At 49.8% G+C, this 282,670-nt stretch overlaps 1 protein-coding gene and 2 long non-coding RNA genes across 7 annotated transcripts in view; 2 read left to right on the top strand and 1 right to left on the bottom strand.

Annotated features, from left to right (window-relative positions):
* LOC128792345 (uncharacterized) overlaps nucleotides 1-4,541 on the top strand; it is a 16,892-nt gene extending 12,351 nt beyond the window's left edge. The window contains exons 2-3 of the long non-coding RNA XR_008432374.1: nucleotides 3,957-4,094; nucleotides 4,450-4,541. This is a non-coding gene — a long non-coding RNA (uncharacterized LOC128792345). The remainder of the gene's footprint in view (nucleotides 1-3,956; nucleotides 4,095-4,449) is intronic.
* Nucleotides 4,542-151,006: 146,465 nt separating this feature from the next.
* LOC128792114 (uncharacterized) lies at nucleotides 151,007-152,351 on the bottom strand. 2 transcript variants are annotated; one of them, XR_008432318.1, is made up of 3 exons: nucleotides 152,283-152,351; nucleotides 151,507-151,651; nucleotides 151,007-151,289 (listed from the first exon to the last, which is right to left on the bottom strand). It is a non-coding gene; the product is annotated as an uncharacterized LOC128792114 (long non-coding RNA). The 2 variants fall into 2 exon arrangements; XR_008432317.1 differs by lacking the exon at nucleotides 152,283-152,351 and adding an exon at nucleotides 151,753-152,224.
* Nucleotides 152,352-152,378: 27 nt separating this feature from the next.
* On the top strand, nucleotides 152,379-282,177 carry PBX1 (PBX homeobox 1). 4 transcript variants are annotated; one of them, XR_008432315.1, is made up of 10 exons: nucleotides 152,379-153,346; nucleotides 155,878-155,951; nucleotides 253,582-253,826; nucleotides 256,891-257,081; nucleotides 258,418-258,553; nucleotides 261,582-261,741; nucleotides 269,035-269,147; nucleotides 270,670-270,759; nucleotides 277,632-279,588; nucleotides 279,710-282,177. XR_008432315.1 is itself a non-coding variant. In XM_053950253.1 (9 exons), the coding sequence occupies exons 1-9, from the start codon at nucleotides 153,156-153,158 to the stop codon at nucleotides 277,722-277,724; spliced, it is 1,293 nt and encodes a 430-aa protein (XP_053806228.1). In that variant the 5' UTR covers nucleotides 152,379-153,155; the 3' UTR covers nucleotides 277,725-282,177. The 4 variants fall into 4 exon arrangements, 2 of the variants coding, with proteins under 2 accessions (XP_053806228.1, XP_053806229.1); XR_008432316.1 differs by lacking the exon at nucleotides 279,710-282,177 and having other exon boundaries at nucleotides 277,632-278,508; nucleotides 279,523-279,542; XM_053950253.1 differs by having other exon boundaries at nucleotides 277,632-282,177.
* The last annotated feature ends 493 nt before the right edge of the window (nucleotides 282,178-282,670 follow it).

The raw sequence follows: 282,670 nt of genomic DNA, 5'->3' as shown, positions 1-282,670 counted from the left end.
TGCTCCTACATGAGCAATGTTCCAGGCAATCCTGGGAGATGGATGAGCAGTGAGAGTGCAGGTGAGGCAGGCAGAGGCACTGGAGGAAATGATGCTTTCTTTTCTCTGTCCCAACACAAATAATTTCCACATAAATAGCACCTATCTGTTATTTAACACTTAAATCATCAAAGTGTCCATCAGCAAGGAGCTCTTTTGTGCTGGATGCTCCACAAACATGAAAGTGTGCACAGGGGGAGGCATGGAGATGGTTTATGGCTCCTGTTTTAGGATGAGGAGATGGTGCAGGTGACCTTTTCAGAGCCCTTAAACCCCATTATCTATTCATCACCGATTGCAACAAAGAAGAGTTGCACAAAGTTTATCCCACACTTCATCAGCTCTGTGGTCTGCTCGCCTAAAGTGAACTTGGAGAAGCTAAACTTTCCTCCTGCTCTCTGTGTAAAAACCCCTCAACTACACTTGTGTACGTGTTGGTGTGGTGTAAGCCCATAGTAATGTTGTATTTGCATGATCCATCAGGAAAAAAATAAGAGTGTACCTTTAGCCTGATCCTTTTTGGCTTCTTGGACGTGAGGCAAGATGGATAACAGGGAAAACAGTCCTCATTTTAAGCTCTGCATGTTTTGGCTGTGCTGCAGCATTTCCTATAAATATTGCCTTTTTATTGTTGTTGCTTCCCAAAGCCATGGTGTTTGCCTACTGCCAATGGTTGCCAGGGTTTTAATTTAGTGGTTCCCAGCTCCACCTGCATGGCTGTGCCAGGGAATACTGCTGAACTCCACAATTCCATGTGTAATGTGTGACTCCTTACTGAGCAGAACAGATTCATTAGCCTGAGGTAAAAAAAAATAGCATCCCCCTCCCTCTGGATATTTGTTTTCCGTGGGGCTGGGCAGTGACACCTCAGTGGGGACGTGGGCTGGGCAGGGGGTGATGGTGACGTGGGACTCACAGGTCACATCTGTGCCCTGAAGGAATGTGTCTCCCCAGTGATGGATGGGATGCCCTGGAAGCCCAGCTCTTTGCTCCCAGCTTGGCATCTTTTCAGGGGTGCAGGATTTTCTAGGATGAAGTGGAGGGGATGCTGAGGCATCTCCCAGTCTGAGCTGTCTCTGTTCACCTGTGTGAGGTGGTTATACTGGATTCTCTTTCATGGAATTTTACAGGTACACAGAGCTTTTCCTGCTGTTCACAGCCCCTGTTTCATCCCTGAGAATGCTCATTCTCCAGGAGCTCTGCCAAGTAGCAGAGAAGTTTCTCCCTTTGCAGTATTTCTTTAGGAGGAAGCTTTTTTTTTTTTTTTTTTAACACAGAACTATTGGTGTCACAGTGGTAGTTTGGGATTTTTGGAAGGGGGGCTCAGCTTGGCTTGCTGCACCAGCTGCTGGGTTTGGAGGTCCTGACAAGCCTCATTCAGCACTCCTGGCACCCATCTGACAAACTCCATGTCCAGCAAATACCAAACATACAACTCTACAAAAAAACCCCAATTAATTTTCTTTTATTAATACATAAACATTAGTATAAAGATTTTAATAAAATATATTACATAAACCTTTCCAACCATTCCCTACCTATACATAAAAACATACAATTAAAAAAAATATAGCCAAACTAAAAAATAATCATAATTAAATTATCTATTTAATTAGCTAAGCTTCACACCAATATAAAAAAAAAAAAAACTTGTAAAAATAAACATATATATCAATGTAATTATCATAATATTTATACCTTATCTACTTCAATATAGCCAACAAAGGTTGAACAAAGCAATCAAATTCATAATTCAAACAGGAGGGGAAAACATGAAAACCCTAATCACTAAAAATTTAAAACTTTCTATACTAACAAACACTAATGGTGGGTGCACTGACCACGTGCACCCACTTGGTCAATTCACCAGTGTGGGAACCCAGGGCAGGGGGAATATCCCCCTGTGTGCCCTGGGGTGCTCTGACCCCCAGGAAAACACTGACTTTGACCCTCCTTCATGGAGAAGGCCTCCAAAGCTTCAAAGTAAGCTAGAGACCACAAAAGTGTGAAATAGACTGTAGGGATTGTAGAGAGTAGGTTAGTATGTCACATGGGTGAGAAATTTAGGTTTGAGGATTTTTAGCATGTTCTAGATGGGTACAAGATGGAGGATACAGGCTGTTGTCTCGAGTTCCTTTTTTCTCTCTTCTTCTTCCTTCTTCCTCTTGGGTTTGGGTGGTATCTTGTAATTGGGTAGAAAAATCCGCATTGCGGGTCTTTAGGGGTCAGTTATTGGGTTAGAAAGGGAAATAATCTAGGTGTCATTTCTTAATTGGGTAGCTTAGCTTTTGATTAGACTTAAAAAGGCCTTGCAACACGAGGTTTTGAGCCATATTTGTGCTGTTTTCCAGCATGCAAGGTCTGGGTGCAGACAGTGTGCTGAAGGCATGATAACAATAAAACAAGAACCTGAAGACTGAAAAAGTCCTGTGCATCTGCTTTTCCTGACACAGAACTGCTTCAGGAGGGTTTCCCCCTGTCAGAGGAGCCCTCAGGGAGTTGCCCGATGTGGGGCCCGTAAACTGACACACCAGTGCTTCAAAAGGTTTCGTTTGTGTCCCCACTGAGTGGGAGCCAGGACTGGCTTTCAAACCTGTGACCATCATGTCCAGGCCACGTGGGCATTGTGGCTTCTCTGTTGCACCCCCTGCCCAAGCTGCCTCATTTTGGCTGAGGCGGAGGCAGAGTTAGGATCTCAGGGCAGTGCTTGGGGTGTAACTGGTCTCCCCACGCTTGGGATGCAGAGGGTTTCCAGGATGTGCTGTGTGGTGACTCTGAGCTGCAGGGGCCAGGAGGCCAATTCAGTGTGCACAGTGGGATTCTTCTCAGCTCTCAAACTGGGATTTGTTCTGGGGTTTCAGGGGCAGGAGGTGACAATTCCATCCAGGCCTGGTGCTGCAATTGAGATTTTCCATCTCTCCTTCACTTAATTTTGCTTTGGCCACGTAGGTGCTGAGCCTTGTGCGCGATTGGAGTGGTGAGGAGAGCAGTGGCTCGGATGGGTGGGATTAACCCTGCTCCTGCATTTTCCACACCTTTTGTCCCAGGTCCCCAGCCCCAGGTCACCTGCACGGGGGTCCCTACACAGCCTCCCACCCCTCTGGCACCCCAGAGCCAACTCCACTGACTGTCACTGCATGGACAAAGGCACCCTGCAAGGACTCCGAGCTCTGGCTGGGCTTAGCAGCTTTCTGTGCAGAGCCCTGAATCCCACGGGGAGTTTCCAGCCTTTCCATCATCTGTTGCAATCCCGTGGTTATTATGGATAGCAATATCAGTACCTGGAAGCTCTTTGGTGGCAGTTGCTGTTTCAGAGGCTATTAAGCTTGCAGCTGAACACCTCTTTGTCTAAGCTAGCGCCTAATCTTTCACATGACAATATCTTTACAGCTAGACCCATCTGGAGCCTGAGTCAAAATCAGATTCGCTTTCACTTGAAACTGCAGATTTGGAGAATTACACTCTGTCAGCAGGGGAGGGCGGAGAGATTTTTGCTAAGAAGATGAAGGAGATATTTCCTTATCTGTGAAAGGCTACTAAATGGTGTGCTGCTTTTGGCTGGGATGGAGTTAATTTTCTTCCCAGTGGCTGGTGCGGGGCTGTGTTTCGGATGTGTTGTTGATGCTGGGATGTTTTTGTTGTTGCTGAGCACAGCTCACACAGATCCAAGGCCTTTGCTGCTCCTTGCACTGCCCCACCAGGGAGGAGTGCACAAGGAACTGGGAGGGGACACAGCTGACCCCAAGGGATGCTCCATACTGTATATTTGATGATATGAAGCTGTGGGAAGAAGAAGGAGGGAGGCATTCAAAGTGAAGTTGTTTGTCTTCCTGATACCTTAGGTTTTAAGTTTTTCTGTTCTGCTTTGGTGTGCAGCTTTTAGCTTTATATTAAATGTTACTGGGATCTTTTCACAGGGAGGTGAAAACAAAACAATCCTGTTCCAGCTGGAGACTCAAGGACAATCTCTTCAAACTTCAGGCCCAAAGCATAAACAACGTGAGAAGAGGAGGGTGGGCAAGCGAGCAAGGAGGATGAAACTTCATAATTTGAAGGTATTAACTGGACAGTTAACTCCTAGATGCAAATGGACTAAAACTTATAAAAATGTGAGATCTTGTGACCAAGCCCTCTTTTGCTTCCAAATTGGAGCCACCCAGGCAGAGCCAGGACTGTGGCTCCAGTACCACCAGGGTGTGGCCTTTGAAGGCTCTCTCTCTCTATATATAATATAAATAAATAAATAAAATATAAACATATGTAATATACCCTATATAATAAAGATATATATTTATATAGAAATATAGACATATTTAAATAAATATTTATATATAAAGATATAAATAAAGTGAAGGCACTTTAATAAATATCCACTTCATTCCTCTTAACTTCATCTAGCCTCTCTTCCAGCTCCTTAAGGCATCAGTTTTGGTGACCACATGTGATGAAGCCCTGCTTTCCTGGGGTTGGCTGAACACCTGCCTGCCCACGGGGAGTGGAGGATGGACTCCTTGTTTTGCATGTGTGGTTTTGCTTTCCTTATTAAATTGTCTTTATCTCAATGCACAAGTTTTCTCACTTTTATCCTTTCAGTTCTCTCGCTCGCCCCACGGCGAGGGGAGTGAGTGAGAGTCTGTGTGGGGCTGAATTAAACCACGACAAATGGCAGCATTAAATCTTTGTCAGGAGGTCTTAGCAGGGATAATGTCTTTCTACGTCAAAAATCAACCCAAACAAAGCAGAGATAATGGACATTTAGGTGAAAGCAAATGATCTATGATTTCTGAGCATGCAGGAATCTGGGTAATGAACTACTTGTTCAGATGTCTTCTTTTGAGTTCATTAGCTTTGTTCCACCCTCCACTTGGTGTTTTAATATATATTCTAAAACACTCCTTGTGTTACATTCCTATCCCCGTCTTTCAAAAACTGGAACAGCTTAGTTCATAGAATGGTTTGGGCTGGGAGGGAACTTAAATATCACCTTGTTCCACACCCCTGCCATGGGCAGGGCCACCTTCCACTATCTCAGGCTGCTCCCAACCCCATCCAGCCTGGCCTTGGACACTTCCAGGGGCAGCCACAGCTTCTCTGGGCACCCTGTGCCAGGGCCTGCCCACCCTCACAGGGAAGAAACGCTTGAATTCTCTCTTGCTAGAGATCCAAGTTTGGCTATGATGTGGAAGATGAAATAGAGGTTCACGTATTTTCCATGCTGCTCACTGCAGAGCTGGGAAATTACTAAGCTGACACCTTCTGTTTGTCTCCGTGTTTGCAGTGCTGTGATGCCCCTGCCAAACAGGGAGAGTTATGGATGGGAACTGCTGGGGTTTTAATCTTTGCTGCTGCGAGATGGAGGCAGCTTTCAAAGGGCTCCAATCCTGTATTTCTGAGAGTTTTGCTGTTTAAGGAGGGTTGTGCTGGAGAAATACATCCCCCTAGCTGTCCTTAGACCTCCTTTTCTTCAAATACCCTTCCCTTCCCTCTCTTTCTCTCTTTCTCTTTCTCTCTTTCTCTCTTTCTCTCTTTCTCTCTCTCTTTCTCTCTTTCTCTCTCTCTCTTTCTTTCTTTCTCTTCTTTCTTTCTCTTCTTTCTTTCTTTCTTTCTTTCTTTCTTTCTTTCTTTCTTTCTTTCTTTCTTTCTTTCTTTCTTTCTTTCTTTCTTTCTTTCTTTCTTTCTTTCTTTCTTTCTTTCTTTCTTTCTTTCTTTCTTTCTTTCTTTCTTTCTTTCTTTCTTTCTTTCTTTCTTTCTTTCTTTCTTTCTTTCTTTCTTTCTTTCTTTCTTTCTTTCTTTCTTTCTTTCTTTCTTTCTTTCTTTCTTTCTTTCTTTCTTTCTTTCTTTCTTTCTTTCTTTCTTTCTTTCTTTCTTCTTTCTTTCTTTCTTTCTTTCTTTCTTTCTTTCTTTCTTTCTTTCTTTCTTTCTTTCTTTCTTTCTTTCTTTCTTTCTTTCTTTCTTTCTTTCTTTTCTCTTTTTCTTTCTTTTCTCTTTTTCTTTCTCTTTTTCTCCTTCCCTCTCTTGCTCCTTCGCTCTCATTTTTTTCTCTCTTTCTCTTGCCTTCCTGCCTCCCTCCCTCCCCTGGAATCCACAGCAATGTCCCAGAAGCAAAGGTCTGTGTGTCCTCCAGGCACTGTGCAAGTGCAGAGATGGAAGATTGCAAACAGCTCTTCAGTGTGAATAATTCCTCCTCCCCTTTGGGGGTTCTTTTTGTAGCTTACATTCAGATATACTTTTTATTTTCTTTTTAAGTAGTCTTCCCAAATACCGAGTTTTATACTCCCACCATTCATCACTCATGAATCCTGTTTTTTACCACTGTATTTTTGTGGTTTATTGAAATGTATATTAATGTGAAGAATTTCTAAATGGTGTAGCAATTTTTTTTTTTCTTCTGTGCCTCTATTTGTATTGGAAGACAACTTGTACAACATTATGTGAAAATACCCCCATATTTTCTAGTTATGCTTTGTCTGTCTGGCTCTGTGGTGACCCTCTGACCAATAATATCCTCAGTCACTTAGATATCCTCATTATAACCATTAGGTTAAGTGCTGAGCAGAAAATGTATATACTGTAACTTAAGTTTCTAATCACTGTGGCAGAGTTTGGATTGGTGCTATCTTTTTTTAATGGCCAGCAATTCAGTTTCTGGGATGAGGTAGTTAATTGGTTCTTTATTGTCTATAGCCTCAGCAAAGCTTTTTTTTCCTTTAGTGTTTGTGAAAACCTCTTACCCTCTATTTTTTGGTGGTTTTGTTTTTATTTTTTTTTTTTTTTTGAGAGGAAATAGCAGAAAAGACTATAAAGTGCATGTGATTTTGCAGGGATTTAGAATTAAAAATCGCTTTTCCAGTGCAATGAAAAATCCCAATGAAGCAAGAATGTGTAAATGAATCTGAAACTGCAGCTGAGCTCTAAGTTGAGGAGAAGGGCCATTGGGGGGGCTATGTGGGGGAGTGAAATGTAAGGAAAGTTCAGCTGGAAACTTCTCATTTGTTGCTGATTTCCAGGATTTTGCAGCCACAGAGGTTAATTATAATATAATATAATATAATATAATATAATATAATATAATATAATAATTATCCTTTAGCACAGCTATGATGATTCTCATGTGTTCACCTGCCACCAGCAACTGAAGCTGGGTGGAAAAAAAATCTCCTGAAATAATTTAAGACAACGAAATAATGAGAAGTTAGGAATATTGCATTAGGCACCTGAAATTTTAGCTGTTTGAAGGTGCTATTTCATGGATCTGGCCTGAGGTGTCAGGCCAGTAAGAGATGTTGGTGTGCATGCAGTAACTGCAAAATCAGCTGGTTTTTTATTAAGAATATGAGCTAGAGAGTCACAAGGTGTATCAGAGGTGGGAATGGTGTGCTGGCTGTCCAAGAACTGAGCAAAATTTGGTGTTCTGCAGGCAGGCAGGGAACTCCTGGTTGAGAGAGTGACCCCCCACCAATGCCTGAATGCTGACCTGGGAGCTGCATGTTGCAAACAACCCCTCTGGGCTTTTTTTTTTTTTTTTTTTTTTTTTTAGGAGGCAGAGGAGGGTTTCAAGTGCTGAAGTGCCCTTTTGACTGGGAAGGTGACACTGGGGACACTGGTTTGTTATGGGCTACCGAGGGCAGGAAATGCCAGTGCTGCACTTTCACCTTTTCCAGTGGAGGTTGTTTTCCTTCTTAATCAACTTGAGGCCGTCCTGGTCTGCTCTGAGCTGTGGGCTCCAGCCCTGAGAAACTCATTCCTTGTGGGTCACTAATTCTGGGGAGGAGGGAGGCCTGACATCTCTCTGCTGGGAGGTGTGGTGGAAAGGTCATGTGCAAAACAGGGAGAAATATATTTGTTTCCTCTGGCAGGTACTCACTCCTGTGCTCATTTGGCACGGGTGTTTACAGGTGATGAATCCAAGCCTGGAAAATCTGCTTCTATATTAAGTTTTTTGGAAAGAGATGCAACCAGTTTGGGGTTTCTGCAAACACAGGTGCCATGGTGAAAAATATATTGAGTTCTGAAGAAAAATTAATCCAAGCCCTGAAAGGACTTACTTTTCTAACAATATTAGTACTGGTGCTGCAGATATGGCAAGTCCTCGTAGCTCAATGAGTTTGTCTCAGAACTTGTTCATGAAGTTGTTCCAGAAGAATTTCTTTTACAATGAGGGTGATAAAACCCTGACACAGGCTGTCCAGAGAGGTGGTGGATGCCCCACCCCTGGAGGAGTTCAAGGCTGTCCCTGTTCATTGCAGGGAGGTTGGACTGGGTGGCCTTTTGCAGGTCCCTTCCAACCCAAACTATTCCATGCTAATAAAGTGAAGAGTGAATTTGTGTAAGAGAGGAAAAATCGCTGCATGGTGCTGTTTTACACAGAAACAGTGTGGGATGAAGCACATTATGAAGCATCAGTGTGCTGGGGCAGGCTGTGGGGAGGACAGGGAGGAGCAAAAACCTCGGAGGGACCAAAGGCATTCCCTGCCTGGCCATAGCAACCTCTCTGGGCATCTGCAAGCCTGGGGTGGATAAGCTGGTCTGCAGCCATCCTCAGCCCCACAGGGAGCCATGAACACTTATGTTAGCTGTGCTTACAGCACGTTATTCCTTAGCTCTGCACTTACACAGCACCACTAAGCACCTGCTAATGCTCTGGAGGATTTTAAACCATGCACAGCTTGATTAAATACAAACGGAGCCAGATAAGCAGGGGAAATGTGGCTGTAGTCACACAAAACCCCCGTGCCTGGTGTGGGTTTTTTTGTATCCAAACAAGCTCCTGGTGATGACACCACACTTTCTGCCAGTGACTGAAAACAGGGTAGGACAAATGCCCACTCGAGACACTAAAATTTTCCTTGCTGCTTTACAGAGGTTAAATAAAAGCAAGGGATGTGTTTTCTGAGCAAGTCCCTCTGATTTACAGCCATGTGGGCAAGAGCAGAGCCACTTACTTTAGGAGACCAGTTTGGAGAAGGAGCACAACAGCAGTGAAACAGCTTTGAACTCTGCAAGGTGCTGATGAAATGCCTCCCTTGCACTCTGTCCCACTGGGATCTGCTCCTGGAACTACTGTGGAAGTTGTTTGAAAACCCTTATGCCTTTGTGGTTTAGGACCAGGTGTGTGCCCAAGGCTCACGGGGAAAGGGGTTGTTTTATTCACACAGATGCTGGGTCCAGCCTGCTCCTGGGCTCTGCTGGGATGGCAGGTACTGGTGACACTGGCCTGGGAATGTTCCCCCTGGGAAGAGGCCATGGGAATTGCACATGGAGGCCGAGGCAAGAGGGGAGCAGCGTTCTGAGTAAATTGTCAGCAGCCCTTCTGTGTGTCCTCCCCTCGCCTCCTCTTTCTCCTTACCGACATATCAGCGATGTTTATTAAGAGATGACAAGTCTATCAGGCCTCATAAGCAGCCTTTCACAAGGAGGAGATCTTATATCCAGAGAGCATCATCAATCTTGTCTCTGCTCTGCTCTTCTGAGCAGCTGATAGCGAGCAAGGCTCCATCCTCTTCCCCCTCCTCCCCACCCCTTCCCCTCTCCTCCCCTTCCCCAGCCCTCTGCAGCGCAGCGGGAGCCAGCCAAGAGAGACTGGATTTGCATAAAGTGTTTGTGGAGAAGGGAGGGAAGGAGAAGGAGAAATGCAATCCCCACTGCGTAGACTGGAGGGGGTCCAGGGATGCAGGATGAAGTGCACCCCAATCTGCTGCCCAGGCAGCTAGAGACTGCCTCATTTTGGGGGGGGGGGGGGGTTGACACTGAGCAGGGTCAGGGAGTGGGTAGAGATGAGAAAATCCCCCTCCCTAGCTGCTGTGCTGGTGGGGGCAAGGTGAGGAGTGATGCTGCAGTCCAGCTGTGCCCCTGTGATGCTCCTGCCCGGGGCAGAGCCATGCAGACCTGTTGTGCCCAGAAAAATGCAATTGCCTCATCCCTGGAAGTGTTTAGGGCCATGCTGGAGGGACTGCTGAGCAGCCTGGTCTAGTGGAAGGTGTCCTGTCCATCGAGATAATTAGATTATCTCTGAGGTCCCTTCCAAGCCAGGCCATGCTGTGACTCTGTGACTCTTTGATCTCTCCAGCTCAGTGGTCTCTGCTGGGAGCTGTGGCTGTTCCCTGGGGGCAGAGGCTGCTGGAAGAGCGATCCTGTGCAGGCTGAGCAGGTAGAGCAGATGTACTGTCCTTTAGCATGTGAGAGGTAGGGTCAAATCCAGAGAATAATGTGCAAGGGCTCAGGAATCCCCTCTCAGAGCAGGAATCATCACTTCTGTTTCTGCTTTATAAAATTCATCTATCTTGTAAATAACTTTTTTTTTTTTTTTTTTTTTTTTTTTTTCATGATCTGCACACTTGACACTCATGGTGAGCTGTTGGTTGGAAAACCACTGTTACCTTTCCTCCCTGACCAAATTAAGTTTCTTGTTATTCCCTCTGCCCCCATTTCCCAATTCCTTCTTTTTTTCTTTTTCCAATTCTTAAAATTCCTTTCCTCTGCTTTTATCTGAAGACCCTGACTGTTTAGGACTAAATTTTGTGTATAGATCCAGCCCTGAACAGTAAGAATGTGCTAAGAAAAGATGCCCATTGCCTCTTAGAAATCCTCCTCTCGTGGCTCTGCTCATGCTGGCAATGCCTTGCTCTCAGGGGAGAGGAGATGGATTTACTTTTGGGAGCTTATTAGGGAGCAGAGTGGTGAGCTTTTTCCACCAAGTTTTTTGTTCCCTGGTGTTTCCAAGAGTTTTATGGCAGACAGAGGTAGCTGAGTGACCTGTGGAGGAGTGGGTTTTAACTTGTGGCAGCTCAGAGCTGAGCCTGGATGTGCTCAGCTCCCTGTCTCCCATTGCTGGAGACAACTATAAAATCACCTTTATCAAATATATATAATCCTCCACCAAGGATTTAGGCTATCAGGCTTGCAAGTGTGGGACGAATGTTGACACATCCTCGTTAAAAATGTTGCTAAGCCTTGCATATCTGATGTGCTTTCTTTTTTAAACTAAAAACTGTAGACAGATAAATATAACCAGGATGCACCTCACCAAGTTTTGCAGAGACAGACAGTTTCCTGTCTGAAGATGCATCAGAAAGAGCTGGCAATTTCCAGGAGTTCCCATTAAAACTTTATGATGAGAAATTGAACACAAACCTCACAGAATATTTAAAGCATTAAAACTAACCCTGTGTGAAATTTCCCACCGATCCCTTTAGGAGGAGGCAGGAGTTTATGCTCCGTTTTAAGGCTCCTCAAGCACAGCCTCGACCAGGATGGCACAGGAGCAGCCTGTGCTAACAAATCCTCGTGGGACATGTGGTGGAGAGAAATATGAGGCTTTCTTGGAGGCTTTTGGAGTCTGATCCCATTCCCTTGGGCTGGGTGAGAAATCTGTTACCCTGCACGGCACCGTACCTGGAGCTTAGGCCCCAAGCTGCCCAAAGAATTTGGCTTGGATTGAAAACAAAAGCTGAGGTAAAGAATTGGGAAGAGGAGAGGTGGCAGAAAATGGCTCTCAGCTGAGTAAAGGCCTGTCAGGAAGGAAATGACTTGCTGCATTTATTGTTTAGGTGTGAAGGGGTGGTGGGAGCTGCACCAAGATCCATTTGATTCAGGCTGGTGTTTGTGATGGCTCCAGCCCTGCCTGGTTTAGTGGAAGGTGGAGGAAACTGAAGAGCAGGCAGCTGCAGGGGGGATTTATTCCCATTCTTCTTTGTCTTTCAAAGGTCATTGGAAGCCCAAGGGTTTATATCCCTTCCAAAATTCTGTAGCATTATGATTAGGTGTCATTAAACTTGCTGCCTATAATGTGCCAACATTACCCTTTTGATTCATACACATTTTCCTCCTGTCCTTCTCCTTGGGAGTGGGGAGGGAGCAGCCTGACACATCTCTCTTCTGCCCTGGACTCCCAGGATCCAAGGCAGTGCCAGCACTCTGAGCCCAGGTTTGCTTGCTGTGCTAGGGAGACAACAGCTGATGCTGTGGGTTTTGGTTTTGTCAGGTCTCTATTTTCCCAAATGAAGCTGCTGGTTAATAATGGACCTTTTAGAGGCAAAGACAGTAATTCCTGGCTTCATGGGATGCACTAGAGCTGTCACAGCTGTGCAGCATCACTTCACCGAGAGAGGTGTGCTGTGTCCCCCACTGGTCACTCTGTTGTGGCTCAGCCTGGGCCACCAGCCAGGAAGGCAGGTAGCACGGAGGAAATCAGGCATTGCAGGTTCTCCATCACTGCTGTACCTTTGTTTTGGTGTTCAAGGGGCTTCACATGCTTCATGTCCCCTCTCCTGGAGCAGATGGGCACAGGGTTTTTCTCACAGCCATGCAGCACTTGGTCATCGGTGTGTTTTCCCCCCTCCTTTGCTATTCTGGACATTTGCTTCCCTGGGCCAGGCCTTTGCTAGGAAGAGGCTGAGGAGGCTGGAAGAGGTCACCTTTTGCAGTCTGGGTCTGTAGTTCATGTCCAGCCAGCAGTTTCTCCATCAGACAGGCTCGGTGGCTCAGCCTTCTTTAGACAGCAATCCCTCATGGGGGTTCCCCAAGCTCCCTGTGCACCCGTGGGCTGGGAAGATGGGCACCAGCAGCTCGGGAGAATGGAGCTGGAATTACTCTCTAGTCCCCTGAGACTGTCAGGCCAGCAAGGGTCACTGCCAGGAGAGGCCATCAGAGAAGCACATGGAGGAGACCCCATAAGTTGTCTGTGCTGTTGCAAATTGCTTTCCTTGCCAGGAAGGCCGTCCTGGGCCATGGGATGGGGATCTGTGCTCCACAGGGAGACCCTGCTCTGTGTAGGCAGTGTTTGAGGAGCAGGGAGAAGCTGCCAGGAGACCCTGGATTTTCTGGCCTGGCAGCTCTCTTGGAGCAAGATGTCTTTTCCACTGCTGCAGAAATTGGTACTGTGGAATCCCAGTTTTTGTTTTGCTGCCATCAATGAGAAAGGGAAGGAGTGAGACTTTGCTCCATCACTTTGATGCTGTTTGGGTTTTGCTTTTTTTTTCATGTTCTCTGTATTCTTCTGTATTCTATACATTTGTAGCTCTGTAGACTGTTTTATTAGTGACCCATTTTCCCAGTACTTTTCCAAAGCCTTTCCTTAAGCAGAAAGGCAAAACAAATTCCAGAGCTCCAAGCCCTGGGGGTGCAAGGCCCCTGTGCTATCTTGGTTCTTGCTGGGCACCAAGGTTGAGAACAACTCTTTGAGATACATTTTCATGGATTAGTGCTGAAGGGGGGGTTCCAGAGAAGGGGCTTGGCCTGGGATGGGGTGGGGGGGGGTGGAATTGCATCCCCACTTGTCCTCCTAATTGGTGCTTTTTATTAATTCTGCTAATTTCATAAAAGCAATAAAACTGTATTCACCCCTGGAGGGGTGGGCTTTTGTGGACATCTTTCCATAACTGCCTTCAAATAAAGATCCCTTTTTATATTACCTCCTCACTAAAATTATCCTGAGTTTCATTTCCAGCTTGGGACAAAGACAACAGCTTCTGTTTGCTCTAAAGCACACGTTGACTCAGGAAAAAGCCCCTTCCCAAATTAGAAATGATGAACCACAGTGATGAACCAGCCAGCTTCATGTCTGGCTTCAAACACCAGCATGGCAGTGGTTGTGCTATGGCTGATGGGACCCCGTGGCCACTGTGGGAGCATTCCTCTTTCCTCCCAAGCGCCATGACTCCCGTCTGACCGTGGAGAGGAGCAGCTGCAGCCTCCAGGAGAGCCCCTAATGAGGCCAGGATCTCCAGCATGGGGCCTGCTTTCTGTCAGCTCTTGGAGGAGGCCCTGGGTAATTACCTCTCCTGTCTGCTCCTTGCTGCTTTTGAGGCTCAAACGCTCGCTGACGGCGAAGAGAGTGCTCGGATGCATAATTTAAAATTCTGATGGCATGTTGGCAGGTCAACATGCTGCAACACGGGAAGGGATTTTACATCCTAAGGATTCCGGTGTCATTCCTGGCTGTGCTGCTCGCCTGGTGCTTTTTTACCTCTTGAAGGTGGGTTTCTCTGTTGTGTGTGGGGTTGTAGCTGTGCTGATCTCCTCTCACCAGGTCTCTTGAGTCTGTGGTTGCCACCTCAGTTTGGTCTCACCTTTGGGATATTCTGAATTGTGCTGGATGAGCTGGAAATGGCAGCAGGAAAGAAGGTTGAGAGGGAAGAAACCCAGGTTAGAGATCACTATAAATTGCTGTAACCCTTCCTTTACCTGATGTTAGCACCTTTACGGTAGGAAAAAAAACTTTTCACAAGGTTCAATCTGATGTTTTATCAGCTGTTTGTGAGTGTGCAACCTCAGCTTAGAGTTTGAATCTGTGCTTTAATTGGCCTCTGTCTACAGAGCTGGGTAATGCACCCTTTGTTGTGCAAAGCTGCATCACCTGTGAAGGGCATTTTCTGTCAGCAGAGGGAAGGGTCTTGGGGGGAGCGCTCTTACCTGCCTTTGGCAGCACTGGGGAAGGACACTTGGCCATGTGAACTGAATCTTGCTCTCCCCAAGGCGACTCAGCTGCCTGGATGTTTTGTACAGCCTCACTGGAAAACAAACCCAACCAAACAGCAGGGTCTGGCCTCGCTGTGGACTGGGAGAAAAGTTCCTTTTTCTGTCCTGCTGGGCCAAGGACCAGGTGTGTGGTCCTGTCTGTCCTTCTAGCAGTTCCTGGCTGTCCCAGTGTGACTTGAGCTTGGAAAAGGAATGGCACAGACCTTCTGCAGAGAAGTAAGAGCCCTGGTGTGGACAGATGCAGAAGTGGCTGAAACAGAACAATATTTTCAGCTGGGGAGAGGAGTGGGGGGTGGTTTCTGCTGCCCACGAGCCAAGTGCAAGTGGGAGACAAAGGGGCGAAGCGATGGGGTAAGGAGAGTGCCAACATTTCTGTGCCTGAGTGCAGATGTTCAGCTTCTGTCTCAGTGTTTTACCTGTGCCTGCTGCCTTCCCTGTGCCCATCAGCCTGTTGGTGAGTGGGGGACATCTGAGGTGAGCACAGGAACACCAGGCATGCCAGCACTGGAGCCAGGGTGGCAAGGGAGGCAGGTAAAAGTGTCCCCAAGAGTACAGTCCCAGCTCTGTCCTGGATTTGGGGCCACGGTTGGGAAGGGGAGCAGGGTAGTGTCTCTGTTTGGAGAGATGCTGGCACTTGATACGGAGCGCATGGCGGCTGGGATGGGAGGGTGGCGTTGGGATTCATTAGGGGATTTGAAAATTTATTTTCCATTCTTGCCGCTCTCCAGGACCGTTATCCGTTCGTCCAGGAGGTGGCTCTGGAGCACGCTGCGGAGCCGGGCACAGCGCGCAGTAGCCACGGCGACAGGGAGGGAGAATCTCGGAGCGTCAGGGGCTGGCGATGGAAGGCAGATGGCCTTCCTTGGAGCTTCCAGACGGGATGCGTGTGCGTCCTCTGACACGCACACGCAGAGGCAGCCTCGGCGCATTCCCAAACGCCCCTGACACCGTGTGCTCTGGTGCCATGTTTAGGAAGTGGGGAACACACTCCTGGTGCTGGTAACATAAGCTTGGCTCAGGCTGTCCTTCGCGAGCGGGAATGGCTCCGAACGCGGCACCACACCAGATGCAGGCTGCTCTCCAGAGCTCCAGACCTGTGAAGGGTTGTTGTGCCAGGCAGCCATGCCAAGAGGAGCTGCCTTTGTGCTTGCCAAGGTCCCCAGGGATGTAGGGCATGAGGGGCAAAGCAGGGAAAGCCTTGACAGAAGTACAGAGAAGCATCGCTGCTGTCTAGCAAGATATCGGCATCCCAGGCTTTGGAGAATGTGCCAAAACTTGCGCCTGGCACACACAGGGCTGCCAAGGCTGAATGACTTGCTTTCTGTCATCCTTGGGCAGTGCTGTGCCCCTGACAAATGGAAAACTCAGTGCTCCTGTGTGAGTAGAACAAGAACATGGTAGATCATGACTCTCAAGATCAAGAGTCCAGGGCTTTCTTCATGGCTGAAGCTTTGGGATGCCCCGGAGGCAGGGAATTCCTGCTCTTCTCTTAGTGCTGTGATATGGTTCCTAGCGATCTCTGTGCTGAGGATACAGGGAGTTAGCCCTGGAAATCTAAGTAATTCTGCACTTTGATCCCCTTTAGGAGCTCAGAGAGGAGCTGGAGGGACCTTTTACAACAAAACTTGGAATTCACATTTTGAAGAGCAGCAGGGATGGTGAAAGTCAGGTGGGACAGGGCTCCTCAAAGGACAAAGAGAAAAAAACAGGCCTAGAGCTCACCTGGGCTGGAGCAGAGATGTGTACAGTTTGTTTCATGGAAGCACCAAGGTGCTTCCAGCTTTGTCTCTTTATCTCCAGTGGCCCAGCAGTGCTGTTGGCAGTGCTGCCCAGACACTGTGTTCCCTTTCCATCTGCTCTGAGGTTAACAGAGAGCCTTGCGCTCACTTTGTTTGGAGTTTGGAGTTCAGTTCAAAATGCTTTGCCTGTTGACCTGCAGAAGTGTGTGGCAGGACCAGGGGCTGCAGCTGAATCTCAGCCTCCTCTGCTGATGGCCCCACTGCAGGCAGTCCTGGGAGCCAGGACCAGCAAGAGGGCCCTGCTGTGAGGTACTGGTTGTTTGCTCTTCATATCCTATTTGCTGGTGAAAGCTGAAGGAAGAGTAAGGGCTTTCATTCAGCTCTGGAGCCTCTGCTGGTTATTTCCTTGTGCTTTGCCAGTGCTGTGTGAAGTGGAGAAAGGGGATTATTCAGCACCACTGGTCCTAGTCTTCAGTCTGGGAGCAGAATTTGAGGACAGAGCTCAACCCCAGGTCCTTGTTTGCTAAACAAGCTGGATCTAGAATTACAGGTGATTTGTTTCTCACTGAGAGCTGTAGGGTGAGACCTTCCTCTGTGGTCTGAGGTAAGCTGCAGGTACTGAAGTGAGAAATCCAAACCTGTTGCCATATTTCAGGGTGTGCAGCGAAGCCTGTCTGCTCTCTGCCTCTCTATGGTTTCCTGGGGAGCTGGAGAGGAAGAGAAGAGATTCCCCAGGCTCCGTGTGAGGTGCAACTGTAATTCAGTCTGGCTTGCTGGACCCGGAGTCCGCTGTGGGCTGTTGAAGGAATACATGCTCTGCTAGGGTTAAATGCTTACATGAAATCAATAGGAGTTTTATTGCCACCACGTGATGTCAGCTGGAACTCTGCCACCCGTAATAGAAGCTGTGTTGGGTCTCCCCCCCTCCAACTACAGGACAGATATATTGGTCTAGACAACTGAAAAATAGTGGTATATTGGGAGGCTGCGTTTTCATTATGTAAATGGAGCTCTACAGGAGGATTAATTGATTATTCAGTTACTATGGATCTGTCTTGGATGCCCTGGCAAGATGAGAGAACCTGATGGAAGCTCTCCAGTGGTGCTGTGTGGCAGGACAAAGGAGTCCTTGAGCACCCCCTGCTCCCCTCCAGGCAGTGCCCAGCACGGGAGTGGTGCACAGCGCTTTCCCTGCAACCAGGAATTGCTTCCCAGAATGGTGTAGGTGCCTTCATGCTCATGACTGGTGACCATATCCTGCTGCAGGCAACAAAATTGTGCAAGAAACAGTCAGAACTGACCTATTTTGTGCTGTCTGGAGGGACTCACCTGTTGACCAAGTTTTGCTGGTGGCAGCTGGAGACCATGCAGAGGGCTCCAGAGTAAATGTGCCACTGCAAGTGCTGGGAGCTGGTGAGATAAATCCATTTTTGGAGGCTTGCTCCTAGCTTTAATATATATCGTTTTAGCCTCAGCCCAGCAAGTGAATGATACAGAAAGAGAGGGGAAAGCTCAGCTGGGGGAAGGACCATGGTTTTGTGATAGGCACGAATATCTATTTCATGGGCAGCTTGAGCACTCTTTAGGGTAGATCTTAGTGGACAATGTGAAGCTCCAGGTAAATGTAGTGCTATTTAGGCATTAAAGGCAGCATCCACTGAATATTTTTGTATTTTGAATATTTTGGAGGGTGGATCAGCTGCTCAAAGGAATGGCTACTGTGTGATTGGTGCTGTTGTTCTGCTCTAATTTCTAAGTTGTATCTGGGGCATTGTAAGAGCTGTCCTGTAAACATGCTGAGGTCTTCACTGCTGCCTGCATCACTGGGGTGTTCAGGTGTGGGGGCAGCTGTGGAGCAGCTCTGCTCCCTCCCTGTGGCCCTGGATCATTGGGTTTTTTTGTGGGTAAGCAAGCAGGGCTATCATATCTTCATAGCTAGATATGTCCCTTCTGGTCAGACAAACACATTATAGTACAGGGAGTATTTTCTGACTCAGAAATACCTGTACTGCCCTCCCCAGCAGTGGGAAATAGACCTGCACACTCTGTTGGGTTCAGATTGCTGCAGGAAGAAAGGACAGCTGTGGTGAGATGGATGCACTCACTTTCTGCTGTCCTGCTGTGTGGGATATAATTGCTTTATCCTTCTCTGTTCTTCCAAAACCATTTCGATATTGCTGCCCAGATCAAATTTTGTGAAGAACATTTTAAAGCAAATCTTAGCCTTTGGCCTGAAATACATCACCTGTGGAAAGTTTTACAAACAATCCCGATATTTGGAGTCTGGGTGGGGAAAAGCTGTGATATTGGACAAGTGGAAATTTAGATCCTTGTGAGTAAGTGCAGATACTGGAATGGAGGATGATGTACCCCCAGATTTGGGTGGGCAACAAGTCTTTGGGAATTGGAAAGGGTCTAGTGTTGAAAGGAAAACCTGCTTATGCTGATGAAATAAAGAAACTTGCTTCTATTTCCATGACTGTGAAATGGGGAAAAATTAAAATCCAGCTATGTCAGTAAGTGTAACAAACTCTTCCAGGAGTTTGCAGAGTGTCTCACAATCCTGCTGAGAACAGGGCAAGAAACTTTCTGGAGCCCCAGGAAAGGGCCAAAAGAGATGAGATTCTCCTTTTTCTATGAGAAGAGAACAAACTGTGGCCAAGTATCCCCTTTTTAGGGTGACAGAATTGCACGAGACTGCTGCAGTGGTAGCTGTGAGATGGCTTTTTGCACGCACATCCTGATGCTGCGGAGCCAGCAGAGGAGACTAATTGTTAGACTGGCAGCTCTTCAGGTCGAGGCTTCCACTGAAATTGGAATTTATGTAATTTATTTCATTACAACTTGCTGCTCCTTTGTTCAGCACTGGCTGTGGAGAGGCAGCTCAGCTCCTGCTTTGTGCTGCTGGCCCATCTCGTGCAGCACGAGGCGTCTTTGCTCTTTCCCTGAAGTCACCAAACTCTGACGATTTAAGTGCAGAAACTTTGCAGCAGACACGAGGCTTGTTTGCAAGGCACACATGCATTTCCACATCCTGTCTCGTGGATTCCCGAACAAAGATGTTTACAGGAAAAAAAAAAGCAAAAAAAAAAAAAAAAAAAAAAAAAAAAGCACTAATGCTATACTAGGAGGGGGAAAGCATAATGTATTCTTCAAATGTTTGTACGTCAGCAAAACGCCTGCAAACCATTCAATAGATTAATTCTGTAGCTGGCCTAAAAGGAATAGATTTCTAGCCATAACTGAGATTGGGAAAAATTGATTTCCATGTTCTTGTTGACTGAATAAGATGAAAACAACTGCCTTGGCACTCATTACTAGGCCAAGAATTCAGATCTCTGCTGCCGAACCGCAGAGCTGGGCTGAATGCTAGAACTAGCCCACCTCAAGAAGTGATGAAAAAGGGGCTTTTCAGAAACCAAATCTTTAATATTTCCCTATGTGGAAATGGGATTTGCAGCAAATTGTGGCTGCTAAAGTGCCTGGTGGCTTTGTGTGGATGTGTGGCTGGATGCTTTGGTCTCTCAGCCAGAACTATGAAGGCACTCCTGGTAATCAAAAATGTGAGAATGGCTTGGTTTAGGCTGTCCATCTTGCTTTAGAGAAAAATTTTGTTTCAAGAAGCAGTTCTAAAGATAGGTTCCATGGAAGATACTTCTAAATTTACTGTTAAGAAACTCTCAGTAAGGGTGAGCTTATGCCATGGCTGAGTGGGAAGTGCTCATTGTTTTCCCCACCTCTGACAAAAGACAGTAGAAAAGATGGGAGAAAATACTGGCTAGGACAGGAGGTGACATCTGCAGGTGGGACATCCATGACACACTCTCCAGACCCATCTGTGTTCCTGTGTGTGGCGAGTCCCCAGCTGGTCTCTCCCAAGTTTTTCCAGGCTGGATGAGCTGCATCCACCCAAACATCTCTTCAAAGGCTTGGGACTCAGGGAGAAGATCTAGACTTTATTGTTACATCATTTCAGGAGCCTTTTTTTCTCCCCAGGGACTGGTTCCCATTGGAGAACCCTTGTGCAAGAGGCAGAGAAGGCAAGGGACACAAACTCAGTTTGAGGTCCCACCAGTCCCAACATCTCCCAGATCCTCAGCCTCTTGTGTTGTGGATTAGGCCAATGCAAAAGGCAAATCCCTGTCCTGAAATTCCCTGGGAATCACAGCAGCTTTTGACTGACTGCAAACAGATCAGTTGATAACCCTCAGTCTTATTGACACAACTCCAAAAACACGCTGCAAAGTGTAAATAATAAATGTGTAGTATCCGCACTGGAGCAAGTAAACACTGCCTGATGTTGTCTGATATTTCACTGGCAAGGTGTCCTCGGTGATGCTCCAGCAGAATAATTTTCCAAGTGAGTGGCTTGCATGACAGGTGGATGTGCTGAGCTCACGGAGCTGGATCTGGGAGCTCCGTGCTGGAGGTGGCAGCAGGAACACCGCCACGGGTGCCTCCTGCTGCCTCCCAGCAGCTCGGCACGGAGCCGCGAGGAAGGGCCTGGCGAGCTGGCCCTGGCCTTGCTGACAGGGGAGTGTTGCTAAAAGCTTTCTTCCTGCTGGTGGTGTGGATGTGTCAGCTTCCCAGGCTGGATGACACATGGATTAATAATTCATGCTGGAGGTATTGACTGGTGGGAGCTGTTAGGAGCCTCGCCCTGGGTGAAGGAGCTGCCTTCCTGCTCAGGTGCCGGGGTTCTCTAGATCACAGTTTTACAAGCCATGAGTTCTGCAGTATTTCACTAACAAGCTGTAAAATGGTTCTGTGTCTAGCTCTACAAGGTCTTTTAAGGAAAAACTGTCCAATTAAGAAGTGACACTTAAATTATTTTTACTTTTAACCCAATAACCAACCACCTGTGCCCACAATGTGGACTTTTTTATCCAATTATACAAAACCACCCAAACATATGGAGAAGAAAGTGAAGAAGAAGGAGCAGCCTCTGCCCTAAAACCTCCATCTTGCTTTATATTTATATTCTAGAACCTTAAACTCTAGGTTTTCCACCCTGTGATATTGCACACTTCTATTTAAACTCCACACCCATAATCCCAGTGCTGTCATTCCATTTTGGAAGCCTTCTCCAGAGCTTCAGGGCAAGTCTGGTGTTCTTTTAACACAGAAAGTCTAAATTTCTCAGCATCCAGGGTTCCGACAAAGAGTCTCCCATGGCAAGCTGGCTGCCAGATCCTCTCCAGGGTGGCAGCTCTGGCAGCCAAGACTGCTTCTTGCTACCCAGAGCATGCTCCTATTCTGCCTTTTGGAGTGTTGCAAGATGTCTGGAGAAGCCAGACTGTTGAAGACCAGCTTGCCATAACTGGCAGGTGGACTCTTGTGCCTGCTGGTGGCTGAAATGCTGAGTCTGAAATAGTTTTTGTGATAGGGTGGTCCTCAGGATGGACTCTGCAGTTGCTCCTGTTGTGTGCAGGCATAGCCTGCAGTATTCCCAAGGGGACTGCAAGGCAGGAAAGTGTACATTGGCTGACTTGACCCTGAGGGAGCAGCATCCCCCTAGAAATGGATGTGATTTCCAAGAACTGGGAAACCGTGGTTTGCATAAATGTGAATTTTAAAGGACCAAGTGTCTGTGTGTGCTGCTGTGATGCTGGATGGAGGGTGCCACCCTCATGCTGTGTGTTGTACCTGTTTGGCAAAGATTTTCCTTCCTGGCCATGTGGAGACACCGGAAAGTCTCCGAGGTGACCTCAGGGCTGTACAATAACAGCCTGCAAAGTCTGTAGTCATGAGTGGCAGACAGAGGAGACTAGGGATGTGTGTGTCCAGGAATCCTGGGAAGCTGCTCTCAGCTCCAGCAGTCACAGAGCTCCCCAAGATCTGCCTTTCCTCTCATGATGCCTTGTGAAGGCTGACCTAGAACAGAGACTAGATGGATGTAAAGAATAAAGTAGGGATTTATTAAAAGGCCTCAATGGATCCACCTTGGGCAGCACAAGAGCCCAGCCAGGGCTACACCCAAGATGGACCAAAATGGTCACAAAATGCACGGCCGATCATGGGGTCTCTCACTTTGATCAGTTCTGCTCCATTTGCACATTGGAGTTCATTGTCCAATTCCAGCTTTAGCCCATGAGGTCCCATCTTTCTTGTTTTCCTCTCCAGTCCATGTTGTTTGTGCTCTTGGGCCTGAGATTTGGATAATTTGTCCTTGGTCCCCAGCTGGAGAAGGAATTGTTTTGTCTCCCTGCTCTGTGCAGAGAGCTCACCATCCCCTAAGATGAAGCTCAGACCCACACACTAAAGCAGCACAGAATGTGAAAAATATAAAAGCTCAAACCTGAGGCGTCACTCAGTGCCCAGTGTAACATTGCTCTGACTTTCCCAAGTAAGATGTAAAACTGAGTTGATGGGTTTTTTGAGAGCAAAGCTCTGTTAACAAGAGCAGGGAAGTTAACCTTGGATCCCTGCCCAAATTGAAGTGGATATAATCTCTAAATGGCTCATACCAAAATGAAATCCACTTATTGAGGGAACGTGTCCCTCTCTCTCCTGTAGTGCTGCTGTGCTGAGCACAGAGGGGACAGAAATTGCAGGTGAGTGAATTTTGTGCTGAACATGTTAGGAAGCAAACGAGGCCTGTCTTCTAAGAGATCCAATAAAATCAACCTAGAATCAAGGAAACAAAACCAACCTAGAATAGATCAAATCCTGGCTCCAGTCTCTATTTTGATGGACCCTGGATTCATCCTGAGTAGTGCTATCTTTCCTGGGAAGACCTTACTCATGGCACTTTCTGTGGGCCAGGGTTGTGCTGCCATCCAGCTCTGTGTGATGGACAATGCTCCAGGCTGGAACAAGACTCCAGAGTGGGCTCAAAGATGATGTTCACCCTGGCCAGGGGCTGTGGTTAAAAGAAGCCGTGGGGAGGACTCACCCTGAGTGAAAGCTGTACACCAGGAGCCTGGGGAGCAAACATGTGTAGTAAGATGGAATAAGCTGTGCAATAGCTGTGTAAGCACTGGCTGCTGGGCTCAGAGGACTAAGAGTTCTTCATGCTGCAAAACGTGCTGTAGCAATGCAGGATCTCGATGTGCCTTGGTCACCCAGCAGCACTGGACCAGGTTCTGGGAAGCTTCCAGCCTCAGCTTCACCAGACACGTGCTCTGCCTAATTCAAATGCTGCTTTGGAGACACTGAAAGGTTTCTCTCCCCCCTCTCTTAAAAAGAGCATATGTTCTCACTACTAACAAGCAGGTTTGCAAGGAGTCTATTTTTAAGATGATTACAGGGTATCAGTAGCTGTTCCAGTGTCAACTGTCGGTTTTGTTTCCTCGTCGGCAGTAAACTGTTGGCAGGTTTGTGCACCAGAGGTTTACTCCTTCCCAGCTGTAATTGCACAGCACGGAAATTATCACTTGCTCTGTGCATGCCTCTGCTGGTTCATCCCTCTGAGCCTGCTGTTCGCCAGCAGCTCCTCCAAGCACTTCCCACCCGCTGAAGAGCCGTGTCGTGGCATCTCCTGCTGGCAAAAGACAAGGCCTGCCTAGATCTGAGCTGCACAGATGAGACTGAACGTGGCATTGTGCTACAAGTGTACTCGGTATCGGTGCTTCCTGCTTTGTTGCACAGGGAAAGAGCCCAGGATCAGGTTCCTTTCCCACTAAGACAAACGCAGAGATGATTTTTTTTGCAGGCAGTTTCCCTCGTCTGCTGTATAAAATTATACCTGCAGCTCTAGCTGAGATCTTCAGGGTGGGGAACACCCCGTGGTGATTTGGTGATTTGGATGATTTGGTGGCTGGGTGTCTGGAGAGCTGGTGCTCTTCAGCTGATGAATAGCTCATCCTTTCTGCATCTCAGATCCCTGTTTGCCTGGCAGGCAGAGCAGCACGGCCAGACTGCACCAGGCCTTTCTCCACATGGCCACGGAGAATCTGAAGTCCTCTGATGGAATAAAGGATACAGCCAAAGCTGTGTTGGCTAGAGGGCACTGGAGTGTTAACTCACACCATCCCTTCCATCCTGCTCCCACACTGCTCAGCCAGAGGTGACTTATGGAGGAGGAAGCAAATAGGATCCTTTATTGAGAATTAAGGAAATAGCATTGTAAACACATGCATCCTTTTATTATTTTTTTTTCCAAGAGTCTAAGTAGCCCCATGATTTGTGACTGCAGCTCTGCACACAGAGGTGACGAGGGAGTGCAGTGGGAAGTGTCAGCTAGTGGGAGGAGGGCTCAGAAGTTCCATTCCTTACCCCACAGGGCACATCCTGTAGGAAACAGCCACTTGAAGTACACTTATTCCTTTTCCCTTGACAGGCATGAGATGATGACGATGCCTGGGTGTGAAGTCTGCTCCAAGGCCTTCAGTGCAAGTCCTTGGCACACCTCTTCAGACTCAGCCTTCCCCTCTATCCTGAAAGTTTCCAAACTGATGGGAGAGAAACCATTGTTGTGTTTCCCGGACTGACACCTCCTGCTGAGCATCCTTCCCTGCAGGAATGGCAGTCCTCTCGCGTTACTCTGGGGACACGCCGCCGTGCTGCTGATGGGACCAGACAGGATCCGTCACTGTGCTGATGTGTCTCCTCCACAAAAAATCCTAAATGACACCAGCGTCTGAGAGACGAGGAACAAAGGGAAAACAAATAAAATTATCTGCTCGGTTTGGTCCCCTCTGGTCATCTGTCATCCCAGTCTGGTGTGGGGACTGTGGAGAGGGCTGGGGTTTGAGGGTTCTGCTGGGGGTATGACATGGGATTGCTTTGTTCATGTGAGACCAACCAGCCTGGTAGGCCAGAACGCTGCTTCTGCTGGACTCTGTGGGGTCTCTGTCTCTGTTTCAGCTTGTTGCTGGTGTCCAGACTCCTCTGGCTGCTGCCATAACCAGACCCTTGCAGTGGGGCAGAGCTCGGTGCCGCTGGTGCTGCTTCACAAGCGTCGGAAGGACCGCGCCAAGGTCGTGTGAGTCTCTCTCCCTGCCGCGAGGTAAGATCATCTCTACCTCTGTCATTGCTGCTCTAATCTGTTTGTAAAGACCCTTGGGGATACAGGTTGCTCAACCTCTTCCAGGACTTCTAACAAGAATAATTGTAACAAGCCTATAGAGTGTGTTGGGTTTTTTTGTTTACTCTTCTTCCTTGCCTCAGTTTTTGTCTTTGTTCTGTGGTGGTTATGGCTGAGGAAACATTTTCCTTCACCTTTCTAGGAGGCTGTTTGAAAGCTGCTCTCAGATCAGTGAGGACCAACTGGGATGGCTGTGCTCCTCTGCAATGCATGTGACAGATGTGTCAGCTCTGGGCTTACTCTCTCCAAATGGTCCATTTCTGTCTCAAAACACAGTGGCTAAAAGCAGAGCACCAGACTTATGATGAAAATCAGCCTTTAAGGTAAGAAGCTGAAATACTCTTGCTTGAACAAGATGTATGGGGAGCCTCTCTCATGTGAGGATGCTGACATTAAGCCTTCAAGGCATCAGGGCCTTAGCTCTTCAGAACTGCCTGTCTTGTTGGGCAGGGAGATTTCTCCCAGAAGTGTTTTCTTGTTTTAAATTGTCTGGTGGAGTTTTTCCCTCTCTTTACACAGTTGTTACTTCCAGCCTCGGCAGTTGAAGGTACTTTAAAATTGGGTGGATCAGTGCTTGTGAAATAGTCTGGGCTGTTCATTTTCATGGGATTTAAGAGTGACTTACTGTTTGTGTCCTGAAAATTGTTTGTTTTGCCTGGAGGCCATTTTGCACAGGAACTTAAATTGTTGGCTTGACTCTCCTTTTGTGTAAGTTGTCCAAGAGTGTGTTCTATAACAACCTCTTCTTGTCTGTGACAGCAGCATTTTGAGACCTGCCCTAATCAGAGTTTTGGGTGGCACCACTCCAAAGTGTGCTGGAACTGCCTGATCTGGAGGGAAGAGGGCAGAGGTGGGAAAGGACAGGTGCCTCCAGTTGAGGGTAAGGAGAATACCAAACCCAGGGCAGCCAGACCAGAAACATGCAGATTATGTAAGCACAGCTGGGCTAAAACTTGGCAAAATAGTCTTTCTGGTCTTGTAGACTATCCTCAAGCGAATGATTTTCTGTGGACCCCACTGAGCTGTGAAGAATTGCCTGAGCAGAAGAAAACACAACTTTAATTAAACTGAGAAAAGAAAACAAAACATCCATTTCTTTAAAAATGCCCCAGCCTGAGTAGCTGCAGACCTGGAAAATAGCCTTAAAAATAAGCAACCAGTAGCTCTAATTACCCTGGAAGGCCACCACCTTCTCTTGCACAGGCAGGGGAAGCAGCCTGGGAACTAAAGGTAAAGGTGTGGTGACAGCAGAGCTTGTGAGGAAACCACTGGGTCTTATCCCTGGGCAGCCCCAGTTGAGAAAGAAATACATCTGCAGGCTGCAAGTCCCCTGCCTGCTGCTGGGACTGCTCGCTGGTGATGACATCTCAAATATGTTTTAATAACCAGAGGCTGTTAATAAGCGCTTGCTACTTCACCAGCTTAGATGCATCTCTTTAAATTTAAACAGGATTAGATAAGGTAGGGAGATTATTAAATACCCAAATGAACATTAAGCAGATATATTGGAGGTTTAACAACTCTGCAGCAGATTGTTAAATTGCTCTAAATATTTCCCTACTAGTCTGGGGGTATTTAATTAAAACAACCCCTCTAGTTCTGTGTAACGTGCCTAGCAGGCCTACAAGCCCTGCACAGGGCAGGACCTTAATTGGCAGCGTTACCATAAAGCTGAGCCGTGCTCGAGGACAATTAAAAAACAACAGCCTCCCCCCCTCCCCACCCCACCCCTCAAACCACCCCAAGCCCCTCTAATTAGTGTGAGAAATGACGACAAAACAACTCCGAGTGTCTCCGGTGACAGGTGCACAAATAACAAGGCTGATGAAAGATTTTGCAATTAAGATTGCGCTATGAAGATTAATGGGATATTTTCATAAACTGATGTAAGATTGCCTATAACCCAGTTGCCTCCACGTAACTCCATCTCCTCACCAGCGCTTCTGTACCTCTTATTTCTCAGATTTCCTTCACCCCCTCTTTCCAGCTTGCTGGGGGTTTTCTTCCCCAGCACTTTTTTTCCCAGGTGTCCCATATTTCCTGGCATTTTCCTTCTCTTGCTTTGGCCGTTCTTGTCTAAACCTTTGGTTTCTGCTTCATTTAAACTTCCTGGCCGGGGTGGAAGTGGGGCTGTCGCCTGTCCCCGTGGTCTGTCCATGTGGTGTTGCTCCATCACGGGCTGTGGTCACTTCCAGTGGCTCACTGGAAGGTATTTTCCAGGTTTGTTAATGATCCAGCTGCAAAGCACACATCTGGCTCTAGAGCCACGTGTGTCCATGGCTTTCCAAGGCCCATGGGTCACATTGCCTGTGCTGCTTCCCAGCAATGTCTCCCTTGAGTGTGCCAGCGATTCTATTAACCCAAATTAAATTGGTACAGCCACTTCTTGATAGGAAGCATTAAACTGGCAGGGAAGGAAACTGGGAGCTGGACCAGACACCCCTTCCCATGCATCTTTCGAAGAGGGGGGTTTGTGCCTCTCACCCAAACCTGCTCTTTTCCCAAAGACATTTGCCTGTTGCTGCCATTGTTGTTGACTCTGTTACTCCTAATTGCCTCCTGTTATTCTTGATATCTCCAAGGCAGACCAGTACACAGGGAATTTACATCTTTTAATCTAGTGAAAGCAATGATTGGACACGCAGCCTCCAGTCCTGCTTTTCTTCCTCTCAACTGCTGCCATACACCGGGTTTGATGTCCGGCTCTTCAGTCTGTCTGTCCTTACTGGCTGCCTCTCCTCCCTGCCCTTGAGTTTCCTTCCTGACCTTGTCCTCAGCCCTCCCCCAGTGGCTTTTAGCTGTGATTTTTCTGTGAAACCTCAGAGGTATTTGTTAGGACAGGAGTTCAGAGGCTCTGGGCTGGGTGTAAGGGGCATTAGTTATGCCTGGCTGGAGGGAGCTCTTCCTTGCTGCTTGCTTTTTCCTATTGTTCTTTCCCATTGCTTTTTCCCACGTAAATGGTGTGTTAGAAGAGACACCTGCCCAAACCTGCAGCCCTGCTTCCCCCAGGGCCCTCTCACCAGCCAGGCTGCCCAGGACTTTCAGAGCTAGGGGTGAATAATCCCATGCACAGGGATTTTGAAGTAGTTATAGCTGGGGCCCCCAAACCAGTACAACCACTTCCACCCTGTCCTGCTTGTTAACTCTGCTGGGGAAGGGTGTAAATAAGACCTCAGGGAAATGCTGTTTGCCTCTTGATTCTGAGGCTCTCCCCATGCCTCTATGCCTAGCAAAGGGGCTGTAAATTATTGTTTCCCACCGTTTGTGAACAGTCTTTAATTGAGAGTTAGCACAGGACCAGTGGCTTGTCTCAGACACTTCTCTGTACAGAGGGATGCTATGCACTCCAAATTCTGACACCCTTTCTATAAGGTCCATGAAAAAAACTGGTACAACAAAAAGGAAGGAGGATTCCAGTCTCCTAAGAAAGAGGCATTAATTGGTGGTGACAGAAATGTAGTTTTTCCTGAGAATGGTATGTGCCTGACAGTATTCCACTCACCAAAGCAAACAAGCAGAAATTAGGGCTTTCTGTCTCTTGTCCATGAGCCTTTTTGACTTGATATCTCCTTGTCTCTCCTCCTTTTAATTGCTCAGCTATTGTCCTATTAGTGTCAACGCTTGGCGGGCGCAGGGGTTAGAGCTGAGATGCTCTGGCTGGTGCTCTGTGAAGTGTCAGCCTGGATAAATAAAGTGGTTCTTTCTGTTCTCTCAAATCCCCTTTCCCACTCCCTCCTTACCTTTCAGATGCTGGAAAAAGCCAGGGAATGTTAGTGCAGGCTGTAGGTGTAGCCTTCCCTCCCAGGCCCTTGGCTTGCTGGTACTTGCAGCCCTGCTTTGTGGCTTTGCTGTGTCAACTCCAGAGATGAGATTATGCTGGAAACCAGCAAAAGGTTTCTGCAGTGAGATGATACTTCTTGGTTTGGGATTCTCAGGATCTTGCAGACATTGAAAAATACCTGGAAAACTCTTCTGGTAGAGGTGCTGCTGTGACCCTGCCTCGCTGGACGGGCAGATCTGCAGCCTGACCTCTTGGTCTCGTGCTTTCACCTCGTGTGTGTGTGGTGGTCCAGAGTGGCTGGCAGTGAGCTGGCTGGCTGACTGTGTGCTTTTCATTCCCTCTTGCTGTCCTGGTGACTGCACTGATGCTCAGTTCCAGCAAATTACCTTTTGGGGAAATTCACCTTACTAGCTTCTTGTCCTGGCTGCTAACATCTCCCAGGAGGCTGATGCTTCCCAGTGATCCAGAACTGCCTTTTGGTGGAGGTGGGGGATGTAGAGCAAGGATTGGGAGGCACAGAGGGCAGCTGTGCTTTCCAGTTTGAGCAGTTTCCCCTGCTGCTGCGGTCTGCTGGGATGTGCTGCAGAGGAGATTGTCCTTGGAAAACTCTTCTTGCCAAAAGCAGCACAAAAATGCTTTCTTGCTTCCTGGAAGAAGCACAGAGAGTGCCAAACCCAGCCTGCCAAGGAGCAAGGCCCATTGCCCTGGTGGCCTGTGGTTCTGCTGTGACCTCTGTGGCTGCCTCCCTCCTCTTTGCCCTAGGGAGCTCCCAGCAGTGCCTGGTTCACCCTCCCTGCTCTGCTGGGAGCTGGGGACAATCCAAATGGATGTGCCCTGACCCAAATGGCCCCTGCAATTAGCGCCGAGCAGGTCTGGAGCTCAGAGCAGTGAGATGATGAACCCCTTTGCTCATTCCACAGCCTGGATGAGCCAGAGATGCCAAGGAATAAGCAGGATGCAGCTCTGCCTTGAGAGATGCTTTGAAACAAGCAAACATGGGGGCGGGAAGGGAATTTGTGTTGCAGGGTGGATTTAATGCCTGGTATTTTATAACCTGAGTGCCTTTTACCAACACGGTTTTACTATCCCCTCCCATCTTAATAGCTATTTTATAAATATTATTATGAAGAAGTCTTGGTGGTAATGCTAAAGGGAAGCTGGGCTTTGTTTTATCTGAATAGCTTTTGCTTCTAGCTTGGGATAAGGGCTGTAACACTGCAGAATGAAGCTGGGCTGGAACAAAAGGAAATCTATTCATTAACTTAAATCGTAGTAATTTTAGCATGACCCAAGAGGAGCCTGGTGAATCTAACCCTCTATTTTCCCACATCCTTCCTAGCAAGTGCCTTTCTTTCTCGCTGAGGTTTGAGAGCTGACTCACTTCCAGACTGGAGTGAAATCTGGGGTGGATATTTTTTTTTCTCTAAGATTAGAGTCAATGCTGTTACAACAATTACAGTGGAAAGAGAAATTATTGCCATTGTTGATTTTAATGCGTGAAAGTTGAACTTAAGTTGTCCACTTACCAGCTTCATAGTTGCTGGATTTAGTTTTCTTTTTGTTGTTATGTGCCATAACAGATTTCTGTAAATGCTGCTGCTCACCTAGGGGGTAGGAATCAGAGCTGAGACCTTGACTGCTTGATCCCTTATCGTGTTAGTGACTCTCTAGGGCTGCACCTCTGCCTTTTTTTAGGACTTTATAATTTGTGGTGGGGGTGAGAGGTCAAACCAAGACCTAAGGGAAGAGAGGTGTAAGTGTCTGTTTGGGGCAGACTGAAAGGGTCCCAAGGTGGGTGAGGAGTCCTGGTCCCTGGCCTCCTGCAGTGTGATCAGGGTTGCAAAGAGACCTGGACCTTTCCATGGGCCAAAGCCAGAACTCAGCTTCCTTTGGCAAGTTTTTATTGCTGAATGCTGGTTTTATTTTTTTAATTTTTCATTTCAGATTCAGCTACAGTTGTGAAAATGAGTGGACAGAGGATTAATCCAGAGCAAAAAGGAAGGAGTTTCTGGGGGGCAGAGAGCTAGTGGGTTGGGGATGCAGGAAGTCACAGGTATCTCTGCTTTCTCTCAGTTCCCCAATCTGTAAAACAGGGGCAAGGAGGTCGATAACTTACATAAGAGCTACTAGCACACAGCATTTTGTAAAGGCTCCCAAAAAGCCTTCTGGATGGCAAAGCACAATGGGAGCACAGACAGCCTCATCACTCAGACAGCAAACTCCTACATGTGAGAACGCGAGCCGGGCGTTTGACGTAGCTGCTACCCAAATGCCAGCAGGTGACGAGCAGATGGGGCTGCCGGGCGCTTGTCTGAGGTCTGCCTGAGCAGAAGGTGGAGGGGGAGTGGAGATCTGAGTGCTGGGGCTTTTTTTTTTTTTTTTTTTTTTTTTTCTTTTTCCCCTTGTGTGTGTTGTCGAAAGCTGCCACGTGGTTCTCACCAGAGATGTAAAAATAGAAGCCGTTGGCTTGCGCGGGGCTGCGGTGCGGCGCTGCTTTATCTGGGAGCTGGGATGTCATGCTCTCCTGGTTATTTATAGGTGGCAGGCAAGCCTTGGGAGAAGGATGAGAGGAGCAAAATGAGGAAAATGTTGCACATGGCGGTTTTGGGCCATGCTAGTGCCCACTGGGAGCCCTGGGTGTTTTCCTAATGGGTGCCTCCACCAATCCTGCAAGGACCGTCCCATCTTCAGAGGGGCTCTTCTCTCTGATCCGTGTGTGTGATCTGCCTTGGGGACAGTGTGCATTTAAACACATTTTAGATGGTTGGCTTTAAAGCATTTACAGCATGGTGTGGCTAAAGCTGATAGGGCAAGAAACGTTTATAGTGTATTGTAGTTAGGAAGTAGTTGTCGAATAATAAAATAAGTTTTTCTTCCTTATACATCTCCAAAACCAATTTTTACAATTATAAAAATAACAACTCAAATTATAATTAAAACCAAAACAAAATTACTAACTATACTTACTGATGTTTCAACAACTATTATACACACAAGGGAAGAAAAGATGGATGGATGGATGGATGGATGGATGGATGGATGGATGGATGGATGGTTGGATTGAAGGAGCTGATGAAAAGCAGTGCCAAGGACAGAGGCAGCGAGCAGCCAGCTTGATGTGTGGTGTTTTGGGAGAGGGGATCTCTGGTTCTGGTGGGGGAACCAGCAGAGCAGTGCTGTACCAGCTGCAGTCTGTAGTCCTTTCTCTGACAGCCTTTTGCTGTATCCTGAGTGGTCCCAGTCATCTTGCACTGTGCAGTTTCCCATATTTCTACTGTTCCTGAAATCCCTACTATGTGCCCTAATGCAGCCCTCAGCTTGGAAGGGAATTGGAAAAATTAATTGGGTATTAAAAGCCTTGGTGGGTTGACCAAGACACCCACCAAAGCCTCTCTCTCACTCCCCTCTGCAAATGGATGGGGGAGAGGAAAAATAACAAAGGGTTCATGAGTTAAGGTCTGGGAAAGGGCACTCACCAAATATCATCATGGGCAAAACAGACTCGAATTAGAGACATTCATTGGATTTGTTGCTAACAAAATCAGAGCAGGATAATGAGAAGTAAAAACAGAGACTAAAATCACCTTTCCCCCATCTTATATGCTGAGCATGATGTCACGTGGCCTGGAACAGCCCTTTGGTCACTTGGGTCACTTGTCCTGCCTGTGCCTCCTCCCAGCCTCCCATGCACCCCCAGCCCCCTCACCATATAAGTGGTGGCCATATAAAAAGCAGAAAATGCCTCAGGTCTGTGTGAGCCCTGCCCAGCCACAACAGAAACATCCAAAAATCCTGTTTTGGATTCAGCAGAGATCCAAAACACAGCCCTGCACCAGCCCCTGTGAAAAAAAAACTCTACCCCAGCTGAAAACAGCACAGATGCACAGCCCTGAAATCTGGTTCCCACCACAGATCCCTCTTGTTGCTTCACCCTGCTCAGCTCTGATGCAGGAGAGACCAAGGCAAGAGGGTGAGTCTGAGAATCCAAACCCCCTCCTGCCTGCAAACGTGGAGAAACACCCTGTGCTTTCCTGGGAAGACATCCCTGCCCATCTAGGGCTGGGAACAAAAACCAGGATCCTTTTGGGCTTCCTGAAGGGTTTGTCCCTCTCCTTCCCTTTCCCTGTGACAATTTGTGAGCCTTTAAGGACGAGATGCTCACAGGTCCCCAGCGCTGGCGTTGATGTGATGGGGACAGGGGCCACCACACCTGGTGGTGCCTGGGAATAGGAGGCAAACAATTACAGCTGAAGAGGTCGTACAGCATTGTAATCCCGAAAAGAAACATTATGATTCATCATTCCTGAGGTAATGTCATCTGTTTAATAAAGCTGTAACTCACTCTGGGCTCATTTTTAATGGGGCTATTTAGGTAATGGCGTTGGGTTTTCTCTTTCCCAACCTCCCCCCACTCCCATACTAAGTAGGATTTGGACCGAGCACTTGGAAAGAGCTATTGTAGCCAAAGACTTTTTTTTTTTTTTTTTTTTTATATTTACAATATCTTTCAGGCCATAGCTGAATGGGGTATTATTTATGTCAAATCACTACTTACCCTGAAATATGGGGGGAAGGAAAGCCAACAGCTGGATATGGTAATGAGTAAATAAACCATGTGTCTCTTTAATGATAGGGACATGAATTTGTGCCGCATGGGGAAACGGCCGGCAATAAGATGCCTTTGACTGGGGCTGACCACAGAGCAAGGGCACCCCAAAATTTATGTGGCTGGAGGGCTCCCTTGGCAGCTTGCTGGGAAGAGAGATGGTCTGATGGTCTGGGGTTGGCTTTGCTGCCTGTTCCCTGCGGGGGTGTTGTCCACATGCAGGCACAGCAGCATTTGCTGCCTCCAGCCTGGTGGCACAGCGTGATTCTTCCCACAAAAAGCTGAATTTGGTTTCTGTGGATGTCTTGGAAACCCGGAGTTCTTAAAAATCCAGAAAGGTCATTTTAGGAAGAAGTGGTGGGAGGGGGAGTGGCTGTGATACCAGTCCAGAGGGAGAGGCTGTAACCATTCTTGTGGTCTGGGTTTTCTTCAGGGTGATTTTCTCTGTGTGTGTGTGGAGAGAAGCAGGTCTGGGGATGGACATTTTGAATGCCTTTTGTTTGAACACCCACAAGTGACATCAGTTGTCTGTGTCCTCACTAGAGCAGAGTGGCAGGAGTCTTTCTATCTCTGGGGATGTGCTACAAGGGCACAGCCAGAGAGTGGGTGACTGATGCAAACTGTTAAAGGAAAAAGGAGATGCCGAGGGGAATTGCCTGGGGACAGCTTTGAAGTAGGTGTGACAACACCAAACTTCTTTATGCATTCAGCTTCCTGCTCCAGGGGCAAAGAGTTGTTTTCGTTTTGTGGCAAACTGGGGTTTGTGTGAAGTTTTGGTGTGGGGTAAAGCTTCTACCACTAATTATTCCAAAGCTGAGTTCCACACTCCTGGACATGTGCAAACCTGGTGGGAGCACTCAAGGCTGAGCATCCCTTTGTGCTGTGTGGAGTGGAGACACGGGGCACAAACTCCCTGCTCACAGAGCTGCTGTTCACGGGGTGAGCACTGAGCTGCAGCCAAGTGGGCCCATTTCTCTTGAAGTCAGTTGTGTGCCTGACTCTCTGTGCCTGTAAGAAAAAATCAGAGCTGCCAAATTGGATAGATCATTTCTGGTATAGCAAACTCCTCTTGACAGTGGCCAAGAGCAGATGCTTTGGGAGTGTATGAGAGCTGGGCAGACCCTTCCCATTTTATCTACCTGGCTTTGATGTAGGGACTGTCCCAAATTAAGGAGTCTCTTAATGTCAAAAAGGACTTGACTTTCTGTGTGAGAATTATGTAACCTTTCAAAATTAATGTGTTCATTGTGCATACAGCTTATTGAAAAAGCAAGTCATCCCTGTCCTCTGCCATAGTCCTCCTGAAAGGAGGAACCAGAACTGTAACTGGTTAGAGCTCCTTCTAAGGTGCTTTAAATTGGTGTGAATGTGTCATTAAAAATATTGCACCTTGACACCCATAGATTGCTTACTTGGCAGCCACACATAAAGGCCAGCAGGGTTTTATTTGAGGACTTGTTGCTTTATCCATATCTTTTTGCCTAATTCAAAAAGTGAGGTCACTGGTTCTAAGAAGCCAGAAATTAAAATAAAAATAACCTCAAGGCCTGTACAACTTTTGTGGCTGGCTGCACTTTCCAGACTTTCTAGATGGAAACTCCCTGTTTATCTATCTCTCCCGTTATCATATCAGGAGCAAGAAAGGAAACAAATACGGAAACTTGGGAAAAAAACACCAAACCACAACAAAGAAACCCCAAAACCATAAGCGCCTTAAAATATCCCCCACTCAAAGCAGTTTCTACTTTTGTCCCATCCGGTGGTAATTTATGGCAGTGGAATTAGACAGATGCAGGAGCCAGCCCTCTGCTCTTTGGAGGAGCCAGGAAAGGCTGGGAAGGTGAGTCCTGTCTGGAGGAGAAGGGTGCTTTGTGTGCTGTGGGGTCACCACGCTTCCTGCAGGTTCCTCCAGTGTTTCTTTACAGGCTGGGTGTCCCGTGTGACTGTTGCTGAGCTGCATCCTGTTTGGACCACGGGATTGGTGCTCCATGGACCTGAAAGGAAGGTCAGTGGATGTCACATGAAGGTGCTTGGACTCTTGCCCAGCCTGAGGAGGTGAGCTGATATCTGGTGATGAAATGGTTAGTGAGGTATCATATGCTACAGCTCTGGGAGAGGTCATGGATTAATATTCCTTTCTTCTGCTTCCTTCTTCGTGCTGGTCCTTCACCAGAATGGGAGTGATGGTTTTCATCTGCCTTTTGAGGAGTTTTAGATCTGACATGTTCAACAGCCGAGACTTTGTTAGGGGGATTATTATCAATTTCCCTGTGGACCTTCAAAATGTTCTTTGCTCTTGGTCTAACTCGGTGTAGCTTGGCCTGGACACCTGTGCTCATGTCAAACACCACCTAATTCCACCCATGGGTTTGGTTTGGGCTCTTTGGAGCAGAGGGCTGCTCTTCATTACTCCAGCCCTGCGTAAGCAGCTGCTGAGGCTGAACATCTTTGGTGCAGTACGAGGAAATTGTTTCTGCCTGCCTTTCATGTCTGTACTATCACTTGAGGAGCCCGTGCTGTGAACTGCCAGGGCTGTGCTCACATGGCTTAGAGTGGGAACCCAAACCAGCATGTGTCTCCTAAAACAAATACCAAAAATCTCATCTCATGAATGCTGTCAAGAATGTGAAATTTGTGGGTAAATCATAATGTGGTTCATGGGGTCAGCAGAGAAGGATAAACTTGCCACTTACAGATGTTCCAGGCAATAAAAAGGGACCGTAAAGAAAAGCCCCTTGTTGCCAGGCAAAGCCACAGGCACAGAACTGAGCCGTGCCTGAGGCCTCCTGCTTTCCTGGGAAGCAGGGAAGGGGTTAAGTGTGGAGCTGAGCACTCAGCTTGCTCTGTATTATGTCCAGGTGGCATGACGTGTGAACAGACGAAAGATAAAAATCACAGCGGATAAAATCACAGAGGAAATGGCTCTGTCTGAGCCCAGATCACGACGCCTTGCGCTGACCCCACAACCTGAGCTCCATCAGTCAAGTTGTCCTTCCCTTGACTTCTCACCCCATGCTCTGCTGCTGCTGCTACTCCATAAAAGAGGAGGGTGGTGGGAGGAGGGGAGAGGCGTCTCAGCTCGATGACTAAGAGGGTCCGAGGACACAGGTCAAGTTCTTTCTGCTGGAGTCTGGAAGGGAAAGCTGAGTACTCTACCAGACCCTGCTATAAAATGATCCTCCCCATAAAAGGACTGAAAAGTAACTGGGAGGCGAGTGTGGTCCTGTCCTGCCTTGGCTGGGGATGGGGATGGGGATGGTGGAGCGGAGCCAGGCTGTCCCAGAGCCACGGAGCAGTAGCAGTGTCAGGGCCTGGGGCTTTGCTTGGGAAGGCGTCAGGTCTGTGACTTGTCTGTCAGTGGGTCCCTTCCCACCCAGCTCTGCTGACAGGAGGCCAGGAAGAGACCAAGCCACCCTGGGTTAGGATGTTGCCACTGTGCCCTTGGTCCTTGGTCACCTTTGAGAAAGAAAGTCTTTGAGGGCTTGGATCAACTCTGTGGGCATCTCTGGGGGGAATGAATCTCCTCAGTCTCCTTCATCGGAGACAGGTGGCATCAGTGACAGAAATAGTGTGCCACTGTCCCAGAGCCAGGCAGCCACAGCTGTGGGGACAGGCACTGTCCAAGCTTCGCTCTCAAAGGAGCCATGTTCGCCACAACGGCCGGAGGATTCTGGAATTTGCTCCCTTTGTCTGATCCAAAAGTGTCTAGTTTTGGGGAAGGCATTCTGGGCATGATGCATAAGACATCTGTTTTACAGGGTGTTTAGGATGGGGCTCAACTCAGGCTTCCCAAAACTGGGAAAAGCTGGGAAGTGGTTCTCAGTAGTAGCTGGCCGAGTTCCCCTGCCCTAATTATCTTTTGCAGCCCTGGGATTTGAGTGTGTTACTAATGACACTGTGCTGGGGCAATAAGAAGTGGGAGGGAGTTTTTAGGTGATTAGACTGTAAATTTCTCCATTAAAAAAAAAAAAAAAAAAGGTGGTTTGCCTGTGGTATAAAGATGCAGGAAACCACCACAGCTCTGGTGGCTTCATGCCTGTATGGCAACTTGTATTTTCAATTCACCTTTACCTAGTTCCCTGTATATTTTAGCTTAGTTTAACCCAGCAGAGTTTAATTGGAATTTTTGCACCAGAATGTCCAAGCTGGTTTAGAGCTGGCACTCCCTGAGCTGCAGGTGGGCTTTGTTGGTAGAGATGCCTGCAGAGGTACTGGAGACTGTTGCTGTCCCTGAGTTGCTGGGAACAGAGCTATGGCAGGAACATGCTGGGGCATCAGGTGCTGGGAGGCCTTCAGGTGAAAGGGGAGTGTGGTTGAGCTTGGCTTAAGGGTCTGCTGAGTCTGCTGCCCTGTCTGTGTGAAAATGATGCCAAAGGACACAGTGCTCTGAAGTCAACAATATGTCATGATGACCTATCCCAGGGCTGGGTGCACCAGTGGTGATGCCAGGGGAAGGCGAAGGTTTAAAAATCCCCCTCCTTTTTGGAGCACTGCTCCCCCGAGGCTGTGATTGTGATAATTGCCTGCTCAGAGGGACAGGGTGGGCACCTCCAGACAGAGACATGACCTGGAACAAGGAGGATGATGATGTACCCATTAAATAGTGATTTAGAGCTTAATGAGCATCACGCCTCTGCTTCCCCTTGCTGTGAGGAAGGTCAGGGTATGATGACCAGGCCCCGTCTATGAGCAAAGGTGTGTCTTGGCTTGACAGCATCTCTCGTGCCTTTGACAACATGTGTGGTTCAGAAAGTGCAAGCAGTTGTTGAGAAGACTGAGACTTCCCTGTCCTAGCCAGGAAGGGGTATCCCAGGAGCACAGGCTTCAGCAAGGACATGGAGAATATCCACACAAACATACACAGCTTTGTCTGTGAGCAAAGACACCTCTGTGTGTGGCACAAGGGGCAGCTGCCTTTTGGGTGCACAGCAGGCTCTACGGGCTGTGAGCAGACAGGGCAACAGTCCATCTGTGTGTGTCTGCTCCTGGAGAGGCTGGAGAGCATCACCACTCCTCCTCCCCAGGGAAGGCAGCTCCGTGGCACGACCTCCCACCTGGGGAAACGAGATCAGCAAATGACTCCTAAGTAGCATGTCCATCACTGTCAAATTGACCACGGATGTCAAGCGTGAACTGGCTGTCCCTGCGGCGTGGCCGGAGCCAGCCCCTTAGCTGGCTGAGCCGAGCTGTGCTGACTCCCCGTGATAGCATTTTAATGTGAGGGATGACAGAGGCCTCCAAGTTAATGTCTGCAGAGAGGTGACAGTTTTGAATGTCAGCCAAAGTGGAAGGCCTGCCTGGAATTTCGCAGAGAGGGAAGAGGATGGGCGTGAAATTAGCCCAGGCAACCGTGTCTGCCAGCAGCCTTGCGACGCTGATACCTGGTGCTCCCAAAAGCTGGCAGTCTGAGCGGAACCTTCCCCTCGGACCTCAAAAGGCCACCTATGTGTGGCTCTTCCCAGCAGTGTCTCCAAGGGCTGGAGAAGGGATTTGAGCCTGGAGCTCCCTGTTGCACTCTTGCAAGGACCACGGGGATGTGGAAACGGAGACAGAAATGCCACGCTGGCGATAGGAGGTGGAGATGAGATGGGAGCCAAGCTGGTGTCTGCCCACCATTATTAAAAATAACCAGTGCATGTATTTAGATGAGGCCTGGCTCTCAGGAGCTTGGCTGGCTGCCTGAACAGCCCCATGGAGTCCTACAAGGAAGGCACTCCTGGTGATTAAAATCTGATGGCAAAGAGCAGCCGAGTAATTCCTAAACAGCTCATTCACGAGAGGGAGCAAAAACCTCCTGATGCTTCTTGTGCAGATGAGGAAATGGCCAGTACAAATCAGCCCATGTCAAATTGAGCAGGTATTCCTATCCCCTTCCCTAGCCTAGGACCAGGGAGCTCACTTTGCTGTGCCTCAGTTTCCCTCCTCTCCATAGGAATAAAGTCTGGGTTTCTTTATGGAGAAATGTTGGAGAAAATAAATGGCTTCAGGGTTGCAAAGGGCCTGAAGACTGCAGGTGGGAGGCATTCCTGAAAGGAGACGAAAGCAATGACAAGATACTGAGCACAGCCAAGAGCTAGGCTGGATTTATTAAAGAAAAAATGAGGGAGACGTCTGTGGTCAGCTTGATAAATTGTCTCCCCCTCAAAGCTGTGTTTCTGTGTTATTGTTCGCCTGTGATGGGATCTTGACAAACTCTTCCCTGGGCTCGGGGGCTAATTGCTGAGTTCACAGAGTTGCAGATGGTCTTCCATGCTGTCATCTGAGCTGGCACTAGGCTGAACTGGCTGTAGACTGGCCATTGGGAAACCATTAATGGGTCTGCTTGGTATTGCAATACAGGGCACAGTATTTCCTTTTAAGTCCAATAGAGCCCAAACTCTTCCACTTGCTGGTAACCTTTAAAACAGGGAGAAGAGTCAGTTTCTGTTTGTGTTCCTTGTGAAATCCTGTCTGTAGTATGCAAAAGGATTTTCGGAAACCCGGTGTTGGATGGCCAGAAGATCAGGAAGAAGATGCTCTGCTTCTCCTTACTGCAAAAGCCCAGAGAGGAGGATAAAGTTTGGTTGTCTATGTTCCAGCAAAGCCACAACTTGGGAACTCTGGTGGCCTGCTGTCACCCTGAAGGGATATGCTCTGACTTGAATGCTTGGGAAGTCACAGCTTTGACACAAGGGAGCTTTGTGAGAGAAATTGCCTGATTCCCAAAGCAGGATTTTGACTGAGAGATGTTTCAATAAAAATCTGTCTTTCTATTTGTGTGTAGATAAAGCAGTGTAAGTAAGGCTGTCAGATAAATAAACACAGGTGGTGGCTCATGAGGAGCAGGACTGTAGTGGGCAAATCTCTTCAGAAAATATCCCCTGGGTGCTGGAAGGTCCTAGGGATTCCAGGAGCTGCTAAATCAATCCTGTGTTGCTGGGATGGCACCTCAGACTAGGCTGAGATGGTGTTAAGAGAAGTGGTGAATTGTGGCTGCTCTTCTTGCCAGGGTTTCACCTCTAGCTGACTACAACCATGTGGAAAAGGAGATGGAGGATTTGTCCACCCCTTGCTTGAAGATAAGAGTCTTGCTTTGTTGTTGCACTGAGGGCAGAAGTGTGGCTGCAGGCCAGTTACACAAAAAACCCCACCAGAACTCCTCACAGATATGTCCAACGTCCATTCTATGTAAAAAAACAAACAAAAAAAAAAAACCCCACAAAATTTCCCACCAAAAAGCCAACACACCCACAAAACACTTCCAAATGGAAAAAAAAAAAAAAAAAAAAGAACTGTGGAGCCTCTAGTTCTCAGCACCCCAGAAGTTCGTGTTGGGGGGTTTTAGCTGGATACTGAAATTAAATGGCTTTGGTGCTGAGAAAAGCCTTTTAAAATAAGGAGGAGGTCTAAAATGAATCCTAAATTCCTTACTCTAAGTTTAACACTGTCTTTATAAGCCTGAGCAATTGACTAGAGAAATGTTTAACTGTTTTTCTTGGCAGCACTTTGACCTTTAGGTATCTCCTGGCCTTGACCTCAGCTCTTTCCCAGCCAGACAGCCATGGAGGAATGCAGAACTTTGCAGGCTCTTAATCCCAATATATCAAATGCCAGTCTTGAGGAGCACTGCTGGAATCTGCTGGAGCATTGACCCGTGTTGTCCTTGTCTGCACTGCTCCGTGGCTCCTCTGAGAGCCTTGAAGGACACTTCTCTGCCCAGGAGGATGTGGACCTTTCTCCTGCTGGTTGTGCTCAGTGGTGGTGTGGGAGGGATGTCACAGGGAGTTTCTGACTCCACCAGTCTCTCATCATCTTGAGGTTTGTCATGGTGGATAACTTCCCTGCCATCCCTGCTGTCACACAGAGCACTCGCTTTCCTCCCCACTGGTTCATTTTGCAGCCAATCCAGAACCCATTGTCTCCCAAAGTGTGGGTGGAGGCACTGTGGGAGAAGACCTGTGTGGATTAAACTCCAACTTGCTGCCATCCCTGCCTCCTCTGCTTAGAGCTGTGGCTGAGCAGGTTCCCCCTCCTCAGACTCAGGCTAGAGCTAACTCAGGGGAGAGATGTGTGCGGTCGTTTATCCTCCTCATCGACAGATGGGATCCGACAGCTTCTTCCCTTATGCAGTCACAGACTCCACAGCTTGCATCTTTTCCCCTTTTCTGCCAGGAATAACTTTAAGGGGGGGCTTTAAAAAATGGTTCATTAATGTTCTGGAAATGTTGTTTTGTGTGTGAATTGCAAGAACTATTTACAGTAACTTCTCAAATGAACTTTGTGAAAGGGGAATAATTTTGCTGTGTGCAAATTTCGCAGCCTTTTACTGCTCTGATTTTTTTTTTTTTTTTCTTTTCCTGACAGCATCTACATTTTAAAGTTATGGCCCCAGGCTTAAGAAACTCAGTGTCTTTTTGGACCAGGTGAATTATGAATCAGCCTTGAACTCCCTTCATAGTGCTGAGTATTAATGTGTCCATATTGCAGAGGGTTAGTGACTTAGCCAGTGGGTTGAGCAGAGAGCAAAGAGGGGACTTGAGGTCTCCAAGTGTTTAAGGGAGGGCACTATATTCATTCCCTGCTAGACAGATGGGAGACAGTGAGGCCCATGGACCTTGGAAAAATTAATGGGGCTCTCTGAAAAAAAACATCCTGCTTAGAAATGAAATGTTAGCTGCACTTCCGTGTGCTCTGTGTGGCTGCCTTTATTTTTATTGGTCCCTCAGTTGTTAAAGTTGTCACCTCCTGATGTCATCCCAACTTTCTGTGTTGGGAGAAGGCTTGGTGGAAGAGTACTTCCGTGAAGCATGGGGATATTGGCCAGTTGTGCTGCCTGTATCTTGTTTTAATGGGAGTCATTAACCAATTATCAGCTTAACTGAAGATACTTGCTGTAAATTTAATTAAAACTGATTATGTGAGGTGAGATTTTTCTTGGATGGGAGCTTTGGTGTGCTGTAAGGTGGGAGACAGCTTGCCCAGGCAGAGGGTCAGTGGGCAGGCAGCTGGCCTGGATGTGTGACTAGGAACAGTTTGGTCAATATTTTGGTCTGGTCAGTTTTGTCGATCTTTCCTGCCTTACATGAATTACCTGCAGATCCTGGGTTTCTGGAGAAAGATGTTTTGGATAATGCTGCAGCCTCTCTTTCCCCCAGTATCCTGAGGCTTTTTCCTACCTCTCAAACCCATCCTGATGGCTTTGGGTTTTGACTTACATTATTTATTGTTCCCTTTACATCAGCCCCTCTGCTGAAGCCAAGCTTTGTCTCGTTGAGCTTGGCTTCTTGGCAAGTCTGAATCTTGCAAAGACGTCCAGGTTCAGAAGAAAAACAACTGTTTAAGGATTTAGAATTTAATTAAAAGCCAAAAGGAAATACAGCATTTAATTCTGGGTAATAGATTTTTTTTTTTTGATAGAATAGCACTGATATTTTTGTTGATATTTAGTAATAAGTGCTGTCACTGAAATGCTTCTTTTCAAATATAATTTTAATTGAATTTGAAGCAAAAGGCTTTTCAAAATGAGGAAAATTGACCTGCTGGGCTCAGAAATATTGCAGATAGACATCTTGATTTTGCAGAATTAAAATATTTCAGTGTGAAGAGCTTTCAATGTGAAGGAGTCCGGAGTGATTTGAGGAGTATTTCAATGTTCCTGAATCTGCATTTTTCCCTGCTTATAGACACAGTATGTGTGTGTGGTAATGGAACATTTTTTACCTACTTCCACAGTAAATGAGTAGCTAGCACAGTTCTTTGGTGAAAAAACGTAGAATTTAAATAGACAAGCTGGCAGGTTACTTAATCTCTGGATAATTTTGCCTGCCAGCAGAAGAGTATTTTTCACTTGCCCAGCTCAGTCTTTGGCCAAGCCAAGAACTGAAGCTGGGTTTTCCGAGTCCTTGTCCCACGTCCCAAAACAAGATCCCTGTCTTCTCTCTTTGTCTGCAGTTTGTGATAGATCGCCCAAGTCTCCTGATATAATTTCTCTTCTGCTCCCTGACTGTATGATTTGAAACTTTTATAAACAGGCCATAGCAAATGCATGTGACATACAAAAATATGGGTATTCATCAAAGCAGCACAGCTGCTCCTGAAACAATGGTGCTAAGGAAGCCCATTCATACTAATTACAGCAGCACAAAGAATTGTGTTGCTAAATTTGCTGGCAGGTCCAAAAAATGCTTTGGCTTGACCTGAAACAGTCTCTTTTGGGGGAGAAGCTTTTGGCAAGTTGAAATGTTTTAGTTTCACTCTAGGAGCAGCATTTTGTTCTGAAGCAAAGCGTTGGCTTTAAGTGGAGACGAAGAGTTAGAAGATGGAATTTTGGTTTTAAGTCCAAGTGAAATTTTTTGTTTGTTTGTTTTAAAGGAAAGAAAGTCTTTCTCTTACGCTTGAATTTGATATAAAGGGATAAGTGGAATGGTGGTTTGGGCAGCTTGTCCTCCCCAATCGGAACTCTTCAGCTGCTGCAGGATGGCCTCACCCTTCTGCAAGCACCAGGAGAAACGCCTCACCTGAGGGTCTGAGGCCCAGGTGACCTGTCCTTTCTCTGCTTTGGCCCCAAAAATGTGCTGAGCTGATGACTGTGGTGAAGCCCAGTAGCCCTTGTGTGCTGGAGGGGACAGAACAGGGGCAATTCCTCTCCTAAATCTCTTTGTTCTGAGCCCAGAAGGAGCAGAGTGTAATTACACTCAACATACCGATATTTCTGTGTACTCCTCTGATGGCATTCCAGCAGCACAATAATATTTTCCTTTCTGAAAATAGCAGGCTGATTTAGTGAGATCCTTGAATGTTTAGAAAGTCTGAAAATGCATAATTAAGGTATCCAGCCAACTCCCCCTTTTGCCTTGTAATTACTGTGTGTTGATAATCACCCCGAATGACTTCCACCACCCGCTCAAGCTTAACTTTGCCCCACAGATCTGTCAAAACAGAGACGTGTATCAACATCTCAATTTGCTATTACGACAGAGGGAACAAACTTCCTTTCCTCTTCAGATGAATCGATTTTCAACGTGATTTCACAATCGTGCAGTGGGTAGAATGCACAGGCACAGCCTCTGCATGCCTTTCTCTTCAGAATCCTACCTGCATGAACCTCCCGGTTTATCACGGGGCTTGGGTACCTAGAACAGCCCCAAAGAGCTGCATGGAAGGGGGGGGAGTAAAAGGCTAGCAACCTCATGCCAGACATCTGAACTGAGGTGAAAAAGCAAAAGGTTTCCAGCCCACATCAGCTTTGCTGGCTCCAGCAGGAGCTGCTTTGTTTTTGTGACAGGATGCACGCTGGAGCCTGCATGAGTCAATGGCAAAACTGTGCTTCATGTTGTTTCAGTCCCTGCTTTTATTAAGCAGCCATTTGGATGACATATGGAAATTAATGTTATATTTAGGCATGTTGTCCACGAAGACAGTTACAAAACTATTTTTAACCCTAATACTTTTACTAATCCTCCTAAAACTCACCAAGGGGCACTAACTCTTTTCCAGCAGCAGAGGAAAACTCAGCCGAGTCTTTAGGGGCTTATTTCTGGATGGGAAAATGTTTGCTAGAACAACGAGTTCACTTCACTCTGATTCTTCTCTATCTCAAGTTGTGCTGCCCTCCTTGCCAGCATCCCACTGATTCCTTTGGCTTGCCATACCCACAACCTTGCTGTAGCAAGTCCCAGGACTTGGCAGATGCCTCGGGCTGCTCATGGCTCTGGCAAGCACCAGCAGCTGTGTTGCAGATCTGTTCCAACACACATCTGTCTGTGGCTGTTCCTGTGCTGGCCATGTCAAAATCTAGGGTGATGCTGCTTCTGCATGCTCAGTGTGTTGCTCCAGGTGCTTGCTCCCAGTTCCTGGGCTTGCCTAACCGTAACCCTAACCCTAACCCAAACCCTAACCCTAACCCTAACCCTAACCCTAACCCTAACCCTAACCCTAACCCTAACCCTAACCCAAACCCTAACCCTAACCCTAACCCTAACCCTAACCCTGCGCCAGCCCACCAGCAGCACTCCTTTTTCCTTTAAAGAAAGACTTTTTTGCAAGCCTTTGTGCAAGGGAGAAGCCATAAAGATGGAGTTAAGAGCTGACATTGTGGATGAGCCATCCAAGTTGCCAATGGAGATGCGAAAGCACCACTGAAAGCTCCGAGATTGATCTCTTTGTGGAGAGGCCAGAGGCAGTGTGCCAAGATCTCCCAGGATGGCTCCTGTCTGGGGTACTGCAGCAGATTCCTGCTCATGAAACCCTTGTTGTAATCCACTGGAGTGTTCTGCGGGATGTCTGCAGAAGGATCCGTTCCCTGCTCCAGGCACGGCCTTCCCCAAGGGCCAGCGTGTCACTGTAATGTGACTCCTCAGCTTGATCCAGCTGGTGGGTGGGTAGGGAAGGAGCTCTCTGCTCCCTCTGTGGCTCCGTTCAGCAAGTCTCCCTGCCGGGATGCCAGCCCTGCTCAGCCTCAGATAATCCAGACTCTATTTTTGGCATTTTGTATATTCTTTTCTTTTTTTTTTTTTTTTTCCCTTTTTCCTTGGCGTCTCCTGCTGCCCCACATCACCTCCAGGCCTTGGGAGATGTGTGTGCCTCCTCCCGTGGCTGTGCTGGGCAGCGAGCAGGGATGATTGCCTTGCACTCCTGCACTGCAGTGCAGTGATGATGGCAATTTATCAGCCTGTTCCCTGGTGGACTGGACTTGACCTGGCCACGAGAGTCTCAGTGCTTCCAAACAGCTCCACTCACGTGGTGCCCACTCCAGCTTTCCTGGAAGGCAGGCGGATCTGGCGGGAACTGCCTGACACGCCGCCATGGATGCATAATAACCTTCAGTTAGGGGGGAAAAAAAAGGATAATAAGGGAAAAAAAACCCAGAAAAAACAACCTTCTGCCCACGATCCCGTGGTAACCCTAGAAATATGGGCATTAACGTCCAGAGAGCTTTCTCCTCTGGATGAGGGGGGAGTTAATGGGTTTGGATTATTTGTGGTTATCTGGATTTCAGATTGACACCATAAATATTCAAACTCTGAACCTGGCTGGATGCAGCCGCTGTTGACTTTTGTATGACCTAGCTGGAAACTTTAAATCAGCTGTCGACTTGACTTTCAAGGGAGTGAAATGCTCCAAATCCACTAGATAGCATCTCCTTGGTGTTTTATTACCTCCTGAGAACCTCACTTTGGTAGGGACCCAACTCCAGCCTCCTATCAGAGAGCAGGGCTTTGTTAAGCTTGCAAAGTTGTTAAACCTGCCATGTGGGAATAAGGGTGTCCTACCTTGTGGCAACACACAGGGCTTATTATACTGAAGGTACATGATTAATATACAAGTGAAATGAGTCCAGATGCAAGCCTAGCATTGTGTTATTAATGGGCTAACACAGATCTCTATCAATGGTGCTCTCTGTCTGCTGGATCACATTGGATGCTTTCAGTGGGCTTTTTTTTTGCGGGGGGAGTATTTTTTTAAAGCATTCCTTTGTCTTTTGAAATGGAGGTACAGGGCTTTTCTGAAGGCATTGAAGGCACTCTGCATTGGTTTTGCTGCCAATGTAGAGTGTGCTGTCATTTTGGTCAACAGTCCAGGGCTGGTTTGTAAAGTGAGTCAGGAGTGACACATGGTGAGCAGCTGTGAGGGTGGGCCAGCAGTGATGCCTTGGGGTGGCTACCTAAAACAGAGGCTAGACAAGATTAAGAGAGAAAAAGCAGGTATTTATTGAAGTTTTTCAAATAGGCACACTTTGGGCAGTCAGAAGCCTCCCAGAGGGGCTACACCCAGGATGGACAATGGTTGTGAGGTTTTCAGACAATTATAAATTTGGTCCATTTACATATCAGGGGTTAATCCTCCAATTACAGCTTCAGGTAATGAAGTCATATTCCCCCAGTTTGCTCCCCTCCCATTTCACTTTTTGTTCATACTTTTGGGGCCTGAGGCTGTAGGGTGTCCTTGAGCTTCAGGCCCAGAGGGATTGTTGTGTGTGACCAAAAAGTGAAGACAGTAGCTAACACTCTGTATGGAGTTCAGAGTTATACACTAAGGGAATACAGGATCTGAAAAATACAAAAGCTACATCCTGAGGCATCAGCAGTGCCACCTTGAAGGGTGCCCTGCTGCCCAGTGACAGAGCAGAGCAGCCCTCCAACACTAGATTCATCACAGCAAGCGGTGTGTTCAGCACTGCCAGCTTAATGAATGTCACAGTGGCCACCATGGTGGTAAAGGTTATGGCCTTTGCTGGAGAAAGACTCAAACAGCATTCTGGTAATTGTTTGGTGGCAGTGGGGAGGGCAGTGACATAGCTGACGTGTCCCTCCTCTGGAGAGCTGGTCAGTGCCTCCAGGGGTGATGCTCTGAACAGTCAGAGGTGGATAAGTTGGGGCTGGATATTTTGCTGGAGTTGAGAGGGGACATGCAGTGTGGCCAGAGTCAAGCCTCCAAACCTTTGTAGCCCCATGGGAGATTCCAGAGAACTTTTTGCCTCTTCTTCCCTCAGTTCCCAGTTGAGGGCTAACCTTCCCAAAGCCATGGCTGGATTTGATTGCCCAACCCTAAGGCTGGTGTGGGTTCATAGCAGTGTGGGACACTCAAACACCAATAGTCATGTGGCGTGAAGTGGTTTTGGGTCCACACAAAGTATGGTTTTGAAAATGCAGGGGCTGGCAAGTCCAGGCTGACAGCTTTTAGACTAATTGGTTTGATGGTCTGGACCTCTAATGTAATGTTTTATTACATCCAACAGATTTCTGTTCCAAATTCCCTGAGAGATCCCTAAAATAGCTGTTCAATGAAAAGCTTTTCCCTGCAGCTAAGTGAGAGGTGCTGGCATTTGAGAGATTTTGGAAAACCAGCCCCACAACCTTATGGATTATCTCCCATCTCCCTTGCTCCTCTGACTCTGAATCACAGGCAAATAGCTGGGGGTTGTAGTGGCCAGCGCTCCAGGTCTTCATTCCATCCCCACCTCTGCTGGGAAGGTGCTTCTTCCTGCAGTTCGTGCTCCTGGTGCTTTGAGATCCCTCTCTGCAGAAGTCCCCAGAGACACGTGGTGTCCTGGAGATCACACACACAGGGATGTGGAGGTCCCAGCATGGCCACAGCTGTCCTCTCATGTCTCCAGCCCACATGGTGTCTTACCCTCCAGCGTGCAGGATTCTTGTAGGGACACCCTACAAGTGGTATCCCTACAAGTGGGTTCTTGTAGGGACACCTTCCTCCAAGCTCTCTCCTGGTTATGAAGATGTCTGGGCTCTCTGATACAGCCTCACCTGCCTTATGCTTTTAATACCATCTATGAGTTGCTCTCTGCCGACTAAGATTAATTGAATATGTAAAACAATAGGTGCAAGGAATTAATACAGGGCTTTGTAATACAAGATGACTTTTATTCTAGTTTGAATACTTCACACAGCAGCTATAAGTGCATTAGTTTTATTGATCTATATTCACAGAATTATTTAAATGTACCCTCTGGTGCTGAGTGTCAGGGATTTTCCAATGCTTGCCACTATGCATTTTTCATTAGAGGCTAGCGAAGGTAGATCCAAACTTTCACTGCCCAGGCAAGATTAATTTCATCTTGACAGCCCCAGCCAAACACAAGCAGAGCGTTTTGAGAGCTGACCACTAGCCATGGTCTCACACCACGTCCCCTGGAGCGGTTTCCTGGGCTGCTCCTTTGGGCTCTCCTGCATCGCCAGCCTCTCAGTGCTGCCAGGGTACGCTGGCTACCAAACACCCTGCCTCCAGCAAGGCTTTTCTTCTGCATTTTGTTTTCAAGAATGAAAATGGATGGGTTCCTATATATAGCTGAAACCCTTGTATTAAAACCCTGTCTGTACCATGCATACTAAGCCTGGCCTGATCTTTCAAGGTCAGATGTTTGGCAGGTGCCAACGCTCTGTAGCTGGTAGAACATTTCTTCCGTCCAAATGTGACTGGATTGCCTTGTATTTAATTAGATATCCCCCCCCCCCCGCTTTTGTCTAAAAATGCTCAGTTCATTCTCTTCCCTTCCCTAGTGAGGAATTTAAAGGGGAAAAAAAAAGAGGAAAAATAACAACTTAATTTCTGGTGAAAAGCATTCTCAAAACACCAAAAGTTTTTCTTTTAATGATGTTTGATGGTTGTCTCTAGCCAAAGGAAACCTGTTTGGTTTATAGAAAACTTAGGATGAAAAGAACTAAGCTTCCCAGAGAAAAACAAAATGTGGTGAGGTTTAGTGGTTAGAAGTGAGGCAGGTGGGAAGGCAGCTTTGCCACCCAGGTTTGTCGTGAGGTTGGGTGAGGAATGGGAGCTCCTGTAACCCCCCTTTCTTGCACTGGGCTGCTTCTTAAGGTCATGGGGAGTCTCTGGTGTCTGGTAAGAGGCTCACGCTGCAGCCCATTCTCGAGGGAGGACACTAAGAAGGTGTCTGTCCTTTAGCTGACAGCCTAGTGAGCCTAAAACTCCCTGAGTTTTCTGTGTCTCTGCTAAATTGGGTTAAAATTAGCTGACAGGTTCCAAAGCGATTGAAACACAGAAGCCTACGGTGTAATTGCATAAGCCACTTTCCTTGGGAACCAAGCTAAAAAGCACCAGCATGTTTTACAGCACTTATTATAACAATCATTTTGTGTCTGCTTCAGTGTTCACGGCACTGTCTCGATGTGAACTCAAGGAGTGCTGGAGGGGTACACAGCCCGTGAGCCTCCTTGGGAGGATGTGTGTGGATGCATGCAGCAAGAAAGCCTTTGGGATTTGGGGTCCCAACCCTACAGAGGTGCTGTTACCAACCCTGCTAGCGAGGCTGTGCCTGTTACCATCTAAAGCTTCCTCTGAAGCCGGCCTTGCTCCCCCTGTTTTGTTCTTGGGGCTGGAAGAAGGAGCTCTCAAGGGATGCTGCTGCCTCTGTGCTGTTTTGCCTTAGGGCTGCTGCTTTCCCATGGGAAGGTTAAAACTCCGACTCTCATCCTTTCAGGATCAGGGAGTGGGATCTCCTCTGGACCTTGCAGCAAGGAAGTGCTGCCTGCTTCCTTGTCCCGTCCCAGCTGACAGTGGCTGCAAAGCTGTCCCTGGAGAAGGCTGTGCCTCAGGGGTGGAGCAGGGGCATGGTTGCTTGCAGCCTTGCTGTGCAGGGGGCCCTCAGGTGTGTCTGCTCCTCCCAGGTGTGCCCTGTGCTCCAGAGCAAGGGCAGAGCCTCGCAGGGCTGTACAGTGTGGAGGGAGATTGCCTCTGGTGGCCCCTCTCACCACTCTGCGGGGACTTGGAGGAAGATTGTCACCCTGATTTTTTAAGATTTTCTAAAGCCTTCTGAGTTTACATTCTTGTAGAAAACTTTCTCACGCAACTTTCTGTAAACAACCTATTGTTTTGCATTCTTTCATAGAGGAGGAGAAATTTGATGTACTGGTAGTTTGTCCAGTGTCGTTGGAGAGGTGGCACGTTCACCCTCCAATCCACTGGCACCTTTTGAGAACTATAAATAATTGGAGTCAGAGGAAATAAATTAGTCTGTTCATCGTGACCATAGCTGTGGTGCGTCGTTTTTCCTTGTGTCCTCTGGTGACAGAAGATCTTTGCTTTCATATTTTAATATATTTATTTATTAATGAATGGAGGGGGTAGGATGGAAAACTTGGGGTCGGATGAGCCCTGGCATCACCATCTCCCCATGGCTCAGCATCCTCCCCGCAGCGGGGCCGGGAGGTGGAACCGGGCTGGGCACCCCCTCGCTCTCGCTGGTCCAGAGCCCTGCCGGGGCCAGCTGCCCCCCGGCCCGGGGTGCCAGCCCCCAGAGCCTGCCAGGCGCCTGTGGTGGCGGGTTCGTGAACTTGGCTATGTTTTATAGCCACTAGAGGGGGGTCAGAGACTGCTGCCTTGGGCTGCCGGCTGCGGGGAAGCCCTTCTGGGGGGCTCGGGCTGAGCCCCACCCGGGCGCGCAGCCCTTCCCCGGCCCTCAGCGCGTTCCCAGCGTCTTTCCCAGCCTTTGCCTGGGGAAGGGCAGCGCTGCCAGCCAGGAGGGGCTGGCTGCCTCTGCTCCGCTTTGTCCCCATGGGGATGTGGCCGTGCGAGCGGCGGGCAGCGCTGGGTTAGCAGGGAGCCAAGCTGGGGAGTCCCTGCAGCCCCCTCGAGGGTTTGTCAGCTCAGCTGCAGCAGCGCTCTGTAACCCCTGAGCCGGCTGGTGTCCCCCAAAGTCTTCTCTTTGAGCCTGAAACTACCTGAGGCAGCTCTGGGCAAGACCCCCGCAGCTCTTCTGGCCCTTGGCTGGATGTCCCTCCATGGAGCTGTGCTCCTCCGTGTCCTAGCAGGGAGCACGTCCCCGTAGCTCTGCAAAGCGACACCCCAGTGTCATCCCGGGTGCCCGGCCCAGGGTATGTGGTTTCAGGCATTGCTGAAGGGCAGGCACTGAGATTTCCCCAGGAACATCAGGCCATTGGGATCACTGGAGCAATTTCAGCTGGCCAGGAGCAAGTCTGTTTATTGTCTCTGAAACCAGGCATTCGAGGTGCTCAATTTCCTTTGCTAGCTAAGCCCAGAGCAGTGTTTTGTGCCAAGATGAGAAGAGACGTTCAGAACACTTTTATAGCTCATTGTTTTCCCTCGTGGGCCCCTATATGTGATTTTTCTAAAGGGGGAGGAAGTGCTGGATTTTCCATTTCAAGGTGCTGCTCTCCAAATTCTGAGTGATATGAGCCATAACACTTGCAAACTTCTCACGGACACCTTGGCAAGACTCAGCCAACTTCTGAAGAGAGAGGAAAGGATGAAAAGAGCTTGATTGCTCTTTGTAGAGCCCGGCACAGCATCGAGAGGGACTTTTTTCCCTGGGAGCAATACACCTCTGCTGCTGTCGCATGGTGGATGTTCCTCATGGCTCTGGAGCAGGATGAAAAAGCAGGTAACTCCTCGATGGCATCAAAATGATGTTCTAAGGTCCCCCACACTTGTTGCTGAGAGCACCCAGTCCCTAACACCTCACAGGAACAGCCTGTTCTCCGTGTCCCTGGGAAGTGATGAGGCCTGGTTGCATTAATGGATGGGAGGGATTTGGCCTCTCTACCCCTTGGCCTCCCCACAGCTCCGGGATCGTTTTAAGAGCAAGGCTGTGGATTATAAATTATACAGCATTTATAATCAGGAAAACATCTGCTGGGTGCTCTTTGCAGTGGACAGGGCCAGCCAAAGGCTCCAGGACACAACGCGTAGGGGTTGCACCAATCGCCACCTGTCTGCTCCTATAATCGAGTTGATTTTTTACGATCTTGACACCAGCTTTCAAGATGCATGATCTATGTGTTTATTTAGCTGTCTTTCCTGGCGTCCCTTAGTTTTGAACTCCTGTAAATCCTCCCACAGTTGGATTTCTGCACTTTTCAGAGATTACATTTCCTGACAGTACATTTCTCCTTCCCCCTCACTCCGTTGACAGCTCAGGCGAGGCTCCAGGGACCGAAGTGTTCAAACCTGGCTCTAGAAAGCTGAGCTCTGACACAGAGTGGGTCTAACTTTCTAGGGCCGAGGAACTGGTACTGGTATAAGCAGGAGAGGTGACCCAAATGTGCTGCTTTGAGGTTGAAGTCCCCCTCCAGGTTCAAAATTGATCCAGGGGCTGTGTCAGCCTCCAGGACGTGTCCATGTGTGGCCTCTGAAAGGCCCTGCTCAAGTCAGGTCTCCAGGCAAGAAAGGTAAGTGGACTTGATGTGGCCAGAACAGCAACTTTTTATTGAAAAGCCCAAATTCTAGCTGAGGGGCACAAACTTTTGCAGCTCTGTTTGTTTGGGTCCCGTGGCCCTTGCTCACTGATGTTCTCATTTCAACAGGAGTTAACCCACTCAAGAGCTTTCAAGGGATCCCAGTTCCAATGATTTCCAGAAGGATCTCATTACAAATGCCCTTGTTTTTCACAAAACCGTGTCACTTTTGTCCTCTTCTTTTAGAGAAGTACAAGTAGTGATGAACTCCACCAGCTCCCAGATGTTTACAGATGGATGAATACTTGCACACTACTGGGAAACAACATGCAGCAGCCTTTGCTTTTTGTGTTTTTTTCTTCCGGCAAAGCAGGTGTTGTTGAGCAAAGCTATAGCCAAGAAACCTCTGAAATCTGTGGCATGCTTCCTACAACCCTTAGCCTCTGACTGCAGCACCTGGAAATATTTTCCACGGAAAAGCTGTGTGAGTTTTAAGGGTTAACATGAGCTGATCTGGCTTTCCAGGTGTGGTTTGTAACCAGCCTCCCTTTCCCAGCCTGTCCCAGCACCTTTTGTTCACTCCTTGTCCTCTTTTGCCTCCTCTGGCCTTTTTCTTATCCCTTTCACAGAGCTCTTCTGTCTGGTTCTCAGCCCCTGTGCTGCCTGCCACAGCCCCTTCCTTTCTCTGCCCCTTTTGAGAAGAAGAAGGGGAGACTTTCAGGATCCAGAGCCATCCTGGCTCTGCCCCATGTCCTGCCTATGTCACTTCATCCCTGACTCTCTCCCTAAACTTCTTAGCCACCAGTGACATGTGAATTAATTTATTTACAGCTTTAATACCTCTAGAAGGAGTTTTCTGCTTGACTGCATGCTGAGGGTTTCCCCATCTCTCAAAGAGGATTCCTGGCTCTGGCAGGTACTGTGCTGATATTTTTCTGAAGCCAATGTGAACTTATCCCAGGTGCAAATTTATGTTTAAAACCCTTGCACTTGAGCTTGGATCAAGTGGCATTCCCACCCACTGTTGACCTTGCTTCTGAGCTCCTCTGCTGCCTGCTGCAGCACTCAGAGGTGTCCAGATAAAAGGGATTTGAATGATCTGTGTATCTCAGGACAAAATTTTCCAGCTCTGTTACCAGGCCCCAGCTGTACCTGCTGTTTCACTCATCCCTCAGATGTGCTGCCTCCCGCTCTGTGGTGCCATTTTAATCACCCAGCAGAAACAAAGCTCCTGGTAAAAGTCCAGTTTCCCATGGCTTTGGGCTAAAATCTTCAAGTTTTCACCCACTAAAGATCTGGCTGGACAGCTGAAGCTGTGGGTAGGTGACAACACACCTGTATGCGTGTGACATGTCAGTCTTGCTGCATCCTCACGCTGTACCTGGCAGCAGCATGCTTTGATGCATTTGTGGGGCCATGACTGAGAAACCCACAGAGGCAAAAGCATGTCCTAACCAATGTCTCTGTGCTGGCTTCTTTGGCTTCTTTTTCTCATCCTTCCCAACATGATCCTCACTGCCAGGTCCTCCCAGCCGTCCTTGTCCAGTAGAGATGAGAATTGATGACTTACCGTGGCATAATTTACCCCTCTGCATAATGAGATGTTGAAGGCTCTCTTTCACATTAGGCTGGAGAGTTGCCTTTATGGGCATCCTGAAGACTTGGGCTTGAATGGAAACCCATCTCCCACTAGCAGAAGATTGGATACACCTCATCATCACTTGTGCATATTTTTGCCTGCCACGCAACCGCAGGAAAATAGGTGAGGAAAGATTGATCTGTAGGTATTAATTTTATGGGGTTGTGTGGAATCCACCTCCCATCAATTTACCAGCAGGTTAGGAGAGCCAATGTCCTTATCATTCCCCTCATTCTGGCAGGGAATAACCTGCCAAATGAGGTGTCCCTTTAGAAGGGTGTTATCATGTAGAACAGCAAAGCGGATTTGCACCTCTAATGGCTCTGTGGTAATTTATATGGCATTAATGCCTTGCTGAAGCCTGGGTCTTGTTATGTTGCTCCTTGGGAGAGAGATCTTCCAGTGCTAAACTGCTCCAGGTGGGACAGGGAGTGGAAACGTGCTGGGAGCAAACAGGTTTCATGGTGAGGCGATGCAGGTTGAGAGCAGAGCCTGCCACACCTGACTGCCTATATCACAAACAATTGAAGCCATGTTTGCCCCTACAGGGCTGCTTGGACTGCACCAAGGCTGTTGTGATCTGCCCACGTTGCATGTGTGTGCTCCTGCAGAAAGTGGCTTAGCTGGAGCTCGATCCCTCAGTGAATTCCTGTTGTCCCCACCCCATTTTCCAAGTGGTTTGGTGACCGCCACATTCAGTTCAGGGCTGATGAGCCTTGCCCAGCCCAGCCCTCACCACCAGCCTGTGCCTTCCCATCACATTTAGGCTGGAAAGGACCTTCCTTGGAAACTCTCCCTGCCACCAAGAGCTGGTGACATGGCTTGCTAATGGTGTCACAGTCAGACTTTGCCCTCTAGATCTCATCTTTGGAGCCAGCACCCTTATTAGAAATACAACCCTTCTCTTCCCCCATATTTTTTTAAAGTATCACTGAAAACTAAGGCACAGAGAAATGGAGCCCTTTGCCCAAGGTCATTAACCAGCTGCAGAGTCTGGAGCAAGAGCGCCCTGATTTCCTGGTTTTGTGTCACAAGTGTGAGCAGCTCTGATGACAGCGCGGGCTTTACTGTAAGGAAGGGGGGTTGAAAAAAGCCATATTTCAACATGCTTCTTGCTCTGTCCCTGAGTGCATCCCCTAGGGTGAGAGTGAAGTCAAGAGGCTGCTGTGAAAGGGTTATAGCCGACCTCTGATCACAACCGATTAATGACAGCCCCAGGGAGCGAAAGCCCTTGAGCTGCCAGGAAGGAGGTGAGCGTGGAAAAGTGGAGAAGTTTTAAATGCAGCAGTCAGAGTCCAAAGTAGAACAACAGCCAAGGAAACAGCTGTGCCTGGACACAGTGCAGGAATGATGGGGATTCATCCATGCACAGCAGGTAGGATCCAACCCTTCAATCCGCTCTGACCAGACTTGTAGCTCTGAATTTGCTGGTGATAATTTGGGGCTTTTAGATTTGTTTGGTCAAACTAAGCAAAAAAATTTTACTGTGAGGGCGGGTTAGTATTTAGCTGCAAGCAGACAGCAGCATCATTGTGTGAGGGTGAGGAACACTTGTCAAACCAGGGAAACTGAGGCAGAACACCAAGATGGGGTGGGCAGAGCCAGGACCAGGAGGAACACCCACTTCTCCCTGCACCACCAGGCATCCAGCTTTGTGCTGGGCTCAGCAGAAACCTTGCCTTAATGTAATTAAAGGATGAGCAGAGGCATCTGCAAGAGGCTGTTTACAAGTGCAGAGGAGGGCATGCCGGGAAGATGCTCCATTCCCAGCTCCAACTGCTGCACAGGAGCACGACCCTGCACCAGAATGTGCATGGCTCGGATGCTCTCCAGTTTCCCATGAAGGGCTGAGTGCAAATTGGCTGCTAATTCAGGCAGGGGCTGGCTGGACTCAGCACTAACTGCGGGATGGGTGAGGAAACCCGTGCTTCTGCTCCAACAGGTCCAACCCTGCTTGTTAGACCTGGTCAATAGTTTCCTGTCAAAACCAATTCTCCGTCAAGGAGGTGTTGTTTTTTTGGTTGGATTTTTTTTTTTCCAGCCAAATTTCTTGCTTTTGGTGCTTGGGGCTTTTTTTTTTTTTTTTCTCCTTGCTTAAAAAACAACGTTGAAAACAGGGTTGTCAGCTCTCAGAGTCTGAATCTGAAGGCTCAAGCCAGCAAGGTCTCCAAGTGTATTTTTGATTTTATGTCAAAAGAAAAAAAACATAAATAGAGGAATGGAAGAAGGTTTTTAAGAACTGATTGTCACGGTGGAAAAATGTGTGTTAAAGAATGTCAGGAAACTTTCTGGGGGCCTTTTTTCTGTAAGACTCTTTGATGGCTTCTTGTTGTGAGTCTGAGGGTGGTTCAGATGGAGCAGAGTTTGTGATTCTTGAGGCGGTCCTGTGGAGGAGTTGCACTTTGATGATCCTTGTGGGTCCCTTCCAACTCAGGATATTCTATGATTCTGCGAGCTTAGGGACAGGGATGGTGGCAGCCCAGTTCTGGTGACATCTGAAGGTCCCTGTTAGTGTGTCCCACTCCCCGTGCAGGTTATGAGGCCTGCTGTGTCTTCTCTGCTGGTTCAGCTCAATGGGCAAAGCTTGCACTCAACATTAAACGCCACAGCTCCTCAATATAACAAAAAATGGTCTGGCTGGAGAAATGTTGCTTTCTTTGGGAAGCTTTGGGTAGAGTCTGTGCTCTGTCCCACGGGATTTGGAGCAGACAGCCTGGCTGGCAGAGGTGATAGGGAGGTGCTGTCCCACCCTGAGGGAGCTCAGTGATGATTTTTGTCCTTCCCTAGCCCCCTGGGTGCCCACATGGTGCTGTGTGAACATCTGCGGTGTCTCTGGCAGCACCATGGTTTCAAGGGTTGATGCTCTGGCTCACTGATCTCGGAGCTACACGTGGACGTAGCTATGACTTGCACAAAGGAGGACCACACTGGGACCCAGAGGCTGGAGGGTGCCTTGCTCTGTTAGGATGCACAGAGGTGAGGGATACCTGAGGGGGTGAGCTGGCCCCAGGCTAGCCAAAGCTTTTGGGTGTTGCCAGAGCTAATGCTGGGCGCGCGTGCGCCTCTGGCGTGTGTTTATGCATGCAAAGAAGTGCCTGCTGGGGAAGGAGTGGAAGGCTTGTGATTTATCATTGCTCTGTAATGGGTGCCTTGCTTCTAGTGAAAGAGGTCAACATCCCTGAGAGATACCAAACCCCCTCCTTATTAACGTCCTGTTACAGCTAATGGCTTGGGGTAGGGCAAGCAGGTCTTACAAGGAAGGCATTAAAGAACAGTGCGACTTGGAAGGGAAGCCAAAGAATTTACAGCAATATTTACACAGAGGCTCTCCCCAGAGATAAGGAGGTACACAGTCAGCTCGGGAGATAAGCACAGCTGTGGGACCAGGCAGAGCAGGCACCGTTGTTTGTGCATCCTGAAGTTCAACAGGATCAGAAGCCAGAGCTGTGTGGTGCGGGAGAGGGGGATGCGAGCAGGACCACACACACCAGCTGGGACCTGGCCTCTGGAGGCACAGGTGTTGTGTTTGCTCAGTGGCTTGCAGTGAGGAATGGGGCAGCAGTGCTCCCTCAGACTCCTAGACCCAAGTCCCAAACCTGGGCTTGAAGGTATGGATAAAACAAGTTAATGAGTGCAGTGTCCTGTCCTGGTGAAGATGTGGGGATCTGGCCCAGGTTAATGTCCCTGGCAGCCACCATCTCTCCTGTCCACCACATGCTTTGGGAGCTGCAGGTTGACATCTGTTTCTCCAGTGGGTCCTGCTGGTGCATCCCAGCTCCATCTCCAAGGCTTCACCTTGATTCCACCTGGGGAGCCCTAGGGACGTTTTTTAACAGCCCAAAGAGAAAAGGCAAACTTCTACATTGAATTTGAGGTGAGGTACAATTCCTAGACAAGCATGTGTCCCGGGACACAGGCTGTACAAGCTCACTCAACCTGGGGAGCAACTGAGAAACTTCATCTCTTTCCTGTCCAGGTGATGTTGCAGTCGGGTCTCCCCTCTGTAGTTCTTTAGCTCCACTTTTCCACCTTTCCTGTTGGCTCTGAGAGATGTGCAGTGCATCTGTGTTCAGTTGTCCCTCTGCTGTGCTGGCTGAAGATCCCTCAGACCATACTCAGTCTTCTCCAGCCACTTGTTGAAAAAACATGCCAAAATCTCACATCCTCATCCAGCAAAAATGCCTAACCCAAACCTTTCTGAAGACAAAGGAGTTTCACTTGTTTTTTTTTCTTCATTGACAGCACCAGGCTTTGGATCTAGTCATGTGGAGAAACCAAGTAAGCCCTGTGCATAAGCCCTTACAGGAGAGCCCAACCTGCTCCATGCCCCCTTCCTGCATCAACCAGACACCTCTCCTCTCTCTCCTGGTTCCTTTATGTGCGCAAATCACCCATGGCCACCACGTCATCCTGTGCTAGACTACATCTCCACCGTCCTCCCCGGCCCCTAATAGCACTCGGCCACTGATCTCCGAGCACTCCATCCATCATTTGACTAGCACATTATTTATTTACCATGGGGGAGAGAAAGGAGTTGAGTTGTCTGGAGAACGTATTAAATTTTCATTTGTTCTCATTGATTCCTGAAAGGAAATTGCTGAGTTACGCCATCAGATTGGACAATATGGAGAGCATCTACTAGAGGGGGGTATTGGGTGTGAAATAGGGGCAGAGTTGAGGTTGATTTGAATATTAGATGGAAGTTACGGTGACCATTTAGCTGAGCAACCTGATGAAATATATCGTCTGCTTCCCTCAGTCTCTGCTGGAGCTGCTTGCCCAGACTCTTCCCAGTTTCTCCTGCCATATGGGACACACGTGGTGCTGTTTCCTCCTGGCTGCTGGGTGAGGAGCTCTCACTCACAGGTTTCCCCACCGACTCCGAAGCACCGTGCGTGTGCGTGGGAGTGGCTTCTGGCGAGGGCTCCTTCCCCGTCTGCAGGAGCTGCTCGGCCTCTTCCAGCTCATCCCAGTCGGTTTGGAGACAGTTGCCTCACATATTTCTTCTCCAGGCATGTCTGGGCTCTCTCCCCCTGAATTTCCGCTGTGGTAGTTAGCACGTTATTTATGGCAATTTTTTCCTATTTTTTTTTAGTATGTACTAATATCGTAGGTTGCACAAGAATACTGGCTTTTCCATAGGGCTCCTTGTCATCCAAAAGCTGCTCATTTTTTCTTTCCCAGCCAGAACTGGCATCCCAGCCAACAGTGATGACTATGGTTCAGGTTTTCTGTGCTTCAAATGATTATTGTTCACATTTTCTGTGCTTTGAAGCCCACCAAGGACTGACTTGGAGTCTCAGCTGAGCATTGGCTCACATTACTTCATCTAAGTCCCATTTTTTAACCAATTTAAACAAAAAGTGTCATCTGAACCTCATCAAGACACCAGGGTTGCCTTAACTTTTGGAGGAAGTCTTTAGTGAAAATGTTGAGTTCTCATCTTAAAAGAAAGGAGAAGAAATTCTCCTTGGTGAAAAGTTCCATTGCTAGGATTTTTTTCAGGAGAGACACTGTTTTCTGGGTTAAAATGGCCACCTGTGTCTCATGCTGCCTGAGGACTGTGGGCTGGGGAAGTCCCCACATCTCTGAAGAGGTCACCTCCATCTCTGGCCCCTCTGATCCCACTTGCTGCCTCAGGCCACAGTAAACCCTTAATTCAGGGATCCATAATGTAGAAGTGGAATGTTTTTACTGGGGTTTTATTTTTGCAGTCTGGAGGATAATCAGGGGTCCTCAGGTTTCTGTGGGAGTTGAAAGAAAGGACAGAGCAAACTGGCACTGTTCCCAGTCCAAAATGTTTTCACTAATTGCATGCAACCTTCCTTACAGGAGAGAGAGGCTGCAAATACCACTGGCAGTTTAATTACCACTGTTGGTTCACGTTGATTTTATTTATGCTGCTCCCAGTGCTGCGTGTGAGTGGTGTGTGTGTGTGCAAGGTGGGATGCACAGGGAATCATGGATGGCTTGAGGCTTGAGGGAGGGAGCTAAGGAGCATGTGTGTGCTTATTTGGGGGTGTGGAACCTTTCCAAAGAGCCCTGAGGTATCAGGTGGCCGCACCCCAACACCCATGGCTGGTGTGGGTTGGGAAGGGATGGTGTGAAGTTAGACATGGGTGTAGGGGTGAAACCCCTGAACTTCCAGGCCTGTTTCCCAGAACTGCTTGGCTTAGCCAGCAGCCTGACTCAACTCTGAGCCCCGTGGTGGATCAGCTTCCCTTGCTATCCTTCCCCTCCTCGAACGCAATGCGCTTCCTCCCCATCCCGGAGGGGGGGAGAGAGCGGCACGGGAGGAATCCGACACGAGCAGGCTGATGGCTGCCGTCCCAGTGCAGGCTCAGCAAATGGGGCTTGTGATGGATGAATGTGCAGGGCAAGAAGTAATAAAATGGGCCCCAGTCATGTAATCTTCCATTAAAATGAAATGCATACCAGAAATGAGGCATTTCTGCAGCTTGTACCATCTCCCACGGAAGATCATGAATAAAAGAGGCAAGTGTACTGTTGACAGATGCCGGCATGCATAAAGGACAGTTCCTATAAAGGCAAAGCCCCGGCTAACAGATGGACTAAAGATGTGAGATGCAGGAAGATTTACCAGTCTAAATAATTCAAGGGAATGTCGTATGGGGAGGCAGTGCTGGAGAGGGGAGCCGGCAGAAGGTACAGATGGAAAGGCAGGCCAGGCCTTTCCCACAAACCCATTAAGAACGTCGCTTGTCTGAGTGACAGTATGTCGCACAAGGCACCAGCAGAGATGGGTGGATTTGCCTCCAGCACTCCTTCTGCAAGGTCAGGAGAAGAGGTAATCTCAAAGGTTGCATCTATTTGAAGTTTGCCTCCTGCAAGGCCGCCTTCTCCAGCCCTCCTCCTCTCCGACCTCTTCTACTTCATCCCTTCCTCACCTGCTGCTGGGCAGAATGGGAGCACAGAAATGTTTCTGTGGCTACAAGCAGAGGCAAAGGCATTCAGTGCTCCCATTGCTCTTCTCTGCCTTGCTCAGGACATTCTTTGGACTTGGAAGGGGCCTGGGGGCTAGTGCTGGGTGCCCTGTGCCCATTATGGGCATTTGGTGGCTTTACAGGTCTGGGTGGAGAGACGTGGCTGTTGCGCGACGTTTCTGTGCCCTGGCGACGGCAGCTGGAAAAATGTTGTGAATCTCCCTGGCCACTAATCAGAAGTCTGAGAAGGGCTGGCTGAAGCATTGCAGTGTGTTGGGAGGGCTTTGGCAACACGGGATGCAGGGATAAGCTGATGTAGGAAATGGCACAGCGGATGAGGCATCGTGGTGGCTGAGAGCAGGGCAGGGGATGCCCAGGGCCTCTCTCCCACTGTTCCCTAGGAGCCTGGGGTTGGCTTTGGTGAATGTGAGACATTTTGGGAGAAGAGGGAGGATAAAGGGCAAGATGCAGAGGGCTAGATAGAAGTCAGTGGCAGCTGCTTGGCAGAGATTGTGCGCGCTCTCCGCTCGGAGAGGACGCCTTCCCCGGGCTCGTCAGCCGTCTGCAGCACGGCGATTAATCATTGGTGTCAGAATCCCTAATCCTATTCAATGGAAAACAAACAGCACGGCATCCAGCCCTGTGCTGAGCCCAAGCAATTAGCATGTTTACATGGGCTGGGGAAGCTCAACAAAGAGTGGCCAACGGGGGCCACGGGAAATGAACCCTTGTCAGCCCCTGATGTTCCGAGCGCCTGCGATCCCCAGGCTCTGACTCAGGCCCAGGCTTGGAACATGGCTCGAAGCAGTTGGATGCAGCTACTTGCCACCAAAAAAAGATTTTTCTCGATTAGGGCTCAGGTGTCTCTGAGTGTGGGCAGATGCTGAGGTGGGGGGATGTGTCTGGTATGGATGGTCAGCTGGGGAAGCAGGGATCGGGAGGAGATTAGGGGTTTGCTCCTACTTAGGCTTTGAATCAGTAGCAAAAGTAGCAGCCAAAGCCTTTGCAATTCCAGCAAACTCAGCCTTGATGCCAAGCCCTTGTTCTCATTCCTCCTGCTCCTCTTAAGCCCTCCCTGCTGCAGCTGCATCTCTCTTGCTGGAATTATTTTGATGTCTTTGGGTGCTCTGGGGTTAGGATTTGGCTCTGCAGGGCAAGGGACGTGCGGGACAAACATACCTGGTGTGCTGGCCCTGTCCCTTGGGGGCTCAGGTCTCTCACACAGGCTTGAAAGAGAATTTTGAGAGGTGGGTTGCAAGAAAAGATGCAGGACTAACCAGACATATCTGTCCCTTGTGTGTGTCTCCAGGGCCTTGCAGCAGCCACCTCAGATGAAAACCTTTCCCAAAACCAAGAGAAACAAAAAGCTTCCTCAAAGTGGATGGAGATGCTGCACAGATTGCCCTGCCTGAGCATCTCTGCCCTACTCTGGATTATTTAACTGGGTTCTGCAAACACAATTTCAAACAGCAAACAGCTAAGCAAGGGGAGCAAGACATAACCTTTGTTTCTGCAGGACCTACCAGCTGACAATGTGGGTACGTGGGCAATGGGAAAAGCAGTTTATGTTTTAAGCTTCATGTGACCTCTGGAGCTTCGGGGCTATGGAAGGTGAGAGTGAGACAATCCTCACAAGCACTTGATCCCTCTTGAAATGAAGGGGCTTTCCTGGGTACACAGCTTTCCCCCTTCCCTCCCAGAAGTGTATCTGATTTTTGGGGGTGGAAAAAAAGAGGATTGATTCAAATAAAAATGTATTTGTATGAGAAAAATTATTTCCTTCCATGAGTAAACACATAGTTTGAGGCAAATTTATGGCTTTGGCCTGGTCATTAATATCTGGTTGTCAAAAAGTATTGGTTTGAACAAAAATATGTTGTAATAAAAATGCATTGTTTTGAAGAAATTTATTGTCCCCATGAAAACCTATTCAATTCAGAAAGATATGTTGATTTCAATGAAAATCTATTTGTTTTAAGAGACAGAGAGAGGGAAGTTGCACTCAACTGAGAACCAGGGGCTTCTCTCAGTACAGATCTCCCTGCAGTCCCTTGGCTATTAGGATGGTAAAAGCTGGAAAATCAACAACTGGGCAGCAAAGGAAACCTGTAGGTCTTTCCTCTGCTCAGTGACCATCCTCCCAGCTGAAGAAGAGTGCCCCAGTTCCCCTAGGGTAATGAATGGGAGTTGGTTGTCTCCATTCCGTATGGATTGGATGGCTTCTTCCACAAACAGCTCTCCTCATCCTGCAAATCTAATGTTTAGGTGACTTTTAAAGGTCCTTTCCAACACAAAGGGATCTATGATTTACCCGTGAGGATCCCAGGGAGTGGCTGCTTATGAGAACCCACCTACATCTGGAAAGGTGCACATCTTGCAGGTGACCTGGAGACCTTCATCTTCTGCTTCCTGTCTCGAGCCACCCATGAGCAGCACGAATGTGTGTCGGTGAGTACCTGAAGGGGAGATGGCTGTGCCCACACTGCTACCCAGAGCAGCTCCCCTTTGGCTTGGTGGCACGAGGAAAGGGCCCCTTTTGGCTCAGGGCAGCTTTGTGGTGTGTCTTTGTGGCTCTCCCAGCCCTGGTCCGAGATGGGACCGAGGTTTGCTATCCTGCCTAAGCCTCTTTCCCTGCCAGCAGGGACTGGATGAAATTCACCCTGAGCTCCAAATCCCTAATGCTGCCTTAGCTGGGATTATGAGAGAAGCCACCATGGTATCACCTGAAATCCACCTCCCGGTGCCTCCCGTTTAAAACAATCAGCAGATGTTTGCAGTGGGCTTTTTCTTTCATTATGCTCCAACTCTGCTATTTAATCAGCTTCTTCCTTCCTCTGTTTGTACAAGGTATCGCTCGCCCATATTAAAGCGGGGGAAGGGAAGGTGCGAGATGAAAAAAATAAAAAAAAATTAAAAAAATAAATTTGCCTACCCAAGAAATGTCACTGCCGCAGTGTTATCCCCTCCCTGCCAACACACACACGGGTTCTGGTGTCAATGGAAAGGTTGCCTCTGATTAATATTAATAAAGAATTAGAGCTGTGTTTGTCATGATCACTTCGTTTGGTATTGCTCTGTGTGGCAGGTGAAAGCAGAGGAAGGAAGGGAAGAGGTCTGCTCGGCATTCATTAATCATTTCATCAGGAAGGAGTTCAAAGCAGAGGCCGGCCTTAACAAGGGCTGCAGGCAGGGATGGGGCCATGTTTATTCAGATGTTCCTCCTTATGTCCCTGACCTCCCACCTGGTCAGCTGGTGTGGGCCTCCAAAGCTGAGATGCCTTTCTAGGATCCAGGCCATCCTACCCCTAAACGGGGCTGGCCTGCTCTTGTCTAGATCGAGGTGATGTCACATGGAAGTCTGGCATAGGTCCACTATGGGTATCTGCTCATCAGTGGAAAAATGACTCCTCAAGAGGTCCTTGTTTCCCCTTTGAGTCAAGAGGATTAATAAAAAATGGCGAGACTGTTCTTTGAGAAGCTGCCTGGTGGTAAACTTCCTTCTGCATGCTGGGTCTCCTCAGAAGAAAACTCCTCAGGCCAGGTGGGCAGTGGCCAGGACCTGAGAGACACTTGTGAGACACGGTGGCCTCTGAGAACTCTTGGAGTAAGCCCTAAGAAGCCATGTTCCATCTCCAAGGCAAGGCAGTAGGGATACACTTGAATTTAAAGGGCTTGAATTCAGAGGGCTCCTTGTCCTTCCCAAAAATGGTTCCTCCCACCATAAGATAGGTGCCTAACCCCACAGCCCTTGCTCTGTTGACCAGAAGAACCTACAGTTAACCTTATACTTAAACAACTATTCAATGGTTCAAGTCCAGAGGCCTAAATCTCATCTTTATAGAGCTGCTCCTGTAGCAGCCAGCCCTGCCCTTGGCACGTGGTGGTGTTGGGCACACAAAGATGAATGTCACAGGAGTTCAGGTTCTGTAATTTATGCAGGTTGGAATTAAGAGCGAATATTTGAATTAAGAGGAATAATAAAATATTAAGAGCGAGTGGCTCTGACTGAGGCTGGTACCTTGCACTGGGTTCATGGCACACAAGTCAGTCTTGGCTGATGTTTGCATGCAGTGCTTAGCGTGGGCAATTTATGCAGACTTTTAGTGGTATTTTGTTTCTTAAAAGTGTGGAGATTCCTGTAAATCTTGGCTTGGACACATCTGTGTGTGGCCAAATCTGGTCTCTGCTTTCTTTATAATCCGTATTTTCTGGCTGCAAGACCAGAAGGCAATGCACACGTACATATGGCAAAAGTTCTTTGTATTAAGAATTTACAGCTCAACCTTCTTGTTCCTTTTTCCATCTTTTTCCTCCTTTCCTCCTTTTTTCTTTCCTTTCTTTTTTTTTTTTTTTTTTTTTTGGGATGCTATTTATTATTCAAATGTGGGGAGAGTCGAGCCAAGTGGTGCATTGCTCTCATTAATTATTCTCTGGGATTAAGGAATCCGTTAAAACCATATCTCCCTTAATCCTGTTTTATGAATTTTATATTCTTGGCAAAAAAAAGAAGCAAAACAACAACCACGTCCCCCCCCACCCCAGCCCTCTCTACAAAGGGATCATGCAGCTTTCTGCTGGGACCCTGAGAACAGCAGGTCTCTGGTGTTCCATGGATGCTCGTTTTTTAATTTGATAAAATAAATTAGCACAGGATTAGAGCCTTCCTGACAGCACAGCTCAACTGCAGTTACCACCTTAAGGGAGGCATTAAGCATAGTTTTTAGCGTGGAGGTGAAGTGGGAGTGAAGTTCCTCGGAGGGAGGGAGCTTTCCTCTCTCTAGGAGCACGACTGGTGGCCTCTCCTCCCCTCCCAGACACAGCCAAAGGGGCCACCTTTCTCCAGGGACACGTTTTGGAGTGGGTGAGGTGGACACTGCTTGGTCAGACACACAAACACGAGCCCATCAGCTCCTTTCATACAGCAGCCATGGCTGATAACACCCTCTTCCTTTTGGGATATTTTGGAGATGTAAATGAAATATTTTTCCCTAAAACAGCAGAGACTTGACTCCTGAGAGTGATGGCTTGGTCTCAGAGGGAGAATGGGAAAATGGGACTGGGGCTTTTGCAGGTTTCATCTCCTTTTTGTGACAGAGAGGCTCCCAGCTGGTGCTGTTATCAGATTCTGCTGGCATGAGATGTGTGGAGGCCAGGCTGGGAGGGAGCAACCTGAGGCTGCACTGCAGATGTAGTGGCCTCCAGACTGCTTGTTTTTGTGGCTGCCAGAGAGGAGAGAAAGTGGTTCCTTGGACAGAGAGGAACCTAGATTGGGCTTCCAATCGATCCCAAAGAGTTTGCAAGGCAAGAGGATCTGGGCTCTGAGTGCTGGGCTCAGCTTCTTGAGGCTCATTTTGAGCCCCACGAGGGAGAGGCATTTGGTCCCTCAGCTGGATGGGATCTCTTGGCTGGCTTTTGGGAAACCCATGCCATGGAGACATTTAAACTGGAATTGGTGGGACAGTTCTCAGAGCTCTGCAGTGCAGCATTTGGGACTGGTGACAAGGGTTATATAAAAAAAGAGGCTGTGGTGGCTGCGTGGTTGATGATTTCTTGTCCTGTGCTCGTCTTGAAGCTGAAGGACAGCTGTCCCCACCACTGAGCTGGGTGCTGGGGATGCATTGCTGTTTGCCTTTAATCTTTCTGTAGGTCAGGCTTTTGTAAGGCCTTCAAAACAGAATCATGCCTGAAATATTGCTGAGTGTTTTCTCCCTGGAAAAGGTGTCTGGCTTGCCAACAATGGCAGTGGCTTAGCAATGAGTCTGCAGAGATGCCAGCTGGGTCGGGCTGTGGTGGAAGGAGGTGTGGGATTCACCCTCAGCTTCTCTGGGAAGGGCTGTGAGGATTACCAGGTATCAGCAGAGAAGTGCCCTAATGCTGTGTTGGCCTCAGGGTCACTGCTGAAGGCTGCTCCCTCTTTTGAGGGTGTCTTTGGCCCTTTGCCTGACCTCACCTGAACACCTTTGCTGCAGAATAGAGGGTCACACTGGAAGCCTGGTGATGGTTTTGAGGCAGTTGTGGAAATTCCCACAGTTCAGGCACCTAAACAGTGCAGAGATTTTTGCAAAAGATCTTCCACTCAGTAGTCATTCATACAAGAAGGCTGCACAGACCCTTCAATAATACAAACACCAGAAAACACCCTCAGGGCCTGATTTGTCAAACATCCCAAATCAAGGCTTCTCTATTTCCTCTGCCTTTTCTCTACCAACCAGGGATTTATTTTCTTCTGTAAGGTGTGTGTTATGATTTCTTGCTTGTGAAAAGTCACAAACAGAGAAAGCAGGGAAGTTTACTTTGATAGAAAACACAGAGTTCCTTTGGAGGGAAACTATAAAGTGAATGGCTTTGTTTGTTTTATTCAGTCTAGGAACAACTTCCTTAATTGCTGTGTAGGAAGAGCCAGTTCTTTCTTGTCCTTCTGTTAGCAGAGCTGGCATGGAGCAGGACCACCATTCCCAGGTGCTGGGTATTCCCTGTACAAAAGGCTTAGGCAGGATTTCATTGCTTGGTAACTCTGTGGCCCATGGAAACTCACTTGGACCCAACGAGGTGCCAGGCTGGTGCCAAGCAAGTTGTGTCTTATCTCAGCCTGAGACCCCCCAGAGTGGACAGATGGTGGGGTGGGCTGCCTGGAGTTGGTTGGAGGTGAGTTGTGCTCTGGTCCTGGGGATATGCAGAGGTATCCTCAAATGATGTCAACAGAAAGCTGCATTAGACTCTATCCTGCTCCTGAAATACTGTGTTAGCTGAGGTGTAGCTCACAAAACCAAGCTTTTCCAGTGGTGTTTGGGCAGAAAAAGTCATCTGTGCTGATTCCTGGGTGAGCTGGGTTGGATTGGAGGGGCCTTCCCTGTTGTTGGAGAAGTGCTGTGGCATGGCTGGAGCAGCCTCCTTCTCCACAGGGACATGAGCCAAAGCAGGGTGTGGGCTGGGAGCACTCCTGGAATTGGCCTTAGTGGCCACTGGCTTTAAAATAGCTGAGAAAAAGCCAAAAGTATACCAATAAAAATTTCAAACAGCTGCCTTCAGGTGCCCTGGTGGTGTTTTGATCTTGTTCCCAAACTTTTGGGTGAGGGAAGAGCTAATTTAAGTTAATTTGCATCGTGGAGCATCGCTGATGTGCCAGGGAAGGGGACCTTGCAGAGCCACTCAGAAGGCAAGCCAAGAAAACAAAGGCGTGTATTCCCAGATTTGAGGTAGGAATTATATACACTTAGAGTCATGAACTCTGGGTAATAATTGAAAGGTCAGATTGATGAGAGCAGCCTCTGAGATACGATTTCTATGACAGCTTGATGGATGCTCCACTATCAAGGTGTGCTTTTAATCATAATCTCATTACTCCACTTCTTATGGTTCGACTCACCTAAACTCATGGGAGGAATCAGGGGCCACCTCTAAAATGTGAATTGTCTTTTATTTGGAGGTAGAGGAGTTGAGTGGTTGGGAGAAGAAAAAGGAAAGAAATGGGCCAGAAGAGAGAAAAAGACCTTCTGGGCCTAGGGTGAGTCAAGAGTGTGTGTACCTTTCTGCTGGCTGGAACTGGTGCAGGTGCCCTGGAGCAGAGGAAAGAGACTTGAACCTCTCCCAGAATCAGCATCAGCCATGAGTCTCACAGCACTGCTGCCCCAGGAGTCTGGGCATGGGGCCTGTGGAGAGATGGCCACTACAGCTCTCCCAGGCATGAGCAGAGCTTTTTTGGGGGGAGAGAGACAGTGCTGGCTGTTCACGCACTCTGATCTAGATATCCAAAACCCATGAAGATTTCCTGATGGCCAGATGTAAAATGTGCCAATGGACAGCACCAGCTTCCACAGTCCCTGCGCCTTGGAGAAGGGAAGAGCCTTTTTTTTTGAGGCTGTGGTGCACAGGAGCTGAGAAGATGAAGCTGAGCTTTATCCCAGCTAGACCCCAAAGAGCCACTGAGGTGACACCACCTCTTCTTTTGCAGTAAATACCAAAAAGCCCAGAAGATCCACCACATCCACTGGCCCATCCACTCTGGCTGTGCAGAAATGGCACTGTGGACCATGTAATGACAGTGGAAATGGCCCTTTTCCCACGTAGGTGTTTCCACCTGCACTGCTGCATCCAGCCCTGGTCCCCAGCACAAGAAGGACATTGCGTCTGCTGGTGAGAGGCATTGGAAATGAGCCCAGGGAAAGCCACTGAGATGATTAGAAGTGTGGAGCACCTTTCCTACGAGGAAAGGTTGAGATAGTTTGGATTGTTCAGCCTGGAAAACAGAAGGATTTGGGGATGACCTAATTTTGGCCTCCCAGTACTGAAGGAAGACTACAGGAAAGATGGAGAGCCACTTTTTACGAGGGTGTTTAGAGAAAGGACAAGGACAAAATGAAAGAGAATAGGTTCAGGAAAAAATTCTCCCCAGTGGCACAGGCCCTGGCACAGGTTGCCCAGAGAAGCAGTGGATGCCCCATCCCTTGCAGTGTTCAAAGCCAGGTTGGATGGGGCCCTGAGTCTAGCAAAAAGTGTCCCTGCCCATGGCAAAGGGGTTGGAACGAGATGATTTTTAAGGCCCCTTCCAATCCAAACCATTCCATGATTCTATGTCATCAGCACCACCATTACCCTGGGAGACCTGGCTAGTGGGGGGCTCCCAAAAAGCATCCTTACAGGCTCCTCTCTGACAGCTCGCTGCCAAGGCTGGAGGAATTCATTCTCACCTCCCTGGAACCTCCTGGAAGAGTTAGTATGGAAATTTCAACCTATTTTTAAGGGTTATTTTCACTCAAGTGAAATCTATCAAAGAAGGAGGGTTATTTTTACAGCACGCAGCAACTGCCGGTTGCCATGGCAGCGGGCGGGCGAAATGCAATAAAGCATCCCTGTGTTATCGTAAACACAAAGGAAACCACGGGCACCAGCAAGAAAGGAGACTGTTGTGGGGGAAACTCCATGGATCCCTCACCAAGACCCTCGCTGGGCTCAGGGAGTGACAGCCAGGGGGATTTTATGGGGCCATGCAGGGCCTGGTGGGCCAAGAGGCTCTCAGAGGGCCTACCATGAGTGTTAGCAACGCTGATATGTCAGCCTGGGATGAACTTTTTCCTCTGTTCCTTTGGAAACACTTGGAAGAAGTGTTAGAAAATGCATCATCCGAAGAGGGGGAACACACATGACTCTGTGTTTGTTTTTGATCTGACTTCCAGGACAAGGAGCAGGCCCATGCAGGGCCTGAGAGAACAAGAGGACACAGTCTCAAGCTACGTCAGGGAAGGTACAGGTTGGCTATTAGGAAGAAATTTTTCACCAAAAGAATAATAAAGTACTGGAATTGTCTTCCCAGGAAGGTGGTAGAATCACCATCTCTGAATGTTAAAAAAAGACTGGACATGGCACTTGGAGCTATAGTCTAGTTGAGGTGTCAGGGCGTAGGTTGGACTTGATGATCTCAGAGGTCTCTTCCAACCTCATTATTCTGTGATTCTGTGATTCTGTGGTGGGCCAAGAGGCTCTCAGAGGGCCTGCCATGAGTGTTAATAACATTGATATGTCAGCCTGGGATGAACTTTTTCCTCTGTTCCTTTGGAAACACTTGGAAGAAGTGTTAGAAAATGCATCATCCAAAGAGGGGGAACACATGTGACTCTGTGTTTGTTTTTGATCTGACTTCCAGGACAAGGAGCAGTCATCTGTGGAGGTCTCCTCTTTTAAATGTTTTCAAACTGTGAAGGGATTTTGCATATGGTAAAAGGGTTCAACCTCTCCATCTCTTCCAAGTGTGCTCTGTCTCTGCATTAACTCAGCTGCCCTGTTTCATCTCAGCAGCTGAGCACATGTGAGTAACTGGAGCGCCCAGGAGAGCCTTGGGGTGTGTGGCTGTGACCCCGTGTGGGATATCACTCATGAATGGTGGCCATCTGTGTCAGGTACACCACAGAAACTTCACGAGCCCTTTGAGGTGCTTTATCCCTGAAGCCTGTGCTGCTCTTGGGCTCTGTGGAAGCCACAGGGCTGTCCCTCATTACTCTTCCCTCCTAAGATGCAGAGTGTCCTGAGGTGACAGACACATCTTGGCTCCACAGGGGTTGGCTGGGCTGGGGGGAGCCTGACACGACCCTCAGTGGGTGTTTTTATTTCAGTAATGTGGAGGAAGACCAAAAAGGCACAGGACTTGGCTTCTTCACCACACAGAAGCCTCTTCGAGAGCCTGAGGCAGTTTTTGTGTGGGAGATCCAGGTACTCAGAGCGCTTTTGTTCAGCAGCATGTTCGATCAGGTACCAAAGCCCAGACCATCTAAAATGCCTTGCCATTTGGCTCACCCCAGAGATGTCACTGAGGTTTTGGGTTTGTCACTTAGCTCTGACACTGGAAAAAGCCAGTGGTTTTAAATTTTGTGATGTGGGGCAAAAACCCTGCAGTCATGAGTTTGGCAAGGGCTGCTGAAGACCAGGGTATTCTTCATCCTTGCCCTATGAAAACTGAGTTATCCCTAACTGAAAACACCATCTCCCCATCCAGCCTAAGATCAATCCCACCCCAAGATTTATAAATTAAATCCTTGAGGACATGCACATAAGTTGGTCATCCCAATGCCACCGAATGCCAGGGGACAGATGGGTGTGAAAAAGGTGAGTCCCTCGCACCAACCAGAAGTCCCACTCCTGCCTTCTGCCAAGATCCTGCTGCGGGCTTTGCAGGGCAGTGGCTTTGAAGCTCTGGGGCTTGCTTCTGCAGGGAAAAGGAACAAAGGCAGGGCTTGCTGTGCAGAGGCGTGAGTATAAATAGATCCCTGGGAGGGTGAGAGATTGAGAAGAGGGGAGAGATTGAGATGATTTCTCTTTCCAAAGGAACAGTCTTGACACCACTTTCTTTTATGGTGCTACCTTGTAGTATCAAGTGATTGCTCCTTGTGCCCTTATCTAGGCAAGGATTGTGTAAAAACTCAGCTAATTGCCAGGCAGTTTGCTCCATTTTTTTTTTTAAGGTTAATTTTCTTTGTATTGAATAATAAGAAAAGAATATGATAAACTCAGCTGGAGGTGTATGTCACCTAAAAGGGTTCCTAACTACTGGGGCTTGAATTGAATTATTAGAGAGTCAATAATCAGGCAATGTGGCTCTCTGGGAGTCCCTCTGAGGAACAGCTCGAGCTCTCCATTGGCCTGGTGGTATTTAGGCTAACTCTCGCTTGGGGAGCACTTTCACCAAAGCAAAGGCAAGGAGGGTTCCCCAGGGGCTGGGATCCCACCCTCCTGCTGTCTACACACCCGGATACACTGGCAGAGCTCTAGGATGATCTCTCTGAGATTAAATTTAATTCACAACTCTCTCACCTACGGTTCCGTTCATAAGTGTTTCGTTACTCGGGGGTGAGTACGTGGCAGATCCATTCTTTGATAGCACATATAGCATGTTACACTTTACAAAGCATTAGCAATAAATGCTTAATGGAAGAGGCTGTATCAAGCTGTTAGAGAGAAAGCCTATTATAGAACGTGGGCTCCTGCTAAAACAACACGTGCGTCTGTTTAACACCTGATGTTAACTCGGGGAGCGTGTTAGAAAGCTCTGCTTTTTGGCACAGAGAAAATGAAAGGCACTTTATGTATTAAAGTGTCACCAAAATTTCCTCCCTTTGTTTAAAGCAATCTTGAGAAAGTGTTATCTGAAAGGTAGCTGGCTGAGATGGGAATTCTGGAGGAATCGAGACGTGCAGCAAGGAGACCTCGAGCTCTTTTAGCATTTTTAGCACAAAACCAAGCTGGTTTTGGTAGAGTCTGGATGCCTCTGGCCCAGCCTGAGCTGTGTACCCCCACAGCCTAATCCACCAGGGAAGTTCAGCTCTTCATCTACAACAGCATGGAGCGACAGGACAAATGGCATTGGCTTTAAACTGAATCAGGTCAGGTTTAGATTGAACATTGCGAAGAATTTCTTCCCTGTGAGGGTGGGGAGGCCCTGGCACAGGGTGCCCAGAGAAGCTGTGGCTGCCCCTGGATCCCTGGCAGTGTTCAGGGCCAGGCTGGACGAGGCTTGGAGCAACCTGGGATAGTGGAAGTTGTCCCTGACCATGGCAAGGAGGCTGAAATAAGGTGATTTTTCATTTTCCTTCCTACCCAAACCATTCCATGATTCTATTTGCAAGGTCTAGCCTCGAGTCCAACACCACTGAGGCTGAGTCCCAGCAGTGCTCTGTGGCACGTAAACCTGCTCACCACGTCTGTGTCCACGGAGTGCATGGCACAGCCTGCACAATCCGTGATGATTTTGGGACCAGCATAACTGGACTGGGCTTCTCAGACTTCCAAAACAGACCTGCTGTTCCCCACTCTTCACACCTGACCCCTCTGTCTTATTCCAGTGCTTCAGCAGTTAAATGGAAAACGGTGTCTGAGAAGATTAGAATTAAGTTATTAAAGCATCTGGACACTTTTAAGAGGATTGCTGAGCATCGTAGTACTCAAGATTGACTTGAGAATTTGGGGGTGGATTTGCAGCTGGAAGAAATTCCTCATGTACTGTATACCTGCCCCTTGTGTATATGTTAGCATATTTGGCACAGATGTCTCTTTGTTTCCGTACAGGAAACTAATTGCCTTTCTTGTTTCAGTCTGAAGTTTTCTTGTGTCATTCTGTAAATAATGAGAGGCATTTCTCAAAGTTTGCCAGCGCCTTTGTCTCTCCTGACAGCGCCTCAGCTGCTTGCCCTGTGCTGGAGGAGCATCCCCCTTGCTGGAAACCTGGTGTCATCTCAGCAGGGTCCACGCTGGCCAAGAGGTTTGTCAGCTGGGAGATGTCCTGCAGGGAAGCAAAAGTGTGGAGAAGGAGGTTTTGTGTGAGTGACAAGCTTTGCCTTTGAGCTCACCCTAACTTCCAGCTTTTGGTGTGAATTCCTGGAGATCAAAGTTCCTCATTTATCCCCAGCACAGTGGGGGCAGCAGCACCAGCCAACACCTCCTGTCACCCACGGGGATGTGGCCCCCAGCAGTGCAGCTCTTGCCTGGAAGGGGGGTTTCCCAAGCCCCTCCCAGTGCTTCTGACCCTCTGTTTCCTTTCATGTGCCTTTTAGAAGCCGATTTTTTGGGTAGGCAGCCTCTCCTTGTCTCTAAGCTGTATCTCTCGAGGCTTAAAGAAGAAGAGCAGAAGTTCAGGGTTTGTGACAGAATTGGAAACAACGTGATACCATGATGGAAATCCAGCTCTTTCCTCCTGGTACCAAATGATGGTTTGCTACAAACCCATGGAAGAAGATGTACTCTCAGAGCTTTCCCAGGAAGGAAGAGATGGAACAGATACCGAATGAAAGAGGGATGAGGGAGCCTCAAGCCAGCCTAAAAATTTATCTGCTGCTCCAATTTGATGTGAAAGAATTCAGGTCAGTAATGAGAGAGCAGATGTGAATGCTTGGTGCAGGAGGCTTTGCTGCTGTGAAGGAAGCAGTGTTTACGGGTGTTTGAGCAGCAGAAGGGGAGGTCTGTCCAGTGAGAAAGGGAGGGTCAGTCCCAGTCCTGGGTCTGTGACTGCCCAGATCCACCCAAAATGGGAGGAAAGAGCACTTCCCTGATCTCGTGGCTTATACAGACAGCCCTGTGAGCAGAGGGAATGCAGCTGGGGCACAGAGCTGCTCTGCATCCCAGCTGGCATTGGGCAGGATTTGGCCAGGACCCTCTGTTGCTGCTGACCTCGAGGCTGCTGCCCATCTTTCACCCATCCCTGTGCACCAGCTGCTGAGCTGGCAGAGCAGCTCTAATGACCCCATCCCAGCCGCTGGCAACTCGACGCTGTTGCTGGTTTCCTATCTAAGTGTAACCACCACAGCTCTGCTTTCTGTGGTGGAATTTGGGCTATGGAGGAAACGAGGGGCTGCAGTCAGCAAAGGAGCACCAAGGAGGGCTTGTGATGGGAGAGAGGTTTGGCTTTAGCTGGCTGAAAACTGCCAGGGAGGAAGACTTGTGGCCAGAGGATGCTGTTGGACATGTCTGAGCCAGGCTTTGGGCTCTGTCAGTGCTCCACGGCTGGCTGCAGAGATGGGGTGGCTGGGAGAGGATACCAAGCCCTGCCTCAGTTTCCCCTCTGAGAATGCAGGAGAAGGGAGCCTTTGGGGCAGCTGAAAGGAAGAGAGAAGGGATGTTGGGCTCTCTTGCCAGCACCTGGGGGCATGTTCTGGCCGGCCGCCCTTCCCATCGGGGCGGCTATTTACCAGAAAGGAAGCCGGCAGGGAGGGAAGAGCATCCTGAGTCGGCTCAAGCCATCAGATTTCTGTCAAGGATTTGGCCTGGACTTTTATTACCTGTCCCAGTTGTCACTTTTGTGTGAGAGCAAGCAGGGACATGGTGAGTACCTGGTTACTTCGAGGCTGTCACATCTGCTGCAGGGGGGACAGTACAGCCTGTGACAAGCTGGTGTCATTAGCACTGGGCTCTGAGGCTGCTGCCAGTCGGGATTTACTGTCCACCTCCCTGGGACCAGCCAAGCCATCCGCTCCCCGCATGGCAGCCCCTCATCCGGAGCATGGCTGGGGCAGGAATCCTGACGCTGCTCAGCATCCCTGCGCAAGGAGCTGCTGTCTCCTGTCCCCCCTCGCGCGGGGAGGGGGAAATGCTCCGGCGCCGCTAATTGCGGGCGGCTCCCGCTTTGGGCACCGCTTGCCTCAGGCTGCCAATCACCCCCTGCTCCCCTGCATCACGTCAGCGGTGTCACGGTGTGTGTCACAGCTCTGTCACGGTGTGTGCCACAGCTCTGACACCGGCCTGACGCCCGCACCGTGCCGGGGCAGTGACAAGTGGTAATTGGGACCCCCTTCACCAGCATCACCTGCCAAGGCCACGGGGGAGGCAGGGAGTGACTTTGCAGCCATCCGAGGAGGCGCTTGCACACCGAGACTTTTCGGGTGCCGTTGGACCCGCCAGGTGTTGACTAATGCTGGCAGTGGGGATGCTCTGCAACCACAGACACGCAGCTGGGGTGAGGGGGTGAACTCACAGCGCTGCCAACTTGCACCACCCACAGGAGCCCTGGGATGTCCCTGGGCATGCCTTCAAGGAGCACTGAGCTGCAGGTATTGCTCCTTATGCCCCCAGTCTCATTTAGAGATGTTTAAATGCACTTGTGGCTGTGAATGCTGCTGCTGGATGTGCCCCAGAGGCAGGGCTGGGCAGGATGCTCCTGCTCTGCTTGTGCTAGGGGATCCCCTCAATCCCAGCAGGAACAAGCTGCTGTCTCTGATTCTTCCAGGGTCTGGTCTGGCCTTGCTTTAGTTTGGGATGGGGATTTACATCCCATCCAAGTGTGTCTGGAGTGAGGAGTTGCTGCAGAGGTCTTATTAGATTGGGTGGTTACAGCAGGAGGGATGCTGCAACTCTGGGTGTGCCAGCCCTGTGTCACTGCTGGAGTCCACCCTCCTCATCGTTCTCCCTGTGAATTTCTCCCACTCGGTATTTTCAAAGGCCCTTCCCATATTTCCCCCAGCCCCTCTCTTGGCCTGGTCTCGGTGCTGTGTGTGGCAGTGCATTTCAGCACTGATTACAGCAGTGAGGAAAGCCCCTTTCAGCGGCAGGGCTGGCCAGCAAGCTGGGGAATATTGTCTTCTCCATCACCAGCGGGCTGATCCGCTGCCAGCAGCACCCCTTCTCATTTTCCCACCTCCTGGGGGGCTGATGCTTGTGAGGGCTGCTGCTGCTTACTTCAGCTCAGCTGCTTGTGTGGATCAGGAGCAGTGCATCCCCCCAGCAGCACATCTGCAATGACTGGGAGGCTTTTTGCCTGTGGCTGCACATCCCCACTGCATTTTCAGCAATAACAGCTGCTTCATCTTGGGTGTTTTACCCAACCTCTTGAAATCAGGGACTTAAGGCAGCTATTTTTGGCTTTGAACCTGGCCATCAAGAGAAAACATAATTTGTCCGTGGTCTTTGCTGCTCTGACACCACTGCCTGTGGCAGGTGCTTCGGGCTGATGCTTGGCCAGTCTCAGGGAGAGGGATGGATGTCAGTGCTTTAGGATCTTTGTGAGATTTCAGGTGATTTCTCCTCAGCTGTCATGCCTCCCACAATGGTTTCCCAACCAGTGGGACCTTCCTTCCTTCAAGGCCACCTGACATCTGCACTGTGGCTCTTGCCCATGCTCCCCTTCCACAAGGCAACCTCTGAGACAAATCACAAAAAATGGCCCATTTAAAAGCACACACATCGCCTGTCTTGGGATCCCAGGGGGGCACCAAAACCTTGCTGATGCATCTGGTCTGCTGAAAAACTTGGCTTGTGCCATCATGGCTCTGCTCTTGCTCCCTGAGCGAGTGGAAGTGCTGCTGGGCTGCCTCTCCTTAGGCCTGGGGCTGCCAGGACTCAGCTCCCTGCCTCACACGTGCCTCTGCTAGCACAGCATTGCCCTGCTGCCTTCTGCCAGGTAGATTTTAACCTCTAGAAGTACAAGACCTGTCTTATCTGTGCTCTCAGGCTGCCCCAGGAGTCTCTCTACTGTGTGCCTCGAGTTGGACTCTGGCATTGCGTGTGGATGGCCACATGGGGAAGAAAAATGGCTTTAAATGGACAGAGGATAGTTTAGATTGGATGTTAGGAAGAAATTCTTCCCTGTGAGGGAGGTGAGGCCCTGGCAGAGGTTGCCCAGAGGTGGCTGCCCCATCCCTGGAAGGGTTCAAGGCCAGACTGGATGGAGCAATCTGGTCTGATGGAAAACGCCTGTGCCCAAGGCAGAGGGTGGGAACTGGATGAGGTTTAAGATCTCTTCCAAACCAAACCAAACCATGATTCTAGGAAAAATATCCTAGAATTTTTTTCCCTGTCACAGAGGCCTGTGATACCAAAAGCATCCTGCAAGACCCTCAAGTCCAGCATGCCCCTTACCTGGCTGTTCTCATCCATGGGGTAAGCAAAGCCTGCAGGCAGCTGCCTGCCCACAACTCACTGTTTTCCGCGCTCAGGACCACTGGAATGACTGCCATAAGCTTAAGGCGACACCAGGAGGTATTTATCCAGCCTCTCTTAAATTCACTCAACAACCTGCAGCAACAACAACAACAAATTGCTTTGAATTTAAGAAATTAATTAAAGTGGTAAGTAAGTAGATCATCTGAGGCATTAAGCTGTACATTTTTTGATAAGTATTTATTGCTGCTTTTCCAAAGGTCCTGCTGATGTCAAGGGAGGCAACCTCTTCTTCACAGTCTGGAAGGGGCAGGGATGTCATACTGAGGGAGCCCTCCAAAACTGTTTCCTTGAAGGTGTCCTTTCTACCTCATTCTCACTACTTCATATTTTCCAAACATTCTTTGACCACATTAATGATTACAGTGAAGCAGGATTCTTATTGGCAGTACAAATCACCCTTTCGAGATGGTACCAGCACTTACAGTCTTATTCCTGTCATTAACAGAAATGTTACTATGACTTTGCCATGCTTTCCCTTCCTGAAGAAAGCAATCCAAATCCAAATATTCTGGCTTAAAAATATCCTGTCCTCATTATCCTCTCTAACCCCCAAAGAGGTCATACCAGCCCTTCTGGGTAACAGAAGAGCATCTTTCTCTGGATGTACTTATGCTGTGGTTTAGGTTATTGAGCACAATTCTCTGGCCTGAGAATGACTGTACATCCTAATTGTACATCCTAATTGTACATCTGCTGAGTTCAGCTGCCTCTGGGCTCAGCACTGGGCTCAGGTCTTCTGCAGTTTGGTCCTGCTTTGCTGTTTGGGGATAGAGCCAGCAGCTGTGGAAAGGTGACATTACCAGATGTTGGCCAGGTGTCTCCTGGTGTGACTTGCCCAAAGGACCTGGATCCAGGGCATCGATCCCAATATCCCATTTTAGATGAGGTGCCTCTCTTCTTTTTCTCGCTTCAGGGCACCACTGATCCCATCCATCTAGCAGGCTGGAATTTTGGCTACCCTGAAAGTAGCTGCCAGAACAGTGAAACAGGGAGCTGACAGGGTGTTTGTCACAGCTGGGACTGTCCTCACCAGGCTGAAGGTAGCTGGATGATAGGATACACAGGAGAGGACACATTGTTCCCAGTCTTGGCTGTTATGGCTTTACAAATGACTATTCCAAGCTTAGTTCCAAAATGGTGTCGTGGCTTTCTCTGCTGTCATCAATTGCCATCAACACTGCATTTAGCTGACATAATTACTTATTGTTACAATCAGTGCCCATTAGGTTAAAGCTAAATTACAGTCTCAGTCCTTGGGAACTGCCTATTACATCCATATGAATACGCAAAGTTCATCACTCATGATTAACGTTGCTACAGTGAATACAAAAGGAATTAGTGAGGACCTGTCACTTATTGTAAAGTGCTGCCAGATTATGGTATCAGAAATGATGTGTCAACTGTTAAAACTTAATAATCCATGCTGGAGTGCTGTATCTGATTATAACAGTGATCAAAGGAGAGGCCTGATTGACACTCGGAAACATTATGGGACCGATAACCTGCGAGGGTCAGGAGTCGTGGACTGAATGCCAGGGACACAGCTCAGTGTGCTCACCCCCAGCTCTGGGCACTCTGAGGGGCTGGGGACACTCCTGGGGGCACCTGCCCGGGTGCTGGCACGGTCAGGAAAAGATCAGTGGGTTTGTGGTCCTTGTGCAGCACTCTGAGCTGCAGCTCCTGCCTGGCACCTCTCTTTCTGGCAGGAGAGAGCCTTGGGTTCCAGCGTGGGATTCAGTCTCCCTCTGCCCTGGTTGATGGTGTAAACCACCCTGCTGCAGTCAGGACTGGCATTTCCAGACCCTTCTCTTGCACTGCTGAGACCTGGGTGAAGTGTGGGAGTACATTTCCCCCAGTGTGAGCTAGGAGGACCCAGGAGCTCTCCTCATTTGGGTGGGTTTTGCTGGATCCCTTCCTGTGGGGTAAAGGCACCAATAAGTATGGCTATGTGCATGTGTGCAGGGATTTAAAAAAAGTTCTAAGATTTTATTTCAACATTGCTTAAGGGGACTGCCTGATTTTTCTAATTTGAAGAGACTTTTTGTTTAGAAATTGATTGTTTTGCATTTTTCTTTCAAACTCTCAAGACTGAAGAAAATGTTTTACTTCACTCCCCTGAGGGGTTATGTTTTTTGTTTTCAATTTTTTTTTCCTTTTCCTATTTTTTTTTTTTTTTTGTTTTGTTTCTAAAAACCATCCTACAAGCAAACATAAAGATCTGTCGTTGAACTCTGCTAACAAAGTACAAAGTCCTCTTGGGAAGAACAGCTGAACCACACAGGCTGAAGCACATGGGCTTGACAGAAGTGGGGGCTATAAATCTGGCCCCTGCTAATCCCCCAAGACAGTCTCTGGCTGAGGCAAGGGATGGTGTGGCCCTTCCACATCCCTGGCATTGTGCTCCTCATCCAGCAGAATGCCTGGAGCCAGGATGTGGGGAGGTCCTCATCCACAGTGGAGGCTTGTGTCAGGCATTGATGGACGGTGAGCCACGCTCGGCTCTTCCCCACAGCCCCATGGTTTTGTCTGTGGGTGTTGGTTGCACATCACAGAATCACAGAATCACAGAATCACACAACAGCTTGGGCTGGAAGGAACCTCAAAGGCCTTCTCATTCCAGCCCCACTGCAATGAGCAGGGACATCTTCAATTTATAAGGAATCTCTGAACTCTGTCTAACCCAGCCTTGAATTTTCCAGGGATGGAGCATCCACCACCTCTCTGTGCAATCTTTATTAACTGCAGTTTACTACTGGTAACAACTTGATTTGGAGCTCAAAGCTCTCTACTCCATATCAGAACATTGATCCTACCCCTTACTCAGCTTAGGTTTGCTGGCAGTGTCCTGCATCTCCACCAAGGGCATTTAAAGCTCTCACAGGTTTCTGCTCAAAGGCTTCTGAACCAGTTTGTGACTCGTGGCAAGAGTTGTGCTTTCTGCTGCAGCTGGAAGGATCCCAATGCTCCAGCAGATGCCAGAGGCATGATTTGTCCTTTGGATAGTTATTGCTCCTACACAGCCCTTGCTTTCTGAGCAGCCTGCAGTCCGAGCCATGTCTCCTCTGCCTGTAGCAATTCCAAAGCCAGGGAAGGAAAGCTGTTCTCTAGAGATCAACAGCTATGGAGAGAACAGGGGAAGAGCCATTTGCCAGTGGTCTCAATGCCCTTGCTTAAGATCTCCATGCCAGGGTAGTGGGGAAGGTAAGCCAGGCTGCTGGGAAGCTGTGCCGGTGCTCCCCACAGCTGTCCACACCATGGGCTGTGAAACCAGTCAGAGCTGGGCTGCTCCACCTGGGATTCTCTACCTCGACTCGTGTGTCCACTGTAAAGCCACGTGGATTCACAAACAGGCCATGCTGGAAGGTTGTGGGACGTGTGTTGCTGCTGCTTCCAGGTGTCTGACATGCTGTGGATGCTCCAGGCTGTGTGCCCAGGCTGCTGCATGCCCACCACCAGCAGCTTTTCCTGAGGGCTCATCTCCAGTTTCCTGGAGCTCTTTTGGACTATGAATTCTTGTGCATCTCAAAGAAGAACCACTGCTATATTCAAAGGCACGTTTGTATCGTGTCTCCCCTCCAAGCTTGCTGTGTTTCTCAGACCTCCAGGCACCCTCACCTCTCCTTTCCAGGTTTGATCCAGTTGTGCTCCATCTTCTTTGAGGAGCAGTGGTATTTTTTGCACCAGTCGGAATCTCCTTTGCCCGTGGTCCAGTGTGACCTTTGGTTGCTTATCTCTTCTCAGCTAGGGCTCTTGCTGTGGAGCTGTTGGACAGTTAAGGAGGAAACTTCATCCCACCCCTCTTGAACAGCATCTTAGCTTTTGTTGATCATGCCTTCTCCTTTTCCCTGTTTTTCCCTGTGCTAGACACACCTATATATGTATATATGGCATCACACAGGGATTGTTCTCTCCCATATATTAGAAGACCTGATAACAATACCAAGGATCTAAAAAAGAGAAGGGTTCAGGCAAGCTTTCTTTAGTTCTCCCACACTAAGACCTTTCTTTTGCACTGATTCTTAGGTTTTTATTTTTCTTCTTTGGTTGCCTAACTGTGATGGCAAGAGCTGGATTTCTTTCTTTTCTGCTGCAGCAACAAAGCAACCTAACTAAAAACACTTGTTTGGGTTAAGCTGAAAACTTGAAACATCTTTGGTGTGAACCTGCAAACAAGACTTCCCGAGTCCCCGCTCTGTTCTGGTTCAACTGATATATTTGATCTCTGGAAAAAATAATGAAACATTTACTTATCCTCGGCAAACAAAGCTCCCTTTGGAGGACCTGAAATGCGATCTTGTCATTTCCATTTCAAATAACTTTAAAAGTCTGTATAATTTTAACCATAAAATGGGAAGTGTAACTGGCCAGTCACTGTGAATGGAAATGCTCCCTTTCAAAAGCATTCAAATAAAATCTTTCATCTATTTTCTTTAAGCTTTCCTGCCTGTTGGCCGGTTTGAAGTTGGCAATTCATCGACATGAAGTTGTGCAAAGTTGGCTGCTGCTGAATTTACATTTTTTTTTTTTTTTTTCCCCAGAGGAGAGAGATTGAGAGTGACAAATATTGGTGTGCTGCACCACCATGAGCTCTGTCCCCCTCCATGCACACCTGTAGATTCACAGGTCTGCCCTTCCTCATCTCTTCCTTCCCTGCCCAAGTCCTTGTGCGGCGATTCCTCTCGTCCCCGCTCTGGACACGGGATCACAGCTCCGGCTCCTCTTCCCAGTGCATCATCAACATGTTGTTTCCAGGGTCATAAATTTGCACTGTGATGAGACACAACCAGATGTTCGGGTACGTGAAGCGACTGGCGAAGCAGCCTGCCTGGCGCAGCCCCCGCCTCCGGAGTCAGCCGCCTGCTAATGAGAAGCAGGGCTCTCGCCTCGAGCTGGGCCAGGACAGACGGAGAGCGGCCCCAGGAGCCACCACCGAGCTGCCATCTCGACCCCCTTCCTGCTCTCGGTGCCCTGGGAGCATCTCCAGGGTTGGATTCAGGTGCTCTGGTGGCTATTGGTTTCTGGCGGCCATCTGGAAAGAGAGTTTGGGCCGGTGCAGGGGGGAATGCACAAGGCCATGGTCCTCCTTGCTAGCGAAGAAGCCGGATGCAATGCTGTGGGATGCTTTGTCATGTAAAAATACTTCTGAGATGCACGTTTTGGATCATTTGTGTGGCTGAACAGGCTGTTTTGTAATGGAGAGACTCATGGGGAAGCGAGGTCTTAGCTCGGGATGCTGAGCTGGTTCCCTCTGCCAGGAGCTGCTGCTGGCTGGGGATGCCTCTTTCCAGGTGGCTCCAGCCCACATGTCCCCAAGTCCCCTGGATGGGTAGGGAGCTGGGGCAGGGGAAGGTGGCACTGGAAAGCAGGGGAAGAGCTGTTTGCAGGCCATGTGTCCCACGTGGGCTGTGAGTGTCCTCAGGATGGCTGCAGCTCTCCAACGTCTCCTCCACAGACGCCCCTCACACCCCCCCAACACACACACACACCGCCCTTGCAAGCCCAGTCCTTGTGTCCCCGGGTGCACATTCACTGCTGATGTGTTGAGGCACACACTGAGCAGCAGGGAATAATCCACACCTGATTGCAGCCCCAGCATGGAGATTTGGCCTTACAGCTGCTTCTTACAGCTATGAGAGGCACTGGCCATAAACTGAACCACGAGAAATTCCACCCTAACGCGAGGAAAAACTTCTTTACATTGAGGGTGACAGAGCACTGGAACAGCTGCCCAGGTAGGTTGTGGAGTCTCCTTCTCTGGAGACATCCCAAACGCACCTGGATGTGTTCCTGTGTCACCTGCTCTGGGTGACTGTGCCTGGGCAGTGGAGTTGGGTTGGATGATCCCCAGAGGTCCCTTCCAACCCAAAGAGTTCTGTGATTCTCTTTCCCTTTGCTCTTCCAATGGGAACTGGGGATATTTCCTCACGTGCATGCTCCCACAGGGCTGGCACAGGGCTGGGCAGGTCTGCTCTGTCCCTCAGCATCCAGGTAAGCATAGAGGGGAGAGAAGCAGAAGTGTGTTGGTATCACATCCAAGGGCTGCATGTTGGCCAGGGCATCTTCAGGAGATGCTCCTCAGCTGGAGGTTCAGCAACAGCCTCTAAACTGGAGAAGATGGAGCTTGGTAAGGCCTTGGAGGGGAGAAAACACCGTGGTACCCGTGGCCACCAGCACCCCTTGCACCCCAGCTTCAACAGAGGGGAAGCCAAACCATCCCCAGCTGTCTTTGCCATCAGCACATGGATTTTCCTACGGCCAGGCTGGAGGGATTGGGATCAGGCAGCCTTGGGCATGTTCCCAGCAGCCCTCTTCAGGGACCTAAGAGGGAGAGCGAGCGCTTTTGGCTCTGCTCAGCCCCTCGAGAGGAGCAGCCCACAGCCCCAGGTGACTGTGAAGGGTTCCACCACCCTCCCCGAGAGCCGCTGCCCTTCCCGTGGGCAGGCCAGGGGAAGCAGGGCTGTCTGCCAGCAGCTCCTGGGGCTGCCCCAGCGTGTCCAGGGGAAGAGGGGATGCCCCATGACAGGCGTGTGGAGACCTCTGCATCCCACAGTGCCGCAGAGCACCCACCCCATTGTGCTGCAGCACTGGAGGGAGTTTGGGTTAAAAGGGGTTAACAGCTCTCTGCTGTAACACATGATTGGTCTTTATGAGGTTGAAACTCTTGTCTGTTTGAGGCCTACAGATGATGCTAAAGAGCACAATAATGACAGCAATTCAAAGCAATCTAATTATGCAAACGGGAGGCTAAACAATTTCATCATCCTTAAATTAGATTGTCCTAATGAGATAAAGACACCAATTAATCCTGAATTAATTTCAATAGCCTATTTCAGGCAAACACTTTAATATGCAAATGTAAATGAGAAACAAAGCCTACTGTAGAATGCCAGAGTTCAAAACCTCTCTCTGCACAGCTGCAGCGGGTGTAAATAGTGTCTAATGAGTTTGCATGGAAAGACACAACCAGTTGAAAATTTTAGACTTCATAAAGCACAGCCGGTGCCTCAGGTAGGTCGCAGTGCTGAGGCGGGCAGGAGGAGAGGGAGGAAGAGGGAGGAAGAGGGAGGGCTCACTCGGGAAGGCCATCAGCCACTCTCCACAGGCACACCGAGATGGGTCCAGCCGCTGCCACCACGGCATGAAGACTTTTAACAAGACACTGCTCCAAAAATCAAACATTTCATGCCGAGTACCTGGCCAGTCGCCTTCCTAGGACACAGAGATGATTTTAATTAGCTGTTGCGTAATTGTTTTAAATTAGCCAGTTTGCTATGCACTCACACACACACAAAATCCACTCCTGTTTCTTTTTTTTTTTTTTTTTTTTTCTCCTAAGCACTTGGCATTGAAAAGGGCAGGGCCTGGGGTTTAGGTTACAGGCAAATCAAACATCATCCTGAGTTTCTTTTGCCTTGCTTCCCTGCTGTAACAAAGTTCCAGGAGACATCCAGGAAGTGAGTCCCAATCCCAGGGCCTGACTGAGGTCTGTTTTCCAATTTACAGTTTGGTTTAAGGTGGCTATGGGAAATGATGGCATCGAGGGTGAGGCTCCGCTCTGAGTTATTCCTCTCCAGCAAGTCCCAGGAGTGTGCCCTGGAGGAAGCCGTTAAAAACAAACAAAGGAGGAACAAAACCAAACTGCCCCAGAATGAGCACCTCTTGGGTAATTTATCCCTCTGCCCCTCCTTCTGCAAAATTCATCCTGGGCTGCTCTTATGGGATAATATCAGAATCACAGAGTGGTTTGGTTTGGAAGGGACCTCAAAGATCACCTCATTCCAACCTCTCTCCCAGTGGGCAGGGACACCTTTCACTTGCCCAGGCTGCTCCAAGCCCTGTCCAACCTGGCCTTGGACACTTCCAGGGATCCAGAGGCAGGCACACCTTCTCTGGGCACCCAGGGCCTGCCCACCCTCACAGGGACGAATTTCTCCCTGATACCTAATCTAAACCCACCCTCTCCCAGGTCAAAGCCATTCCCCCTTGTCCTGTCACTCCAGGCCCTTGTAACAAGTCCCTCTCCAGCTCTCCTGTAGCCCCTTTAGGTGCTGGAAGGGGCCCTAAGTTCTTCCTGGAGCCTTCTCTTCTCCAGGCTGAACAACCCCAACTCTCAGCCTGTCTCCATAGCAGAGGTGCTCCAGCCCTGTAGTGTAACCCTGAGAGGGCTTGTGTCCTTCCAGAAATATTTGTGTGTGACAACCCTGGATGTTCTTCCCCCTTCAAATGCCTGTTCTTTCTTTGAATTTCCCCGAGGTTTATCCTCAGCCTCACCTGGTGGCAGCTCATGCTGCATGTGAGGGAGCAGCCTGGGAGGAGACAAAGCCCAGGGACTGTCCTGCATAAAGTTGAGGCTTCTCTGTCCCTCCCACATTGCCTTGTAGCCTTCCCACCAAGTCCTGAAGAGCTGCCAGCTGGGCTGGAAAGCAGATGCTTTTCTTCTGGACTTCTTCTCGATGGGACAAAGCTGAACACCACTGCTTTACCTTTACCAAGCAGACACCTCGTGTCTTCCCCACGTGCTGGAGGAAATTCCCTCTTTGTTCTGGCATCACGTGATTTTCCAGGTAATTCCTGAAGTAGTGAGAACCTTGAGTCTCGTTCACATCATTCCTTGCAAGGGCTTTCTGGTACTAAATAATATTATTGTCTCTCCTGCTTCCCTTAGGAGGGCAGTGTGTGTTGGAGACAAGAATTCCAGTGTTTCTACAGGGAAATCTTGGGTAACCATCATTTGTGCAACAGGGTGTTTAATCCTTGCTGAGTGGACCACGAACATCCCTTTCCATTTCTCCAGCCTTAATGGGCATGGTGGTTTCCTGACAGATGAATTGAGACAGTGAAAGGGCTGATGGCCCAGAGCTCACAGCGTGCCAGCAGATCTGGAGATCTTCTATCACACATGTTTGTCCTTGGAAAAAAGACAATTGACTCAGTAAATTGCTTAATCTCTGGCACGCTGGGTACCAGTGCTGCCTTTTCTGCTGGAGCTGGGAGATTTTTTCCCAAAGCACTCAGCACTGCCTGGGCTCTGTTGTCGGAGCCATCAGCAGGATAATGTGAGCTTCAGCTCATCTGGGGATGCTGTGCCATGGATGGTGACCTGGGCAAGGGCTCGGAGATGCTGATGCTCCCAGCCAGAAGAGCAGATCCCACAGGGTGCAGGCATTCCTGGGAGCAGGAGCACAGCTTTAGTGGCTCTCAGAGTCAAGGCACTGGGTTATCTGGGTCTTTGGTCTGACACGGGAGAGCAGGGGGATCCCCAGAGCTGGGGTGGTACCTGTCAGGAGAGAGGGCGGCAGGCTGGGGGAGCCCAGGCTGGGGAAGCTGTTAGCAGGCACGAGCTGCCTCCAAAAGAGGATGACAGATCACAGCCTGGGGCTGTGGTTTCCCGCTAATTAATACCAGATCTGCACATTACCCCGTCACCCCATGGGAGGAATTGGGACTGAAGCGGGGTGAGCACATGATCGCATTTTTGCCAAATTACCCGGCTCCTACAATATGGTGTGCACCTGGCTCCCTGCCAGCGGCGGGAGCACTAAACAATACCTGATTCAGCAGAAAGTCTTCTGGCCCCTTTGGAGATCTTGTGAAGCAGCAGAAAGAGTTTATATCTGTTCAGTGCTTTGCATTGTTTTCAGCCTTGGACTGGGTGCCATAAAATTGGATTTACGGCCACGAGGAAGCGTGGCCAAAGGAGCAGAGCCTCTCATGCCAGTGCAGTTTAAAAGCAGAGGTGGGGATGGGTCCAAAAGCAAGTCCTGCTGGGTTTCCATCTAGATGTGAGCTTTGTTGCCTGGATCCATCTGTCGTTGAAGCCTGGTGATCCCCGGAGGAGCTGGGCATGCTGCTGAGATCCTGAAACCAGGACGCTCAGTCATGTTTTAGTTAAAGGGCTTTAAGAGTCAGCCAGGGGACTTGTAAAAATGTTACCACAGGGTCTCCTGTTTATTCTGCCACTCTCTGTACTCAGCTCACACATTAGAAGATGGTATTTTTTTAGCTGCCAGTGCTGCTGGCTGATGAATCCAGCTGTTTTCTTTCCCCCTCTGAAATCATGACATTTATAATCAGCATTTAGTGGGAAGCCTCCCAAGTGTCATGCTCAGCCCTGGTACTCAGAGCGGTGGAGTGGGCCTGTGGGGATGTCAGTGGGTGCATGTCCTCCACCTCCTGCAGCCTGGGCTGCTGCTCAAGCTGCTGTGCTGAGGTGAGCTCCCACCCAAATTAAAAAAAAGCCTGTAGCCAGCTGGGATGACAAGAGGCTGTCATTTGGTTTGCCAGGGGCACGGGTGTGAAAATCATCCTCAGATTTCCAGCTGCCTGAGCAAGCTGGATTCTCCTTGTTTTCTTCACGCACCCCTCGGTTCAGAGACCAGCTTGGGTGCCCAGCACTGCCTGTGGCTCTCTTCGTGCCTGCCTGGAATCTCCCAAAGGGAAGGCAGAGAGAGCTGGAATGTTCTCTGTCCTGACATGGATTTTGGGATGAGACTGCTGGGACTAAAACTCTGAAGCAGAGTAACAGGAGTCTCCTGATCTTCCTGTCTTCCAGAAGAAAAAAAACCATCTTTTTCCAAACCAGCTCACCCCAATCCCTCCCAAAAAGCCCCTTGCACACAGCAACTCTTCCTTGCATCAACCCAAGGGAAAATCTTTGCATTCCTTCCATGTGAATACTCACAGTTTTATACCTGTAAAAGTGAGGCTGGGCTGGGGAGAAGCAAAAGGGTGGGCTCAAAGGAAATAAAGCCACAGCAGCAGTGTGGTTACTGATGAGCCATCTGAGGTGCAGTGGAGAATCTGCATAAAATATTCCTCATGGAGCTCGGGCAGCCGGTTCCAGCCCAGATAACAGTCTGACAGTCGCCGAGGAAGGATGCCTTTAACCTTCACAAAAACTGAGAGGACGGCAGAGAAATGAGCCAGGCAGTGGTGTCATGAAAATCACAGCCTCAGCGCTTTGGATGAGTTTTGCTCTGCAGTGGAGTTTTGGGAGGCGGAGGGGAAATAAGTGAAATGCTGGGAGGAAGATGAGTGGTGGGCTGGGGGCGTGCTCCTGTCAGAGCTGGAGCAGTCCCTTGCAGAAGGAGATCTGTGAAGAATTTTGTTCCTGGTGAGAAGGAGATGCTGTTGCTGCTGGATATTCTGTGCCACACAAAGCTCAAGGGTTTAGTGAGGACCACCCAGCAGATCTCCAGTGAGACCATAACGTGGTGGTGCAGCCCCCATGGGATGACACCCACCAGCTCTTCCAGGTCTTCAGGTCCTGCTCTCACTCACGTGAGATTTAAACCTTTTGGGACAACCATTTTTATAATGAAAAGGGTCTCTGGAGACACATAAAAGGTCTGTGTGCATTGGGCTGCATATTTATGGTTCAACTTATGCCTGGTATCAACCTGCCCAGGCTGGTCTGCAGGCACCTCTTTGCAGCTCAGGGTGGCTGTGGTGCCCTCCTCCTTTCTTCTGAACAGCCCTGCAGTTTCCTTCACCATGTTTTCTAACCTCCTCCAACCAGTTAATTAGTGGAAGGCAAACCTTTAAATCCAGTTTGGCTTTCTAAGAGCTCTTCCTCCTTCTGTGGTTGTGAAGAGTGAAAAAAAAAAGGGAAAGCAGAGTATTTCTACAGTGAAATGACCCATGTTTGGACAACTGGGGCTAAGGACTTGGGGATCTTTCCTAGGTGGGGCCTTACAGAATGGGGAACTCATGTCAATATTTGGGAAACACTGTTTTGTCATGCGTTTCAATGCAAACAACAATCCTCGTAGCAAAAGATTTTACCAGGCTCGTAACACGGAGATAATTTGACACCCAGTGTGAGACACCCAAATGCTGCTCAAAAGCCAAAGCCCTCTTCTGTCCTCACAGCTTTCTTGGTTTGCCAAACCACATATTTGGTCTATGCCTCAAAACAAAACTGGCCAGGGCTGGCAGGCTGGGCAGCTCCTGCTCCACAGCCCTTGTGCTGAACAATCCAGGGTGTACAGCCAGCTTCCAGCCGGGTTTTTCCTGCAGATCCCTGGCAAAGTGGCATCAGGCTGTCCCTGGGCAAGCTGCTTCCCACCAGCACCGGTGGAAGGCAGCGCTTCAGAGACATGAGACGCCCGGGAAAAAAAAATTAAAAAAAAAAAAAAAATAAAAAAAGGAGGAGGATCAGCTCTTCATCTGGGATGGAAATAAAGCTGATGAAAGGATGGATGTTTTCTCTTTTGCCTTGAGGTTAGAAAACAGCAGGAAACCCTTGCTTGAAGAAAAGGCACATGGCCACCAGTATGACTTGTGCAGGCTCTGCTGCCTTGAAGTCGGTCTGGAAACAGGGTTTTGCGGTGGATAAAATTTCACAGACTTTCCATGGTTTCTGATTGCAGTTTTTCTTGTGCCTGGCTTGCAGCTAAAGTGTAATTTTTGCCACATTTGCACAGGCCTGGAAGGTGGTGTTCATTCAATCAGGATCTTGGAGGCAAATACTGGTTTATCTCTACAGCTTTACATGTGGCATTCCAAAATACCCTCATGGGAAAGAGTTTGTAGGAGCAGCCAGAGCTCCTGGTTTTGTCTAGGCACTCAACTCCACAAAGTCCTTTGGAAGTAAGTGATCCTTTAACCAGTGACCCCATAGCCTGCAGGATTAACTTTGCCTTTCTAGCTTATTACTAAGCATCTTTTGTGAGTAACCAAGATGTATTGAGTTGGGACTCCCCGAGTGCGAGCAGCCAGAGATAGCTTTGACTTGTCCTTTTTTTAATTTACCTTGTGGGGCTGTGGGAAATGAGAAATCCTTCTGGCTGTCAATATTGCCAGCAGTGCTACCACTGCCATGACAGGGAAAGGGGGGTCAGTGGGGACTGCAGGAACCAGGCACCCCTGGATCCGCATCTCAGCCTTGCACCCAGCCACAGCTGACACGGCCAGTGTGACAAGACTTGGGTTGATGAGCTCTTGAAACTCCCAGAAAATGTCTTTTTCTTCAGCTCTTGCCTCTTTCCAACTTTCCCAGACAGATTATTCCTGTTATTTATCCTTCCTCAGCCCTTCTCCCTGCCTGAAGGCTCCTCCTTCTGCAGAGGGGCTCTTTTTTGTGTCTTTGCAGGGTAAACCTCCACATTCACAAAATACTGATGGTACTGGGGAGCAGGGTGACCTGAGGGGGATCTGCTCTGCCTGGTCATGTAGGATCTGCTGACTTGCTCTGCTTCCCTGCCTCTCCCACCATCTCTCTTTCCCTTGCAATAGCAGCCAGGACTCTCATTGGGAATGGTGCTTTGGAATGGCCTGGACCTGAAAGTGTCTTCTCCCATGCTTCCCGGACATGGAGAAGGCAACTTGGGCTGCCAGGTGGCCAGAGAGAGGAGGGAACCACCTGTATCTCAATTAAGTGATACTGAAGTGATATAAAGCAACCCATCTGGTGTAGCTGGAAGGAGGAAGGTGATAAGAAGGTGATATAAGGAGCTCTTGGTGTTTCCCTGTTTTTTTCTGCCTCCCTTCTTTGTGGCAGTGAGCACCCTGAGGTGCTCTGTGTCCTGGGAGCTTCTCTGTGCAGCACTGGAGACCTGGGGGAGCAGAGCCATTGGCCCCACGGGGATCATTTTCCTGCTTGTGCATCACAGACCTCGAGTGGGGTGTTGTGGGGATGGGATGGGGGGGTTGTTGTGGGGTGCTGCTTGGTTGGAGAGGGGGAATGCTGCCTGGGTTCTGGGAATGCTGCCTGGGTTCCTATTGCTCTGGTGCATGATGCTTGACTAGTGTTTTCCAAGCATGTGATATTTTCCTTGCCTGTTGGAAACTGTTGGCTTCCCTGCTCAGACATGGAAGAGCATTTGGTGTAATTCCTGTTTCTCTGGCTGGGAGCAGTGTGTGAGCCCACTTTGCCGTCACTGAGCTGGGCTGGGCAAGAGGGGCTGCTTTAGCTGGGGCTTTGAGACCCCCAGAGTTGAGGGGCAGCTGAGGTTTGGAATGGAGAAGGACAGAGCCAACCTGGTTTGCCAGGTCAGCTCTGGGATATCATCGCTGCTGCTTCCCACAGGCTGGCTGCAATGTGAGAGGCTGATTTCCCGTTTCTTTCTCATCCTGGTTCTGCTCACCCAGCTGCCAGCAGACACCTGAGAGAACCTTGTTGCCACAGGTGGCTTTGGTCACCTCCTCTGGTGGTTCCTGGAGGAAAAGGCAACACGTATTTTGGTTGTTTAATCATTTTGTGCGACCACCACAGAGGGGTCGCTGCTGTCTCATGTCCCTCCTGTGGCGGGAGGCTCTGTCCTGGTGCCATTTGTCTTCCATACATTCCATTTATCTCCTGTGAGAAGCTTCAGACCCAAACCATCTTAAGTGATCTCCAAAAGACAGTGATAAGTACCTTCCCCCATCATTACGGCTCCATTTTATCACGGTGGTGATAGCAATAATGGCGGTTGTAACCCCCATCAAGTCCACTTAACATGGTTCATTTTCAAAAGTCACTCAATGCCTCCTGACAGTCCGGCTGGGCGGTATGAAAAGATCATTTAACCCTGATGATCCGAGGGAGCCGGCGAGTGGAAAAAGGAGCCCCGGCAGCCAGAGAGGAGCTGGCATGGGGCGGGCAAGGGAAGACCATTGATTTTGTGACAAGGGGCAAAACCACTGTCAGCGCGGAGCGGCGCAGTGCAGGGGGAACGTTTCAATTAGCGCTGCCGGCAGAAATCCCAGGGAAGGCAGAAAAGCCTGGGCTGCCTCACCTATTATTTTAATTTATTTTTTTTTTTTTAATGGCGGAAAATGAACCCAAAATTAGAATCCCTATTAACAATTAGCGTAATTAAAGGCGACACGTTGTAATTTCAGCAGAAAGGCGCTTTCTGATGATATGGCGGCCTGAGATAATTGCAGCCAGCGCTCGGCTGAGGCGTGCGGGAAATGGACGGCGCGCTGGCCCACCTGCCACTCACCCAGCCCTGCTATTATCCTGCCTGATGCTGCCTCACCATCAAAAGGGAAGCCATCCCCTGGTGACCTCGGAGTCACCGGGAAATTGCCCCTGAAGCATGCTGGTCCAGAGGATGGGGAGGGGAACGGGCGCTCTGCTTGGCAGCGAGGTGCCCCACCAGTGGTTGCTGCTGTTGGGGCTGTGCTGATGGTCGGGTTTGCAGTGGTGGAGGAGACCCCATGGCAGGGATGAGCCTCCCTTCTGCCTCACCCACACGGCTCTGAGTCGCCGCCACGCTCGGCGCAAGCTTCTCCACCCAGCCTTCTCTCCAATGCCAAATCTCAACCCCAGCATCCCTCCCTGCGTGTGCTGTTCCTCCCCAGACTGAGAGGGGGTAAAGCCAAGCCCTAGGTTATGAGCTGTCCCCCTTTCCTCGCCTGCCCACAGGCCCCCACTGCCCACCAGGGACAACTTGGGGACGTGGCAGCTGTCACCTGCGACAGGGGAAGCGCCTACCAATGCTTTGAAAGCAAAGTCGCTCAGATTTGGCAAAGGACTCGCTCACGCTCTCGCTTTCAGGTTAGCTTATCTGAATAATTACATGAGCGAAGCTATCCCAGAGTGTCTTGGAATATGCAGAAATACATTCCATCTGTGTATGCCACAGCATCAAAGTCAAAGAGCTCTCCGAAAGGAGGTCAGTCTCACTAACATCTTAATTTGGGGTGGAGAATGGGGGGAAGAAACACTAAAAATCAGAATTATATGCTGCCAAAATGACCTGTTTGGGTTTAGGCCCAAAAGCTTGAATTTATTTTGGATTCGTGATCATTTTGGATTATAGTTTACACAAGACAATGAGAAGCTTGAAAGTGTTCAGCTGGAAGCAGAGCTGTCAATTGCGTGGCAAAGAAGTGCTTTGATCACCGGGAGAGGAATCGTTTGGAGTTTTTCCTCTACTGCAGATCTAGAACTTGCCGGGGAGATTTCATCCCTGTTTGGAGGAAAGTCAGGAGAGTGGATTTTTTGCAGCCCCTGAGTCTCTAGTTGCATTCCCTGGGCTGCAGGAGGATAAATACAGGAGCTCACAGGAGAATCACTGCTGCATCCCCGGGTGGGGAGTGGGGCTGGAGCAGTTTGCTCCTGATGGAAGGCAGTTACTGGCAATTTACAGCACGTTCAAGGAAGTCCCTCGGAAGAGGGTTTAAGAGTTGTTGAGTCAACACGAAACAATATATCAGTTAATGAAGTTTAATAGCACTGAATAAGAACTGCACTGCGGCTCTGGGATCCTCTTGCAAATGCAGTTAAGGCCTGGAAAAGCCAGGCTGGGAAAGCAGTCCCTTGCTCCTGTCCATATGTTGTTCCCTCCGTGCTTTGCAACTCAGATGCTTTTAATGGCAAGCAAGTCCCACAGAGGTGATAACAGGAGCTGGCTGGCATCTCTCCTGCTCCTGCAGCATCAGCAGGATGATGAGTCTGGGCATTTCAGCCAGGCCTTCTCCAAATTAGCTCCAAACCCCAGCTTTTCCAACTGTAAGGCCCAGGGCGGAGCTCTGCTCTGCTCTCTTTAATCCCTCTGGAAGTCTTTGAGTTTTGCAGGAAAGGGATTTGTTTGGGGGAAATTGAGGTTTCCCCCAAGCACACACACTTGGGAATGAAGGTTTTGGCATCACAGACAAAGATTTGCTGGTGGTAATTTTTTTTTCCTTTTTTTTTTTTTTTCTTTCTTTTTTTTTTTTTTTTTTTTGGTGAAAATCTAAAGATGTCTTGGGACATCTGCAAACCTAGGGAGGGGAGGAAAATGAGAGAGATGACAAAGGAACTAGAAAAGCATTTCCAGGATGGCAGGTCCTTTCTCCATGTCCCCATACCCTTGCCCTGTGGTGTCACACAAGCTGCTGACTGCCACGATACCAAAGGAATGGGGTGGGTGGCACCACCTGGGGTAGGAGGGCAGGGATGAGCCCTAAGCACAGCCTCAGAGTTTTCTAATCTAAATATTTATTTTGATTGGAAAAAAAAAAAAAAAGATAAACAGCAAAGGGGTTTTGGGGTGTGTTGGACTGTGGAACTGGGCAGGAAGGGAGCGTGCCTGTGTTTCTGGGAATTGCTGGGTAGGTAGTGTCTCTCCTGGAAACACCAGCCATCCTTGTAGCACCTCTGGCTGCAGAGAGGAAGAGTTTATCACATCCCCTCTCCCACTGCTCAACGTGACTGGCTGTCCTGATGGCAGAGCCCCACCACCCCTGCTCACCTCCCACCCTTCTGGGATGCTGCTCCAGGAGCACTGAACTCCTGTCTTTAGACAATCCTGACCCAGTTTTCTCTGGAGCAGTGGGAGGCAGTGCATTTAAGGAGTGCTGTGTCCCTGCCAAACTCCTCTGCCAGCCTGAGCAGTGCCCAGGCTCCAGAAAGCCCTGCAGGAATTTCTCTGTCTTGAGGAGGGCATTGCCTCTCCCAGCCTGGCCTCGGCTATGGCAGGGCTGGGCTGTTCCTGCAAGAAATGCAACCAAAAATATCCGTGTCAGGCAGGTCTGGTGCGGGTGGGAAAGCCACAAGGAACATTATGGGTTGCTCTGGTTTTGGAAGCACCTGGGACTCGCATGCATGCAGGTGTTTTTCCCAAAGTCCTGAAGTTCTTTTTTCCCCTTCTCATTGCTCCTGCAATCTCCCTCAGAAGGAAAACTGGGCCTGGTTCATCACATCTGTTCAAGAGCTGGGGAGGGTGACAAAGCCAGTCCCCTGAGCAGTGTCCCTGCTTGGGAAATGCTGACTAAGCAGGTGCTTGTGGGGCAGGGGGGCTCAGGGGAGCTGCCCAGAGCCTTGGGCGGGGCAGGAAAGGGGGGCTGACTCTGCTGCTGCCCTTGGGCTGCGGATGAGAGCAGCACCTGCTCCAGCACCTCCTTACACCAGGGCTCCCAAACTCACCTGGCCATCCCCTCATCGCCAGGACAAGAAGCCACCTCCAAACTCACCTGGCCATGACCTTGATCCCCCTTCTGCCTTGTGCAATACCTTCAGTTTCCCCATGAACACCTGCAATGGGTGTCCATGCTGCAAACTAGCACCAGTCTGGAAGGCAGGGTGGAAACCCAGGAGGGCTGAAAGGCTCTGGATATGTTTTGCTGGTGCTGCGTGGGCTGTGAGAGTGTGGCAGAGCCAGGGGAGGCTGTGGCACGTCCAGCACCGCAGCAATTTCAGGCAAATCCAAGGATCAGAAGGGGAAAACACCCTCAGGCGCTCTCAAAGTTCAAATATTTAGAATAAATGATGCCTGACCCTTTCTCCCTCTCTTCCCTTCCCTCTCTCGCCTTCCCCAGTGCCAGCTCCCAGTAACCCGGGTCCAATAATTCGGTTGTAATAAAATGTGACTGCTGGGGCTATTTTTACGGAGCTGGCACTCATTTGCATGCTGGCTCTGTGTGGGGCCCCAGGCAATCTTTTTTTTTCCCTCTCTCTTCCCCCTCCCCTTCCCCCCCACTTCCCTCACCCCGCTGGCATCCCTCTGATCAGAAGTGACAACAGAAACACAGCCGTATTTCCCGGAGATTTACAGAGTTAGAAGATGAAAGCTCAGAGGAACAGTTACAATAGGAAGGGGGACTCGAAGGAAAGCAGCGGGGGAAGTTCCTAAACTGATCATTTTCAAATGTCAACTCTGCTCTCGGGGGCTCTGGCGGCTCCGGGAGCCAGCCCATGGCTTCGGGAAATGCCAGGAGGAAGCTGAGGATGGAGGAGGCTGCTGTGGGTGGGGGAGGCCAGGTCCTGCTGGGGGCTGGAGAGCCATTGCTGCCTCTCGGTGGCTCCATGGGGTTCTATCCTTGACCCTGTGCTGGTGTTGCCACCCCATCTTTTGGGGAGCCACTGGGGGCTTCTGGGGCTGCTGCTCCTCTTCCTTTGGACCTGTCAAGCAGCCCAGGAGCAGCTCCTTGCTCAGGAGCTCTGGCCTCCCTCACCCTGCTCAGCTCTGGGGCACTGGAGGAAGGAGGGTCGTGGGGACCAGGTTGAGACATGACAGGAGCAGAAGATACAGGAAGGACAAGGGCTGAAGTTTTGGAGAAATTCACAGTTTGTTGCAATATCCTCCCTCCCAGCCTGACAACCCTCTTGGGCTGGGAACCAAACACTGCCCAGGTAGAATTGGGAAATAAGTGCTGCTCTCCTGATGCATCCCAAGGCATCTTGGAGCAGAGTTTCAAATTCACATTTAAAGGTGCCAAGAGGCTCTCTGAGGTGACGCTGTCACCAGGCTGCAGGAGACTAGAGGTGGGGAGGCCTTTTGGGGGTCCTTGTTGAAGACTGTGGCCTGGAACCAGCAGTGATGGTCAAACCCTGCTGGTGAATGGGGCCCTGGGCACACAGTGCTGGGCATCCTGGAGGAATTGGGATTGCAGTGCCACCCCACCAGCTGCACATGGGCACCCAGCACCCTCACACCGGCTGTTTTAGCAAGCAGCTCCACTGGAGATGGGGACAAGTGGGACCTTCTCAGCTGGGGGCTGCAGTCCAGGTGCTTGGTCCCCCCTTCCTCTGGCCTGTCCTCACTCCCCCCCCCACCCCCATCTCTCTCTCTCTCTCTGTTTCTCTCCTCAGCGCCACTGTCAAGCAACTTGATCACCTGCCAACCCGTATTGATTTTTGCTTCCCAATCTCCAAGCTGGATGGAAGGAAAAGATTAAAAACAGTTTGTCAGTTTGAAGTTGAATAAGAATTCAGCACAGGGGATATTGCAGCAGTTTTTGGGTGGGGGTGCCAAGGGGTCAAGGCCAGGGATGGTACTGGGAAGGGTGTAACCCTTTGGCACCCTCTGCTTCCGAGGGGACCTGATCCAGCATTCCTAAAGCCTGGATGTGACCTCCTGCCTGCTGCTGGGGGGCTGCCTGCATCCCTTGCCCTCTGGGTGTTTTTCTGGGGGTGCCAGCAGCCCCCACAGCAGCATGTGGGATGATGCCTCTCCTTCCTGGTCTTCCTGCTGCTCCGCCGGCGGTGCCCAGCCCCGGCACTGCCGTCCCCACGCGTCCCCTCCACCGCTGCCATTAGTATTCATGTGCTGGGTCCCCTGCTGTCCTTGTCAAGACTGAGTGGGCAGAGGAAGGAAATTTGCCCTTCAAAAAATGAGAATCATTTGAGGCAGGGAAGCTCTTCCTTCGTGCGTGTGGTTTCTTTGCCAGCCCTGGGGATGACGGATGGCTCGCAGACATCCCTGTGTGGGGAAAAAAGGGCTTTTTGGTGGGGATTGGGATTGGTTGGGGGTGCCCTGGCATGGCTGGGCTCTGGGAAAGGGACAGTGTGTGCTTCCCCAGGGTGTGGTACTCCAGCAGGTGATGGAAAATGCTCTGAGGCAAGAGAACCTCTTGGCTGCTCGGTTTCCACAGGCTCAGGGCTGCATTTCTTGCCAGAAATCTCCTGAAAATTCCCCATGGTGTAGGACAAGGATGGAAGTGCAGTCCTTGCTGATGTCCAGACAGCCACAAGCTTGTGCTGCTGCCATGGCTAAGGACTGCTTGGCCCATCATTGCTTTTCCTCCCTGCATCTTTAAGGGAAGGTGAGAGCTGGAGGCTCAGGAGCCTCATTGCTGCTCCTCTTTCTGGTCAGTGTCCAGTAAGGAGCTGCTGAGATATATTTGCCTACTTAAAAAGTAGGGTGGATTTACTTCCATTTATACCTGCAGGTGTATTTTCCTCACCTAAATAATAGATGGTTATGTCCTCAGCCAGGCTGAGCTGGCAGAGTTCCTCCAGGGTCAGCAGAGCTGTGCTGGCTGACATCCAGAGGAGAGGGCCTGGTCCTTCCAAGGAAGATGTGCAGCAGCTGTGTAGGGAGAGGATGGAAAGGAGGGTGGCCCTGTTCACAGAGGTCTGGGTTGTAGCTCCTGCCTCTGTCCTGGGAGATGTGGTTCAAGCTATCTCAGCCAAAGCTCTGGACTGCACCTCATGATGGAGGACCTTGATTTGGTAGTCCATGGGCACAAACTGGCACGTCCTGGAGGCTCTTCTGCCTGTTCTGGGTGGTGTGGGATCTGGGGCAGCTGCTGGCTGTTACCAGTGGGTCTTTTTATACACTGTTGTGCTCTCTGGCTAAACCAAGGTGGTCTTCGGGGAGCTTGGGACAGTGGTCCTGAGGACCAGTTCTCCCTTGGTCCCATCTCTTCCCTGGAACCCCTGGATCTGTCACCCACCTCCTCAAATCTGAGCCCCAGGGATGCTGTGGCATCTCCTGGGCAGGGGGAGAGCAAAGGAGAAGCCCTGCATTTGCCAATATCCCAGGTGAGCACGTCAGCTGATGTGCAGTGACAGGCTGAGGGATCCCTGGGCCGGGGGAGCTGCAGGGCATCCTTAGCACTCAGTGCTGGCACCTGGGAAGGGACAGCTGGACCTGCTGCTGGCCTTGGCTACCCTCTGCCTGCAAACCAGGGTGCTGATGGGCAAGAATGGCCAGGGGACAGCAGCTGGGCTCAGGCTGTGCTGGGGAAGGCAGGCAGTGAGGCGATGGCTGCGTGGCCCCAGTGCTGGGGTAGGATCAGAGAGGCTGGCTCATCCTCCCTGTGCTGCTGGCAATCCGCAGGTAAAGCTGGACCCCAAAAAGCCAGGAGTGGCCTTGGTGGATGGAGCCCATGCTTCCCCTTCTCCTCAGGGTGAGGGCAAGGTGCTCTGGGGGGGCGGCAGGCAGGAGATGCCAGAACGAGTGAAGCACGAGAGGCTCACAGGGAAAGGTCACGGAGAGTTTTAAGTAGAAATGTCACTGCTGTTCTGTCACAAGGATCACAGAGCCAGGGTGCATGAGGCCGGGTGGCTGAGGGCAGCCTCACCCAGCTGTGCTTCCCTGGCCCTGGGGAAGGGGCTGGGGCAGATCCCCTCCACCCATCACCTCCCTGACTTTAAGCTCCCTTTTCCCTCCCCTCCTTGTCTCTTTGCCCAGTGCTCATCTGCTCATGGCTTTCCACTCTGGTGCCGTTGAACGTGAGATTGTGTGGAAAGGCAAAGGGGAAATCCTGCATTTGCTAATCCCAGCCAGGCTGTGCCTCGACTTTTTCCCCCTAAGAAACATGGCGAAGTGAGCCATTGCCCTTCCCTGTGAGTGTGGCTGCAGGTTCCAGCTTTTGCCCGTCCCTCTGCCTGTTCTGGAGTCCTCTGTGTGAGGAGAAGATGCCACAATCCCAACCACCCAACGGCAAGGAGAGGATGGGGCTGTGGAGCTGCCACATGGCCAGCACCAGCTCTGGAGCCTGCTTCTGATTTTTTTTTTTCTTTTTTTTTTTTTTTTCCCCAGCCTTAATTACTGAATTTCCATATCATCAATTCCCTGCGAGTCAGCACTTGACAGGGAAGGCTGTGGCTACTGTCCTTGCTGCTGCCATCAGAGAGCACCCTCTCCGTCCAGGGGACAGCTCTCAAAACGTTATTTTTATCTCTGTCTCATAAAGCCTGTTCTGTATAAATATATTTTAATTAATTAATAAATGGGATGTAATGAATTCTGGCAGGGTGACATTTGAGCATAAAGCAAGGCTTAAACAGATCCTGACATGTGTTAGCTGGGAAAACACAACACACCCGTGTGTGCACCACACACACACACACATAATAGATATATATATATATTTTTTTTTCCACTCATTGGGATGGTTATGCAATGTAGAGGTTTGTGAGGGTCACTTTTAAGTGAGAGGTGAGAGTCACAAGTGCTCTCTGCCAAAGAACCACATAGGCTGTCCCCTGGGTTGCCTCTCTCCTGAGCTGGAGAGGAGGCAGGAATAGATTGCTCCCTCTCCCAGAGACTGGTGAGATGTCTCCAAAGAATGGAGGAAAAGCTGGAAAAACCCTGTCTCATGCAGCCTGTGCCATTGGCTCTGGAGGGCCCTGTGGCTCTGCTGCACGTTGGAGGAGGGGGGGGCCTGAATTTATGGCAATATCTTGGACGGGATCCTTGTGTTCCTGCTTGCTTGTGGTCACACTCCAACCCAAGCCAGAAATAAAACCAAGTGGTGCCACATTGGCCTGGGGAGGTGATGATGATGCTGATGCTGTGGTGCACTGAAGAGTTTGGGTTTTTTTTTTTTTTGTTTTCCTAAAAAAATGTTTTGGAAAAGAAGACAATGTAAGATAGGACAAGGAGTAATGGATTCAAATAGAAAGTGGGAAAATTCATGTTGGATATATGGCAGAAATTCTTGGCTGTGAGGGCAGTGAGGGAACAGATTGCCCAGAGAAGCTGTGGCTGCCCCATCCCTGGAAATGTTCAAAACTAGGCTGGATGAGACTCTAAGCAGCCTAGTGCAGTCTGAGCAGAGACTCTGAGCAGTCTAGTGCAAGGTGTCCTGGCCCATGGCAGGGAGGTTGGAACAAGATAATTTTTCAGGTCCCCTCCAACTCAAACCATTCCATGGTTCTATGAATACAGGGAAAAGCACAGAGCTATGCTGGGGCTCCCTTCCAGCTCTGGCACTGATGGGAACTTCTTACAGATCTAAGGGGTGGGGGGCACTCCAAGGGTGGCCCTGTTTTGGACCAGGGATTGGAAACCTGAAAGAAAAAGGAAGATCCCATGACTGGTTTGGTGTTTTGGCTCTAACTTGGTTCCAGTGGCACCCACTGGGGCGAACATCCATCATGAGAAGTCCTGGGCTTGCAGGATGGCTACAGGATGTGTGACATGGTGGAGTAATGAAAACTTCACCCCTTTCCTTCCAGTACCTCTGTGCATCTGGGGGCTGCATTCCTGCACAGAGCCAGGAGCAGATTCGCTCTTCCAGAGCTGGGCCGCAGGTCTGGATCCGAAAGTGAAGAATCTTCTCAAAGCCAGTCATTGCTGTCTGAGTACAGCCCACCTGGTGGAAGAGGAGGGTCTAATGGTGAACATTTTCCAGTTTCTAGATCTTTATGACCGAAATCTTCTCTCTTTCTAAATTTGGGTCTGTGAATTTATGGCCCTGCTTTGCTGTAGCTCAGGTCAGAAAATTATGTTAGTCCCGACCACGTGTGCTCTAAAGCAAAAGGTTACACCTGCGTATATCAGAGTGTGTGAGAAGGTAAATGCAGTGCAGAGGAGTCCTCCAGCAGCACAGAAGGGTTGCCCAAAGACCCACAATCCTCATAAAGCTCACAATCCCTTGGGAGCCGTCCCTCTCCCTGCAGCTGCCCTTGGTTACAGCCAGCGACTGTCCCCACCGCTTTTTCCTTCCTCTGCCCAACCCACCAGGACACCCAGTGGGCTTTTCTCAACTCTGCCTGAGGCTTTGCAGCAACTTCCCTCCATCCTGGGTTATCCCAGCACCATATCTGCATCATGATCTGCTTTTGGGGAATTTTGGGGGATGAAAGGGCACGTCCAGGACACTTCCACCCACTGTAGTTGCATATGTACTTGTACTCGATCAAATAGGATCAAAATTGCTGCTTGATCTTCAGATTTAGTTACGGGTTTTGGCTGCTGGAAAGATCACAGGGAAGCAGATTTGAGGCTGGTTTCCATGTGGGAGGGGGTGGGTGGGTACGCTGGGGGATTTTAGTGTTTTTCCTCCATGGAATGGGTCAATATTCCTCCCCTCTCCCTCGAGTAGCTAATAATATAGTGGTTGGCTCTTCTTCGCCCAGCAGGGTTATTGTCATCCTTGCTAAAGTTTGACATTTTACACTTTAGCTAAGCACAGCCTTAGGCAAGAAGCTGCTAAGAGACAGATTTCCTTATTAAAAGAAGATGTCACCAAAAGAGCAAGTCAACAAATATGCCACTGCCCAGAAACAGCCCTGTGACTGGGAGAGCCGAGGAGGGCGGCGAGCGGAGCCAGGGTGGGTGAGGGGCTCTGGAGGGACAGCCTGAGCCATCTGGGGACACGAGGGGCCTTCACCCACTGCTTGAGACTCCCCATGATGTGGCACCTATTTGCAATGAGGCTCTGGGGACCTCATGCACAGTGAACCACTCCCACTGTGGTCTTTAGCTTCAGGGTGTTCATCCGGGTGTCTTTCCGAGTCTGAAAACATTTACAGGGATTTTTTTCTCAATATTGCAGTCACAAAAATGCCAGGCACACATAGAAAGCTGCAGGCAGCTCCTTTTTGTATTTTTTTTTTTTATGTATAATCTGAGCATGCCTGGTCATGTGCCCCTTTCCCTACACTGCTGACAATGGGGTTTTTTTCTCCCCTTTATGGAATTTAAGGATAATACACTTAATAGCAGTTAGTGATGTCAGTGCTCTTTGCTATAGCAAATCTCTGGTGTGAGATAATCTTAGTTAATGATAAGAATAAAACAGATAGAGGTCAGTATTTTAGTGTGGCTATAAATCCCACATTTACTGTGATCGAGTCGGAAGGAGACGATCCCATTAACCTTCCCATTGTATTGATAGGATCTGTGTCCCACCCTGGTCACTCAGGCTGGAGGAGCTTCGTGCTTCAGACCTGCTGCCATCCTCCTCCTCCTCCTCCTCCTCCTGCAAGGCTCAGGATGGAGTCCAGGGGGGTGGGTGCCCCATCTGCAGCCTTATTTAGGGTGACACCGTGTGATGGGAGAGCAGCCTCTGCCACAGCAGGAGAGGGCACAGAGGTGCTGGCAGCTTTTACCCTCTGCAGGTCCCACCTTGGAAAGAACAATGGGCAGCCAAGCCAGGCCCGGGGATGAGAGGAGCCCCTCTGTTGTCAAAACTTTGGGATCAATACCAGTTGACAGCCCCCGTGGATTTTGGTGGGTCTGGACAGCTGCGAGCCCACCCTGGCTCCAATAACTGGGAGGTCCAGGCAGTGTGAAGGGGAAAAATAAGACCAAAAAAGTCAATGAAGCATCATGGTTAAGAATCAAATTGCATAAAAGTCAAGAAATAAAATATTTAAAGCCTCCTACAGGACCATTAAATGGATGAAGGCTGCACTTATGTACACGGGCACAGTTTTCCCTTGATGGGGGCCTGGTGGGCAGTGCCTGGGGTGAACCCCACTGCTCCAAGCACCGCTGGCAACCTCGGGGTCCACGCAGAGGGGCTTGGGGAAGGGTGGAAAAGACCTGTGTGAGGATCGAGGAGTGGCCACAAGGGTCCCTCACAGGTTCCCTGCGGCACCATCCCCTTGCAAACCCCATGCTGCCTCTCCAGCCCTCTCTGCTCCCAGCTAACAGCGAGGATTTGTCCTGCAGCATTACTCAGACACCCAGGGTTTTGCTGCACTCCAGACCACACCTTCTCCCCACTGTCCTTGGTTAGTTACCTTGGTTGTAGGGTAGCTCTAATTTGATCAGCGTTGGAAATCAGTGCGGGGCTGGAACCTTTTTCCCTGTCTTTCAACTGAATGGATAGAGAGGGCAGAAATAAAGGCTCCCTCGGGTTCTGGTTCATATGTCACCATGAACTGCATTAATGAATCACTGGTCCCAGAGCACATTTGCGGCTTGTTACCAGCAGATAATCCTGCACTGTGACCCAATTGCTACTTGGCTGCCCAAGAGGAGATCTTTCTCCAAGGCCCTGAGGAGCAAAGATGGGCTGGGCTGGAAGTCGCCTTCAGCTTTGGAGCCGGAGCTGATGCATTCATTAGGGAGGTTTTTCCTGGCTAGTGCTTGGATTTGTGGTTTTTTTTTGGTTTTTTTTTTGGTTTTTTTTTTGTTTTTGTTTTTTTTTTTTTTTTTGTTTGTTTTGTTTTTTTTTGTTTTGCTTTGGTTTTTCAATTTATTTTATTTTTAATGGCGAAAGCTTGGAAAAATAGCCCCAGAAAACTTGTTGCCATATCATCCCTGCCACAGGAGGATGTTCAGCCTTGCTGGATGTCTCACGCCTTTGATCAGCTACTGAGAGGCTCCCCAGTGCTCCCAGTTGTTTCAGGCCTCCGTGGCATGGGGAGGTGGGGCTGGACACCGAGCACAGGAGGGACATAGAGGTGGTGAGGATGCTGAGGCGAGGAAAGCACAGGACATTTGAACTCCAGAGGAGCAGAGGGGACACCAGTGATGGCAGCACAGCTCACCCAAGCTGTCCCCAGACTGTTTTGCTTGGGAGGGAGCTGCCATGCTTGGTGGCACGTGCCCAAAAAGATGTGCTCTGGTCCCTGAGAGCTGGCAGATAATCCGAGGCAAGTCTGAGTGCTGCTCCTCCTCCCTGCCCTCCAAAAACCATCCACACACATTCTCCACAGAAAAGAGACAGTGTTTTCAGCTCAGGCAGTTCTAATCCTGTAATTAGATGTTTTTTATCTGGCTCCTTATTTTGCTGGGAAGGATGATGTTATCTCCAGCCCTTACAGGGAGATCTGGGTGCATTTCCCAGGCCTCAGGCTTCTTCTCTGACCTTGAGCAAGGTCACTTCAGCTCCTCTCGCCCCAGTGCCCAGCCTGAGAAAAGAAAAGGAGCCATGGATGCTTTATTTCACCCACTCCTTATCCTGCCTGGCTGACCCATGGGCTCCCCAGGGCTGTCCATAAACTGATGCACCTGGCTCATGGTGGCCATGGATCAGGGCAAGCTCCTCCAACCCCGTGGCCTCCCTTCAGCCACACTCATCAGCAGGAGCTGGGTGAGAAAGTCCTTCTCAGCCTCCAGAGAGGTGACTTGTCCAAGGAAACTCTCAGTCCACTAAAACCAGAGGACCTGTGAGGAGATCAAGGTATACAAGTGAAGATCCACTCACTGGCAGATAAGTTAATGTTTTCTTTTATGAGAAACATCTTCATGAGTGTTTTCTCCATGCATAGTGGAAGTGACAGTGCAGGTCAGGAAAGTCACCAGGAGTCAGCAAATACAAGCAGCCCTCATTTACTGGAAAGTTTATCTCTGCATTAAATTTTCACCCAAGAGTGTTTCATTAGGCCCACCAGGCTGGTATAAATGGGGTGCTGGAGCAGTGTTTCTCACAACCCCAGAGCTAATTTCTCACTCTGTTTTTTTGTTCCCGTTGTTTGCACGCTGGTGCTGCCAAGTGCAGTGAGAGCGAAGCCTGTATTCAAGTCAGATTTTTTTTTTTTTTATTTCCTGCATTTGAGCAGGCCAGAATTTATACTGCTCAGGTCTCCTTAAATTAGTCCAAGAGGATTTCATTTTACAGGCCTGCTTGACTGGGATCCTTTTGGCACGATGGGCTCAGCTTTGTATACAACTGAGATTCATATTTTATGTGTGTATAAAAATCCCAGCCATGAATCTAGCAGCTTAAAACTTCACCTTCATTCTTTACAGCTCAATTCAGAACACTCTGCACATTTCCAGCCACTTGGTCTTGCAGTTGGCTGAGCTGCAGGAAAGTGGCAGGAGATGCGGAGAAGGCTCCAAAGGGATGCTTTGCTCTCCTTGGTCACCAAATGTGGCCTGAGAGCCCCCAAAGCCTCCAGCTACAGCAGGTCCGCAGTTCATGACGATGCCTTCCCTCTTTTGGGAATCCAATTCCAAATCTGAAGTGAGACCTGGGGGATATTCTGGGGACTTAGGGCTATAGCAGCAATTTAAGACTCTGGGGGGCTGCGTTTCATCTGTGTCTTTGCTGCACTGGGGAATGTGTGGAGATCATCTGGAGCTGTTGTTCTCTGCTGGTGTTTGTAGCAAATGTCTTGTGGTTGCCTGTGACCCACCAGAGGTGGGTGTAGGTGGTGCAGCAATGCAGGTGTTGGTCTGCAGAGTCCAAGCACCAAATTCCAGCCAGGGTCAACAGGCCAGGCTGAATGCCCTGTGTGAGAACAGCGAGGTTCTCTGCTGCCCGGGGCCATGGATGGCTGGGAAAATGAAGGTGCAGAGGATATGGATGGTGGGAAGTGCCAGGCTGAAATATTTGTGTACTTCTGTGTGGACCCAGCCTAAATGCTGCTGGGCTGGTCCCAGCAGAGCTGGCTCTTCTGGGCTGAAGGCAGCCAGACTGTGCCCAGCCAACACCCCCCTGCAAGGCTGAGCTCTGGGGAAGCTGTACCAGAGCAAAAAGCAGCTGGGCTGTTGCCAGCTGCACCTGGTACTGCATGGGTGGCCGTGGTGCCCATTTTCCTGTTCTCCTCATCCTTGGATCCTGTCTTGGTTTGAACAGACAGGTGTCTGCTAAGGAAGGCAGGAACCTCTCTTGAAATGGAAAATGTAAACTCCTTCCCTCCGAATTTTTGTAATTTTGAAATTAAGGAGCTCTCAGGCAAAGATATGGGAGTAGGAATAACAGTTCTTTACTAGGAAAAAATAAAAGGAAAAAATAAAAATAAAAATGCAGTAAAACAAAACAACACTGCCAGAGTCAGCATATGACCTGACACCTTGTGGGTCAGGGTGGTGGCAGCAGTGCCATTCCATGGTGGCTCAGCCCTCCTGCAGTGCCAGCTGTGCTTCTGCTGGAGCAGGATCCTGGACAAGGCTGGAGTTTTCCTCTGAATCTCCAGGGCTGCTGGAGATGGGCCTGGGCTCCCTCTGGGAATGCAGTGGAGAAGAAAGCTGCTCCTCTGGGAATGCAGACGGCAAAAGCTGCTGTGGTGTTCCCAAAATATCTCAGATTGTATCCAGGTAGGAATGCTTGGCTCCTCCCCTGGGCGGAGCATCTCCCCATGGGATGATGGAATTTTCTCAGCCATGCAGGGACACCCACTGGTCATGAACAGAAGATAATAATAATTAATGGCCCATGGACAGAAGAGATCTCCTGGAAGGAGGATTGGCTGTGGGAGAGATAAAGAAAACTGCCCAATGAACAGAAGATAACTGCCCCACCTCTGACAGATGACAAATAGAATACACATCTCCATCCACTTCTTGCATTTGCAACCTAAGACAGCTCCACACACAGGGTGCCTCTACCTTCCCCCTTGATGAGCCCAGTGGTGCAGCTGGACCAGGCTGGTAGTGGTGGCTCACCTCTGGATGATTTTGCAGGGCTAACTGGATTGGGGAACAGCAATGAGCTTGGTATGGGGATAGCAAAATTCCTTCTGTGTGCAGACAGCAAGGATCTGCAGGGTCTGTGATGGGACACAGTGATGCTCCAAGTCTGCCTCTGTATGGGATAATAGGGTGGTATGGGAGTGATGGGACACAGTGATGCTCCAAGTCTGCCTCTGTATGGGATAATAGGGTGGTATGGGAGTGATGGGACACAGTGATGCTCCAAGTCTGCCTCTGTATGGGATAATAGGGTGGTATGGGATGCTGCTCCACATCTCTTGCTGCTGAGATGGGAAGAGATGAGTCCTCATCAGTCATTCTCTTCGAGGTTTTCCTCTTGGCTGTGACTTCCAGCAGGGTTCATCGGAATTAAATTTTAAAGAAGATAGGATTTAAGAATATGGATGTCCAAATGTTGGGTTTTACTTCAGGCTTTTTGGCAGTACCTGGTCTGCATTCGGTTGGCAAGCTCCTCCGTGACGCTGCGCTGCCTTCCGGAGTCAGCGTGGTTTGGCTTGGGAGGTGTGAATCCCTTCAGGCTCTCGTCAGCCTCGGCAGATTCTTCCTGGTCCTGAGAGACTGCAAAGAAACCTGGAACAAGAGCGGAAAAGGGATAGGCAGCAGGTCCCTGGCTTTGCCTTGCTTGGTGTAGGATGGCTCTAGCAGGAGTGTCGCTGCCATGAGCTCTGGGACCAAGCAGCCCATGGCCTGGGAGCATTTTCCCACCATGCTGCCTCTTTGGCTGTGAATCCAAAGCACAACCACTCCCTCCCCAACCCATGTTTGGTTTTCCAGTGGTTGGGTTTTATCGAGCAGTTCTTTATTGGATTTATCATGCCAGTTGTTAAAGCTTCCAGCTGCTTAAATTTACTTTCTTGTTTTCTCATTTTCTCATCTGTCTTTTCTGTGTTCTTTACAACAAAATCCACACGGCCCCCTATATCATTAACTCCACGGGCAAGTTAATCAAATTTACTGTCAGGCACTGCTATAGCTGCTGGAATGTTTCTAATTTCTTCAGAGGGGGATATTGGGCTTGCAAAGAATCAGACAGCGCCTCCATTTCTTTCTCCATAAGGCACCCCAGAGCTGCTGCAATTCCCAAGCCAGCTCAGACACTTTGTTTCCCACTGCAGTCTCTCCTGTTTCTGCTCTCTCCATGCCACTGCCAGCTCAGTCCAAATTTGGGGTTTGTATGATTTTCCATGGATGCCACATCTTGGCTGGGGTGATCCAGGAGACCATCCAAACTGAAGAGCAACTTTGGAGCGGGAGGGCTGGGAGGTTTATCCAAACCAGAGCAACCTCCATGGGTGCAAAGAGACTCTTCAGCCCCATCCTAGTCTAGCACTTGCTGGGCAGTGGTTGCACGAGGAGCACCATTGCACAATCCCCATGGCATCCTTGGGACAGCCGTGTTTATGGGTCACGGTGGGATGCAGAGGTGGAATGGAGACTGTCTGGAGTGCTTGGCTGTTTGCTGCTCGCCTGCCCTCAGCATCCCAAGGTATGTTCTGGAGCAAGGACTTCTTTGGGTGTTGTGGCAGTTGCAGAAAACATGGGGACTGCTACCAAGGCATGGATCAGAGGGACCTCACCCTGCTGCTGCAGACTGCACATCCCTGGCAGCTCCTGGGGATGGCTGCTGGTGTTGGGGAGGGAAACGTGCTCCTGCACTAAAGCTCGACAGCGATTTGGGCCGTGCTGTTCTGCTGAGTGTGTCACCATGGCTGACGTGATGGTGCCTCACAGAAAGATGCTTGGGAGACTTTATGTACCTGAGGCAGCTGCCCAGGAAAAGGTTACAATGAACTCACGTCTGCAAAGGCTCGGGAGCAAGGTGGTGGGTCTGTCCAGACAATGGGCCAGGAGCTGTGTGGTTTAGCTGGAGCTGACCCGGCTGCTGGACGCTCACAGCCCCTGCGGAGGAGCCATCAGTCCCCAGGCCAAACCCCATCCCTGAGAGAACCAAAGCCAGGGAAAATCTCCTTAGGTGCACAGGCTGTGGGGTTTGAGTGGGATCGAGGCACCCCGTGCAGGTGTGGAGATGACACAGCTCTCACACAGGGAGAACGTGAGACCTTGGTGATCTCCTGCATGTTCGAGGTGTGACACAGCTGTTGTAGGAGTGACACCTCCCAAATCACCACGGGACTGTGGGCAAGGGAGAGAGGGGCTGGGAGTGGGTGAAGGAAGAGGAGGAGGGAGGGAGGGAAGGGGGAGCACGAGAGAGAGGGCAAGGGGAGGAGGGATGGGGAGAGAGAAGTAAACAGGGATGAAATTGCAGGTAAAAATAAAGCCGAAGAAGCCCAGGTGGAATTCATGCAAAGTCTCCTCATCAACACTGCGACTCCCTCCTGTCACGGGAACTGTCATCCGGGCTCGGCTCGTAATGAAAGGGAAAATATTTTATTCAGATTTATTAATTTGAAAATGAAGCCCGCCTGTCGAGAGGGGGACAGTTCTTCTCAATCTGTCATCGTTGAACCACACGCTCCTGACACCGGGATTCATTTGTCTTGTCGGCTCTGACAGTCGGATTCTCCCAGAGCTGTTCCTGGTGGATCGCCCTGGGATTTTAAACCGGATGAAACACATTCCGACAAGGAACAGCCTCTTTATTAATGCAAATTACACGAGGAGGAAAGAGCGTGAGGGAGGGAGAGAGGGAGGGAGGGTGACGCCAGCAGACGCTCTGGTTCCTCTCCCTGTATCAGTCATTTGTTATTTACATTTATACACATTTTTCAGGTTTAATAAAAGGAGATCGGGATTTTCAGTGACATTTATGGATGGATTGTTTGGGGGTGGGGGGGGAAAGGGTATCGTCACTAGAAACGTATGCAAAAAAAATTTTAAAAAATCGATGTATGTATATATACTCACAGGAGGCATGTGTGCAACTCTGCCTCCCATGGGCAGAGCTGGATTCGGACAGGAAGAGCACGTGGGCTTTCCCAAGGTGCAGGAGAGGTGGCTCTGAGCAGGGAAGGAGATGTGTGGCAGTGGCATCGGTCTGGTGACACTGCCCAGGTGTCACTGCTGGTGGCAGCAGGGCTGCGGCATCTCCCGGCGTATCCATAGGACCCACCCTCGGTTCCTGGCGGGAGTGACTGGCTGGACAGAGCTTTTTTGGGGTTTGTGGGGTAAGGAGTGCTGCCTGTACCTGTGCATGAAGGGCAGGGGCTGGAGGCAAGGCTCCCTCACATCCACGGGGAATGTCTGGGGGGATGTCACTGGTGGGGCTGTGGCTCCTGGGGATCAGAATGACTTCCCAGGGCATGGCTGTCCCTCCAACCCCTGCTGCTGCTCTTCCAAAGGGAAGACAACGCTCACTAAACACCAGCATCTTCCAAAACCCTCTTGCCTCCCTCTTATGGGTAGCATCAGGGCTTCCAGGACAGGTTTTTGCTTGGAAGCCGTGCCTGCCCCTAAGGATCCCAGCTGTGCTGGGGTTGGGGGGGGGGGGGGGGCTGGCTCCAGCCCCACCCCCAGGTCCCCTCAGCTCACTGGAGCTGCAGAAAACAAATGCCAGAGCCGGGAGTGTGGAGAGCCTGAACGTATGTGTGTAATGATGTCTCCACAGTCTATAGAATGAATATTTAATAGCGCTTGTCAGCAAGATCTTATAGAGGGATTTCTGTCCTAAAATGCTCGTTAGCTCTCGCCATTTCCACGGCAGCCTCGGTGTTTATGGTGGCTTCTGGCTGTTTGTCACCTTCTGCCTGGATTCACCATCCCTCCTCAGCCAGGGCTCAGCAGAGACCCCCGTTGTCACCATTGTCACCCTCAGCAGTCCCATCCCTGGTGAAGGCACAGGTGTGAGGCAGCAAACGAGAAAGCTGGAGCTGATGGATGCCCTTCTCCCCAGGGGCACGTGGGACTCCGTGGTTTAGTGTGCCAAAATCTCTAAGGTGACTCTGTGCGTCCTGCAGCCCCCCGTGGGTCCCAGACACTTGCTCCCAAATTCCCCCACCCTGCTAAAGCTCTGTCAGAGAGATGTTCAGGCTTGACTTGAAGGCTGCAAGTGATGGAGAATCTACCACGTCGTTAGGCAAATTGTTCTGCTGGCTAATTAGCTTCACTTTTAATGTGCTTGGAGCAATGAGAACAGTAATTCACGGTAGGAACAGGGATGTGCAGTGAGGGCCTGGAGAGGTGTGGGAGAGGAGAATGGAAAGCTGGAGGAAAAGGACTCAAAATTAGAGCAGAGACATTTTTCAATGAATCTTTAGTCTGTGAGAGGGACAATGAGAAAAGAGAGGAGAAAAAAGAAAAGTGAACAGAAAAAAAAATCAGAGGGAACAATGTTATTTTTGAATTTGGGTTGAGTTTTGTGAACGCTATTTTTATGACAGAAAACTAAAGAGCAGAAATAACAAAATGCCATTTGGTAGCATCCTAGAAATGCACTCATGCACTTTTTATTCTGAAATGGTAAGTTTTGAAATCTAAATTTTGGTCTAAAACCATTTTGTTTTAAGGAAATGGGGGGAGGTGGTCACTTGATGCGTGAACTTTGATGCTTGAAACCTTCCTCAAATGTTTCCCCGGAGTCAGTGGATTCTTTTTGGCTTGCCTACCCCTTGCTTGAAATGGGGCATGTGCCTGCCCAAAGAGGAGCCCATAACAAAGAAGTCTTGGCTTCTGCAAGTTTCTTTCTTCAGGTGGACCCACAAGTTGTTCTGAGAACAAACTTGGGGTTAATCCTCATGGTAAAGGTGCTTAACCCAGCAGGGTGGGCACAGAAAAACAGATATTGCTGCCTAGGGAGCACAGGGACATGCTGGAGCTGTGCCTCATCTGTGCTTCCCAAGATCTAGGCCCAGAAAACAGCAGGGATGTGTTTGGTGAGCCATCCCCAGAGCTGCTCACTTGCAGGAGAGAGCAAAGCTGGGAGTAAGGAAATGTTTCTGCAGCTGCCACAAGCCTGGGCTCATCATCAGCTGTCAGAGGGGACAGGGACATGACACCAAGGACAACCTTGGGAGCACCTTGAGGTGCCACCTGGAGCCCTGGCCCATGCCTCAGCCCAGTCAGAGCACCTCTAGGTTCTGCTTTCAAGGACCTCCCCACCTGGTCTGCGGGGACTGTGTGAAAAATCACTTCTGTCCTTGAATTCCCATTTCCTTGCAAACCCCGTGGCTAGGGCTCAGCCCTGGTGTAATAGGCATCTGCTTGTAGTAATCTCAGCACCCTCCCCAAACCTACTTATAAAATACTGTACCTTGCACCAATTTTATCTGTGGCATCGCATAAAAAAAAAAAAATCCATTAAAAGAAATAAAAGCAGGTGCAGCCTGGTGCTGCAAACACTCCTTCACTCTCATTCTCTCCCCTTCGTTCTCCCTCTCCTTCACTCCCGGTGTTTGCTAGTTTGTATGATTAATTTTATCAATTTTCCTGACCTGCTTTGCCACTGAAATAAATATGACAGCTGCAGTGCTGCCTCAATTCGTTCTCTTGCCAAGTGAGCTGCTGAGATGTGTTTTCTTGTTGATCGCAGACTTTGGTAAATATCAAGTAAATAGACTGAAGAGGATTCATTTCAGCAGCTTGGATTGTCAGGACTTCAGTCCAAGAGCACATCCTTCACCGGGAGACAAAGGGAGAAGGAAAGCTCCTGTCCCTCCCCAAAAAAGCAATCAAGAAATCCTTGCGGTGCAGCAGGCCACTGCCAGCCCAGCCTGCAATTAGCACTGTCAGCAGATGTCTTGCAGGAGACTCCTGAAGTCTGGGTCCTGAAAAGGAGCCCCATGGCCAGCCAGCTGCTGTGGGGTGTGTGGGTCAGGGTGGCAGCAGAGATGGATGTGCTGGGCACTGCCATCCCGGCCCTTTTCTGCATCTCAGAAGCATCGTGAAGACAGTTCCTCACCAGATTTTCCACCGTGGCATTGTCTCCTGTCCCTGTGTGGAAGAGAGACAAGCTTGTCTCTCCTCAGCAGAAGGTGGGCAATGGGCCACGGATGGTTTAGGGAGCACCAAAATCCTGGCTGGTGTGGGTGACGTGAGCAGGGAGTTTTGGTGACAGGGTGACAACCCGCCTTCAAATGAACGGGCAGTGTGCAGTACTCTGATTTATCTCTCCCACTGAAATTCAGCCAGGAGTGAGCTGAAGGCTTCCTGCCTTCCAAGGAGTCTCCCCTGGAGGTCTCTTTTTCCATGGTGAGGCTGGGAGCACGGTCAAACAAGCCTTCCACCCTAAGCTTATGTTACCTGTCAGCACACATCCAGCACTGAGCCCTGACCAGGGCTCTTGAACGCCAGCTCTTGCTGCCCTTGCACGTGGCTTTTCCCGTGCAGCTCTGACTGCTGCAGGGCTGTGCTGGCATGACAGCACCCAGGCTCTCCTGAAGTCTAGGGGACCCTCACTGCTGGTGTACATATGGTGCATTGTTGTGCACATGGAGAATTTAAAACATTAGGAGGGAAATGGTTGTGTTAGCATATCCACCATATGGCCCGTTTAGCTGTTGTGGCAGGAGAGAGAAAGGGAAGGACTGAAATATCACTGCTCAGTGCTGGTCTTTCAGCCAGCAGCGTTTCTGGTGCCACCATCTCAGTGATGGTGGTCTTTGCCCTCAGGATTTTTAGGTGTCTTTCAGAGAGATTTGAGATCAGTCTCAAAGCCAACCTCAAAGCAGCTGCGTCTTCCCTAAATGGTGCTTGTGCGTTTTTTTGGGCAGCACTCCCCTGTGTGAGTGCCTGAAGCACCAGAAGAAGTCAGGGCCAGAGCATCCAACCAGATTAGAGCAATGAGGATGTGATATGGGTGTAATTCCTGGAGCAATTCCTAATGGTGATTGTGGACAGGAGTGATGCTGCTGGGACAGCATTCAAGCACTGTGTGCTCTGCCCGCTTTGAGGGGCTTTGGCTCTTTGAGAGTATTTAAGGCTATGCCTATGGAAGAAGTAGGCATACTCCCTCAAGCATAGGAAGTATGTTTTTACAAGTATTTTACCATAAAATACCTGTAAATATCAGTTTTCCTTCCAAAGTAGTGCTGGAGAAGAGGGCTGAGCAGAATTTACTAGTATGGAAATCCTTGCCAACATTGTCTAAGCATTCAACTGCCCCAAAAGTCCCTCATCATGGGATGATGCTCCCAGTGTTACCAGCCCCATCAGTACAAAAGCCTCGAGTGTGCCTATCTTCCCCAAGAAATCATGACCCTGGAATAATTTAAAACATCATGAGGAAAATGGTTGTGTTAGCATTGGAATAATGTCATGGACATCGGAATAAAGTCCAGGTGCTGTTCTGTGCCTATGCAGACTTTGGGTGCAGTTTATATATAAACTTTATTCCCATAAATAAAAGCCTTTTGCTGATTTCTAACAACGCTGTATCTTTAGAGACTCTACAAGCAAGGGATGCTGCACAGAAGGTTTTGCAGTCTGGATGGAAGGTAAAGATGATCCAGTTAACCAGCAAGCAGTAATTAACCAGCACAATCCACGGCCCAGCCCTCTGCCTGCTGCAGATCTCAGCAAAGCTGCCTTCAGTTGTCACATCCAAACACGGGAGAGAGGGGAAAAAATAGAAACTCCCAGCCTCCAAAACCAAAAAGAGAACTTGTAAATGTGACCCAGATAAACATGATGCAGGATGGCATCCTTAAGTCAGCAGAGAGCTTCAAACACCTGCTCATGCGACCTCCTCCACCCTGGCACGCCAGAGGCGACTGCAAAGGCTGGGGAGCTCCTGCAGCATCCCAAAACCAACCCCCCAAAACTGCCACAGCCTCCAGCCTGGCTATGAGTTGCTGAGCTTTGGCTCAAGAGCTTGAAACCAGACAGCAGGATGAAGGGGGCACCATAAAATACCTGTAACTGAATATAAACCCAGAGACATAGGGCTCCCCTGCTGCCTCTGCTCCAATTTCCTGCAGATTGACTGTGCTCCCATAGCTTTACCTTTCGGAATTATTGCATTATTACCATTACTAAGGTGATAATTTTCATTAATGACTTGCTGCTGGAAGCTGCAGAGTCCAGGACTTTCCGTCAGAACAAAGGTCTGGCTGGCTGTAGGGACTCCCCTCTGGTCTTTGCACCAGCTGGGGCACTCAGGAGCCAGGGAAAAACACATCCCTCCATTTGCTGCCCTTGGGCAGGGCTCCAGACGTGTGGTGGTGCTGGGTAAAGTGGTGTCACACTGCTGTCACTCCTTGGATGTGCTCTTGGGCAGAAAGCCCAAGCTGCAGGTCCAGCATTTTGTGCAGGGGTCTGTGCTGCTGCCAGACCCAGGCTGTCCCTGGTAAGGCCACTCTGTTAAGGAACATTATTTTGGGAGCCCACTGCCAAGAGTGGTTGGACCTAGGTGGGCTGAGCTGCTTTAGGAATTGTGCTGTTATTCTCCCCTCTCTCTCTCTCTCTCTCTCTATTTTGTAGAATCATTTAGGTTGGAAAAGACCTCTAAAATCATCAAGTCCAACCAATAACCTAATGCTGCCAGGCCCACCACTAAACCATGGCCCTAAACACCACACCTATGCATTTTTTGATCACTTCCAGGGATGGTGAATCCACCACTTCCCTGGGTAGCCTGTTCCACTGCTTAATCAGCCTTTCAGTGAAGAACTTGATCCTAATACCCAGTCTAAACCTACCCTGGCATAACTTGAGGCCATTTCCTATTTAATCCAGCCAGGGTAGTGCTGCCCAGACCACGGCCACAGAGCCCAGGGAGCGTCCAGCACGGAGCTCACACTCAGTGTGCCTGTGCCAAAGGTCTCCAAGCCAGCTCCAACCTTCCCCAGGCACTGTGAGCTCCAGGGGTCCCTTTTGGCTGTTGGTGGAGCAGCACAAGTGACAGCAGCACCACGGTTGGTGCCTCCCAATAGGAGGATGGTTCAGCAGCACTGGTCCTGCTGCCCGTGCAATGGGCTGTGATGACCAGAGAGAACTGGGATCATGAATGCCTGGGAACATCAGCAGTCCAGCAGGGAGCAGAGGGCAGCAGCACTCCCCTCCTTCTCACCAATGGCTGCTGTGTTGACTGGGCATATTTTTTACTGATGCAGATCACCTTGGTCCAGCAAGGAGCTCCCACAGCAGCCGCTCCTCATCAATTCAGATACCCCCCTCCCCTCTTCTCAAGGACTTCTGAGAGCAAAAGGCTTGTGGCTACAAAGATTTACACCCCCTCAGCAAGGGTTAACCTCATCTGGCAGCCACTATTGTCTCAGGACAACTTGTCAGTCTGTGAGAACGTGCTGTAATGGATTTGAAGTGGATTGCTTAGCCCACGGAGAGGGTGATGCTGTATTTATTGAATAGACATTAAAAAGAACATTTCTCAATTTCTCAGCACTGAACTCGAGGTCAATGGATCTTTTTGGCACTGACATGCTGAGTCAACTCCTAGCTTAAAGCTTTTAGAAGGACCAGGGTTAGATGAAAGGATTAGACTCAGTCTTTAGCGTTTCCCTGGCAAAATCGTTGGGTGCTAAATCATTTATGTTGCTTTGCGGTGCTTTGCTTGGCCTCTCTCTGTTACCTTGGAAAAGAAAAAAAACCCCAATATTTTTCCCCTTTTTCGGATTGAAATGACACAGGTTGATTATTTCCCCTGTGCTGCACTGAGATGAGGTGGATACAAAGTGAGTCGGGCTCCTAATGCTGCTGGGCAGCTGCTGAAGGGGCTGCAGAGCCCTTTTCCCTGGAGAAGGAGGTGGCTCAGTGGAGAGAGATGGTGCCAGCCCGCCCACCCGATGCTGAGAGGGCCCGTGGCTCACCGAGTGATAACAAATTCCCTGTGCACCAGCAAGTCAGAGTTTTAATAATGAACCAGGGATTGATCACAGCAGCCCTGACAGCAGGGCTGGCCTGGCAGCTGGTCCAGAGCTGATCCCTGTGGGAGCAGGAGCTTCCCTCTGCCCCTGCCTGTGGGGCAGGATCCAGCCAGGGCTCCCTCGGTGGCAGGGAGGTTTTGCCTGAGTGCCAGGCAGCAAATAGGATTAATTCAAGGGGTTTGAAGAGGAGGGGATGAGGTTGTGCTCCGCTCACAGTGGCAGTGGGGTAAGTCTGGAGCGTGGTACTGGCCGCAGGAGGTGTTTCCATAGATTCCAACCTCCCTGGTGTCATCCACATCTCTGCTGCTCCCCGTGGCTTCAGGCAATTTTGTTTAGGCCCATTAGTGTCACACTAAGGGCAGTGCTGGACAGGTGAGTTTGGTTTAGCCTGTACAGCCTGAGAAAACCTTGGGAAAGGCATTTTTGGAAAGGGTGCCAGCCACAAAAAGGGTGGTGAGTGACAAGAAGCTGCTGCTGTGCTCCTGCTGTGCATCCCTTGTCAATCACACTGACTGCTGGGAGAGACACGCTCCTGCATCGATTCCAGCTCCTCTCAGCAGGAGCTGGGAGGACCACGGGCTGGATGGAACAGCATTTCCCACAGCACAAGAGGAAGGCAGCCCCCTGCCAAAGCACTGCCAGATCCAGCTGAAGGTGTCCCTGCCCGTGGCAGGGGGGCTGGACTAGATGACCTTTAAAGGTTCCCTGCAACCCAAACCATTCTGTAATTCTATGACTGCCTTCTTCTGCAGCCTTTCTGCCTGCAGACAGTATATCCCATGCTGGCAGCTCGTCCATGCTCTGCAGAGCCCATCCCTCAGCCCTTTTCCCAGGCCAAATCCCTGTTGCAACCAGCACTTCTCAACTGTTCCAGGCCTTCTGGTAGCGGTGCAGCAAATAAAATGCAATCCGCCTGTATCATAAAGTCCAATAAAAATGAAACTGAACATCCACTTTGCAGACAGCAAGTACACTGTAAATTTATGAGATCATATCTCGTGGAGGACAGGGTACTTAAGGGGGGAAGGAAGGGGCTGGCAAAAATGGGAGAGAGCGGCCGAGGGGTAGTAAATATGTTTTCAATAATGAAGAGGCCCGATTACCCTCTTTGCAATAAAAACGTGCACAAGGCAGAGCTGCCGTAAAAATTACTCCCGAGCAGCCTGGCGTATTTGCACCTTGTCATCTTGTCAGCTCCGTGCAAATTTCCAAGGCGCCGGCAGCGGGTCGGCTCTGCGGGGCTGCCGAGGAGCGAGGGACGCTCCTCCCTCCCCCCCCCAAAAAAAAGCCATTTCCTTGACAGCCCCGGCACCACAGGTCCTGTCCGCCGCCCCCTCCCACCCTGCCACACGCACCGGTTCGCCCGTAACCGTGGCAACCAGCGGGATGCAGGGATGCAGGGATGCAGGGATGCAGGGAAGGATCCCCGGGGTGCCACGTGTCCCGAGTTTCTCTCCAACCAGACGAGGGCGGTGGGAAGCACAACGGGACTGGGGATGTGGCTCCTTGTGGGCTCCATGGTGCACGGCCAAGAGCCCTGGTCACGTCAGCAGGTGACATTTCACTTTTTTGGGATGCATTACGTGTCCTCCCTGGGGTGGATGGTACCACGGGCTCTCCAGGGCACACCAGCAGCGCTGGGTGCCACTGAGCTTCATGTGTTTAAAGCAAAAAATAAGCATTTTGTCTTGTCCCAGAATAAACCAGAGAAAAGGCTGAGGCCTGACCTCTTTCAAGGTGCTTTCTCGAGAGATGGGTGTGACTGAAACGAGGGGATATCAACAGCACAGGAGCAGCTTCAAGTAGTCTGAAAATCAGCCTGAGCTGTCCTCAAATAAACCACTGCTGGGCCCAGAAGAAAGCAATTACACAGGGGCTTAGCTGAGCTGATTTAACAAAGCTGCAGTAATTAAACCTCATACACTTCAGGCAGGGGATTCAGCTCCGAGTGCTATCAGGATCCTGTCTCGGAATCTTTTTGGTGTGAGCAGCTGAGAGGATTTAAACCAAGGTAATTCTCCTTTCCCTCTTTCCTGCCTCTTGGCTGAGACACTGCCCTGGTGGATGTCAGCAGGGTTAGCAAGGATTTCTTTTGTGGAGCAAAAGAACAGAGCAGAACTCCCAGCCTGGAGATGCTTTAGAGGACCCAGCAGGCACCTGAGTGCTGAGGACAATTTACTGACTCGATTCTGCAGCCTCAGTGTGGAAAATGCCATCCTTTGGGGTTCAGGACCCCGTCTGGGAGCCTGATGAAGCTTATGGGAGCCTTTCTCTGGCCTTTGATGGGCTTTGAACCACGCTGCTGAGGCGGAGAGAAAGCGCCGAGTGTCGGGGCCCCATTAGGGCCGGGGGGGCCAGGGTTGGGTGCTCCCCCACGGAGGCAGCCCCGCTGGGGAGCACGAGCCCTGACCCGCTGCTGGAAGCCCCGGCCGGCGTGCCGGGCGTCCCCGGCGGAGCCACGGGCTGTGGGGACGGAAAAAAGGAACCACGGTCGTGTGGCTTGACCTCTCCTATTCAAAGCGAGATCAAAGGAGGGCCAAGAAAGAGCAGAGGAGGCTGTTGGGCCCAGGAGCTGAATGGAAGATGAATGGGAAAGGGCTGGGGGGGAGCTGGGGGCTTGGGATTGAAACAAAGCCACGGGGTTCAATCAGGGGAGAAGTTGTGGAATCGTGGGGCTGAAGAGATGAGGGTGGGACAGGGAAGGCAGGCAAGGGGCATCGGGGAAAGGGGTGTTTTCCATGTCAAGGGTGCAAGTGTTTGTGTGGGGGGACAGGAAATGGTGGGATTAGGGTTCCTGGAGGTCTCCAGCTGGTGGTTGAAAGGGAAACACTGGTGAGCGTCAAGAACACTGGGTAAAGGAGGCTTCAGTGGTATCATTGGGTTATTGTGGGATATTTGTTCCTGGGGAAAGAAGAATCTTGGAGGTGTGTGGGTGACCCATCTCCATCACCAAAGCAGGGAGAACAGGGAAAAGCCTTTTTCTGATGGCTGCTCCTGCAGTAGAAGCTGGCTAGGGATGTGGAAGTGCCCTGTTAGAGTTGCTGGGAAATGACTGAACTGGTGCAGAGGGTCAGGAGGAAGGAAGGAGAACCATGTCGAGGTTCCTGAACTCCAGCACTGGCTGACTGTGCCCAGGAAAGGGCCCCAGGGAAGCTGATCTTGAGGGGGAAAAAGCTGTACATGAGAGGAGAGCCTGTCACACCTTCTTGCAGGCACAGTTCAGGCCACGGTGTTGCAGGAGAAAGGGAGCGCAGGAAAAGAGCTCGGATCTGAGAAAGAAACCTGGGGGAGATGAAAAGTAGGTCAGGCCATGAAGATCAAGTACAGAAGAGCAGCATGCACATGCAGAGACAAGATCAGAGAAGCCAAGGCACATGGTGAGATGCAATTAGCAGGAGACATCAAGTGTAACGAGAGGCTGCTCTAGCAGTACCTCAGCAGTTGCTGGAGGACCACAGAGATGTTGGTTTGGTATTTGGGGACAGGGAGAGCACTCAGCAGACGATGCCAAAAAAGCAGCATCACATTTGTTTTCCCCTAAGAAGGTCGGCTGTGATCCTAATTAAGTACTAAGGGAAAATACACTTATTTTTTAAAAGGGAGAGAAGTAGGGAAGGGATAATTATGAAGATTTCAGTCTTACTGCAGTTCCTAGAAAAGTACTGGGGCCTTTAGTCAAACTTGTAAAAACCTAGGAGAAAACAAAGCTATGAGAGCAGGTAACACATGTGGCTTCAAGGGGAATTGTCAGCCCAGCAGGCTCTCCTTGACTTTATCCAGAGGAGCTGTGGCTGCCCCATCCCTGGAAGTGTTCAAGGCCAGACTGGACAGGGCTCTGAGCAACCTGGGATAGTGGAAGGTGTCCCAGTCCATGGCAGGGGTTTGGAATGAGGTGATCTTTCATGTCTCTTTTGATACAAACCATTCTGTGATTCTGATTAGCAGGTCTCAGGAGAGAAGGCAAACAGCAGAAGCTGAGCATCCTGGGTTTGCCAGGTGCTGTTGGCAGGGTGGTCTCACAACTTTCTCATCTTCATGAAGTTCTAGAGGCTGAAAAAGTGGCCAGAAGTTCAAACTTGGACTTGCACAGAAAGGATTTGTTGAACAAGTGTGCACAGGGCAACTCTGGTATCTGCTGATGCTCCATGTTTTACTTTGTGACCCAGGATGGTGGAATGGGGCTGCAGTTGTTTCCAGCTGACACAAGCCTAGCTGAGCTGGAGAACCAGACTAACAGGCAAAATAACTCAAATAAATAGGAGAAAGGCTCTGGGAAGAAAAAAAACAAAGGTATGACTGGAGCAGTGTTGGTTTGTGGCTTTTAGACATAAGCTTAGTGGGAGGTTTGGTCTGGCAGGTGAACAAGTGCTGCTTCCAGGTAGGTGAACAGAATGAGATGATGGACTAAAATATATAGAGGGGGTGCTGGCTGACAGAGAAAGAGAATTCTGTAGGGAGAGAAGAGCAGCTGGGAATGGACATGGTCAGCCAGCAAACAGGACAAGCAAAATGGTTAGAGTATCCCACTTCAGTATCCCACTGGGGAAAAAAGGTGAAAAACATGCAGAGCATTAAGAAATGCTCAGCAGGTTGTGCCTATACCAGAGCTGCAAAAGCCTGGGCCAGAGAGAGCTCTGACATTTTCTCAAACAGATGTGGTACAAGGTTAAGGGATGGAATTCTCCCCTTTCCCATTGTGCCCTTGTCAAGTGCAGATCCACCAGAAATGATGGAGACACTGCACTATAAATCCAGATCTGGGAGTGAATGTCCCCTTTGGGAAACTTTGACAGCCCAGGAGCATTTTGGAGGGAGAGAATGCAGAAGCAGAAGAGGCAGGAGAAGAAGCAGAAGAGGCAGAGGCAGAAGAAGAAGCAGGAGGCAACCGGTTACTGAGGTGGAAGGACAGCTTTGTGATGGGCTGTGTTGGCATCTGGGCTGCGTCCCTGCTGGGTCACTGATCACCTGCACAGCCTTGGCCTGCTCCCCTGGTGCTTTCCAGTCCCCTGGCCCAAGCAAACAAGGGTCTCTCCTTGCAGGGAGGAAAGGACCTGGTGTGAGACCATCCCTTGCTCATGCTGCACCTGGAACCAGAGGGGTCTCAGACACTTCTCAGGCTTTTCATTCCTAATGTGCTGAGCAAGCCCCAAACCCCACATTGTGGCACAGCCTGAAGGAGCAGTTTCCACCAGGACACAGCTATTGCCGTGAGAATATTTAATTTCAAAGCCTAACTGATCAAATGCAGCTGGGGGGTGGAGCTGTGCTTATCTCTCGCCTTGCCCAGAAGTTTGAACAGCAGAACAAACGATCTGATCGTGGTTTTTATTGTGCTTCTCCCCCTCCCCTCTACCAGGGAGCCATAAAGCAGGGATAATCTGTAATTCCCCCTGCCTAATTGTGCTGCCCGGCCACCTGAGCGAGGAAATGCCTTCCCTCTTCCCGGAGCTCCGGTGCCGGCAGGGACACGGGGCCAGCGCCGGCTGCCTTCGCAGCTGGCTGCCAAATCCGAGTGTTCCCCGAGGTAATCATTTCCTGGGATGCTAACTGGGCCGGCCACAGAGTGAATTAAAAGGACATTCCTCCACCGGCTTGGAAGCTGTGGGAATCCTGTGGCTGTGCCCAAAGGGAAGGGGGGAAATCACAGGAAAGTAACTGGAGCCTGGGAGCCTGTTTGTAAGGAAATTAAACTAAAAATGTGTAGAAAAACAGCCGTGGGGCTTCACATTTCAAACTCAGAGTGGTATCCAGTAGGTCTGAAAAGCTGTTTAGCATGTGAGCGCTGGCTCACAGACTGCAGAATCTTATTTTTGCTAAAATATCAATGATCTTCCCCACGTTGTAATAACAAAATGAAATGGAAAGGTGACCATTCGTTCAATTCAATACAACTGAAAACCAATTGCAAACACCCAGTGCTAGGCAAGGCATTTCTTTCCCTGTTCCTTTTCCCCCATCTCAGAAAACATCCATTTTCAATAGGTTTAACCCAGAACTGCTTGTTTTGCTATGAGTGGCAGGAGAAGAAAAAAAATATAACCAGAAAAAAACAACTCAAACCAACCCCCAAACCACAAGAACTTTAAAATCAATACTTTATATTGTCTGGGAATTTTATTTTTTTTTTTTTTAAAAAAAAGCTCAGCAGTTTTGATGAAAAGGTGTCAGCCCTGCCCGGCTCCCCGAGGAAGCTCCCTCTACGGGCGATGCTGCGGCAGCGTTGCTCCACATCCTGCTCCAGAATCCCATAGGTCAGCCCTGCGCAGTGGGCACTGACACTGCAGGACCAGCCGAGAATTCCAGACGGTGAAACTTTTAAATTAAATCCTCTCTTTTATTTTTTAAAAATATAATATAGAAAAGTTATATATATATATATAATATATGTATAAATATATATTCTATATTATATAACATATAATTTATATTATAAAATATTATATAATATTCATATACTATATTAATATATTAGTGTACATATATTTCTATATTTCTATTATACATATATTTTATATATTGTATGTTATTAATAAACATATAGTAATACATATAATATATATTGTATGTATAAATATAACATGTATTTTCATATATAATCTAGAACAATTTTCTATATAATATAGAAAAATCACACACCCCTTGCATTTTCATCTGGAGCAACAGGATGCTCTGGTGCCACCAGAAGTGGTATCAGGGTGGGTGCCCCTGGGCTGTGCAAAGGATGGATGTGCTCGGCTCTGAATGAAAATTTGTGTCTTGTGATGAAAATCTGCCTTTTTTGCGTTAGAAAAGTGCTTTTGTATTTCTGCTTATAAAGGAAACGGGGACACGGTGCCTTGGTGGGGAAAGCAAAGTCATTTGCACATTTTGCTGTCCCTGTTCAGTCAAAATTTAACAGACTCATGTGGAATACACTGAATTTTCCACATCAGGTGCTCCTGTGAACTCAGTGCAGGTGTTTGCTAGGCTGTGATAGAAAATGTTGGATTCTAACCCCATATAAAAGTTTGGAAAATGCTTCTACTCAGCAAAGCCAAAGTTTCAGAGCTGCCGTCAGAATGGGCATAAAATGCTCTAAAAGACATTTTGATCCTGAAATATTGGCACGTCCTTAGAGTAAGTTCAGGGTCAAAGGGAGAAATGCTGTAGCTGTGAAATCAAAAATTCCCTGCCTTTGTGGAAGACTTGGAGTTTGCCAGGGGCAGGAGATCTGCCAGGGAGCACTTTGCAGTGCAGAGCTGAGGCTCAGCAAGCTGGAGCAGAACAGCTGGTGTTGGGGGCAGAGCTTTGGTCCTTTAGGGAAAAGAATCAGTTTATAAGTTTGCTGGTCCTGAAGAGAAAATTTGGGTGTGTTTTCCTGGTCTGTTATCCTCCTCCGAGAGATGATGTGACAGCATGGGCTGGACCAGAGCTTCTCTGAAGGGCAAAAGGTGACCGCGGGCCACTGCAGGATGTGAAATAAATCTGTGACTGCCGGTCTAAATCTCCCCAAAGTTGCTGAGGTGTTAAGGAAGGGATGTTGAACCCCAGAACTCCCATAAAAATGCTTGTCCCCCACTGTGGTTGGTGGTCTGTGGCCCTGGAGGTGGCAGGACAGAGCAAAGGGTGTCTGGGCTCAGAGATGCCCCTGACAACTCTGCAAAGCTGAGTTATGTGGAGTCATCACGTTAACGTACAGCCAGGGAGAAAGGTGGGAGAAATACTGCCATACACAGATCCATGCTTTTCTCCATGTTTTACAATTCTGTGTAATTTAATCTAGTTACTATAAAACAGTTTATACTCCTTGTTTATTAAAAAAAAAAAGGGGGGGGGGGGAGGGAATCACCCGTATTTCACTCCCTCTACTGAAAAGCTATGGAGGAAAAAATAGATGTTTTCTTCTGCATTTAATATTTCAAACCAAGTAGACCCAAAAGAAAAGGCAGCAATTAACCACAAGTACCAGCAATGTGTTCCTTGTGTTTCTTCTCTCCAGATTTGGCTACAAGGTACAAGGAATCAGTTTAGTACAAACTTATTTCCAGTCATATTAAACCATTTAGCAGTAATTTTCCAAGTTTAGGCAGGAAAGCAGTGCAGCCATGCTTGTCTTCCAGACTTCTGAGATGAGACCCCCATCTCACATTTGCTGAGGATTTAAAATCCTTTACAAGATGGTTAGAAAATGGCCAGCACATATCTGACCATATGTTGGAGTAAGCTTTTGTACATACACAGGGAAGGAAATTTGTAAGCCTGGCAGAACCCAAAAAAAAGGGGCCAAATGGTAAAGTGGGCATTGACTGTGATGCAAGTTGTCTAGCTATGGACATCCATATTTGTGCTTGTACATGCAGGGCGATGTATTTTCCCTCTTCCCACTGTAAATTCCACACGAGCCCTGCCCTGTGGCTCCGTGACAGGAGGAGAGACCCCTGAGCACCATCTCGCCCACATGTGAACCACTTTGCCATCACTGCTGGCCTTCTTGCCACCTGAGCTGCAGGGTTAGCTGAACCCTCATCAGGAATGCAGCGAGGACACGGTGTTCCTTGCCTTCCTTCTCCTCACAGCCGGCACCCAGGCTGGCAGCATCCTGTGACTAACTCTTCTAGACTGGATTTCTCCAAGGGACGACCGGCGCTTAATTTGGCTGACTCCGCGCTCTGCGGGAGCTCTCATCCATGCCAGCTTGAGTCCTAGCAAAAACCCATCATCATTAGCCCTCCAAAGGCACAGCTCGGATATTCTCCACCCCCGTTCCTGCAGGCTGGGCTGCTCTGTGCGTTCCCACAGACCGAAATTCCCCTGGTGGGCTCAATTACAGCAATCAGCCTTCATGCTCTTTTCCATGGCACCGCTGCCTCCCGCTCCACACGGACACCCTGCTGGAGCAGCGGCTTTCCCACAGGTGTCAGGGGAGATGGCACTGCTCAGGCAGCTACACCAGGCTCTCTGCTGCTTGGGGGCTTGTCCCTAAGGGGGTTGTCCTAATTGGAGCCGTTTGGGATCTACCCTGGCTCCGTACTCCAAGGAGTTGGTTGGAGCAGAGCGCCGAGCGTGGGGCTCTCCTTGGGCGTGGTCTTCGCTCCAGCCTGCAGCAGATTTTTCTTTTTGGTGCAAGGCAGGGCAGGGCTGGGCTGGGGAGGATCTGGCCAGTGTGCATTTCTCTTTGCTAACACTTTGGCAGCCTCTCAATGAACAAACCACTAGAAAACAAATCTGGAGCAGCCCTCGGCTGCGGTGGCCAGACCTCGGCTGTTAGCTGGGCTGAAGAGTACCAGCTGCTCTGCTCCTGCCCCAGGGAGGAGAGGCCCTTCTGCTGTGGTCTGGGGATGAGAAATATGCCTGAACCAGCTCCTGCAAACTGGGATGACTTTTAGACTCCAGCTCTGGATCCAAATCTAAATTTCATGGCTTTACATGCTGCCTGAACCAATGTCTTGGCTCCAAATATCTCTCTGCTCTAAAAGGGCAAATAATACGGTGGTGACAAACTCTTTTTCTGCCTTTGGCTCTGTGTAATGCCGACTTTGAGGTGCTCTGGCTTGGGCTTCCCCAGCTGCATTGCTGCAGCCAGGACAGTGCTTGAATTTAATTCCCTTTTTACACCCCTCTGGCAGTGGGTGCTGGCTGGGCAAAGTGACATGCCTGGATTTGTGCCTCAAGCTGGGAATGTGTGGGTCATGTTGCTTGAGCCGTGGGTGCTTCCCCATGGCAGGAGCACCTGCTAAAGGGGGACAAACCCTCTCTGGCTGAGCATGAGGAGCCAGGGTGGCTTTCCCAGCTCTCCCTGCATTGCCCACCTGACCAGCTTTTCCCCACTCCCCTCTTGTGCCTGTGGACTCCTTCCCATACCTTGCTGATGCTCTGTTCCTAAGCTTGGCCCCCTCCCAAACCCCATAACTTGTGTCTGTCAAGCCTGAGGATGTTGTGGAGCTGACCTGTGTGGGATAGTTTCTGGTGTGGAAGGGCTGTGTGTAGGGTGGGTGATGCTCCAGTCCCAGGAGGGGCTTGGCAAGAGGAGGGAATGTGTTATTTTGGCTCTTGCAAGGCACTAACTTTTCTTTCTCAGAAAAGGACTGAAAAAAACCCTCTCACTCTCCCTGTGTTTTATAACGGTGCCTGTGCAGCAGCAGGGTAATGCTGGTGCTCAGACACCAGCTGTGGTCATGCAGGGCTCTGCATCTGCTGGGTGAAAAAAGAGATATCCCTGTTATAAATGGGAAAGATTTGGTAGAAGAAGTGTATTTTCCTATTTGCATAAATTTTACTTTTTAATTTTGCTTTGCCGTGGGTTGAAGAGTGAGGGAGGAAACTATGCTTGTGTCACACAGAATCTTCTCCATCCTCTTCAAATGGGAAGCACTGGGTGAGCTGCTCAGCAGCTTTTTCCCAGGTTTGCCCTTTGTGCCAGTGGCTGGAGTGGTCCCCAGCTCTTGCTGGGCTGTGATAAGTAGCAAGAAACATTCAGGGTGTCACAACACCCTTGGCTGTCCCCTGTGGCTGGGGACACGGCCATCCCTGGACAAATGGGTCCAGCAGCACCGAGCCATGGCAGGGTATGATGTTACAGATGTGTGGCAAAATCTGTGGGTGGGGAAGGAGCTGGGTCAGCTCAAATCCTGACCAGTCCTCAGCAGAACCTCCGAGGGGCCACCATGACCACAAAGCTGTTGTGGGAGCTGGGCTTGTCCCTTGAGCTGTGTTCCCTGATTTGGGGCTCAGCTCCCACCCTGCTGCTGTCTCCCACTTCTTCTCTCCTCCTAGGATTCCCCTCCTGAAGCCGCCTCAACCTGCTGTGGCACCTTCTGTCAAACGCTTCACACGTTTGTCACCAAAATGTTTTGGCAGCAGCAGCATCTCTAGGTTTTGACATAATCCCGACAGGAGACTTTCTCAATTATTACTAATGGAACATTATGCTCCTCTTTGGGAACTCCTGCATGAATAAAAAGGGTCATTAATGACATCTGCGCAGAGCCCGGAAATTATTAGTCAATGCTGATACAGTTTCATTTTATTTTTTTAATTTTTGCATATATATTTTCTTAAGCTCCTGCTAATTTCCCACCTTGCCTCCCACCCTCTTCTCCGAAGTCTCCTGTTCAAAGTGGAGCCGAGTGGGTTATTTTCAACGTTCTTGCTTTTGTGCAGGTAAATGCTCTTCCCCTCCCACCCTTCCTTCCCTTTTATTCCCTCTTGGCTTCTTTAAAGATTGTAGCTCTCGTTTCAGTCCCAAGAGATCCCGTCACACCTTTCCCTGGGCTAGATTTTATTGCCAGTCAAGCTCAAATATTTCTTGGACTTGGAGAAATCAATATTGCCCTGGTCCTACCAAGGCAGTGCTGGAGAAGGAGCAGTAGCCTGTGTCCTGCTGCCTGTGGACCTCAGGGTGGCCCGTCCCCATCCCTGCAGGATGCTGGTGGCACACAAGAGATGCTGGGGGAGGGACTGGAGGTGTCCCCAAGTGCCACATGGCATCATACAACAGCTCAGCTTGGATTGTTTTAGAAGACTTTCTAGACAGCAAATCATTGGGGTTTTTTCTGTCCTTCTGCCAAGTATTCCATTTCCTCTGCTCAATGCCCCTAAAAGACACCCAGAGAAGGTTTTTTCTTTATATTTTTCCCGCAGATTTCTGCATCAATTTGAGGAACTGTGACAGAGCCCTATAGAGATGTGACAAACAAAAGGTGTTTCTGCCCTGAGCCATTCCAAGTGGCTCTGCAAGTCATGGCTGCTGAGGAGGGGACAGGTGCAGGGTGCATCTGTCCCTTGTCCTGTGTTGATGACACCGATGGCAGTGGCACGTCCAGCAGGACAAAACCCTGAGGTCGCTCCTCTTGCTGCATCGCTGTGCTGGCACATGAGGTTTGGAGGCACGTGTAGGGTTGGATTTTATTCCCAAAAGGAGGAAAGGGGAGGTTTGGGAGGATGGTTAGGCTTTTGGTGGGATCTCCTGCAGCCTCTGAGGAGAAAGCTGATGTTTTCACTGACTCGGAGTTTTTCTTTTCTGGGTTGGTATCAGTCAAATATGCAGCACAGAGGCTGAAGATGGTGTTGGTCTGTACCCAGCAGGGAGGACCTCGGTGTCCTGAAGCCACAACAAGATGCTCAGCTCCACAGTGAGTGTGTCCAGTGCTGCTTGGTAGGACACTCTTCCCAAGCCATCCGCTGTGACCTCAGGAGACGTGGCTGCTGTGGGGCTTTGCTTGCCCACCAAGGCACACAAGGAGCACCAGCTGGGCCACGGGATGGGGTGGGAGATGTGACAGCTGTCCTATGGGGCCTGGACTCACTGCAGAGCTGCTTCTTCTCTGGGCCCGCCAGCATCCGTTCACACCTGGCACCTGGGTTAAAAGGTTGGCACGGCAACTCTAAAAAGAAAACAACTGAACAAGAAATAGACTCCTTCAAAAGAAAAAAAAGAAAAAAGTCCCTCAGAGAAAAGGTATTTCAACCCCTTTTTGATTTATGAGCTACTATAGGATATTGAGACGTTATTTACAATCGATATACGCTCCTGCAAGGCTCCCGCCGGAGCCGTAGACCCCGCCCGTCAGAGCGGAGCCCGGTCAGCCTGCTCCTCTGGAAGTGCCAGCCATGTCCTGCTGGAGCAGGCTATAAAGCTGGACGCAGCTGTATATCTTTCAGGAAATGGACCTGGTTACACGTGTCTTTGGGCAGCTGACACAGGGATATAGTTTAGGGCTAAGGCAGCAGTTCAGTAGCAGAAATCGGCATTCCTCAGCCTCGCCAGTGGTGAAATCTCTTGCGTTCTGTGTAGAGCGCTCCGTGGCCTTAAAGGTGCAAAATGGACTTGTTCACTTGACTTATAATGGAACTGGGCCAATTTCGAAGCAAGCACTGGGTTTTATTCTGGGATTTTATCTCTAAAGGGGGATTTGCAAACACTTTACGGAAGCGGGGTGGGGGGAAAAATTCATTCAGCATAAAATTGCATCCTGGCCAAATTCCAGTTTGGGCAATTACGTTCTCTTTCTGTAGTGGCTGCAGGACAAAGGGCCATTCATCACGCTCCAAAGTGCTGCAAAAGGCTCCCATGTTCCACCAGAGAAGTGCCCACGTTTGAATCCAAGCGAGAAAGTTTTCTTCCCGTGCTCCAGGCCACTCTGGAGGGTAATGGAGCTTGGCTCTGCTTTTTAGGATCCTTTTGGGTGAGATAGAGGGGCAAGGACCTTGTCAGGAGCTGCTCAGGCTCCAGCAAATCTGGGTAAGTAGGGCGCTAAGCGAAATAGATTCCTCGCAGCCTCCCGCGGTTCGCCTTTCACCCCAAGGACATGTTTGTCTTTGCAGAGTGCCACCAGAGCTCCAGGGGATCCCACTGGACCAGAGGAGCTGGATTTCCTCTCTGCAAACCTCCCGTTTTGGAAAGGCCCATAAGCAAGAAACTGGGTCGCATCCAGCTGAGCAGGGCTCAAGGTCTTGGGGTGCGTTCAGAAGTGGTGTACAGGGGAGCCTGGAAGGATGTGAGTGCTCTGCCTTCGTCTTCCCAGGTCTCCACACAGCCAGAGAAAAAATATTTGCAACCCTTCCTCTCGCTTCCAGCTCGAGATGGTTATGCCTAAGTAGTGCACCACAGTTTTCAGTGGAGCATTGGATATTAGGAAGGAATTCTTGATTTTGAGGGTGGTGAGGCCCTGGCACAGCTTTCCCAGAAAAGCTGTGGCTGCCCCATCCCTGGAAGTGTTCAAGGCCAGGCTTGGAGAAACCTGGTCCAGTGGAAGGTGTCCCTGCCCACAGCGGGGGGTTGCACTAGATGGTCTTTAGGACGCTTTCCAACACAGGCCCATGGTTCTGGGATCCCTCAGCTCCCTGGCAGCTCTCTTTGCAGCCACTCCCTGTCCAGGCAGAGCGAGGCCCCTGTGCTGGCACTCTGGTAGAGGCCAGGTGAGGAGGCAGCAGCAGGAGCAGCAGCATCTCCACGGCGTGAAGGAGCCGTGTCTGCATGCCCTCCACCAGCTGACCTGCCAGGGAGCATCCTTGGCCTGTGTGCCTTGAGAGTGTCCCTTTAAAGCAATTTGTAGACTGTTATCCTGTATCATTAACCTAATTAGTGTAATTGCCGCCATTTATGTAATGAGTATAAATACTGGAGGAATCCCATAATTAGGAGATGTAATTAGGTAATTAATAGATGACATGGTAACAAAAATCCAGGGGAAACTTTGCAAGGTGGACAGTGAGTGCGTGTGTTTTGTGCACGTGTGTGTGGCTGCTCTTGCCAGGGTCTGTCACAGATGTGCTCTGGGGTTGGCCTCAGCCTGGAGCCCCTCCACATCCCCTGGGCAACGTGAAGGGGCCTCCAGGTGACATGAGAAGGCTCTCTTGGAGCTCTGCAGACCTTGCAGAGGGGAGCTGGGGAGCCAAGACTTACTCAAGGGGAAGAGCAGAGCTGTGGCCATTGCCTTGCCATATGGACACAATTTTTCTTTTAGATCCTGGGAGAAGCAAGGTGAATTTAGCAAGGTCTGAGACGTTCCTCAGCCCTACTGGAAGGTGGTTGGAAGTCCCATTTGTCCCATTGTGCCTCTCTGCTACGAGCACTGCTGGAAATAGCATGACAGCCAGCTCTGCACCAATAGCCCAACCAGAGGGATGATAAGGAGCCCCAGGGTGAGCTCGGCTGCCTGATAAACTCTCATTTTAGTTCTCCTGTGGGTTTGGCTTAGAAAAGCGATTGGAGCTGGAAATCATGTTTGTGCTGTGAAGACCTGATAAAGTTCCTGTTGCGCCTGAGGAGCGTTTTTTTAGAGTGTCATGAGTTGTGAGTGCATGAGCTGGACCCTTGCTAGTTGTTGAAATGTTGACTTTTTCCTGCTGCTCTCTGTTTCTTGCTCCTCCCAGCCTGTTCACACTTCTAGAGAACTTACATGTCCAGATGTATTTGAAAAAAATAAGTTGCAGATAAGGAAAGCTTTTTTCTTTGTTGTTTTTTTGGTGTGTTGTTGTTGATCATCTGGTTGGCACCTGCCAGGAGGAGTCACTACCACCAGATTTCAGTACCTGAAGGGGGTCTGGAAAAAGAACTGGAGGACTTCTGGCAGGGGGCTGTAGTTGATAGGACAAGTGGCAATGTCTTCAAACTGACAGACAGCAGGGTTGGATTGGATTTTGGGAATAAATTCTTTAGTCTGAGGATAATGCAGCACTGGAACAGGTTGCCCAGGGAAGCTGTGGATGACCCATCCCTGGAAGTGCTAGGTTAGATGGGGTAGTGGAAGGTGTCCCTCCCTCCACAGCAGAGGCTTGGAACAAGATGGTATTTAAGATCCCTTCCAATCCCAACCATTCTGTGATTCTGTGATAAGCCGTAAGTACCTTGGTGTAGGATGTCTCCCCTGCAGAGGGCCCTGGGCTCCGCACGCCACCTTGACCAGTGTATACTGGCTTATTTTGAAGAAGACACTGGCTTTGTGGCTTTTCCTCTTGGCCTCTCCACCTCCCTTTTGCAGTACTTTCTCTCCAAAGGATGAGCTATTTTGCACTCCGTGGAGGAGCACTGCAGCCAGCAGGAAGTGACCCCAAGACGTGCATCACTGGAAGTGCCAGCTCGCAGGAGAGGTCAGAGTTTGTGCAAGCTTTGGGCGGTCAAAGGCTGCAGAGTCCCTGGGACCAGCAGCTAGAGGGAGATATGACCTCACACTGAGGGCCAGCCTTGCCTATGCCGTGGATTCCTGTCGTGAGGCCAAAGAAAATCCTCCCTGCTTTCGAGTGTTCAGGGTCCATGTAATGAACAGCCATAACGCAGACTTCATTACGTAGCGTAAGTAATTCTCGGGATTAAAGACTTTTGAAATGGATCCTGCTGCAGTTTCTGCCAAAGTATTTCTTAGTCCTTGTCTACCTGGGAAGTTTTATCAGGTGTATCATGATCAGTGGATGTAGGTCCAGTTACACTAGAAAGGGTCTGTCTAGACACTTTAATTCCAGTATAAAAAGGGCCTTTCTTTCCTTTAGCTTGAATTTGCTTGCACATGCCCTTAACACAACCAGGGCCCGCTTCATCAGTGGAAGAGCCTCCATGTTATGTTTAAATACCCACCCTGGACTGCATCAAAGCCCCCTCTGCCCCGAGGCCAGCAGTTCCTGCTCCTGCAGTTTCCCTGGATCACAGATGGGGAAGTGGATTGGTGTTGGAAGCTGCTGGGCTGGACGTGGCTCTTTGTGTCCAAAGCAAGTGTATGGTCCTGCAGGACACTTCTGCAGTCTTTCAGCTGAACCCTCCTCTGCCCCTCTCTGCTTCCCGTGCTCCCCGACCTCCCACTCCAACAGGACGTGTCCCATGGGGCACCATTAGCTGAAGTCTGATCCCCCTCCTTTATCCTGTTTGGGGATTTGCCTACTGAGACATAAATTCGCAAGAACAATGTCGTGTTTTGGCTCATTTTCCATGCAGTGACCTCTGAGACTCTTGTGATCTCAGCTTTAAACATGTCTGGAGGCCTTGCAGCCCCTTGCCCTCTGCAGAGCTGAGCGAAGGTGCTACAGCTCCTACCCTGTGCTCACAGAGGGTGACTTGGCTGCTGGGTCTCAAAGCGATGGACTGTGAGGAATACCTGCCTCCCTCTGCCCTGGACCATCACATGGGTGAGGATTGTTGCTATTTCTACATTTTGCCCTCATTTTGCTCTGTCTTTGCCGTCGCCAGGCACCAAGCATTGATTTATTCTTGTTGCCATGTCCAAACTACTTTAACACATACCTCCACCATGGGTGCGGAGCAGCCGTACTTCCTCTTGTTCTCCTTTCATGATAAAACTCTTTTTCACTGTGTTTCTGTCTCTCCTTCAAGGTCTAACTCTGCCTGATTCCTGCCAATTTTCATTTTGTTCCTGTATTTCTTGATTTCAGATGTGTCTTTCTTCGCTGATCTCTCCCCCAGCTCATTTTTACCTTTGTAGTCCTGATGATGTGTGAACACACTTTTCCTATCAAACTTTGTTCCAGATTCAAAGCCTTGTTTGAGTGGCTGTCCCACCTGGGTTTCACACTCTAACTAAAAAAAAAAAAAAAAAAAAAAAAAAAAATTACATTTCCTCCATGTTCAAACCCTTAAGCTCTTCAGTTGTGCTGAGTGCATTAATAGTGTTGCAGTTCTGCCCTAACTTTGTGCATCCTCTCTAGTGAGCTTCATTTATCTCTCCAGGATCAATCTGAAGTCGACTTCTAGGAATGACCAGCTGTTCTCCAAAGCTGAGGCCAAACAGGCATCCACAGAAAGCCACAGGTGTGAGCAGAGACCTGGGTGTAAGTAGCCTACTGGGGACAGTTCTCTAGAAGAAGAGGGAGCAAAGCTTTAACTGGGAACAGTGAATTATGTCTCTCTTAAGATTTCTCCTGGTTCAGAGCAAAATTAATCCAAAGAAGTCACATGGCTCATGTCAGGCAAGAAGATTCTAATGCTGTGATTTCCCCCTCCCCCCCGCCCCCTTTCTACAGATTTTTTGGAAGACAGGTTGCCAGGACAGTGTTACCAAATAGTTATCCTGTGCCTCCTTAGAGTAACCTTTGCAAGAAAGTGTTTAGATAGAGAAACCACATGAACTAGTCATTAATATCTTATAGGTCAGAGTTAAGGATGTTGCATTGTGATGAAATATGTATTTCTTCCTATTTCTTAGGAAAATGGGCTTGTGAGACAGAGCAAGATTTATGATGATCTTAATTAGTTATTTCCTAGCTTTCAAAATGTTTGGGTTTGAGAGATGATATGATAGATAATTAACTTGTTGTCAGACAGTGACTTCTAAAATGAAATGTTTGTTCTCTAAATATTATGTATCTCAATGTGCATTGTATGCATGTCATAGTGCACACACACATGTACATACAGATAAATATGTGGATAAATATGATAAATATGTGGATATGCATCCCTGCAGCAAGAGGAGTTTGGAACATGGGTTAATGCTTCCATGGAAGGCATCATTCCCAGCTCCCTGTCAGGCTGAGCGAAGCACGCAGGATCCCAGCCCTTCCATGGGGGTTGCTGCTCTTCTTGCCGTGCTTGTCCTCACCCCCCTGCTGGAAAGGTGACCCACAGAGAGTAAAGGACCTGTTGTCCTGCCCTGCCCTTTCCTGTGGGGGGTTATGGGCTAAGGTGAAGGCCAGAGGGGTTTTCACAGGCTGAGAGATTTGGGGTTGTTCATCCTGGACAAGAGAAGGCTCCACGGAGACTTTAGGACTCCTTCCAGTACCTAAAGGGGCTAATAAAGATCAGGAGAGAGAAACTGGGAGTGATAGGACAAGGCTGAATGCCTTTAAGCTGACAGAGGGCAGAGTTAAATTAGATATTAGGAAAAAATTCTTTCCTGTGAGGGTGCTCAGGCACTGGAACTGGTTGTCCAGAGAAGCTGTGGCTGCCCCAGCCCTGGAAGTGTTCAAGGCCAGGTTGGACAGGGCTCTGAGCAACCTGGTGCAGTGGAAGGTGATCCTATCCACGGTAAGAAGGACTGGAATGAGATGATCTTTAAAGTCCCTTCCAACCCAAATAATTCTATGTTTCTATGAGAAGTCCTCCAAACCAATAAGCTCCCGGGACAACTGCCAGTAACACGGTGCTTGTTAAGACGTGGGGACTTGTGATATTTTTTGCTAAACTAGTAAAGCTTAAATGAAGGGAATTATATCCTTCGTTGCTGTATCCCTGAAGGACAGAGAAGGGGGCTGGAGAGAACCTTCAGGGAAGGCAGAGGGCAGGATTGCATTGACCCCAAAGGATGCTGGATGTGCTCCCTGGAGCCGTGGCTGCTGCGATGCCTCGTTGCTGCGGGGGAGCAGAGCTGCTGCAGAAGAAAAGAGGTCACCTGGAAGTTGATTTATTTTTTTTTTCTTTCTCTTTCTTTTGCATTTTTTCACCAGAGCTTTATAAATAACAGACAAAACCCCTGGGGAAAAACCTCCTAACCAGCTGCCTGTTGCAAATACTCCAGGAAATGGGAGGTGGCGGGGGAAGAGGGAAGGAAGGCTAAATTTGGTGGCTTTTATTTTTAACAAGGACTATTTCAATTGGCTTTAAACCCATGTTAAAAAAAAAAAAAAATAACACAGAGCCATGACAAACTTTTGCCAGCACCAGAGGGGCCCGTGGAACAGAGCACTCACTCCGGCCAGCGCGGCACAGACACGGGGTCTGTGCCAGCCCTTGCTCCAGGACTTGACAGCTCAGACACTGCCAAGGCCATCACAGGGACGGCGAGCTCAGCGACAGAGATGAGGAGATATATTTCAAGGCCTTGCAAGATTTCTCCAGCAAAGCCAAGAGAGGCTCAAAATTTTCCAAAGCAACCAAAGGAGGCATCTGCAAGTCCTCGCTTTTCTGCAGGACTGCTGTACTTGGGTCCCTGGTGTAGCACAGTAAAGCTGAAGTTAATGAACCCAAACAGCCAAGCAGAAAGCAAATCCTTTCTCTTATTTTGCTTTTAAAAAAAATTCTGTGACAACCCTTTCCCTCCTGACTGGCCCTTGCTAGATCTTGCTGCTTGCAACACCTGAAGTCGAGGATATAAAATGACTTGGCAGCATCCCTCTGACGTTCCCCTGGCACTCTCCAGAGAGCAAAGGTGTTAACCTTGGTGTCCTGGCTGCATGCCAGGGTGAGTAATTACATTTGGCCTCTATAAATTAGCCCATGCTCGCAGCCGGGGAGCTGCAGCGTCATTTCCTCCTGGCTGTGCCATGCCTGACACGCTCCACCTGGGCACCGGTTGCATCTCAGTGGAGGACAGGCACGGGGAGCAACGTGGGTTTGCTCGTGCTAATGCTCCCTTTCAATTGCTCTGAGGTTACAGGCCTGGCTCTCGATGCTCCTGTGCTCGGAAAGGAGAGCGCAGAGCTGAGCGGGATGGGGCTCCCCACCCCAACAGGGTGACCTGATAAATCGCCACCAGTCAGCTGAACCTCAGTAACGGCCTCTCGGCTCGCAGCTAAAATTAGCTGAAATGGCACGAAGAGAATTGCTGAAACCTCCAGGAAAGAGATTTAAGGCGAAGCACGTGACCTCGCATTTGTCACGGGCCGGAGCACGCGCGGGCTGCTGGCACAGCGCAGGTGATGCGCCGGAGCGTCTTCAGCCCCCGAAGTCCTGAGCTGGAACTCCGTGGTTGGGCCTCACACTCTACCTGTGACCTCGTCCCACTGTTCCCCAGCACTGACTCAGCTTAACCCCTTCAGCTTTAGGGGTCTTCAGCTGGTGTCTGGTTATAGCTTTGGAGTGGACTTTGGAGTGCAGCTAATTTTTTTTTTTTTCTTCAATTTTATTTTATTTTCCCCAGAATGAACCAGGTTGGAAAAGGCCTTTTGAGATCAGCAAGTCCAACCTATGACCTAACACTTCCTCATCAACTAAAACCATGGCATTGTGTGCCACGTGCAGTCTTTTTTTAAAACGCATCCAGGGACAGTGGATCCACCACCTCCCAGGGCAGAGGATACCTGATTTAAGGTTAGGTACAATGTGTTGGTCAGCTGTGTGTATTTCCCAGTGCAGACACCAAGATAACCCTGTCCATTCTGGGCTGAGATGGAGGGTGCCTACATGGGGGAGATGATAAAGCCAGCAGGGCTGGGAGGTCTAAGCAGGAGGAGATGTGGTGCCCCGTTCCAGACTTGTCATCATCCCTTTCAAAGGTTGTCTACTTGGTCTTTAATTTCTGTGAGACTGCTGGATTCTGCACCTGGGATCGGCAACGCTGGATGTAGGGGAAGACTGGGGAGTGAGTTGCTGGAAAGCAGTGCTGCAGAGAGGAGCCTGGAGGTCCATGGGAAGTTGAATGTGAGTGCCCTGGGAGCCAGGAGGGACATCCTTGTCCCGGGGGGCATCAGACAAAGCACTGCAGGCTGGGCCAGGGAGGGGATTGTCCTGCTCTGCTCTGCTCTGGCATGACCTCACCTTGACTATTCAGTGCCACAATATATGAAAGATATCAAGCTGTTAGAGAGCATCCAGAGGAGGGCAGTGAAGATGGTGAAGGGCCTTGAGGGAAGCCATATGAGGAGTGGCTGAGGGCACTTGGTCTGTTCAGCTGGAGAAGAGGAGACCTAAAGGAGGCCTTATCACAGTCTACAACTGCCTCATGAGGGGAAGGGGCAGGGCAAGCTCTGATCTCTTCTCTGGAGTGACCAGGGACAGGGCCTGAGGAAATGGCCTGAGGTTGTGCCAGGGGAGGTTTAAGTTCAATATTAGAGAAAGGTTTTTCACACAGAGGGTGGTTGGGCACTGGAACAGGATCCCCAGGGAAGTGGTCACAGCACCTGACAGAGCTCAAGAAATATTTGGACAATACTCTTGGGGATGATCCAGGAGTTGGACTCAATGATCCCTGTGGGTGCCTTCCAACACAGGATATTCCATGATTCTGTGTTCCCTGTGCCTCCTCTCCCTTGGATGCAGCTGCCCCAGCGTGGGTCCCCTTTCCAGGCTGGCAGCACAGGCTGTGGTCCCCGTGGTTGCCCACGGTGGAGCAGTTCCACCTTTGCATGGCTGTTCTGTGTGTGGGAAAGGATTTCAAGAAACAATTGACCAAATGAAACCTCCGTAATGCTTCTAAATACTCAAACACATTAGACATGCCTGCCCAGCTCAGAGATAAATTAGAGCTATTATCACTAGAGCCCAGACAAACAAACGGAGGGCTCTCTCCAAACAAGCCATTCACTCAAGAGACTGGATTTACAAGGGTCATGGAAGCAGCACAAGCTGCAGGCACCTGCTTTCTGCAGAAACCTGTTTAAATTGGCCATATTGACTGGTGCAGAAGGAGGGGAGAGAGCACACCTCTGCCCTCTGGGATGTGGGGTGTCATCTCCAAGCAGGGGCTGTGGTGCTGGGATGTACTAACTGGCATTTTGCTGTCTTCAGTCAAAGCTGGAAGTCAGAGACTGATGCATTCTGCTTTTCTCCTATGTGATGGTTGGGAGATAAAAGTGTGCAGGAGCACGTCAGGGATGCCAAGGCCACTTTGCTTTGCCCTTGGTTTGTGTCTGTTTCCAAGGAGGGATGGGGAGCCAAGTTGGTGCTAAGGTGGCATTGAGAGAGAGGTCAGTTCAAATCAGCATCTTGGGCATCAAGGAGACTGCCTGAAAGGAAGCCAGAGCATGTGTTTTGGGCTGGGGTTTGCATGGCAGCTACAGGAAAGAAGGAGCAGATGTGGGGACAAAAAGGAGTAAAAAAAGAGAGAATTATCCTGCTTGCTGGCTGTGATGGGCAGGCAGTGCCCTGGAGCAGGGTGGCCAGCACAGCTTGCCACAGTGGCCAGGAGCACCACGCTGGGGCTGAGTGTGATCGACCGAGGCCATGACTCGGAGCCCGGCCCAGGCAGGGTGTTCTGGAGAAGGGCTGTGGTCAGTGCAGGGTTTCAGGGCTTGGCTGAGCCCCCAGACCAACCTGGGGGAGCCTGGAGGAGCCAGGCTGGGGGGAGAGACTGGGCTGGGAGTGCAGCACCTCACCCGCCCGCCTGGCAGCTCCAGCAGCCACCCACAGAGGATGTGATGGAGGGTGGTATTCTCTTCTGAGGGATGCTCTTGAACACAAAAACTTGTTCCTTGACCAGAGTGGTGCTTTTTGGAAGACATCCAGTCCCCATGCACGACCTCTGACTGATGATGAATTTGCCATTTCCCTTGGTAACTGGAGCTCCTGATTAACTATCCTCCCTGCTCAAAATTGTCTTTTATTTCCCATGTAAGGTTCCCTCACTCAGTGTTGTCAAGTCTCACTATTTATTTTGGTTTTTGCTGCTTACTGTGCCTTTTACCTGTGAGCCTAACGAACATGCCAATCTCAGCTATTTTCACTCTGTGGGTATCTGGGATCAAGTCACGACGAAGATTTTCTTTGACTGCAGTCTTTTGCAGGGTTGAGCACAGGCAGAGCAGAAGCTGTGCTCACCACTGCCTTGAGCATCTCCCAGTGCGTGGGATTTTATTTAAAGTCCCAGCCTCTGGACTTGCACCATTACAAGGACCTTCCTTTTTTTCTCTTTTCCTCTTTTTTCTTTTTTTTTTTTTCTTTTTTTTTTTCTTTTTTTTTTTTTTTTTTTTTTTTACAGAAACCTGGAAATGCAACCTAAAAGACAAACAAAAATAATAATGATTTGGGGATTTTTTTTTTTTTTTAAGGCATCAAGGAGTTCTGTGTTGTTTTTGTTTATTGTGAGCAGAAGAAGTGGTAGATGCTGGCTTGGTGACTCATTTGCAAAGATGCAAATTTGCTGAGAAGACACCATGGGGCTCAGGGGTGTCTCCTTCTATCCTGTGTGGTTCCTGCAGGCAAGGCAGACACTGACCTGAAATTCCCACAGCTCTTCTACCTGCACAGTACCAGGGTAGGTCCAGTTAATGTGGGTGGCCTATATGGCCTTGACAGCTCCGAATTTCTAGCCTTCATCATCTGCAGGTTCTTCTGTGTTGCTGGGCAGGCTGAAAGGCACAAGTGGCCCCACCATCAGTGTCGTGCACATGGAGAGAGATGGAGTTTATTTTCAGGCTTCCTTCGAGGGTCAGAGGTCAACTGCACTGTGCCAGCCTCTCTCAGCTGAGCTAATGTGCCTCAGTAATCCCATGGATTCGGCTTGCTTTGTCTTCCACTGTGTTTGTCACCTTCCCCATGTCTCCTGGTATAAACCAGGAATGTTTCACACTGAAACAGCAAGACGTCTTGTCTAAAAATATTGAAATTATGTCTTCCCCTTAAATTCATTCCTCTCTTTATACTTCTTCACAGGAAAGAAATTTGTGAAGCTGGCTCCAGAGCAATAGTAGTTTTGGTGGCTGAACCAAGCTGGTTTTTGGTTGATTTAAAGCAAGTCCTCCTAATTGCAGCCTGCCCCTCTTAAATTTCTCCAGCCCTTGCCGATCTACTTCATTCACCATTTCCAAACTTCAAGATTTGGGTACCATTATCTGTCATTTTTGCTTCTAAAAGAACACTGGAGACTGGGAGTTTGGGAGCATTCTCCAGCCCCCTGTAGATTTTGTTATGTATTATCCCTTCCATAAAAGAATCGAGGTGGTAGTCAGGCCCTGAAACGCTTGGCTATTTACTGAATGAAACAAAAAGCTGCAGCAAATAAGGTTTGTTGATGTCTTAGGGCCTGGAAAAAAAAGAGGGAAGGATGTGTGTGTCCATATGTTCCATGCATACAGGTTCATGTTTCTCACGAGGTGAAGGAAAACCCTGTTTGTAGCCTGTGATTATTGTATTTGCTTCAAACTTATCACATGAGGCCTAAATGAGGGTGTCAATAAAATATTCCATGGTGGGCACGTAAGACAGCAGTTACTTGTGTTTTGTGAAATGATTCAAGGAGCAGAGAAATTATCTCCTGATGGGTTGTGTCCACCTGGCACATCTTGATGAACCATGGAGAGGCTGCTTTGCCCTCACTTTCAGAGAGGAATGCTTGAAGATGCCCAGCTCTGCTCCTGTCCTGGTACCCAGGTGCTAAGGGGCAGGAGAGACACTGGTAGGGGCTTAGCTCCTTGGAAAATTACCTTGCTTATTTATGTGATGGCAACGAGAAATTTGCGTTGAGAGGCCAATGAATTAATGAAATAGAACACAAAGAATCAAACCTGTGTTCATTATTTTCTGTAAAACAAACACAGTCTTGACTTTCATTTACTGCAGAAGCGTTTGAGAGGTTACCCAAGCAGAGATCAGAGCTCCAGCCAGTGAAACCCTGTAAGAAGGAATCCGTGCCTCAGGCAGGAGACATACAGACAGCGTAAGGCAAACAGAAGCAGTGACTGGTATTTGAGCACATTTAAAAGAGCCGAGGAACAGGGCTGGGACCGCGGGGCCAGCCCTGGGAACCCCGGGCCATAGAACAACCATCCTTCCTCCCACAGCAATGCTCCTAACATTGACCAAGACACGATCCTCCATGTGTTGCCCATGGAGTCAGCGGCTGAAAAGCACTTTATGAGGCAGAAGAAACACAATGGGCTATTATTTTTAGGCTAGAGCCATTCACACATTTTCTCTGCAAAATGGGTACCTCCCTCTGTGTTGTGTTTAGTTGTTTGTGCTTGCCTAATATTCCTTGCCCACCCAGCATCTAACAAAATGACAAGCTGGTCTTGTCTGGGGAGGTAAAATAGTGCAGATTACGTTCATCTGGAAACCCTTTGGGTCTGAACCTGAGCTTCTGCTGTAGCTCGGTGTCCAGAGCAGTGGAGCTAATGACCTGAGGGAAGTTTGCACACAGACTGCAGCTCCTTCTCCCAGTAATGCTCTCCTCCATGGATTAGAAGAAGCTTCCCTGGCAAACTGGGAAGGAGTCCAAGCTGGGGAGCTGGTGTGATAGGAACTGACAGGGCTGGAAATTTGATTTCTGACTCTTTGTGCGTGTATTTCTCGCGAAAGAAGACGGAAAAGGAGCCAGGGGTACTTTGAATCCTGCAATCATTAAAACCAATTCCACTTTTCCTGCCCCTGCCCACCTCCTGATATGTGTGTGAAACAATCTTTACAGCTACACAGCCATCAGATGGTATCGACCCTGCGGTGGAAATTGCTATTGACTGCTGCTGGTGCTGCTCTCTGCACTTCCGTGGCTTTTAAAGCGACACTCTTCAGGTGATTTCACTTTGCTCTTGATACAGCCCGAGAAGCACTGCCTGAAACGGGATGGGAAGAGCCTGTGGGGGATTCATGTGTGCAACAAACACTGCTACCTCTCCTTGGCCACAGGAAGGGTGTCTGAGCAAATGGGAAGAGATGCTCCTGCACAAGCACTTGTCTAATGGGAAAATTCAGAAATTAGATTTTTTTTTTCCCTTTAGTCCATCGTGAAAGGATTCCTGTGTCCTGCTACACTTGTTTTCTGCTGCAATGCTAACACAAAGCCAAGACCATTCTTCTACCCCTGTGAAGGATCCATCCAGTTCTACATCAGCTGAGGACTAGATACGTTGATTTCTTGTTTTAAGGGCCACCTCTGATTCCATATTACAAATTCTCTCTCATCTGCTCTGAGTTCCAATGAAAAAAAAAGTTTGAAATAATAATATTTACCTTTGATGCACATGTTTTGTGCAGCTTAAAGAGCTCCTCTCTCTTACAGAGCTCTGCCTTTGCTCCCTGACTTCAGCCACACGGCATTGCCCAGGAGCAGCAGCTGGCCAGATGTGTCCAGTGTGTGTGTGCAAGGAGTTCCCTTTCTTCTTATCTGGAACAGTGACTGCCTAAAGCTTCCGAGCCAGCCCCTTAGCTTGAATGCAAATAACCACTGCTATTAGCTCTGAGCACTCCCTGACAGCCTTGATTTCAGGTCACAAGACTGGCAGGCTGCTGAGGTGTCAGGAGACGTGCCTGGCATTTCCCCACTCTCCAGCCCAAGCCCTAGGAACTGCTCTCACTGCTTTACACGGAGCCTTGATGTTCATGTGGCTCTTCTCAGCCTAGCTCGGTCTCAGCTGAATGGGAGGAAGAGGTGGGAATAGAAAGGGCTGGATGTTGAGAGCATTTCTTGGTAGGACAGTTTGTATTCCCACCCCTAAGCACTGAGCAGGCTGGGAAGGGAGATGGGGTTAACGGGAATTCAGCAGAGCTCAGGGATTTCTTGCAGAGGCAGTAAAAGGCCCAGCCTAGGAGGGGTTTAACATGCCAAACACTGCCCTGCATGCCTGGGGAGAAAGTACAGGACACTTGGGGTGAGCACATGGCCCTTTGCTGCTTTTGCACCTGCTGCTCAGCCCTGGGATGGCCCCAGGTCAGGCGTGTCAGCTGTGAGAGGGACTGATGACCTTTGCCTGTCTCATGGCAGGTTGCATCTCCCAGGACACTGCTCCCATTTCTCTCCTCCCATCCAGCTCCTGGAAGCCTGGTACTGCCTGTTCCACGGAAACAGTGGGGACCTGAGATGGCTCTTCCCCTCCCTGTTCCTCCTTGGACACTGTCTTTCTCTCTGTCCTGATTAATGTATTGCTCCAGACCCAGACTATCCAACCAGGGAAAGAACATTTAGCTGGGAGAAGGGGCTGGACAGCCTGGAACAAAGGAGTTGTTTCAACTCTTTTATTTGAGGCCAGAGCAATGTGAGCCAAGTGGGATCTTCCCAGCTTGGACCTTGAAATCCAGGTCTTCTGTGAGTTAAATTGGGACTTCTAAATATTAGAAGTCAGTTAAATTGGTGCTGCTTCCAATGAGATTTATTAATTTACATCCTTTGAGGACCTTCCCCAGTATGAGACTGGGGGAAGAGCAGCATGTTAGAGTTGCCAGTAGCTTTTTGATTGTTACATGTCCTTTTGTCTTCCCCACTGCCAGAACCTCAATGCCACCTTTGTTTTCTCAGCCCTCTGTCTCCATCCCTTGGACACCTTGGCTTTTGTGCTTGCTAAATTGAGGCTGGGAAGGCTGAAGCTGCTGCTAAATAGGCCAGTGTGGGAGTCTGAAGGCTCATTCCAGAGCAGTGTCCAACAGCTCCACCTCCTTTGGTTCAACAGGACCTCCTTCCAAAGCCGCAATCCCAATGAACTTGCCTTTCCATTCGCAGGGCTGTGGCTTTCCCTGCCCAGCAGGTGCTGAGCTGATGGGGCTGCTGTGCCACTCCTGGAACGTGAGTCTGGGTGGCTTTGGGCTCACTGCAAGATGTGAACAGTGTTTGCTCTGCAGGCTTTGCTCAGCTTCAGAGGCGGTGACAACCTGTCCCTTTCTGGCTTCCCCTCTGGAGAACAGTGCCTAGGAAGGGCAAGCTGCTCCCCCAGCCCAGCTTCCAGCTCCACATGTCCCACAGTAACCAGGTGCTGCTGGAGTGTACGTGTGTCCTTATCAAACAAGCAGCCTTTGATAGTTTCTCTTTCTTCCGGGCTTAACCTGCCTAAGTCTTTTTGGGGTGAGATACTATATGCGACTTGACAGCAATTCGAGGTGAGATTTTTTCCTCCTGGGAAAGCATGGCAAGAAATTAAGCTTTGCAGGTTTTCTGCCCAGTCGACCAAGCAAAGAAAAGTCCTTGGTGAACTTGGGTTGGGTCTAGGGACAGGAGAGCTACTACTGTGATTTGTGGTTATTCTCTCCGCAGCACTGCCTCCGTAGTCACAAGTGAGAGGCAAGTGGTTTTGACACCTCTTTATGACCTGGGAGCCACAGGGAAGTAGTGGTGACTTGTGTTCTGGAAAGACAAGGTCACTGATGAGGGTGGTGCAAGCAGCTTTGGTTCATCTGACCATGCTAGAATCCAAATATTTTCAATTCATGGGAATTAAAGTGAACATCCTACTTTTAGGTTGCCGGGTATTCAAAAGTGGGTGCTTCCCAAGGTGGTGTGCAGTACAGGGATATTGCAGGGAAAGCTGTTGATAAAAACAATAGTGAAAATGGATGTCTGGTTTGAAGCCTATCTGTCCTACAACCTTCAGGGCCTGCCAGGGGACGTGTTTCCTGGGCTGTGAAAAACCAATATGGGACACAATCATATATCAGTGATTATATCGATCACTGTCTCAGACCCGTTCAGTCCCAAGGACACCAGCACCTTTTGGAGGAGGTGTCGCTCCTGCTCTGGGAGCCTGGGGAGGGTGTGGAATGCGTGGCAGTGCTGGTGTGCGAGGGGAGGTGACTCTCCTTTAGGGGATGCTGGGTCCATACTCAAACCAATTAGTAGAATGGAGCTGAGCAAAGTACAGGAGGGACCTGACTGATGAAAATGCTCAAATATGGGAAGTTGGGGAAGAAGCCAAATGAAAATGAAATGAAAGGCTAAGGTCCAACTACAGCAGTTGTGCAAAAAGGATGGGACAGCTGATAATAGGAAAGCCTGCAGGAACAACGGGTCAGCCCCCAGGAGAGAGGCTGAAGGAGTCTGTGAACAAGCCAAGCAGGGGCGGGGGGAGGTTTATGGAAAAGCGTTTCAGCAAATTGGAGCTGTTGGCTTGCTTACCACCACGGAGACCTGCGTCTCTCACTGTGACCTCTTTGCTCAGTTCTTTGTGCTGATGGCCAGCTAGAGAAGAGCATGGGATAGTAGGGCCATGACTCAGGGAGCAGCAAGGGGCTCCTTGGCAGGCCTTTGACTGGGAGGACACTTCTCACCAACTGTGGTGCTGCAGATGGGCCAAAGGTGTTGGTTCTATCCCTCAGCTCAGGGCTGGTGAGAACTGTCTTCGGGGACAGCCTCAGACCCCCCTTTTATGAAGGTGATACCAGAAACCTGTGGCTGAGCCTCTTCAAAGGCAACCTCTCTTAGTCTGGGAAACCCGTGGAAAACTCAGGAGAGGAAAACCAACTTCTGACTGCAGATGAACTCCATAAAGGCCATTTGAAAGGAGATGATGGTGTGGTGGAAAATATATTCCAAAAACCACAAGTCTGCATCTGAGATGCAAAGGAAGTCATTCTGGTTAGCTCTGGTTCACATGAGGCGGCAGGGATTTCTTTCACAGACACTGTGCCCAAGGCAATTCCATGAGACCTTGGAGTGAGAACCTTGGCTCTTGCTGGTGGTTCCCTGAGGCAAGGCCCTTCTTTCTCTTGGCTCTCCATGTCCCTGTCTGTACAAGAAGTCTGGGGATAAACCTTCTCATTAAATCATCTGAAAACGGGCTTCCCACAAAAGAGAACCCATCCCGATGGTGGTGAAGAGGTCTGGGGGTCTCATTAGGAGGCTTGACTTGTGGGAGCTCCTGGAGAAGCTGTGGAATACAGTCATGTGTTCATACCACCAATGTGGCTTTTTTCTCTTTTTTTTAAGCTCTGCACAAATGTGAGGCTCTCTAGATAAAAGTGAATTTAACAGCTATTTGTATCCTTTGAGGAACATCAGTACTGGTTGAAAGAGGGTAAAAAGAGCTTTTTTTGTTGAGTCTGGAATGGACCTGCTTTTATTGGAGGACTCTATGACTGCTTTTGTTGCTATTTCCACTGACAGCTTTTACCTGACTTGTTTTCAAAATCCTTCTTGGAGGGTTTTTTTTTCTGTCTTGAAAAACTGCATTTCCTTGCTGAAATTCAAGTTTGGGGTCTGGAAAAATGTCCAAAATTATTTTGCAGATGGCTTGCTGTGATATAGAAGTCCCAGAAATAGGACATTTTGTGGGGGAAGTCACCTGTTTATTTCCAGGAGGGTAGACAATTTATTTTAAACAATGCCATTTTCTTTTCAATTATAGACGTTTTTGTGGAAAAAAATTGCAGCAGTGTCTAAGAAGGAGCACGTGACCACAATTAAAGGATGTGCTGTGCTGTATCAGAAGGTAGTATTTAAACCAGGGAAAGTCTGAATATTGGCTATAACTCATTGTAATTATACCATCTATTTCAAACATGTAAATATGTTTGGTAGCACTTACATGTTTATGTCAGCTATTGGGAAAAGACATTTTTCTTTTTGGTAAACTTCTGGTGGTAGGAATTTTGTTACTTGTATTTGAATAAGTAACAAACAATTTATATACCACAAATTTTTGTGTGAATAGAATTTGTTCCCCTCTCTTGTGGTTTTAGGATTTTGCCTGTGGTCAGTTTATTTATGATAATTTCATGAATAGATAATATTAATAAGCAATGTATTAATTAAGACATGTATTTCTTTATAGAACAGACCACGACCATGGCAGAGTTGGTGTGACACACGGGTTGAAGGTGAGGCTGGGAATGGAATGAGTGGGAATATATTTCTGGCTCTTCCTGTCTTTACTGGGATCAGTGGTATTTAGCTCATTTTGAAAGGGCTTTGAGATCCCCACATTGAGATCCCTCCAGAAGACCTAAAGTCTAACACACAAACCCTGCAAAAACCTGAAGGCTGATTTAACCTGGCACCTGGAGTGAAGCCGTGTCTCTGCTCAAACTGATGAGAAAACTCCCTTTGCTTCTGGGGACTGGGATCCTTCGCCAGGGGAAATCATTCTGAGCCTATTTCCCATCCCTTTGACATTTTCTGTCTTATCAAAAGCCAGAGGAGTAAGGAAGAAGGTTAATGACTAAATTGACAAATAAACAATCAGTTCAAAGCAACAAGACATTTCCAGGAAAATTTTAGAATTTCCTCTGGAAACCAGTTAGGAATGTAAACACTGCCACACTTCAATATAAAGGGGACCTTCTATAGAAAACTCATTGTGTTACAGGGACTATTTCTGGGATACGGAAAGGGCTTTGGGTTTTCCATGGAAAATTTTCTTTTAGAGGAAAATTGCAGAAGAGAAAAAAATTAATTTGGTCATGGTGAACGAAGAAGGGCACGGCCAAAGCAGTGTCTTAGGTAGAGCCCCTCTGATGGTATGAGGTATGATCTGTGCTCTGGCTGGCTCTAGGAGGTCAGGTTTGGGGCAGCAAAGCAAAGGAGTCTCTCTTCAGCAAAAAGGAAATGTTTAAGGAGTCCCAGGCCAGGAAATTGCTTCTCATCCCGGTGGCTTCATGAGTGTTGAGCGATGGTGACAGTGGGATGCTTCCCTCACGCTCGGGGAACGAGAGAGTGTGTTTGGCCTTCATTTCCAAGGGCTCCACTTTGCCACAGTAATGGTGCATTAGCAACAGCTTGATTTTCATTTAATAAATAATAGGAATTAAGCTGTGATGTGGCCAAGATTTTAAACAAGAGGCTCCCATAAACATTTTCTGCAGGAATCTGTGATAAACCAAAGATAGCGTTCGACGTGCGCGGGGGGAGTGGGGACGCCAGACTTGGACGCTGTCCATCTGCTACGCCATTGAAACAAAACCACTTTATAATAACCACAGAGGAGAGGAAGCGAGGCAGCTTGGCACATACACTTACACTATGTGTGGTGGAAATGTTTATTCTTTATTTCAGAAAGATTTAGTGGGTGTAGAGATAATAGAGCATAGTGCTCACTTGTGTCTTGGGGAAGGAGGGGTGATGGTGTTTGGGTTTTAAGGGAGTCCAGTGTCGGCTCCCATGGGGAATATTTTTGGTAATACCTATTGCAATCTCATGCACTTGGAAGGCAGGAGGAGACAGAGGAATGAAATGTGCTTTTCAGGAGAGGTATTGTAAAGGCCCCAGGATTAGTTATCTCTGACAGGAAGGATTTTACAGACTCCAGCAGAGGCAGAATCCTGGCCATTTCTGCACTGGCACGTAGATCCTCCAAGGTCCTGTGCTGGGATGCTTCCCTTGGAGCAGCTTGGAGGGTCTCCTTGCTCCTGCTGTCTCCAGCCTGATGTGCTGAGGCATCACACTGTGACTCAGAAAACAGGGAAGGATCTTCAAAACAAGAGTCAGGAGGGTCAACAGGCCACTGCATCCTACAGTCCCCAACGTCACTGTCATGGTGCTGCCTTTCCCGCTGTGCACGCTCAGCTCTGCTGCACTGCCTGTCCTTGGAACCACTCAAAGTCAAACCCAAAAGACCCTAGGCTGACCTGTGGGGGTGGGAGAGTCCCTGCCAGGGTTTGAGACAGCAAACGTCTAGACTTGGTATGTGAGCAAGCAAGTGAAGGAATGACTAAGTGTCTGAAAGTTTGGGCCTTTGGAGAGGAGTCCCTTGGCTCTTCGTTTCTTGGATACAGTTCTGCTTCCTGTGGAGCCATGGAGATGATAATATATTTTCTCCTTTTTTTTTTTTTTTTCCCTTTGCAGAAAAGTAAAAAACATACAGATACGTCTTGGGCGAGAAAGCAGAAACCTTTGAAAAATTTTGGCAAATCAAGACACATGAAGAACGTGTTGAGTGAAACATTTCAGAGCGACAAAAATCAAAACATCTCACTGCGCCTTCAACCGCTTTAAAACATTTTAATGGTTCGAAAGGAAATTTCAAAATGAAAAGTCGTGTTTTGCTTAAAACACTAGAAAGTGTTTCATTAAAAAGGAAGAGTGGAAGCAAAACAATTGCCTTATATGTTTCTTTTTTCTCCAATGAACCTGATGGGTCTTTCCCCAGCCAATGGTGATGTCAGGAACTGGGACTAGACACATCTTCCATTGTGTTACGAGGTGCCTGGAGCTGGCATCCTTGGATCTGAGAAAGGGACAACCTCATGAAGCCATTTGCCATGCAAGAAATTCTTGAATCACCGTAACTGTTTTATTTATTCACTTTTAAATGCAAATTTGCAGGCCAGCCCAGTCCAGGGCCATGCTTGCTGATCAGCTGATGCCTACAGAGATCTTTCCAGAGACAGGACAGACTCACATACTAGGGAATGAAGAAAGGGGCTGAGGAAGTCCTTCCTCACCAGAGTGCTGTGACATGTAGGTTGGAATGGTGGTCTTGGTGGCCTTGGGATCTCTGCTGGCTGTTGCTGTGCTGTTTGGGCAGTTGAGAGGCCATCAAGTGGGGGATGTGGCACTGCTGATCTGCGTAATGTGCTTGGACAGGCTCTGCACCGGCAAAGAGAAAGCAGAGAACCACTGAAGCAGTCCTAAATTGGAAGGGACCACAGTGGGTCATCCAGTCCAAGGTTTAGAGAGAGAAACTGCACCATGAAGATGCGCTGGTGGCTGAGATGAAAGGATCTCCCTGGGCGCTACAGGGCCAGGGAACCTCCCTCATTCCTGGGAGATTTGGGGACAGCGTGGGGAGTCAGAGCCAGCTGGATGGCTGAGGGAGGCACAGAGACTGCCTGGGGGGCACGAGGGGACCGAGGGGATGGGGAAGGCCGACAGCAGGGGAGGAAGGCTAGGGGGAGGTGGGATGGCTGGCTAAGGAGAGATAGGGAAGGAGAGGCTGAGAGGAGATGGAGAAGGCTGAGGGGAAGCAGAACGGCTGAGGGTAGGTGGGGGGCAGAGGGGAGCCGGAGCTGCAGCCGGGGGGCCGCGGTGCTCCCGAGGCGAGGCGGAAAGGCTGAGGCACCGCTCGGAGGGGCGGGGAGCGCGGGCCGGGGCCCGGGCGGGGGGTGAGAGCCGGCGGGGGTCCCGCATCCCCGGCCCGGGCAGCCCCCTCCCCCTGCGGGGCCGCGCTCGGCCGGGCTCGGTCGCTTTAAGGCGCGGGCGGGGCGCGGCCCCGTCCCACCTCTGAACCCGGAGATTGACGGGCGGGCGCGCAGGGGGCGGCGCGGCCCGCGGGCCGTCCCTCCCGCCGCCGCCGCCGCCAATGGGGCCGGGGGGGCGGGCGGCGCCGCTGCCCCTTCCTCCCCCCGCCCCCGGGCTCCTCCGTGCCAGTTTGAGGAGTCCGGAGCCGAACAAAAGCAGGCGGCGAGGGCCGGAGCGGTGCGCGCAGGCCCGGCGCGGGGGGGGCCCAGCCAGCCCCGAACGCGGCCCCAGGGTGGGGGAAAGTTTGGAGCCCTCCCCCGGTGCGCGGGGGCTCCGCCGCGCTCCGGCCGCGGTAGCTCCGGCGCTGCCATCGCGGGCGGCCGCCCTGCCGCGGCCAGCGCTGCCGCCGTCGCCTCCTCGTCCCCGGGCGCAGCCCCTGCCCCCGGCCCGCCCGCTGCCTCCCCGGCGCGGGGCTGAGCTGCCCTGCTTTTGGAGTCGCCGCCGTTTCCCCTCCCTTCCCCGGAACCCCCCCCCCTTTCCCTCCCTCCTCCTTCCCTCCCTCCCTCCTCTCTCCTCCCTCCTCCTCCTCCTCCTCCTCCAGCAGCCAAAGGGATTTTTTCCCCTTTCTTTTTTCTCTCTCTTTTTTTTTTTTTCCTCCTCCCCCCCCCCCCCCTTTCATTTTTCTCCTCCTCCTCTTCCTCCCCGCCGCGGAGCCGGGCGCCAGCGTGAAGGATAAATAAAAAGCGAAGAGGAAGAGGCTGGGGAGGAGGAGGAGGAGGAAGAAGGGGGGGGAGGAAAGAAGAAGAAGAAAGCGAGCAAGAAAAGAAAGCGAGGAGCCAGGCGGCCAGCCCAGCCGCGCCGCTCCCGGCAGCCAGGGCAGGAGGCGGCGGCGGAGCGGGGCCGGCGGCCGGCGATGGATGACCAGCCGCGGCTGATGCACACGCACAGCGGGGTGGGGATGCCGGGGCACCCGGGCCTGTCCCAGCACATGCAGGATGGACCAGGCGGGGCGGAGGGGGAGGCAGGCAGGAAGCAGGACATCGGAGACATCTTACAGCAGATCATGACCATCACGGACCAGAGTTTGGACGAGGCGCAGGCCAGGTGAGAGCGGCGGGGAGCGGGGCGGGCGGGGGGCAGGTGCCGGGAAGTTTCCCCCGCGCCCCGGCCCGGCCTTTGTTGTCCGGCGGGGGGAGCGCGCCCGGCCGCGGTCACATCGGGGGACGGGGGTCCTGCTGCTCCTGCTGCGGAGAAATGTGGCGAGGAAGGAAGGCGAAAAGAAAGGGCACCGGTTAATACCCCCCACACCCTTCCCTCATTTTATTATTTCCCATCTTTCTCCTACCTCCCAACTTCGGGGCGGTTTCGAGGGGTCGCCGCGCCCGCAGCCTCCTCCTCCCTCCATCCACAAACTGGGCCTGGCTTTTCCCAGCCTTTTCGGGGTGGGGGGTTTAACTGCGGAGGGCGGTCGTGGTTGTGGCTCCGCTCCGGGCTCTTCCGAAAGGGCCACGAAGTGCTGCCCCGCTTTTAGGGCTGCTAGTAATGTTCTTTCTTAGGCCCTTGTAGTGGTGTTATTTTTTCAGCGCGTTTCTGCGCTTTGAAGATGCTCGTAGAAGCTTTGCCTTTTTTATTTTCCTTTTTTTTTCCCTCTTAATTGCAGATGTATTTGAAAAGGAAAAAAAAATAAGGCTGTAAGAGCCGGTGTCTGAATTGCCCTGAGCTTCGGGGAGCGCAAACCTAATGCGCACCTTCAAAGGCACTACCAAAAGTTCAGGGAGGGAAGAGGAAAAAAGCCTCCAAATGAAGGAATTAGAACAAAAAAGTTGCCCTGAATTGCCTGGGTTACACTTGATATTTCTTCTGGGCTGCAAAGCTGCTTGGTGTATTGTCCTTCCTCCTGATATCTATGCCCCGAGTTGAAGCAGATTGCTAGAATACATTGTTCCTGGAAGAACGCACCACACAGCCCCCAAAACTCGCTTAAGAACTTGCAGAAGGATAAAAGTACCCCAAACCTCAGCTTCCATCCTCCCTCCCTCCACAGCTTCTCTGGAGCTCCCGCTTACCATAAAGGCTCGTTGTAGGGTTGATCTTACTAATTTTCTTATGTTCTTGCAGGGGCAGAGTAGCTGTGAGGAGGAGGAGGAAATCATTCACTTTCTCCCCGGCCAGACCCGGGGCAGTGAGGGGCTCTTCCTTTGGAAAGTTGCAGGAATCGTGTGTGTTCCTGCCTGGATAATTTAGTGTAGTTAATCAAATCAATAAAACCAAAGCAGAACAGAGCTAGGAGAAAGCTTTATGGGTTTTCCTTGCTGGTCTATTTCAGCTGCTTCCTCACAGTGCTTCTTTTTTTTTTTTTTTTAATTATTATTATTTTTAATTCTGAGCTGGCAAACACGCTGTATTTATCAATAACATTTGGCATTGTATTTCCTCCTTCCGTCCTACTATTGCACGCTTGTTTTGCTGCCTCTCTTTTTTTTTTGTTGTTGTTTGTTGGTTTTTTCTTCTTTTTTTTTTTTTTTTTTGTTTTAATTAAGTTTTTGGAAGATGCAAAGTGCCAGCATTATTTGTAAGAGGGTCCTTACAGCATATGTACGTGATTTGCGTATACCCAAATGTCTGCGCCCATCTGGGTGTGCTGATAAGGGAACGCTGTGGTTCTGCAAGGGTATATACCTTTGAGAGACTTCATCAGATATATAAATCTTTTTAACATGTTGTGGGTGGTGGGGTAAGTAATGTGAATGTTTGCCAGATGTTCACATCATCTTTTGCGTGTAATTTTGGTTGGTAAACAGAAATCCCCGTAACTGGCTCCGGATAGCAACAGCCCTGTGTGCAACTGAACCCTTGGCTAAATCACCCTGTGGCTTAAGAGAAAAAAATTAAACACGCTGTTTCTTTGCCTCAGCGGGCGCGTGGTGGGTTTTAAAAGCAGCCAATTAAAGCGCCCCCTCCCCAAAGTCTCTCCTCAAAACCCACAGGAGAATGGTCAGCTCTGGAATAACAGCAGCCGAAAGGAGCAGCGTTGAATAGCGTTCCCTCCCCTTCCCAGAAGCAGCCGGCTGTGATTTTTTAATGTGTTTACTGTCCCAGTTGTAAAGAATTAAATTTTAACACCTGCAAATAAGCTGGATGTAAGTAGCATGGAGGCTGAGGAATGGGGTTCTCTCTCCATGTGTCTTTCTGTGCTCCACGTTGGGCACTGAAATTCCCTGAATTGACAGCTCTAAGCAGGGGATGTTTCCAGCACTGGGGCAAGGAGGAGTTTATTTCCCCTCTGCCTCACAAATAAAGCACATGGCCTGGTGTAATATTGGAGGTGGGGGACGGGGAGAGCCCAGTGCTGTGTCTGTGTTGAGTGAGACAGTTGATCCGAGCTTGGCTCCCAAAAGCCGCTGGCTCTGCCGTGGAGCATCGCCTGCCTCGCACCGGCCGTGGAGCTGCTCGGTGGCCAAGGCGCTTTTCATTCCTAAACTGGTGACATTCATCTCCCCTGCCTTGGGTAGGTGGCTGTTGGCAGCACTGGGGGCTCAAAGCTGCCCTCCCTGCACCAGCCAGCATGAATTTGGAAAGTTGTTCCTCATGGTGACATCCTGAGCTCACCCTCCCCTCTCTTCTTTTCTCTCCAGGAAACATGCTTTAAACTGCCACAGGATGAAGCCGGCGCTTTTTAATGTCTTGTGTGAAATCAAAGAAAAAACAGGTAGGAAATCGATGCTGTTGGTTCTGTATTGTTTTTGTTCTCTGGGGATTTTATTCCCCAAGTTTGTCAACCCCACCCCCATGCAGCAGTATTTAAGCGGGGAGAAATAACTCGTTGGTATTTAGTGCTTCTGGCAGTGGACTTGCATGATGTGGTTTGTGTCTAGAAGAGAAAATATTGTGGTTTAATTTCTATTGTATAGCCTTTCTTTATTTATTGCTTTTTCTGGGGAGAAAAAAAATCAACCCCCTTGCAATTTCTGTCTTGCTCTAGTTTCTTCTTTAAGACATGGCACTACTTAAAATCTGAATGCAGAGTGGATGTGTGGGAAATAATCCCAACAAAATGAAACTGTGCAGTTTTATTACCATTAGTATTCAGGTAAACACAAAGGTTTCTTACTTTTTTTTTGAAGAAAGAGTTAAAATGCTTGTGTCTGCCAATCATCCAGGCTAGCTCATGTAAGAGCGAGTTGTCAGTTGCCTTTAGTGAAAGCAATATATTAGATTGTTAGTTACTTTAGGGTACTGTTGTTTTATGGCATGGGGTGTTCTCAGGCTTCTTTAGAAGCTAATGGCATGAGAGCGTTGGTTCTGCTGTTTCCCACTTTCCAGACCTCCTACCATGTACTAACACACTTATAACACATCCCAGGGGGGCATTTAAATTTTAAAAGCAACAATTAAAAAATAGCAGTCATCAATCAAGGGTGATCTTAAACAACAGATGCTCAGGGAAGGACATTTAGCAACATGCACCACTTATTTATGTATTTGTTGGTGTGTCTCTCTCTTTTTTTTTTTTTTTTTTTTAATATAAATGTAAAAAAAAAAAATAGTGGGGGGAATGATGGAAATTTGGGGGATGGTTCATCTCTCCTGTTGACTTTCTGAGCTGACCAGAGTTGATCTGTGGGCTTTCCCATGCCGCCGTAGCTGCCTTGTTTTAGCATGCTGCAAAGTACTTGACTTTTCCCCCCCTTCCCCCCTCTTTACAACAAGGACTGAAACAGTCAATAATTCATATCTAAGCCATATAAGCAAGGGCATGACATGAATGAAAGTGACAATAAATATGATTGCACACCCAGTTGATATACATTGATAGTTACACATAAAAGGGGAGCAGCTTTCAGAAACCTGAACTGGGTCTTATTTTTTTTTTTCTGTTCTTAAATATATATATATATATATATATCTAAAACCTCCCAGCATGAACAGCTGATTGAAAATACAATTACTTGACTCTTGCAATATATATAAAATGACTAAGAGGGCCCTTTGTTAAGCGTTGTTTGTGCAGTGTGTAGCCCAGACAAAGCACCTACCGATGGCATTCGGCTCTCTGGAGTCCTCCCGGCTGCGGGGCCGCCTCTGACCTTCCCGACGAGTCCTTCCCTACAGACTTCCCATAATAACCAGCAGTGGGTTTGCTATGGGGACCTCCAAACTCTTCTTATGCTGTAATGTGAGAGAGCCTACGTAGAGAGAAAGGTTCAGGATTTTATAGCGTTCCTCTACGTGCCTCCACAAAAATGGGAGTCCCCGAGTTTCTTTCCCTCTTCTCTCTTTCTCCTTTAATTTTGTGCGAGCCAAGGAACCTTTGCCTGTCTCTTCTCTAAGTGTGTTTGATGCTGTATTTGATGCTCCATACGTTGCCTGTGCAGGAACACTTTTTGGCAGAGTAGCTGTTCAATCCCAGCTCAGCTTCGCTATCAGCGCAGTGGCAAAGTTAGGGAACAAGGAATCTGCTGGGACCAAACTTGGTGGGGAAAGCCAGGTGAGCTCAGGGATGCTGTGAGGTCCCAGTGAGCTGAGGAACTGTGCATAGCCACAGTGACAGAGTGTGATAATTCCTGTCTGCTAAGGAAAATGGAAAGAGGTGGTGTAGGGTGAAGCATGCTGCTAGAAATAAGGATATTCAGGTGTGAACTGGGGCTGGTTTACATTTTTATAAATGCTGTTTGTTGTTGTTGTGCCTGGATTACTTGTCTTACGGGGCTGTGCTGTGGAGGTCTCCAAAGAGGTTGACTCGAGATGGCCTTTGGAGCGTTGTTTATCTACCCTTGGATATGTTTGCGGTGAATTCTTTCACTTTGCAAATTCAAAGACCTCCTCCCCTCTCCCCCCCATCTGCATCCCCAAAAGTCACACTTCATAAGAAAGCAAACAGCCAGATGGTTTCGGTTTATTTTTATTATTTTTTTTTTAATTATTGCATTGCGGGCCCAATGCTAGGAGGAAGTTTGCCTTGTTTTTTCTGGGGCCGAGGGTACCGCCTGCGTCTGTTTGCTTACCCCTTCCTTGCGGGCAGCGGCGTGAAAGTTGAGCCAACTTCTCGCTTCCCACTTTCCATTTAGCTTCCCAGATTTTTGCATGTGCGGCGTTTGAAATCCTGGTGATTGTTTGTGGTCACTGGTGGGTGTTTGAAAGTGCGTGCGTACATCTTCCCCCCGGCGTTATGATGTGCAGAAATGTGCGTTCGGTTACCCCGCTGCCTGATTTAAGTGACTCCAGAGCCTTACAGAGACTTTACCACCATCTCTCGCAACATTATGGCTACTATTTCATAGCGTTAACCTTGTCTTGAGCAAACCCAAAGTGTCCATAAAGTTCTTAGAAAAATAGGTCATCTCTGCTGGCCAAAGAGTCGCCTTTTGCATTTGGACTCTTTGGTTATTTTCAAGTATTTATTTTCACTTTTAAAAATTACAATGATAAAAAAAAAGCTCAGGGGATTGCCTTTTGTCTGCAAACCTGGGGATTGGTACTTCTGGGGTGATGTCTGTTTACAAGTAATAAAAGTTGAGAGGTCTGATCCAGGCCAGGAGTGTGTAGGGGAGGAAAAAAATTGCTGCTTGAATATACATCGAAGTTGTCGGCGTTCATTTGGTGTGTTTTTACTTGCTGTTGGTCGCTTTGTTGCGAGGGAAGGGGCAGGACTGCCTTCAAATGGCTGGCTGGCTTTTTGGAATAATAATTATGGAAATGGGGAGGCATTGTTGTCCTAAATACAATTGATTCCTCCATCAATAGGGATTGAAATCGGAAATTGCATTCCTGATTTATAAAAAGTTTGAAGGCTGAGGTAGGGGCTCTATCTTTATGGCTATTTTTTTTTCTCCCTTGTTTTTTTTCCCCTCTCTCTTGGTATGTTTTTTTTTTTTTTTTAAGCTGTTCTCTGCATGAGCAGAATAGCTAAGCAGAAGAATCAGGCAAGGCGTACGCAGACGTGGGGTCCTTGGATGGCAAACTGGAAAATATCTGCTGTCAAAATGCAGCAGCATCTATTTCAGCTGTGAGCCTTTCCCAACTCCCATCTTGTTCGGCGGGGACCAGTGGGGAGAGGCTGAGCACAGGATATATGACCATTTAATCTGATTCCTCCTCCTTAAGAGCCTTTCCCATCGTTTCACTTTCCCTGCTCATTTGGGGGAGGTGAGGGCACCAGGCAAATTCTACTTCTTAAGAAGACCCTGACTTTGCATTTGAAATCCCACAATTTTTATTTTCTTACCTTCCTCTCCCTCCTGTGTGGAAGGAATTCAGGACTAAAAGAAAAATGTACATAGCACCAATGGGGGGATTTACAAAGTGGAATATTTATAGACAGCACTGATTAGCTGTGTAATTGTTGTTGAATAATGGGTTTGTTGTCTTTTTTTTTTAATTTTAGAACATAATAGCTATATAAGGTGCCTCTTAGCTACCTTTCCCTGTGCATTATCTTCACCAAACTTAACTCAAATCAGATCTTTGGAGGAGGTAGGATTTTCCCCCTTCTTCTCTTCCTTAACACCCCTTTGTTCTCTCCAGCTCTGTGTTCAATTAACACCCCCATCGCAGAACTGTAGTCTTTTTTTTTTTTTTTTTTTAATGTCTGTTACTGTATTTCACTTCTGACACCTCTCTTATTATTCTTGCCTGCTATTTCTCTTTAATATAGCAATTATGATTTGGGGTTTCTTTTTCTTCCTTCCTCCCTCCCCTCTTTTCCCCATGCCCCCAAGTAAAACCGCACCAGGAGCAGCATGGGGAGAAGAGGGGCAGAGGTGGTGTGTGCAGTGCTGGGATTTTTGGGGTGTGGGGCAGAGCTTTAAGAGGGGTACACTGGCAAGCCCAGTGCCCCTTGGCTCAAGCGTTCCTCCCAGCAGGATGGGGCAGCTTGCTTTCCTTCCCCCCAGCCCTTCCCCAGCGTATCAAATCCTGCCCTCCTCCTTATCCTGCGTTTCCACTGAGGAGGTTTCCCAAGGCGCAGGAGAGAGTTCAAAACCCCGATTTGAATTTCAATGCAATTCCTGCACCTAAGGCATCATTCTGCTGCTCGGAAAGAAAGCTCATCAGGAAAGTGCTCAGTCCTCCAGCCCTGCAGGATCTGGGTCCCCGCTCAGCTTTGGGCAGGTCCAGCCCTCATCCTCGCCCTGCTCTCCCTCCTGCCCTTCAAAGGGGAGGAAGCCTTTGCTTTGATATTTGTTATTACTGATTTTTTTTTTCCTTCCAGTTGAAAGGCTTTGAAGGCAAAAGTGATGTTTCTCTCTCTCTCCGTGGCAGGCAGTCTGCAGGGTCCCTGGTGTGGCTGCCCTAGGGGGAAGTGAAATATTTTGGGAGAGCAGGGCCTCCAGTCCAATCCACGCTGCCTGAGGAAGCCTTGCTATAACTCGCAATTAAATTGCTTCCAGAAACCTGATGTCTTCAAGGGAAAGGAGGGGAGGGAATGTGCCAGGGACTGGAAGATAGGGATGGTTTGGTGGACCTTGTCTTGGTGGAAGGCTGAATTAACACAAGAGGAGTAGCTACCTCTGGGACTGACTGGGAGGGAATGGAAACAAGTCATCCTGATGGGAGGTGGGACATATCCCAGTAGGTCCTGGCACCTGGAAGGAGCAGGGTCTTCAGGGCTGGACCTGTCTCTAAAACAAGTCAGTTTTCTGGGCTTTTGTCTTCCAGTATAGTGGTGTCCATCAGGGATCTGCTGGAGGGGCGTGCTTACGGACAGACTTCTCTTTTTTACTTTTAATTTCATATTTTTTTCTTCTCCCCTGGTAGCATGTGGTTGGAGCTCTTTGAATGGAGCAGGCTTAATTAGTTTAATCAAAATTGGCCTCTTGCAATCCTCTAGGGGAGGAGGTGGGAAGAACAGTGTTGCAAGTGGGCTTTTCTTCCCACCTCCTCTCCCTCGGCCCTGCCATGAGAGCAGAGAAACCAGGCCTGGCTCTGGCATAGCATTCCCACTCCTGAGGGTCTCCCCACGATTTGAGGTGTACAGGAGCAAACATGTTTGCTTTTTATTTCAAGGCTTGTTTTTTGTGGGTGCCTGATGTTGAGCAAACTTTGATGTCATTGCAGCAGAGCAGGAAGGTGCTTTTGGAGGATCTGCTGTGTCCTGTTGTTCCCAGCCCTGTCTGTTTTTTCCTGGGAGATGGATGAGCCAGCCTTCCAGCTCTTGATCCCCATGTTCCCAGGTTTTCAAGCCTTTGCTTGTGCTGGCCTCCCAGGTTTTGGGTAGCTTTGGGTCCAGGGAAGGAGGATTCCTGGAAGAAGCCCACTCTTTGAGTAATTCCAGCTGACAGCACTGGATGAGGCACAGAGGAGAACAAATCTGCATTCACTATTAATGCATGCTGGAAAAACACCTGTATTAACCAGATGTGGGCATAAACAGCAGCTAACCAGAGCATTCTTTTCCCTGAACGTTGGGTGTTTTCTCTGCTACCACGGGTCTCTCTCCAGTCCATCTCCCCTTGCCTCTGCATGATCCTGGCAGCAGTCAGTTTCTGGGTGAGTCCGGGGAAAGAGATCCCGTTATTGGGCCTTGTAGCTCCAAATGAGAAACTCAGAAGATCTTTCAGGCCTAAATTTCTCCTGGGAAAAGTGGTTCAAGTTCCCTTATTTGAGACCTGCAGAGGGATTTCCTCCTTGGAGCGCTGAGTGTCTGCAAGCAGAGCTTTTCTAAATGCTCTCAAATGTGAGATTTATTCTTGTTAGCAGGACTCGTGCCGGCCCTGGGTTTGAGGGCAGTGGTTGTAAACAAAACACAGAGAAACTCTGAGACAATTTCATCATGGTTTGTTATTTTTTTTTTCCCCGTCACAAGGAAATTACTGCGTGCAGCAATCCTTGAGGGGAGTAGGGTGGCGGTTTAAACAGAAATGGGTTTGTTTGCAGTGAGATATAGTAAGTCGTGCTGCTGGTGGTGCTTCTGCTGAATCAGAGCTGTGGATTTTGGCAGGGAGAAGGGAGGAAGACAGGATTCCTCATCTGCCTTGGGTTCGGCACCTTATTCCCCAGTTCCTCCTTTAATCTTGGAACTGCTGCCTTCTCTGCTAATGAAGCTCTGCAAAGGGTTTCGTGATCTCTTGGAAATCTGCTGAGAAGCATTTTACTACTACCTTTTTTCCTTCCCATGCTTGGAGTTGGGGTGCTTTGGGAGACAGGAGAGCCTGTCTTATCTGCCCTGTGCACTGCAGGGGTGGTTTGCAGTTGATGCCCAATAGCGTGAGTTTTGCCCTGAAGATGTGATATTATCTATTTTCCACCTTTTTTATTTGTGATTTTTTTTTTCCCCCTGCTTTGCATTCCCATGGCAGCGAGTTTCTCTGGTAACATGTTTTGCTTTGGGAGTTGCTGTGGGGAAGGTGGGCTGCACAAAACTGACTCCACGGCCCCCAGAGCAGGATGGGGGCCAGGCTCCACACTTTTGGGCTGAGTCTTCAGGCGTTTGGGTGCCATGCAGGGAGACGTGATGCTCCCTTGTGCTGCAGGGATGTGCCCTGTACAGCGCCTAGCACAGGGGGACTCCGTGCTGGGTCAGGGTTTGGAAGGAGGTAATGTGATTTACAGCAATGGATCTGGTTAATAATCTCCAGCAGCTTCTGTATACTCAGGGGCTGCTCGTATTCCCAGCCAGGTGTTTGCAGACCAGATCAATATGGCCCTATTTGCATGGGGCTGTCCGTAATCTAATAAACCAGCCTCAATCTGCATCCTTTGCTTTCCCCAAACATCCGTCGGGTCCCGATCTGGCGAGTGTTCCCCGTGGTGGAAGAAGGTGTTTGTGAGCACTGCCTGGCTCCTGGGCTGCCAGCCTGGGCTCACACGTGGCAGCCCAAGGCTGCACCCTCTGCCAGAGCCCGGGTTGTGCGAGCACCCCAGATTTTTGGGTGTGCTGGGTGCTGCATGGTGATTTGCAGATGACCACCTCCCCAGTGTGCCCCTGAGGCATCAATATTGGGGGTTTTCTGTGAAATCCACGTTGCCATTGGGGAGCATCTGCTGGGAACTCCCTTGGAATCCAAAACTGATGGTTTTGTGGGCTAGGTGGTTGGCAGCTTCTGCTCAAAACTGCCTCGGAGGTGCTGCATCCCCCGGCAACTTAAATAATCCAGGGTGCTATAGGGAGAAATTACAGAAAGCTGTGGCCTGAGGAGGCTGTGGACTGAATACATTAGTGTGTGTTGTCAGGCTGGGCTCAGGAGGGACTCAGGTGATGCTTTCTCCCAGTGCTGGGAAGCGCTTGGCCTGGAATTATTGATTTGCAACTGTGTCAAGGAAAAAAAAAAAGGAATAATAATATCTCTTGGCCTTGTGTTTGTGAGCTGTGCCCCTGTATGGTGTATGTGTGTATATAATTTTTTTTTTTTTTTTTGAGCTGGAACAGAAAGCCACTTCTCCTGGCTCCTTTTTCCTGGTAGGGAAGGCAAGGCAGCCAGAGAATGGGCAGCCCAGTGGAGGGTTTGGCTGCCAGGGAAGCCATGCCTGCCGAGGAGCAGAGTGCTGCTGGTGATGCTCTGCGTTCTGGGGAGGTCGCCACCACGGATAATAGAAATCCCCTGTGACACCTTGAGGGAGCTGTACATTGTCACTGTCCCCTCCCTTCCCAGCCTTTTATTTATAGGAGCAGCCTTACCCAAAATAGCTTTTTTGCTTGCCCTAAGCTGATGGGCTCTTTCAGCCCCCCCCCCCTTTTTTTTTTCCCCTTAAATCTACTGATAAATGGAAAACCCTCGGAAGAGCCAGTGCTGTGAGGAGCTGCTCTAATCTAAAATGATAACTTTGCCATTTTACTTCAGCCTCGTTGAAAAACGAGCGGAGCTGCCTTTGCAAGTGGGATCAGCCTGCTTAAATGCTGGTGCCTGGATTTTTGTTTCTTGCCCGAGTACAAGCCTGGAAACTCAGTTCATCGTTTCCACGTCCCATTTTTGGTTTCACACAAACTGGCTGGCCTGCTCATCCTTGTTACCAGAAGAGGAAAATCAAGTTTCTCTCCTGGTTGGATAACATTTTCAAATTCCAGGGTGATGTTGATTAGCAGAATTATCAGTGGCGGGTTACCTGGCAAAAATACCCGTCCAGTTGTGAAGTGTTCCTTGTTGGTTGCTGCTTCTTTCCCAACTCCAGTGGTCCCGATCCCAAATATGTCTCCACAGCATGGGGATTTTTCTCTTTTAACTCAGTGCAGTTGTTTCCTTTTGACATTTGGTATTTACAAGGCTGGAGCCAAACTGAAAGTGAATCTGCCCATAACTCTACTAAATGTGCCTTTCTAATTTCAACATTAATGTTTCAAAACCCAAGCTGCTGGTGGGTGTACCTTTGCTTGTTTACACACATCTTTCTTTTTTTTTTCTTTTTTTTCTTTTTTTTTTTTTTTCTCCTCGTGCTGTGATTCTCCGGTGGAGCATTAGGAACGATACAATACCTGGAGCTTCTGCATGGATTGGTCTCTGGCTTTCAGCTGTAAATTTGGCTTTTAACCCCTAAGTCTCTAATTTTAAAAGGTTGGAAGTGTTTTAGGTCAGTATTTTTAATTGTTTGGGAGGAGCCTGCTTATATGCAAAATTATTATTGTAATATATGATTCATTGCAATAATATTGCAAGAATTTTCAATAATATGATTGATTGCAATATTGCAATAAATTGCAAAAATATTATTCCAAATACTGCGATAACATGATGAATTTGCAATACTCTGATTATTGCAAATCTCTAGACAAAAGGCTGGAGATTGCAGTTCACAGGGTAAAAGGAATTAGCTGGAAAGAGTTGCGGCTGTCCATCCTGACTTGATAGCACAGGACGCAGCCCTTCCCCCGGCAGGTTTAGTGTGGAGCTGGTACTTTCCAGAAGAGCGCTTGCTCACATTTAGGGAAGTTACAGGCAGTGGGACATGCTGCACTGGTTGGAAGTGTGTTTTGAGGGGTTTATGACCCTTGCTTTAAAGGGGTCACCTCTTTATTTCTGATGCAGATTCACGAGGCTTCTGGCTGCAGCGTAATGCTGTAGAGAGCGAGGAGCCGCTCCCGGAGCGGTTGCATGTTTGGGGGGAGCAGGTGGCAGGAATGGTGTTTTCACCGAATGTATTATTCCCCCGGAAAATCCTGGCTGTTAGATCTGGTCAGCAGATGTGAAGTGTCGATCGGTACCGGCGGTGGGAAGGGACTTGCAATATACTTTGCTAATGGAGAAGAACCCAAGGAGCAATTCCCTGATTTACGCTTTCGGCGATTGTGAAATGAAACCGTCTGAAGCGCTTTGCTCGGCGAGCTCTTAGCAGACCGCTTCTTCCTCCCTACTTCATGCAGATTTTTCCAAAGAGACTGTGTCTTGGCTCTGTTGCTGCATGGACAGAGGTGGCTGGGAGATGTGGACCCCTTAAATGCATCTGGAGGCACAAAGCATCCAGCATGGGGAGCAGGGAGAAAGCAGCGCCCGCTGTAGCTCACTCCAAAGCCCCGGTGCAATTCTGTCCCCAAGTGGCTGAAAAGGTCATTTAGCACAAGAGCAAACGTTTATTTTTTTTCACTCCCTCAAATAGTCAAATTAGCATCCCTCCTCTGCCACAGGAGCTGCTGGAGGGGGCATCCTGAGAAGGATTATAGGTAGGAGCGCCTGGGCCTGGGCTGCTCCTCTCCCGAAGGTCCCTGGCTGCTATTTGCACATCCCAGTGTCTGACTGTGGCTGGCATTTCCCCCGTTTGCTGGAATTTACTTTCTGCCTGGCGAGGGCATTGGGTAACATTTGCACACCTGGGCCGCTTAAGCTGTGTAGGGGCTGGGGGGATGTGTTGGAGAAGGTCAGGGGTCTCTGCTTTCCTTATGGGCAGGAGGGAGCAGGGAGAGCAGCTGCTGGTACTCCAGAGGCAGCAAGCAGGGGGGGGGGAAAATGGTGTTGTGTAATGTCAGGATACCTGTGCCACCATCTGGACCTGCTCTGATGTTGGGTGGATGCAGGCTTGGCCCTGGCTCTTGAGAGCTCAGACCCTGCTGGGTTTCTTCTTGTGGATGGATGGGTTGGGCAGTGGGTGCCTGGTTGGTTTTATTGTGGTGGAGGGGGCTGTGTTCCCTTTTAGAAAGGATTGCAATGCATGTCTGGCAGATGCACAGCCCGGGGTGGGAGTTTTCCATAGAAATAACTCTTTTGCACTGGGTCTAGAAAGTCATGGGATCCTCACCTGTGGGCTCTTCAGGGTAAGGATGTGCAGCAGCACGATGGCATAGCTGGAGGCTTAGGGAGACTATCCCAGGGGCAGACAGGAATTGTTTACTGTGAAAAACTCACAAGTAGTACAGAAGGAGGTGAGGCAAAGCAGAGGGTGGTGGCAGGGGAAGTCCCTGATCTTTCCATGTGTCCTGAGGCAGTGGCAAATCCACCTGGGTAGAAGGGCAGATTTTTATTTCCCTTTTTCTGGCATTTTTGGTTAGGTCTTACAGGCGTCCTTCTGCACAGGCAGCGTATCCAGTGGTCTGAGAGCCAGGGGCCAGGACAGAAAGTGAAGCCTATGGTGCCACAGTGCTCCAAGACCCCGTTGGGTGCAGCGGGCACGGCTGGTAGAGCGTGCTGGTGCTGCGGGCAAGGGCAGCCAGTGGACCTGCTGCATCATCCTGGGCTGGGATTGGGAAAGGAGCTGTGCAATTAGGAGAGGTCCCTGTGGTTTGTGTTTGAAAGGAGCTCCATTAGGGTAATTTTAAAGCTGCTGTTTAATCAGAAGGCTGTCTGCTAACAGAGGAAAACGCTGGGTGGGTCTGTGCTCGTGCTGCATCCCCTCTTCCTGGTTCCTTTTGCTTTTTTAAAATTGCTTTTGCTTCACCCTTTGGGAATGCTACCCCAGAGGCACCCAGGTGCTCATCAGTACCATTGGGTAGTGCTTTCCAAGGATTTCCTTGGCCTCTTGCCTGTTGTGTGTAGTTGTATCCTGCTGCCTTCCTCTTGCTGCATCTCCTCCCTGTTCACAGGCACCAATGCTGGGTCTGACCCTGGTCAGGGATTGCCCTTGCAGGTTCCTGAGGGAAGCCAGTCCTGAGGGCTCCTAAGAGTCGGCAAGGAGCATGGAGGAGACCTGAATGAAGAACAAATGAGAACCATATAGAGACAAATGGGAATCAGATTTAGGAAGCAGACGAGACAACCCTTTGGTAGGGGCAGGGGCGATGTTTGCTTTAATCAACCTCCTTGGGTTTCAAGCAATAATAAAGCAGATTTGTTTCCTTTTACCGTCTCCTCCCCAGCCCCCACTTTTTCCCTGTTTTGTCTTCCTTGCTCTTCTCAAAACAGCCCTGGATTCAGCAGCACCAACATCTCCTTCCCAAGCTCCCACTTTGTGCAAATAGGATTGCTGGCCAATCCAGTCAACATCCTGTCCATTTTTTCCCCTCTTTCTGTCTGGTTCACACTGGTGGGAGCTTACTGCCTTGACACAGGGTACCTTGGCTGAGCTGCTGGGTGCAGGTCCCTCCCACTGCCAGATGAACTTTCTGGACTTTCTGAAGCGAGCAGGGGAACAAACCCTTCCAAAAGGGCTGTGTTTTTCTGTGTGGAGTCGATCTGCCCTGGCACACTCTGCTGTGTGCTTTAGAGGCAGTCCCCAGGGACTGGCCGTGCTTGGAGGAGATCAAAGTTTCTCCATCAGAGGTCTTGGGCAATGCCTCTGAGATGCTTGAGTGACCTCCTCACATGTGCTCCTCTGGGATGTGGTGGTGGCTGCAAGGGAGGACCCTGCGTTCCCAGCCTTCACAGACGGGTTGGTTCCCTGAGAAGTGTGTTGCCTTCCCCTTTTTCTTTCATTTTTCCCTGGTCATTGTCTTGGTACAGAGCCGGTGGATCTTGGGAGGGCTGGGGCCGTGTGTAGCTGTGAGTCAGTGAAGCTGAGCCTTTGATCTGTTCCACTTTCTGGTTCTGGTGGTGAGTTATTACTTTCCCAAACAGAGAGGCCAGACTGGAGCTGGGATTAGTGGTTGCTGTGACTGTCTCTGCAGCTCTCCTGTGCTGGGCACCATGGAAGGGATAAGATGTTGCCCACCCTGAAAGGGAATGTGGGCCCTGCCTGCTGCTGTGTGCCTGCTTGGGGAGATCTCACCAGTGCCTTCTGCTGGGCTGCTGTGTTTGCTTTCCAGGTACAGCTTTCTTGTGCAGAACTGTTTTTCTGTTTGCTGGTGTTTAGCTGAGAGACAAGGCATCCGGGGTGATCTCCAGCATATTCCAGTATATTGCTTTCAAGTGCTCTCCTGGGTTTTGTAACCCACATAGTCTGCCTTATGTAGGACTCCCCATCCTGGAGAGTACATTCACCCAGTCTGCTGGGATTTCCAGGGAAGGCTGATGGTGAGCAACCTCCAGTAGCTCCCTCAGATTCCCAACTGCTCATGCCTCAGGCAGAGACTTCCAAGGTGGCAGACTGGCTGGTGTTCCCAGCCAGCCCGTGGGGCTGAGAGTCCCCTCTGGTGTTCAGTGGGTGCAGCATGGTGGGGTGGTTTGTCTGGGGTACCCTTCACCAAAGCACTCAGCAGGTCTCTCGTGAGTGCTGCAGAGTTGCCTGTGGAGTTGCAGTCATTTTCCTGCCTGGCTTGGCACATCCTGTGCTGGGGCTCTGCTGATGGATAATCCTCCACGGAGGCTGTGTCCCATCCCAGGGCAGGCACCTTGGCTGCTGGGCAAGAGCCATTCAGGAGAAGGTGTGTGGCGGTTCTGCTGCCCAGGAGGAGCTGATTTTCCTAATGTCTGCAAGACTACCACGGGGCTTTCCAGTTGCAAACTGGTTTGGCTTAGCCCTGAAGCAAAGGAGCCCAGCGTGCCCTGTGGTGGCTTTTCCAGGTCCCAGAGGTCACCATGAGGGAAATCGCTTCTGCCCCAACGCAGCCTGAGCCTCCTCCCTTGCTCAGAGCAGCAGAAATTGTGGTTGTAAACCTTCACCCTGGTACGTGACTGTGCTGTAGGCACTGTTCTCTCTCAACTCCTCCGGGTGAGTGCCAGGGGAACTCATGGGTGCTTTGGTGCCCTGGCCCTGGCTGCATCCCAAAACTCCCTGCCCTGCACTGTATTTCATCTTCCCATGTTTCCCAGAGAGGTCTGTGTGCAAAATACTTCACGTTGCTGCCAGCAAGCTTCCCTTTACCCGTGCCACGGTGGGGCTTTTAAAAAATTTTTATTTTATTAGGAAATTCCCATTTGGTTGCTTTAAAAAGCAAGCCCTTGTGGCTGGCCCCTGGCCCGCCGCTAACAGATTTGTTTGAGAAAAGGCTGCGTTGGCATCCTGCTTTATTGAACATGCCTCCTGGGAAGGCGGTTTGAATATCCTTCTGTCTCCTCGGAGCAGGGAGCTCTCAGGACTGCCTGCCGCCATGGGGATGGGGAATGCTCTCCTCCCTTTCCCTCCCACCCCTTCCCCTTGTTCAAGCCTCCCTTTTCTTTTTTTTTCTTCCTTTTTTTTTTTTTTTTTTGAGGAGAGAGAGCGCTGTGCACGGTGTGTCCCGCTCCATGCGGCTTTTCTCTTTCCCCACGGAGTTCATCCAAAGTTCGTATCCAGACGATGAACAAAGTAGCTCAGACCTTTTCCTGACTCCTCACCCTTTGTCCTCATCACTTAGTGACAGACAGGAATCAAATGCCACAGACAGGCTGACGGGACAGGGCTGTGTGAAAGTCCTTGGAGGAGGAGGAGTGGAGCAGTGCTGCCTAGATGGGGGACTCATGTTTAAACTCATCTCCCCCTCCCTGGGGAAAGACCAGAGCTACTTTTACTTTGAAGGGCAGAGGGGAGGTGCAGTGTTTTATATATATATATATATATAATTTTTTTTTTTTCTGTCAGAAACCGGATAAATTTTTAGTGACAATAGACGTAGGAAAGGAGGACCGGATGGAGTTAGGCTCAGTGTTTAGCACTGGGTGTGCCTCCCGTTGGGAGTAGGGGAAGGAAGGGCTACAGGCCATTATGGATCAGAGGGATGGAGGCTGCTGGCCTGCCTGCATCACCTCTCTGCCCTAGGGAGCAGCCCTCGGGGAGGAGGGGTGCGTGGTGCTGCAGCCTGACTGTTCCTAAAGGCTGGCTTGATCTTCATTCCTCTGGCTTTGGAGCTCTCCTCTGGGTGCTGGGTGGTACCCCCTGAGGGGGCAGGGAGCTGGGGTTTAGTGTTGGGGACCTCCATGTGTCCAGGCTGGTGTAGCTGGGCGGCTGCCCAGGGTGGGCTTCTCCCTGCTGCCAAATCTGGGGAGGGACCAGACCTGGTGTTCTGGGTGCTCTGGAGACTTGCTTTGGCCTGTCAGGAAGGGAAAGGAGCAATTTAGCCTGTTTGTTTGTTAGCACTTGCCTAACTCATTCAGCTGTCAGGAGTGGGATGACTCCTGATAGGTATTTATCCCTCTTCCAGATGTCCTCCCCAGAGTTCACCTTTTTTTTTTTTTTTTTTTTTTTTTTTTTTTTTTTAATGGAAAATAATGACTAGTCCCAGACAAGGAAAGAGTGGGAGTACCTCATGGCAGAAATTTTGTGGAGGCTTTTATGGAAGCTAGGTTGGCTGTAGCCCAGGTCTGGCAGAGTTTTGGAGGGTAAGACTTTTAAGCATCCAGGGAGAGGAGGTCTCCAAAACCTGTGGTGACCCTTTGTTCAGGGGTGTTCCTCGTGAGGTGCTGTGATCCAGCAGATGTGCTGGTGCAGGGGCCACCCTCTTGTCAGGGAGATGTGAATGCCCCTTACATAAACCAGCTCCATGGTATGAGGCACGAGTGTGTCATTGGGAGGGAGGGGAAACACTGCTGTCAGAAAAGGACTTTGAAAGGACCACTTACATTTGGTCCTTAAATCCTGGGAAGTGCTGTGGGTGAGAGGAGGTTCTCCTGAGTTCAGTTTGCATGTGGAGAGAGACTGCTCATGGCTTAAATGAGCAAGGTTAACCTTATCTTCCTGCATTGGCAGAAGAGAAACAAAACTGCTCAGCAAGCCCCAGGACTGTATTCCTGTGTTCCCCAGGGAAATGAGGCGACCACCTCCCTGCCCCAAGGCATAGCAGGCCGAGTCTTTATCCCAAGCCTAGCTGCAGCATTCCACATGCCTCTGGCTGCTCTCCTCAAGCCCACACTTGTGGGGGTCATCTTGGAGGCAGCAGGAAGGGGCCAGGGTGGTCCAGGTTTTGCCCTCTTTTGTTTGCTGATGTTGCAGAGCTTGCTGATCTGGGCCCTGGCCAGCTGGGCTGACTCACAGAAATCCTCTCACGAGTCTCCTACACCCTCCATTACCTGATCCTGGAGTGCTTCCTGGCGTGAAGGGAGCTGTGCATTTGTGCAGCTCGTGTCCGCCGCAGGCTGCTGTGGGCAGGGACCGCAGCCTGGCTGGCCCTGTCACCCTCTGCAGTGCTCGCTCCCATCAGTGGTGACCATCTTCCTGACCCTGCACACAGTCCCTAGGTGTCTTGAGAGAGGCATTTGCTCTGCTTGAGAGGTCAAAGGAAAGACCTCCTTGCTCCTTTAGGAGGGGTGTGTGTGTGTGTGTGTGAAGTGTTGTCCACATGCCTCTTAGTTGTTTTTTTTTAGGGCTGCTGCCTTTCTGTTCATCAACACAAGTTGAACCTAGAGGAGGATTGTAGCAATGAGGGAGTTTTTAATATCCACAGGCTCCTTCCAGCATTCCCTATCTCTGGGAATGGGTAAATGGCAGTGGGTCAGCAGGAGGTGACCACAGTTGAGTTAAAATTCCCACGTTTTGGCACTGCAAATGCTGCGGTCCCTGTTGAGCAGAGGTGGGTGTGAGACTCTTGCAAATCCCTGCCTTGCAAGCTGGGCAGTCTCCTGGAGTTCCTGCCTTGCCAGTCGTGCTGTGAGGCTCTTTGCACGCAGCTTTACCTTCTCAGGGAAGTGGCTGGGGCATGTTCCCATCTGAAGCTGTACCCCTGTAAGGTGCTTGGGTTGGCAAAGTGCTGCTGTTGCATCAGGCTGGGCTGTGCCCAGTGAGCACGGGGGGAAGGTTCTCATGCCTGTGGCAGGAGCATTGCTCAAAATAGTTCATCTTGTGGCTCCTCTGGGGGCTTAGGGGAGGTCTGTGGGTTTGTGGCTTGTTTGCATGTGCTACACGTGAGGTTATGTCCCGTGGGCCCTGCTGAGTTGCGAGATTTGGGTGTTTGGTGGCTTTCTGGCCTGTGGCTGCTAAGCTGTGTGTGGTGTTGTGCAAGTGGTTTGCATCTTGTGTGAAATTTGCAGGCACTTTGTGGAGACCTGGAGAGCAGGAAGGTGCTAGTTTGGTACAATCAGGGAGTCACATCCCCACTGAACTGTGGAGGAAACCTCCTTGTGTGTTCCAGGGGGCAGCCTGACCTAGTTACAGTGGCAGGGAGGCATTTTTGGGATCTTGCAAGCCACGTCCAGAGGCTCCCTGTTGCGTGACAGGAGGCCATTGAGGGGCTTCACTTGGCTGATCCCTCACAGAGGGGACAGTCCTGGATGTCCCTGGGTGCCAGAGGAGTGGGAGCAGACCTGTGCAGGATTGGAGGCTGGAGAAGCAGTGCATAACCCTCTCTTGCAATGGGGTTATGCCAGTGGTAGGGTGCACTTCTCTGGGATGGTGGCTGAGGTTTAGGTCTCCCCTAGCCTGAGTTTCCCACCTGTGGGGCCTCGATGCAGCCTGTTGCTAAAAGAGGAAGGCGATGTCCTGAAAATGCCCTCCTAGGTGAATTAAGCACTGAGGTTTTATCACCTTTTCAGCAGAGCTGGAGTCCCACTGCTGGTAAAAATTAGCCACTTGTTTGAGGTTGTGGGCTCTCCCTTTGGCAGAAGTCTGGGTGCATGGGTACAGGATGGGATTTGGGGTATTGCAGGGGAGCACTGCTGTATGCCTTGATAGATTCCCTATCCCACTGAGTGTGACGGTGTCCCCCGGGGTGTGTGATGGGCTGCTGAGGCAGCCCCGAGCTGAGCTCTGCTGCCATGTCCCCCTTCCCTGCTCTCTCCTCGGCGGCAGAGCCTTTGTCAGGCGGCCAGGACCCCGCAGCGCGCAGCCAGCCTCCCTCCAGTGCCAGCCATGCGGCGCTCGGGTCCTGGCCCCACTCCTCGCCTCTGCCCCAGCATTTATCAGCAACCTCCCTTCCCTCCCAGCCGCCAAATTCTTTCTCCGTGCCGTCATCCTCCAGCCAGAAGCCGCCCCATCCCACTCTCTCTCCCCCCCCTCTCTCCGAAACCAGCCCAGAACTGCTAGGCAAACATTTTGCCTGTTGTTATTACAGTATTCCCATCTGCATACTTAGTCATAAACCCCTTTTAATTCCAGCCTTTTTCTGGGGCGGGGTTAAGAGTTCAAACCCATCATTTTTCTTTTGGGGCTGGAGGCTTACAAAAGCAGCCCGTGGCGAGATTGTTCAGTAGGATGGGGCCGAGAGTGAGTTTAGGGAGAGGGATGGGGGGGGAGGGGGGTTGCACACAGCAGTACTGGCTGAGCAACCCCTCATCCCCAGGGAAGGCTTTGGATGAGGTTTGTGTGGGGCTGGCTGGGGCAGGGGGTGCTCTCTGCCAGCCCCCCCCCCCCCTTTTCCCTTTCCAGCAGCTCCAAGCCAGAGGTGGATGAGGCAGGCCCCTTGATGGGGAGGCATCAAGTCATGCTGCCTCTGGTCTCGCCTCCTTCGCTGGAGTCTTTGGATAATGGAATGCCAAAAGGAGAGTTCCTGACTGTTCAGGGAGAGGAGCAGCCCTGGATCTGTGCAAAGGTTTCTGCAGGAGAGCTCCCCAGGAACAGCTCGATGCTGCTGATCCTTTAGTTATGCAAAGGATGCTGTCAGACTCCCTTTGCCCAGCTCTCCATGCCTTTACTTTAGCTGTGCCCTCCACACTTGGCTCCACACACTCTGGCTCCTGCTGTGCTCACCTCCCACCCTGTGCAGGCATCTCCAGGCTGGATAGCCCAGATACCTCTCCACGTCTTCCAAAAATCTTTGGGGTCCATTGCTTGTGAGCCTACCTGGAGTTACTAGGTGGCTGTAGTAAGAGTTCCCTGTTGCCTTTGGGGTGTGGCTGCTTTTAATTCCCTCTGTGGCAAGGGTTCCTAGGTGCTGGCACTTCCACCAGCCCAGTGCAATCTCATGGTGAGGAATTCCTTGGCTTCCCTGTGACCTGGGTGGTGTGGGTAAGGCAGCGGGAGGCAGAGAGCTCCTAAGGGCTGTGATTAATTCCTGTGCAAGGTTTGGTGCCTGCATCCTGCCCCTGGAACTGCTGCTGGACCCCTAGACTGGCTGCTGACCTGGGTCTGGTGGGAGATCATCCCTCCTTCCTCTTGCCTGCTGCAGATACAATGCTGTATCCCTGTGGGATGAGGTATGGACCAGTTACTGGTTTGAGGCTTAAGAAGCATTGGCATCTCCCTGTCTTTGGGCAGAACAAGGTCTTTCCCTGCCCCAATCGAAATTAAATGGTCTCATGGAAGAAAAGAAATAAGAATGTGCATTTGGGTTGACAGAAATGTTGTACAAATTTGTGCAGCTCAATTTCCCAATGTGTTTCAGTAAAGAAGAATCTCCTGCTTTGCTTTTGAGAAGCATTAAAAAAGATGGAGGCATCTCATATTTACATATTTGAAATTAAGCCTTTGCCTTCTTTATTAGAAGTATTTTTCTGAAATTTGACTTCAGTTTTAAATTACAAATACCTTTAATGACAAACCCAGCTCTTAAGTGACGCTGTAAAAAAAAAAAGTCCTGAAAGAACAGGTATTTGGGCAATTCTGTTGGAAAGTTACTCAAAGGCAGGAATGCAGAAACAACTTCCACTTCTCTCTGCATATCCCACCATTCCATCACTGGTAGTTAACCCACATGGACTATGTGACAGTTTCTCATTTTAGTTTTCCTGCCCCCTCCACTGGTCTTCTTAGATGGAGGGTTTTGTCCATGATGGTGTGGATATTGAACAGCCACAGGAAACTAATCTAAACAACATGCTCTGATTTTTAGAGGATCAACTAGGAGCTTTCTTTAAAAGCACTGTGATCTTGCAGCTGTACCCAGGTGGTGGATCCCTGGCAGGATGAGTGGCCCAAATTTGTATCTAAATTATCTCTATTGCTTGATCCCCTAAATTGCACTTCTAGGTGCAGAGATGTAATTTTTTTTTCCTACGTGGATGCTGAGTGGTTATTAAGCTGCTGTAGAGGGAAGGAAGCTCATCACACGAGAAATTTGGTTTTAGTCCCCATTAATCTCGCAGGCATTCATTCTGCTGGCCTGAACACTTGGGTTTCTTGATGCGATAAGCCTCAGCATGTGTTAGATCTGCACTTTTCTCTTTGCAAGAGCAAGGGTGGAAGGGGAAAGGTCCCGCTGTGAGCCAAAGCAGCTTATGAGCCTTTCCGCACGCCTGTGCCTGTGCGGGGAGCAGGAGGGGGGGGCTGTGACGGCTCCTTCCAGCTTCCAGCATGCCCGGGATTGTGTGCTTGGGGCGCGGGGCTCTGCCTACCTGCCCTCAGCGTGCCTGGCAAGCCACGGCTTGCAAGGCATGGCAGGTCCTGCACACAGCCTGCCTCGCTCGCTGCAGCCTCCCCCGGCTTCGGAGGGGAGCTGGGCAGCTCACAGCCAGTCACCCACTTCTTGGCCTTCCTTAAGGGGTCCTGCTCTTTCCCCGCTGCCATGTGGAATTTTGGGAAGCGGCTTTCTCTCCACAAGCAGTGCTGAGCTGCACTGGCTGCTCAGAGATGCCAGAGGAGAGGCTCTGCAAGGTGCACGCAGCGTTTATTAGACCTGTTTAACAGGAAGCTTACGTCTCGAAAAAGGACTGGCTGGGCTGCCTGGTGCGGGGCAGGAGAGCGGCTCAGCCCTTGTGCAGGAGCCAAAGGAGGTGTAGCTTTGGTTTCTGGGCATGCCGTGCTGTTGAGTGATGCTGGTCAGGTCACTGTGCTCCCTTGCTGGCCTGCCTGTGCGGCAGGGACATCTGTATCTGCAGATCGTACGGCTCTTTGATCGATTAAAGCAGCTCGGGTTGTTGCAGAGGAGAGAGCCCGCCTGTTGTCCTCTGCCTGCAGCCTCGCCTTGTGCAGTGAGGGTTTTCTGGCAGGAGGGGAGCACTGCTGGAGTTGGTTTTGAGTTTTCTTCAGGGAAGCAGAGACCACTGATCCCAGAGGTGTTTGAAATCTTTTCCTTCTTCCACATCTCCGTCCTCAAGGTAGATGCAGCCTCAGGATTTGGATGCTTGCAGGCATTGCTCCCTGCAGGTGCCAGCAGGGACGTTGCAACACCGTGTCCTGCCTCCCACACAGATCTGCTCCAGCAGGAGAGGAGCTGGTGTGTGGAAGGGCACTGGGGTTACATGATCTGTGTTTGAAGATTTCATTAAATCAGGATTAATTTAGAGCTGTTTCTGTGTACAGTTTCACATTCTTTGCAAACAGGCATCTTTGCCTGTGCCAGGAATTGGCAATGTGAATTATGCACGCTCTTCCAGTCTCCTTTTATTTGAAAATGAGAGGGCTTCTGAGATTTTTTTTTTTCCCCTGCCTTGTGCTCACCTGTGCCTTTTGCCTTTCTGCTGCCCAGTGCCTTAATTACAGCTGAGGAAATGACGTGCCGGTAAATCCTGGGAGAGGTTGGCCCTGCCACATGCCAGCCCCGGGACGTGGACGCGCCATCCTGGCTCCAGCTCCCTCCCGACCATGAGCACGTTTCCATCACTGCTCCTTCAAGCTCTCTCCCTCTCTCCTTAACGTGCTGCTTGTGTAATTGTTGGCTGTTTGTCTGCTAATGATTATAAATTAGCGGCCGAGTGTATAAAAAGTTAATGAAGTTCTGTTGGTGGAACCATTACGCCTTCCCAGGCTGGCACGTACAGGTCGGCCGAGCCGGTAAGAAAAGCCAGACACCGAGTCCGGCCTTTCAGGGGATCAGGTTTCAGCTCGCTTGCTCTTTCCTGCTGTGTTTTTTTTCTTGCTGGATGGAGCCAAAGTTGAGCGCTGGGAATGCCAAAAAGGTGGCAGGTGATATTTTCTCTGCTGGAGAGTGCAAAGAATCGCCACAGTACTTGGATTCCTCCTGCCATCACTTATTTCCAGCCCTTTTGTTCCACTGTCCCAAGGGTACATCCTCTACTTGTCTCCTTCTTGGCTGTTTCAGGACAGGGGTCTGAGGATACCCTGGACTCCTCAGTTCTGGCCTATAGCAGATTTCCTCTGCACATGGGTTTCTTGGGTTGAACCCAAATATCTCAGACCCCTTCACCTTCTGCTGCTTTGCTTCTTGAGCATCTAACCATGACGTGGCAGTAACAGCTTCTTCCATCACAGAGCACGTGTGCAAGGTGTAGGAATCGGTGTTGGAGGAGATGGCATGATCATACAGGTATAAATCTACCTGCTGTAAACCGCCCACCCCCTTAGTTTTTTAACTCAACACTCAGAACTTGCCAGCACTTTTGACTGTGTGCCCTGGCATTTCTCTGGGTGGAGGCAGGCTTGGCATAGGGCTTGCTAAAATGAGCTGAGTGGCTTAGGGAAAAAAGTGCTGATAAAAAAAGACGGCGTCCTCCTTGCTGTGGTGAGATTTTTTGGAGGTGTCTCTTGGGCTCTGGCACCCCTTCTCTGAAAGAGCTGTGGAAACTTGGCAGTAAGGCTGTCTTGTGTCATCCTCATGAAAATTCAGTTGAATTGGGAGCAGATACTCGTCTGCTCGGCGGGTCTCCGAGGAGCCCGCACAACATTTTGGCAGCCAAACCCTGGAGAGTGGCTGCCAGCCCCACGGAGCTGCAGGCAAGGAGTCCCCTCTGGTCATTCCTCAGTGGAACTTTTGCTGGGCAGTGGCTGCTGTGGAGTGGGAACGGGGAAAATGCAGCTCATGTAGCTCTTTGGTGGCAGAACAAGGTCTGCAGGGTCAGAGAGACTGTGGGATTCTGCAGTGGATGCATGACCTGTGGTGTGGCCATGCCATGTGGTGCCTGAATGCCTTGGAAAAAGTGCCATCTTTTCTGCCAGACTCTGTTTTTTCCCAGATGAGATGATCTGTGCTCTTGTGGTGCTCAAAGTGTGAACACCAGTCTTCTGGCCTCCTTCCAGGCTGAATGATCGTTTTCAGCATCCCTTATTTTTCCCCTGCTGGGCTGTGCTCAGCAGGGCTCCTTCCCGGGCCTGGTGGGCTTCCCTCCTCCTTCTCCCAAGGAATAGAGAAGGTTGCAAGGGTGCTGGAAGGATGGCAGGAGGAGCGTGAACCTTGCCAGACCTCCAAGGGGTGTTTTGGGGTGGGCTGGAGCCACTGGCCAAGCTGCCAGTGTGGATTGCCAGCACAGGGCCAGGGAGAAGCTCCTTGCAGTCAGCAGGAGCCTTTCCTTTGACTTGGCTGGGGCTCAGATAGGCCCCTGGATTTTGGGAAGGACTCGGAGAACCTCTGTGTCCAGCTGCTGCCACGGGGATTAGCGGCAGGAGGCGTGGGTGAAATCTGGAGCTGAGAGCGGTGTGGCAGCAGCCTGGTGGCCTTGGGCACGTGGTGGGGATTAGGAGCAGGAGTCCTCCCTGCCGGCTGCAACCCTGCTGCTGGCTGGCTCTTTGGGGCTGGGCTGGGGGGTTTGGGGTCTGCACATCCCTCCCTCAGCAGGGGTGACCCACGGATTTAGTTGGGAAATGCTCTTCCCGTGGAGGAGACGACAGCCAGGAGCTGCTGCTTGTTGCTGGGGAGCTGCCAGTGGTGAGGAGGGGTGACTGGGAGAGCCCCCAGCCCCTGCTCCCAGGGCCGATGCCTGCCTCTGCCCAGGGCTGGTTTTCCGGGGCGCAGGCATTCCAGGAATTTGTAAGGAATTAGGGAGCGGGTGGGGAAGAGCGGGAAGACTCCAGCAACATGAACCATCTGGCCTCTTCAGTCTCTGCGCGCGGCAGCGTCTGGGATGAAGGAGCTGATCGAAACCAGACATTGTTTGAGACAATAAAACCGTATTACACGTTAATGAGAAAATACATCGGAGAGCCGAGGGCCTGGGGCGAGCTGGGTGTTCTCCTCCCTCTCCCCTCGACCCGTGCGTGGCCTGGTGCTGTGCTGCCCACGGGCAGTGGCAGCTACTTCTCCTCTGCCATGGGGTTGCTCAGCGAGCCAGAGCGCTGCAAGCAGGCAGGGTTTAGGCAAGGCACTCTTGGCTGGCCTGCATTGCCCTTGTGTCCGTGTCTTGGAGGGGAAAGCACGATCCCAGCAGGAAGGCAAAAGCAACCCCGGTCCAGGGGGGCTCCATTTGCACCTCCTTCACTCCCACTTGCCTCAGGTTCCTGCAGTTCTTCTCTTGCAGTAAATGGAGTGGATTAGGGCTTGTTCCCTGGCTGTGGGGCGAGTGACACAGCCTGCCTCCCATCTGCTTGGCACTGCATTCCCTGAGTGCTGTAGGAGAGCCCCAGAGGCTGTGCCTGGCCCTGCTGCACTCATAGGCTCGGAGAGCCTAGTGCTGTGCTGGTTATTAGACTCTACAGGCCCTGATTTCCTTCCCATTCTTCAACTCTTGCCTTTTCCTGTGCGGTGGGCAGATGCTCTCTGCCTCAGGATGTGGGGGCTTATTTTCAGTGTCCAAGGCTTGGCAGAATCCCTTCTCACCCTTCGGATCCTGGGCTCCCTGTGTTTTTCCATGCAGGGGCCGGGCGTGGGTTTCTGCTTGTCCTGTGCTCCACATCCCGTCCTGTGAGGGAGTTAGGTACCCTTGGGAAGAAAGCCAGGATGGATCCTCACCTGGAAAGAGGAAACTCTTGACTCATCCTGGCTTAAAGTCAGGCTTTAGTGATCCCATGGCTGGGCTTTCAGGCTTCCTGCCCCCCCCCCCTTTTTTTTTTTTTTTTTTTTTTTTTTTTTTTAATCCTACTAATAGCCAAAATTTATAAGTAAGGGAGAAACAAGAGTTTCAAAGGTGGGAATAGAGAAGCAGAGGGTTTGTGGGGGGTGACATGTCTGGAGTCTGCACCTCCCAGCCGAACATTTTTGGAGATCTTTCTTCACCTCAGGCAGGAGCGGGAAGCTGATGGTCCATGACAAAGGCCCCTTTTCTTCTCAGGGCTGGTGTTTTCATAGTGTTGGGTTACATCCCCCTCACTTTGGGGGTGGGCGGGAAGGGGGCATTGATAGATCCTGACACAGCTACATGATGTAATGTTATTTTTTCGGTACCAAGACGAGGCAATTTTTCACTCAAGGTCAGCAGAATTTATGTCAAGCCCTGCTGGAGGGAGGGAGCCTGGGCTGGGGGTACAGGATGGGGTGTCTGACCCAACCCTGCACCCCCACACCCCCTCTAGCCCTGCCACAAACACTGCTGCAGAGGTAACAAGGACATCACCCCCAGACATTTCCCCGCTCCCCCTACCCCTTGCCTCGTGCTTGAGCTAAAATATTTTAATTAAAACAGATTCTGTTGGGAGCGTGGAGCCAGGGAAGCCCGCTGCAGACCCTGCTTTTGGTCACTGGGCCCTCAACATCTGTTTCCTATTGAAAGCTCCTTTGGAAAGGCGAGCTGGCCCCTCCTCCCATCCCTAGATTCAGTCCCTTTGGAGACCAACACGCAGCCCAGCTTTCTAAGGGTTTGTCCCCCTCCCAGCCTTCTTGCAGGCCAGCCTAGCTAAGGTTTTGCTTAAATAAAAATAAACAAGCAGAGTTGATTGCAGGCAGCAGGGAGGTTCATGTCCTGTTGCATGTGTGAGGCGTTATCAGTGTGATCCCCCCAGTGTTGCTGGGGGTGAAGATGAGGTCTCCACACTCACCCAGCAGGGAGGGAAAAAAATCAGTAGCTTTGATGCTGGGGGCCTGAAAAAGTAGGGTTGGTTATGGGGATGGGAAAAGCTATTTGTATCCTGTGAACAAGAGCTCTGCCTATTCTAATGATGCCACTGGTGTTGGTGTGGTGCCTGCCCTGACCATGGTTTGCATTTTGGGCATCTGTTAAACTTTGTTTGCTCTTTCCAGCTGACATGGTCCCAGGATGTAGGGAGCTCTGGAGCAGCTGTGCTCTGGGTGGGAAGATGTTAAGAAAAACCACCCCAAGTGGGTACAGTGGTTGTTTGTGGGCTCTGCTCGGGTGAGGTCTCCTGTTCCTCAGGACCATCACTGCAGTCTTCCAGCAATGTGTTAAAATTGTTGGTGTTTTGGGAGAGGCAGTTCCTCTGAAGAAATGTGGCTGTGTGAATTGTGGGGAAACTGGTAGACATAGGGGAGGGAGCACTTGGACCCCCATATGTAGGAACATGATGTGATATCAGTGACCATCTGGTTTAGCCCATGCATGGCTTGGAAAAGGCAGAGCATGGACTACCTCATGTTAAACTGTCTGGGGAAAGCTGAGGCTGTGTCAGGCAGTGTTTTGTTCAACAACCTGGTGAGGTCTGGTGGACTTGGTGCAGCACGAGAAGGAAGAAAAGTCACAAAGACTTTTCCAGAGCTCCAGCAGAGATGGGTCTGTAACCTCCCTGGGATGGTTGCACAACAGATATACTCGTAAAGGGATGCAAGGGATGGCAAGTGAAATATGTGTAGGATTTGAATGGATTTGTTGATGTTGAGGCTATTTGCTTTAATTATTTTTATTTTATAGCTAGCCAGTTTGTAGTCTGGATCCTCTTCTCCTTGACCCCCCTTCAGTCTCTCGAGCAAAAACAATCTGGGCTGGGGCCTGTGGGAGCTCTCAAGGCAAGGCCTGTCTGGAGGAGCTGCACCCCTTGTGAGACAGGGCCATGTCCCTAGCGTGGCTGGGATGGAGTTCAGCAGAGGGACAGGAGATGGGTGGGTCGGAGAAGGGAGGTCAGAGGACCACGATTCCGGGAAGGTCACCGCACTGCCGGCGTTCGCCCTTGAAAGCCGGAGGTTGCAGGCACGTCCAGATGTGGAGAGGTCAACCCAGTGCCCTTCTGCACAGGGAGGAGAGAGGTTCCTCCCTGGCCATTTTAGTGGAGTGCTGCCACCATTTGGAAGTGTGGGAGAGGGGGTAAAGATGATTGGAAAAACTAGAGGGTGAAAAAATACAAACCTGTAACCTGTGAGGGCTGATTCTCACCATATTAAAGGGTTTTAAAGAAGGTTGTTTCTCTTCCCTTTCCTGGAACTTTTTCCTGATCTCTTTCAAATTGAAAAGCTTTATCAAATGTTGTGGTTTTTCTTTTTTGTGGTTGTTGCTTTTGGCTTGAAAGGCAGGAGGCCAGCAAAAGCAGTTTGTGCTGTGCTGACTGCCATAACCCCCCTCTCCCCAAAACAGTGGAGGCATTCCAGTGTTCGTATTTGAGTGCAGTGTTCTGGTTGGGGTGGCAGGGCAGGGACTGAACAAATACGTCTGCTTGTTTAGGGAGATCTCCTGGTCCTTCTCTGGGGTGCTGCTGACCTCCTTGCAAAATGCCTGGATGTGGGTGGTACCCAGTTGTGTGGTGACTGAAGAAGGGAGATCTGGCGGAAGTGATGAGATAAGCAAGTCTTGGTTCCCTGGTGCCCTTCCATCTCCCAGCACAGGTCAGGCCCCTCTAACACTCTCCTGATGGCAAAAGATGAGGCACGGACACCTTGTGACTTTCCCAGAACCACTCCCAGACACGAGTGATGGGGAATTAAGCCCCTTCCCTAGGATTCCTGTTCCTTTGGGCTACCATCCTGCACTCTGCTGCCCTGTATTTTATCTTCTTGGTGATAGTTTCCTGGCTGTGATGCTCCTCTGATATCGAGACCAGCTGCCGCGTGAAGGTGTGCGCATGTGCGGGGTGCAAAGGTTGTGTGTATGAATGAGTAAAAACTTGGAAAGAGTCTTAACACCGCCTGTATCTCATGGAAGAGGAATTTTTTGATGAAGACTCGCAGAATCATCCATCTTCCCCCTGTTGTTTTGGCAGTGGTGTTGCCCACGAGGATGCGTTCTGCGCGTTCCTTAGGGACCTGTGGGGGTCTCTCCAGATGAGTGCGTAAAAGCCCCCAGGCTGCCTTTGCTGAGTTTGTTTTATGTCTTTGTTCTAATGAAAGTTGTGTTCTGCTTCCCATTTCCAAGCTGTTGCTGCGGTGGTGGTGGTGTTTGCTCTCAGCAGCTGAAGAAAAGCTCTTGGTTGTTTCCTCCCCCCCCCACCTTTGCATTAACATCTGGACAAAGATAAATGCACATGCGGGCTGTTTTCACTTGCTTCGGTGTCTTCGCAGCTTTAATGAATAGATCATTTCTGCCGTGGAAGAGCAGTGGCCTGGATTGCAGCGGGATTTGCTCCCCACCTCTCCCCAGACAGCGAGCGAGCAGCGTGTTGGGAACAAACTCTGCAAACTTGGCGCAGGCGGGGGGAGCGTAAGTGAAAGCTAATTGGAAGCAGCCCTGACTTGCACTCTGCTGGAGCTATTTACAATATCTTTCATGCGGTGACTTATTGAGTTATTCTTTCAAAGGAAAAAAAAAAAAGGCCCTGCTTATTTATAGCAATGGTGGTAACCAGTGATACATGAGCTGGCTTGGGCATGGAAGCATCTGTCCTGGTCAAAGCTTTGCGTGTTAATTCACATCTTTACCCCTGGATGCATTGGAGCACTTCTGCAGATATTGTCCATCAGAAATACCCATCTGGGTACTGGAGAAAGAATGCGAAAGAAAAGGCTTTTCTTTTGCATTCTTGACCAAGGTCCTGTGCTGTTCTACCATCCCAGGCTGTTGTGTCCAGCACCCTTCATCTCCTGCTGTGTAATGCTGGTGGCTGGTGGTTTTCCATCCTTGGGTTAGCTGGGGTGGTTGCTCAGTGTTGTACAGTCTGAGCTGCTAGGGTGAGGCTGGTGCTTGGCATTGCCTCAGAACGGTTTTATCTTGGGGCTGGGGAGAGGGAGAGCTTAATGCTGGTTTCAGGAGGGAGGAATATGGGTGTCTTGCACTGGGTTTTGGGTGCAGGGTATCCTTGCAGGGAGCAGGGCTGGCCTGAATAGGTGTGAGGGGTGTCCTGGAGTCAGCCAGACAGGAAGGGTTCAGCTGGGACCACAGATCTGTGCCGTGGGATTTCCGTGGACCCTGGCCACTGCTCCCATTTTGCCCAGATCCTGCTGGTAATGGTTCAGGTCTGTGATCCTGACTCATCCCTGTACCTGTGGTGTATCCAGATCATGGGAATGTTACCTTAGTCTGTGAAAGACACGCAGTGTGTGTGAAGTATTTGCCTGCCTGCAGATGCTTGTTTCACTTTCCACATCACCCTGGTTTCCCAGCAATTGGCTTCTGCCCCTGCTTCTCGCTGATCTTGTTGTTATTATTTTTTTAAGCCTGGCACTGATGCTTTTGATGTTCCCAGCCTCCTATCTCTGCACGGCTCCTGCAGTACCAGCCCCGTGCCTTTCATTACCGCATTAACAAACTCGAGTCGTGCCTAACGAGGACGCCTCATACGTTATGCTAATGATCAAGAGACATGTTAATGATATTTTAGAAGCCTAATTAGTGGAATATATAACTATATGCAATTTGGTAATGGACTGTGACAAGAAGTTGTTAAAAGGGGGCTTGACAAATCCAGTTGCATGTGGCCTCAGACAAACAGTTGCTGAGAATAGATGAAGAGGAGCGGGGTCTCTGCATGCGTGCGGGTGCTTGCGTCTCTCTTCCCCATGCTAAGGGGTGTGTTTCTTGGCGCCTGCGCTTGTCAGCCTGACTGACACAAGCTGGTTTCTTGGCTCTAAATTTTCTATTCTGCTTCTTGAACTGACGTGACCAAAGCTTCAATTTATGGGCACAGTAATTTTCTCACTCCATCTGTCGATATCTGCACACATACGTATAAAATACAGTCGGTCTGTCTGCGCTGAGGGTGGCCAGAGCTGTGGTTCTTCACTACTTAGGAGGAGGCAAAGGAGTTGTCAGAGCAGATCTCGTGTGCTGCATGTGCCCCCTGAACATCTCATTTAATGGCAGCTCTTCCAAGACAGGTACGCAGCCGTGCTTGAGGGTACATGACTGTTGGGCTATGGGAGAGACCCACAAATTCTGCAGGACTTGTGTCAAGCAGGTCCTAAAAGCACCACCTTTGATGTGAACCTCAGCAGGAGGTGGGCTCCTTGGTTTCTCTTCCTTGAACAGTGGAGAGAGTAGTCTGGCTGTAGAAACCTCTCCATGGGCAGTGCAGATACTTCTCAGATGGTTTTGGCTGACATGCTTTGTGCAAGCTGTGAAAGCTGGTTGCCTGGTTCAAGGCCAGTGCTGAGTGTTTGGAGATCTGAAGTTAAGTCTTGGCTGGACCAAAGGTAGTTTGAACTTTTAAAAAAGCCAGTCTGGATATAGTCTTGAAGAAGTGCCAGCTGAAGGGTGTGATTTGTTGGCATCTCTGAGAACTGGTTCATGGGGTCTTTCCAGTGGGCATGTGAAAAATACAAATCTGTGTCTCATGCTTCCCATGTCATGGATGGGAGCAGAGACAAGATCTGGGTGATTGTTACCCATCCCACTGCAGAATTCCTGAAGTTGCAGGCTGCTTCTTTATGTGTTGGACATCTCTTCTGCTTAGCAGAACAGGAGCAGCCTTCCTGCATCCCATGGGAGAGGTGAAACCTGGTTTCTCTCCCAGCCTCTGCTCCATCACTGCCGCATGACCTGCGGCAACTTGTGTCGCTGCTGTGCTGGAGCCTCTCGTGTGGGGGGGAGGTGACTGTCCTTGTCTGACAGCAATGGGGGCAAAGGGTTAACGGTATTAATTCCCATTGCTTATGAAACAGTGCCAATTATTAGATCTTATTTCATGATACCAAGTCTAATTTTTGTCTGTCCTTAATGACTTTCCAGTTCTCCCAGCTGTATCCTGAGACCTGTACCGTTTCATTACTTTGTGCCTCTTCACATGTATGAGTTATGTACCTGCCCTAAAATCAAGACTTTAATAAGATTAAATTCCCATTAAAACTCTCACTTTCTTATTATGTGAAATATGCACTGTGCCTCTCTCTGGAAGGAGGTGCTGAACTGAAGGGACAGGGAAAGATGTGCATGGCCTTTCAGAGGGTTTCCAAGTGGAGGGCTGGGTGAGAGGAGTGGGATCACTTGGTCCTGCTCTGAGTGGAGACATACTCCCATCCCAGGTGTCTGTCTGGTCTGTGGTCTGGGGGGCACTGCCTGTTCTATCCAGGAGCACAGATGGATCTGTGATGGGAACCTGACCCCAGAGCAGCTTACTGCCAGTGGGGCTCCCTGAAACATTTGAATCAAGAATTCACAGCTGCTTTGAAGCTCAGAGAACTTTCATCCTGTTGATTTTTCTCCTCCCTTTAAAATACATTTTTTCAAAAGGATGTTAAATTTCTTTTACTTATTTGGTTTCTTTTCCCCCTGCTAATAACTAAATTATAATGAGGCTCCCAGTGGGATTTTAAAAATATTAAGGGGGAAAAAAAAAACCCACATAAAAACCCCTGCAGAAATTATTCTCCCCCTTTTTTTCTTTCCAGTGCAATCCGTTCTGCATAATAGCTCTTTGTCTCGCTGGCAGATAGGCACGGGGGAGGCCAGAAGCTGCGGCGACGCAGCGGTGCCATGCAGAAGAGTTCCGTGCCGTCCTCAGCCAAATGGCACAAAGCTCCCTTTGGGGGAGCAGTGCAACCTCTGCACCCCCACGCAGCCAGGGGGGTTTTGTGTCCCACTACCCCCCTGCCTAGTCTGTGCTGGGGCTTAGATGAGCTCACCTCGCCCAACATTCCTGCCACGAGACAGGTATAATAAAGCAGGAGAATCTTTACACTCCACGGTTTCATTCCACGGATCAAAGATCAAAGCAGAGGAATACACAGTGACCATAAAATTAACTGCTTTTTCAATTTTACAATGCTTTCGGTGATAAAGAATCATATAAATTTAATATTAATTAAACACTTAGCTTTTAACCTCCTCCTGCATCTACTTTTGGCTCCTTGTTGGGGAAAAATTAATTGGGCATCTTAAATCTTGTGTTACTAAATGCTTTGACAGGGGGTTTCAAAAGCACTTAGAACTCGAGCAAAATGTATTTGCTCCGTTCGTCCTTCCACTCACCTAATTGAAAATCTTTGAGGGGAAAGGGAGGGGGCAGGGAAGAAGAAAGGGAAAAAGTACCATTTTATGGGTTTGTTTCTTGAAAGGCAAAAAAAAAGGAGGGGAAGGAGAAAGGCATAACTTATAGCCGCTCTTATGTTCTTGGCTTTAATTCAATCCTCGTCACACTTAACACCTTGCAAAATGGAAGCCATTGATCTCCTATTGCAGATGGCCTATTGATCGGGAGCTGCCGCTCGCTCCCGTGGCTTCCCTCCCTCCATCCCCAAATTCTCCTCTGCAGAAACCTCTCCATGTGGCACATGGGTCATGTGGGCAAGACCTAAACACGAGTCCCTGCCTCTGCCTGCCGCGTGGGAATGTGTACGATCAGCTCCCGACCATCGCGAGGCATCTTCCTTTGGGGGAGAGCCCAGCAAGTGGCTTTTTAGTGGCAAACGGCAGCACTTCATGAATGTGTGAGGAATGAATTGCAAAATACTACCCTCACGATCCAAACCGGAAAGATTCAGTGGAAGGAAAGCCCTTGGAAATCAGTAATGTTGCACAAGACCTAAGGAGCACAGCGGAGAGCAAATTAGATGTGTTACTTGCAGTGTGGTTTGGCAAAAAGGGTAGCAGTGGGCTTTCTGGGCTGCAGAGGCCACACTTGATAGAGCAGGAGAGATCTTAGTTCCTTTTCCTTACTGGGTAGGGCGTGTGTCTCCAGACATTTTACTAATTCCAACGATACTGGTGAAATGAAGGGAGTTTTAAGAACTCCAGTTGTATGGAATCGGAGCTAGGAAGTTACAGGGAGCAGTTATCCCTTCCTTTGTGGTGGAGCCTCATTAATTTCTGTGGCAGAGCAGGAGACCCACCAGCAGCCACTCTCTGAGGGGATGTTAGGTGTTTGTACATGGTAGGAAACACCTGGATCAAGAGAAACCAAGAAAATCAATTAATGAGCAACAGGATGTTGAGTAGAAGCTGGTTGGACTAATGATGTTTTACCTGTTTATACTGATCCTTGCACAGCACCAGAATTTCTTAGGATTTTTTTTTTTGTGAAAACAAAAGAGTAACAGACAGAAGACCTCCTACAGGAATCTCTCTCATGGTCTTGGCTGCAGATTATGGAGAGTCTCTGAGTGCACATTCATGGAGCTGCACAAGCATGATGCAGTAATTGGTACTCTATTTGGGATTCTCCATCTGAGCTGGAACCCAAAATTCCCCCTTGATTTTGGGGATGCTTAATATTTTTTTTTTTTTTTTTTTTTTTTTTTTTTTTTTTTTTCAAAAAAAGAAGCCCCGCTCTTGCCAAGTTCAAGGAGCAAATATTGCTGCTTTACTTCTCCCTGGATGAACTTGATGGGGTGTCAGATGGTGAGGAATTACTGAATGAGTAACACAGACTGGCCCAGTTCCTGGCCTAGGAACTGGGTGGTGAAATTCTGGATGGAGAAGGAATGAATTGAAAAATGGGGCCAGAAACAGGGTCTGAGTAGAATTGCAGGTAATTATACTGTGGGGGGCAAAAGCTGTGAGGGGCTGGAGATATTTTGCAGCGTGCTGTGTGGTTGGTCTACATAGCTCCTCTTCTGTGTCTATATCCCAATTCCTGGCAAGGTTCATTTTAAACTGGGGAAATGGAGGGAAGCAGAATAACCGGGTACAGATCACCATGGACATATCCCAAGATGATGGTCTGTTTATTTATTTTTCTCTCTTTTTTTAATTGTTACTAAATTTCTTTGAGCATTTCCCCATCCCATTCTTGACTGGTTGTACATTTTTAAGAGGGGATCTCATGCTTGATGCTGAGAACCACGTGGTCCAGCAGAGCAATTTAAGGACTCATCATTTAAAGTGGGCAAGGCTCTTTACTGGAGGGTTGCAGCCTCTGCGTCCAGCAGCGTTCAGATAACAAAGTAGGGCCAACAGGATCTCTCCCCTGCCTCTTTAGGCTGTTGGAAAAGCCACTGCAGTCATGGCACTGGTTCTTTGTGGCCAAGCAGTGCCCTCTTGCCTCTCTCCCAAGCCATACCCTGTGGAGAACAGGAACTGCACCTCGTTCCCATGCTGGCTCCCTCAGTTCAGCCCTGGGAGAATGAGCTGTGACGTGTGTGCGGACGTCGCCTGACAGGGTCTTGCCCTTTACTCGTGAGTGAAAGGGCTGACACTCGGACTCAGTGTTTTGATGGATTGATTTACTCTAAAAAATGTCTTGGGTTAGATGGAAGGCATTAGTGGAGGACTGGGGAGCGTAGGTGCTGCAGTGACTCCATGTGAGCTCTCACAAAAGGTGTTTGGGAGGGATAAGGGACGTTCCCTTCTTGAGGTGTGTAGACAAATCCCAGGCTCTGTGTATTTGGGATGTGGGACTCAGTCCTTACTTGCAGACTGATTGTTGGTCTGTTTAATAAACACATTGCAACTCAGCATGTGTTTTCAAACAGGACTAGATGAAGAATGTGCCAAAGACACCTCTGAAGTTTCGTGCTAAGCATCCATGTCACTGTGGGCCCTTGCTTGCTTTTATCTTCACCCTAAAAACTACCAGTGCTGGGCTAGAGGCTGCAGTTGCTTAAATAAAAGGCTTAGGTTACCCCAGCTCTCTATATGCAGCTGTGGAAATGCTTTGATACAGCTTATCCTCCAGGATCCATAAGAAAAGTCATTGAAAAACAGCATTGCTCCAGCGAGGCTTTTCTAAGTAGTCCTTTGTGCTTCGGAGTGTAAGATAACGTTAAGGGGAGAACACAGAGCGGTGCTCGCCTGCCGTCCCCAGCAGCAGCCGCAGCACTGAATGCAGGAAAGTGATGCTGGGCCCTGCTTGCTTCCCTCTGCCCAAAGGCTCCAATTTTAAAAGTTCCCATGTCTTTAGGATTGTTGGCAGCAGAGAAAGGTCTCCTGCATTAGAGGTGACCTCAGGGCATGGGTGAACACCTTGCTTTACCCTGCTGTGGCATAGAGAACGTGAAAGAACCTGGCACGATGGCACAGCTTGTGCGGGAGCTTTGCAATGGTCAGAGGGGCAATGCTGGAAAAGAGATGGGGGAAAATACAGTGAGGGATTGACAGTGGGCTTAAACCAGGCTATTCCTGGTGGTGGTGGAGCTCTACCCATTTATACTAGCTAGGACTCATCTTGTTTTTCTGCCATGTGGCCGCAGCTGCATGTGGGGCATCAAGTGCAGAACTGCTTGTGTTTAAACCCCTTTGATAATGTTCCTGAATTTCCCAAGTCTTGCTCTTTGGAGAAGCTGCATTCCTAGCCAGCTTTGAAAAGGAGGTCTGGGGTCTTGAACAGCTCAACTGCTTTTAAAAATGCTGGTGTTTCTTCAGGATCTTAAGTCTTGATCAGAGATGTGCAGAGTGTGTGCCTACAGCGTGCCTATGTGCACGTGCAGCCTGTGGTGGATGTAACTCAAGCCTTGTCAAAATGATTTCATGCTTTAACAAAACTTTGACTAATTTGGATTTTGGTAAGAAGAGGAAACACTTCAACTTTGGTTGGTGCCTGAGGCAAAGCAGCTTTGGGTGGTGGATTGCTGGGCTGCCAAAGAGGCTGTAAGCAGCATGAAGATGTTCAGGGCATGTTTGCAGATACAAAGAAGGAAGACTGCAGTAAGGTTTATTTAAAAACTCCCAATCTTTGGTGTTCAGCAGGAGCAGGACATAGACCAAGCCTAAACCTTCTCATGCTGTTGATCCCATGGCATGCAGTGCTTGGGATGAATGTTTGAAAAGATGGCATGGCTCACCCTTGCCTATACCCCAGATGGGAGCCTGCCATCCTGGCAAGGCTCTCCTGGCTCAGCATATCCCCAGGCATTTTCATTCTGTGGGGGCTATAATGAACCCTCAAGTGTTGAGTTTCTGCTTCCTGTGTTCAGGCTCTCATCAGTGCAGCACAGCAAGGGCCTGAAGGCAGCTATGGCTCAGCACTGGTCACTTTGCCAGTGCTGGCAGGAGGAAGAAAGTGTTTGAATTTGGGTCAGTCACTCACCAGTGCTCCTCAGGGAGACTCTGGTTTCTGTTCATACAAGAGTGGGATTGCCTGGTTGTGTTCAGAAAGGCTTGAGAAACGTGCAGGAGTTCTTGTTACCTGCTCCAGCCATGGAAAATTAACTCTGCGCATGCATTTTGCTCTGGGGAACTTTGCAGTCTTTTGCTCTTAATTCATGGTATTTTCTAGCTAGCTTCCCCCTCTAGTCCCTTCTCCATAAAAGTAAGTAAAAGAAAAAAAAGAAGGCAGGCAGTGGAGAGGAGAGAAGAAAGTGGCTGCAAAAAGGCTGATCCACCAGCAAGGGGCATAAACCTGTATGTCAAGCCCTCGGTCCTGCTGAGAGCTGGAATGGGCTGTTCAGCCTCAAAGGGGAATTGAAATCACCCTTGTCGGGGCTGCCCTGCCCCTTGGCTGTTCTGCATTTCCATTCCCATCCACCCGAGGCCCATTTCTCAGTGGCCCCAACACGTGCAGCATCATGTCCCTCTTGTATTCCCGTGCCTTTGTAGGTATAAAAAGCTCTGATCTGTGACCAGGCACATGGAGAGGAAAGGAGACCCTGTCACCCTTCTTGGGCAGCTCATGGGGACATCATCTGGCCTCCCCCATTCTCTTCTTGCCCACCACACCCCCCCCCCCTTCATCGGAAGGAGGGAAAGAAAAGGAGAAACAACCATATGAAAAAAATGTTAATTTATTAATCACGGAATATATAGCAGTTCATCTGAAATGCTGTTGCTATGCCAACACCCTGGGAGTTTATTTTCTTAATCCAGGAGCGAAGCGTTTGGTCCCCCGCTCTCCTGCTGAGCTATTTGAATATGTTGCTGCTGCCGCCATATCTGTTTAAAAGGGAGAAGGAGGGAAAAAAGGAGGAAAAAAAAAATAAAGTAGGCTAAACCACCAAAGCACTCAGATGCAAAGCAGTAAGAAGCCTTTCTCAGTACGACTTAGTAAAAATGACACAAATTAATATACTCTACTTAAACCAGACCAAGATTAATGCTTCTCTTTCAGAGCAGCTTAGTCCAACTGTCACTCGACAAGCGTTCGTCGGACAAAATCAACACTAATCAACATTTATTCCTCTCTTGCCCTTGGGTCTGAGGAGCGTAGAGCGGGCTGCACCATTCTCCGGCTCGTCTCGCCACGCTTTTCACCCTCCATCCAGCTTCGCCATATATCACCCTTCCTCTCTGTGCTTCTGCTTGTACGGATCCACACGCTCAGCTATCAGGCTACATTAGAGGCATGATAGATTTTCTGTTTTAATTTACATCTATTATATTACAACATAACAGATCTTGATTCAGTGGAGACCAGTGTCTCCTATAGCCAGACTCTTTGGGAAGGTTTCTACATGAACTTTTAAAGGCCGGTTGCAAAGTGGCTTCAGGTGGACTCTTCTTCCTCTTCTCGCTTGTGCTGAGCAAAGGTGTCGTGCACCCTGCTCAGGAAAACCTGTGGCTGTGTTGGCTGGCTTGTCATGTTGCTGGGAGGTGATGGCTTTGGAGGGGACAGGCAGTTGAGCACTCGATCCCCCTTTTTCTGTGAACTATCAGGCTGCTTTGTAACTGAAGCCTGGAGGAGCTCCTGCTGATGCCCTGTGCCACAGACCCCTAATGGGGTGGAGGGGAAGAGGCTTGAACCCAGCTGTTGATGTTGGGAGAATAAGGTTGCAGCATACCCATAGGGCATCTTCCCATTCCCTGTGCAGGGATGCTGAAGCCGTGAGTGTCTGGCATATGTAGGGTGGCAGGGTTTTGAGAAGATTCATGGCTCGTTTCTGGTCACCGAGGTACTGATTCCTGCCATCACTTTGGAGCAGGGAAAGGACAGGTCTGACCTGAAGTCTGGCTGATTTCTCAAGATGTTGGTGGGGTAATGCTCCAGCTGGCTTCGCTGCTGAGCATTACATTTTTCTTCTCTGCTTGTCTGGAGGGTCAGTGGGGAAGAGAAAAAGGCAGAAGAGTGGAAGAAACTGGAGCACGTTGTATTCATTTCCTCTCCGATGAGCGGAAAACCGGTGAAGGTCATGATGCTGCTGTGCCCAGCTCAATGTGATTTTGAAGAGCTCTTCCTGTCCTTGCAGCACTGGGTTATTAAAATGGGAGGAGGGGAATCCCTCCTCCACCTTCCCATTTCTGCACTTTGTGTTCAATGCTTTTTTTTTTTTTTTTTTTCTCCCCTGATTTGTCTTATTAAGCACCTATTTGGGGTTAGGTGGTCTATATTTGACTTTTTTCCAGGGCCACATAGCTGCTAGCTTGGGTAAGACTTTGTCTTACAGTTACCTAGATGGGACTGTGTGAGGTTCCTGGGCAGACTAAAATCAAGGTGGTTCTTGCTCTCCTTAGTAATTCTTCTTCAGGTTGTGTGCAGGTGTAAATCCCTCAGGGAAATGGTAGACTCAGCATTCCAGTGAATGTCTAATAACAGTTTAAAATATACATCAAGGATGCTCCTGTTCTGGTGGTAGATAAAGAATAACCCTGCAGGTGTCTGCCCCAGCCCTGCCACTGCTGATTGGGGGTGTGAGGGGCCAGTTTGGTGTTGGGCCTCCCAGTAAGTTGGTGCTGATACGGTTTTCATCCATTCTCCTCCTGCCAGTCGTGGGTAACATGCCGAGGTTGCCCTTTATTTGGATGGTGTTATGGGTAACCCTAAGTCTAGAGGTTGCTCTTTTGAATTCCTTGTCTCGGGTTCCAACACATAATGTCTTGATTGCTGTGGCTGAGCTTGTCTCCATTAGCATGCTGTGGATGATGGATCAGCACTCTGAGGGATGGGATCCATTTAGGGAGTTGCTATCAGTCTCCCAAATCAAAGCAGAGCTCCATGATCTTCCTGGGGATTCTGTGTTCCTCTTCTGCTGTAGGTCCTTTATGCCCTGTTGCTAAATCTAGTTTGGGAAGTTGTGATTTCTCCTTTTTCCCTGGGAACGCTTAGGTCTGTGCAGGCTGTGACACAGCTTTCTGCTGCTCTCTTCTGCCCTCATGGCATCAAGCAGAGGCTGCTGGCTGGCAAAGCACTGGAGCGTGCTCCTTCCCAGCCTGGCTGGACTCAAGGCTGGGCTCAGGGAACTGGTGGGATCTCCCTCTGCCTTTTCCCCTCTCTCTCTCTCTGTGCTGGTGTGAATGAAGATTTGATTAATGCGGGCACTTTAGCACAAGTGCCATTTTCCAGGCTGTAGCTCTTGGCACGGGGAGCGCTGCCGGGCCAGCGCAGAGGAGAACTGCAGGCAGCATCTGCGCGCGCCGGGCGCTTTACGGCGTGCCTGGAGAGGAGTGCCCTGCTCCCCTCCCTGCTCCTCATTGCTGAGCAGTAAAGTCAATGGCGCTTGGCATAACTTTGCACTTACAGGACTGCAACTTAATTTAAAAACAACCCCAAACTCCAGGAACAGGAGGGGGCTCTGTAGCCAGCTCGTCTCTTCAAAGCCACCTCGTTAATTTTAATGGTGGGAGAAATTCTCCAGCCAGGGAGAGAAAGGCGAGGCAGAGATGAACTTGGAGTGCCAGCAGTCCTCAGGGATGGGAGAACAGCAGTAAGCCCCAGCCCGTGGGAGATTGGCCAGGGACAGACTTCTCTGTCAAGTCCTGGCTCTTCAGATGACTTCTAAATTATCCAGGCTCCCACTCCAGCTTCAAACAATGGTCTGGAGCATGGTGGGACCACGAGCCTGCGTGGGGGACTGCTTGCTCCAAGGCTGCTCCAGGCTGTGGGGCTTTGCCAGCTCCTCAGGGAGGTTTTGGAACGGAGATAATGTGTAGGAATTAATGCTGTTTGTAAAGCACTTGGTAGATGGGAAGAGCTATAGGAGAGCTGTAATTAATAGAGGCTGGCTAATTTAATGTTCTGCCTTGACATCATCTCAGCTGATATATATGTAAAGAAAAGCACCTCCATTAGTGCTAAAATCATTCCCCTCCAGTGCTGAGGCTAAAGCAACCAGATTTATTTCTCTTTATTGTGTTCAGGAACCGAAATCCACACATCTGAGTCTTGGAAGAGGCTGTGCCTGTGAGAGAGCAAAGCTTTGCAGAACGTTTTTGCTTTGGACAGATGCCCAAGTGTCCCATGGCTGAGGTGCTGCCACTGCAGTGGCAGAGGACAGCCCAGGTCAGGGTTGGGGGAGAGGTTTGGGGCGATCGTGATCAGTGAGCTCTTAATGAAAGCTGCACGGGGTCTGGAACAAACTGGTTTTTACTGGGAAGAGGGGGCAGGTTTGTTAGGGGGATGGCTCTGTGCCAGGCCAGGATGGCCACGGGAGTGAGCGCTTTATTTGGGTCCTGGGGAAACTGAGGAAGAGAGCATTTCCTTGGTGGCAGCATATGAAGTATTGGCTGAGGGATGATATTTCTGCTACCCTCAATGGGATGCCCAAGGAGATTTGAAGACAACCAGTATGAAATGAGTGAAAGGAAACTGGTCTTGTCTGCTGTGCAGGAATCGTTATTGTTGCAGAACTGAAAGATGTGGGTGCTCGTTCTTTTCCTTCCTGGATGTCTTGTGTTAAGCCAGATCTGGCCTGTTGGGAATGCCTGATGCTGCAGTACTCTTACTGAGAGCTGTGGTGTTCAGTGATGTATTTATACTGCAGAAAGTCTTGGTTTTGTTTTGTTAGAGGATCTAGTGTAAGCCGCATCTCTTTAATCCATGCTCTCATTTACTTTGCTGCTCTGGAATGGGGTGAAGTGGAGGAAATCTCCACTTTCTGCTTTTGCTTTTAACTGCTGTAAACCCATTCTCTAGTTCTCTGGTAGCATGTCCCCTGTAGCTGTGTCTCAAGAGCGTGGTCAGCACAACCCTCCCACCCTCTTCTCCCAGGGTAAAACAGAATCCATATATAGCTCTTGGAGAGGCTTTCTGTGATGCTGGCTGGTTTCTGTCCAGCTTTGGATGTGCTAGGCTCACTGGGAAGCCATGCTATTTCCTGCACCTGAATATGGCATTGGGGCCTGCCCAAGTCTGAAGCCATTGGCCTTATATGCATAGACCAGGCAGCTTCTATATAAATGTTTTTATAAGGGCTATAAACTGTAGTGCTTTGGAGTGCGAGCCAAGCTCTGCACGCTGAGCTTGGAAGAAACTTCCCTGTGAGCGTCTCATCCCGAGCTCCTTCTCCATCGGGCTTGCTGGGCTGGCATGTGCAAACTGGGGAGCTGCCTGCACCAGGACTGGGATGGCAGGAGAGAGCAGAGGGGATGGGGAGTCAGGGCAAGGCTTGCCCCGCTCCTGTTGGATGCTGCTGGGGTGTGAAACCAGACACCTCGCCTGGAAAGTTGTGGGTGTCTGTGTGTGTGCACATAGCCATGGCCCCCCAAGGGCATCAGCTCGCTCAGTGAGTGACCTTCTCCCAGGTCACTGCCTGCCAGGGTCACTTGGCTGCTCAGCTGCATGTCAGGGATGCTTTTCCCTGCTGCTGAAAGAGCAAAGGAGAGATCCTGCTGGAGGAGGGGAGGGCTGGCATTCCCCACGGGCCGGCTGTGTCTGGACCTGGTCCAGAGGAGGTGTGAGAGGAGCTGGGTAAGGGGGGTGTCTGTGCAGCAACTGGACTGGTTAGTGCAGAATTTCACGAGCCTGAGCTGGCTCCCAAGGCTACCTGTGCCTCGGTTTCCCCAAATGTAAAGCCAAGGATCTTGCAAGCCAACTCATCCGTTTTTCTTGGTGCAAAACACCATTGAGACTTGGTTGAAAAGTGCCACGGGAGCCCGTGCAACATGTAAGCCATGAGTGATGGTCTACATAGAAAGCCTAGTTGCCAAGGCTGACTTTTTCCTGATGGAGATGCAAAGCCACTGCTGGAGCAGGTCTCCCTGCAGGAGGCAGTCCGACCCATCTGTGTTTAATGGGGACCACACAACACGGCAGCTGGCCCTGGGCCCAGAGATATTCTTGTAACTTAATAGCGCCCTGCAGAGTCAAACAGTGCTGTAAAGGGGGGTACAGATTTTTAAAAAGGTATTTAGAAGCCCGGGGCTACAGAGAGGGGTCCTGTGGACTGTTTAAAAGCTGTGTGCTGCCCACCTTGGTTGTCTGTCCTTACGTATTCCTGAGCCACTGGGATCATGTTCCTCCAGTGAGCGCTTGGCTCAGGGCCGCAGGGGTAACAGGTGCTGTCCTCTGCTGGGGCCTCGCCTCCAGGCAGGGATGACTCAGCCTCAAAAGGTCTCCAAAATGACTCGAAGTGATTGGGGAGCTTGTGATCTAGGGTTTCCAGCAGGACAGGCGCTGGTCTTGAGAGCTCCACGTTGGATGATTTTGTGTAAGATGGATAGGGGTCTTGGCCCTGCACAAGGTCTTCTCCACAGCAAGTGTGATCTTGGAAAAATTGGGTGATCCATGGGAGACATTGCTCAAGGCCACATATTTCTCTTTTTTGGTAAAGCAGGATAGGGGGACAAGCCTTCCTTGGCAGAGGGATCTGTGGAGGGGGTTTGACAGTGCTCTGAGAGGTATGGAGGGGAGCTGACTCTGCCTGGTGGCCCAGCACAGCTGCTGCAGGCCATGTCCCCTGGGTGTGAAGGGGTAAGCTCTTGGGAGGAGCTGGAAGGAGATGTGCCCAGCCTGCCAGGTGGATATGTGGAGTGCTGGGGCTGGGAGCTGCAGGGACATCCATCACCCTGCCCAGCTGGCTGCTGGAGAGGTGTCAGAAGGCAACAGCTTTCTGTCGCGCTGACCTGGGCTGGGGTTGAACTTCTGACCTGGAGATAAAAGCCTTTCCCCTCCCTCCCTGGCTCCTCTGCCCTTTTCCTCAAATTGCCCAGGCTTTCCAACCTGCATCCTACTAGGCTTACAATGGAAAAAGATGACTTATTGTGCTGCTGCCCTTCTGCATCCCATTCCCCCGGTACCTTCACCATGAGACCATCTGGCTCTACCAAAAGCCTACCTGCCTCCTGCTTTCCTTCCTCATCCTCTGCTTGCCACGGCTTTAGCACTCATTCCACAGAAACCTGACAGCAGATGTGGTGTGCCAAGGTGAAGAGAGAGGAGCTGATGGTCCTTTGGCTCTGGTGGGAGCTGTTGGAGAGCACTGGACAATGTAGTTCCATGCTGCGGAGACAACTGAGTGAAATCTGTAGAGAGTTTGGCTTTTGTTGGATCCTCAGAGCCCACAGAGCTGGGCAGGTGTAGTCATGAAGGTGGGAGAGGTCTCCCTGTGCTTCCCCTCCCTGTCCATCCTGCAGAGGGAAGAGATGAGCTGGGGAGTGAGAAACAAGGTCCATGCAAATGTGCGTTATGTCTGCCGCTAATTTTGTGATTGGAAACGCAGCAACAAAGGGAGCTGGTGCAGCATGAGGATGGTTTAACCTTGATAAAACAGTGATTTCACCAAGGATGATGTTCTCCCATCTATCTTCATCCATCAAGGCGCTGCTGAAATATGCTGATGAAGCCTGTGGATAGGAGTACAGTGCAGTTAAATGGGGCGTTGCAAACTCTCTCTGTACCCCCGTGACAAGGTGGCGTTACTTACTGTCCAAATGTAGGGCTGGGAACAGCACGATCCACTGCCTTTTGCTCCATGGGCTGGGGTGGACTCTCCTCTGTGGAGAGTCAGAGATGGCAGTGGCACCTCAGCACGTGGCTTAATTTCCTCCTTTTCTTTAGTGCCACGAAGAGCCAGGAGCACAGAAGCAGTGAACAAATTCAGCTTCACTGTAAAAATGCCTTCCCCTCCCTAGCAGAGGGAGACAGTCATTCATGAGCCATACCAGGTGTGCAGGTAAGGCAGGCAATGGTCCTGTTGGCTTCAGCTGAACATTAACTGGTGGGTCTGGTCTGCGGGGGAGTCAGGAAATCCCAGGGCTTTGCTGTTTGTTCGGCTACCACGCGTTTCGCCTGCGCGTGCTGTGTCGGAGGAGCAGCAATTAAGCTTTATTTATATGGGGTTTCCCAGCTTGCCGGGTGGGAAGTGGTGGTACGTGGGTGTGAGCGCTGTGTGTGAACTTCTCCTCAAGTTTGGGGATTAGCAGCACGGGCCAAGTGGCACAGTCTTTTTTGGTCAGGTATCTGGGGGTGGTTTGCTGGCCATATGTGAGTGTAAATGTTGATAGGTCAGTGGTAAACTGAGCCCTGTAAGCCAAGCTGCTGCTGTGCCCAATCCCTCTGGGACTGTGGCCATGGACATGGCTGCAGCAGTTCCAGCTTGAGTTTCAGCAGTGGTGTCCCCGTGTCTGAGCTGGGCTGTGCCAATGCTGGAGTGAGCCGGCATCTCCTCGCCTTGGGAAGGTGGAGCTGGCAGGGAGAGTTGTTCCATTCCTGCCATGCTGCAGAGAAATAATCTGGTGCTGCTGGGCACATGGGCCCATCCTGACTCTAGGAGGAACTGAGGTTTCAGAGTCCTCTCTGAGTGTAGGCATGGCTCATCTCCAGCCAACTTCTCCTTTTGCAGCTGGGTTTATCTTCCTACATTGTGCTTTCAGGAGCTGGCAGGGTGTGAGTGCTACCTCCAGGCCTCCTTCCAGACTTGAATTTGCAAGAAGGTAAAGCTATGTGCAATGCTTCTGCAGTCAGCAGGGCTCTGACACTGCTCCAGAGCTCTCCTCCATAAATAGCCCAGACAGGCAGATGCCTCCTCACAGACCAGACGTTTGGTGAAGGCTGGAGAGCTGGCTCTGGACCTGGAGAAGTGACATGTCCATCCAGAAGATCACAAGGCTGGCATAACCTGCTGTGAGAGGGCAGAAATCCTGAGTAGAGCTGCCCCCCCCCACTGAGGCAGCGACCAGAACACTGTGATTTCACACTGTCCAAGTTCCCTCCATCTTTGATCTTTTGGGCATCCTGGTTTCCCTGCTCCATTGCCAGCCTTGGACCATTCTTTGGGCTCTCAGCTGTTACTCAGGTTGCTGCCCAGCTACACTGAGACCATCCTCAGCATGGATACCTCCAGGTACAGGCAGTAATATAGACACAGCAAAGACTTCCAGCACACAAGGTCTTCATCCCACCAGCAAACTCACTGCTTGTTGATAGCTCAGACTTTGTGGTGGCCTCTCTCCTCCTCCGACATCTCGTGAGACACTTTGGGAGTTGGAGTGATGTGCTGGTCAACTCTAAGCAAGGCTGTTTCTTCCCTCCTCAGCCTCTTGTGTTCCCATTCTCCTATTACTGCTTCCACTCCTGATGCTTTTGGGAGCATCTGGGGGAAAAAAAAGTTGACAAAAGAAATGAATTATGCATAAGGAATTAATTTCCTTGATGAATAGGGACTTACAAACTCAATTGCCATTTGCTTTCAAGGAATGCTTGGGGGAGGGGGGTCGGAGGGAATAAAAGCGGAGGATGGAGCAGTGGCTGAGCCTGGAAGTGTTCCTGGCCTTTAAGTGGACTTTGGGAAACAGCCCTGGGTCATTTAAACCATATGATGGGTTCTTGTATTCCCATCAACGTGGGGGGTTCTTTGCTGTAATGAAAATCAGGGTGGCAAAGATGCAGCAAATCTTGCAGTGCATGTGTTGGTAAGTGCCATTTTTGGTGTGGACAAGAAGAGGGACAGATGAGGATTTGGGTATTTTAATAGATGGGGAAACTGAGTCAGGTGTGCACATGTGACTTGTTCAAATTGGATACAGGCCAACAGCCAATACAAGAGTGGTACTCCGTGCTCTTGTTTTCCAGAATTTTGCCTTTTTTCCCTCGTGTGCCCTTCCCTCCTGCATGCTGCTGTGTCCTGGGAGCAGAGCCAACAACTGGGAGCACTAAAAGCAGTGGAGTGAAAATGCTGTAAAAGAGCCTTCTGGAAACTTTGCCCAGCCAGAAAAACTTGCCCCCAAACCCAAGCAGAAAATTCAGATTCCTGATGGGAAGAGAGCATCTGTCAACCCAAGTGATCTGCCGGGCATTAAGCTCTTGTGCTGTTGTGTCCGTGTTCACGGGAAACGCAGAGGGATGGGGCAGGTCAGTGTTTTGGAGAAAAGGAAACCCTGGTGTTGCTTTTGGGCTGAGAAGTATTTCAGCTTGCAGAGCATCAGGGGCATTGCAGGAAAGTCTGACCTGGCTGTTGTGCTGGCTGACCGATTGGAGAAGTGATGGGCAGATTGAAGGCACCAAGAGGAGCTGTGCTGGGCCCTGAGCTAGACAGATCCCTGTAGATCCTGCAGCTTTCCTGCCCTTTGCAACTTAGCTATTGCTCCTCAAACATGACAGACTCTGTAGGAATGATATACCTGAGTACTCATGGACTTGGGATAAGGGTTTGCAGGTGAGCAAAGTAAGGTGTTGCTCACCTGCATATTGTGTTTTGAATGCTGCCTGCATATTGCCAGGATCAAAGAGGGCAGTGAGTGTTGGCAGAAGCTGTGCCAGAGCCATGGATTCCTGTGGCCAGGACACCAACCCCATGACACACTGGAGCTTGCTCCTCTTCCCCTTGGTTGCTGCTGTGATGAGCCTGGGGGATTTGTGCAACGCTTGTCTTATCCTGCTCCTCCCTTCCCTGTGCTGTTTGGAGGAGGGAGTAGGGCAGCCTAGGCATAGATAGCACCCCCTGAACCCCCACCCAGGGACCAGGCACAGAGTTTGGGATCATGCAGGCCAGCTGGGAGGAGGTGTGACTGCTTGGGGAAGGGTGGTTTAATCATGGGAAGGGTGGTTTAATTGCTGCTTTTTTTTCCCATCCCCTTCTCAGCCGCCCTCCCCTTTCCCAGGCTGAGGGCAGAGGGGATCCGCGGGCAGGGGGCTTTGGAAGCTGTCGCTTTGCATTGCACGGCTGGGGAAAGGTCTCTACCTGCCTTATTTTGTCCCTTTTACTGTCAGTGCTGACAGTGCTCATGTTTATTTCATCCTGCGTGGCGGCTGTCTCGTTTCCCTATCCTCCGATGTCATTAGCGCTCCGAGAGCGGGCCCTGCAGTGCTCAGCCTAATGAATTCCGCTGTGGCTCCTCTCTCCCCACCTCGTTACCAAAGCTCAAGGTGTCAAATTAAACCTGGCCGGGGAAAGGAGAGAAGGAACAAGGCGCAAAAGGAGGAGGGGAGGGGGAGGGTGTGTGCTCTAGGGGTTCCTTTGATTCCAGGGTTTCCCCTTTTTCCAGCTATTTTTCCTTTTAAGCTGCTTCCCTTGCGGCTGGGATTTCTCTTAGAGGTTGGCTGTGTCGTCATACCAGTGGTGGTGACTTTGTCCTTGGTCTTCTGTGGGGGTGGGAGGAGGGATGGCCTCCTCTGCAGAGTACATCTTGGCTTTGAGCAGCCTGGTCTAGTGGAAAATGTCCCTGCCCATGGCAGAGGCTCCTAACGAGATGATCTTTAAGGTGCCTTCCAACCAAAACCATTCTGTGATTCCTCAGCCCCTGATCTGTCTTGACCACACAGGAGACAGCAGTGAGTGTCCGAGTGCTGTTTTAAAAACCAAGTGGCTCTTCCTCAGCTCCTACTCCACCTTCTGGGCTGTGCCCTCAAGCTGGGATGAGTTTTGCAAGTGGTTGTAAATGAAAGCTGCCATCCCGTCTCTGAAAGCTGTTGGATTTGAAGTGAGCTCCGGTCTGCCTTGAGAATAGGGGTACTAAAAGCCACACTGGCAGTCTCCCACCAGCTCTGAGGCCATGCTCTGCTGGGTCATGTTTCACTTTTCTTTAGTATTACTCATCCCTGTTTTGCTCAGCCCCTGGCACAGAAAGCTTGGGGATTCCCAGCCCTCCCTAACCAGGGAGTCCAACCCTTTGAATATGACTGGACCATGGAGGACACCTGGAGTGATGGCAGCCTGTCCCCAGCACCCCCACAACCCCATCAATCTTGGGTCTCATTGATTTAAAATAGTTTTGTAATATAATTATCTCCTCGTGGATGGGCTTTCTCATTATGTCGGCTGCTTCAGCTGTGGGGAGCATATTAATATGGGATTAGTGCCATGGTGGAGCATGTGTCAGCAGGGACAGGGAGGGACAGCCCTCTCCACTGTGACTGTTCCTGATGTCCCCCCAAACTGGGGTGACCACAGGCTGTGCTGAGTCTGGGATCTGCTGGGGACAGAGGAGCAGAGCAAGAGCCAAGGGAGAAAGGGCCTGTCTAGGATATTGGGAAGCTGGGGCCCTTTTGCAGGTTTGGCTTCTCAGGGCCACTGGTGGATACTGCTGGGAGGATTTGGCTTGGAGGACACCAGCTTGGGTGACAAAGTGGCCCTGGGGTCCCTCCAGTGACCTTCTGACCTGGTGCCCTCGCTGGGTGTGAAGCTGTGACAAGTCTGTGGCATTTGTTTTTGCTTTGCCTTGTTTGCTGGAACGGGAGCACGTGGTGAGAGGGGACAACAGGTTTGTCCCTCTGCATGGGATGGAGCACTGTCACTGCCTGCCTGGGGAACCTGGATCTTGGTCCCCCAGCCTGGAGAACAGAGGAGGGATCCCAGACCTGCTCCACTGCCTATAGCAGCAAATTTTGGGTGAAAGGAAGAAGGCTCAGAGTGGGGAGAAGGCAGAAGTGTCTGTCTCTTTGTCCTCACAGCTTGCTGGACACGGGACTGTTTGAAATGATGGGCTCAGGACCACACGGCCTGGAGCTGTGGCTTGTGACAGTGGCTTTTAACCCTGTGCTGGTGTCCAGGGCACAGCTGGGTGCGCCGGGAGGTGAGGAGCAATTTCACGTGCAATTGGAACTGCAGAGGGAGAGCGGAGGGAGGCACGATTTAATCACCTCAGCTGGCCCTGGGCCAAGACCACCAGGGTTCAAACACCTCTCCGTTGCAGGAGAGGCCGGGGGAGTATTAATTGGCATAATTCATCAGCTGTTTGGTGCTTCTTGGTGTGTTACCTTAGCTGTGTCCGGGTGCTCCAGACGGGGGGGGGGGGCATTTTGGGGAGCTTTGAGGCTGTTTAGGAAAGCAGGTAGGCCTGGGCAGCTCCTGAGGCCACCATGTGGTGCTTGGGGGCAGTGGAAGGTTCTCCAAAGCTGCCTGTTGGTGAGGAAGGTGTTCTGGGATGGATTGGTCCGTGGCTTCTGGTACACTGGGCACTTCTTCAGCAGGTTGGTGCAGGAGGTGAATGGATCTTTCAAGCCCAGCTTAGACTCTTCCCATACCTGCTTCTTGAGAAGGATTTGGACCAAAGATGCTGTGGAGGCCAGACAAGCCCCTCTGGCAGCACCTGGCTTGGCAGCTACCATGTTTAGTTAGCATGGGCCATGGCAGGCTCCCTGGACTGGTATGGCACTGAAGATCTGAACAGGAGTTAAGTGATGTGAAAACTGGCAGAAGGTGCAGTCTGAGATAAAGCAGAAATGTTTTCCCTGCACTATCCTGAGAAAAGGCAAGCGAAAAAGACAAGCAAGCATTCGGTCTGATACGCCTCTCTGGTTAAAGCCTCAGCCACAGATGGTATGAATGTACCCCTTTTTATTGTGCAGCCAGAAGGGGTAAGTGTGGCCTAAACCGGACCAGGCATGAGTATCAGCCTGGTACATGGAGGCATTGCCACTTTTCCTGGGCACAGGAGGCACTGAAATGCAGCCAAGTCATCTTGATTTGAGTAGTTCACGTCGTGTCCTCTCAGCTGGCTGGCAGTGGTGCAGCTGTCTCCTCCTCCTCTGAAGGCCTGAGAGAGTGAAGGTTCACGGTCTGAACGGCATCATTTTCAGGGAAAGCCTGAAGGTGTTGCATGGCAGGTGGCCTGTGTGGTGTGGGTCTCTCGGGGTGGCTCCGCCTGACCAGGCTGAAGGTAGACCCAGCTGTGTCAAAGCCTGGTGGCAGCTGCCAGGGGAAGAACCAAGAAAGAAGAGAGCCTGAGTGAAGTACCCCTTTGCTGGTGTACCTCCCAAATCCCAGCAATGTGTTTGGTGATGCTCAGCAGAAATTCTCTCACCCAGCTTGGGCAGCTTTTGTTCTGTTCTGTGTGTAAACCTTCTTGTGTGGCTGGGGACAGGTCCCTCTGCACCGTGCCTCAGTTTCTCCATCTGGGCAGAGGGGTTGGTATGGGTTTGCTTTTGCTCTGGAGTGCAGTGGATGCCAGTTCAGTCAAGCACTTTGAAGTCCTCTGATGAAAAGCACTGGAGAAGGACAGAGGCTTATTAATTGTTGTTGAGAATTATCTGTCAGTCCCAAGTGAGGAGCTGCTGGCTGAAATTCTGCTGTCTGCTCTTCCTAGCAGAAGGTAGTGACAGTAGTGAGATGATGAGAATGGGGCTGTCATTCTCACAGAAATCAGTCCTGAAGGCTGAAAACCTCCAGGTTTCTGGGAGCAGTATGTCCAGGTTGTGAAGGGAGTCGTGGCTCTGTCCTGGCACACCACTGCAAAGACTTGGCAAGCGTTTGCTTTCAGGTACCAGTGGACCCAAGGAGACACAGGTACTTTTTGGCTGTTGGTGGCCTTCCTCTTCTGGGATGGAGCTGCTGCCTGGGTTTTTGGGTGCTTGACACTTGTGGTGACAGCAGTCCACAGGAGACTTAGACACAGTTCTGTTGGCAAAAACAGGGAGTTGACACTGCGTGTGCAAAACTGATGGCTCTTTGGAAGGCTGGATTTGTGCCTGACTCAGTGACCTGATAAGCCTCTCCAGAGTATTAAAACACAGCATTCTCTGCAGCTGTGAGACCCGTGCTGGAGCAGTGATGAACCTCCTGGCTGTCTCACACTCTGGTGGGATTCACGTGTGTTTCAGAGTCTGCACTGCTGCTGGGCGGTTGGGGTGGGAGCTGCAGGTGCTGTGTCCACATTGGTGATGCTGCCCAAAGATCCTGTCGTTTACACCTTGGGGAAGGAGGCACAGACTCCTCTTGGAGAGCCATGGAGGAGATTGCTGAGGGACAGAAGGCCCTTCTTCCCTCAAGCCAGCTCATTGTCACCTCTGCGCTTTCGCCCTATTGAAAGACTGGAGCATCAGCTTGACCTTTCTGATGGTGTGGGTTGTCTTCCCCAGCCCAGAGAGAATTTGGAGCTGGGAACGTGACTGTTGCAGGTGATGTATCCCATAGTTTGGAAGCAGGGAGATCTCCATGCTCAGAAGCTGAGGCAGACAGGGAAGAGCAGAAGTATGCCCTGGTGACAAACCTTGGCAGGACAGCCCAGCCCCGGGCAGTGAAGGCCGTGGAGAGCTGGCTGACCTCAAACAAGGTGTGTGGGTGAGCACTGATGATCAGAGCCTGGGCCATCCCCCTGGCTCTGCTGAAGCACCAACTTCCCCCCGGTTGTGGTGGTGCCGATGTGCATTCCTATCCACCCACTCCAGCTGGGCTCAGGGGTTCTCTTCTGCTGCAGACTGGGATCTCCCAAACCTGTCTCCTCCTTGGGATCTGTCTCCTTTCCCCTGCCCTGTCCCGTGCTTTCACACCCTGCCATGACACTGAACATCTTTCTCATGGATGAATTTGGCAGTGCCAGGCCCAGCCTTCTTGCCAGTGTGGCAACAGACACGGCTCTCAGCTTGTTAGACTGAAAGAATGTGCCGTTTTAATTAATGATATGTAAATATCCTTGAATGGGCCGCATTTGCATATTAAGAGAGATTTGCGGAATCTGCGGAGTAATATATTTTAATTAAGGATTAATTAAAAATAATGGGAATTTCATTTCGCCTGGCAGAATCTGTTTAGATCTTCGCACACGTCTGCTCGGGAGCCCGGTCGGCGCGCGCCGCCGGTGCCGCGTCCGCAGCTGGGGCTGGCCACCGGTGCCGCGCCGCTCCTCGCCGGGCGCCGGCACGGCCCATGGCCGGTCCCCTCGGCCGCACGGCCGGGCTGCGGCTTTTCGGGCTGTTTTTTGATATTCTTTATGGCAAAATAAGCAAATGGCTGTGAGACACGGAACACTAGTTGTGTTGGCAATTATGTTAATAGCATGCTATTAGGCTATGATTCTATATGAGCAATTGGGGAGAAGAAATGCCTTACTGAGAGAGAATGATACAACAGACGTCTGTCTTATTGATATAGCTCCAGAGGAGCTTTCTGCGTAATTACGCTCGGCCACTTTTCGGAGGTGGGAGAGAGGCTGTGGCCACAGGGTGGAGGGGAGAGTGGCCCCCTGCGTGTGCCCGCATCTGAGGCAGAGATGTGTTGGGATGCCCTCATGATGCTTCCAGGAGGGATTTGTTACCCAGCTGCAGTGGGCTGGGTGTCCGAGTGTCCAGTGAGCTGCTTGGTGTTTTGCTCTGGATGGTCTTGCAGAAAGGATTTGTTCTGCATCAATGGCCAAAGGGTCGCAGGGGAGCTCTGGGGACCTTGGCTGGACACTGTAGCTTGGTTGTTTTGATGCCTCAGGTTGTAGCTTTTCTATTTTTCTGATTCTGTGCTGCTTTAATGTTTGGGTCTGAGCTTCATATGAGGGGATGGTGAGCTCTCTGCACAGAGCAGGGAGACAAAACAATTCCTTCTCTAGCTGAGGACCAAGGACAAATGATCCAAATCTCAGGCCCAAGAGCATAAACAACGTGGACTGGAGAGAGAAAAACAAGAAGGGTGGGACTTCACGGGCTAAAGCTGTAATTGGACAATTGTGCTGCCCAAGGTGGATCTGTTGAGGCCTCCTAATAAATCCCTACTTTATTCTTTAGCTCCATCTAGTCTCTGTTCTAGGTCAGCCTTCACAAGGCATCGGTTTGAACCATGGTGATGGGGAGCATCAATGGGGAACCTCGTGGCTTCTTTGGCAAAGTTGGCTGACAAGCCAGGCAGATGGACAGCTGGCTCTGGTGGGACTGGCGAGGAGCGGGGTGGCTCTTGAGGGCTTGAGGTGGGTGGGGAGCAGCAGGAGAGAGCAGGGAAGGGCTGGGGTGCTGCTCCCTCCATCCCACCCGCCTTTCCCCGGCGCTAAGCCGGCTGCAGCATATCGAATGCAAATGGAGAAAATGCAGTTTGTGGTAAGTGTCCGCTAATAAATAACCTCCGAGTCTTCTCCCTATCAGCCAGTGACATCCTGCATTTCTCTTCCCCGCCGCACCAGCCCAAGACATTTAATGATGTGGTGCTCCTTACGGGATGTGCCGCCCATGCTAAATACCTCCAGCCTTCACAAAATGGTGGGCAGAGAGCCCGGCCCAGCCCGCGCCGCTCGCCCGCCGCCCCGGGCACAAAGGTCAGCGGCGGCGGCCCCGCAGCCCCTCCTGTCCCCGGCAGGCGCCGGTGCCGACCCCTCCGCTGCGCTCGCCCGCGGTCGCTGGAGGATTTCATTAACTGCACCAAGTAAAAAATAATCAATTTCAGATGTTCCCAGTGTTTGTGGTAATGGTCTCTCTAACCATTCTGATTAGCCGAGTGAAATGGAATTTTTCTTTTAAATTACAGCACGTTGACATTAAATATAGGGAAACTTTGTGTGTGCAGGGGGAGGGGACAGGCTTTCTACATTCATCCCTGTCCTTCTCCCCCCTCTTCGATCTCTCCCCTTATCTTTCCATCACCCCCTCCCCAGTCACTCCGAAATCTCCAGCATCTTCTTTCTGCTGCCCACCAGACTGGATTGTTTTTCTACACTGGGTTTTGTGAAATGTTTTCTGGTATTTCAAACTAGTGGGGGCACATTTCCCCCTTTTTTTTACATTTATTTTTAATTTTTTTTAATATTTTTCACAATGCTTTTGGGCTGGGGCCAGTGCCACCACCAGGCTGGGCTTCTTCCCTCCATCCTCCTGGCTTCTTCCCTCCATCCTCTGGGCTGCGCAGGCAGTGTTGCTTCAATGTTGCTACTCTCCCTTTTTGCTTTCCAGTTTCCTTTTGGATCCTGAGCAGTGCAGTCCAGAGTGAACCAGGGAGAGCCCTGACCATGTGCCGTGGGGATGACACTGGGCTCCTTCCTCCTCGCCTCCCCTCCCTGCACCCCTTCTCTCTACCCCAGGCTGCATTTTTCAGACTCCGACCAAGCCTGCAGCAGCCCTCCCATTATTAATTCTATTTTTAAATTTATTTTTTATGCCTTTTGCCCCCACCTCCCTCTACTGACCCTGTGGCCAGCGCGTGGTGGACGCCAGTGTGGCAGGGCTTTGGACTTCTCCTTTTGATAAGCTGTCATCCCCCGGCCTTGCACGGGGATTTGATCAGAGCGCTCTCTCGACCCCGTGGAAGACATTAAACACCCTCCCAGACCCTTTTCTCTGTCTCCATCTCTGAACCTTTCACTCTCCTTTAATGAGAATTTCTCCTAATTATTTCAGTGGCTGCAGCACAGGGACCGCAGTGTAGTTAGATCTTGATACCGGGACGTGACTGTTATGCTGATAAAGGCAAAAGATCAATAATTTAGGCCCTAGCGTTAATGGCAGAGCTGAGAGCTTAAGTGTCTGTATTCAGGTTTAGTCCTGAAGGTTCCTGGAGTATTAATGATTTCCAGAGGAATTCCCCCCCTTCCCCTTTCCCTGTGCTGCCATTGCTTTTTCCCTAGTCCTGTCTTTAAAGCCCCTTTCTCCTCATATTTTTATTTCATTTTGTTTTGTTTTTCCCCATTGTTTCCCTGCTCTGCAGCCATCCTGCTTTACTTTCAGGTCGCCCCTTTCACAGATTATCCTCTGTGTTAACCAAGGGAGGGGAGGAACCTCAGCCAAGAAGAAGCATTGGAGGGCGTTAAAAAAATGATCCATTCCTTTCTGTTTTGCTTTGGAGACTGCAGGATTGCCTTATGGAGGTCTCTGTGATGGAAGTCGTGGTGCAGGTGGGGTTCTGTCTTCTTGCTTGCTGGATTTTCTCCCCCAGGCCAGCATGTCTGAGCAGATCCAGAGCCTACTGGAAGTGTTTGGAGGCCCAGGGTGGAAAGGGGGAAGTCTGAGAGAAGGGGGGGGGGGGTAGGAAACATAAACCAGTTTTCTAGTGGTTCGTAAGCACTTTCCTCATAGTTTCTATTTTTTTTTTTCCCCAGCCTGTTAGTACTTGAGAATTCAGGAAATGCTGAGTTGATTTGAAGAAAGATGACAAATGATGAAGGGAAATTGGGGGGTAAAGACTGTAACTTAGCCATGAGGAGCCCTGCCTGGGAAACACTGCTACATGCATTAGCTGGTTAATAGGAATTTTGCCTGGGTTATCTCCATCCTGATTAGGGAAGTAAGGCTTAGGGGTGTGTGGATGTTATGGCTTTTTGTCTGTGTGGCACCCTGGGGTGTCCTTTGCTGCAAAGGGAATGGGAAGGATTTCTTGAGAGTTGCAGAGCATCCCTCCAGGGAGGTTTTCTCCAGGTCTCTCCTGAGGACCTCTCCTCCACTGCCATCCCCAGTCCAAGATGTGGGCAGGAAGTGGCAGAGCTTCCTCTGTCCTAGCAGTGTCAAGAAGCATCTCATATGTCCTGAGTGCCACAAACCAGACTCCCCAGAGGAGCTGGAAATACTGCTTTGTGTTTTCTAAGGATGGGGGAAGCCTCACTGCAGAGGCCTGCTCTTTTCTGAGGATCAGCACTGCTCTGTGTTGTGCTTTCTTTTCTGATACCGTATGTTGTGATTATCATGGAGCTTTGAGGGGGGAAAAAAGTCCAAAAATGCAAGTACTGCACTGAAGCTGGCAGCATTGCCAATGCCACTGAGCTCTTCCTTCCAGCTGCAGAGCTGGTGTCTGCTCTGGTTTGTTCTCTTTCTCTTTGCTGGCAGCTGAAGGGTCATGCTGGCATCCTGGGCACACAGTGCTCCTTTGCATACCCACGAACAGGCAGAGCAGGCTGGGCCTTGCTGAACACTCCTGGAGCTCCACGGTCCAGCTGGCTCCTCCTCGCCAGCTCGCCTTGGCAGGGCAAGCCAGAGTATAAATTAGTTTCAACTTATTGTAGTCACTGAAGTATAGAAATATAGCTGGGGACATGCAGGGAAAACATCTGGGCAGTGCAAAAGGCCTTGTTGGCTTTTATGGGATGGCATTAGTTGGGGCTGGGAGTGAGCAACCTCAACAGCAGGTTTTTTTCAAAGAACAAAAAAGCGTCTTTCTGTGCTATTTACAAAAACATGTTTATGTGTGTGCATATGTGTCTGTGCCATGTGTCGGAATTGCAGGTGTAGGAATACTGATGTGGAATGATAGGAATATGAGCTGTTGGCCTGGTGTATAAGAAGCTGTGTTGTAGAGGTGTTCCAGGGAGTAAAGGAACCTCATTCAGGGTAGGGGGCCACATGTTACATTTCCTCATGGAGGGTTAAGGGATGATGTGTCCTCATCCCAAGTACTTCCTTTGATTACTGATAAAAGGGAGCCTGACCTCGTTGGGAATGTGGCCACCAGGGCCAGTTCCCTGGTGTCACAGGAGGTCATCTCCTTATTGATGACAACCTGTTATCCAGGCAAGAAACTTGAGCACCATCTTCAGTGTCACGTTGTATTTCCTCCTTGCTTTTCCTAGCAAGTCCCCATTCATTCTCCTGGGCAGGAGGTTCAACAGCCACCTGATGTTCCTGCTTGAGTGTTTCCTGGTTGAGTTATGTGTTTACACCTGGATGTTTGATAGCCAAATCCAGTTGACTTCAGTAGGAGGGTCTCTCAGGCTCTGTGTTGGATTTGCCAGGTCACTTACGAGGTTGGTTTTTGGATGCTTTGGCCATAGATTGAGTATTTTTTTAGAGCTTGTCTCTTCAGCAAGCTTTGGAGAGAAGAGTACTTTTAGGGACAAATACGAGTAGCTGTAGGTTTTTCCAGCCACCAAACTGGTGGTGGAGTAGGGGGAGCATTGCCCAAAGCTCTGCTGATATTTGTGGTGGGTAGCCCTGGGGAGCAGGTATTTGTATCAGAAATGTTAATAGAGAGGCTGAATTGAATCGTGCATGCTGTCGGGGGAGCAGTAAAAGCCATTTACAAAAGAAGCCAAGAGAAGATCAGTAGAAATGCACACAAACCCTAAAAATCCCAATGTGACGCCTGAATAATCACCCATTTGTCTGGGGAAAGAGATTAATCCAGCCAAGGTTCAGTTTAACAGGATTATTGAATGGGGTGGGAGGGAGGCAGAGGGAAAAAGGCTCTGGGATTTTTCCATATTGACTTCAGACCATGGATCTTTCTTTTCCAATGGCCCCAGCAGGATGGGGAAGTGTCAGGAGCTGGGCTGGCTTTGCTACACGTCAGTGGGCGAGCTGTGGTGGGACAGTTGGGGTCACAGAGGTCTGGCCTGGTCCTTCCCTCCGTGTTGCCTCACTGGCCAGTTTGGAGCTCTTTGGGGGTGCCTGATGGAATATGCTCCTTGTGAGGAGCTGAAATTGGCAATTCAGCAGGTTTTAACCCGACCATTAAGAAATCTACATTTTACCCAACCAAAAGCATGAAGTCCAGCTGTGTGTCCATGGGGGCTGCCATCAGGTCATTTGTGTCCTTTGCAGTGCTACTGAAAGTGGCTGTCTTTGGAGAAGTCAGGACAGAGAAATGGGGGGAATTTTTGGGAGGAACATAGACCTTCATCAGCCTCTGCTGAAGGGTATGGAAGGGACTTCTGATGGGGCTGGAGTAGCCATTCAGTCACCAAGGGACCATCCTGCCTCATGAATCACCTGGTGTTGATGAAAACCCTTTCACTGGGATCAGGTCCTAGAACGTGTTCGGGAACAAGATGTTTTCTGTCTGTCAGTGCTTGGCTGCCTTGTGCCCCTGATCATGGCAACTCTCCTGTCATAAGCTCCTTTCTAGGCATTAATGTGTTTTCTTCTTAAAACAGCTTTTTACCCTTAAAAACAGAGAGATGCATGGATGAGAAGGGAGACAGTGCAGCTGCCTCCACCATGTCCCCACAAAGCAGATCACACAAAATAAAGCAAAAGGAGAAATTTTCTTGTGTCATTGCCTACGTTTATGTGTGTGTCTGTCTCTTTGTGCATGCTTCGTATTAAACAATTGCAATTGCTCTACAGTGCTCCCAGAGAGCTGTTGATGTATGTCAGGTACTGAAACTTCTTTTAAGCCTACCTTATTTGTAGGATATCTGGCAGATTTGGTGGGAGGAAAAACAAGGGGGCAGCTCTGGCTGTCCGTTGTGCAGTATTTTCCTCCCTGCCCTCCCCTGTCTTGGCTCTTCAGGTGAATATCTATTTCAATGGGATCCCTCTTTTTTGGAAGAGGGAGAGCTGTGCTGGAGCTCCCGTCTTTTGGGTTGTGGTGGATGTGTTCAGGGTGGGGTGGGATAAGCAAGTTAGTTCATGGCACTCACATAAACAACACCTCACTGTTCCTTAAAGGCATAATTTTCATGTTTCTGTGCATCTTAACCCACAGCTTATTTTAAAAAAGCCTTTCTGCAAGCAGCATCCCCTCTTACAGTGTGAGAGGAATAACGTGGTGTTGCCTTCCAACCACTCATTCTTCAGCCTGTCCTGCTCTCCTGTGCTGTGCAGCAGAACCCTGTGTCCTTTTCCAGGCCATACTTGCTTCTCATGATCACACTCTCCATGCCCACCTCGCTCCCTCCACTGCTCAGTTTCTGCCAGCTCCATTTATTCAGCCATGCCTGCAAGGAGCTGAGGGCTGGGCATGGAGAGAAGACACAGCCATCTGCATCCATACCTGCAGTTGCCTGGGGAATGCTGTGAGCATTTTCTCGCAGTGTAGCCTGTGTATCTCCAGAACCCCAGTGAGGGCTGCAGCCCACAAATCTGCCCAAATGCTTGAAGCTGGGAGCTGGCTGAGGTGTTCCCCTGAACAGTGGTTGTTCTGGAAGGAGGTAGGTGTGATGGAGCCTCAGCAGCACATCTGGTGCCCTGTAAGCCCTGTGGACTAGGTAGGATGTTTGCTTTTGGTACCACACTAAGAATCCTCTCTCTTCAAGATGGGGATACAGAGGTGGAAGGCTGAGGAGTCCTGGAAGATTCAGGAGTCTTCTAGCACTGATATTGTCATTCCACCTCTGGCACATTCCATGCTTCATTGTAGCTGCTAATACTCTTCAGAGCCTGTTCCCGAGGAACAGGGCTTCCCTGCCTAGACTGGGAGCTTTCCTTTGGTGATTCTTTGGGATGGCTGAAGGCTGCACTCCAAGGAAAGCAGCCTGGTGGGGCTGCCTCTTCCCTAATGTCTGGTCCTTCTTAAGTCATTTAAATAGCAAATGAACTCCAGCAGGCTTTGCAGAATGGTGAGGTTGGGGCTCTGCTTGTCCGTTTTTTTCCCCATGCCAGGGATGTGCTGAGCCAGGGATGAATGATTGGGAATCAACAAGGTGTTTAAACACCAGAATTGAAATTAATGTCCCCTCATTGCTGGTGAGGTTGCCAATACATTACAGCAAGCACCTTCCCAAAGTGAAATGAATGTTTGTTTATCCTCATGAAATATACATCAAAACATGTTGGTGGGAGAGGCTGCTAACGAGAGCCGGACGGCTTTCCCTTAACTCCCATCTGGGAGCAGGCACTGCTCCTCTCCTTTCCTTCCCTCCCTGGGCCTGAGTTTTGAAGCCTACCCCATCCACAGCTGTGTATCCAAAAGCATTAATAGGGCTTTAATGAAAACTCCGGTTGATCTGTCCAAAGATATTGATGAGTGGTCCTCAATGGTATTAATCTTCTCATTGCGGGAGGAAATGAAGGCAGCGAGCGAGGCCGTCAGGTGCTGCTGGAAGAGGAGGGTGAGCCAGGAGCAGGGATGGTCACGGCCAGCCTGGCCCTGCCTCCAGGGCTGCACCTTCTCCTGCTTCTGCCTGGCTTTTTCATTTTTTTTGGTTCCCTCAGAAAGTGGAAATGAAGAGTGGACTGTGCCACGCAATTCCAGGCCGGTATTTAACATTCAAATCATTAAATTTCTGCCAATAAATCCATTACTGTTAATTATATTGAAGGGGCTAACGATCCGTCGACAGTGTTCTGCCATGGATTCCCATTCCTATCCAATGGCCACCTCACCTCCAGCCCCTGCCAGGGTGTGTTTTTGGGGGGTTCCCCCCCTCCTTTGCAGCTTTCTCCATGGCACGGTGCTCCTGCCATCCCCTTCTCCCCGAGCGCAGGCTGCTCCTCGATGGGAACACACTACACTTCTTTATGGCTTATGGCAAACTGCCTTGATTACTTCTACTGTTGTACCCATTATGTGAATTAAATATGTATTCAGTTGCATGCTGCTTGCGTTGTTATTGCAGGGTGACATATGGTAGTGACTCAATTAGAATGAAACTAGCATTAGATAACCCTTCTGATTACATGCATCCAGCCCGCTCGGCAGCCCGGCTGCTGCCACCACCGCCTCGCCTGATCTCCCGTTAGCGCCCGGCTGCAGGTCCCATTAGCCATCAGCAGATCCAGAGGTGGGCTTTAGGCAGGAGGAGTCCGTGGCCTGTGGGTGCTGTTGTGCTGCCTGCAGCAGGAGGGGTGCTGGTGCTGATGCTCACGTTGATGTTCGCAGCAGTGCAGCGATGCATTGTTTGCACGCTGGGCTTTCCATCCCTTTACCTTTCCTTGGCCGTAGTGCCTGCGTGTTTCAGAGCCCAGAAATTCCCAAGCACAGGGTTTGTCCACTGATGTGAAGCAGTGCCACCCCTTGCAAGCCCCCGTTGGCACCGAGATGAAGCTCCCAATGTTCGACGTTGTCCTCAAAGCAGCAGCAAAAAGTTGGTTTGGTACGTGGCTGCTTGTGGCTTTCTGTAAAGGAAAGGGATCAAATGGTCAGTGATGGTGTTTTGCTGCCTTCTCTCTCTCAGTGAGACTGCCTGGTGAGAATGTCTTGGTGGGAGCTGGGTGTTTGGGGCTTTCAGCAGGGCAGTGCTGGGTGGCTTTGGCACTGCTGCCCTCTGGTGCCACGCTGGCTGCTCCCCGGGGAGCCCTGGTGCACCTTCATTGGACTTAGAGCATCTTCTGCTTCCTCAGTTTCCTTGTGCCCTGCAAAAAACAGCCTAAATCTTACATGTCTTGAAGCTAGGAAGGCTGGGTTTCCCTGCACGCTGCTTCCATCACTTCTGTCCATTGGAGGGCTCTGCTGCAGGCACAGCAGAAGATGCTGCTGGTCCTGCAGGCAAGTCTCCAGCCTTGAATTTTGGTAACCAAAACCTGGAAGCTTTGGCTATTCCACACAACAGCCACACTTGCTGTGTCTGTTCAACAGAGCATTGGGTCTCCCCAGAGCTTGGGGACTGAATAAAGCAAGTTGTGAGCTCTCCCCCTTGCTCCAAACCCACTGATTCTGCTTTTTAGCTCTGCGAATTGTTTGTCAGCAAATCCTGATGCAAAAGTAAATAGGAAATGGATTAATTGTATAAGCATGTGTGGGTTTCAGAAACAAATCCCAGCCTGTTTGCAAACATTTCTCTCTAGGGGTTGCTCTCTGGTTAGTCCCAGCGCCCAGTTTCCCCTCTCGTGCTGGGCACAGGAAGGGCCTTTTTTTTTTATTTTAATAAAGCAAATAATGGCAGCAGTCAACAAGCAAATAATATACTTCCCAGTGACAGGACTGAGCTAAATACAAATTTTATCTGGGTACATATATAGCTATTGAGAGGGATGTTTATGAATGGGAAATAATACAGCTCGACAAAAAAAACCCCAAACATTTGTGCGTTTTTCCACATCACAGCTGAAGTGTTTGGTTTGCACCTTTCATTGCGCCTTCATTCTTTGTATTTCTCGTGCCTGTTCCCAGTGAGCCTGTGTGGGGGTGTGTGTACACAGGGGCTGCACGCACATTATGCTGTCAGACCACTGCGGGAAGCTTCATTCTTGCTTTTGCCAAGTGGGAAGTTTCTTTTCGCAGCGGAATAAAGGCCTTTCCCAGCGGAGAACCAGGAGTCTGTGGTAAGGTGGTTGCTCCTGGAGCCTTAATCCTTTAGCTCATTTCAGACAGGAGCCCAAATCCCGTTAGCATCCTTCCAGGCTCAGGGTTTTCTGAGCAGCTCTGGGGGCTTTGCAGCATAGCCCAGCTTGTGGTGCAGAGGACAGGCAGGGTCTGGCCTGTGAACCAGAACTGTGGTGGGTGCTGCATGAGCCCTCCCAGCTCTGAGGGAATCGTGGAGAGGATGCTCTTGTGCAAACGTTGTTCCTGTTCTGAGGTCTTCAAATTTTGCATGCTCATCGGAGCTTGGTGCTGGTGTTGCTGTGGGGTCCTGAGGTGATGCTCTCCCTTACCAGGAGCCAGAGCACCAGGTTCAGTTTCCAAACCCGGAGCCTTTCTGGTTGCTGGGTGTGTTTACCTCCCCAGGCAGAGGTGGCAGGGTGAGCTGGGGCTGGTGTGGAGATCTCCGAGCAGGATCTGTCCCTTTGTTGCTTGCCTTGCTTTTGCTTGGGTTGCTTTGGGCTAGAAAACCGTCAGCTCATACAAATGACTGACAGCAGCCAGCGTCAGCCCTTGGCAGGTATGTAAACAAAAGAGGGAACCGTTTTCTGCTTGCTCTTTTCTTTTTTCCTTCCTTTTTTTTTTGTTTGTTTGTAGTTTTTTTCTTTTTGTTTTTTTTGTCTACTTGAAAGCAATGTGGGGTGATGTCACCCTATGCATAGCCCCATTCAGGGCTGATGACGGTGTCAAGCTGCAGGGTATCAGCTTGATTTTAAAGCTGCTTTACACAAAGGAGTTGGAGAAGCAGGTAACTGGGGGGCTGCAGGGGTGGTTACCTGCTCCCCGTGTTTTCTGAGCCCTCCAAACCTCCCTCTCCTCTAAGCATCCCCTCCAGCCTCATCCTTTGACTGCTGGCGGGTGCATCCCTGCTGGTTTCTATAAAGCTGCCTGGTGAGCACTGCTCCCACATCTGCAGGCTGTCAAGGACCATGTCTCTCTCCAATTGATTGGAAAAGTTCTTGTGCATCTCATTATTTTAAAATTCTTTTTTCCCAGTGAAGAGCACCACCTGAGCAGGTCTCTGTTTGTCAGGCTGGCATGGCTCATGCAGAAGGGAGGTGAGCTTGCAAATAGGGACTTAAAATGAACACCAATGCAGTCCTATCAAGGAAAAGCAAAAATACTGTAAAAAGTGCAATTTTTTTTTTTCTGCTGGACTTTTGCTTTCTAAAGTGCTAGGCAGTTTCCTAAGGTGGTATTTAGTATTTTGGGGTTTGTTATTATAAGCTGGCAGTACCTACTTGGGTGGGTTCCCCCTTGCCCTCCCTGCTGCTGGATGCTGGGGTCACCTCTGCAGCTGCAGAAGGGAGCAGGCAAACCCCTGGCATGGCAGCCTGATTTCAACCCCAGGGAATTTCACAGGAGTGAAAGGAGATGAAAAACACCGTGAGGCCACTAAGCCATGAGCTGGAGTGGATTATCTAAGTGGATTAGGGATTCCTGACTGGGGCTGCTGTGGAGCAGATGGGGTTTTGCCTGCTGCTGCTGTGGGGTTATGGTGGCCAGTGGTGGGTTGAATCCTCCATCTCCAGTATCTGCAGCCCCTCTCCCCTCGCTTCCCAGCCTCCACTCCCCACAAAGAGCTTCTGTGACTGCTGCCCAGCCTGTTCCTGCCCTTGGGTGTGGGCAGCTGCCTGCACACACTCACCCTCAGCTGGTGTTGAAGGGAAGCTGGTGTATGGTCCCTTGTCCCCCTTTTTTAAGCCATTATGTCCCCAGGGAATCTGGGCACAGTGTGGGGGCAGCAAGGCTCCCTGTTCCATTGCACTGAGGCACCGTGCTCATCTCTGAGGATCTTTTAGGTGGGTAGGAAACTCAGGCCTGTCTCTTTCCACATGTAACATGCCTGCACTTTTTTCCCCTTTTTTCTCTCGCTCTCCTATTTTTTCCCTTCCTCAAAAAAAAAAAAAAAAAAAAAAAAAAGAAGAAGAATAAACTAAACCCCCAGCAGAAAGCAAGCTGTGATACTGTCGGGCCTGGCGTTGATGTTATTTATTTTCCTCAGTTGCTGCTCTGGAAGCCTGGAGTTGACAGAGCGGTTTTGTAGAATAGAAACATTATAGACTGTTACTGTCAGAGTGTTAAATGTGATGGATAGAGAAATACAGGGGAGGGAGGGGACTTTACACTAGCCATGTCTGCCAGCGAGGGTGCTCATGGGAGAATAAACCATCCGCATATAAGAAATGAATGAGGTAATGTGGCGGGAGGTAATGGACTCTTGCAACAGAGATGCGCCTTGTCGGCTGGACTTAACCCTTGCCACGCCACTGGTGGCACAGGGTGCCGTTGGGGGCGCCTGCCCTGCTCACCTGTGGCCCTGAGATCTGGCCAGTTCCGGGCCAACACGTCAAGGTGTGATGGGAAGAGCTGGGTTGTCCCTGTGGAGCAAGGGGAGCACTGCCTAAATCCATGCAGACCCTGCTCCCTCCCTGCAGCTTGTCACAAGCCCAGGACGGAGAATTTTTGGTGTGCACCAAGAGATGTATTGATGACCCATTAGCAAAGGAACCTGTGCTGCTCGGGGGGTGCAGAGGATGCAGCTGTCAGTCAGCAGCAGCCCGGTGGCTTGCTTGGGGTGTGTCTGGGCTTGGAGTCCTCCTGAGGGTGGGTTTGGAGGTCTTGGAGTTCAGTCAGCAAGGTGAAGAGCACAGGATGGGAGAACAGGTAGCCCTTGACTCTTTTGTCAGTGGAGAGGTGCTGGGAAGCTGAGGGGCTTCACCTGCATTTGTGGCTGGCTGTGCAGAGTGCTAAATGGGGATCCAGAACCAAAATCCCATGGTGTTTGTGTTTGAAATGTCATTTCTTCTGTTTGGAGGGATGAGTTGGGTAGGAAGAACCTCTGCTGGTTGGTGCCCTCCAGCTCTATGGTTACGTGGTGGAAGGGAGGGCAGGCTGTGTGTATCTGGCCTCTTTTTCTGGTTCACAGTGATGATTTTTCCAGTCATCCAGTTAACTGACAAATTGTGTTTTGAAGGCTAATGAGTGCTTGGTGCTTGTTTCCATCGCTCCTTCTCACAGAGTCTTTCTGTAGTTCTCCCTGTGAGGAGATCCCATGGATGGCATTACGTCCTGCCTCAGGACCACAGACACAGAGTGATTTGCATTGGAGAAGGGACCTTGAAGATCATCTCGTTCTAAGCCCCCTGCCACGGCCAGGGACACTTTTCAGGAGATTAGTCTGCTCAAAGCCCCATCTAACCTGGCCTTGAGCACTTCCAGGGATGGGACATCCACAGCTTCCTTGGGCAACCTGTACCAGGGCCTTCCCACCCTCACAGCGAAAAATTTCTTCCCAGTACTTAATCCAGAGCTACCCTCTGTCAGTTTGAACCCGTTTGCTCTTGTCCCAGCACCACAGGCCCTGGAATAAAGTCTCTGTCTTTCTTTCAAGGCTGCTGGGCTTGCAGGGGGTGAGGAGCCTCAGGGCGGGGGGCAGCTCTGGCGGCTCTCGCTGCCCCTTCCCTTCACGCTTGGCTGGACATCCGGCCTGACTGCGCAAAGTTTGTCGTAGCCAGTGTGTGTGAGTAATCGAATTACTTCCTTGTGCATTTTACCCCTGCTGACACCATCTTATCTCCAGCTCATGGAGCTTCATTCATGTCCTTGAAGGAGGCCCTCAGCCTTCACGAGTCCTTGCTAACCCTCGTTGCTCATGTTCTCGTCAAACCCAGCGCTGCTCATGCTCTGCTCCTGGAAATAAACTTATTAAGCAGCAGTGGGCAAACCTCCTGCATCGCTGGTCTTGTTGAAAAAGCCATTTATTTCTACTCTCTGCCACCTCTTAACCAACCTGTAGTCCTCGCTTCTTCTGAGAGGAGAGTTAAATTTGTCAACTGATGAAACTTTGGGGGACTCCAAACGATGCCACTGGTGCTCTGTGCCTCCTGCTGCTGGGTGCACAGCAACTGTAATGGATTAGCCAGGTGCATTTCTTCTTCCTTACGGGCACTGCTACTTAATCTCGGTGGTATCATGTCCATCTCAAGGCTTTATCCTATCTATTTATCATCTTAGCCTGTACTGAAGTGAGACTCAGAAGTCGGTGAATCTGTGGCTCATCTCACTCCATTTTTTAAAAATAGGGTATGACACTTTGTGTCCTCTAGTGTAATGAGAGATTGAGCTGCTAATGAAAATATGCAATCATTTTATTTCTGAGTCCCTGCAGAACTCTAAGGCAGGTATTATCTGGTCCTGGTGACTCCTCATTTTTCATTTCCAAACGGGCTTTAACATCACTTCTTCTGACATCTCAATCTCTGATTGAGCCTCGTCTTTGCCACCTGAAAGATGGCCCACGGTTGTGGATCACATGGTGTTGGGTTGCTGAAGGCTGAGGGCTGGGTTCTCCTGCATCCTTGCACCCAGTGGCCACTGCCACAGCCACTCCTGCAGCAATAGGCCCTACATGGATGATGCCAAGGTTCAGCCTTGCTGTTGTTTTTTTGGCAAAATTTATCCTCATGTTCATTTGTGAGCTCCTAGCTAGTTAAAAGACTAAAACCGATTAAAGCATCATCTGTTTGTGATATGAGTGAGTTTGAGGATTTCCCTTGTATTTGCCTGCTACTTCTCTGGGGTCTGGATCAGATTTCTTAGGGGTTCAGTGGGAATCCCCAGAACATTTCTGTCCAGGAGGTGTCTGTATACTGTGGCTGCAGCCACTTGAACCTGAAGATACTGCTCCTGGACCTGCCCTTGCAGAGAGGCAGGAGGAGCTGATCTCAACCCAAAGTCTCTTTCTTGTGAAGGAGCAGTGGGGACTGCCTGCCCTGGGCCTGCAGCCTCAGTGGGAGCCACAGGGACATCACCATCCCTTGTTGGATTGCAGCTTCTCTTACCCCAACGTCTTGACAACCGGCCCACAAATCCCTTCTCCTATAGTTTTTTTTTTTTTTTTTTTTTTTTTTTTGAGCTTTGCTCTCCAAATCAGCCTGATTTGGCAAAAGGCTTCCATTGCAACACGTCACAGGTAATTTATTCCCGGGTGCTGTAATCTGAAGGAAAGCAGAGCGAGGGACCTTCAGTCACAGCCGCGCGCGCACGCAAAAAGTTAAGTATTCTTGCTTTCGCTGACAGTACAAAGGTGTCATATACGAGAAGGATTGACACAGACCAAAGGGTCTTGTGGGAAATATGATAATAACTATAAAGAAGACAGATTATTCCCCAGTTGCCAACATTCAAACCTTTTTACAGTCAGTTCAAACATATAAAACTTTATTGCTGTAGCAGAAAGGGGAACAATTTCTGGTTGCACAGCTTTCCCAGGGCTGGGTTTATACTGTCTGTGTTATTGCTCTATAGTGGCATTTTAAAGTTTATTGAACAAGACTTTTACAATTGAAGGAAGTATATAAAACTGTAAATTTATTAGATTTTTCAGGATAAGTGCCCTTTCTAGTTGTGCTCAAGAATTCGGAGCTACAAGAAACTGCTAGTTACAAGACTTATTAATATTAAAGACTGAGAGAGTGCACATTTTATACCTTAACTGATCTAAAAAATAATATTATGATATTACTGAAAATCTGAGCTGTCACCGAGCAGGGTGCGTGGAGCATTTGTATAGTTTGTGTATGTATAAATAGTTGCTACCTACATGCAGATAGAGGGGGGTGTGTGTGTGTCTGGATACGCCTCCAGGGGTGTCCCTGCTCCAGGAGGGTGTTTGCACACACCACGTGGAAGCACACAAGTGCCTGTGTGTGTTTGAGCATATATGTATATATAAATCTGTGTATTTCTATGCAATATTTTATTTTTATATGGGTTTATTTCCCGTATCCTGCAGTGCTTTCCAGTATGGAGTCTTGGTGTGCATGTAAGGCTTTAGGTGATGCATAAATACAATTAATGAGGTGCCTGGGTAGGTTTGATGGTTTTATCATGCTTGGTTGATGTGGTGTTCACGGGCATCTCTGTGTAACTCAGGGATTAAGGCCTCTAGTGTGTAAAACTACACAATTTATAGCATGTTCAACCATTCACCTGTTTTTTTGTGCCTAAAATCAGTGCATACACAAGTGACAGTGGGGCAGTGTGTTCCTAAAGGAATGCCTGCCCCCATCCCTTCTCCTTTGGGCTGTGGCTGAGTAACACTGATCATAAATTTGCAGGGACGGGATTCTCTGGTCGGCACATTTGCTCGGGGCTGCTTATGCAGCAAATCTGGGCTGCAGTGCTGCCAGAGACAGCCCTCGGAGAGCTCAGCACAGTCTGAGGGGAAGTCTGCTCTTGAGGGGTTCCTGCTGTAAGCTTGTTTTTTTCAGCTTGGAGATCATTTCACCTAAACGTGTGACTCAAATTAAAATAAGTCATAAATCTGCTCTTCTGCCTGTGGTGCATCACCTGCCCACTGTGGTGGCCAGTGCTGCCAGGGTGACCATGGGGACATCTGGGAGGAGTTTGCTGTGGGCTGGGGATGCCTTGCTGGGACAAAGACCCTCTTTAGGTGCCTCTCTGCAGGGGTTGGGGCTGGGAATGCATCCCCCAGCTCAGGAGGAGAGCTTTCCTCCACTGCTCTGCACAGAAGTAGATTCAACTTTGGCACCTGTGATGGAACTTGCAAGGGGCAGCAGCGGGTGCTCTGGAGGCTGAGCAGGAGCAGGAGCACCACGAACTGGCAGCGAAGGCAAGGAAGTCAATAAGCCCTGAATCTTTTATGAGACCTTGGATATTCTGATCACAGCTCTGCTGGCACTGAGATAGGAATACAGATTATCTGAGAAAGCGTCCGTGACTTGAAGCTCAGTCCTGGGTCTTCCAAAGGTTTTGAGCTTGTCTCCACATATTAACATTTTGCTGTAAAGTTTTTTTTTTTTAGGGGGCGTTCCCCTTTTCTCCTGCTTTTTCCTGCAGGAGGAATGGAGCTCAGGTGTGGTTTCTGGAAGCTAGGTCTGGCTGGAGAAGAAAAGAAGGTTAGTGTGGCTAATGGGGCTGTAAGAGTGTTATCTCTGAGTATTGTTAATAACAAAAGTGAGCAGCAGCACGGGAATTGGAAGAAAAGGAAACCCTTGGATTCCTTGTAATCCCGTGTTGCACAGCGCAACGGTGCTGGAATTGCAAGGGTTCTCACTGAATTCATTTCAGGTTTGGAGAGAAAAGAAGGGAGGAAAAGAAGGAGGATGGGGAAGAAAAAAAAAAAAAAAAGACCCCTGCACTGAGATGAATTTATGCCTAAGCTTGTCTTGGGAATGCAAATGTGTTTAAGACTCTCTGAGCTAAACCACCCCTTTTGGGAAGAGGGAGGGAGGAGAGGGGGAAAAAAAAATAAGTATGACATAGAAGGGACACCGGGAGAATATGAAATGAGGGTTTGCTGCCCCTCCTCCCATGCCCTGCCTGCTGCCGAGCTGGCACACGGGCAGGCAGCAGGAAAGGCCAGGATGTGGCACCCAGGCCCGTGGGTGCTGTGCTCTGACCTCCATCCCTGCAGAGACATGGGCAGAGAGGTGTCACCCCACCATTCCAGCAGCCTCAAGCCCCCAGCCTCTTGCTGCCTGGCTGTGAGGTGTGACAGGGCCACGCTGGTGCCACCACGTTCCACCTGCAGAGGTGGGGGTGCTCCCTGCTTGCTGTCCCCCAGGGAACCGGGCAGGGTGGGACACCCTTCCAGAGCTGCTGCTCATCCAGGCTCTGCACAGGGCAGCAGGGAGAGGAGCAAAGCAGCAGCAAGCAGGAGGGAGGAGGGCTGCAGGAGGAGATGGAACCCACTGCCAATTGGGCAGTTGTGTGTGTTGTCTGGAGGCTGCTGCTAACCACTCGTTACAATTAAAATGAAGTGTCCGTCAGCGGCTATCTTCGCTGTGTGGCCCATATGTTTCTGAGCTGATACTGTCCGGATTATTCTGTTTGGGAGAACGATAATGGCTGTTTATAACCTTGGCAAAGACTGAGCCCTAATCAGGCTGGAGCACATTTTCACCGACTGGCTGATAACGGGCTGTTAGCTGCCTTATCGCTGGGGAGAGATAGGCCAAAATAAGCAGATCTGTGAGCACAGGAGCCCAACCAAGAGGCACATACCCTGGCCTGGCCTTTATTTTTAGATGCTCTTTTCTTTCTTCTTTCTTTTTTTTCTTCTTTTCCTGGCTGATTTCAGAGAGAAGAGGAGATTATTTCAGCAGAAGGGGAGGGAGGTGATGGGTTTTTTTCGCTTCAGTAAATGAGGTGGCGAGAAAGGCATGACAAAATAACACAGGGGTGTTGTATGGCTTTCCATGTGCCCCTCAATTACCCTGTGGTGCCCCCAAGCCCCTGAGGGAATCTCCTTCTTTGGGATTAAGAGTGGAGTACATCCTTCCTCACAGCATCCCTCCTTCCCTTGCTGATTGCTTCGTCCTCTTTTCTCTGGGGCTACCTCTCCCAAACGGAGCAATGGGCTGGTTTTGGAGTGGAATTGGTTTTGTGTGGAGGAAGGGTAATTTGAAAGAGGGCAGTTCTCCTGAGTTTTTTTCCCTGAAATAGGCTTATGCATAAAAGATGATTTATAGCAGCAAGACCTGGGCATTCCTGCTGCAGACACTACGTTGGGCCAGAGCATCTTGAAATCATGGGTGATTGGATACCTAAAGAGCCCAATTTCCCTGAAGGAAGCCTCATATTGAGGGTGTCTGGAGCATCTTCCCAGTCTGCACTGGCTATTCCCAGCAGCTGGATTAACCCAGTGCTGTTTGTGGGGCAGGTGCTTTGTCCCAGCCATGCCATCCTCTTCCTCGGCATAGCCCGAGTCTTGCTCCATCACACCTGTGTCACTGCTCTCGAATCTTCCAGGGAAAACGGTCCAGATCTCCCAGTGCTGCTGCTCCCTCCCTCCCTCCCTCCCTCCCTCCCTCCACTGCTCAGGCTCCGTTCTCTGCCTTGAAGTCTCAGGCAGGTGTTCAAATAAATAATGCAGCTAAAAATACCTTTTGGCAGCAGCTGGGAGTTGTTGCGAGTGGCGCTGCCGGAGTGGTGGGAATACAGCATCCCGGCTCCCCGGGCAGGTGTGTCTGTGTGCTCCGGAAAAACGAGAGCAGGCACTGCAGGGACGAGGCTCCCCTGCCTCCTGGGCCCCCTGTGGCCCCACTGACAAGGAGGTGGCATCACCTTCACTCTGGTTGGCTTCCAGTGGAAGGATGGAGACACAGCAGCTCCATCCCAGCTCCTGGAGGAGTGTCACACCAACCCCGCACTCTGGCCGTGTCAGGAAAGGATAATTTGCACTGTGGTAGCATCTCAAACCATTTCCCCTTTGGGGAGCACTTAGCAGGCTGGATCATGCAGCTGCCTCCAGGGAAGGGTGCTGAGCCCTTCCCAGTCGCCTCCAGGTGCTGAGAGAGAACCCAGCACCCCGGGCTTTCAGTCTGGTCTGCTGAAATTGGCTGTTTAAAAACCTCCCCCCAAAACCCTTGGCTGGCTGCATTTTCCTAGGGAGTCATCCCAGCTGAATGGAGCTCCTGGTGGCTTTTCCTCTGCCCTTCACCTGCCTGGACCTTGATCCAGCAGCCCAGGGGGTGCAGAGGACTCCATGTCCACTAGCGCTCATCTCCTGGCACTGCTTGGAGACCTTTTGAGAACTGCCCTGGCAGCAAATTGTTGGACGACAGATTTAATTATTGCAACAGAAATGTTGCTGGGGGCAGTTGGCCACAAACAAAACTGACCTTGGTTTTTCCTCATGCCCAACTGATAACAAACCTTCGCTGCTCCCGAAGGTCAGAGCTGCTCCCAGTGCGCAGAGGAGGAGGAGGGATGCTCGGCTGTGATGTCTCTGTGCCCGTGCATTTTCGGCGAGGGCTGGCCTCTTTCTGCACCAGTTGTGGGCCTTTTGGTGGATCGTCCTCGTGCTTCTCATTTTGCAGAGCAAAGTGGTGTGTTAATGAATCCCAGAGAAGTCGTTCACGAGTGCAAGGACAGGGACTGGCAAGGCTGGGGTGCTCCTGGGTTTCATGCTGCTCCGTGAGGGCTGAGACCTGGTCCTGATCACCCTGCAGAACTTGCAAGTGCCCTTGCTTTTCTAGAAGCAGAGGAGCTGCTGGTGGGGCTGACGTGGTGGTTGAGGGTCACTGGGGGTCTGGGCAGTGCTGGAGTGATACTTGAGTCCCACAGCGCTGCCGCCTCATTGCGGCTTTGGCCACAGCTCCTTTTGAGATCTGAAAAGATGAAGCCAAATGGCGTGTTGGAAAACCTTCCCAGCTCTGAGGGAGATGCTGTCTAGGAATTGCTGGCTGCTTTTCCCTGCTTCTCCATGCTTTTTGGGTGTATTTGACCTGTTTTGACAGCAGAAATGCAATCCCAGTGCAAAATCAGCTCAGGGTTGGAGAAGTTTTGGAGGGAAAATATGGTCCAGCTCTGGCATGGCGACCCAGCTGCGGTGTGGTGGTCCGGTGCGTGCCCCCCAAACCCGTCTGCTGTGACTTACCTCAGTCCCCAGGGCTGGGGGGTTTGCTGTGGCTCTCCAGCCTGCTGCTGGCCCATGAAATGCAGTCAGAACTCCACAGATGCCATGAGCCAGGGCAAGCTGACTCTTCCCATCTCATCCTGCAGAGAACAAACAGAGCTCAAGGTAAAGCGCTGAAATTTCACCGTGACCTTTTCTTAAAGCATTATAATCAAGTTGAACGTTTCCAGTTGTCCCACTAATGTTTGCCCCATGGGAGAAGGCGTCCTGCTTTGAGGGAGGATGTTTGTGGCGACGAGCGTGCCGGCCCCGGGAGCTCGTGGCGCTGGATGCCAAGTGCCTGCTGGGGCTGGGGAGGCGGGGGGCAGAGGGGCTGCTCCCTGCCTCCCGCTGTAATGCAGCCAGGGGAGGGAATCTGCTGAACGCTCTGCATCTGCTCCAGCCTTTGCTCAGGGCTCTCCGACACATGGATTGTAAAGCACGCAGCGCCTGGCGTGTCGCCGGGCACCCGCCGGGCCTCCCACGTGTGATTCCTGGGCTTGGCTCGGGCTGGGGGCTTGGCAGCTCCTGCCTCGGGGGGCAGGTTGGGATTGGCTTGAGGGCACCTGGGGCTGGAGCTGATCTGGCTGGGTCCAAGGGTGTGGGGGCAGAGAGAGCCTTCGAAGTCCAGTTTGGACAGCAGAGGAAGCGTTTCTGGGGGGAAGGGATGAGCTGCTGTGGCTGCTACACCTGTCTTTCTCGTGTGATCGTGGGCTCTTTCTGCTGGTGTTTCGTAGTGCTGGGTCTGGGGGCACAATGCTCAACCTTCAACTTGAGCAGGCAGCTGCTCCTCCTGTGTCCCCTGGTCCCTGTGACTTAAGTGCCACAGACACTGGGGTTTCAGTGTCCCACAAGTGAAGAAGGTGACACAGTCTTTCTCAATGATGAAGTCTCCCAGAGTGACGTGAAGGGTGACACAAGGGGTGACCCAAGTGCTCCCTGAAGGTTGCCCTCCCAAGCACAGCAGTATGTTTCCTGTAGGATTGGGAGGGCAATCCAGCTCACACTGTGGAGGGAAGATGTTTTGCAGGCCCTTCCCCATCCCAGATTCTCTCACTGAGTTTGGCTCAAAACGTCCATCACCACCTGGAAAGGTTTTCAGGTCCCCACCTAATTTTTGAAAGATATTAGAGGAATGAAGGATGAAGACAGTCATCCCACATGTGTGGGAGTGCTGGTGGTTTGAGCGGGAGCACCGGAGGAGTTGCACAGGAGCTTCCAGACCCACCCAGGCACCCACGGGGCTGCAGACTGCCCTTCTCTGGCACCGTGCTTCAGCCTCACCAGCCTCTTCAGCTTGCAGCTGCCTCCCGGAGCAGCTGGGTGTCCACAGCCACATCCCTTTGTGGGGTGAGCCTTTCCATCCCCTGCACCCGGCTGGTCTGTGTCTGCTGTATCCCAAAGCACCTCCCTTTGTCCTGGGAAGCGAGGGTCCCCTCCGGCTGCTGACATTTAGCTTGCAAGCATGCATATGGATGAGGAGCAGGCGGAGGGTGATGGGGGGCTGGCCCCGCGACCCCGCAGACACCAAGCTGCTGCTGCTGCTGCTGCTGCATGTGGCTCCAGGGCTTTGGTTTTATTTTTGAATTTTCTCTTTGAAATGTTCCAACAATCCCAGTTCAGATTTGGCCGGGAAGGAAGGCAGGCTGGCTGGGTGGGTGCTGCTGCTTCCCAGGGGCTTCTTCCACACAAGGCATTGGATGCAGCTGTAGTGTTCCCAGCAAAGCTCTGTTTTAAGCATGGAAAATCGAGTTCACCACACTATTGAAGTCTTGTCTGAATCAGCTGCCATGCAGTGTTATAGGGTTTTGTGGTCTGGGCGATGCTGGGACCTTTGGAGCAGCATTATCCTGTCTGGTTGGTCCCAAATAGTGGCTCATGAGGTGCTAGTGTTGGGGGCTGCGTGCTGGAGGGTTTCAGGGTGACGTCTCCTGGGTGATATTGCTTACTTCCCCTCCTGTGCATACCCAGAGTGTCTGAAGATATGATCATGCTCTACTTGATGGTTTCCAGAGGGTGGATGGTGCTCCTGAACACAGCATTCCCTGTTGCTGTCCTTGGAGCAGAGTCCAGCCTGGCTTTTGGGGGCAAGTAGCTTCACACCCTGGAGCTGAGCTGTGGGCACAGCAACTTGGCAAGCTGCTGCCATGGTTTAGATGCAGTCACCCCGTGGGAGGTGGGATGGTTGGCAAACCAAAGCTTGGGGTAGGGGTTGAAGGCAGTGGTCTCTGTGAGAGCCCACAGCAGGGCAGGGAGGTGAAGCATGCCATGGAGAGCCCTGAGAGAGGCAGGCAGGTCTGCTCTGTGTGCATGTGCCTGCTTGGGTTGTTCCTCGCTCGCAGACATTAATTGCTGATGGAGCAGCAGTGTCCCCTCCCCACATCCCTGCCCATCCCCATGTCCCCGATCTGGCTCCGGGTGCCTTCCTCCCTGAGGTGACATCGCTCCCTCCTCCTGGGCAGGTCTCCCTTGCACAAAATGGCTCCCTCCGAGCTCCCCCCGCTTCCCCTTCCTCCCCTTCCCCAAAACTTTCTTGCTCTGGGGTTCGCCGCAGAGCTGTCCTCCGTCTGAGTTGTTCCCGGCTGTCAGAGGTTATATATATCCGCTCTGCTCATGCTCATCCTCTGTAACCATTTTCTGCTACAGAATCTTCTGGCTGCTCGTTGAAGCCTTAATCCGTAATGCAGCGATCAATGGGTGTGCGCCTTTACCACTCGGATGCTCATTTTTTAATCCCCACTGCCTCCTTCAATGTCATCCCTTCCCATTTTTCTTTATAGAATTTCAGGTCTACTGTACCTGCTGATTACTTAGCGGAGACCGCTGGACATCTCCCTTAATTAATTCCATCGATTTCTCAAATCCCACAAGGTTTGGGGTCCTTAGATTTCTGAAGCAGCTAAATGGAATGTCTAAATTCCGACATTTTCCCTCTATAAATTGTTTTGCCAGGGAGACGCTGGGAGGCAGCGCTCCAGCTTTATTTATTTGGAGGCGATGTTAGCCCTGGAGCCCTCCCCGTCCTTGCTGCGGGCGCCGAGGAGGGCGTTGGGAGGGGGATGCTGCTCACCCTCGTCACTGGCTGTGCCCCCCATCCCCGGGGTGCTCCTGCAGAACCCCAGTCCTCTGCTGCCGTGCATCCCAGCAGTAGCATCCTTCCGGTGAAAGGAGCGGGGTGGGACCAGCCTCGGGAAGGGAATAAAGCTCCTGGAAAGGGCCTATTAACCAGTTGGGCCCTCGCCGCGTGCGGCTGGGGAAGACTCTGTTGCTATGCGCAGGGAGCTTAATTTTATTATTACTCTCTGCTATTTAATGTCTGTCTCTCAGGCAGCTGGTGATGTTTTAATGAAGCTGGAATTGCGTAGTCTGTAGCGCTGGATAATCGTAAGCTGCCGAGTCAGAATCAAATTAATAATTCATGAAATTAAAGTGTATAATTAATTTGAACCGCGCAGATGAGTAGGGACCCGAGTCTTCGGCCTGAAAGGAGCACACACATGTCTGTGAAACGTGCATGTGTTGGTCTGCAACGAGGGGCAGATCTGCCACCTCTCACCTCCCCAGCCCCTGCCCTCCTGGCCTGTATGGCATTGGAGGCTCAGTGTTAGTTGGTTTTATTTGGGGTTTATTTATGTGGGGTTTATTCCACACACACACATTTTATTTTCAGTTTAAAATTTCTACACTAGCATTCAGTCCATAAAAAGGGTGGTTTATTGATGGCTGGGGAATGTCACTGGGTATGGCTACCATCCCCTGGACGGGGGGAGCAAGATGTGCCTCTCCCCTTCCTTGGCATTTATGTGGTTGTATTTGTTTTCTCTGGAAATGGAGCAACCACTGGGTCACTTCTTGAAGGGCTCCTGCAGCGAAAAGTCCTGAGCGACTATTTGGGGTTGTAAAGATGGAGAGGGTGAACTCAGTGGAGTTCCCAGTTACCCAGCACGGCAGGGATGTTTCCCATGGTGGCTTCCCAGTTATTTGTAGTGCAAAGAGCAGCTATGTGTGTTCCCAACACCTTTAGTAAAAGCCAAAGGGACTCACAGGGCCGCCGTGAAGGATGTAGGCTGGGAATTTTGGAATGTACCAGCTGCAAGCAGGTTGGGGCAACTGGTTTGAACAGCACTGGATGCTTTGGGAGCTTTTGGATCTGTGTTCAGTTGGCTCCAATAGCAATGTTGTTGATCCATCTTGCAGGAGGCACTGACCCAGTCCTCACATTCCTGCGAGTGTTTGCTGGCACCCAGAAGAGGTTTCACAGCTTCACCCATGCTGTCTGCTGGGGAGAGAAGTCTTGTTGCATCCTGATCCAACATGGGACAGTTCATGGCAGTCGTGGGAGCCAATTCTCTTGAGCCTCTCAGTGCACAGGGAAGGGTTTTCCTTGTGTGTGCAGGGCACCAAGTGAAATCGGAGAAAATTTGGGTGTAGGACATGACACAAGCTGAAATGGAGCATCCTCTTGGGTCTGCAATGCCAGTCTTACCATGAGTGTTGAGTTGTCCATCCACTGAAAACTTGATCATTCACCCAAGCTGAGATGTTAAATATTTTGCAGATTTGAAGGCTGCACTTTTAGCATCCATGGTCTGAGGAGAAACAGGCCCAGCCAGGCTTTCCTGCCTTGTCTATTAAATCATCCAAGGTCATCATTGCTTCTGTAGCAGAGCAATGTACTGCTCTCTTTCTGCCTGGCCAGAGCAGGCTTTGCCCATTCAGTTACAGCTTCCCAATTTATGTTATTTTTTTGCAAGGCAAAATGTTGGCACTGTGGATTTGGGGCATGAATTTCTTGAAGACATTTGTGAGGCAATCTTTTATTCATACAAATTTAAATTTTTTTTTTTTAAAGCCAAAAATCTGGCTGCAGCAAGATAATGTGATTTGCTGTAAATGCCATGGCTGTGGAGGATCTCAAGCACAAAGCTGATGGAATATCCACTTAGAAAACTATTGAATGAAAGCAAAATTGCACTGAGAGGACGGTGTGAGTCCTGAATCAGGACCCCTCCCCACTTTTTTAAATTGGTTACAAAATCCTTTCCCCCCTGGGGAGGCACACGTTGTTCTTGTTCCAGGCACAGCCATCTCAAGCAGTATCCATGTGTGGGGACCTGCCTGGGTTGGGAAGGGGAGATTTGGTGCAGCATCACTTCTGTTTGCTTGATCTTTCCTGCTCCGTTTGACAGCTGGTGGCCATGGTGGCTGAGGAGCACCACATTTCTTCTTAAGAGAGGAGGAAAGCTGTGAATTCCACTTTCCCCAACCCAAACAGAGACAGCAAAGTGTATTTCTGTCCGGCAGTTGGTAGACACTGGCTGATTTGTAGCTCTTCCAGCACTTGCTGGGTTTTAGTGGTACAGGGCAATCCTGCCAATGCAGAGTAAAAGCAGAGGTGGAGAAACCACTTTTTTTTTTTTCTACTTCTTTTTTCTTTTTCTTTTTACTTTTTTTTTTTCTTCTAGGCTCTTGTGCAGGCAGGAAATTCAAAAGGTTGCTTTTATTTTGCAGTCAGAGGCGAATGTAACTCTTTTTCATGTTTCATTAAATGAGGTTCTTCTGATCATTTCCAGGGCCTGTTGCAGCTGTTGGCTTTGGCAATCCTGAATAGTTTTAGTTCCAGAGGAAAGACAATATTTCAGTATTGAAGGGGTTTTTAACACTGCCTGTCTAGGTTTCAGGAGCCTGGATACACCAGTCATGCACCCTGTATGATGGAAAGGCAAGATACACAGCACCTTCATGCTCATTAATTGCATTCAATTAAGCCCTGAAGCTTTTGCAATACCTACTGAAATCAGGCAATTGCTTTTGGACCATCATGGTTGCAATTCTGCTTTTGAAATCCCATTTCTTTTTTTGAAATCCCAATCTCTCTGCCTTGATGGAAATCCCAGGGTTTGGGGTGCTGCTGAGTGGCGTAGTTTGAGGACCAGGAGTGTATAAGATATTTTTATGAATTTTCCCCAGTATTTTTCTAACAGCTCAGAGTCAGCCATACATCCTGGCCATGTGGGAGGAAGGCATGAAACCAAGTCAGGCTACCACCACTTGCTTTTGTTTCAGTGTTCCAACACAACAAGCCCTAGCCTGTTTCACCTCTCTGTCTTGTGCTCTCTCCATTGTAGGAAGAAAGGGAAGGGCAGGATTTCCCCCTCCCTGTGAGCATGGCTCAACATCAGCAAAGGCACTGGGTAAATGCTGAGTGGTATTAATAATAACCTGCCCCTTTTTCTAATGTGCTCCCCTTTGGAGTTCTGGTCTTTATTATTATTATTGTTGTTATTATTATTATTATTATTATTGTAGCTATTACAACACAAGATGCAGGGAAGGTGAGGAGTTGAGCTGGCTGCCTCCATCTCTCTGCCTCCATCCTGCTCCATCATCCCCTGCCTGTGGAGTGCGTGGTTTAGGTACCAAGCCCTGAGCAGTTTCTGCTCCCTGGAGGGTGTGAGGGAGCCCGGCAGCTCCCTGGCTCTGTGCCGGCTCATCCCCAGCAGGTGGGGATGGTGGGAGACCCTCAGAGCTGCTGCCTTCTCCTCGCACATCCAGGCAGCTCTGCGGGGGCAGGTGGGGAGGTAGAAGGGGGCAGGGGGAGTGGGTGTGGGAGAGGTGCCCGGCAGAAGGGGTTAGTGCCAAACACAAACAAAAACACGATGCAAATGAGCTGCTTGCAACAGGTAGCCTTAATCAGATGCTGTCAGATGAATTCAGCATCTCTCCGATTGTCGCCTGCACTAGCCTCCCATTCGGAAGCCCTCATCTGCTCCAGATGTGGTTTAATTTACTGCGACTTGGCTAATTACTGTAATTAAGGATTAATTACTGTTAATTACTTTCACATAAACTCAACGCCAGTCAAAGAGCGGAGCCTTATGAAGCCTGCCACAGCAGCAGACACAACCACGGCAGCCTGGGTGGGCCCGCCGGGTCCTCGGGGCCATCCCGAGCTGGTGCCCACGGCCCGGCCGGCCCCTGGCCTCGGCCCCTGCCCCACGGATCACCCACCCCCTGCCCGGCCCTCCCGAGGCTGCTGGGCAGGCATGGCAGAGCTCCAGATGGCATCCAGCGAGCCAGCCACCGTTATTATCGTTAATAATTAGATAGAGCAGGGATTTGCTGCGCAAACCCTGGTTAGGAAGGGGAGGCCAGCGGCGTCTCTGGCAGGCTCTGGAAAGATGCAACAGATTAATGCCCTCGCCATCCTCAGCCCTTCCAGTGCTCCCACCAGCCTGTCCCCAGCCAGGGCCTTCCTGAAGTCCCTTCATAGGTGAGAGATGCAAAACTGGAATGCTTTCCCCCAGCGTCATGCAAGCAAAAGGTGCTTTAGCAAACAAGGGAAGAAACCAACCCTGTATCTAAGGGAATGGGAGCAGGGAAAACCTGTGGTGGGTGAGGGAAGGAGCGCCAAAATGATTCATGGACAGTGCAGTGTGTAGTGTTCCCATGGGAAACAAGTGTCTGCTGGTGCTGCCCTGCTTCTCTGGCTCCCTTAGACTTGTTAGGCTCCATATCTATTGGCCTTATTAGTTTTAAAAGTCCTGGGGCTTTTTCCATTACAGCAGAAAGAGGAAAAGCCTTGGAAGGTGGGACGTGAGGTGTGATGGTGGCAGCAAAGGCAGGAGTGGGCCCTGCCCCATCTTCACCCATCGCCTGCAGCCCCGGCCTGGTCTCGTGGCCACGCGTGTAATATGAAGGCAGGATGGGAGAGAAAAATTGGCATGATTAGATGGGTATTGTTCTATTAGATCTCTGCCTGCTTGCTCTTGTGTCTCAGCATTTGAAGATGAAACATATTCATTTAGCTCCCAGGATGAATGGTTTTAATAAGGGGAGCAAGATGAGGTGGGGTAGTCCTGATGACTTCAGAGACCCATCAGCTCTCCCCCTAAGGCCATTTTGGTGATGACATGGGCCACACGACCATTAATGCTGCAATCAGGACAAGTTTTCCGTGTCCATGCGAATCCTTCAGCTGGGAAGAGCGTGTTTTGGAGCCCAGGAGGAGATGTGTATCAGCAGTAATCAGATTGAGCCTGCAGGGAGGGCAGGCAGGGGGTGAAGCAGGGGCTCCCTGGATGTGCTTCCTGGGGGCAAGCAAGGGGAAGCAGAGATGCAGGCAGACCACCCAGCTAGTGGATTTCCACCTTGCCAGCATCCCGGCACTCCACTGATGCCATCCTGATGAGGGGCTGAGACCTTGCAGTGCTCATTAGTGACTTCAGCAGCACCCAGTGCCTCCCTGTGCCATCCCACCCGGCCCCAGCCGCTGCGCTGCCATCCGCCTCCAGGCTGCCTGCGGCCTGCTTGAGCCCCAAATCAAGAGAATTCCCATTATTGGGAGCATCTCTGGGGGCAGGGCAGGGGACACCACGCGGCTGCCGGTGCCTGGCCTGGCCGGGTGGGAGCCGGGGGTGCGGGGGGAGCACGCTCCGGCGAGCGAGACGGGGAAGCCAGCCGGCGCTCCGGCTGTCAGCTCTGCTCAGCCCGGCTGTCAGGCTCGGGGATGCCGGGGCCCTCATTGCTTTAATTGACACCTTCCTCTGGCGTCCCCACGCTCGGCTGTCCCAGCCCCATCCTGGCTTGGGTCTTCCTTCTTCCTCTCCAGGAGGAAGCTGGGGTGTGCTCCAGCCCTCTTCCTTGTCGCCGTGCCCCTGGAGCCAAGGCTGGGGGAGAAGTGAGGAGACCAAGGGCTGGGTCTTGATGGGTTCAGCAGGGTGGCCAGCGTCCCTCACGTGACAGTTTCATGCGTGCTGATCTTCCCAAAGGGTGGAACATCCCCTGAGGATTTCCTTGCCCCTTTCCTTTGCCAAGGCATTGCAGAAATGTCTTGTGGCAGCACTCTCAGGTAATTGCTGCCCATGGAAGGACCAGAGCCTGAAGAAGACCCATAGGATCTCTGGTCACGCTTTGCTGATTTGGAGATATCTCATAAGCGAGGAGGAGCAAGGGCTGGTTGCTCTGTGGAGCATACTGTGGCTGTGCTGCAAGGCCTTGTGAAGCCCACAGGAGGAGAGGAAAGATGGAGGTGGAGGAGCTTGTAGGATGGCTTCATCTTCCCCAGTTATCTCCAGTGCAGACTGTGCCAGACACACCAGGTTGTGCTGCTGAGGGCCAGGAGAGTTGGCCACTTTCTAGGGCAGATGGCCATGAGGTGCTCACAGTTTGGGGCTGGTGTCCCTTTCCTGGAGGGGACAGCAAAGGCATCTTCTCTCTCCCAAATAAGCAGGAAGCAGCAGAGCTCATGTTCCTTGTGTCAGGAGCTGCAGGCACAGCCTGTGACACTGCTTGAACAGGTCAAAGGCTTCCTCTAGAAAGTTGCTGTTTAGGAGGAAGTACATGTTTGGAAAATGCCACCTCAGAAACTCCAGGTGCAATGGATGCATTAGTTCTGGGGAAAATGAGGTGTGCAATGCCTGCAACTGGTGCTTGGACCAACCATGATGGCAGCCACTGCCGTCAGGTGTGTGGCAGTGAATCCTGCCCCATCCTTTTCTGTAACTTCACCTCTATCCAGTGCCCCACAGCTTGCCCTACCCTAGACAGCAGACAGATTCCACAGCTGGTCCTTCTGTTGAATCGAGGCTTCAGAAAGCTTTGCTGGGACCACGGTTGGTCCTGCAAGGAGCAGCCCCAGCTCTTTGCCTGGGCCTGCTGGGAGCCTACCATGCAAATAAAAGCTGTGCCCCTCTTCCCCATTTATCCTCACTGGGAGGGTCCTGTGAGCTGAGGTACCTCCAGTGTTCCTCCCAGGTGGCCAGTGCAGGCAACAGGGAGAGATCTCTGTCTTTGCTCTCTGTATTAAAGTTGGGAGCCCTTTGATGTCTGCTTCTGCAGCTCAGATTCTGCCAGGAGGCTCAGAGCAGCCTGTGTAATTAGCCCAGAAAAATGCCTCTTTCATGTGGGTCGGGGGACCCAAGCAGAGAAAAGATTTCCAAGGGCTTTGTTCTGCTGCAGGGAAATGTTCAGGCTTTGGTGGGTTTCAACAGAGCTCTTCTCGCTCTTCCCTTTTTCTCCCACTGTGGGGTGGAGCTCGGGGTTTTGGCAGGGAAAGCACACGTGGCAAGCTGCTGCTCCATGGGAGACGGGCCCTTTGGTGCTGGGCTGGAGTTTGGGTACATGCAGAAGCAAGGGATCAGCCAGAGCCGTGCTCCAGCTGGCCCAGGGGAGGAGAAAAAACAACCCAGATATTGCAGGATTGCTTCCCACAGCTTCAGTTTTCTTCCTTATTTGCCTAAGAAGCACTCAAGGCAGGCCTTGCTCTTCCAAGCCCTGCTGGTCCCTGCCTGCAGGCATTGCTGCTGCACCAGTGCAGCGGTGTAAATCACAGGGGTGTAAATCAGAGCAGGGTGATCCCTCTCTGGCAGTGGGTTCGTGCTCTTGATCAGCTCTCGAGCTGGTTTTTGCCAGGGCTGGGTGGTGGTTGAGGATGGCAGCTCCATGTTTGCTGTCCTGCCAGAGTGTGGAGAGCCACCGTGGCTGTGCTGTGACTCCAGACATCCTTTCTCACACCAGGAGTTTGCTAAAACACAGGAGACCCTTCAGGGTTGCCTTGGCACAACAGGTTGCAGTTTTCAGCCTCATCTTTTATTTACCTGCCTTTCCCTCTACCCTTAAATCAGTGTCAGCAGACCCGTGGCAAACAGGCCACGGGCTTTCCTCTTGCTTTGGTGCAGGTAGGGCACCTCACTGCCTCCACCAAACCTTTTAGCCTCATGGATCATCCTGGATGGTCCTGGATCTAAAAAGCACTTTCCCGCAGGTGCTGCTGCCCTGGATATGCCTTTGTCCCTTTCCTACTTTTTTTTTTTTTTGAGGGAGGCAAATACATTGTTTTTTGCGCCATTTATGGGACCCATCCAGGTTGCAACAGGAGCAGCAAAGAGGGGCCAGAGATGCTCTGGCAGTAAAGGTGATGCCCTCCAGCCCTAGGAGGAGGATTTGTTGGCAAAGTGGTTTTCAGAATCCTGAGGACTTGGCTTGGGAATATTTACTTATATCAAGGTGATAGTGAGGGTGTGCTCTAATCTCCCCCCTGTGACAGGCCCTCCCCACTCTAAAAGCAGCAAATACCACAGACACACTGAAAACTGAGCAGTGAATGGATTTTATTTCCCCCTGGGACTTAAAGCGACCCCAACCCACCTCACCCAACAAACCCAAAACCAACAGATTTCTCCTCAGACCAGGGCTCTGCCATCTGCTGTGGCCAATTCTCCCAGTTATTTCTCATGTATCTCTTGCTTAAAGACCTTGTGCCATGTTCCTGCCTAGAAGGGAGCTGTGGGGCCTCCCTGGGGATCCCCCTTCTCTTCCTGTTTCCGATTTCTTTCAGCTTTTACTTGGGAATGAATGGATGCAATGGAGCCCCCTGCACGTGGGGTCCCAGCACCATGCATGTGAACATCCAGGGTGTGGGTTATATATGGGATTATGGTATTTAGATCACATTAATGAGCATACAGGAGAGCAGGGAAAATGGATCATTTATGGTTACGATCTGGCTACTGTCAAAATAGGGTGTTATTTTGACGGTTGCTTTGTCTTTGCTCTCCGAGCAATATGAAGATAGTTTCTTAGCAACAAAACTGTGTTCACAAACAACACCGCTGAAAAACAACCCCACAGAAAGAAAGGCAGCCTCAAAAGCACTGCTCCCTGTGCGTGTCCCCTGGCCACACAGCATCCATTGATTAAGTGCAGAATCTCCTACTGGACATGGTCATGGTGTCATGCCAGCACTGCCCTGGTCCTTGCTGGCATGGGTTGCTTGGGGTGTGATCACGGTTCCTTTGGCAGAAGGGTAAACTGAGGCAGCTTGGCAAGAGCCTTACGGGGTGGTCTTTAGGTGATGTGGGAGGGTTTGAGCTTTTGCTCGCCGCGTGGTAGCTGGCCGGCGCTGCCTCGGACCTTTCTTGGTCAAGGTCTCCTCCAGGGTCTTGTCCCTGCATCTCAGATGGGTTCCAGAAGGAGGCCGGGAGGGAGCTGCCTGCGAGCCATTTTGGCAGCGGCTCTCCCGTGCAATTTGGAGCGTCTCTCCTTGGAAGGAGGCGCTGGGCCTGGTGTCTGTGCTGACGTTGGAGTCCATGAGAGCAAGCGGTTCCTCCAGCCAAGTATCTGCCAGGCTGTGTCGGGAGAACTTTTATCATTTCTGTCACAGACATCACAACTCGCTTGTCTTACCATACATCTTCCTAAATGTGACAGAATATTCAGCTGTTATTAATTGAATACTCTCTAATTTAACTGCTTAGCAGGACAGAGAGCGACTGGTTTGTCTCAGCACCGAGAGCTGCTGTCAGGCACGCAGGAGGTTTTGGGGTGCAGAGAAGTTATTTGGGGAGTGAAATGGGGCTTTTTTTTTTTTTTTTTTTTTTTTATTCCCCCGCAATGCCACCTTGCATGGGACTGATCCTCATCCTGCCAGGGAGGGGCTCCAGCATCTGCTATAGCTCCCGGTCCCAGGGCACATGGCCAAGCCCAAGATGGAGATGCTGATGGCATCGCTGCTCCTCCATCCCATCCTGACATTACCATCCAGGGTTAGAGAGGAAGGGGCATCCTGGGAGCATGGCCAGGAGCTGGTGATGCTCCCTGGGTGCCCAGGATGGAAGAGGGATTTAGACTGGCTTGTCCCAGTCTCCATACAGGTGGGTAAATACCTTCTTCTCTGGAGAGCTGCTGGGAGCAAAGCTCAGTCTTTCAGTGTTCTCCTTGATGGAGTCACATGCCCATCATGCTCTGGCCATCCCCTCAGCCCCTGACAGATCCCAGTTACAACTCCTTGTCTTCCTCCTCCTTTTCCTTCTTTACATCCATATCCAGAAATGCCAGAGATGTCGTGTATGCAGACTGGATGTCATGTGAGGCTTGCTGGGAAGCTGAGATCCTTTGGGGGATGCAGGAGGCAGCTCTCCTTGCTGTCACCTGGGCAGCAGGCTGGTGGGGGACCATCCCCTCCAGCCTCCCCAGGCCCATGCCTGCTTGCACACACAAGTGTGTGTCACATCTCTCTGCTGCTCTCCCAGAAAGTTCAAACCCAGAGTCAAGTTTATTGTTTCTATCTCGTTTATTTTAAGTATAGTTTTACACTTTATTATATGCTGTGACATCTTAAATGGAGCCTGTCACTCTATCTTGACTACTGCTAGGGGCTACAGCCACTTACTGTGTCAGGCTTTTCGGCAGCCCTGATTAACGATATCAATGGATCCCAGCACAGGCACAAGCACCAAAATCAAGGGGTGATTTGCATACTCAAATGGTGCAACACATCAAAAGGCTGCAGCCCGTGCAAGTATTGCACTGGTACAGACCAGGGATGCACATTCCTGCTGTCCTGTGTATGGGACCTGTACATGCTGGTAAGTGCTGTGCACACCTAAGTCTAATTACTCAGTGTCTTCAGCCTAAAGGAAAAGCCTTGCCCTTCTTAACAGGAGTTTTTTCATCTCCCTGGACAACATATCAATTTGGATAAGGAAATGGAATAATATTTTTTTTTCTCGTGTGCCTGTTGGGATATGTTGTAGAATTACCCATGCAAATGCTTTTTTTCCCCCGAAAGTAACATTTTGTTAGGTTAATTCATGCACTGGAGAAACAAACTTTCTGTTCTTCCAGTCCAATCTCCACTTACAAGTTAGGTTTTTGTAACCCTGTCATTGAAATGCGAGGTAGCCTACAGTAATTTGAATATTTCATTCTGCCGGCTGCTAATGCACTCTGCATTACAGATGGTACTTGCTCCATCCTTCTGGACTGGGTTCAATTATAAATGAAAGTAGGGAGCTGAGATTTGTCTTTTTGTCTGTGCTTAGTTGGAATAACACAATAAAGCTTGATGGGTAAGAATTCCTCAAGCTGCCTCTTCTTTGCTCACGACGTCTCCGGTGTAGCTTTCTTCTCTGATAGCAGATCCCGCTTGCCTTTCAAGTCGAGCTTGGAGTATTAGGCTTGGCAGTGGTGGGCTTTTTCACAAGGAATTTCTGGCTCAGACGCCCCCTTTTCGGAAGTGCTTAGTTCAGTCCACTTTCTAGCTGTTTATTTCCCGGGCTCTGCATCCCCCTGTGCATCCCAGGCCAGGAGTGGTGGTAGGAGAAGCCTTCTTAGGCTGGACAAGAAAGGTTGTGCATGGCTTTTGGGGTGGGGTCGTCTTCCCTCACAGCGTGTTCCTCTGGACAAGGTCAGCAACCTGGTCTGCAGCCACAGAGAGGCAAATGGGGATGCAGAACAACCCTCCTCCATCCCAGGGTTGCTGCCATGGACTCTTCCCAAAGGCCCTAGGAATAAAAGGGCCCCTAGAGATCCAAAGAAAACATTTACCTCTGCTTGGTGATTAACAGAAAGGGGGGTTGGAAGCCTCCAGCCCAGCTGCACGGAGGCTCTCTATTACATACAGATGCCTTTTGCGAGCTCCTTGGCCATCCCGGCTGGTAAAAGCAATATTGCTGAGGGAGTCGGAGGAGGTGAGGGCAGGGCTTTCAATTTGGTTTTACATTTACAAGGACCAGATGGCCTCGCTGGAGATGATCTTTGATCTGGGACGCAGCCGGAGTTGGGCAAAGATTTTTTTTTCTCCTTCTTTTTTTTTTTTTTTTTTTTTTTTGGTCCCTTTTTAACCTCCTCGCTGGTTCTGGTGGGGCCTCTCCCGCAGGAGCAGGGGGAGCTGCATGTCCGTGTGTCTGTCTGGTGGGGCTGGGTGTGAGCCCCCTGTACCCGTGGGGATGGGTGAGTTGCTGGTGAAGTCCTGAGTGAGGTTGTCCGAGGTTGAAGGCAGAGCTGGATCCCGTTACACCACCACCCCACAGCACAGAACTCTGCGTCAACAGCCTCTTGCATGGATTATAATTAAACACACTCAGGCGTCTCGAAACAGAAATGCCACTAATTGATTATTTTTAATTTTTTTCCCCCATTTTTTCTGGCGTCTCGCACCCTCCCAGCCGTGCAGACGTGTAGGGGCCCTCTCCTCATGCCTTGCCTTGCCAGTTCTGGGTTTCTTTCTTCCCCCCACATGTTTTGAATGGAGCAGGAGCGAAGGCAGCCGATCCTATTTCACAAGCGCTTGGACTTGCAGCACTCTCCCTCCTGTCCAAACAGATCGTTTACAGAAGGGGCCTCTATTTAAAGAAGGAACTGAACGTTCAGAGCTGTTTTCTGGCCTTAAAACGCTGCCGACCGGCTGTTGCCTCTCAAAGAGTCAGGCTCTGTCTGGCACGCCCGAGGACCGGGTTTGACGCCAGGCTCAGCAGGTCGGCACGGTGGCGCAAGGGACGGAGCATCATGCAAAAAAATGTGCTCCTTTGTTTGCTGCCATCGTTGGATCGCAGCAGAGTTGGGGTCAGGATAGCACCTTATCCATGGGAGCTTGGTGGAGTGTCTAGGCTTGGGCAAACCTCACCTCTCTGTGGTGGTGTGGGTGGGGATAAGCTTGGGAAGCGAGTAAATGGAAAAGGAGCATTCAGAGAGGTTTTGGTGGGATCTGTGTATGGAGAGAAAGACCCAGAATCGTAGAATCATTGAGGTTGGAAACGACCTTCAGGATCATCGAGTCCATCTGCTAAATCAGCACTGCCAACTCCACCACTAAACCCTGCCCCTAAAAGCCACATCTGCCTGTCTTCTAAATACCTCCAGGGATGGTGACTCCACCTTGTGTGTAAGGGAAGTCTTCAAGGAGTTAAAAGGAACATGTACTTCTGGAGAGCTGTGCTACTTCAAAACCACTCAGGGGTGACATGAATACAGGCTCCAGGGAGGCTGGGTCTGGTCCTGTCATCTTGGTGTCATCTGTAACACTGAAAGTGGGTGCCTGAAATTGTCCAGTGGTGAACATGTTGCATGTAAATGAATGCAACAGGAGTTGGGGTGGGATTTCTGATGGCTTTGGTTGTGGTTGCTTCTCTTGCTTTGCACTTGACCTATAGGTGTATAACTTACTTGCAGATTTTTCGTGGAGAAGGCTTTGAATTGACTGCTGCCATGGCTGGCAAGAGGTGCACGTGTGGAGAGACGGTTTCTAATGCTTCTGGAACAGGAGACCGTGCCTGTCAGGGTTCAGCAGTGTCCAGCCTCCACAAGGCAGAGACCCTGGCTGAACCTCAGAGAAGACTGTGACCCATGGTAGCACTTCTGATCCACTTGTACTCAACAATGGTTGCCAAATCCCCTTGTTCAGGACCATAGGTTTCCTACTGCAAAATCTATCCCTGAGGTTTTGCATTGGGTGGAGAATCTTTGCTTAATAGTTGCTTCTCTCTTCTCCTTCGTTTCCCTCTTGTTCTCATGCACCAAAAAAACCCCGAGAATGTGCTGCTCCTACAGCCACATCCTTCAAGCACCAGGGAATGAGGCTGCCTTCGAGTAAGCAAAAGAGTGGCAAGGGCCACACTCAGCTCCTGTGATGCATCAGAAGGTTGCTGCTGGAAATGGGAGGGTGTTCTGGGCAGAAAACGTGCCTGGAAGTGGGGAGTCCCTTGGCAATGGAGGGACAGGACGTGGCCACCGGGCACTCTGCAGTGGGAGCAGTTCCCTGTCTGTCCCCAGCTTTTGTAAAGATGTCTGTCATGGTTCTGTGCTGCCCACTTTGGGAGAGAGAAAGGGAGGGAAGAGTGTATTCCATGCAATGGCTTGGCTCCAAGACCTGGAAGATCTTTCCTGTATTGCACAAGATGCTGAGTCTAGCCCATGGCAAGGCCATCAACTTGGCAGCAGAGTGGCAGCACTCTTGGAGGTGTAATGGGCAGCAGGTACCTTCAGAGTGTTTAGCAAACCTGACATTTGAGTAGGACATTGCCATCTTTGAGCTCCAAGCCAGCTTTCCTTGGATAGAGTCTCATGGGTCATCTTTTTTGAAGGATGGCAGGAGAAGGGAATCTGAAACAGCTTTTCAACCTGGGCTTCTGCCAGTCTTTCCACTTAGGACTTTCATGCCCCAGCCACTATGTGCATCGAGCAGCCTTTTGCAGACAGGGAAGATGACCTTTGGAGAGGGGAGCAGGCTGGAAAGGCAGCTTCCTTCTGGGAGAAAACCTCTTTTTGTTTGTTCTCAGGTTTCAAGGCTTTGCCTGGGGCGGTTGAAGTGGGACCCTTGTCCTCAGAGGAGCTCTGGAGGCCCCAGCTTCTCATTAACAGATTCAGCTCATTCAAAGAACCCGTTTCTTTTCAGCGAGGAGAATTCATATGCAAAGCACAGCGCAGATCCCAGCCCAGCTCAGAGGAGGGGGTTTATGGCTGGACCTGACCTGGGAGCAATCCCATCCTTTGTTTGTTGATTTGTTCCTGAAGGGTTTAGGCAGCCCCAAGTCCACATGAGGAGCACCAGGTCCTCCTCATTTCCTTGAGTGAGGACAATCGGCTTACTCTGTCCTTCAGTGACCCTTTGTTCTCTTGGGGCTGCTGTGGGGACTTGGATCCATCTCCCAAACTGCACCAGGAAAAGGTGACGTCCTGGCACAGGCTGTCTTGGAGGGACTGAAGCTTTTCTCCATGGTTTATGCTGCTCCCCTGAGCCAGGTCAGCCTGTGGTCAGTGAGCTGGGTCACATCTTCTGCTCAAATCTGGCCCGGAAGCAGAGCAGTGGTGAATCTCACTCTGCTTTCCTTTAACTCCAGCTGCTCTGAGCAGCTGGAGGTTGGTCGTGGCAGTGGTGGGGTGGAGGAGGCTGGGTGGAGATGGCCATGCACCATCTCTCCCTTACAGTGCAGTCAGTGCAGCTGGAGAGTTTGAGATATACTGGGTTTGCCCATTCAGATAAGGGGTTGATTCTGATCCAGGGCTGTGACTGGAGCCTGCTAATCCCGCCCTGCTTAGGAAAGGGAAAACTGCTTTGTGAGATCAGAGTGTGGGATTGCTCCAGCCAGCTTCAGCATCGCTCCCCAGCATCAGCCTGCTTCCTCAGACCATGAGCCTGGCCTGGTGTGGTGCTCAGAGGGGTGGGGAGGGGACCTGTGCACGGCCAAAATTTATCTGTGCTCTTCCAAGGACAGAGTGTGCCAGTAAGACAGCGTTGAGCCCCCTGAGCCCAGAGTTTGGCTCTAGGGTGCTGGGTTATTTGCTGTTTGTTACTGGGGGAAGCAGATGTGCTTAATTAGGGGGAGTTGTGAGGGTTTGTGCTTTGTGGGACATGGCAGAGGCAGGCTTGAAGCTGCTGTGAGTGGGAGGGGAGGAAGTGGCTTGTCCACTGGTGGGGTGTTAGGCTCTGGTTGCCTTGTCTTTAATGTGTGGAAGCACTTCCAGCCTGCTTTCTGCTGCTAAAGGCTCTGCTCAGCCATCTGTGTGTGGTGCAGAAGGTGCTACCTGTCCCCAGATATCAGCTTTGAAAATTCCAGCTGGGAAGTTTTGCTGCCCAAGCCCACCAGCCTGCAGCAAAGAATCCACTTGGAAATGTGGGTTTTGGCATCAGGACTGCAAGGAGATAAACAGAAAATACTTAAATTTGAACCACAGTCATCCATATCAATAACTGGGTGTGTGGGGCTGGTGTCAGAAGTTTCCATACCAGGCTCAGTCACTGGCCATGGGCTAAGCTGGTCAGCCAGGAGCAGGATACAGGGAAAGACTGGAAAGATAAAACTCATCTGTGTTCATTCAGCTTCCCCATGGAGTCACATTTCACAGAGAATCTGGTTTTCAGTAATCACAGCAACACTGTGCTTTTTTTTTTTTTTTTTTTTTTTTGCTATTTTAGATCATTGTCCACTTTGGAGGGGGGGGATATTTTTTCCACAGAATATGTTAGTAATAGTTCTCCAGATCTTTTGATCATTTTACTGCCAGATCCTCACTCGCTGTGGCAACTCATTTGGCATTTGGGATGGGGTTAGGAGAAAACTGGTGCAGACTCTTTGCCAGCACTATGAAATAAGTGTCTCTCTTCTGCAGCTTCCGTGGCACATCCAAGCTGCACCCTCCTGAAGTGATGGAGAGGTGCTGCTGGGAGCTGAGAAACTTTCTGGCATGTGCCAAATTCCCTTCTCCCGTTTCCTACACCCCAAAGTTAAGGTTTGAGGGAAATGCAGCTTTTTTTTTTTTTTTTCTTTATGTTGGATTCAGCAAATAATTTGGATACCTCCAGCCCAGAAAGATGGGAAGTTACTATTTTTCAAAGTTACATTTTTAAAGCAGTTTAATTGGTTTGAAATTTACCCAAGTTTTTATTTAAACGAGAAAGAGAGAGAGAGGGGAAATTGATAAAATGAAGTGGGAGGAGAATTCATTTTTGATTCAGGAAGCATTTTTGATTGATCTGAATTTGAGTTGTGATGCAAGTTTCCAAACTGGTGGTGGGTAGGAGGGATCTGGGGGAAGTGCTGCTGCCCTGAGTATCTGATGCTTCTGTTGTTGGCCTTGGCTGAGTCTCCACTTGGGCTTGTTGGCCATGGCTGGAGCTGACCTCCAGGACTACATGGACCATTGCTCTGAACCGATGTGACTTGCTCCTGTCTCTGTGGGAGTATCTCATCACAGTCTTATGGACTGCAGGAACATTTCTCCCCCTTTAAAAGCATCTCTGCTTTGTTTCCAAAGAGCCCTGAAGCACTCTCCTGTGTTGGGAAAAGAGGTGGGTTTACAATGATCCGGGGTGGCTTTGCAGTGCTTATGGGTACAAGCCTCTCTCTTGATTTGTTGCTGGGAATTTTGGTTTATTTTACGGCTTCACACCGTGAAAATTGGTGACAGAAATGGCCCATCGGTTTCACAGAGTTCCTCCTTTTGCTGGGAAATAAATAAAATAAGTAGATGTACAAAAAGCCTTTTCACAGCTGAATTTTTCCATGTCTCATCTCACGGCAGCCTGTTTTGGAAAATTTGAGCAAAAATCTGTTCATCCATTTGTAAGTTTTGGAAAGGTTGAAGTGAGGAGGGGAACTTTAATGTCAATTGTAAGAAAAAAAACATGAGCTTCTCTTAATTCCTGCTCCCCGGGAGGGAGTGTGTCTGTGTATTTAGAAATTCCAGCTTCTGTTCATTTTGGAAATAGGTAATTGCATTTTGACCTTGATTTTCTCAGTGGCTTTATGTAAACATGGTGAATATATTCAACCAAGGTTTAAAACTCCTGTGATTACTTCACACTGAAGTGCTCCACCTTTGTTACAAAGACTGTGATTCCTATTGAAGGTGGACACTGTGTGCTTTGCCAAGAAGGGATTTCTGTTGTGTCCTGTGGGCCTTTGACCTGGCAGGGTGAAGACCCAGCTAGGGGTGCTTCAGTAACCTCCACAAAGCTCTGGGAGTTCATTTTTTCTGAGCATTGGATATTGAAGGCAACTTTGTGTTTAAAGAGAGCACTGTGAGGGTGGTGAGGCCCTGGCACAGGCTGGACAGGGCTTGGAACACCTGAGGTGGTAGAAGATGTCCCTCCCCATAGCAGCGGGTTGGAATGAGATGATCTTTAAGATCTTTTCCAACGTCAACCATTCAGGATTCTGTGGTAGGATCCAAAACTCTGGATTTTTCTTGCTGTGGGGGATTTGATGTTTCAGAAGAAAGTAGGCTGCAAGTACACTTGGATAGGAGAAAACCCCAAGAGTTCAGGTGTGTGCATGGAGTCTGGCAACTTCTCTGCACAGAGAAAGTTTGGGAAGAACAACTCAAGCCTATGACATCATGGATCAGCCAAGGAAGCAAACCCCAGTTCCCCTGACTTGGTTGCAACTACACATAAGGAAGGTGCAGCCCGTGAAGGTGTAATTGTCCTCAAATATGAGGCAGGTGGGAATATTCTTGTCCCACGTTTAGTCTTCTGATCCTCAGCCTTCACCAATATAGTCTCAGGCTCGAGGGAATATTGAGATAGGTTTAAAGTAAGGTGATTAGGTTACTGGTTTTGTTAGGAGAGGCATTTGCTGGCATCACAGCTGTCCCTGTGTTTGCTGGCTTTTGTTTAGACCTGGAGCTGTAAAAAAAAATGTTTAAAAAAACCCCAATGTTTTCCAGTGAGCTTGTGTGACTCATGAAGCTGGGTCTCCCCAAGCAAATGTTGCTGATCCTAAATCCCAAAAAGCTGGAAGAGAGCTGATGTCCCAGGGCTGTTTGCTGCATGGACGTGTGCAGGAGTTTTGGGGTTCTCAGGGAGAAACTGCCACGTCTTCCTTGTCTGTACCACCCTCAGGGGCAGCCACTGGAAAGGATTTAGGCTACACCTTGATGTCTGGGTTGGGTGTTGTTGGGCAAATGAGTGCCTTGGTGGGGGGGGGGAGGCATCTCACCCACTTGAGGCTGTGTGAGAGCAGCCAGAAGTGCTCCACCAGCAGTGGACACCTCTGGTTTCCCCATGAGAAAGTGACATCTAAGGTCCCCTCACAGCCTGACAAGAGGAATTGTCTGTCCACCTCTCCCAAAACTCCGTTGTTAGGTGGGTTGTTCCCACCTCCCAGTACATCTCAGGCACAGTGGAGGCAGGAAAAGAAAACCCTTCTGAAAATCACAACGTAATTACTCCCATCTGCTCCGGCACTGCTTCCCATTTCTGCCTGCCAGGATGCTTGTCTCCGATGCTAAGTAGCACATTATTTTCGATAAGTTGCAATCATTTACTTGAAATCTCCTTCTCCTTTAAAATGTCCCCCTGGAAAGGCAATTCAGCGACTTGGGAATGGGCAGAAAGAGCCATGATAAAACCCATCCAGAAGCAGCCGAGCTGGGGCCGGAGGACAAGCGCTCCTCCCAAACTCATTAAAACCACCCAGCGGGTTCCTTTGTAGGCTGGGTTTGCTTAAGTGCCCAGCCACCAGATCCAGCCCTTGGCTGGTGGTGTCAGCAAATGGGGCTGCAGAGGAGCTGTCAGCTCGTGTCGTCAGAATTCACACAGAATTCACAGAATCACTGGGCTGGAAGAGACCTTAAAGATCATCAGCCCCAACACCTCAGCTAAACCCTGGCACCCAGTGCCACATCCAGGCTTTGTTAAACACATCCAGGGATGGTGACTCCACACCTCCCCGGGCAGCCATTCCAGAACTTTATCACCCTTTCTGTGAAAAACTTCTTCCTCATATCCAACCTGGTGCAGCTTGAGGCTGTGTGCTCTGGTTCTGTCAGTGCTGCCTGGAGAAAGAGCCCAACCCCACCTGAGCACAGCCACCCTTCAGGAGCTGTAGAGAGTGCTAAGGTCAGAGGGAATCTTAACCAGGCAGTCACAGAAATTCTGCAGGACTGTGCTTTTGACTGCTGAAGTCAGCAGAGAAGGAGCCACGCTGGCTCTGGGGGACCGATTCCTCCATTGTCACAACCTGGGTTGGCATCATGTCCCACCACCACACCCTCTTGTGAGGGGCTATATGGAGTCTGGCCCTGCTTCCCACATCTCCTCAGCTTGAAGACACTGACCACCAGGATAAATTGCCCTTTCTAGAAGAAAGATGGAGCTGAAAGGTCCTTTGCTGTTGTCACTGCTGAGCCACAGTCTCCTGCTTAGCTTCTGCCATCACCCCCGGCATGTTTGATTGCCTTTGTCGTGTAGTTCTGTCCCTGTTGCCTGCACACCTCTAATTTGGAGAGTTTGGAAGGGATGGAGAGGAAAGAGTTGCTATGTGGAAGAATTTTGGTGTGGCCTTGGAAAAGAGAGATGACTGTGTGCTCAGCTCCTGTGCTTTTCAGAAAAGCTCCCAGAAAAATGGAGTAAATAAGGTAGGGGATAGTGGCATGGATACCAGAGGAGCCTGGTGCCCTCCTTTGTGGATTTCTTAGGTGTCTTCACAGCCCCAGGCCATCCCCAGAGTGGTGTCTGTTCCAAAGGTGTCTGGCAATGCTCTTTCTCCTGCCCTGGCTGTACCTCAGATTGCATGACCTGAGGGGACAGCAGGCACAGGTGCCAACCTGTGGGGACGTGTGGGGTGCTAACTGCTCATCTCACGTGAGCATGGAGCTGGCTGTTTTGCAGGTGCTCCTTGGAGACGTTGTGGGAAGCATCTTGGAGCATCTGAAAGCTTTGGTGGCTCAAGGCACTTTCCATCTCGTGTCCCTGAATCGCAGGGCAGGCACAGAGCCAAGGAGCTGTTTTTGGCTTTGTCTTCTCACCTGCTTCTCTGAGATCAGTCCTGCCACCACTTCCCATGTCCTGCACTGCAGCCACACCACGGAGCCAGCCCAGGCCTGGGCTCTGTCGATGTCCTCTGAACCCTGTGGCTGTGATCCTTCCTCAGGAAGGGAGAAGGAGCAAGTGTGGGAGCTGGGAGCCATTTTCCAGCTGCTGGAATGGGTCTCTGTGACCCTGCTGGTGACCGTGCCCGGACCACAGGCTGGTGGCTCCATGGTCCCCGGGTGCTCCTGCTGCTGCCGTCAGGGATGGTGACCCTGTGACAGCCATGTTCCAGCTGGGCAGTGCCAGCGGGGACAGGGCACGTGCCTTGGGTTTACTTTTAAAACACACCTATATATATATATATAAAACACATATATATCTATGTGTATATATACATATATATATATTTTTTAATTTTTTTTTGTGTTGTGTGTATATATTTACATCTAGAAACGCATTTTGATCAGCAGGGGACCTGGGCGAGGGCTGAGCACCATCTAGTGGCAAGCACCACAGCTCCAGAGGCTGCCGAGCCAGCAGGAAATCAGCCAAGGATAGAAAGTCTTGCAGGAATTCTCCTCCCACCAGCCCCCCCGCTGCCAATCGCTGTCTTTCTTTTTGTTTTTCCTTTTTTCCCCCTCTTTCTTTAATCGGGAGCAGCAAATGGGGGTCCTGAGGATGACTGGGTTCCTATGTGCCTGTAGCCCCTTGGACCACTGAGGACCATTCTGCTTCATTTATTCTGTTTTAATTTGGTGGGAGAGCAGGGTTCTTTTGCCACTACAGACTGGGTGCTGCCAAACCCATCCCAAACTCCTCATCCCATCACAGGGAGCAGTTTGGAGGGTGGCAGCTGCCAAGGAGCCCAACATCCCAGGCATCCTGGCGGGAGGTGTGTCAGAGCTGGGTCCAGCACTGGGAAGATAAAAAAGGAGCTTTTAAATAAACATTTTGTCTTCTCCTTGGCTGAGCACAGCCTTTCAGGGATAAATAAGCAGCATCAGTCCTGCTTGGACACATTGGCCTTTCCATTTATTTACTCCCAGGCTTTATTCTGAGTGAGCAGCCAAGCCCAGGCTGGGTTCAGGTCTCTGCTGTGGGGGACACATCTCCTCCATCGGGTGCTGGTCTGTGCATGGCAAAGGAATAAAGCTCCCAGGAATACACAGCACTTTTCATCAGGAAGCAGCTCTCTAAACATAAACTAATTAATCACTCGTGCCTACCTGTCAGGTCAATGATTCCTGAGATTTTTAATCTAAAAATATTTCCCTTTTGAAATCCAGATGCGCCTGTTTTGGCAACTCCGCTTTTGATTTGTTTATTTGAGGTGTTTTTTAATATTTTTTTAACCTGTGTTGCTTTCCTTTTGTATTTGGGCTTTTGATGTGCTTTAATTGACTGATTCTTATTTATTTTTTTGTCCTGGAAGAATAGGAATTTATTCTTTTTATTTGCATGGTAAGTCTCCCTCCCTGCTGCATCCTGTCAACTTTACTCTTCTCTTTTTAAGGGATTTGGCTACTTTTGCCTCATATTTCAGTTTATGGACCACAGACCCCAAACCATTTTCTTGATGAAATCTGTCCTTTCCCCTTGGATCTATTTATCATGGCTGGGTGCCATGGGAAGCCTCCCATGGTGGGGGGGAGATGTGGTCCTGTCTCCTGAGGGCTCAGCTTCAAATTTGGCACTCTGCCCTCATTCCTCCATATAGAAATGATCCTCCCTAGTGTGGAATTATTTATTTTTAGTTCCAGTTTTTCTGTTCCTGGGCTTTTTTCTGCCCACCTTCCCACCTTTGTTGACAGTGCATATTTTAATAATAAAAAATGCCAGTAAATGCATGAATGAGTAACTGATCCAAATGTATGAATAAAATAAAATTAAATGAATGAGTGAAATGTCCTGAAAATAGTAATTTCAGTAGGCTTTGAGGCTTTTTAGAAAAGCTCCTTTTAGTCTTAACCAAACCTCTCAACAGGGTCTTTTACTTCAATTTTATACTGATAATAGCTGTATCTTTAACTTATTGCAGAGTGGGGAAGACCATACCCGGTGGTTGCCGGGGTTTTTTAGCTGCTGTGATTTTATTTCTTGTCGCTAACAGATCTTCCCCTCCTTTTTTATTTTAAATGACAGGAATAAGCATTTGTTCTTGTTTGTGCCGTGGATTGGGAGGGGGTCAAATTCATCTCAGGTGTCACCGGGCACGGCTTTTATCAAAATCCACTCAACATTTCCCAGCTCTGGATGTGCAAAGAATGTGTGCTCGTGGGGTGTGTGTGCTCAGAGTCCCTGTGCCAGATGAGATGGAGAAAGACAATTGTTTTCCCTTAGGAAATGCCTTTTTTTTATTCGCTCATCAAGGATTTATTTTATTTATGTTGTTTACTATGCAGCTCTCTGTATGTGCACGTGGAAATCTCACGTTATCATTCCGTGTTTGAACACAGACCTTGCAGGGGGACACGGGGGGAGCACATAGGGCACCTCCATTTTTCAGACATGGGACATCCCAAGCTGTTGGGGTGCTCCCATGTGTTTTTCCAGGAAAGCCCTCACAGGAGAACTTTTACTTGGAGCAGTAGTTTAGGCAGGGAGCACAAAGATGGGAGGAAGATTCTCTTTTTGAAAAGTTGCTTTGGAAGGATTAATTCATCGTTGCTCCTTTTCTCAGCATGATTTAGACATCAGTGAAACAACTGGATTCTTAAAGAAAAGGCATTTTTCCAAGAATAAAATTTGTTTCATACATGTTTTTGACATGTTCCCAGTGCATGGCTAAAAGCATGGACTTCAGGCCCTCTCCACAGTCCGTATTTCAGGGTGTGGAAACCAAGGCACAGCTGCCCCGGGCTCAGTGTGCCTTTCTCTGCCATCCAGGGTTGATGTAAATGACATGTTGGGTGACATGAGAGGACCCCTGAGCGAGATGGAATCAGGGCTACAGAATTCCACCTTCCCATCTCATGCTTGAGTCTGGATATGGTCCCTATTGCTTCTGGCAGCAAGCATGGGTACATTTATTGGGTGTTTTGGTTGCTGTTGCTAGGAGTTTTGCTGCTTGTCCGAGCAGAAAGCATGGCTTTGTGGGTTAGCTCTGCGGTGAGCTCACTGCCAGTTCTGCCCTACTTCTGTCCTGCGGGAAGGAGGGGAAGAAGCAGGGAGAGGAGCAGGGAGCTGGAGTGCCCCTGGAAGCCAAGTAGTGATGAGTGAATCCAAGCTTGGTGCTGAGTACTTGTAGCATCAGGATGCCTGTTGGGGAACCTGTTGGGAAGGGACAAAACCCCAACTTGGGACAAGCCCCAGGTGTGACTCAGGCTTTCCTGTCCCCGTTGTGTCTCCTGCAGTGCTGAGCATCCGGGGGGCGCAGGAGGAGGAGCCCACGGACCCCCAGCTGATGAGGTTAGACAACATGCTCCTGGCCGAGGGGGTGGCGGGCCCTGAAAAAGGAGGGGGCTCGGCCGCCGCTGCCGCCGCCGCCGCCGCGTCCGGAGGAGCCGGCTCCGACAACTCGGTGGAGCACTCCGACTACAGAGCCAAACTCTCCCAGATCAGACAGATCTACCACACGGAGCTGGAGAAGTACGAGCAGGTAACAGGCTCCTTTGTGGTGGTGGTGGTGGTGCTGGTGGGCTGGTGGGAGCAGAGCAGGAGGGCGTGGATCTGCACAGCCTGGATCGCTGCTGACATCTGTTGTTAGGGGTGTATGGGCAAATGGCTCTGGGTGTTGGAGTGAGAACATGCTTTTTTAGGGTTGGCATGGTTGGGGTTTTATGCTGGGACGGGGCATGAGGATAGTCTTAGTATGGGTTCCCCCTTGGATTTTCACTTTTCACTCCTCCCCTGATATCTTACCCAGAATTGGCCCTATGAAGGAAAAGGCCTCTCTGATATGCTGGCCTCAGTGATGACAGCTGTCCAAGCAAGACTTGCATCAGAATCTTCCTTGAATATATTTTCTCTTTAAAAGGCTCTTTCCAGGGGAAAAAAAAAAAAGTCTTTTTTCTTGTAGTAAATTACTCAAAAGAAAAACTACTTGAGTCATGAACACAGCTATAGGTAACACTAACAATTTCATGAAGAGCTTTGCAGGTCAGTGCTCAAAAACAGTTCCTTTCAAGTGCTTCCAGATGTTTTGCAGACCTCTCTTGGCCACTGTGCACCTTGCCCTTGTGGTTTCTACCCCAAGGTTATGGTTTATGGATGAGAGCAAGAAGGTGTCACCTCTTTGGGTGCAGGGCAAGCTCCAGTGCCAGAGGCCCGGTGGGCTTTCAGATCTCTGGTTTAGATCCAGTAAAAGCCTCCATTTTACCTGGCTAACTGTGGATGTGTGGTAGGGCTGGGGGATGTCTCATCCCCACGGCCACATTGGCCAAGCTGTGGGAAGGGTTAGAGCTGGACTCATTGTGGCCAGGCAGGGCTCTGGTAGTGGAGCAGCCAAGCACAGCCTTGCCATGAGAGGCATTTTGGCAGGCAGGGAGCAGGCAGAGGGCTGGTTGGAAGGATGAGCTTTGGTGGTTCTCCTCAGCCCTTGCTGTCACTCCCTTGAGGCACAGAGATGGGGGGGAGCCTCAGCCATCCCACATGGGTGGGAGTGGAGAGCACATCAGGGATCATCTTACAGGCTGAAGAGGGGTAGAGAGACCTCTGTCCTCTGCTACCCAAGGCTAGGGAGAGGCCCTTGGCATGGGCTTCAGGGAAGGACCTTCTGCTTCTCCCTCCCCTTGGGCAGGGGTTTTTGTTTGTTTGATGTTCTGATTATGGTTTTGCTTCTCTTTGGCTCCTCAAAGAGACACCCAGGTGAGAGAAGCCTTTATCCAGGCCCAGAGGGTGAGATGGGCTGCATTTTTCCTTCTCACGACCCACTGACAGGGTTTGGTTTTGCCACTGAGTGGCTTTGCAAGTGGCTGTGCTGGTCCACATCTTTGGTACCATCTCTGGTACCATCACCCACATTCCTGCAACACCAGGGCTCAGGGTTTTTTCCACCTCCTTCCCACTCTCTCCAGTCCAGCTGTTGGGAGCTCAGCTCATGGCTTCTCAGTCTGGCTGCTGCTGGGTCAGCACGGCAATCAGTGGTGGTTTTGCCTTTAATGCTTTTTATTTCATGCCAAGAGGAGATGATCTGAAATTGCTGGGATGTCTGAGAGCACTGACAGCCAGCACTCATCCTGGGAGATGGGAGTCAGCAGCTGGAGCTGGCCTTGGGAATGTCTCCTTGTTGGGTCTGAGCCATGGTGGGAATTCAGCTTGGAAGGGTGGGGTAAGACACAGCAAGTCAAGCCCATGTCACCATTCCACAAATCCAGTGTTTCTTTCCCCTGCCAGCCCCTTTTTCCCCATCATGGCGTGGGAGCTGCAGACACTGTCCCCAGAGCAGCCACCCACATCCCAGGAGCACCAAAGGCTTCTCCAGCCATCACTGTCCACTGTTTTTTTGGGGCTTGGTTCTGGGAATCAGAGGATCCCATCATGCCAGTGAGGTGCTCGTGAGGATGAGGGAGAGGGAAGTGGCCTTGATCTGCCCTCAAGATCCCCCCCTTGTCCCCTGGCTCCTCTCGCTGCCCTGTCCTCAAGGCACAGCATGGGGACAGCAGGAGCAGCCAGACAGTGCTGTGCCAGCAGCAAACTAATTGGGATTGTTACCTGCTTGCCCTTATTTGTCAGGGCTCCTGCCTCACTCAGGTTTTAATTATTATCCTTATTTACTTCTTACCTGATGTGCCAAGAGCACGGAGCAAGGCCATGTCTCTCTGGGAGCTGTTCCTGTGATGCACAAGGGGCTCTGCAGAACACATGATGGGCTGTAGGAGGGGGGGCAGTGGGTCAAAAGGTGCATGGTCCTCCTCAGATAAATCTATAGCTCCTCCAGTCACAACCAGCAAAACAGTGGCTGGGACTTCTTCATGCTTTCTGTGAATCCTAGGGCTTCATCTGCTCCAGCTCCATCCATGATCCCCCTGAGAGCAGCGAAATCAGCTGCTGTCTTTCCCAGCATGTTTGTTGGGAGTCTCTCATGCCCTGTGCTTGGCAGACCAGGGAAATTTCTCTCTCCCTGATACCTATTTCTGGCTAGAAACGGAGGCCAGACAAAGTTTAAAGGATAAAAGTGGACATATTTAATGGAGGGCCTTCAGGTACATGAAGGGCAGATGAAGCCTCCCCAAGGGGCTACACCCAAAATGGACGATGTCATGAGTTTCTCAGACAGATGCAAGTTTGGTCTATTTGCATATCAGGGATTAATTCTCCAATTACAGCTTCAGGTAATGAAGTCAGATACCCACAGTTTTCTACCCCCCCAATTCACTATTGTTTATCCTTTTTGGGGCCTGAGGCAGAGGGTGTCCTTGGATCTCAGGCCTAGAAGGATTGTTTTGTCTGACCAAAATGTGAAGAGAGTTAACTAACTTCTATATGAAGTTCAGAGTTATACACTAATGCAGTACAGGATCTGAAAAATACAAAAGCTAAAATCTTAAGGCATCATCCCCTGAGCACCAGCACGTTCTTGCTCTGAGCCTGCTCTGAAAAGCCCCAGCCAGCGGGGCCTGCACTCAATTTCCTCCCATAGCCGCGCTGCCTGTGCCCCGTCCTCGACGCCACCGAATGACCTTCCCATCCTGGGGTTCCTTTTGCTTTTCCTGCCATCCCAGGCGTGCAACGAGTTCACCACCCACGTGATGAACCTGCTGCGCGAGCAGAGCCGGACCCGGCCCATCTCGCCCAAGGAGATCGAGCGGATGGTGAGCATCATCCACCGCAAGTTCAGCTCCATCCAGATGCAGCTGAAGCAGAGCACGTGCGAAGCCGTCATGATCCTGCGCTCGCGGTTTCTGGACGCACGGTGAGTCCACGGCCCACCAAACCTTTCTGCGCTGTCCCTCAGGTCCAGGAGGTTCGTTGGGCAGGTTTGTTGGTTCTGGAGTAAACTGAGGGCCTGTGGATATTCTCAATTCAGTCAGAGAGAAAAGAGAAAGATTTCTGCCAGGTTAAGCCTGGGAAAAAGTCCGGGAGGAATGTAAACAATCTGTTATCTTGTTTTCTGTTCATATTGTTTATAGATATGTTCTGCCACACTGACCTAAGTCCAGTGTACCAATCAGGCAAAACGTTTTTACTTAAGACCAATGGAATTAGTCTTCACTATGTTCTCTATAAAAGAGCGATGTACTTTGAATAAATGCTCATTCTTTGCCTTCTGAAGATGGAGTCTCTTCATTCCCGTCCCTGCTTCAACAACGACAAGGGCCCAGCTGAGGGGCCGTGTCTTGAGGCAGAGGGGTTTTTGCCTTTTTTTTGCCATGGTTTAGTTGAGGTGTTAGGGCATGAGTTGGACTCGATGATGTTGAAGGTCTCTTCCAACCCAGTGATTCTGTGAATTCTGTGAATTCTTTATCCCTGTGGCTCAGCAGGGGAGGGGACTGCAATTCAAACCATCCACTGGTGAGGCTCCCAGCTGTACCTTGAGAATTGCACATCCTGGTTTTGCTGTGACAGAAGCAAATCCTGTGGCATATTGCAGCAAGCCTCTGTGGTGAAAAACGTGCACTTCAGTTAGGGATGAAAGTTTATCCTCCAGGCCATCCTGTCCCCCCTAGATTCCCATTCTTTTCCCACTGTTTTTATTGTCCCAGATTTTCAAATTGCTGTAAAATTGCTTCATCTCCCAAGCTGGTTAGGTGCAGACTGCAGCTTGGGCTGTAGCTTGCTATGGGGAGGAGAGGCAGCTACACCAGGGGTACAAGGAAAGAGATGGCAGACAGGTAATAATGCCTAGGTGTGAATGGAACAGACTTCCCCAAGGATATATCCAGCTGTGCTTCCTCAGCACAGAGCTTTGCAGAGTAGCACTGTCTTTGGTCATGACAGCCAGGTGTCAGGAGTCACCTTCCCAGGTGGAGGAGCTGGATGCCAGTTTTCAGACTCTGCTGTGAGCTGGAGGATACAGTGATAAATTTGAGATGGAGATTTGCTTGCTTTGAAAGGTGCTGAGAGAGCAGTCACCAGCAAGGGGCAGATCAGAAGCTTCCTGGCCGTGAGTCTTGCACTCCATGCAAGCAGAGGGGGGAGGGAGGAAAGTGGGAAACTCAAGAGTATCTAAAATTGCATTCTATTTTTAGATCCCTGGTGCTCAATCCCTTTCCTTTTCCTTTTATTTCCCATTCTTTCTTCACATGAAGGCGGAAGAGACGAAACTTCAACAAGCAAGCCACGGAAATCCTGAATGAGTATTTCTATTCCCATCTCAGCAACCCTTATCCCAGTGAGGAAGCCAAAGAAGAGCTAGCCAAGAAATGTGGCATCACAGTCTCACAGGTGAGACAGCTCAAAGCCTGGACCAGTGGGAAACCTCAGCATGGGGAAGGGTATTCCAGACCTCAGACCAGTCAGCCATGTCCATTGTTGAGCATTTAATTATTAAATCAGTTTAGTGCGAGTTAGTGAGAGTGGGTGGGAGTGCAGATGGCACTTGCAGATTGAAGCCATGGATGGAAAAGGAAAGTCTGAGAATGGATTTAGGGGGTATGAAGGCTCCATGGAGCAATGGCTGTGTGTGCAGACAAGGTGCTGATGACACCAAAATGATGTGGCAGCAGAGGGGCAGAGTCTCCTCAAGGAATTAGTGCTGGCCTGACCTGCAAGAAGAGCTTGTTTGATCTGAAAGTCTTTTTTTCAGGGGATTAAAAGCAGTAGGAAAAGTTGTGCAGGTTTTGCTTGATAAGATTGAATGGACAAGTCCAGGTGGGAAGGATCTGAGTGCAACAGTTACAGTTTGTGCTCAGTGAGGGTGGGATTTCTCAGGGTCATTTCTCTCAGTCACTACCCTTGCACTGCAGAACATGACATCTCCCTGACTTGCACATCCCTCAGAACATGGGGGTTAGTAAAGACAAAACAAATTATTTCCATATGTTCAGGGAAGCCACATAGTTCCTGGAGTCTTTAGCTTTGACCTGGGAGCTGCTGTGATTTGTGAGGAGCGCAGTCAGCCCTTCAAATGCTCAGCCATACATTGCTCAGGCCTGCCCTTCTTTATTTCCTCTCTTTTTGGAGCAGGCTGTGTGATTGAGAGCCAGTCTTTGTGGCCTGTGGTAGGCTTTGTCCTCACGTGAGCTTAGCAGCCCCTCTAGGCTCCCATGGCATTCCCTGTCTTGGGCTGCTTCCCAGCCCCAGGCACGTGCCTGCTCGTCACTTGAGTGAACTGCAGACAGCAGTAGCATCTGGTGTCCTTGTGGGAGCGTGTCTGCCTTCAGCAGGAGCAGCAGCATCCAGGGGTAGGTGTCATCACCGTGCTGAGTGCCTGCTGAGTGACTCCAGTTGCCTCCCCTGGGCTGGAAGACCCAAACGTTGCTTCTTCCCAGAGTTACCTACAGGAGACAGCACATATTGGCTTAAGTAAAGCTCCAGCTGTCCCAGTGCTTCCTGTCTCACTTCTAATTCATCTGTTCACACTTACAACTTCTCCTTTGCAAAGACAAAATGCCCAGGAGAAGTGCTGCGCTTAGGAGGTGGTTTTGAGCGTGCTGTATCAAGGCTGCTTTGTGCCTGTCTCCAGGATCTGCCTCCCTTCTTCATCCAAGTAAGGCAGAAACAAACACACACCCGGCTCTGCTTTTGCTGAGACTAAGTGGGAACACAGGTCCCACGAATGTGTGCAAGTCATGAGCACAGTTGATCTGAACTCAGAGTCTGACCAGATTTTGCAGGTGCTTCACAGATTTTAAAATGCAGATAGGTTGTGGTGGCTGTGTATTCCAGCCTCCTGCCCTGTGGTGCTCAGATTTCACCCAGGATGTGAAGCCAGAAGAGCAGTCATGAGGAGATGTCCATGTGGAAAGATCATGAAGGAGCACGTTGTCATTAGTGAGAAAGCAGGGCCAAGAGGTGGAATGGAGCTCGTAGCCAACAGCACCAGCTCCTGGTGGTACCATCAAAATGTTTGCTCCCAGATGTGGGCTGGGTGCTGATCTGAGTCTCCACAGGTTACATTTTCTCTTTCCTGCTCCGCAGGGTTGGGTACCTCTAGCCATTAAATTGGTGGATGAAGCCACTTCTGTGTGGAAGCTGCTGGATGCTCTAATAAGCACTGCAGATAGAAAGCAGCACAGGAATAAAAGCTTATGGGTTTCAGTGATCCACACCAAGCCCAAGCTTTCCCTAAGATAAGGAAAAAATCATGGGCTTCAAAGGATGAACATCCATTATTGTATTCTGTGTCTTTGGCTCTTGCTCAATTTATTTGGAAGAGGGAGCAGTGATGTACTTGCTCAGCAGCAAGCAAAGGGAGAATGTCCTTGGAATCTCACTGAAGGGGTTGGTCTTGCTAGCTCAAGATTGCATCTCCAAGCAATTCTAGGAGTGTTGGAACTTTCTGGGAGAGCTGCAGCATCCTCCTCGTTTGCCCATTGCCTTTATCCTGATAAGCTCTCTCAAACAAAGTCAGTAGTGGCGGGAAGTTGTCTTCTGTTTAGAGACCTGCACACAGGAAGATATTACCCTGATTCTCTGTGTTCAGTGCTGATGAAGAAGAAGCTGAGAGCTGCTTCTCAAGCTGTAGGGTTGAATCTTTCCCATGCCTTCTCTGAAATAGTTCAGTGTGAGATAGTGCCCACGAGTGAACAGGAATATCATCAGCATGTCTCTGGACACACACTCTGGAAACATCTTCCACCCCTTCCCAAGGCAAACACTTCTTTCCTGGGATGAAAGTTAGGTTTTAGGACAAATCCTGTGCTCCTTCTCCATCCTTCCCCTGAAGTTCCTGGTTCATGAAGTGGCTCATGCTAAGCCTTGCAAAGCTGAGCTCAGCCGGACGAAGAGCATCCACTTCTGGCTTTGTGCCCTGATTCCCCTCAGATGGATCAAAAGAGAACTTTGCTGATACTGAGGCTATTTTTTGTGTCAGCCAGGCCCCAGTCAATTCTCTGAGTGTTCTCCCTCAAAGCCATGCTGGTAATCAGGGCATGTATCCCATCAAAGGGATACTGAGGACGAGGCAAATAAAAATGACACATACCTGTTCTCAAATTGTGCAACTCTGGGGTCATTTGACTTTGTCGTGGTTTTTTTAACCCATGTTAAGATTTTTGTGGGTGTAGTAGTTCCTGTGGAGCATCCCATGTGTAGCAGAACCAGCTACACCCACACAAACCCAGTGCTCCCAAGGGGTTCCCATCACCTTTCCTGGGCTTGATGTGGCAGACACGAGTGGAAGGTGCTAGGAAAACCTGAGGGGAAAAGAATCTGCGCTGCTTAACCTGAACTAATCCACCTTCCTCACCCAGGTGCACTTGGCAGAGCTGAAACCTTAACTTGTCCTTGTCTTCTCTTGAACTCGCTCTAGGTATCAAACTGGTTTGGAAATAAGAGAATCCGGTACAAGAAGAACATAGGTAAATTTCAAGAGGAAGCCAATATTTATGCTGCCAAAACGGCTGTCACGGCTACCAATGTGTCAGCCCATGGAAGCCAGGCTAACTCACCCTCAACTCCCAATTCAGCTGGTTAGTTTTTATTTTTCTTTTATTTTGTGTTGTTAGTGTTCGGGTTTTCGTTCCTTCTCCCCTCTCCCTCTAGTCTCTCTCTTGTTTTCTCCTTCTGGTTATTTCAGCTTTTATTCTCTGGGTCTGGTTTGTTCACTTTTGTGGTCTTAAAAAAAAAAAAAACAAAAGAGGGAAACAGGTTTGATTTGGTGGTTTTTTTGGGGAGGCGGGTTGCTTTATTTTCTTTGCTTTTTTACTCCCTATTTTCTCCTTTTTTCCTTCTTCCCCTTCCCTGTTCAGTTTTTTGTTGGAAAAAAGGATGCGATCAGACCTTGTGACTGGTGGTGCTATGGTGGGGGTTATATGCATGGGTGGTAAACACAAAACCAGAAAAGTGGTCCACGAAGCGTTGCTGGGATTGCTTGCACTTTGGGGGGAGAAAAAAAAAAAAAAAACTAATAGAAAAGTTATTTTGTAATAATTTTATTTCACTGGGGCTGAAAGCATGAGTGATCCTAATGGACAAACCCCAGCATTTCTGAGATGTCCTAGCTCATGCCATTTTGGGGGTTGTTTTGGGTAAATTTTTATTCTTTGATTTTCATTCTGTTGTGGTTATCTCTTTGATTGCTTACATGACAGTGTCTGGATCACCTGCAAGAGTGTGCTCTGTGTGAATTTTATTTTCCCTTTGTGTCAGTGCAATCCAGAGAAATTCATGGGTCGTTCCCTTCCCTTTCCCCTTCTCCGTCCCATTTGCTGTGGTTTCCATTTGTTTGTTTTGAGAGTCAAAGGCACAGAGCGCTTTGCCCAGATTTCAACTCCTCTGCTAGAGAATGATGCTCAGTTCATGTGTGGTGCCTGCTGCAAGGTTGGCCAACCCAAAAATGATCAGGGGCTGTGGATCCAAGAGCAGTGGAAAATTGGGATTTGTTTACAAGGAGAGGAAAAAAAAAACCTCCATGGGTGCCATATACTTTATAATCCATGCAAATATCTGTGTGCCTGTTTTCTTTTCAGGGGTGGGAGGGAAGGTGGGAATGTGCCACTCTTCAGCCTTTTTGAGCTGAGTGTCTGCTCATGGTGCCCTTCCCCGGGGATGTGATGCTTGTTGTTATCAGAGAGGCAGGAAGGGAGCAAAGAGGATGGTGGGCAGCAGGATGTTACACAGGCCATGCAGATGCTGGCTGCCATCAGGACATGCTTCTGTAGTGAGCACAACCCTGCTTCTGTAGGTACCAGAGGGATCACACGCCAGAAACACCCCTGGCTCTGGAGGATTTGAGTGGAAGGTGGAGAGTCAGGGGTCAAACAAAGGGAGGAAGCAGTGACATGGGTCTCTGGCCAGGACAACCTCTCCCACCTTTTCCTCGCCCAGGGCTGTCTGCTCTGGCTCAGCTTCTCTGAGGGCTTAGGTTGGTGCAACAGAGCTCTGCAGAGACAGTTTGCAGGAGTTTTGTTTGATTCTTTTTGGTTTGGGGATTTTTGTTCCTTCTCGTTATCTCAACTGATGAAGATGTAACTGCATTTTCAAAAATGTATTTCTTTCCAAAGAGCTCGCACAGAATACCTGGTCAGGTGGGCTTTCCTGATGTTAACACCCCCTGTAGAAAAGGCTGGAGGGAATTCTGCTGGAGAGGGCAGAACTGTGTGTGTCAAGGGAGAGGCCTGCTGCCTGTGATGCTGTCTTGCAGCCCACGTCAGTCTGGACCGAAGCGATGCAGCTTTCCTTCTTTTCCTCTCTCTTCAGCTGGAGTCAGATCCAAAGGTCTGGAATAGCAAGGGAACAGCTTCAGATTGCCTGAGTGGGTTTGGATCTGGGCTGCACGTAGGAGAAAAAGCATTTCCTCAGTGCCTGACTGGTTAAATAGTGCTCCAGAGCAAGGCTGTTTCCTCGCCTTCCCCACAGGCAGTAACACGGTTGTTTCAGAGATAAATTGGCCAGTGCCCTGCAGTAAACAGCTGAGATAATCCCTGGATAACACTGCGCTTTCAGGAAAGGACAAACAGTCCTGTTATTAACAGGGAAAACTTGAGCTCCTGGGTCCTCTTTGTGGCTCACTTGTCTGCAGTCTGGAGTCATTGACCTCTTTTTGCGTGCTTGAAGTGTCAGCGGTGCTAAAGCAGTGCGAGGGGAGCTTGCAGGCCACAGAGATCCTTCTTCTGCTTAGAAATAAAGTGTTCCTAACCTGGCCCAGGTCCCACACCCTGCCTGGACTGCTGCAACAGTAGCAGAGCAGCGGGGAGACCCCGGTTGCTCTGGATCAGCTTGCAGAGGTGGTGGGTTTGGGTGTCCTTGTAGATCCTCTCCTGAGAAGACAGCTGGAATTGTGTGAGATTTTTATCTCCTGACAGTTGATCCTCCCAGCTGAACCATGCAGATGTAACAGCTCAGTCAAGCATCCCTGCATTGTCACATTTTGGGACAAAGACACTTCCTGAGGATGCCGTGTGATCTCCCCTGCTTCCAGTTGTCCTGTAGGTCCCAGCAGCAAGAAGCACACCTGGACATGCTAGGTCTGAAATACCTGTCTGAGAAAGATTGGGACAATTGTGTCCAGGACCATGAGCCATCAGATGTGCTGAATTCTCCAGGGAGGATCGTGAAAGCCGATGAAGAAGTGAAGAAGTAAGATGGCCAATGCCTCTCCTTTTACACTGTGGATTTCTTTCTGTTGCCAGATCATTGGCTGAGACTTTGGTGAGGAAGTAGCCTGAACAAAGATAGGACTTCCTATCCTAGGAATTTGTAGGACTTCCTGGCTTAAACACTTTATAGGGCATGTGGAAAGAAAGTAAGCAGAGGCAGGTCATGAGAAAGAAATGACCAGCAGTGCAGTCCCTGGAGGGTCGTGATGTTGGAAGAGGAGGTGGAACTGGATGCAGTGGGACCTGGGACAGGAACTAAATTCATTTCTGCTGTGGCTACGCAGGCCCATCTGTTCTCTCATTGATGCCCATGTTACTGGAGATCGGTGAATGGCTACAGTCAGTCAAAGAGATTGGCCACACATTGACAAGGGCAAGGATTGCATCTGTCTGGCCATCTGGCACGTTCAGAGCAGGGTCCCCCATCCTCAGTCACCCAGGCCTGAATGTCAAACACCTTTTCATCCGGAATACGCGCGGTTGGGCTTTATCGGCCAGATGTTCAAATAAGCTGAGAAGTCTGGCTCGTTTGGGCTAACAACTCCCCATCCTCACTTTGATTTCCTGAACAATCTCAGCACAAAAACCACATGGCAAATGAAAGCTGTTTTATGTGGGCACACCCTTTTGCCAGCTAGAGCCCTCAAGGGCCACACACAGGTGATAGCATCCAGTGAAATCTTGAATGCAGAGCAGACAAAATTGTCCTGAGCTGCTTTTTTTTACCTGATCATCCTTTTGTTTTGTAAAAATCTTCTTGTGAAGCTGCTGCCTGGAAATGTACTTCATCAGGCACGGGTGTCTTCTCTGCCTTCATACATTTGTGTCCAGAACATACCACTGGAGAGGACTCTGCTTCAGCAGAGATTGTTCTGGTTACGCCTTCACTGTCCTCAATGTTTGGCAGGTGAAAAAGAACAAATGTCCTGCTGGATCATCCCTGGCTTTTGGACCTGCACTGTGGCTTTGTTCAGCTAAGGAGCTACATAGTCCATCACCACCTTCTTCCCTCATTTTTGGCCACAGTAGAGATGCCACAAAAAGTCACTGGAGGCATAAATCTTGTGCTCTCAGTGCATGTGTGTCATTGCTCTTGACATCAACTAGGAATCTTGTAGACATGGCCAAAGTCACTTCAGAGGTTCAGTGTGCTGGATCTCTCTTGCTGGTGGTAGTTGGAATGAGGCAGCACATGAGGATGGCTTGATTTCAGCTCCAGTGAACACCATTACCCTGTTTGTTTATTCGTGGTACCATTTGAATTGTCAGGTATTTAGAGAAAAGTACTTAATAGAGGTCCTGAAAAATTGGAGGTAGAAGTTGAGACTGTCAGAACACAGAAGACATCGGAGAACATGGAGAAGAAGCTCTCTGAAGAGCTGGAAAAGTGGTGCAAGATATACCAGCAGTCAAGTTTGTGAAGATTTTTGAAATGGAGGCAAATTTAAGGTGGGCTTTGCTCATCAGAGGTGTTAGGGATGGAAGAAATTCCTTAGAAGGCATTGTTTTGATGTAGGCTTTCACCCAGGGCAAGATTTGACTGCCAGAGTTTGCTCAGACTTTTCCAGCATTCTTTCTAAAGCAGGTGCTGCCCTGATAGAAACTCGACACCAAGGAATAGTGGGGATAGGTCTTGGCTTTAAAAAGATGTCTGGATGCTGAAGATGAAACACTCTTCCACACTGCTGCAAGTCATGGGTTTTCTGATAAGTTTTTTTTATCTACCCACAATAATTCCAGGGACTTCCACACCAAGATCAGAGTGCTTTCCTTCTGGGCTCACAGGCTCAAAGATGAGCTTCTCTCATTCACAGCATCTCAGTTTCCGAGGAGCCCTAAACCAGATTACAAACACCAAAAAAGCCTGTGGTGCATTCAGGAAAAGAGCAGGAAAGAGAAGGGGCAAGTTAGATTTACAGCAGGGCCTCCTCTAGTGGAAGGACTTGACTTGTATTCCTGGATCTCTGTGTCTAAATTTTCAGGGCTCTTCACACCCCTCTCCCAGCTGGGTGCATCAGCCCCTGTTAGCTGTGTCTCAGACTTGGGGCCACTGTGATTTTGGGGCGTGGTGAGTGCGCAGGCGGCCAAGTGCTGAAGCAGCAGCGTGGCGGTGCAGAGGGCTCTGCAATTACAGCTCTGATCCAAATGCATCCATACATGCGGGGCCATTGCTATGCGCATATTTATCTCTGCATCCACATCAGCAGCAAGACATATTTACCGTTTAGATATGCACATATATTGTAAAAACACCCCTTGCCAATAGCAGTGTATATCTTGTAAGTGACATTTCCAGCGCTCCTCATGATTTCCAAGACACCGTCGCTCTTCAGAACTAGAGTTTGTGGCTGTTTGTTTATTTTTATTTCCTCCCTCCCAGTCTCAATTTTATGACCAGGTTTGTTAAGTTTCAATAAAATATCAGTTAAGTTTATGGCATTTTTATTTGTTATTGTTGTTGTAATTTTCTTTTGGTAGGGGAAGGTGGGATGAAATGTTGCTCAGCTGGGGGCAGAGAGATAGCAGTGCCATGCCAGGTGCTTAGGGATTCCAGAGTCCTCTCTCCAGCTCTGCCACTGATCATTTGTGTGATCTCAAAAGAGGAGGGAAATATTCTCTGCTTCTTTTGAGGGGTAGCTGCAGAGTCTTTTGGTTCTCAGCCACTGTGGGAGCACAAAGCTGCGTTACTGCCCTGTGCTTTTACTAAGTTGGTCGAGGCAATCACTCAGAAAATGGGGTCAGAAGCATCTTTGTGTGTGTGAAACGTGCCCATCTTCACGCTTAAAGTTGAGCACTGTCAGGGTGGGCTGGCCCCAGTCTGCCAGCTCATTTCTCTAGGTTTTTTGCCTTTAAAATAGCAAGTAACCTTAGAGGTTGGGAAGTGACAGGAGCCCTTTGCCAGCTGAGCAGAGGGAGGTGATAGTTACAGCTGCCTCCTGACTAGTCCCGGTTATTTTACGCAGCGCTGTGGGATTGCTCTCTGGAACAGGTTGGGCAGGTTGACAGTGAGCACAGACAATGAGCTATTCCTGGCTTCACAGAGCACCAGTGGGAGGGTCCTGATCCAAGACTCACTGTGCTCAAGATGAGTCTTTATCTTGACTGTCTTGGGTGTTGTATCTAGCAGTGATGTTTCTGCTTTCCTTGGATTCTGAGAACTGCCAGCACCTGACAAAAGAGCTGGCTACTAAGAGAGCAGCAGAGAATGTAGTGAACACGAAGTCTCCAGCATAGACCTCCCACCTGCTCCCTGACCTCTGTCAGATGTGACTTCCCTCAGAGAAGCCTTCCCGGTCCACCTCCAGGACGCATCTGGAGTCTGTCCCTGTTTCTTCCCTGTCCAGAGGAGGGGGATTGCCAGGCATTTCCCAGAGCGTACGCATGAGCCATAGTTGGGCAATTCCACCAGGACTGTGGTTGCCAGTCTTCCAAGCTGGAAATGGCAGTGTAGCTGATGAGAGTATATTCGGGACTGGAGCTGAAAGCGTAGCTGACCTGGGCCCCTGAAGTCTCTCCTTTCCAAGGCTAACGTCATGTATAACTAAACCTTGCACGTTGAGCTGTCTCACATTTAACGCGCTGATCTGCACGATAAATTCTGAAATAATCCTGTAAAACCTTTTTATTTATTTTTAACCCCCTTGCTGCCTTCCCTGCCTTACAGTTACATGATGGGTTTGTTTCATCTGTTCAGTGGTTGAGGAAGTGCGCAGATATCTCAAAGCTGGAAGCATAAAACTTTTATTTCTGCAAAGGCAGGATTTATTTTTTCTTTTCATTTGTGATTTTTTTTCTCCTGATCCCACCCAGTTGTCTTCACTGTTACAATTTTTTAGCGTAACATTGACGGCTGGTGCATGCAGTGGGGAATTTGCTTACAAGAGCTTGTTCCTCTGAGGCAGCTGGCCCAGGAGGGCTGTGACACCCCCGTGTTCTCTCATGGGCCATCACAATGAAAGACTTTCGCCAGCGTGATGGGCACTGGGAGTCTAACTCAGCTGCCTTCACATTTTTGTGAGCCTTTGCTCCTGGTGCTCTGCAGTTCCCACCAGTGATGGGTTCCTGATGTCCTGAAGGCAAACCCCATGCACCACTCCCTCGAAGAGCCCCACATGGCTCAGCCAAAGCTCCAGCCATGGAGCTGGATGGGCTCTGGATGTCTCACCCTGCAGGGAGCAGTATGGGCTAGAATTACCCACCCTGTCTGAGCTTCTCAGCATGGGCTTGGTTCACCTGCTGTAAAGGCTTCTGCTCTTGATAGCAGGGCTTGTCTGGGTAATTCTGGTCTCCAGTGCAGTCTGCTGGGTGGACACCTCCGACAACCGAGATCCTTCAGAGCTGTCTGAAGGATTCTGATGCTGTCTGAGTCCTCCAGGCTGTGTTTTGTTTGTCTCAGTCAAAAGCATGAAGAATCCTTCCTCCAGCTGAGGAGCTGTTGAAGAATGTTCTTGGCATTGAGCTGTAACAACATGTGGCTTTGAATAACCTCAAGAGTGCATCCTTTTTTTTTTTTTTTTTTGCTTGCTCTGTTCTTCATACTACTAACCTGACTGTGTGTTTTGTTTTTGTGGTTGCTTTGCATGTTGTTCCTTCCTCTTGGCTGAGAGTCATGGGGTGGATCTTTTTCCTTTCTGTGATTCAGGTGCCTCACTCTTTCCTTTCCAGGTTCTTCCAGTTCTTTTAACATGTCAAACTCTGGAGATTTGTTCATGAGCGTGCAGTCTCTCAATGGGGATTCTTACCAAGGGGCCCAGGTTGGAGCCAACGTGCAGTCACAGGTAGGGACCCATCCGATGTACTGCCAGTGAATGCATTAGTGTTGGAGGAGCCTTTGATTGTATTGGCACTTCTCCCTCCCGTCTGAAACGAGCAAATCTCAACCAGCACAAATCAACCAACCAACACTTAAAAAAAAAGGCAAACCAAACCAAAAAACCAACCAACCGGAAAAAAAAAAAGGCAACAGGAACAACCACCAAAAAAAGAAAAACAAAAAACCAAACAAAAAAAAACAATCCAAAAGAAACCAAAACCAAACACCCAACCAAACCAACAACCATGGTCTTGAGGAGACTTGCCCACACTTTGTGAATGCATTTGGCTCTGGCTTGATAGTCGTACTAGGAGGAGAGAAGGTGTAGAAGATTAGGCACAAAGTCAAGCAAAAGCAGCTCAGGTTTAGGTTCTGCTTGCTTTATTCTTCCAAGGGAATGGGCCAGATGTTTGGACTGGTGTCTCGTTTTTCAAGACTTCCACTATCTCCTTTGATGCCAAACTAGGTGTCTGCTGAAAGGCAATGAATGTTCAGATATGTAGATAATTTTTTTAAATTTATTTTTTTACAATTAAAAGCCACCCTTGACCATCTCCCCACCTCCCCAAAGCACAGGCACTCACACCACCCCTGTACATGCCAGGAGGAGAGAGCAAGGGAGCTTTGAGCAGCAATGCTGAAACATCAACCCATGCTTGGGGCAAAAAGAAAGAATTTAAAGTAGCCATGATCTCACTCAGATCTCCCACCTCCCATATGATGTCCAGATATGCCATGAGTCCCCTCTCAGTCACCTAAGGCTCTGTTCTGTGCTGAGAGACAACAGCCACTCTGACACTTCTGCATTGGGCAAGGAGAACTCTCTAAAGCTGAGGCTGCTCCCCCGTGGGGCTGGACGTGGAGCACACATCATCCATGGGCGGTGAGACGTGCTCACCACATGTGCCACTGCTGGGGCTGGGCTGGGGCTGTGAGGGAGAGGAACGGGGCACCCAGAGGAGAGCTGCTGCTGCCTTTGCCATGGTAGGTATATTTCCTTTCTGGGCCCTTCACGGTGGAGGTGCTCAGCCAACTCCAAAGATCTCCTTCTGCTGCCGTGAGCAGTGCTTGGGGTCAGGGTGGAAGGGGGTAGGGGTAGGAAGGTGGGTCCTTGAGCACGATGGAGGAGATGGCTGCAATGATGTGCTCCAGGAGATGCCACCCCACATTGTCATGCTGTTCTCCCTCCCCACTCTTTTTGTCAAAGGACATGGGACCAAGGAGAGTGTGACAGAGCTGCTGGGGCAAGCAGGGAATGGTGAGGGAGACAGGAGAGGTCCTCTGGCTCATTTCTCTCCACAAGACTGGCTGCGGTTCTCTTTTATCTCTCTTCAAACGTGTACCTTTATTTTTATTACGATGATGACCATGATTATTGTTATTCTGGTTTGTTTGCTTTTATCTTGCCAAAGATGAACGGAAGCAGCTTTGGCCACTAACCTTTCCTTCCCTCTAATTTGTGTCTTTGTTGTTGTTGGTCTGTTTAGGTGGATACCCTTCGCCATGTTATCAGCCAGACAGGAGGATACAGTGACGGACTCGCGGCAAGTCAGATGTATAGTCCGCAGGGCATCAGTGTAAGAAAAAAAAAACGGGCTTGGGTTCTGTCTTTTGGGGTTTTTTTTCATTTTTGTTCTCTCACTACCAATTATTTCAAAGCCATAGGGCTCAGAATGCCACTTAGTAGGACTTGTCTTTGCTTTTACGGTCACCTAGTTTATTGCTTCTGTATCGGTCACGCCAGCGGCAGAGCTTTGCCCACAAAAAAAGTGGCGCCGGGGCAGGCTGCGTGCAGGCAGCTGGCGTCTCGGACTGTCACAGCCCATCAGCGTTCACCCGGCACCTGCGGCCACATGTGCTCGGCCGAGAGGAGCTGCTAAACAGGTGACACCTCGTGTAACCATGGTGGGGAATGTCACCACAAACGCCCCAGCCCAGAGGTGGCTCCATCCTGGTGGCGCCATCCTGGAGCGACCGGCTAAAAATAACCCATCCCTGTCCAGGGTCCGAGAGTGCGGCGGCGACGGCGGTTGCGAATAAAAGGAGGAAAAAGCCCACAAAGCCAACCAACGTCAACCCAAGAAAACCTCGCCCAAGCGGGCTGGGGGAGGATGCGAGGGGGAGGGCGGTCTCTGGAGCATCTTCTCCTTGTTCTTGGGTGCGCTGGCGGGTTCTGACTAGCATGAAAATTCGTAGCGACAAGCTGTGTCGCACAGGGGGAAATCGATCAGACACACACAAGGAGAACCCAGTGTAGATTCGGGACAGCAATCCAACTTCATTTCTCAGATCAATCGTCCACCATCTCAGCGGCAGTGACAGCAAGCTGGGAGAGGAGGGCAGCCTGGAAAAGGAGGCTGTGAGCGCTGAGTGGGTGGTGACAGTGGTGTCCGGAGTGGCACAGAGGAGGGGGCAGCTGGTCCTGGGCATGGGGACGCTGATGGTTGAGATAGGGTGGTCTTGAACTGGTCAGAGAGGTGATGATCCTCTGGGTGGGATGGTGGTCCTGCAGCCGAGACCCCAGCACGGTGCCCTCACCAGCCAGTCCCATCACTCTCCAGTCCACTGGGCCATTTGTCACCTGGCGTGTGACCATCTTGCAGGACGGCCACCACCAGCATGCAGAGAGGGCACAAGGAGAGGGGTGCCCTGGGACGGGGGGCTCTGCTCCCCTCTCCTGCAGGCGCCGGGGCTTAGTGGGAGGCTTGACGTCAGGAGGCAGAGGCAGGGAGGATTTGTGAAGTAATGTAATTGAACATGTGCAGATAATTATGTCTCATTACATAAGCCCCTTGCAAAAACGGCACTTGGAAATGCCACATGAAAGAGCCTATCGTTCCGCATTAATTTCTCCGTGTGCTGAATTTATTCCCTTTCTGGCTTTTTAATACTTGGAGAGTAAATGAATCGCAGGCTGATCATGATAAGAGATGATACTTTTGTATAAATTAAAATACCCCCAAGGAAAGAGGCTGAGCTGATTACAGTTGCAGTTGGCTTGGAAAATAACAGTGGGCTGGGTTATGCCAAAATTTCAGGGGGAGGTTTGCGGCCGGGGATTTTGAGGCAGGAAGGGGGTGACTGGGGAGAGGAGAAGGAAGAGAGAGCAAAAGCTGAATAGGACAAGGAGAGCTGGGCTGCTGTTTCAGGCTGTGGTTCTCCCTGGGAGAACCAATGTTCCTATGAATAGCAATGAGAACTGGTGAACTGAGTGGCAGGGGCTTGGAGGTTCCCTCTGTGCATCCCAAAAGGGGACCTGGCATGTTTGGCATCCGATGTCTTCTCAGGCTGGTTTTCAGGGAGGGCAGGAGCCCAAACTGACCCATATTGGAGATGTTGTCAAGAGAGGGGCAGGTTGGCAAAGGGACTGCACTGTGTGGATGACTCCTCAATTCCCCACAAAGCTGTGGTAGGCATGGGGAACGAGGCAGGGAGTTCAAAGCTGAGGAGACAGTTTAGGAAGCATCTTCTGGATTGCCTGTTTGTTTCCCCTGTATCCCAGCCAGTGTGCTCCAGCCTGATTGTCACTTCATGTCTTCCCATCCAGTGAGGTCCCTTGATGCATCCCAGTTTGTCCACCCTGAGGTGTGGCTGCTCTTTTAGAAGCATTGGTGCTGGGAACTCCTCAGTGCAGGCAGGGTGACTGTCTCCAACAGGCAGGGCTTCCCTGCCTTTCCCTGAACCCTTTCATGCCGAGGAGGGGCAGCAGAATGCGGAGCAGAGCTGATTGTGACACAGAAAGCTGCCGTCCCCACATCACCCGAGCGTCCCCGTGAGCTGCTGGAAGGAGATGAGCCGAAACCTAGTCAAGAGCCCTGTCACAATGATGTCTGCACGGGGCTGAGGTTAAGTCATCCCTGGAGCCCGTCAGCACCGGGAAGTCAGCGGCAGGTTGCCCAGCTCCACTGCTGGAAACCTTGGCAGGGGAGACAACGCTCGGGGTTTGCCTTCCTTGATGGAGGATGAATTTTTAAACGCGTGTAAGTCGTGACAGCTGAGAAGAGGGATCTACCCAAAGCCCAGTTCCCTGCGAGGCTCTGCTGCTGTGGCTGACAGGCTGCTCCGCAGGGCGGGAAGGGCTGGAGTCGGTTCTGCATCGTTAGCAGGATAATGGGCAATGTCCCAGCCATCGCCAGTGCAGTGACCCACAGTTGAGGCAGAGGGAGAACACAACCTTCTCCTTCACAGGTGGGGACAGCACCGGTCCCAGCAACGGATGGGGACACTCTGACAGTGGAGGGGGGTGGTGGAGAGGAGCTGTCCTGTGGATACCCAGCCTTGGGTCGCACTGAGAAGAATCAGGGACCTCCTCTCCTTTCAGAAAGTTTGGGGTATGAACCCTTTTGGCAGTCTTTGAGGCTGTAGGTTTTTGCACCATGAGGTGAGAGTTGTTAAATGTCTGGGCTGTCTGGATAGTATTTGTTCATGGGGGTCCACATATGTATCCAGGAGGCCCCCAAGACCAGGGATTATCAAAGCATTTAGGAAAGCTCAGGTTCTGTTGGGTTCCAGTCGAAGTTGGACGTTTACTGCCACAGTCCTCTGGAGGGTCCTACCCCAAAACATCACCTTTCCTGCCGCTGGCCTGTGGCTGTAAATCCACCAAGTGTTCTACTTCCCCCATATGCTAATGAATGAGTGAGCTATAGTCATCTTAAAGCCCTTTCAGAAATTTGGTTTTGGACTTAATTTAATTTACAGATGATTTAAATGTGTAAAATGACGAGCTGTTCTTAAAGTTCATCAGAAAGGGAAGGTTTTGATTTAAAACTGCTGCTGTGCAGACCTGTGCCTGTTCACAGAGTAGTGTGTGTGTCACCTGCATGGTGGTGGCCAGTGGCAGGGTGTGACAGGGAGTTCTGGATCCACTCTCATCAGCAAGGATTGGTAGAGGAAGAAGCTGAGAGCTCCTTACTTGACCTGAGATCTTTTGTTCTAAAAAGTTGAGCCTTGGGAAAAAAGTTGTTGCTCTGTTCCTCAGCCAGCTGCAGTTCACCATCATGGTCAAGTTTTGGTTCATGTTCATGACCACCAGCTGGGGTGTGGAAATTGGTCTGGCAGGACTTCAGTGCACAGGCTCCATCCATAAGGGATGCCTTGGTGTGTTCTGATGGCCAGGGATGCCTGGCCATGACCCTTGGGAAGGGGTGTCCTGACCAGGCTGGATTCTCTGGTGTGTGATAAGACCTTCAGTGCATATTGTAAGGAGGCCCTGATAAAAGCTCTTAAAAGCTCAGAGGTCTGAAAAGGCATTGAGGCTGCTCTGTCAGACTGGCTGGTAACTGTTTGTAGGCTGACCTGATGCCCTGTGCCATTGTTGGTGGGACAGGGATTTGGTCACAGGAGGTGGGGTGTTGAGGCAGCCTCCTTGCTAAGCAGAAGGCGCCTTTAAAAATTGGCAGAAAGTCATCTCCTGGCCCCATGTAGGAGGCCCGGGCAGGGAGCCAGCCAGACTTGCTGGAGGTGACAAAAATGCTGAGACCTGTGGAATTGGGCATCAAAACCAGTTGTTTCAGCAGTCTTTCACTGGGGCTCCATATTTGGACAGTCACCAAGGCTTTGCCTGTGCTTTGGCACCAGAAGGTGACATCTGAAGAGATGTCCTGGAGACCACTGCTCTGTCTTTGGCATCTGCCCCTCCTGAAGAAGTCATAGCCATGTGCAGGGGCTCTGCAAGGAGGAGCAGCCTCCTCAAAAAACTCCATAGTCTTTGAAGGAGATCCCACTGATTTACTACAGTCAAACCCCAGGGGATCTCCTTGCTTGGAAGAGGTAGAGCCATCTGGGTGGAACTGGATGAATCCTGCATGTGGCTTGGTCCTTGCAGCGATGGAGTGAACTCCAGGATCAGTGGGGACGGGGCCTGCATGCCCTCTGCCTGGGGAAGGATCCGGCCTCCTCATGGAGGACTTTTCCATACCAAAGGATGGTGTCAAGATGTCACAGTCAACCTTGGGTCCTCCTTTCTATCACTTGATCCACAACTTACCATGCCACACTGTCTTCTCCCCAACATTCCCTTGACTTCCCACTGGATGCCACCAAGGTTGTGTTCAGCCGCACAAATTCCTGAAGCACAGGAAGGCTCATTCCCAATCTGCAGTACCTTCCAAGGATTTTGGGTGCTGAACGTGAGGCCACCGCTCAATTGCTTCTGTGGCTGGCAGGCAAAAGCCTCGCTAAAAATAGTTGAGCACAATAGGGCCAGAGCCCTGCTCCACGCGGCCCCCACCGCTCTTCCCCCCTCCTGCTCGCCGTAACGACCCTGCAAACACTAAATGGCATCTGAGTGCATTAAGCAGCAAACTCTCCGGTGACATAGCAATTACGGCTCTGAAATAGATTTGGTGCGTCACGGAAGATAAGGGTTTTGAAAGTTTCTGTTGTGATTATAGCTTGTAACTCCAACAAATAACAGGCTTGGTAATAAGAGGCTGCCAGCACAGCTATTGTGGTTCTCTCTCACTGATGGCACGTAAATTGCTATTAATGTCCTAAGTGTACTTGAATATGCCAGTCTCGGGGCGGCGGAGTTGGCTCTGTGTCTCTCTTTACGCGGCCTGTCATTGTCGGGCTGATAATCTACAGTAATTGCTGCCTCTTGCAGCAGTCCAAGATGTGTAAGGGTGGATGTTGCCTCTTGGGGAGCGCAGGGATGGTGGGTCAGGGCCTGGCTGTGGGTGGGTGCTGGTGGGGGCAGTGGGAATGGGGTACACGGGGCTGGTGATGCTCGTGCATCGTCTGCTGTCACACTTGCACCCGAGGTGGAGCGGAGTGGGGTTTGCTAACCTGTGAGCAAGCTGAGGTTGTGATTCCTGCTTTCCTTGCTGTTGCCTGAACTCCTTTGCTGCCTTGCACGTATGGTAGAGCACACGGGCACAGCAAGGGGTGTGCACACACCTCTTGTCTTGTTTGCTTTGTGCATGTCCCGCTGTGAGGTGGTGTGACTCCTCAAACGTGGGTTCTCATGCCTGTCAGCTCTTCGCTCCCATCACAGCAGCCTCTCAGGCAGGCAGGAGCTGGGCAGCAGCACCTCGGTGATGCCTTAAGGAGCTGGCACAGAGGCTAGATGGAGTTAGAGGAATAAAGTGGATATTTATTGAAGTGCCTTCAAAGGCCACACCCTGGCAGTACTGGAGCCTCAGTTGTGGCCAAGATGGAAGCAAAAGAGGGCTTGGTCACAAGATCTCACAGTTTTATAAGTTATAGTCCATTTGCATCTAGGAGTTAACTGTCCACTTAATACCTTCAAATTATGAAGTTTCATCCTCCTTGCTCGCTTGCCCACCCTCCTCTTCTCACGTTGTTTATGCTTTGGGCCTGAAGTTTGAAGAGATTGTCCTTGAGTCTCCAGCTGGAACAGGATTGTTTTGTCTTCACCTCCCTGTGAAAAGATCCCAGTAACATTTAATATAAAGCTAAAAGCTGCACACCAAAGCAGAACAGAGAAACTTAAAACCTAAGGTATCATCGTGGTGGGGAGTTTTCCTACCCTCAGCCCTCCTCTGGGGTGTGCAGGGTCCCAGCTGGCACTGGATGACGCAGCAGGCAGTGGGACAGGCAGCAGAGTGGGCAAAGCAGCCCGGGCGTGTCTAAAGCGGGACAGCCACCGCTGCCAACTGGAGCTTGGGCAGTGCTTGGGAAGGATTAATTTGCCAAGCACTGAATCAATGTCAGAGCAAGCAGAGGAGGTTGGGTGCGACATCTGCTCCTCTCCGAAGGGGATGGCAGCGGCAGAGGAGCAGCTTCTGTGCGCTGCCGGCTCCTGCCCGCGGCAGCCGGGGCCCTCCGGTAGCTCAGCTCTGGAGTGCCTGGAGAATTTGGCTCTGCATCTGTTTTTAGCAGAAGAAACAAGTTGTCTGCCATGGTTTGCTGCATGAACCCTCAGATGGGATATAGTGTTGGCACCTCTGTTGAGCAGTGGCTCCGTTTCCCTCGATGAGGCGGGGATGTGGAGCTTTTCTGGGGGACACTGCACAGCTCAGCAGTTCCATGGGACCTATTGCTTGTTCTGCATATTCACAGCACTTGGGTTCAGATAACATTCAGGCTGCTGGTTCTGGAGTGTTTGCTATTTTCTTTCTTCCATATGAGGAAGAGTTATAATCAGGGGTTAAAACACCCCAAGCAACCAGAGCTCAGGGTTCTGGAGAAATACGTTGGTTCTTTTAGGGATGGACTTTCTGTGAGCGATTGCAGTTTATCAAAATCTGTTTTCAGCAGAAATGTTTCTGCCCGGTGATGGAGCCTGATGGAGAGTGGTCTGATGGAGCCTGATGAGAGTGGTCTGGGGTGGGATGGGGGAGTCAGAGGGGACATCTTTGCCTCCTGCACCGATCCCAGCTGAGAGAGAAGCGGGGAGGATGTGAGGTGGATGGGTGCCTTGGGTAGGGCTGCTTGTGCCTTGGCATCGGGTGACTGATGTCTCTCTGTGTGTCCCTTCCTTCAGGCTAATGGAGGTTGGCAAGACGCTACTACCCCATCGTCGGTGACCTCCCCCACAGAAGGCCCTGGCAGCGTTCACTCTGATACCTCCAACTGATCTCCCAGCAAATTGCATCCCTGGCTGAGCCGGCCCCGGCGGGGGCGGGAGAGGAGGGGCCTCTCCTAACACCGCAGCAGTCAGACTGGAGGTGAACCCAATCAGCACACAAAAGAAGACTCCTTCTCTTCTCTTCGTCGGGATGCTTTTTTCAGCCAATCTGGACACTTCTTTATACTCTCTTCCCTTTCTTTTCTGGGTAGAAGCCGCTCTCCCCCTCCCCACCACCGCCACAACACCGCTCCCTTCCCCTCCCTGCTTCCCACCCAAGGTAGAAGGATTTTAAGGAGGAAAAGCAAAAATCCACCACCACCACTACACAAACCAACCCCAGAGCAGTGTACAGCCTCATGCTGGGTGTCTTTCTGAGGAGCTACAAATGTACCTCAGTCACGTCTCGCTCCCTTGCTAGCAGGCAGCCCCTGCCCCCTTCCTTTCATGCTACCTCTCCGTAGGGAATTGCCACCGTGGGGAATCTGTTCCTGCCTCATCTCCGCAGCTTCCCGCACTCAGCCCTGCCCCGTGGAGCTGTCCCTCGGCTGCTGCAGGGACAGGGCAGGTGGCACAGCCCCCGTGCACGTGGGAGGAGCCAGCATGTTCCCCCTCGCTTCCAAAAGGTACCGTTCCCATTGCCGGCCCTGGGGAAACTTCCCAGTGCCAGCCCTACCCGGCCAAGCATCCCTCCTGCTGGCTGCTGTGATCTGGATGAGCCCTGGAACCCTGCTGTCCTGCCTGCCTGTTGCTGGAGGGGAGAAGAGGAGGGAAGGAAGGGAGGCAGAGGCAGGTGAGAAACGGCCATCACTGATAACACCTCCACGGAGCTTTGTGGGATCAGGCATGGATGGCTGATGGAGCACCAGCAGTTCTCTCAGAGCACCTAGAGAGGCTGGTGGTGGAGTTCTCCTGCTCAGGGCAGTGCCACGGGGTGTTGGCTCCTGTTTCCAGGAGGAGCTGGGTTCCCCAGTTCAGGCAGCACCCACAGAGGTTTGTACCACCCCCTGCATTCCCAAAGCCCTGCCAAGCCAGCAGTGAGAGATGGGCAGCAGAATGCCAGGGGCTGGAAGTGCTGGGGTGAGTGTCTCGGGTGCTTTTGGTAGCTCTTCACGCCACAGGTTTGCTCTGTAGGATGGGTGGCTGCCCCACTGGGGGCTGTCGGGGTGCTGAAGCTGCTGGTTTTACCCCAGGAGTTACCTGGGCAGTGGCCATGGAAGGACTCACGGGACTTTCTGCCCAGCTTTTCTGGTCCACTCTTGGGACAAGCAGTGATGGCTGGCAAGCAAGGCTACATCCTGCCTCTTCAGGCTGGTGCTGGGAGGATGTGGCTTTCGTGGAAGAGCAGGAAGAGGCAGCACCAGTTTCCCTGGGCAGCGGGCTGAGCTTCGTGCCAGGGTGGGACTTCTGGCCATCGGTTCTTTCAGTGGGCACGAAGAGGCTGAGCCAGCCTGCATCAAGACCCTGGGTGTGGTGGGGACTGGTGTGGGTGCAGGATGCCTGGCACCTCGTGATGGATCCCAGGATCCCCTGGGATCAATACCTCACACTGTTGAATGTCCGTGCCCACCCTGTTTGTGCCGGTCTCGAGGTGGGAATTGCCAGCGCAGAGCAGCATTAAACAGAAACCATTTAAAATTAGAGCTCTGCCAAAAATACTTCCACCCTTCTGATGGAAAAAATAATGGTCCTTGGCCTGCAGGGCAGGATGCTGGTGTGGCTGCAGCTCCAGCACGCTGTCACCTTGCAGCACAGGGGTGTCATGTGTGCAGCAGTGACACTTCTGCTCCTTTTGTGTCCGTGCCAGGAGCGGGGAGCATGTGGCAGAGCAGGATGTGGCATGAGGAGCTTAGGGCTGCCTCCCAGCTGTGCGGTAAGAGCATGGAGAAGGTTGTTTTCCTGCAAGGACAGTCGGGAGGTGCTGCCCACCTTCCCACTTTCCTCCTCATCTTCCCGTGGCCTCCTTCAGCGCGCTGCCTTTTCTCCACTTCCAGCTTCTTTTACATGAGCCTGTTCTGGCATAGCGTTCCAGGGACTCAGGACTGGGTCAGGCCTCTCCTGCTGAGCCACAGCAGCGCCGTGCCTGCAGGAATGCCACCGTCCCTCTTGGAAACCAGCTGGGAATGAGGCAAGCCATGGCCTGCTGGAGCCAGCCCCCGCTGGGGCTGCCCCCTGCCCTGCTGCTCCCCCTGCCCGGGCTGCCCCTCGCTCCTCCACGGTACTTTGCAAATCCCCTCCTGGGTTCCCCAGTTGGTCTCTCTGATTTGTGTTGGCGTAGCTGCTCGCTTGCCTTTTTATTTGCTTTATTTTTTTTTTTTTTTAGATTTTTGGGTTTTGTTTCTCCTCCCTGTTCTCCTCCCCTGCTCCAGCCCCGAGTGTTGTGGGTTTTTTTTCTCTTCTTTTTTTTTTTATTATTATTTCTCTTTTCTGCCCAGAAAAACCTGACTTCGATACCAAAAAAAAAAAAACAAAACAAAACAAAAAAAAAAAACCACAAAAAAAAACACAAACAGAAAAAAAAAACCTGCAGAAACTCAAAAAAAATAAAAATGAAAAAAAAATCACAAAAAAAAACTCGACGATTCTTTCAGCTTTATTAACATTTTCCATTGTTTCTTGCGATTTGTGTCTCGTTCTTTGTAGTATTGATGATAACGAACATTTGATAATGAATGTTCTTGTATATTCAGATAAAGGAGAAAAAAAAACCAAAAACGCAGTTGGAATTTAATAGTGTTTATAATAAAAGAATAAAAAATGACCCTCTTAGCACGCAAAATTGAACAGGGGGAAGGTTCCATCCCTGTTCTTTCTGTGGCAACAAGCGCTTCATTCCTGTATAGTTTATAACATCAAACTACCTACATTCATCCTCCTTTTTTTTGTTTGTTTGTTTTTTCCCATGGTTTGGTTTTTTTTTCCATTTTCTTGCATTTGTGAATTAGTTCAAGAATGCTAGAAAAGTGTAGAGTTGTGCACACTCATTTCTTCTTACACAATGTTTAAAAAGTGACGGTAATTCATTTTGTAAAACTTTAAAAAGAAAAAAAATGGTTGGAATAGTGAGCTTAATAGGTACAGTCTAACACTTTATGTTTCTTAACGTTGAGACCCAGAAATGAACCTTTTTGTTTTTTTGGTTTTTCGCCTTGTTTGGGATGGGGGGGAGGGGGCTTTGATGATGACGATGCTGAATTTATTTTGACCTGTCCGAGACGATGGCCTTGCCACCTCCCCTGTGCTTTTGAGCTGTGACCAGAGTGATGTGAAAAGTGATGGTGGTGTTTTTGGGGGAAGCGTTTCTCCCCACTCCTTTCAGATCCCAGCTCCAGAAGATCCTCGTGTGGCTGCTCTGGGGCTGAGCAGTGGGATGACATCTCTGAGAAGAGATGGAATTCCGAGGGGTTTTGGGGAGGAGGTGGGGGGGAGTCAAGCCCTGAGCCCCTGTGGGTCTACATTCTGGGGGTGTTGCTGAGCTGCCTGGAAGTGATGAAAGGGCAGGAATCCTTCCCAAAAAGTGTGCATGGTTGGTTCTCTTCCCTGAATCCCAGTGTCCCACAGCTGAGGGATTCAGGGTAAGGAATGTTCCAACCTCATCTCGCCCACGGACCTTGCTGGAGAAGTGGTCTCACAGCCTGGCCCCAAGCCCTGGCTGCATCAGCCTGCTGAGCTGGGACAAGGGGTGGCAGTGGCCAGAATGTCCCCAAATCCAGCCCCAAATCCCCGTGGGGATTCAAGGAGAAGTGCTGAGGAAGGTGCTGCTTGGCATCGCTTCAGTTTTCTCCTAAAACGTTTTATTGCTCCTCCCAAAAAAACCCTGAGCTTTTCACATCACTCACCAGTTTAAAGTTTGGGGTGTTCCTTTTAATCCCAAGGTTTCCTGGAGTCCTTTTGTTTTCGTACACCTTTATTATTATTATTATTTTATTATTATTAAGAGGATGTAAATCAGACATTGCCTGGGGGGTTGGTTTTGTCGGTTTGCTTTTTTTGTTCTTGCAGAGCCCTTTCTATCCCTTGTAAACGTTATCCAGTTCGGAGTTGCTTTTTCTTTTCTATTTTTTTTTCTCCCCATCTTTTTTTTTTTCCCTCTCTTCCTAACGGATTCCAAATGTTTAAAAAAAAAAAAAAAAAGAAGAAAAAAAAAAAAAGAAAAACCCTTTAAAAAAAAAAAAGGAAAAAAAAAAGACTCTCTGTTCCAACCTGGTTTTGAAACTTTTCTGCTTCTGTAAAGAAAAAAAAAAGGCCTCTGTCTTTCTGATCCCAATTGAAACTTTTATGTTCTATGACGATACTAACAAGGTGTAGGTTTTACAGTTTCCTGATTTGTACTGGTAATGCATATTCCAAATAAATAGTTTCTTTTGTTGCAAAAAAAAAAAAAAAAAAAATTCAAAAAAAACCAAAACCCTGAAACCAAACCTGGTGTATTTTTTGGGGAGGGAAAAGAAGAAAACAAGATACCCTGGGGATTTCCCCAGGAGGTGCAGGAAGGGTTTGGGGTGCAGAGGTGGGGGTGAACAAAGGCAATAAATACCCTGATGCTGGGATGGTGTGAGGCAGAGGTATGTGATTTGGGATTCTGCCTGAGGCACTGCCCCTATGCCTCAGTTTCCCTGGGCATACAGACAAAAGTGCCCCTGGATGTGTGGATTTGCCCATGCCAAAAAAAAGCAAAACAAAACAAAACAAACACCAAAAAACACATCCAAATAAAACCAAATAAAACCAAAACCAAACAAAAAATACAAAAAAAAAAAAAAACCCAGAACAACAAAAAATCTATTTACTGCTTTTTTGGACTTGTTAAGTGCACCACTTACCAAAAAAAGCTAGAAATGGGATTTTCTTTATCACACCAAGGTCTGGGGCAGGACTGGGGAGCAGGGGAAGGTTTGATAGCCTTTCCTGTTTTCCTAGGGTGGGGGTTATTTTAAAAAAATGAGAAAAAATTG

This window comes from Vidua chalybeata, chromosome 9 (genome assembly GCF_026979565.1).
Source record: "Vidua chalybeata isolate OUT-0048 chromosome 9, bVidCha1 merged haplotype, whole genome shotgun sequence".
Lineage (NCBI taxonomy): Eukaryota > Metazoa > Chordata > Aves > Passeriformes > Viduidae > Vidua > Vidua chalybeata.
This window is presented reverse-complemented; position numbering and strand designations above follow the sequence as displayed.

Coding starts and splice junctions, on each gene's coding strand:
- PBX1 (XM_053950253.1), top strand. CDS start 153,156: ATGGATGACCAGCCGCGGCTGATGCACACGCACAGCGGGGTGGGGATG. Junction 261,742..269,034: donor CTCAACTCCCAATTCAGCTG/GTTAGTTTTTAT, acceptor TTTCCTTTCCAG/GTTCTTCCAGTTCTTTTAAC. Junction 270,760..277,631: donor ATAGTCCGCAGGGCATCAGT/GTAAGAAAAAAA, acceptor CCCTTCCTTCAG/GCTAATGGAGGTTGGCAAGA.